Source organism: Balaenoptera acutorostrata, chromosome 11 (genome assembly GCF_949987535.1).
Source record: "Balaenoptera acutorostrata chromosome 11, mBalAcu1.1, whole genome shotgun sequence".
NCBI lineage: Eukaryota > Metazoa > Chordata > Mammalia > Artiodactyla > Balaenopteridae > Balaenoptera > Balaenoptera acutorostrata.
This window is the reverse complement of record NC_080074.1, coordinates 44,538,408-44,826,765: the sequence shown is the minus strand read 5'-3', so window position 1 is coordinate 44,826,765 and position 288,358 is coordinate 44,538,408. Positions and strand designations below refer to the sequence as shown.

The 288,358-nt window shown below is 34.6% G+C and overlaps 1 protein-coding gene across 1 annotated transcript; it reads left to right on the top strand.

The window, feature by feature from the left end:
- The first annotated feature begins 94,293 nt into the window (after positions 1 to 94,293).
- Positions 94,294 to 98,015, top strand: ATXN7L3B (ataxin 7 like 3B). Its single transcript, XM_007195004.3, has one exon. The coding sequence runs from the start codon at positions 94,625 to 94,627 to the stop codon at positions 94,916 to 94,918; it is 294 nt and encodes a 97-aa protein (XP_007195066.1). The 5' UTR covers positions 94,294 to 94,624; the 3' UTR covers positions 94,919 to 98,015.
- The last annotated feature ends 190,343 nt before the right edge of the window (positions 98,016 to 288,358 follow it).

Sequence of the window (288,358 nt, the reverse complement as noted above, 5' to 3'; positions counted from 1 at the left end):
GAGAAGTTCCTTTAACATTTGTTGTAAAGCTGGATTGGTGGTACTGAATTCTCTTAGCTTTTGATTGTCTATAAAGGTTTTCATTTCTCTGTCGAATCTGAGTGAGATCCTTGCTTGGTGGAGTAATCTTGGTTGTAGGTTTTTCCCTTTCATCACTTTAAATATGTCCTGCCACTCCCTTCTGGCTTACAGAGTTTCTGCTGAAAGATCAGCTGTTAACCTTATGGCGATTCCCTTGTATGTTATTTGTTGCTTATCCCTTGCTGCTTTTAATATTTTTTATTTGTATTATTTTTTGATAGTTTGATTAATATGTGTCTTGGCGTGTTTCACCGTGGATTTGTCCGGTATGGGACTCTCTGTGCTTCCTGGACTTGATTAACTATTTTCTTTCCCATGTTAGGGAATTTTTCAATTATAATCTCTTCAAATATTTTCTCAGACTCTTTCTTTTTCTCTTCGTCTTCTGGGACCCCTGTAATTCAAATGTTTTTGTGTTTAATGTTGTTCCAGAGGTCTCTGAGACTGTCCTCAATTCTTTTCATTCTTTTTTCTTTATTCTGCTCCCTGGCAGTTATTGCCACCATTTTATCTTCCAGCTCACTTATCCATTCTTCTGCCTCAGTTATTCTGCTGTTGATTCCTTCTAGAGAATTTTAAATTTAATTTATTGTGTTCTTCATCATTGTTTGTTTGCTCTTTAGTTATTCTAGGTCCTTGTTAAACGTTTCTTGTGTTTTCTCCATTGTATTTCCAAGATTTTGTGCAGACAGGGAAGGAATCCCCTCTCCTCACGCACCCTAAAACAATGGTCTCTTGCCTCTTAGTCAGTTCCAGGCTTTTTTTCTTCTGCCAGCGTTCAGTAGGTGTTCTGTAGGAGTTGTTCCAGATGTAGATGTATTTTTAATGTGTTTGTGGGGAGGAAGGTGATGTCCACATCTTACCCCTCTGCCATCTTGAAGGTCCCCCTTCTATTCTTCTACTCCTTAATCTCAGTAGCTTCAAAGGGAGTCCAGCAGAAGATTGCTAGTAACATCCTCCATAACAGCTGACCTCACCGAGCAGCACAGGTGCTTTCCCCACTTTTGCAAGGCTCCAGTTGAATTTGCGTTTTTCTTTCTGTCTACTGTCATCAGGGTTTGAGGTTCAGGTGAACACGGTCTCTTTCAGTTCCTCCTATCACAAAATTCTGATTGGTCTTTTCCATGTTACTCTTTCTTGCCTTGCCATCCTCGTCTTTATATCTACAACTGAGAAGCTAACTTACCTTCTTCATTGCCACATTTCTTTCTATCCAGTCATCATGATTCATTTTACTCTCTTCTTTTTCTCCAGATGAAAGATAACTCTGCTCTTTCAGAGCAGCTATTCAAGTATTATTTTTCGGGTGGTTTTTTTTTTTTTTTTTTTCCTATGAAGGCGTTATTTTCATTTCTTAGCCAATGTGCTCATCATTATCAACTCAGATGGTGAAGGGATCTTCTGGAGAGGATTCTCAGGCAAAATTTTCATCACAAAGATGAGAATTGTGGCTGCAAATTGTGATAAAAAAAGTAATCTGAAAAGAAATCAATACAAAATTATCTAATCTTAAAAATGTACACCTTACTTTGCAGACCCCTCATGAAATATTTGAAGCCAGTCTCTGAAGTAGATCCCAGACTATCAGTTATTCTAGTCACTGCCAATAACAGTGATGTCTACAATGTTTACCCAGTGTCCAACTTAGAATGTATATTACGTTTCCTTAATGTCTTCTAAAGCATCGAAGACAATCTCCTTAAGGAAAGTTTAGTTTGTGAATAAAAAGTGAATAATAACAAATACAAGTACACAGTCTGCTGGAGTATAAAGGTCTCTGTCTCCTTCCCATGTGTATGTTCTATAGGAGAGTGTGTTAGCTGCCAGAGAGTGGGTAGCTAAAAGGAAACTAAAGTGGGAAAGTGTGTACAGTAATCACAAGAAGATTGGTAGTTTAGATCAGAGGTTAGCAAACATTTTCTTAAAGAGCCAGAGAGTAACTCTTTTAGGTTCTGAGCACCAGATGGTCTCTTCTGCAGCTACTTAACTCTGCTCTTGTCACATGGAAACACCCATAGGTGATATGTAAACAAATGAGCATAGCTGTGTTCCAAGGAACTTTACCAAAAGAGGCAGCAAGCTGGATTGGCCCATGGGCCACAGTTCACCAACCCCTGTATTAGATTATTATTAATATTTGGTGTAGTTACATTATAGAAAGGGAACAAGAGTCATGAGTTTGAGATCCACCTCTGACACTATGTAGAGACATTTTTTTCTAGCTAGTAGAATTTTCACATCCGTAAAATGAGCGGGTTAATCTTACCTTTTCTAAAGTTACTCTCTGCTCTAAAATTATATGAGTTACTTTGTGCTTATTTATCCTTTTTTCTTATATTTAAGAAAACTTTGATTGTGTAATTTTACAGAGACTAAATAAAAATCATTCAGAAAATGATGCTAATCCTTTAAAATTTTCAAAATGGTTAATTTGTCTGGTATAGAGAAAGGAAGGAAGCTCCTATTCCAAATATATGGAATGTTTTCTTAGTTTCATTCTGTGTGAGTCATCAGAATTTGTCATGGCTCCCTTAAGAAATTCCAACAGAGAAGAGGGCACACGAAGCCCTGAGGAGTACAGGAAACATGCAGTTAAAACTTTTTTTCTTTTCTCACTAAATTCATTCTGATTTTCAGGAAAGGGACAACCATTATTTGCTGAAACCAAGCCATTCTTTTTATATCAACCCTCACTCCTGACTAAAATTATTTTTTCTGGATCCCATTCCATGTATTTATTGACCCCAAGATTGTCAAGATGACCCCTTTTGTGGGATTATGGAAATCATGGTATCTGTGTTTTGTCAACAAAAAAATAATGCAAGAGGCTGCAAATAGAAAAAATATTTATTTGGGGTCTTAAGAATTTCAGTTCAGAGATTATCATACTAAGTAGAGTAAGTCAGACAGAGAAAGACAAATATTATATGATATCACTTGTATGTGGGATCTTATTTACAAAAAAAATACAAATGAACTTATTTACAAAATAATACAAATGAACTTATTTACAAAGCAGAAACAGACTCATAGACATAGAATATAAACTTATGGTAACCAAAGGGGAAAGTGTGGGGAGGGATAAATTAGGAGTATGAGATGAACATGCTACTATATATAAAATAGATAAACAACTAGGACTTAATGTATAGCACAGGAAATTATATTCAATATCTTGTAATAACCTATAATGGAAAAGAATATGAAAAATTACATATATATATATATATATATATATATATATATATATATATATATATAAAACCGACTCACTTTGCTATACACCTGAAACTAACACAATAATGTAAATAAACTATACTTCGAAAAAAACAAAAACAAAAAAGAATCGCAGTTCTGGAGACACAGAATCCGGTAAAACCCAAAGAAAGTTTTGAGGAAGAGGAAGAGAAAGAGTCAGGGGCTTATAAAGACAAAAAGCCACAATGTTATTAAAAGTTGCCTGGTGAGAATTGTGATTGACTCTGAGCTGAGTGAGAAAATATTTGTTCTTAAGGAATCAAAAGTTGTTTTAGGGTAGGGGTCCAATTAGAAGATAAACTGCCACAAGGTATTTTACCATAAGTTTCTGATAAGTATCTTGAGTTTCTAGCAGATGTTCTGGATGTCTTCATTAGTATAATAAGTGGTCAAAAGTTCAGATTCCTTCCAGGCTGAGACATGCATAAGTTGGCTTAGGATTGAACCATCTCCTGGAGGTACTGAGAACGTTCATCAGTGCTTGTGTTAATAGCATCCAGTTAGTTACACTTGCCAGCATTCATTCTAGATAAACTTCATTGAGGACCTACATTCCAGCTGTTGCTGTAGGGTAAGTGATGTATCACTCAACAATCAGAGAAAAAGGAGAGTTCAGATAGATGGAATAGATTAAGCCAAGGTGAGAAGGAATTAATGAGAATTTGGGGAGAAACCGCAAGCCCAGCATGCAAAGTATTGAGAAATATGACCTGAGGTCAAGATGAAAATGCAGGCTGAAAATGAATTATAAAACCCTTGAATCCTGTATTATGGAATTTAGATATTTTTACCCCCAAGGTGAAAGAGAAAACACTGAAGATTTTTGAGAGGAGGACTAACATAATCAAATTTAGAAAGTCAGCTTGTATGACATGGTTGAAAATGTATAAGATGAGGAAAAATCTAGAAGCAAAAAGGCTGGATAGGAAGGTAAATTATGTGTCACAAATAAGAGGTAATTGAACTTAAGCTGGAGTGTTGAAAATGACAAGACAGGCAAACTGAGACACTTCAATTGAAGCAGTGAAAAGTTAGGAGTTGTATAATACCTGGTGTTTCTGCTGTTTCTACATTGTGCTACTAAATGTACCTTGTTCACAGAGATGGCTCATTTTAAGAATGTTTTTACCATGTATTTATTGTTTAAACTGATGGCTAATAAGAACTAAATTGTGTCTACCATACTGATGTTTGAGCTTAGCTGGTATTGTCCCTTCTAATTTAATCATTTACTAGCTTTTTAAACCTGATACATTTTATTCTTAAAATGTTTACTTCATATGGTGATATTCTCTATTCCATTATTATTCCCCTTTCCCACTTCATATATCCCATGTTCCTATGCCACAGAGTCTCATGGTAGTGATTTTTTTTTAATTTATTTATGTTATTTATTTTATTTTTGGCTGTGTTGGGTTGTCGTTGCTGCAGGCAGGCTTTCTCTAGCTGTGGCGAGCGGGGGCTACTCTTCATTGCAGTGTGTGGGCTTCTCATTGTGGTGGCTTCTCTTGTTGTGGAGCATGGGCTCTAGGCTCACGGGCTCAGTAGTTGTGGCTTGCGGGCTCTAGAGCGCAGGCTCATTTGCTGTGGCGCAGGGGCTTAGTTGCTCTGTGGCATGTGGGATCTTCCCGGACCAGGGCTCGAACTCGTGACCCCTGCATTGGCAGGCGGATTCTTAACCACTGTGCCATCAGGGAAGCCGGGTAGTGAATTTTTAACACTCTCTGGGAATTAATATTAGCAGCTATTTTTGATTCTTAAAAGAATAGATTCAATAGAATAATGGTGGCCCAATCCATAGTTTATCAGTAAAGAAATATGGGAAGTTAAGGCCAGTAAGGTAAAATATTTAATTGTGACAGTAAGAGCAATGATGTGGTAATTTGTTAGAAAGAATCAAAGGAAATAGTTTGTCCTTTCTATATAAGAGTGATATGATCTTTTTATTTTTTGATTTCTTTGTTTTATTGTTGTTGCTCTTTTTAGGAGTTTTAATCATGTTATTATTTTTCTGTGATACAAAGAAGCAAGTTGAAGTGAAAATAATATTTCAGACTAGCAAATTACTAAATATTGTATTTTAATGTTTATTATTATATAATTTTAATGATCATAATATGTGAACAAATTTTTTACTTTTACCATTTTATAAGTGATTCATGCTGTTTTTAAAGAAAATGTATGATTTATCTACAAATGAATTGTTATTTTTTTATTGAGATATAGTTGATTTATACTATTATATTAGTTTCAGACTTACAACATAGTGATTCAAAAATTTTATGTTGTTGCTTCTTTGTTTTATTTTTCAATGTTAAAAGAGAAGCCAATAGAGATGAGAGTAATATAAATATGTAAAGTGGTGTATCTTTAACATCTATTAGAATACATCATTTAAAACTATGTTTCAATAAATATTAATAGGCAATTATTAAGTATCTATAAATAATACATATTAAATTAAGAAGTATCAATGTTGAAACAAATGTTTAAATGTGGTTCATTTAAAACAATTATATTCAACAATAAGAAAATATTAATTTTAATATTTATTTAGCAGCTACTATGTGGCATTATATTCTGGGAATACAGATGAATAAGAAGAATCTTTACTCTAAATGGCTCATAGTGGTGGTCATAGGAGAAAGCCTCAGTAGTAATTATGCAATGTGATAATACAATATGATGAATGCTAAATTTGGTATAGGTACGCTTGTTAGAACATATAAATTTGATAAAACAGTAGCCAAGAAACACGTATTACTCAGTGTATGTTAGATTGTGTGTAAGTCCCATTCTCATTTACCAGATAGTCTAAGATCTCCTAGTCCAGTAGGGGCACAGACATGTAAACAAATGCATTTTAATATTTTGCATTTTGCAAATGCATTTTAATATTGCACTTGGCTTAAGTGCAAAAATAGAATAAACAGAAATAGTACATACAAGGGGTCCAATGACCACTGTGTCAGCTGGAATCCTCTAAGAAGCAGAAGCCAAGTTGGGATTTGGTGTGTAAGAAATTTATTTGGAAGACTGCTTATGAAAGATAAAGGGATCAGGAATAGGCAGGTCTCATCTGTAAAAGGAGAGAGTAAAGTAATGATTGGGTAGAAAGGGTCTTATTGTAGCACAGCTCTAAGAAAGTCTTGGCCAGACTGATGAGGAATCTCAAAGCAAACTTTTCCCATTAAAGAAATCTTGCACCTGGCAGGAAGGGGCTGGCAATAGTACACTGTCATGCTTCACCATGGGCTGGTTGCAACCCAGGGAAAGTGTGGCCTGAGTGTAAATACAATAACGGATCAAAGAATGGAAGCTGGGCTGTAGGTCAGTCATGGCCATAGCATCAGATTCTCTTGAAAGAGACCTGAGTGGAGCCGCTGTAGAGGCCATTTTTCCTTTCAAGTTTGGAAATCTGTTTTTCTGCTGTTCCCGTTGGCTTCTCTTCCTGAAAGAATTTGTAGAAAGGGAGGTTAAGGAGATGAGCTATGACCTCTGTCACTGCAGTTTGTCTTGGTAATAAAGCTAATACTCATCTTCCCTTTTGTCCACTAGCCATTCTAAACTCTCCTCAGCCTCTGTCATCACTTTAGCATGTTCTGATGGATTATTTGGTGATGTGACACAGTCCTCCATTCCTTGGGGGAGGGGGGGGGTCTGAACCTTTGATAGTCACACGCTTCCCAGTGCAGGTTGTTGAATGTGTCTATTGTCTATTAATTAGGTGAGGGAGTAGCTAGAGGTGCCCAGTGCAGATTGTTGAACGTGTCCGTTCTCAGTTGGGTGAAGCAGTACCTAGTGGGTCACCTGGCTTCCACATGTATTCTTATGCCCCCATTGTGTGAAAACAGTCCTACGTCCTCCTGCTGATCAGGGTCAATTATCCCCGCTGACTTGGTGACTCCATTTCCCTGGAAACAAAATGTCCATGGTGGCCTGGCAGATGTTCTAACTTAAAATACAATGATTCCTTTACTGTATTTCTTTTCCGTGCGCCCCCTTTGAGGATTCCCACTTTCAGAGCTGTGAGTTTTGGGTATAAGGTACATCAGATCCTCCAATGAGTCGTAGGGAGTGATAATTAGTAGGTCTACTCTTGCTTCTACCCCGCCTTAGTCTGTTGAGGCTGCTATAACAAAATACCACAGACTAAGTAGCTTATAAACAGCAGAAATGTATTGCTCACGGTTCTGGAGACTGGAAGTCTGAGATCTGGGTGCCAGCACGGTTTGGTAAGGGCCCTCTTCTGAGGTTGGGGGGTGGAACTGCTAGACTTCTGTTTATCCTCACACGGGGAAGGGGCTAAGGATCTCTCTGGAGCCTCTTTTATAAGGCACTCATCTCATGCATGAGGGCTCTACCCTCATGACCTAAGCACCTCCCAAAGGACCCACCCTCTAATAACATCACATTGGGCATTAGGATTTTAACATATGAATCTTAAAAGAACACAAATATTCAGACCACAGTGTATCCCTTGACTCTAAGACCCACATATTCTTCCTTTTGGCGGCACCAAACACATTTAGAGCTCTTTCATTTAGTACATGTCTTAGTCCTGAAGGATGGCACCTCATCGTAGCGGAGTATTGCTTCTAAGATAGCATTTTGCTTGTGTCTTGGTTAGCCATTTCAGCACCCTGTGAGAATGCCTGCTTCTGGATGGGGTGGTTTGTGATACAATCAGTGAACCCTGTTATCACAGGTCACACTCTCATACCTGTTTTTCTATAAAGTGAGTCGCCTGATTAGATACTAGGCAGTGAGATTCCATGTCTGTAGATAAGGCATTGCATAATCTCCCAGACTGTGTTACTGGCTAAGGCTCTGCAGGCAGGAGAGTCAAATTCATACTAGAATAGTTATCTATTCCAAAAGGACAAACCACTGACACTCTAGGGTAGAAGTGACACAATGTGGTAGAATTGTGACTAAGGAGTTGGTTTCTCACCTCATGGAAAAGTACCCAGTTGGGGGCTCAGCATTAGCCTCTGTTGTTAACATCTTGGACATGAGTCATTTATGCTTGATTGACTTCGGTGAGTGGGAGTCCCTGACATTGAGCCGATGCATGGCTTCTATACCAGCCATTATTGGACACTCCGTTTATGTGCTCGTGATGCAAGTTCCAGAGTGGCTTATTATGAAGGTTGGTGAAAGGCCAGCCCTTGTCTACTTGGTTTTTCAGTGCCTCTTCCACTTCACTCAGCCTGGATCATCATCTTAACAGTGAGTTTACCCCAATCCCTGGGGTCCTTGATGGCTTATTAAGTCCTGTGTTCCAAGAAAGTGCCCATAATTCAACAAATTCACACTTACCCAATCTTATATTCTGATCAAGCACTCTCAAAATGCAATCCCAGGAATATTCCTCTGGCTCCTGTTGGCACATGCTAAATAATTCTTGGACATACCTTGGTGTATAATTTCTGTGTTTCCTTATGAGTTGCAGCGTGTCCCCAGCTGAAACTTAACACTAGCCACAGGCCTAGCAGCCAGGTGAGGGACATCTCCTGAGGGGACTCCTCTTGCCTTAGGGTGGAGAGGACGGGTCCTCATCAGTACATCCTGAACAGTGAAGTGGTACCTTTCATTGAGGAAGGGTGAGCTACCTCTACTGACTCTGAGGACTCAAGGCAGCCAACAGAGCATAAATCCTCGAGGGAGTCCAGCCTATGTTTCAGGGTCCTAGTATTTTCCAACCAGGCCCCTGATTTTGCCGTGCCTGAGCATTTAAGTGTTGCTGGAGTTCTGCAACTTTGTCAAATCCTGCGACTGCTCCTCAGCTTTTTGTCTGCAGGTGATAAAGACTTCTTTTTAAGCTTCTGAAGATGTTCTCTGTCTCTCTGGCTTTAACTGTTTCAAACAATGCTTAGTTTTTCATCATCTGTTTAGACTGGTCACGTAACTCAGTAATAACCTGCCAGTTCCATTGTCCTTGGAGGCATAGTTCACCCACATATTCTCCAAATGCCTGAGTCATCATATCAACAAAGATTTTTCCTCTACCAGACTATTTACCACGTCCACCACTGGTGAAACCTTTAGCAGTTGGGCAACATCTTGTAAAGGGAACTATTAGTGCCCCATATTCCACTCAAGATAGGGCCCCTTTGCAATTCCCCAAACCCCATCTTACTGCCTAGTTTATTGGACCACTCCTGACTCCATTTGCATGTGTTTGAGTCCTCTAAAAACTCATGTGAAGATACAAGAAATTTATTGGGGGAAATATTTGTGAAGAATAAAGGGATGGGAGCTGAAGTAGGCAGGGAGAGCCTTTAGACCATGATTCAGGTCTGAAAGATGTAAAAATAGGGAGGAAAGTAAGAACTGGGTTAAGAATCCCACTCATAAACACTCATAAATATATTTTCAGGCAAATAGCAGTATTTTCAAGTTCTCCAAAACATGGACAATAAAAATATATGAAATTCAAAAAATAATCAACTTGCATGTATTTTCCCAAACCATCATTTAAAAATCTTTTTCTGACCATTATTACAAGTAGTCTATCAAAGATCCATCCAGAGTAAAGAGTATTTAAATCTATTTATTCTCGGGAGAACAAAGCTTCTGGGACCAGTGTCACAGATGGGATCTAGTTACTTGAAAGAATGGCACAAACAAAAGCAGCGTGAGGACTATTCATTTATTTAGAAACATGCAACGTACAGACAGTAAAACACTATTGACATCACCAGAAATCAGTTGAGGTCAGAAAGTTCCTCAAGAACCGAATACCAGAGAGAAGATTTTATAATGTAACTTTTATAATTCTCTTTTATGTAGGCAAAAGTAGTTAATCCCAGTGAAAAATGCAGATTTCTTTAAAGTAGCATTCTTTCCAATGCTGCAATTACCAACATTATAAATTTCAACATCTACCAATGAAAGTCTTTATTTTCAAATTGAGAGCACATTATATGCCATGATTTATGAAGTTAAAGATAAAAGAACTGTTCTTTTATGAAAAGGTTTCTAATTTCATAGGAAAATTACTACTATTATAATTTATTTCCTAGTAGTAAGATTGCTGTCACAAGTTATTTGAGCACATTTGCCTTAAAGATGTTGTTGTTATCCTCTGGCATTTATAGACTATAAGACGTTCCTGTAACTAATACTTTTAAGATGTTAGCAGCATCAGCTATTAATTACGTTGCCTATAATGCATGCATATAATTCAACTTCTGGAGAATTATGGGCCAGGAGAGAATTAATATTTATTGAAATCTAACTTTAAGTCAGGAGCTGTGCTAAACATTTTATGCACAACTTCTTATGAAATCTTTAGATGAAAGATTGGATGGATGAAATAGGCATTATCCTTGTTTTAAAGATGAGGGAACTAGTGGCCCAGAGAGCCTGAGTAAGTGGATCAGGTCCAGTGGCTACTAAATGGCCCAGCGGGGACTGTGCCACACCCCAGGAGGCAATTTTGCAACAAAACACAAACATATTGTTACTCCAAATACTAATTGTGATATACTATATCATCTTATTAATTAAATGTTAATTGACAACACTGTACTTAAATATATGTTAGACAATGTTAGGCCTATAAATAGGGTATACAGCAGGGTCCTTATTTGCAATGAACAAATTTCTTATATATCAATTCACAGTAGAGATAACTTGCAAAGTTGCTACCAAGAAGACCTCTGGACATATTCAAATGTACAAGACCCTATGCTATGCTCTATCATAGGGGGTTTTACTGATCCTATCATATGTGATTTTAGCTAAGTTTATGCCTATAGACATGTAGACATTCCTTGATAATTATATAGAAGGAAGCTCTGCCTTAGTTGTCATGTCAGCAAAGAAGGGAGAAACACTAACAGGGAAACTATAATGAACTATTATGCAAAAGAAAAGCCGGATAATATTTTATGTTAATGTATTCACATACCTGCCACGTATCTGTCAAAATAATGTCGACATGCTTTCTTGTGCATCATTATATTGAGAGATACAGTGCAAATCTTAATACCTTCATTGTAGAGTGAAGTATCAAATAATGCAAAATTAAGTGGTTCACTGATCCAAGCTTAATATCTTGTTAACCCTATTCTGTGTGACTTCATAGGTTCTATTTTTGTAAATAAATAATGCAAATGGCATTTTTAATCACCAAAGGATTTAGCAACTCATTTTGATCAAAAATATAATCTGAAGTGTGAAAAAGATCAAAACATATGACATGCGGGCTTCCCTGGTGGCGCAGTGGTTGGGAGTTTGCCTGCCGGTGCGGGGGGCACGGGTTCGAGCCCTGGTCTGGGAGGATCCCGCGTGCCGCGGAGCAACTGGGCCCGTGAGCCACGGCTGCTGAACCTGCGCGTCTGGAGCCTGTGCTCCGCAGCGAGAGGCCGCGATGGTGGGAGGCCCGCGCACCGCGATGAGGAGTGGCCCCCACTTGCCGCGGCTGGAGAGAGCCCTCGCACAGAAGCGAAGACCCAACACAGCCATAAATAAATAAATTTAAGAAAAACAAAAACAAAAACAAACAAAAAAAACATATGACATGCGACCTGATTGATTTTTGAAAAGGATTAACGGAGGAATATATGTCTAATGTATAATAACGCATGTATTTTATGTGATTAAAATAATAATTTCATATATAAAAATTGGTATGCAAATGAAGACCCTCATCATCCTTCATCAGAAAGTTCAGAAAAGTTTAGATTTAGTATTCCTTCCTCTCCCTTCTAGGACACTGTTTCCTTTCATTAGCACCTTTATTTTCCATAGTTTCTACTTCCATAGATCAATATCATAAAAGTTGGTTTATTACTATAATAAAGATTTATTTTTAAAAGAAAAGCATACTAGAATAATGAACACCTGATAGCAGAACTTCTCACCTTGGAGGACATAGATGTGAGCATTGGCACCTGTCTTGGCCTCTTAAATTTTATAGTTTACCTCTTAATATGTCTTTGCATAAGGAGTTAAATGTTACTATCTCTAGATGGTTATGTATGGTCTTTGTAAGGTACATCATGATAATTCTGTAAAATCATGTTACAATACATTGTTTTGTGTGTCAAATGTACATTAGATTTCCTTACAAGTAACCAAGAATTCCTTCTTCCCAGACAGCTCCTATTCAGTTTACTAAAGTTTTCCCATGAAAACTAAACAAAAAACAAACAACCTTTATATCCAATTTATTTCTACCATTTCCCCACCTTAATGATCTTGCTTAAGCTTTGTCTTTGTTCAGCAAAACTTGTTATTTGTCAAGGCAAGAATGTTTTGAGACCTTATTAACTGGACTTAACTACTGATCATTTTGTTCTCCCTAAACATCACATCTCCTCTTCTAAACTTTTTGCCTGCAAATATATTCTCCAATTGCATTCTTTCATATCTTCTGTTTCTTTCAGGGGTCTCTCTTCTCTGTTTGCATTTTAACCAATGCCATGCTATTTTATCTGTATGTTATAAATGTGCAACTTCATATCTCTTTTCAACGCTGCATTATGTGACAATATGTTGAAATCTTAAAATTGGCCATGATGGCAGTATTTACACCATGGAAATCAGCACTTACTACAAATTAAGTCCTGATTACTTGCTTTGTTGATTTTCTAAACTTACAAAGGTGTTGGAGAAATGTTAATAATACAGTTTAAACTTAAAAGTCTGTGTGTGTAACCATTACATTGTCAACAACACAAAAAATGAGAAAATATTCTTAACTGTATTCAAAAACTATTTTTTGATTCAGCAAAGAAGTCTCACATTATTGACATGAGTAAAGTTCCAAGATACATCTTCATTGTTTCACTTTCAACTTACTAATTAAGAAGAATATCAATGAGCTTTCATATAGGAACTACAATCGTTCATCAGTTGTTGCCATGGATTAGCTATGGATACAAAGAGTGCAGCAAAAATCAACAAAAGCATTCTGTGGGAATTGACTGACTATGAATAATTTTCAGTAATAAATACTGTACATTTTGCTATTATTTGAAAGTTTTGTCACATTATATTAGTAAAATTTATAGTAAATGTATATACTTATAGACATGATTTTTTTTTTCCTAGAAAGTCTGTTGTTAAACATTTACCAGTACACCAGTGACTTTAACTATTGGAATCTCTAGAGTTCCCATTTATGCCCATTTCTTTTCTCTTTGTTTTCACTTTCTATTTGTACTCTAATAATTTTTACCAATATTTTCATGTTGACTATTCCAAAGTTTGGAATATCCAATCCTGCTTTCTTTCTTAAACTTTGGTGCATATATGACTCTCCACACTTTTGTTCCATAAGAACCTCAGTCAGAAGTTCAAAACCTGACCTTACAACTGTCAATTTATCATTGCTAACAACAAAACTGTTCTCCACAATTGGGCCTCTTCCTATGTTCTCCATCTCAGTTAGCGACAACATCATTTAAAATCCATTTAAGCTTTGTAGTTTACATGGTGCATGAGACCTTGTCTGAAATGGTTCCAGCCTCATCACTCAGTGAGTTCAGCTTTGCTTCATTTTTGTAATTTAAGTTTTAGAACAGAAAGCTATTCTTTACTTTTTGTTTTCATTCCCCATCCACTAGATTTTCAATCAAAACTTTACAAAAACTGATAACTTTACAAAATCACTATCTCTTGAATCTGTACTCTGGTCTCCTTTGCTCTAGTTAGACCCTCAGTCTCTGCCTTCAGTTACAGAAATAATTCCTCCCCATGTATAACCAGTTTCTACAAAGCTTCAGTGATCTACCTAAAACAACTATCTGACCTTATCACTTCCCTTCTCATAAATTCTTCAGTGTTGCTTTATTCCCCATACCATATGAGAAGACATAGCTCCTTATAGTATACAAGATCGTGCCTGATATGGCGTAGGCTTTATCCCCCTGTGCAGCCTGATTCGTATTTTATGCTCCAGCGTGCTAAATTGTTTCTAGTTCCTCCCATAAATGATTCTTCATCTGGAATATATTTCATGAGACTACCACTTCTTTCTGGAATGTTCTTTCTTTCATCTTTTTCTAACTCAACCTTCAAAATTTTCATGACGGATCATCTTCTCCCCAGAATTGTTTGGGAGATCCCCAGTCAGAGAACTTTTGTTCCCATAGACATTTTTGTTTACCATTGTACTTAATACCTGTGTACTTGCACATTGCCTTATCATTATGTGTTTATGTCAAATGTGTCTCTCTCCAGAACTTAATTTTTTTGACGGTAAGGGTCTCTTTGTGTCCCCAAAACTTATCACAATTGCTGGTTCAAAGTAAGTGCTTAATACCCTTTATGTAACTGAAGTGCTTAAAGCAGACTGTTTTCTACTTTGCTTAAAAATATTTTTTTTATATCTATGTTAGATTTTAATTAACATGTCCACTTATTTTGGGACATAGCTGAGCACATGAACTAATGGAGGGGTTTTTTTGTGTGTTATACAATATAGATCTCTCACCTCCACTTTTCTTTCTCTTGCTAGCTTTTGTTTTAGAATCCATAATATCTGCCATTTTGTAATGATGAGCTGAAAAAAAATTATAGCTATTTAAATATGTTAATGATTGTTTCTTTTAAATCTCACATTTTTAAAATGTCAAGAGAGTTATATGTTTAGGAGATTAAAGCATATGATTATATCACATGAAATTGTCAACACAGTGAAAACATTTAGAGTCCTTGAAAAATAATTAATGTCTTATATATCAAAACAAAATACTCATGTGTCTTTAATCAGGTACATAATATATTCAAAGAAAACCTTAAAAATTATACTAAAACTCAGGTCTATTAAACTTAAATTATCCCAATCTTTTAAGTCATGAACAATCTCAGATTTAGATACTCTGTCCCAGAAGATCAGGTCTCAAAGCACACATACACACACACACACACACACACACACACACACAACTGTCATGATTTTATTAAATTGAAAAATCACTCAGAAAATTTTCTCTGATTCTTCTCTTCCACACCCCCAAAATACTGACTATTGAATACCCTCCATTGCTGGGAAAAATACCTAATTCAGGTGCAGTTTCCAATGGTAATATCTGAAATAAAATTAGTTTCAATCTTAGGTGCTAGTGACCTTGAATCTAAAATTTGGTAAACGTGTCAGCACTCAAATATAGTCATGTGGCCAAACAAGGAACTGTTTTCTGCAAAAGTTTATGGTTAATCACAATAATAAAAGCATCATGATGTCAGCATTGAGGATTTGAAAAAGAAAGAAAATGAGGCACAAAACATTTGAGAAGAGATAAAACATAAATTGCCTAACTAATCAGCAGCAAAAAAAGTGAAAAACCCATCACTAAAATTCAATTTAAATTCCCACTCTGATTTTTTTTGAAATTAGATGCATTTGATCTAAAGTGATTTTAGAGTTCTTCCAGGATTTAACTATAATGAATAATTCCAATTACATTACTGCTTCAAAAATTAATTATATACCTTATAAAAGGCCAGCGGTATTAGCCCCATTTCATTGTTCCAGCTATCTATTGCTGAGTAACAAACTGACACAAAACTAGTGGCATAAATAAATAACTTTATTATATTCCAGACTTCATGGGTCAGGAATTTAGACAGGGCACAGAAGGAATAGTTTACCTCTGATCTGCAGTGGTTGAGGTCTTCGCTGGAAAGACTCAAAAACCGGGGACAGGAGTCATTTGGAGTAGTCTTCACACACATGCCTGGTGGCTGATGTTGTTTGCTGGCTGGGATCTCTGCTGAGGCTGAGGACCGGAAAAAGTCCACATGCCCTCTCCATGTGGTCTAGGCTTCATTGCAGCATAGTGACTGTGTTCCGAGAGCAAACACCTCAAGATGACCAGGCAGAAGTTATATCATCTTTAACGACCTCTTCTTAGGTCACTGCCACTATAGGCACAGGTCCACTCATATTCCAAGGGAGACAACGTCAACTTCACCTCTCATGGAAAGAGTGTCAACATCATATTGGGAGAACTGTGTGTCGGAAGAGAGATCAAGCTGTAACTACCTTGGGAAGTACACTCTTCTCTATTTGCCTACAAGGAAAATCAAGGAAGCAAGCAGTGCACTTTCAGGTAGTTTTTCAAAGTGGATGAATGCCGGTAAAGTGAACATTAAATGGATTGTACTTTCTTAAGTTCTTTATTTTTAATCTGAGTTGAAGCCAAGGTTGGTTTTAGAGATCAGTCCAAAAAAAAACCAAATGAGCCTATAATAAACTTGAGAGGCAACGCCCGATAGTGGGGAAGGGCACGCACTCTGACTCAGATTGCTGTCTTCTGGTCCTGGTGCCAAGACCCAGTAGCTGTGTGACCTCAGGCTAGTTAGCCTCTCTGTGCCTCAGTTTCCTCCTCTGAGGGGTGGTGGTGTCTGATAACTTGTTATGGGGATTCAATAAATTAATAGTGTATAGAATAGTGCCTGAAACATCATAAACACTATAATCTGGAAAGTTAAAAACCGTATCTCCAAATCCAGGCAGCAAAAAACCTGACAAATACTGTTTGTGTTTTTAATCTCATGCACGAGCTTTGTATTTTCTGTCTGCAAATCACTTTCCAGTAGAGCAAACTGGGAATCCTGATTTAGCAAAGGTGTCATTTTAACAAATTCTACGGAGACCTCCCCAAAGCAGATATATTGTAGCTAATGAGTCGGCTATAACAATTCTAGGGACAGAAAGCATAGAAATAGTTAAACCGAGTGCAGTTATGTCTAGCCTGGTTCTCTGATAAAGTTCATAAGTATGCATGCAGAAGTAAGAGGGAGATCATCTATTTATTCTCCTCTAAGGTAGTGACAAGAATTCCTCTACTGGTGAATTTGCAATTAAAATATTCTTTATCCCAGGCACAAATATTCAGCTTTATCTGCTGTCTGCACTCTGTCCATTACATAAAGCTTGCAGAAATAGATGACATTCTCTTGTGCCGCCATTCCTACCACATAAATCGTCATTTTAAAAGGCAAGAGATTAAGAAACCTCTGAATAGTAAGTTTTCGGATATTTCCAGAGTAAATAAATTGCAGTAAGAAAAATTAACTTCCTCTATCAAAGGAATGGTATGAGTAATCCTGCCTAAATTGAGAGCAATACCATCCATGGCACTACACACAAACATTACAGAATATGTTTAGGATTCAAAATCCTAACTAATATTTGCTGCAAGCATTTATTGCCAACGGAGAAAAGAAGGGGTTTCATCTCAGTGATATATAAAAATTAAACTGAGGCAGAGACACGGGAGGGAGAAGAACATTTTTTGAAAAATGTTTTTCCTTATGGCCTCAAACATGCAACAGCAAGCAAAAGAAAAATAGTTTTTAACAAAATATATACACTCTCAAAAAACACTTATCCTTTAATAAATTAAAAATGAGGGAATTGTAACGACCCAAACACTAACAAGACATTGAGTATAATGGTCAACTAAAGCTTAAATGATCTCTGCCCTCATGGAACACACAGTTCAGTGAGAAAGGAATTTAAGTAATCAAATCATCACATAACTGGTCACAAAACTACAGATCTGGTAAAAATTACAAAATAATTTAAAGATTGAATAGGGGGATTTGCTCTAGTGAGGTATGTTGGGGAAAAATAAGTAAAAATATGACTTGAGAAATAAGGTAAGGAAGGCTGGATTGCTCCAACAGAGTGAAGGGCATCATGATCAAAAGCCCCAGGAGTGGAGGCAGGTGGGTGTGCTGAGGAACTGGGATTGCCAGGGTGCAATGATTTACTAGAAGGGAACGTGTCTGGCCAACTGAGGCTGACGGGTAGGGAGAGTCAGATTCTACTGATGGTAGCTATTTATAGTTGCTATTTATATAATTTCCATAATGTAACTAAGTATTTCTTAGATGATGGTCAACTCTTCAGTGCCTTTGAAACAGTATTTCTCCGGACTTCAATTTCTTAACATGATGATTTTTTTTCTTCTGCTGAAAATAGTTGAAAGTCTTTAAAGTGTTTTAAGCAGAGTTTACATATTCTGGCTTGGATTTTGAAAATTCTCACTGTCCTTTAGGTAGCAGGGAATAAGAGTGGATGTGAGGAAACCGTAATAAGATTATTATAATCCATGGAGGAATAAATTAAACTAGTTTTGGGGCAGTTGAGATGGAAAGACATACATCCAGAATTATATTATCTTTCCCTAAAACTTTCCCCTGATGGCACTGTTATTCACCTGAGTACCAAAGAAAGCCAAAGTCCTTACAAACTCTGTCCTATCCCTCATTTCCAGTATCCATTGGCCTCTTAAGGAGCTCTTAAATCACCTCTTTGTTTATGACTTCATCAGTTAATGATCTGACTTGCTGTGAATTTCTTCAAATTTTGTATCTTGAGACACGAAAGAAACTTGGGTAGGGAAATGGGGTTTGCAAGACAACTGAACAATTCCTCAATTGACTTTGTGTGGTGAGAACTTTGTATAGTGGGGACAGCAATTCTCACCAATAGCTGCAGATCTGGGCTGAAGTAATAAACCCAAAATATTGTTACTAATGCCAAGAAAGAAAAATTAATAATGAAGAGATGAGAAACCAAGCATGTTCTGAGTCACGAGTGGACAGACAGGAGGCAGTTTGGAGCTTTGATAGGAAAGTTTATGAGTCAGAACTCTTTTGAGTCCAAGAAACTGAAATACAACTCAATCTGGCTTATTTACAAAAAGAAGTTTTCCTATGTTAGAAAGCCTGTCCACAACTAGATGGACTTCAGACATGACTCCAGTGAGACTGTAAAATTATATCTTCAAGAAATAATTTCTCCCCATTTTTTACATTTCTTTTACTGTATCCACTTATTTACCTTTTTTTTTTTTTAATTGGGGTATAGCTGTTTTACAATGTGGTGTTAGTTTCTACTGTACAGCAAAGGGGAGTTCTCTGTGTTATACAGCAGGTTCTTATTAGTTATCTGTTTTATATATATTAGTGTATATATGTCAATCCCAGTCTCCTAATTCATCCCCCCCTCCACCCCCTGCTTTCCCCCCTTGGTGTCCATACGTTTGTTCTCTAGATCTGTGTCTCTCTTTCTGCCTTGCAAACCAGTTCATCTGTACCAGTTTTCTAGATTCCACATATATGCGTTAATATACGATATTTGTTTTTCTCTTTCTGACTTACTTCACTCTGTATGACAGTCTCTAGATCCATCCACATCTCTACAAATGACCCAATTTCATTCCTTTGTATGGCTGAGTAATATTCCATTGTATATATGTACCACATCTTTATCCATTCATCTGTCGATGGACATTTAGGTTGCTTCTGTGACCTGGCTATTGTAAATAGTGCTGCAATGAACATTGGGGTGCATGTGTCTTTTTGTATGGTTTTCTCAGGGTATATGCCCAGTAGTGGGATTGCTGGGTCATATGGTAATTCTATTTTTAGTTTTTTAAGGAACCTCCATACTGTTCTCCATAGTGGTTGTATCAATTTACGTTCCCACCAACAGTGCAAGAGGGTTCCCTTTCCTCCACACCCTCTCCAGCATTTGTTGTTTGTAGATTTTCTGATGATGCCCATTCTAACTGGCTCCCCATCTCTTTTCTCTGTTCCCTTCTATATTGGTTTTAAGCTGAGAAGTTTCCCTTCCACAAAGTATCAGAGATGGCTAACAACAAATAAAAACTTGCATTTTATGATTTATTAACCTCAGAGAAAATGAGCATGTATTTTTTTTCCTGATGGTGCTATGCAAAATTCATGAGGCTAATTGTTCTTGGCTTGGATTGGGTCACGCATTCATCCTTGAATCAATTACTGTGAATCTCAGTGACCAGACTTGTCAGCTCCACCTGCAATACGTGAAGGAGTAGTGGATACTCAGTGAAAAATATTGAAGTGCTTTTGTCAGTAAAAGGGAATCCAGAAAGGCAAAGCCAACTTGAGTTCATTGCAAATAAGCATAAATCAATCCACTGATAGTAGAGCAATAACAGCTTTGTTCTTTTTCCCCTGCTCTAGTTATAAGTAAAAAGGTAACCTGATCATTTTGAGGCAGTCAGGTCTTGGAAATGAAATGGACAACTAACTCATCTCCCTCTAAGTTTCTCTGCCTAAGAAATCTTTTCCTCATGCAGAAATATAGTATAAAACAAAGATTGAACATATCATTCCTATACTTAGCATACTCCAATGACATGTAAGTTCTCTTATAACCAAGTCTTAACAAGACCCTATCCTAAATGCTTGTCTAGCAAAAATGCATTTAGATTTCAAATAAATGCTTTTATTTTCCAGCAGTTCTGTACCCTGCTATTTCTCATACCTGAATTGTCCCTCTTTTTTCTACTTAGCTAGTCAGCCTGAAGATTTACTTCAGTAATCACAGTTAATTTCCCACCCCAATATAATTATATTCAACCTAAGACTGTAGGAATTTAATAGGAAAATTGTTATGAAACTCTTAAACATTACTAAATCAAGTGACTAAGGAGAGAATCTCTCTTCATGGTAACCTTCTTCAAACTGATGCTCCTTTTCCTTGGGCTAGAGCTTTGGGTCTAACAAAGTAAACCCAAGTCAAGGGGACACAAGAGGGCCCTCTAATCTATTTCATCAAGCCTTTCACAAACGCCCATTCTTTTTTCCCTCTGCCCAAATGGGAAAATAGGCCCAAAGAAATATTAATTTGACTAGGCTTTTCCCTACCAAGAATGAGCAGTAATAACTTCTGTTCTGCCGTTCATTGTACCACCTTTCACCTTTTTTAGCAACTAATAACCTCCTTTTATTATTACTACTAATGATTGCTTCTTTTAAGAAACTTTCTATAACCCCATTCATTGTGGTAGAATTAGGAGTGCCCTAACTTTGCACAGAGCTCCTAGTTTAGACTTTTACAAAAGAACATATTTTTTTCTGGGTTTTAATTGCCTTTTTTTCCTCCTCCACTATACTGCATGTTCTTTCAGATCAAGGGTCCCTTCTTTTATTCCCAGAAGCTGGCAAAATGTATACTCAATAGATCTTTGGATAGATGAATGAATAGTTAGATGGATGATGGATGATGGACAGATGGATGTTCTAGTAGATACTGTTATTGCCCACTTTTCCTCCCTCCCCCTTCTCTTGAGAATGCCTTTGTTTCTGTGCCTTTCAAATCTCAGACCTTGGCTAATGATTGACTAAAGTGGAATAATTGCCACAAGATAGGACTAATTCTGTGGCACAATTAGTGCTACAGAATATCCCTCATGGATCAGACTGCAGCAAGTCTCCAAGAGAGCCACAACCATGTTTAGATTTTTCCCTGCTTGACCTGATTCCTTTCCTTCCCTCTTCCTGAGAGCACTCCCACGAAAAATCATTTGAACAAGAACTCCTCATGTCAGGTTCCAGTTCTAGAGAAACTGTCCTAAGATAGATGAATAGATAAATGAATAAATGAATGGATAGATGGATGAATGGATGGATGAGTGAATGAAGCAATACTTTTGGGAATATATGTGAGTATAAAAAAGTCTATTAAGGTCAGGACCACGGGCAGGAATGCATCATGAATACTGACACTGGAGCTGGAGATGAAAGATCTGTGACAAAGTTTGGGGAGCAAAGAAATGAAATACAGATGTAGAATCATCCTGGAGCTATCCTTGAATCTTGGTAATCAAGTTTAAGTATGGTCTAGACCCAATGACAACTGTAATTCAAAAACACACAGCTAAGTAGGGCAAAGCTAGACAGCATTTCTACAATCAGCAAGAAGTATATAACAGGACACAGAAGTTGGTAGAATCTAAGTAGATGAACTCCAGGCCCAGATATCTTGAAAATATCTCATCCAGGTTAGAAAACAATCTAAACCTTTTTTTTTTTTTTTTTTTCTGAGAGCAAGAACCAACCTCAACATGCAGTGCTGCAACACTTTACTTTTGTGGTTATAGTTTTATGTACGTAAACCTTTTATACCTCTTTCAGTATCACAGTGTTGATCTGTAAATTTCCATATAACCAATGAAATTATTAGTCAACAAACCCCTCTAGCTTACAAAAATATTGAGTTATGAAGTGAAAGGTAAATGTGATAGCATGTAGCAAGTATAAGTGTCAGGAGAGGATCATCATAAAAAATTATTTCATATATCTGGATACTCTTTGCCCTGTAACAGATGATAATTCTCATTGTCTATTTGATAAATTTCAATAAGCTTCAGTAATACAGAAGGATATGAGGGCTAAGGAATACTATAACCACAGGAGAAAGCCCAAGACTTCCAGTGGCAGAAACACAAGGAATTCCAGTAGAAAATGTCACTCAGTGTGTTGTAGGTCAGATTCTTCCAAAACAAACTCTGGTAAGATGGGGATCTGAATGCAGGAATTTGGGGGGATGTGCTCTCAAGAACACCACCTATAAAGGAGAGAAGAAGCAGAATTGAGCAGATAGAAAAATTAAACTGCTGATGCAATTGAGACAGGTGACTCAAGCAATCCCATTGGCACTCTGAAACAGGAAGGGTTCTGAACAGCAGTGTAATGAATAGAGGGAAGGGGTTGGGAAATTTGTATCCCAGCATGGACCAGTCATTGTAGGTGGGCTACTCCCAAGACAAAAATTATAACTGGGTGAGGCTACTCTCAATTCCAGGAAGGGACTGAGCTATGAGCCATTGGATACCTATATCTTAGCAGCTGCAGGATCTGGGCAGCACCCAGCAATACCCACCACAACTGGTTGTGTGTGTGTGTGTGTGTGTGTGTGTGTGTGTGTAGCACCTGTGTATTCCACTGTGTTAGCCTTCCCTGTTAAAAAAAACAGATTTTTTTTTTTCTGTATGATGCTTTTGCAAAAACCTTCTCAAGGGAGTAAAATCCAAGCAGCCTTTGTACAATAATGGTGTTGTTACTCTCACAGCTTTATCCAAATGGGACATTTACATCCTCCCTTAGTAAGATTCTAGCTATAACTGGAGCAGCAGAGGAGCATGTTTCCTACAGACCGGTGTGGTCCTTCCTCATCAGAAGCTATTACGAATTGCCAAACTCAGTTTTGCATTTTAAACCTTGTTTTACCTTCAACTAGAAATATCAAACCATTTCAGAAGCAATCTCCATAAAGAATCAAAATAACGTCTTATGACAAGCTAACAGGTTCATGCAAAATCCCAATTTTATACAGCGTGAAGAATAAATAATCTAAATTTCCCTTCTTAAGATTTTTGTGCGGAATGAATATATGGAAATTATACAAAAAATCTTCCCACTGCCTAAGAACTAAAAATCCCCAAATGAATAATTTGATTTGCAAAATTTTAACAAAAATATCCTAAATGTTCATAACCTAATACTAGCTATCATTGAATTTAGTTATTTTTACCTGCAATAGGTATCTCTAAAATTCATTTTAAATAACCTATCAAAACAAAATAACACTTGTCTCATCCAGTATATACTTTCACTAGGAAACTGTTTGCATAGATTATTGCCAGGTTTGCATATTGCCTTCTCACAGAACTTCTGGTGCCTAAAACTCTGAATTTTCTCTGAAGGCCATATTCTTTGAAGACAAATTATATGTTTGTGGCATTGATTGTGGCGATGGTTTCACAGGTGTGTATTTATTTCCAAGCTTGTCAAGTTTTATATATTAAATATGTTTAACTTTTGGTAATGTCTCTCATCCCTCAATAAATTTTTTTTAAAAAAAGGATTTAAGCTACATGCAAGCAGAGATTGCCTGTTTTTTTGCCACTGCATTTCCAGCAGCCTCTCCCCACTAACTATTAATGGGCAGAATAGCTTTTAACTCAAGACGTAGGCTTATAAGCTAAAGAGTTTAAACACATTAAAAGAAAGAAAACTATCTAAATAACACATGGAGCATTAAGCAAGATTATTGGAACACTTTGATAAATGTATTTACTATAGTAAACATTTTCAAAATGACAGTAGAGGATATTTTTAACCAAAACAGGAATAAGAAGTCATAGAGATATCCAAGTAAAATATGAGTTATGCATATTATAATGATTGAAAAAAGAGCAAAGAGATGTGATAAAATGGAAGAAAAATGATCAAGATTATCAGTGTGAATAACTCTCTAAGAAGGCAAAAGAAAAGGATAAAAAGTAGATGATATAAAAGTAAAGCTTTGGGGATTGACATGTATACGCTGATGTGTAAAAAATTGATGACTAATAAGAACCTGCTGAATAAATAAATAAAATAAAATTCAAAAAACAAAGTAAAGCTTAAGAGATATGTAGACTAGAGTAGAAAGAAGCAGACACCAACATACAGATAATGTGAGTTCCAAAAGAGAAAGAAAATAAATGAATAAATACATATATATATATACACACACACACACACATATGCTTACATACATATAAATAGGAAGAGATATATCATAAAATGATGATAAATATCAAAGAACGATTAAAGACCTCAGATTTACATTATTCATAGAGTGCAAAGCATTTTATATAAAAAACTAACATACACTCATAAACTTAAAATAAAAGCTTCCAGAAAAAAAAGAAATATTACCTACAGAGCAGTGAGACTTAGACTGGCAACAGAATTCTCAACAGCAATCCCAGATGTAAAAAATAAATGAATAAATAAATTGAGTAAGAATTATAAAGTGGTTGATGGAAAATAACTTTGAACCTATATTTATATATCCAAATGAATTTAAGTGGTAGATCCATGACAGCCTCCAAAATTAGCCACTCAAAGACCCACTTTGAGAACACTCCTGGAGAAATAAGAAAATAAATAAATACAGGAAAATGCTGCAGAAAATGTCAAAAGTAAAAATGATTAAGTAATTTTACAAAGTATATTGCTGTCAAACTAGTCAAGTAAATATATATGTATAATTATATATATATTCACAAAATATGCTCAGAAAATGCAGAACTAAAGTTCTAGACAAAAGAAACAAGATGAGAGATAAAGATGGAAGAATTGTAAAATCATGCTAAACAACTAATGGTGTTCTGGGGAACAAAGGGGGGTAGCAGGTTATGATATAAGTAGATGACAGATATGCAGTGCCCTTTACGCTATGCTAAAACAATACTGGTTTTCATCTGAAACCTTGGAAAGATTTAAGCGGAAAAGGATTACGACGTGTAGAGATTTTAAATGATAATTCTCTCAGTAATCAAGATGCATTTGAGTTTTAGTGGGAGAAGCTATAGTGAAATTAGAGTTAAGAAGTCAATTTATTATACTATAGCATATCATATATCTTATATTACATTAAAAGATTATTATTATTATTATTGTATATTATACTAGTTTTGTTGGTAGGCAACTTGGCCAAAATTAGAGCAAGAGCAGTAAGAATGAGTAGATGGGAGACTGGGAAGCCAGTTGGTTTAATACATGGATGGCATTTATTAAAGACAGGACATGACAAAGACAGGTTGACATTAGAGGAGGTGTGGGATAGAGATACTGAGTTCTTATTTTGTACTTTGTGCTTACAATACCTGTGGGACATTCAAGTTGACTGTGCTCTAAGTCTGGAGGCCTATCAGAGTGGTGCAGGTGTGAATTGTACGTTTGAAAACATTAAGGCAGAGTGGATGATTACTGTACTATCACGGCAAAGGCTGAGATTGTTCAGCAAGGAATGTGAAGCAAGAGAAGGACAGGGCCGGAGGTGGAAGCCTAGAGGGTGCATGCCTTCAAGATGGAAGTGGAGGTGGACCAGCTAGAGGATGGATCCCGGGGTATCACAACATCTACCCCCACTGAAAAGTAAACCCAGGAACGGGGAATTTTATCATTTTTACTCCTTAGAACCTAGAATAATGCCTGGCACAAATAGCTTCTCAATAAGTCCATATGCTGTTGAAGGAAGGAATGAATGAAGCCAGATCCCCATAGGAAATTCTCAAAAATACAGATTTTATTGTAATAGATATGTGAAAGACGAATCCTTTGGGTTTTTTCATTTTAACCCTCAGGAATACCCACCTTTATAATGCAGTTATATAAGGAATGCATCTTTAATTTTCTCCCTTTCCTTTGATGTTAGACAAGTCATTCAGAAAACAAAGGGATTGCACTGGGGAAGTTAAGTTTTGGGAAGTGAATGACTTACGGGGGACATTCTCATTTTGGAAGCAAACGGCGAACAAAAGCCTTCTAGTCCGCACCAGAGCTCATCTCATTTATTTTTGGTTAAAAATTTTCTTTTACAGTAAACTAAGTTATTTGGTTAGTTTTATAATTCTCCCTCCCTGTGCAAATAAGAATATAGCATTTCCCTAAAGGAACACAAACCACAATTAAAACAAATTCTCTCTTAAAATGAGTTGGGGAAAATAATGTGAAAAGGATGTTCTAAGGAATACAGTCTAAAGCTTTAGTCTATAAAAACAGAAAATGTAAATATGGTTAGATATGCAAGAAAACTAATAAGTAGTCCTTACTGAAATATTTTCAGAGTATTGTTTAATCTGCTCATATCAGTAGGAATTTTGTACATATACGTTTCTTTAAAGTATGAATAAAACCAATTGATATCAGGGCATCAATTTAACAAAGGGTTAGAATCTTAGAATCTGTTTACTAGGGTTGCGAATACATGTAGAGATGACTGGCTCCCAGGTAAAGAAAACATGAATATTTAACATAGCATAGAAGTAGGCAATGTTTTTGTTCTCATAAGTATATTAAACTAGTATTTCAAGACTACAGTATTGTCTGTATAACTAATGCAATATTTAATAATATTATTTAATGATTCAGCAAGTACCCATCTTAACTACAGAGCTGTTCTAAAAGATTAATCTTTACCAATATTTTAAAAGGTGTTACATCGATTGTAACTGGGAGAAACGGGGCACAGTTTGCGTTGATATATGCATGGAGGTGCTCAGCATTGCTTCAAGACACAACCAGAAATGGTATAAATTTACAAAGGAATGGAAAGATAACTTGAAGTTAATTGCATATATTACTAAAACAGAAGCATTCATTCTAATTATTTATGGACAGAATTGATCTCCTCCCCTTTCATGTACCCTAACATACTGCATTCCTAGTATATTCATCAGTGTGAAAGACTGGGAGTAGAAATAGTTACCAAAAATATGATTGCAATACTTTACTGTCCTTCAGAGGACCTGTGAGAAATCACGGAGCAAAGGATAATAATTATGCATTTAAAATGATTAAATACTAATGCTGCAAACCTCACAAGTGATGAAATGATGAAATAAATTGCTGGTACTTCCATCCAGACACATTTAGATTAACGGGATGTTTGTAAGACAGTTTGATAAATGCCTTGTTCTTACACAGTATAGCACTGACCAGAATTCAAGAGCCTTTGCCTCTAGTACCCTCTTTATTAATTGGCTGGTATCTGTACCTGTGTTAGAACCATGCTGTGAAGTTAACAAAAGCTTCTCATTCAGACTCACCTAAATAGGTGGTTGGATAATTCAGAGTTTTAAAATACGTCAGAGTGGCACAGTAAAAGTAATGGCTGTGCTGTAGATATTAATGATAATTGTTAAATGGAAAATATTTTTTCTCTAACTAAAAGATGCATCTGCATCAGAGGAAGACATCATTTACATAGGATAATTGAAATGTTAATTCAGCTTTTCATTAAATTGTATTAATCTTTTCACGTCAAAATATTATGTCAAATTTAGATATATCATATTTTAGGTAACTTTTTACTATAGATATTTACCATTTAACATAAGATGAAAACAGATTGAAGTGAAATGTAATATTTTCTTAAAATTTTCTTTTCAAGTTGACATAAAAAATATGCATTACCATAAAATTCTTCTGAGACAAACACCCTCAGTTTTTGTGCATTGTGGGCAAATACTTAAAATATTTCAAATAACAGTAAATTATCAGAGATTACCTGTGATAAAGGAAGGAAAGAAATTCCCCTTGGTTCAGATAGTTAATATATATCCCTATTCCACAACCACTTCATACCAGCCAATACATAGAGATTAAAACCTTACTCTATTTCAGTTTCTATATCTATGAAACCCCAGTACATTCCATATAATGATTAACTTCATTACTTTATTTGTTGTATTTTTCTATTAGTTTCCACCAAAGTGGAACAAAACGTTGTTTTAAAACAAAGCTCTATATTTATTGTCTAGCTGAAAAGCATAATAATTTTCTCTTCAAAGAAAAAGAAAAAAAATCCTTTTGAAATGATCCAAGGAAATTGTGAGGAATAAGGTGCTACTTTAACTGTTCTTTTTCCCATAAATGGAACGAGACACATTCCCCATCCTCACCTCCGTACCCCCTGCAATGAGAAATACCAATGTTCTCTTCTATGTTTTCCAATAGCACCATTATCCTAAAGAACAAGATGCAACTTGTAAGTAAAATGCCCCTTGCCTGACTTCTGGAAAACAAGCTACCTGAGGTTTTTAGAAATCCTCTAAAAAATTACCTGAATAGCATAGCAGTAATCCAATAAGATTTAAGCATTGTCTGTCACCTGGATGGATTAGCAGGTGAGGGGGTCATACTGGTAGTCTCGGATCTCTTGTATTATTGATTGTCATTGAAGCACATTAAATCATTTATTTTGTAATTATAAATAATTGATAATTTATCAATAATTATAATTTTGAGAAATTAATTTCTCTAAAATACTATAAGACAACTGAGACAATTACTCCAATAAAGAAGAGAGGTAGTCAATTTTCCAAATGTTCTTGATACTAAAGGAATGGTTTTAATTTGCACTTTTTTTTTGCCGGTATTTTATCCTTCACCTCTCTCCTATACTTCAACTTCTGTGGGACAAATTGGGCTGAGCAGAAACAATTATCAGACGCATAACCTCTGCACATCATGTTATTTTCTGAATGTACTGTTCCTTGGGAAAGGAAATGACCATGAGCAGGGCCGAAAGTAAGGCTCTTGGGCATTTTTAGAACAGTGTATCTTCTGTGGGTCGGGTTACTACCCACAAGATTGTAGACGTTTACATTTTGCTTCAATACTGTGTCCTCTATGGCTTCTGTCCCCACCCTTATCTCTCTGACCTTGTCTATGATTTCTGCCCCACTCACTCCCTCAGGCTCCGCCGTGCACACTTACTATTCATTCTATAAAGACAGGCTAGGGTTGCTCGCCTCAGGCCTTTGAACTTTGAATGATGACTTCAGTCCAGAAAGCTCTTTGTCTCTTACCACCTTACAGTAGTTAATTATCTCACTTTCAAGTCTACTCAAATGTCACTTTCTCACGGGAGCTACTCTGACAATCCTATTTAAACCATAATCTCCTCACCTGCTTCCACTCCTGAGCTCCTTTATCCTACTCTATGTATTCTTCCATAGCCCTTTGCACATTCTACCTTACTAGAACTTTATTTTTATTGTATTTATTGTTTATTATCTATCAGATATGTCTAGAGTATCTATTTGATATGTCTACCTTATGTATTTCAAATTCCTAGAAGAGGGCCCAGCACATAAAGTTCAAAAATATTTTTTGAATGAATTAATTTAACTAAAGACAGTTACTTAGTTAGACTCAAAATGACAACATGAGCACATCTTTAAATAAATCACAAAATACTGGAAAGTTTAGAATGTTTCAAATGAATATGATTGCAGTTATCATTTATTCCACTTGCTCATTTTGCAGCTAAATCATCAGAACTTGTGAGATTAACTGATTACTAAGAATCAACAGGCGTCTGACTTTTAGTATAGGTATTCAGGAAACCTCCAGTTTCCTGAAGCACATCACTCAAATCACAATCACATGCATTCATTGTTTAAAATATCACAACCTAGCTTATTATAGTAGAATTTAACACATTTCTCTCTGGATTGTTCTTAAACACCTCCTTTCTTTAGCCTTTAAGAAGGCTAGGGTTCCTTTATGTTGTTTTGATTTTTTGAACCTCCTATTTTACGTCCAGTAGAATTCAAGGTTGCTTCTCCCTTAGATCTCATGATATCTGAGAGAGCGCCCCCAAATACACACTTTGGCTGCATAGCAAAATTATACTCTCTGAAGTTGCTTATATTAATTAAGGTTCCTAAACATAGAAACTGACTTTGTTTAGTAGACGTAAAAATAACAGGTTGGTAAACTGGACTCTGGTTGGAGTTTCAGCAGTACATCCAAAGAACATGAACAACACAAGAGGTGCCAAGAAGACCCATAGCTTGGGGTGTTGGATCACCTGCCAAGACATGTACAACAGTTTTTTCTGCCCTTAGCTTTCTCCTCTGTATTAGGCTGTAACAAAAAGGAGGCAGAAAAAAATCCTAGGGGGGATTCCTTTGCAGCAAGCTTCCAGAATGATGTGCAGCCTCCCTATCGGGAGTGGGGGGTGGAGGGCGGTGGTGTTCCCTTCTCCGGGGTGAAGGAGAGGGGAGTGAAGGCAACCGTTCAGAGACATCCATGACAGGAGTCTCCTGAAGGCTGAGGATCATGGGGGCCTGTAACTGACTCACACGTGAGAGTCTGAGGCCAGGACTACGGCTGAAGCTGACTTGGCTTGAGTGCAATTTAAAGGGAGTTACACTGAGAGGTGCCGCATTTCCACTGAAGGAGGGCAAAGGTGCAGGAACCCAATCAGCGTTTAGGGAAGGCTGCCCGCCTAGGACTAGCTCGAAAGGGATTGTGCCAAATAAAGCAACCAGGAGGGACAAAGGTTAGGGAGCAAATCAACATAGATACTGGAGCTAGAATGAACTTTACACTTTTTGGCCTGCCATGGAATTAAATGTTGCATAATACAGTTCATTCTTAATAATATCACATTCATTTATGAGTGAGATAATGAGAAAAATGAGAAAGTCTTTTGATAGCATATTATTAAACAAAAAAATAAAACCCTTAGACATATCCTGTTTATAGGCCAAGATTTATGGACATTTGTTATATAAACATCGTTCCTTTATTTGTGATAATTTTGTGTTTGATAAGCTGCAACTATGCTCCTAGGTCTTGATACCACATGGCCTTTTGTATTTCATCCCAAAAGATAATTTATATAAGATATAATACAATAAAAGAAAACAAATTATGCACACTTGCTACTTTCTAACATTTCTACTAAATAATAGAGAAAGCCCAACACTCAGTGTCCCAAATTAGGAAATTACATTTGTTTATCATCAAATAAAAATCATTTATGTCATAAATCATGGGGTCAAAACATCTCATCTCTTTGAAAGCAGTGATAAAGTTGCATCCACAGAGCTTGACTATGAAATAGAAGTATTTGTTTCCCCTGCCTGACCTTGAAGGAATTTGAAACAAAATTAAAGAAATCTCAGAGGTTTAAAACTAAGAAACATCAATATTATCTTCAGTAGGAAAAAAAAGGGATTTTAACAAAATAAGCACTTTTGACTGATTGTTGGCTGTTGGTTCTAAGTGTTAATCTAGCCACATAATAAAAAGTTCTAAGTTTATTAATTACAAGAAAAGAAATATATGGTTACCATTCATGATATTTGTTAAATATTCTAATAAAAATATAATATTTTATCATTATAGGATTTACTCAGTGACTTCTATTAGCAGTACTCTCATATACACAAATATATGGGTCTATTTATCATTTATCTTCTCTTATGTCTTAGTGACTTTTATTTTTCTCTTCTGTATTTATTCTTTTATTTTATGACCAATTTATTTATTTTTTAAGTTTTAATTTGAAAACGATTTACATTTAGAGAAGAGTTGCAATAATAATGCAATGAACTTCCGTATATCTTTCATCCATTGTTATTACTTTATCTTCTTTGCTTTTTATCTCTGATAAAAGTGATACAAATATAATAGTAAATATTATTATTGTGTGTGTGTTCTTTATTTATGGAACCATTTGAAAAAAAATGTTGCAAACTCCATGTCCTTTTATCCCTAAATACTGTAGCACGTGTCTCCTAGGAATAAAGATATCCTCCTTATACTTGTAGGCAACAATTGGGCTCCTACTTGCTGAATACCAAAACTGGACAAACGTCCATGCCTAGTAACAGGCTATAGAAGAAGGTCTCTAACACTACATTTACAGGAAAGTAAAATTAATTAAGAGCTCACTGACTCTGCAACAGGTTCAGAGGAAGAGGGTAAAGCAGAAGCCAGCTGCTCATGACCAATTTCTCCTTCTTAATTTTTTTTTTAACATCTTTATTGGAGTATAATTGCTTTACAATGGTGTGTTAGTGTCTGCTTTATAACAAAGTGAATCAGTTATACATATACATATATCGCCATATCTCTTCCCTCTTGCGTCTCCCTCCCTCCCATAAATCATAGCAAGATCCTTTTTGACCCACCTCCTAGAGAAATGGAAATAAAAGCAAAAATAAACAAATGGGACCTCATGAAACTTAAAAGCTTTTGCACAGCAAAGGAAACCATAAACAAGATGAAAAGACAACCCTCAGAATGGGAGAAAATATTTGCAAATGAAGCAACTGACAAAGGATTAATCTCCAAAATTTACAAGCGGCTCATGCAGCTCAATATCAAAAAAAACAAACAACCCAATCCAAAAATGGGCAGAAGACCTAAATAGACATTTCTCCAAAGAAGATATACAGATTGCCAACAATCACATGAAAGAATGCTCAACATCATTAATCATTAGAGAAATGCAAATCAAAACTACAATGAGATATCATCTCACACCGGTCAGAATAGCCATCATCAAAAAAAATCTTCTTCATTTGACAGTATGTTAAGTCATGGTTTAACCCCTTGGGAAAAGAGTGTGAAGGTGGAGAGCTGCCAGAAGGGTTACACAGTGCATTAGTGGAGCTTTGTGGATAAAAACACCAATAGCATGAAAGAAGCTTGTGTTATAAAATGTATCATATATTTGCAATGTTGTGAAGTTTTACTGTGTTGAGGAGACTAAATATATGAACATACTTTTCACCAAAAAGAAAAAAAAAAAAGAGCAAATGGTCCTTAACCATAGATAAGCTACTGGTTCTCACTTGCTTTCATGATAAAAAGAAATGTAAATCAAAACTACACTATGATACCGTTTCTCACCTATTAGTTTGGCAAATATTAAAAATTTGAAAATGTACTCTGGTGACACGCCAGTGGAAACATAGGCACTCATACATCACTAGTGGGAATACAAAATTTGGACAGAAAAGTCACAATATCTAGCAAAATTACATAGGCTTGTACCCTTTGGTCCAGTAACCTCACTTCTAGAAATATATCTCAAAGGTATGCCGGCAAAAGCACCACCAAGAATATACTCTAAAGACAAAAAGAACTGAAAAAGAAATTATCTGCTTATAGTATTCTTTTGTTAGTGTTAGTGTTGTTAATATCATTTTGAGAGTGTTGTGAATATTGTGGAATAATGCAAATGACTAATCATGTTGAGAACTAAGATTTTCTATGTGGAAGTGCAGAGGAACAGATGTAAGAGTAACAAGGTTAAGTAAATAGACTTTAGTACTAAATTTGAATTAGAAATATCAGGAATTAGTAATATAAAACTCATGAAATATCTGTAGCTCTTAATATATACTGTATATTATATATTACAGGAAACAATTAAGTCTTAGCTCTTAATATATACTGTATATTATATATTACAGGAAACAATTAAGTCTTGAATAGGAGATATACAACATGAGCTTGGGACATCTTTTCACACCAGAAAGCAAGTAATATAAATGATTTGAGCTAGGAGAAATTATATTGACCCTCTTTTGCCTAGTTCTTAGGATACTAATCCACCACATCCACTACCAGACAATTCTGAGGAAACCTCATTAATAAGCCTGCTGTGCTGGACTACAGACAATGGGGGTGGGAAAGATTACTACAGAGAGTTTGAAATCTGGCCATGTTCTCAGGCAGCTTTATGTGATGAAAGATGTTGACAATTAGATGATGTTCTTATGGCAACATCACTCCTCCATGAACTTCTGAGAGAGATTTGGCAATAATGAAAATAGATAGCATGTAACTAGCATTTACTATGTGCAAGACAGTTTTGAGGACTTTCCCTATATCTACTAATTTAAAACTCACATTGACCCTGGGATGTACGCATTATTATTATTATTAGAGTCATTTTACAGATGAATAAACTAAGACACAAACAGATTAAGTAGTTTACTTCAGGTCATAGAGCTAGTAAGTGGTACACCCAGGCTCTAAATCCAGGCAGTGTGAATGTAGAACACATGCTCTTAATCACCATTCTATACTATCATCCAGCACAGCTCAGTCACGCTTTATGAGGAGCCATTGACGCTATACATGTCATAGGAAATACCATCACTTGGGAAAGAATGTTTAGAAATGTAAAAATGTTTTAACATAGTGCCATGTGTAAAAGAACAGTTTTGCTGCCATTTTTTTTCTTTGTTCACAACACTCCCAGCACAACACACATACACAAAAGCCTCTTTTCCTTTCTAAGAACTTCAAATACATATTATTTATTGAGGAAAAACCTCTGAGTCAGTGGAAAGTTTAGACTTTAAGTCACTTGAACTGTTATGTAAAACTTTCTAGAGAATAGAGATTAAGTAACCCACCAACTATCACCAAGAAAGAAATTAATATAGCTGAGATATGAATCTGCGATTCTTAGATACTAAATCCCATACGTATGTTTAAATACTGCTACATTATCTCTTACTGTGAGTCAGTTACGTAATCTCTCTTATCTTCACTTTTCTTACTGTGCAAGGATATTATAAACAGAAAATGGATATATAACTCCTACCTAAAAGATTCAAATGCACAGTAGTATTACTTTATCATTTTCACTTTTCCTTTTATCATCATATTAATGTTCAACCATCCATTTATTCACATTTTGCTTTTTAGCTTACAGTGATGATGATGATGGTAAGGGTAATAAAATTATAAAAGGGTAAAGAGAAAGAAGAGAAGGCAAATAGAAAAGATACTAATCTTCCTTTTTTTTCCCTGTTACTCCTATAAGAGATAAGTGTTTCACTATAAGGAAACAAATAGAGGCCATAAGTGAAGAATACAAATGTCAGATGTAAAATAATCATGTTCCTGTGGCCCCTAGATAATTAGGCATGCAATTTACTTATTTTAATAGAAATAAAGACTTGGGTGTTTCTCCCAAGGCATCCTGCCTTCTGAGATGGCCCGCACTCTGTCTATGGAGTGCGTATCTCCCTGACTAAACCTGCTTTCACTTAAAAAAAAAAAAAAAAAAAGGCTTGCGTGTTGTTGCCTTTCTCTAGAGGGTCTGAGGATTTGGTTCAGTAAAAGTCCTGCACTGTTACAATGAGAGTGAATATACTTTGTCTGCTGTTATAACAGCATCTCATAAGATAGCACCAGAGATTTTTTCCAAAGTTTACTTCTGTAGCAGAAATATCTCTTAAGAATGGCCTTCCATTAGTTGTTAAATAATTTTTGTTTCAAACAGTTTTCTGCAGGTTGAGCTGTCCCCATTTTATAAATCTAATAAATAAGTGTTTATGGAATAATCTCTGCTTACTTTTGGAAATAAAGTTTGAATGGATGAGTAAATTGGGTGAAAGATTTTCCAACCCTTATATATCCTCTGAGAGTAATTGGTTCAACTATTTTCTAAAATGCATGTTTCATTTACATCCATTTTGATAATTACCTTTTTACTTTCCACGATATAGAAAACCAGTTTAAGTAGATATAATCTAGCACTTGTGTGATAGAATCCTAATTGTCCCTAAGAGTAGATTGAAGTTTCAGGTTTCCTGAGTAACATTAATGCCACTTATCTTTAGAGTGCAGTATTCTTTACAAGAACAAGCATCTTCTGGCAGCTTTATTAATGGATTATGTATAGTAATAGTTATGTTTTTAAAAAATGGTAAATGGGACTGAAAACTGTTGGCATATCTGGAAGCCTCTCTGTCTCTAATGCACCTCAGTGATGACAAGCTTATTATTCTCAATTACCTAATATAAGAATCCATTAGAGTGTAAATGTAAATGCTGTGATGCTGTGAACCTCTTCATATAATTAATGTTTCTGAAGTTTATCAGAGATATTACAAATCTTATAACCATGTCACTAACGTTCATATAGGCAACATATGGCATAACCAACAGGAATATGCTTGGTACCTTTAGCAGTCCATTTGGAATGTGGCTTAGCTGTCTAGTCCTTACTGAAAACCAAGTTCTAGAAATCAGTTACTGATCTGTGATTATCACATTCAGATGCCTATGCATCAATTGCATGAAGATTTTTGTCATTTAAGTACTTTATTATGAAAGGATTAATTGAGAATCATTGAACCATACCATGGAATAAAGGCATAATTTGAATAGAGAGTTCACGTAGAATAATTATATACAAACATGTTAGAATTAATCTCCAGTGTGGTTCTTAACTTCCAAACCTTCACATTGGGTTTGAAGAAACACTTAATAAGATATAACTGAGGAAAATATTCCAAGCACTATTCCATTCATGCCTTTTTTTCCCCAATGTGTCTTGATTTCATGTTTTCTTCTGTAAGAATTTACTGCAAATTGCATTATATTTTCAGATTCTGCCTGTGCTTGGTCAATGTTTAAAGCGTAGTGACAGTCGACATTATTGATATGGGTTTCACTTTCTCTCTTTTTATCACACAGGGGGGTCACTTGACCGTCTATGAATAACAAACTAGTTCTTGGTCATTTACCTGGGGATAAATCACAACTAGGCATGTTGAAGAAATCCACACTGTCTAACAAAGAATTGTGAAGTCACAGATCAGCTCTGTAAAATAAAGGAATTTACAGTGCATTTAATCTGCAGCTTGAGTTGTAAAGTATTGTCAACATTAAGTGGCTTTAACTTGCAACCTGATAGGACCAGTGAAATAAGGCAAGTGTGCATTTAGGCTTGAGCAACTATATTTGGGCAGCAGATTTGGGTGATGTGAGAAAGATGTATTAAAAAAAATTAAAATCAATTGAAATTAAGTATGCAAAGGGGGTCAATACATGCAAATAGTTTTATTTAGTGATTTTAATAAAATGAAAAGTGTATAATGGTGAAGATATAAAATAAATATGATAATGGATACAACCATAATTAAAATCATCTCTGGCATGAAAAATTATATAAACAAATAATTTTTTTTAATTTGAGTATTTCTCGTAGACCAAAGAAATCTTGAAAACTGAGATGCTAAAAATAAATAGTCTGTAATCAGTACTTTCAAAGAAATTAAATGATAACTATTAAATAATTATACTGGTGTTTAAACAAAATAAAATGAATCTCAGGGCAGCCAATAAAAATAAATCTTGTCATTTTTATTAGGCAATAGATTCAAATCAAATTGAAAGAAAACTTTTTGTTTTAAACGTATTAAAAGCTTATATTTTTGCTATTGGTAATCCTCTTGACAAAATTATTTATTGAATAAATATCTGAGTACCTACTATTTGCAATAATTTTATAAAGTGAATATTTATAATAGTATGACATTTCCTCACTAAAATCCATTGCAAATTAAATACTTATCCAGTAACAAAACTATGAAGTTTAATTTTTATATGGAATTTTAAATAATTATTACAATATTCTCAACTACCTGATAATATATGAGAAATAATACTTCTCATCTGTTATAGGGGAAATCCACTTCAATAGGTCAGAGTAAGGTCAATTTAATCTAAGTCTTGATAGAATTCTTAGGAAAGAATACCAGTATAACACCTGGGTTTTTAGTGAGCATACCACTTTAGAGTAATCTGCAGGCAGTGGACTTTGCCTGAATAATCTGAGATAAAACAAGAATAGCCACAAATATTATGACTCACAGTCTAACACTCCCCTAAGGTAAGTGGAATAAATACCACGTGCACTCTACGAATAAGACAGAGATAGAGAGTAATTAAAAGCACAGGCTCTTTAACAAGACCTCTTGGATTTGAACTCAGGTTCCACCACTCACTTGCTGTGTGACAAGTAAAAAAATTATTAGATATTTCTCTGCCTTGATTTCCTTATGTTTTAAGTGGGAATGATAGCATTGTCTACATCGTTGACTTGTCGCTAGAATAAAATATGTTAATGTATTTAAAGCATTTAGAGCAATGCCTGGCACAGAGTTAGTGTCCAATAAGGATTCATGTTAGAAAAGACTTGTATCAGTCATTGTTCATTTTAGGAAAATAGAAATTGTTTTTGGTATTTCAGGCACAAAATAGGTTATTAGAAGAAGTCAGACATTTACAAACTTGTTGGAAAGGCTAGAAGTGTGAAAATAAAGAGGATGCCACAAAGGGTTTAGGTCATGTCATAGAAATTGTGTTTGAGAGGTCAAGAATGTGCTCTGCTACCCAAAATTCAGAAATATTCAAGAATCTACCACCAAAGTCATAACTGACCAGAAGCCTTGCAGTTGGTGACTAAAAAATCAAAGTCTGATTAGCCATTACAAAAATTCTTGTCAACAAAAGACTTTAATAATCATTAAGCATTATCCATTGCAGTAAGAATTATCCATTGTTGTTACCAGAGAAAGAATGTCTTCTGTCTGATTTTTATCTTTCAGATCTTTTGTTATATCTATTTGTTTATTATTTAGATTTCACATATAAGTGATAACACAAAGTATTTGTCTTTCCCTGTCTGACTTATTTCACTAAGCACTACTTCCCCTCACTCCTGACTCTTGCTTCTTTCTTGATTCAGCTGAGCTTCCTTTGGAGCATACTTTGAATAAAAGTATTCTTAAATGTTACCAAATGTGGACATTTCGGTTGGAATTCCTAATACATAAATATCTGCAGTTAGAAATCTGACAACATCCTTAACATCCATGAGACAGTTGAGTTCAATCTTCAGATCTCAGCATTGGGCCTGCATAGAGCTCTTCCTTCAAAGGTGAGCAATAAAAAAAAAAAAATCCATTCTGAGGCTTATTAGAAAAAAAAATTACGTTATAAGTGGAAATTCTTACCATTAAAAATTTTTTTAAATAAAAAATTAATTAAAGACAAAACCCATTCACAATAGTAACAGAATATAGAAGGCCAAGAAATGTAACACATAAGCAGAAAACTGCAAAATTTTTCTGAAAGGGTAAAAACATAAAATATGTGAGGAAAGATCAAATATCTAGAAGAAAATATTAAGTATGTTAAAGAAAAACATTCTTCAAGAATTAATATTCAATGTAAGTAAACTAAAATAGTTACAATATTCTTCAAAAAGAAGACAAAAATATACTACACTCTGTAAAATTATTAAAATAGCAGTAATGAGGGTTAACATCATGAATATTAAACTATATTACAACCAGAAATAAGAGAGTATGAGACTAATAAATAGAAAAGTGTCACAAAAATAAAATGCAATGACTGAGAAAGGAACCCTCACATATCATTGTGATGAGAAAGGGAGGGTTGTACGTGATGTTAGAAGAACCTATTAAGGTGTGAAGAAAAATAAACTCAACCTACACTCTTCAAATAATTACCATACACATAAAAGTTAAATGTAAAAATATACATTACAACTACAAACTAATGTAATTATTGATTTTTAAATGTTGGAAAATAGATAATTTTCCAATATTAACACTCAAAGGAAAAATAATCCCAAAGTGAAGAAAAGGATAGATATAAGAATATGAGCACAAAAAATTCCTGTACTTAAAAGGTAGCAACATGGAGGTGGCTTGCAATCACTATGAGTTTAAGAGTTTGTTATTTCCACTGTAAAATGGTGATATAAATTAATAATAAAGAAACTGAGAACAATATTTACTATAAGTGGAAAATGATCAATCTCACTAATAAGGAAAGAAGTAAATATTTAATATTGGAATACGATTTTCATAAAATAAATTAGCATAATATGTTGTTAAATGAAAATGTACAGGGTTGATTAATGAAACATATATTTGGGGCTGAAAAAAATATTGGCACAACTATTGAGTAAATATTTGACAATGTATATAAATAATGATAATATATTCAAATACGCTAAATCCATTCTTGGGTGCTCTATCTTAAGGAAATAATATAAAATGTGACAAAAATTATAAGTAAATATTCATCATGGTATTATTAATATTTAAAATTTCCATAGAGATAAAAGTTAAATTTTATAAAAATTTATCGAGTTACACTATAAATGAAGCAATAATATAACACTTAAGTTATAAAGCATAATCATAAAATGAACTCACTATCTGTTTGCCCCACACTTATATTCTATGCCTTTTTCCCCTACAGATAATTCCTATCTGAAGTTTGTCTTTACCATGTATAAAACATAGGTATTTCTTTTTTTTTAAACATCTTTATTGGAGTATAATTGCTTCACAATGGTGTGTTAGTTTCTGCTTTATAACAAAGTGAATCAGTTATACATATACATATGTCCCCATATCTCTTCCCTCTTACATATCCCTCCCTTCCACCCTCCCTATCCCACCCCTCTAGGTGGTCACAAAGCACCGAGCTGATCTCCCTGTGCTATGTGGCTGCTTCCCACTAGCTATCTATTTTACGTTTGGTAGTGTATATATGTCCATGCCACTCTCTCACCTTGTCCCAGCTTACCCTTCCCCCTCCCCATATCCTCAAGTCCATTCTCTAGTAGGTCTGCATCTTTATTCCCATCTTGCCCCTAGATTCTTCTGACCTTTTTTTTTTTTTTTAGATTCCATATATATGTGTTAGCATACGGTATTTGTTTTTCTCTTTCTGACTTACTTCACTCTGTATGACAGTCTCTAGGTCCATCCACCTCACTACAAATAACTCAGTTTCGTTTCTTTTTATGGCTGAGTAATATTCCATTGTATATATGTGCCACATCTTCTTTATCCATTCATCTGTTGATGGAGACTTAGGTTGCTTCCATGTCCTGGCTATTGTAAATAGAGCTGCAATGAACATTTTGGTACATGACTCTTTTTGAATTATGGTTTTCTCAGGGTATATGCCCGGTAGTGGGGATTGCTGGGTCGTATGGTAGTTCTATTTTTAGTGTTTTAAGGAACCTCCATACTGTTCTCCATAGTGGCTGTATCAATTTACATTCCCACCAACAGTGAAAGAGGGTTCCCTTTTCTCCACATCCTCTCCAGCATTTGTTGTTCGTAGATTTTTGGATGATGGCCATTCTGACTGGTGTGAGATGATATCTCATTGTAGTTTTGATTTACATTTCTCTAATGATTAATGATGTTCAGCATTCTTTCATGTGTTTGTTAGCAACCTGTATATCTTCTTTGGAGAAATGTCTATTTAGATCTTCTGCCCATTTTTGGATTGGGTTGTTTGTTTTTTTGATATTGAGCTGCATGAGTTGCTTGTATATTTTGGAGATTAATCCTTTGTCAGTTGCTTCATTTGCAAATATTTTCTCCCATTCTGAGGGTTGTCTTTTCGTCTTGTTTATGGTTTCCTTTGCTGTGCAAAACTTTTAAGTTTCATGAGGTCCCATTTGTTTATTTTTGTTTTTATATCCATTTCTGTAGGAGGTGGGTCAAAAAGGATCTTGCTGTGATTTATGTCACAGAGTGTTGCACCTATGTTTTCCTCTAGAGTTTTATAATGTCTGGCCTTACATTTAGGTCTTTAATCCATTTTGAGTTTATTTTTGTGTATGGTGTTAGGGAGTGTTCTAATTTCATTCTTTTACATGTAGCTGTCCAGTTTTCCCAGCACCACTTATTGAAGAGGCTGTCTTTTCTCCATTGTATACTGTTGCCTACTTTATCAAAGATAAGGTGACCATATGTGCATGGGTTTATCTCTGGGCTTTCTATCCTGTTCCATTGATCTATATTTCTGTTTTTGTGCCAGTACCATACTGTTTTGATTACTGTAGCTTTGAAGTGTAGTCTGAAGTCGGGGAGCCTGATTCCTCCAGCTCCGTTTTTCTGTCTCCAGTTTGCTTTGTCTATTTGGGGTATTTTGTGTTTCCATACAAATTGTGAAATTTTTTGTTCTAGTTCTGTGAAAAATGCCAGTGGTAGTTTGATAGGGATTGCATTGACTCTGTAGATTGCTTTGGGTAGTATAGTCATTTTCACAATGTTGATTCTTCCAATCCAAGAACATGGTATATCTCTCCATCTATTTGTATCATCTTTAATTTCTTTCATCAGTGTCTTATAATTTTCTGCATACAGGTCTTTTGTCTCCTTAGGTAGGTTTAATCCTAAATATTTTATTCTTTTTGTTGCAATGGTAAATGGGAGTCTTTTCTTAATTTCACTTTCAGATTTTTCATCATCAGTGTATAGGAATACAAGAGATTTCTGTGCGTTAATTTTGTATCCTGCTACTTTACCAAATTCATTGGTTAGCTCTAGCAGTTTCCTGGTGGCATCTTTAGGATTCTCTATGTATAGTATCGTGTCATCCACAAACAGTGACGGCTTTACTTCTTCTTTTCCAATTTGGATTCTTTTTATTTCTTTTTCTTCTCTGATTCCTGTTGCTAAAACTTCCAAAACTATGTTGAATAATAGTGGTGAGAGTGGGCAACCTTGTCTTGTTCGTGATCTTAGTGGAAAAGGTTTCAGTTTTTCACCATTGAGGACGATGTTGGCTGTGGGTTTGTCATATATGGCCTTTACTATGTTGAGGTACGTTCCCTCTATGGCTACTTTCTGGAGGGTTTTTATCATAAATGGGTGTTGAATTTTGTCAGAAGCTTTCTCTTCATCTATTGAGACGATCATAATGTTTATCTCCTTCAATTTGTTAATATGGTGTATCACGTTGATTGATTTGCATACATTGAAGAATCCTTGCATTCCTGGGATAAACCCCACTTGATCATGGTGTATGATCCTTTTAATGTGCTGTTGGATTCTGTTCGCTAGTATTTTGTTGAGGATTTTTGCATCTATGTTCATCAGTGTTATTGGCCTGTAGTTTTCTTTCTTTGTGACGTTTTTGTCTGGTTTTGGTATCACAGTGATGGTGGCCTCGTAGAATGAGTTTGGGAGTGTTCCTCCCTCTGCAATATTTTGGAAGAGTTTGAGAGGGATAGGTGTTACCTCTTCTCTAAATGTTTGATAGACTTCGCCTGTGAAGCCATCTGGTCCTGGGCTTTTGTTTGTTGGAAGATTTTTAATCACAGTTTCAATTTCAGTGCTTGTGTTTGGTCTATTCATATTTTCTATTTCTTCCTGGTTCAGAAGGTTGTGCCTTTCTAAGAATTTGTCCATTTCTTCCAGGTTGTCCATTTTATTGGCATATAGTTGCTTGTAGTAATCTCTCATGTTCCTTTGTACTTCTGCAGTGTCAGTTGTTACTTTTCCTTTTTCATTTCTAATTTTCTTGATTTGAGTCTTCTCCCTTTTTTTCTTGATGAGTCTGGCTACTGGTTTATCAATTTTGTTTATCTTGTCAAAGAACCAGCTTTTAGTTTCATTCATCTTTGCTACTGTTTACTTCGTTTCTTTTTCATTTATTTCTGGTCTGATCTTTATGATTTCTTTCCTTCCGCTAACTTTGGGGAATATTTGTTCTTCTTTCTCTAATTGCTTTAGGTGTAAGGTTAGATTGTTTATTTGAGATGTTTCTTGTTTCTTAAGGTAGGATTGTATTGCTATAAACTTCCCTCTTAGAACTGCTTTTGCTGCATCCCATAGGTATTGGGCCGTTGTGTTTTCATTGTCATTTGTTGCTAGGTATTTTTTGATTTCCTCTTTGATTTCTTCAGTGATTTCTTGGTTATTAAGTAGTTTGTTGTTTAGCCTGCATGTGTTTGTATTTCTTACAGATTTTTTCCTGTAATTGATATCTAGTCTCATAACGTTGTGGTTGGAAAAGATACTTGATACTATTTCAATTTTCTTAAATTTACCAAGGCTTGATTTGTGAACCAAGATATGATCTATCCTGGAGAATGTTCCATGAGCACTTGAGAGGAATGTGTATTCTGTTGTTTTTGGATGGAATGTCTTATAAATATCAATTAAGCTCATCTTGTAAAACATAGGTATTTCTAAACAAAATATTGTTTTTGCATATGTGTGTGATCTCCATAAATATGCATCTTACTGTAAGTAATTATCCATGGCTTTCTTTTCTTTTCTTTTCTTTTCTTTCTTTTCCTTTCCTTTGTTTTCTTTTTTCTTCCTTCTTCTTTTTGAATTAATCATTATATCTAAGATTTACCTATGTTTTTTATATATGGTTGCATAAGAGTTTTCTAGAACAGCTCAACAGTTCATCTATCCATTTTCCTGTCAAAACATACTTTGGTGTTTCCTGGATGTTTTCTCCTGTAAATGATGCTGCTCTTTCCTAGTCTCTTAGTACAGAAGTACAAAAGCTCTCTAGTCCATAGAGTGAACTCTGAATAATACAATACATACACCTTCAGTTTTAAACAATAGAACCAATTTGTTTACTATAGTGACTGTACTAATACACTCCAACCTAAAGAGTCCACTCCTACTACCCAATTGATAGAAATCTTTTCAACACAGGGTAACTTCAATTTTACTTTTTGCCAATATAGTGAGAATAAAACTGTATCTTATTGTATTCTTAACTTGTATTTTCTTGATCGCTAAGGAATTTTAGCATTTTTAAATGTTTATTTAATATTTGATCTTTCTCCTCTGTAAAATGCCCATTCATTCATCTTGCCCATTTTTCTATCAAGTTAGTTTTCTTTTTCTATTGAACTTTATATTAACTTAATTGTTTATATATTATAAATATATATTATATTGTAATATATTTGTATATTATGTATTATTAATTATTACACATTAATATATATTAATTACTACATATTTATATATTTATATATAATATCTGAAAGTGTTTTGAATTTATTCTTTTTCAGCTACATATGTGGCAAATGACTGACAACGTGGCTTTTATTTTAACTTTCTTTATGGTGTACTTTGATAAAAATTCTTAATTTTGAGGTAGTAGAATTTATCAATATTTCCTTTATTATTAGTAAAATTTGTGTTATGTCAAAAAACAATACATTTGAATGTATTAGCCACTTTTTCACAATAGCAATAGCCCAAAATCTCAGTGGTTTATAACAATAAACACATTTCTTGCACACACTACATGTCAGCATCTGTGAGGAGGTGATGCTTTCCTCTTCTATATGTCTTCTAATTCTAGATCCATACTGAAAAGAGAAGCCCTCATATGATACATGTTGGTTTTGTGACAGAGAGAAAACAGCAAGATTGCTGGTGGAAACCTGTAATGGCACTTAAAGCTTGGATATAGTAGTGTGTATATGCCCCATGCCATTGGCCAACGCAATTTTCATGGACAAACACAATGTCAGTGGGTTGGAGAGATACACTTACAGCACACAGAGTTTAGCAAGTCACAGGTCAATAGGTGAAGATGTATAATCCTTTTAACAGAAGAAAGAATGCATATTTGGGGTGAATAATGCAAGCTACATATTTTATTTTTATCATATCTAAAATCAAAATTTATATATATAAACACACCCAAATATTTTTATAAGAAAATGACTAACATGAAATACACCAAAATATTAACGGTTGCTTTTCTTTTGATGGGAAATTGTTGGTAATTCTTCTACTTTTAATGTTATATATGTTACAGAATTTCTTATAGTGCACATACATTTTTATAAATGGAAAAATATAAATGTTATTTGTGTCATCATTTAATAGATTTCAAGATATTTCTGATTAGAAACAATGTACTAAATTTTATATTTCATTGACCATCAAGAATCATTTTCACTGAAGGTAAATATTGACTCTCCCTTTGAATCTATAAATCACAATCCATTGCTCAAGAGAAGTCAATATCTACTTTATTGTTTCTCTAGACTCCAAATGGAAATTTTGATGAATGTCTTTAAATTTTCTCTCAAGTTTCTGATGAAACATTCTTTAGCAACAACCATAACTACTGAAAAGTTGTACAATTAATCATGAGATAGATCCTCATATCTTGAAAGGAAATGAACCGGTAAGTAGCAAAGAGATGAACTGCTCTGTTTTCTTCTTCACATATTAATGTATAAAAAATAAGCTAATACAAAAGAAAGAAATTACTGCTTCTAAAGGTTTTTGTTACACTAGAGTCTTTAACATTCTAATGATTTCCTGAAATCTGATGGTAGAACGTACTCTAATATCTTTATTTTTCTCTTATTTGATTAATGTAACTACTAAGAATTCCTCTGTGATAATACGGCACTAGATAAAAATAAACATTTTGAATCTATCTACCTCTTTTGATTCCAAAAGTGTTCATCAAGGGAAAAGAACACACACACACAAACACACATACACAGACACACACACAATTCGAGATGAGTAGAATTACTTTTTCTAGGAATGATGTTCTAAAGTAATAATCCACAGATATTACTAACTAAAATTTTAAAAAATAGAAATTCAAGTCTTTGGTCATTAGCTTGATATTTATTCTTTCAGTGTTAGTATTATATTTGTTAAGCAATATAGTTGCTTGTGGGGGGAGTTACTAAAAGCCATCTTAATTTAAATTACCTTAAGGATATTAACTCATATTATTGGTCACTGTTAAAATTTATAATTTTTCTCATAGACAATTCCTTTAAAAATAATAGTGTTCCTATTTTGTAGCATTTTAAAATTAATTCTATTATTTATATGTTTTAAAGTTGTTTATTTGGACAAGTTTTAAAATTCTTTATTTAGGTCATTTTCACCTCCTTGTTTCTTTTGTATAGGATGAGAAAAATAGTTCTGTTGCAATAACCTAATAGCTAACCAATAGTTCTGTTGACTTTGTAATCTTTAGGTCAGGAAAGCCACTGAGTGTAGGAATTAGGAGACTGGTTTACATGAGAACACATATTACTGACAACCAACAGGAGAGCCAGTCATGTTGAGAGTGTCTAATATCTCAGTGTAGCCCTGTCACACAAAACATGTGCAAGGTCAGACCTTAATTTTATATTTTGCTATTTGCTGTTTTCCTCTGCCATGAACATGTCTAGTCTTCTCCCAGGTAACTCCTACTGATGCTTTTGGATTTAACGTAAACATAAACTCTAAGATCCCTTGGCTGACAAATTCCCTTCTTCAATATATGTCAGATGTCTTTTCTAGGTGTTTCTATGAGTTCACTCAGCCCCTCCCACTTTTATTTATCAAACATTTCCACACTCATTATAACAGACACTTCACTAATTTTTAACTTTTCTACCAGCCCATTAAGAATAAAAGTTTCCTGAAGACTATAATTGCAATATTTTTCTTTCCATCTAAAATATTTAATACTTTGTCATTAACACGTAAGCTATCAATAAATGATTGTTGAATGTTGGTTGAATGAGTTAAGTTGCGTTTCAAGGTTAAGAGGCACTATAGCTTAATAATTATAACCCCAGACAATCCAGGCTGCTAGGTTTGATTCCCAAATCTGCTACTTACTAGCCATATAATCTTGGGTTGTTTAATCTTTCTGTGCCTTAGTTTCCTCATCTATAAAATAAGATTTGTATTATTATGATGTTATAAAGATTATGAGTTAACATGTGTAAAGCACTTAAATCATTGCATGGAACATAATAAACTTTAAGCAATCATATATGGTTGCAACAACTGTTGTGATGTTAAAACTTTTACAATCCGAAAGGATAAGGTAAACTTGTAAATATTCCAACCCAATCCAACATGGAACACAAAATGAATCTAATTTCTAAAATAACATGTTGGGAGATAGATTCAACATTTTTACTATTTTTTCTGGATGGCTTCCTGCCTGGTTCACACTTACAAAGTTATAATAATTATGCAGTTGAAAATATGTAATTTATCAATAAATTTATTTGGAAAATACTCATAGAATGCCTGAATGCACCAATCACTATTATATACCTTGAGAATGGAAGAGTGAACAAAACAGTTAAGTTTCATGTTCTGATGCAGCTTATATTCTAGTAGGGAGAGACAGTCAGTAGAAATAAAATACATAAATACTTAAGAAATACCAGGTAGTTGTAAGTGCTACTCAGAGAATTAAAATAGAGTAATTCGATAGAGATCATCTGGGTGGCTACCACAATTTGAGAAGTCAGGGAAGGAATTTGATACTTACACTGATGTTTAACAGAGATCTGAATGGCAAGAAGGAGCCAGCCTGAGAATGTTAAGCAGAAGTATATTTTAAGCAGAGAAAATACTTTTTGCAAAGACCTGAAGATGGAAACAAGCTTGCTAAAAATCAAGAAACCAAAAGCATTCCAGTAATTTGGGCACAAAATATGTAAAGGAGAGAATGATTCAAGCTGAGGTCTGAACATTTAGCAGGATCCAGTATATATACGGATTTTAAGTCTAGAAAGATTTTGACAATCATTTTAAAAAAATAGTAAAAAATTTTAAGTAGGGATTGGCGTGATCTGAGTTAACTTTTAAGCCATTATTCAGATTATACTGTGGACAACAGAAGGAAAGGGCAAAAAGGAAAGCAGGAAAATTTGTAAACAGACTTTTACCATGATCTTAACAAGAAATCACGATGACTTGAATTAGGGTAACAATAGTGGGAATGGTAAAAAGTACATGGAAGTATACATGGGTCTACATGACTTGCTCATGGGTTAGATATAAGAAGTGAGTAAACGAGCATAATCAGGTTAGAATCATGATTTTTTTGTTTAAGCTACAGAGAAGACTGTGATATCCTTACTGAAATGGGGGGCTGAGGCAGAGGAGGTTTGAGGACTAAAGGTAAGAGTTCCCTTTTGGTTACACTAAATTTGAGATAGTACACATCCAAGTGGAAATGATATAGACAGCTCGATTATAAGTCTGGGGTTCTGATGAGAATTTAGGGCTTAAGATACAGACCTGGGATTCAGGATCCAAGCATAATATTTAGATTTAGGAGTTATCAGCATATTAATTTAGTGCCTATGCTGTAGTTCTTTTATTCAGTTAAAATAATGTAATTAACATCTATTACTTCAAGTCGTTATTCTAATTTCATATAAAATATTTATTTTCATATATCATATTTTTATATAAAATATTGACCCGTTGGTACCTATGAGAGTTAATGTAATACCAAATATTGTTCTACTTTTATAATTCAAGTACTTCCTATCAAAGTAGGTATACTTCAGTTTCAGATATTTTTTCACTATGACATTTTATCAATAGTCATCTGGCAACTAGACTTTTTCAGATATGAGAAGGAAATAGATAATTCTAAAGTTACCTGTGACAGATACCGTATTGAATTGATTAATGAGTTCATTCTGCTTTTCAGTTCACCATGAGCTTTAATTCATCATCATGGATTACCATTAAGATTACTAAAAATTCTACAGAAGAATGTTTATATGTAAACTCAATGATCAACTCTAGTCCTGCAGATGTATAATTTGAAATATGATGTCACTATACTGATAAAATACCTAATTTAGTTTTAATGTATTCTCAGAATTAGATAATAAGATTTATAACTCCCATTTTCTCATTAGAGTTGCAAATAAATACACACTTTCTCCAAATCCAAAAATAAGAAAATGGTCTCCTTCAATATTAATTTAAGTTGCTGATTTGCAATAAAAATAAGACTGGCATTTTAGCTAATCACATTTTACTCCATATATTATTCATTTAGCAATTACTGCCATCATCTGTCGATTCTTGAGGAAGAAACATGGGAAAATATGTTGGGAGAGAATTAGAAAGGAGGAGGTATTTTGAAATAGGAAATTTTAAAAAGAAAAAATGATTGGGAACTTGCAGTGGCACAGAAGTAGAGGTAACTTTAAATAATGATATATTTCTGAGGGAAGATTTGGAGGAATGGTTGGACACTGCATCAGGGTGTTTGGGAAAACAAGAGACTTGATTAAGAGTTAGGGTTAAGGAAAGAAAGAGAAAAAAAACGAGGGTGAAGAACTTTCCTCTAGTGCTCCATAAGTTTTGCATTATGAATTATATTTACATATAAAATATTTGGGCTTTAAAATGTGTACAGGAGATTTATACAAAGTGCCTTACGTTACCTCATCTGTTAAACTCACTTGCTACTACACACCCGAGTGGTGATCATGGGCTTCATCCCTGTCAGCAGGGGCAAAATGATCCCTATTTTTGAGACATGTACTTTGATTGCATCCCTATATTTGATTTTAAGAAACAAGGATACTATTTATAAATTAAATGCAGCGTAAAACTCAATATTTTCATTGTGTTAGACTTACCATTTTCACTTTTCAAAAACTTGGGAGCTTTGCATATATGTGCCCTGCCAAAGTCTTTATGAGAATTCTATCATTTCAAACAAGAGTAATACTCTCACACACTATGTTGTATATTGGACAGTTATATTTAGGTTTAAAATATTCTTCCTTTTTTGCTCTCCTGATTATGCTTCTGTTAATGCAATTTAAAAGCAGTAATCTTAGAGAGAAATATTTCCTTTTTAACATATCTTCCTTTAGAGGAATACCCCTTTTCATTATGGCATCACTTTATGCATTAGAAGCTAAATTTGTTTGCTTCATGAGAACAAACGTGGGGATGACAGAGATGTATAAAAATTAACTTCTGGCTTCTGAGCAGTAGCACTATTACCACAATGAAACTCAAACTGTTTAATTTTTTGGCAACTGAATAGACAGTTGCCAGCAAGTGATCCTCATTTTTCCTGACATCCCGTTTCTGTCTCTCTTCCTATCACCTACCACTGTGAATTTATAATTGCTAACAAAGCACTGCAGTACATTTGCCAGATTTAAAATGGATTTCGTGGCACACTGATGCAATTACATGCCCTTTCTTCAAAGGCTAAATGTGTGTCAGCTCCACAATGCACCACATGGCAACAGACAGAAATATTTGACTGACTGGCCTACTAAGTTAGTGAAGAGTGTCATTCTGCTCTCATATATATACTTCTGCCTAAACGGGGGGAATTAATTTACAATGGGAAAGAAATAAAGGACTTTCATTCTGCTGATTTAGTTATCTACAAAAGCTGGGAAAGGTCACGCAATTCTTTTGAGTCTAGTGCAGATTAACAAACATCACTGATTTCAGGCGAGTCACATAAACACTCTTATCTCACTTTCTTTGTTTATAACTTGAGATGCTAGGACTTCAAGATCCCCTTTATAAATACCAAGTTCTTGTTGTTCAGTATTAAAGGTTAAGCAGTCCTGCAGGTCTGCCTGAGAAGAATCAGTAAAGCAGAGAGCTTAAGCAATTATTTACTGTCCACAGGGTGTAATATACAAGTTGTTACATTGACGGAAACATTTTAAGAGCTAAATGTGTCCAGAAAGCTTATAACAGGCCTGGCTCAATTATATATCCATAAAAACCTCCGAAGCAGGGCCAGAGACTAGTGCTTGGGACAACTTGTCAAAACTGGTTTCCTGATTCGCTCTTCTCTTAGGCAGTAACATTTCCTTGTTCATTATGTCAGGCTTCATCAGAGCCACAAATTAAAGTGTTATTACTTGCATACATTACTCTCAAGATGACTTTGATGTTAAGCTGGGACTTCTCGTGCTGGCATGATTGCCTGAAAAAAGGTCAAATTTCTTCCTCCATCCATCCCCAGGGAAGTGACGCAAAACAGAAACACTGGCAGTTAGCTAGGTACGGGCATCCCTGCTGGAGCAATGGTCCTGATTGTAGATCACCAACTGCTTGGAAATATGTACTGAGAAATTCCACCATTTTGCTTTATCTTCAACTTTGGAAACATAGCTATAGAGTAAGTCTAGTAAATAGCTTCTTTGTATCAGTAAGAAAAATAACAGACATGTCTTACAGACAAATATAAGTTTTTAAAGATCTGTTAACATTTCCATGCAAATAGGGAATATCCAAAACTTAAATTCTTTGCTGTCATTATCTTTCCTCTACTCTGAATAAAAATAGCCTCTTCTTCCCAGTTCATAACCATTAGCTGAGGTTGCAGTGATGCATCACGGTAGTTTTAGTTATGGAATTTAACAGACATCTGAGATCATAAAAGTTCTCCATAAGAAAACAGTGCAAAAGAGAAAAAAAATCTGTTCTTTCTTGATCTGCCTTTTAGAGAATATCATGCCATGTGATAGACAGTATTCAGCCATTTATTGAATTGGACTCCTGCTACAGAAATTTAGAATTTATAACACTGTTACTGTTTCTTAACCTACTTGACACTTAAAATCAATAGGGTATAAGAATGGAAATGACTATGTTTCTGCAGCCACTGCTTTCAAAGATACTTTGCACAATCTGTAAGCTCTCTTTTCATCATTTCTTGATGAGTTGTTAGGCAGATCCCACAGTGTTTCTTCTTATTTTCCACCCCTCTTTCTATTTTCCATCTTGATCATGTCTGTGTAAAAAAAAGTCCATTTCAACACTTTCTCTATCAAAAGATCCAATCCAGAGTAAACAAAACTTTGTTTTTACATCCAATTCAATTCAAAGTTTCTTCTTTGACCCATCTTTCCACCCCAGCTCAGGTCAGCCCTATGCCTAGTGATTTCATATTTCAGAGCATCAAAGCAGTCAAGAAATCCATAGGTAAGTAATAAACTATTGATATAAAATCATTCATTTAAGTTGGTAAGCAAAGAAAATTTTTTAGTTTTACTAAAATCTAGTATGTATCACTTTTACTATCACTAGTAAATTTTGAAAAATGTATACAATAAATGTATATGGAGTATTTTTACCTTTAAACTTTTAATTTGTTTAAACAAAATACACGTACAATAAAAGGGATACAATAGGATGTCTATATCTCCCTTCCACCATCTATTTAATTCCAACCCACAGTTACTTTTCCAAAGGTAAAGACTATAAACAACTCTTTCACATCCTCTAAGAAAAAAGTGTGTATATATATTTCATATAAATTGGATTCATACAAATAAGATAATATAAACACTGTTCTACACCTTATTTTTTCTCTCTTATACTTTTTCCATATCGGTGCAATCAGACTTCCTTAATTCTTGTTAATAGCTGTATAGTATTCCATTATATGATGTAATTATTTATTCAACAGGCTTTTTGTTTACTCCCAATTTTTTTAGTTAGTTTTGAATAGTTTTAGGTTTACAGAAAAAAAAAATAAGCAGAAAGCACACGGAGTTCCCATGTACCTCATCCTCTCCCTCCAGTTTCGCCTATTATTAATATCTTGCATTAGTGTGGTATGTTTGTTACAATAAATGGGACAAGACTAATACATTATTATTGACTCTAGTCCATAGTTTACATTAGGGCTCACTCTTTGTATTGTAAATTGTATGGGCTTTAACAAATGTATAATGACATATGTTCACCATCACAGTATTTTAGAGAACAGTTTCACTGCCTCAAAAATCTCCTATGCTTCTACTATTCATTCCTCTCTCTCTCCCATTGAACCCCTGACAACTACTCTCTTCATAGTTTTGCCTTTTCCAGAATGTCATATAGCTGGAATTATACAGTATATAGCCTTTTTAGACTGGCTTCTCTCTCTTAGAAATATGTGTTAACGTTTCTCCATGTCCTCTCATGGCTTGATAGCACTTTTATTTTCATCACAGAATAATATTCCATTGTAGGGGAATACCTCAGTTTTTTTTTATCAATTCACCTACTGAAAGATATCTTGGTTGTTTCCAAGTTTTAGCAATTATGAATAAAGTTGCTATGAGCATTTGTGTTCAGGATTCATGTAGACATAAGTATTCAGCTCATTGGGGTAAATATCAAGGAATGTGATTGCTGGATCTTTTCTTTCCAGTATGTTTAGTTTTGAATGAAACTGCTAGTCTTCCAGAGGGGCTGTACCGTTTTGCATTCCCACCAGCAATAAATTAGAGTTCTGGTTGTTCCACATCCTTACCAACATTTAGTGCTGTTAGTGTCCTGGATTTTGGCCAGGAACCTCACCCATGTTGATGGACATGTAAATGTAGATTCTTTTGAAGTCTTTAAGGAGGGTGCTAAAATTTGCCAGTGTTTGCCAGTAAAATATCTTTATTCAGCCCTTAGTTTAATCTGTTTTACACTTCCAGGTTGACAGTTATTTTCTTTCACTTTTACTATCGCTAGTAAATTTTGAGAAGTGTATACAATAAATGTATACAATTTGAACATTTTATTTTGCATAGCAAATGTTTCATCATGGCTTTTGAACTTGAGGTTCCAACAAACATAACTGTTTTGTAAATTCTGCCTATAGAACCACATGTAGGTGCTTTTGAAGTTACACATTATCAAATTTTCTTTACTTGTGTGGCAATTGTTTTGTCTCCCAAATTCCCAACAGTTGAACTATTGTTTCTTTGTAATACATTGACCATATATGAAATTGCAGCTATTTGACCATTTTCAATCTACAGAAAAAGGCAATTTGAAATGGTTCAACCTAATATGTTATCTATCTTTTCTCTTTGCCTACTTCAGAGATCAACTCTTTTATATTAATCATATTCATTTTCACCTAGAGATGTATTTGAAAGGATTTCTTTTTATTTCTCCTTCTAGAAATATATTGTTACCTTTATCTGATGATTTGTCTATTTTCAATTATAAAGATGGCATGTTTAAATATTTCCTCTCCACATTCTATTATCTCCTTCTAGATCTCCAGTTAGATGAGAGCCAGAACTTCTTCCTCTGTTCTTTCTGTATTTAACCCTTCTTTTTTATTTTTAACCCTTTGTCTCATTGTTTTGCATTTTGTGTAATTTCTTATACCTATCTTTCGATTTATGAATCCCCCTTTTGCTTTGTATAATTTATTTCATCCTTTAAGGATATTTCTGCCCTAGTTTGTTTTTGTTTTTTCTAAGAGCCCTCTTCCATCCTTAGGCAAAACTACCTGGTAATTTCTTTTTATAGTTAGCCCCTTTTTAGATACATATTTTACTCTTTTTAGATACATATTTTATATTCTGCTTCTGATGATTTCAATATCTGAATGCTTTGCAGTAAGGTTTTTTTTTTTTTCAGCATGCAGGATCTTACTTCCCCAACCAGGGATCAGACCCACACCCCCTGCTTTGGAATTAAGGAGTCTTAACCACTGGACCACCAGGGAAGTCCCTTGTTTAATTTTTTCTGCTAGCTCTTTTTTATGGTCTTTTTCTGGTAATGATTTTTGACATAAAGTTCAATGTAACTTTATCTGAAGAAATTTATTGAGACCTATTTTTTAAATGGCTTTCTCCAGAGAAGATTTGCATTTTCTTCTTCCAGGAATCTCAGGAGACTGCCAACATAGGACCACTCTAAAACAAATTTCAGTTTGAGGTTTCTTGGGACATACCTACTTTGTGAATTCTGCCACTAGCCTTAACGTATGTGGGTCAAGAGAAGTTATTTTTTTAATGGGAAATATTGTAGCAATATTGGTCACTTCGAAGTTACACATTATTAGGAGATATTTTTCTCACCCTTGTGGCCAGAGCTAAGTGAGCAAGAGGGAGAATAGAAGACAATTTAGAATAGTCAAGAAGTAGGACAACAGAATAATGTAGTTCTTGCAGGCAGTTGTAAGTGTTTTTTTTTTTTCCAATTTTGGATGATATGGGAAAGCTTTGAAATGTTTGGGGGCATGGATAACATATCAGTCTTTAATTTTTAAATCCTTCTATATTGTAAAGAATAAACTTATATAAGAGCAAGGATGAAAGTGGAATTACCAGTTAGAATTTTGCAAAAATCTTTGTAAGGAATAACATTGAATTTAGACCAAATGTTAGAAGTAAAAGGATGGAAGCGGTCAGAATCTGTGTATATCCTGAATGTAGATTTTACAGATACTTACTTTTAGACTTCATATAGAATGTGATAAAGTTTGTGAAGTCAAGAATGAGTCCAAGGTTTTAGGCCTGATTATGATGAAGCATACATATGCCATTAACTGAGACATGAAGTTGTAAGAGAAACAGGTTTGCAGAAGCAGGACATCAGAAAAAGAGTTTTAGGCATGTTCATTTTGAGTTGCATATTAGATATACACAATAGGAAATATTGAGTAGAAAGTTGAATATATATCTTTGGAGTTCAGGAGGGAAGTCTAAGCTGGAGATAAAAATTTGCAAATCACCAGAATAGAAACAACATTTGTAACAATGAGCCTAGACTAAATACCTAAGACATGAAGGAATCTATGTTTAAAGGTCAGGAAAATGGAAGAGATCAGCAAAGCAGCTTTAGGAAAAGTGGAAAACGATTCAGGAGAAAAACAAAGAGAGAATTAAGTCTTAGAAGAAAACAATGAAAAAAATATTTTAATGTGTAGCAAGTGATCAACCATATCAGTAGATGAATAAAACAAAAATAGCTGATTCACTTTGTTATAAAGCAGAAACTAACACACCACTGTAGAGCAATTATACTCCAATAAAGATGTTAAAAAATAAAAAATTAAAAAAAAATCATGTGAGATAATGTAGGCATTATGTATCAAAATATAATCATAATTTTATTAATAGCTATTGTTAAAAACATAAAAGAGAAAAGAGTAACGATGTTGCAGAATAAACTTGAGACAAATAATTGTTTCATTTGCAGTGATTAACAAATGTATTCCACTATCAGTAAACACAGGCTGAAAGTTTGAAGGAGGATGAAGCAAACTGGAGGTGCCTTCATTTGATTCTCACATGTTTCCTGAAGACCAGTTGCATATTTTTTTTTTAAGTTATAGAATTTTTATTTATTTATTTATTTATGGCTGTGTTGGGTCTTCGTTTCTGTGCGAGGGCTTTCTCTAGTTGCGGCAAGTGGGGGCCACTCTTCATCGCGGTGCGCGGGCCTCTCATTATCGCGGCTTCTCTTGTTGCGGAGCACAGGCTCCAGGCGCGCAGGCTCAGTAATTGTGGCTCACGGGCCCACTTGCTCCGTGGCATGTGGGATCTTCCCAGACCAGGGCTCGAACCCGTGTCCCCTGCATTGGCAGGCAGACTCTCAACCACTGCGCCACCAGGGAAGCCCCCCAATTGCATATTTTATTGCTTAAAATGGATACACAACAAACTGCAAGATAAAAGTAGGTCTGTAGAATGTCAACTGGCCATGTATGTTTTCACATCAAAAAAGCAAGTGTCAAATATGAAAAACTCTCACTTCCTGACCTGTTATCAACTACACTAAATGGTTCTTACTGAACTGGATTGTTGCCTATTTATTAATTACATTTATTTATTTATTTATTATTTATTAATTAAATTAAATTAATTTATTAATTAAAGAAATCCACCCCAATACCAACTTATCCAGGTATTAACATCTCAGGATATCAATTGATCAATCATGATATGAGCCAAGTAGATAAGTTGAATCAAGTTTCCTGACACATAAAAGAGCCTTAAAAATAGTCCTTCTTCTTGAGGACACGGGGAGTGGGAAGGGTAAGCTGGGACAAAGAGAGTGGCATGGACTTATATACACTACCAAATTTACATTTGAAAAGAAGGAAGTCATTGGTAACCCTGATGTCTATTTAAGAATTATAGGAATAAAAACATAAAAGATGTAAGTTCAGGAGAAAACTGAATGAGAGTAAGCAGATATTAAATATTAACAACTCTTTTAGAAATATAGCTATAAAAGAGAGCAGAGAAATGGGACAGTAGCCCTAAGGAATGTGGACCAAGGGAGGTTATTTTTTAAGGGAAATATTGTAGCAGTTTTTTAATGCCAATGAGAATAACCCATAAGAAAACAGGAGAAGAAAAAATAAGGCAGAAATAAAAAGGGAACAAATGTAAAGTAGCATCAAGAACCAACTTGAGATGAGTAGCTATGAAATTAAAATGGGACCATTCAGCAGAATTGTGCATTTTTCTCCAGCAACTTTCAGCTGTTCAGGCACAGGTTCAGCAAAGGCAGTGAGTTAGTTTTCACCAAAGTTACTCAGCATACAAACTGAATAAAAAATAGGGAGAATGGGGAAAATGAGTTGAGGGAGTTAGTATAAGAATACACGATGGGACCTAAATTGGGTGAGGAGGGAGTGGTGATAGGAGGTTTGTGAGGGATAATGTAGAATCAATGATAAAGCATGTTGTAGAGACAAGGAGTTGTTTCTCTAAGCACTGACAAAGAATTGCTGGAGACATGGTACTGTAAATCATGAATGACCTGGAAAGATATCAAATGAAGTTTGGGAGTGGAGTGCTTCAAGTTATGATTATGAAAGAGGGGTAATTACTAGCATTCACTTGGGAGTAAGTGTAAGAGGTGGGTTTTAGTATAAGATCATCACTGAAGAGAAGGTGAAGAGAGACAAGAGGGACATTACATGGATATTGAAATGATCAGAATTTATGGTAGAATTTATGCTAAAATCCGAAAGGATTGAAAAAAGTGACCCATTGCTTTGTAGATGACTGCAATAAGGAGGAGAAATGGGTGGTGGTGTCTTACTGATTTACTGAAACTCTGAAAATCAGAGAAACTCATTTCATCAGTAGTAAGACATATAATGGGGTTTTTTTGCATATTTTAACATCTCTAAAATTGGGATTTGTCTTACAATTTATGGCATCTTGCAATCACTGTCAGTTAGACAGCAGTCCTAACCTAATTTTCATTAGATTTTTCAAAAAGGCTAAAAGTTGGTTGTTTTTCATGATTGCATGAAAAGACCACTGCAGTTCCTTCATGTTTTGGTCAACAAAATAATTGTGTACCATTTGAAGGAATATGATTCCTGGCTGTTGCCAGAAAGCCAATTAATGCTTTATAGTAAGAGCAAGAACACCTCAATATCAAAATTTCAGAATGGGTGTCAATACTTAAAATCTTTCATAAAATAGTGAATCACTGTTTCAAGAGATGCTGCAACACAGCTGCAGCTCCACAAATGGGGTAGAGCCCCAATGCTATTGAGGGCACACAGCAAGACATCTTGTGGAAAAAAATTCGACTTTACATGAGTAGGAAAGTGAACTGAAGATCAAACTCTGAGGATGAAAAGTTTTAAGAATATCTTAATTTTTTCATTTTTATTTTGCTTTCTATGTTTACATGATAATGATATATGACAAAAATATGAGATGAAATAGTAAGTATAGGGCCATTCTTTTAATAACAATAAAATAAAAACTATAACATATTTAAAAAACATGGTATCATAGCATAACTGGCAGAGAATATTTACCTTTATGATGGTATCTAAAATAATGGTGTATCTTCCAATCCATGGAATCTTAGGTATGATAAAATACAGTAGCATATTTTCATATATATTGCAATATTTTTAGTTTGTCATTTTTAGTATTTGGTTGTCTTATCATTCACTCTGACTCCTTCAATGACTTCAGAGAAATAAATAAATAAATAAATATATGTATGTGTGTGTGTATATATATATATATATATATATATATATATATATATTTGAAGAGGCAAATATAGAAAAAATGAAAAAATGTACCTGATAAGTTCCAATGCAGATCAGATTTTTGAAAAATGGCATCAGTGGTTCTCAAAGGTCCAGAGATCTCAAAAGCATCCTTGGACTAGCAATGATCACCATCACTTTTAGTAACTTATTAGAAATGCAAATTCCTAGCCTCTATCTCAGATCTATTGAATCTGATAAACTGGAGTGGCAGCCAGCCATCTGTATTTTAACAAACCCTCCAAGTGATTCTGATGAATGCTAAAATTTGAGAACATTGGCTGAGACTATCAGGTTTAATCAAGTCTTCTTACTTCCTGCATTTACCCTTTCTCTAATATGATAAAGTTGGCTCACCCTCCTGGCCACTTACTCTTCTGGCAATAGATAAAGGAAGAGGAAGTAGACAGGGAAAGTCTCAGATGCACATCATGTTTCAATGCAGTGATCCGTCTCACCAGAGAAACTAGGCCTAATTAATGCAATAGAGTCTGATCAATCAAGGAGGAACAATCCTCTCCTTAGAGGGAGGCGATAGTAAGGGTAAAGGATGGACGAAACAAAATGGTAGTACAAGGGCTAGGGCCAGAAAAATCACATCCCCTTATAATAACTGTTCATACTAAGGCTAACAGTTTTTAAAAATTTGTCTGATTTATGTGATTTATGTGTTGTCTGATTTATGTGTTTCCGATCCCCTGTAATCCTCACAATAAACCTGCAAAGGAGGTAATATTACCGTTTTCAATTTAATTAAAAGTGAGCCTTAGAAGAAAATACATCTTAATATTTATAGTTGAATATGAGTATGATTTGATATTTGGAACTGCCCTGCAAGGAAAAATTTAACTCGTATTGTGAATAACTGACTCAAGTGACACTGAAAAATTATTCACATTCTTTATTCTCCTTGCTTCCCTTTTTAATTCCTCTCTAGTTTTTTAGTCAAGCTGTTAATAAATGGCATAACTTTCTTGTGTGTTTCATTTAGACTAACTACATCTCCATGTATATAAATTGAGATACTTTTGTCATAAGCAATAGAAATCAACTGTATCTAACTTAGCAAAAAAGAAATTTATGGGAAGGATAGGGGCCTCGCTCATGCAATCAAAGAGGTGGCTTAAAAACTAGGTTCACAAAAGGGAACCAGCCTCAGTGTTCCAGGTAGTTGGAGCTGACTCTTTTATGTGCACATACTTTGTTTTTCTCCATTCTCGTGTCTACCTTCTTTTGTGTGAGAGCAGAGGATCTTCACTGAGAGCCTCTCCCAGGTTAAACACATAGGGAAGAAATCCACATGAGGGAAATCAGCGTATCATCCGGAAGGAGAGCAATGCATGCCAGGAGGTCATGCAGACAACAAATATCCACTGCACAGTATTTACCCTCATGTTTGTTCAGCTATAAGTCGGGTACTTATTTCTGGATTTATAAGAGTGGAAGAGCAAATTCTGTGTTCCTTCCTTCATTGAGGAAATGTTTACGGCATGCTTATGGTGAGACAGATGAGCAACTTCAGATACAAAAGGAAACAAAATCTCAGTGATCTCAGGACCTTGAAGTCTAACTTACAATGATGACAACAACATATCATTGCATAAATCAGTAGTTGAAGAGTCTAATCAGTGCTCCAAAGGAAGTTTTTGCAGTGTTATTACAGAGGATATGAGTGATAGGAAACCTGCTAATAGAGGTTCTTTTTAGGGAAATGTTCTCTGGGTAATAGGTGGCTAACAGAAATTAACTTTCTTCAATTTAATGTTATTTCCTAATGATTGACTGTATTTGAGGTAAGAAGCCAGTGGACAGTGTGACCTTCTAATTTCACAAAACTTCTTCCCTTCCAGCTTCACCTGAAATTGCAGTCCTGCCCAGGTGACGTAATCAATGGAGCAAGGTAAGTGATATTCAAAATGTAAACATATCTCTTTTCTATCACTTTCATAAATTTGAATTCAGGCATGTCTTTATAGTGAGTAGTAGGTTCAGTCTCCATATAGCATAGAATTGTGATCGATATTAAATATACACTGATCATAAAATTATAACAGAAAGTTGTTGTAGGTAATTTTTTAGACACTATGTCTACTTTTTTAAAAAAAACTTTCCTATCAGTTTAGATATTTCTTCATTATAATTCATCATGTTTCTCCCATTCATATTTTCTTCCCTCTTTCAAAACATCTTATAGCTGCTCTTATAATACACATTTAGTGGAAAGTAATAGGTTAAAAGTACAAAGAGCGTTTCTTCCAATTTCTGCAGAGCGCTCTTGGTGCATTGATAATTAACAGTCTTTGCTGTATTGTAATGTCCCTTTGGTCCCATTTCTGTAGTTGCAGTCAAAAATGTTTTAATGTAATGAAATACACTGGTACCCAGACAGTTAATTTCTTGGAGGGTTTGTCATTCTTGAAGCCTACCGGGAAGTCAGGCCTTTCCTAGTAAAGTGATGCAGTTTCTTATGGGAATAAGTAGGTTGTTCTACCAAAGTGAGAGCAGAAACCAGAGAAGAGGAGAGAAAGAATGAGAGAGAGAGAGAGAGAGAGAGAGAATCTCAAATATATATACAGTGCAGAAATATCAGCCAAAAGTGACACACTATTGATCAAATTAAAAGGGGCCATCAGGAATCCACATTAAATATTATCTCTCTCAAGCACAGTCACAGTTATGAGTAGCATAACTTGAAGTGATGACTGGGAAGAGTCAGGGAAACTCCTTATAGTTTGTAAAAAACTATACTCTCACAGATGGTAAGGGGCAGCAGTAATGATATAAGACTTGGGCCAAGCAGCATCATTTTTCTCCCATAGACAGGATTCCTTAAAGGAAGGTAAGGTTTAGAAGCAACCCTACTTTTCAGCTCTAGCCAATAAGAAGGTGGGAAATATAAAATGACCCATTAAATCCAATAAGCCTATTGGTAAATCATTAAATCAGCTTCTCAAAGGGGGATCCCTCTCCTCCTAATTTGGGATTAATTAGTAGCAAAGGAATATTTTTCTATGGAAGAGAACAAGCCCCAAAGCAAGTACAAATAATGGAAATTCAAGAAAATCAGAAAGAAATTGAGAAGGGAAACTCAGATTATAGCATGATAAAGACAAAATTTCATGCCATCAAAACTAACCTTTTTTTAAAAATCAAGGACTAAAAAAAATTAATAAATAGAAACTAGGAGGGAGGGGATTAAGGGGCTCTATCTATACTATGTAGAAGCAAAAACACTGCCAGATATATGTCCCCAGAAAAAAATTCATAAACAAAATCATAGCATAAATTGCTATCAAAAATTCTACAGAAAAAAATTAATAGGACAGTGAAAATAGATTTAAAATATTTTGTATGCTCCAAAACAGATGACAGATTTGTAAAATAATTGTTTTTCATGTGCAAAAAACTGGAGGAGACTGGATTACACAGTTGAAAGAGTAAGATGAAAAGAAAGCTGGAACTTTTAATGAAAGACATTTAGTCCAAAGTCAAAGGTATGCATTGAACTAGGAAAAATATTTGCAACTGAAGAGCAGGCAAAGGGCTAAAGTTTCTTATGTTTAAAGAGTTCTTAGAAATGAATAAGAGACAAAAATACAACATGAAAATAAGAGATGTCAACAGAATGTGCACAGAAGAATTACAAATAGTTTTTAAATACATGAAAAGATTCTCACTTATAGTATGGCAAATGAAAACAAAATTAAAAAATCTAAGTCTGATAATATAAAACATGGAAAAGCTTGGGGAATCAGTCATCCTTAGATTTTACTGGTGGGAGTGGAATTTCCTACAGAAAGCAATTTGGCACTATCTATAAAAATTTTAAATGCGTATAATTTTTACCTTATAATTCTACTTGTACAAAATAATACTTGAAATATACTGTAAAATATGTAGAATGAAATGTGCTTCCAGTAATTTGCTATGACATTGTTTTCTTTCCCTATCTTTTCTTCTTTTTTCCCTTCCTTTTTATATACAACTTTTTAAGATACAACTTACATGCCATAAATTTTACCCATTGTAAGTGAACATACAATTTAATGCTTTTTACCAAATTTACAGAGTTGTGCAACCCCAAGAAAATCCAATTTGTTAACATTTTCATTCCCCCCAAAAATTCCCTTGAGCTTGTTTGTGGTCAATTCCCACTCCTACCCCAACCCCATGCAAACATTGGTCTGTTTTCTGTCTCTATAAGCCTGCATTTTACAGACACTTTATTTTTTTATTTATTTTTTTGTTACATGACTAACTCAATTTATTATGATTGATAATGCATATAAAGTAGTTTCATTATTTGAAATATATAGTCAGAATCAATAAAAATGATGTTCTAGTGATTTTGCAAATCTTATACCAAATTTACAAGACTTTTATGGGGATTTCCTTTTGTTGGTACAGGGAACTTTTCATTTTGATTGCCTATAATGAAGAACACAAGACATGTAAATTAAGAAAGACTGATAATCTTCTAAATAATCAGATACACCTGACACTACATAATATTCAGGCTCACAAAGTATAAACAAATGCTGAAAATACATGTTCAAATACAAAAACTTAGAAATGATTTACTCATTCAACCATATATATTGCCTTTATATATATATATATATATATATATATATGTATATATATATATATATATCTTATCTCACTTGTTTATTCTTCTTGAGGAATATACATATATTTAAAATTTTTTCTTGAAGTATAGTTGATTTACAATGTTGTGTTAGTTTCAGCTGTACAGCAAAGTGATTCAATTATACATTTTAGATTCTTTTCCATTATAGGTTATTACAAAATATTGAGTTTAGTTCCCTGTGCTATACAGTAGGTCCTTGTTTCTCTATTTTATATATAGTAGTGTATATCTGTTAATCCCAAACTCCTAATCTATCCCTTCCCCTGCTTCCCCTTTGGTACTATAAGATTGCTTTCTATGTCTGTGAGTCTATTTCTGTTTTGTAAATAAGTTCATTTGTATCATTTTTTTTTAGATGCCACAAATAAGTGATCTCATATGATATTTGTCTTTCACTGTCTGACTTACTTCACTTAGTATAATAATCTCTAGGTCCATCCATGTTGCTTCAAATACTTCATTCTTTTTTTGGCTGAGTATTATTCCATTGTGTGTGTGTGTGTGTGTGTGTATGGAGATAGATAGATAGATAGATAGATAGATAGATAGATAGATAGATAGATCCATTCATCTGTCAATGAATGGATAAAGAAGATATGGTATACCATCTATTTTTAGTTCTTAAGGAACCTCCATACTGTCCTCCATAGTGGCTGCACCAATTTACATTCCCATCAACAGTGTAAAAGGTTCCCTTTCTTCCACACCCTCTCCAGCATTTACTATCTGTAGACTTTTTGATGATGAGACTTCTTCGTGATGGAGAAAAGACAGTCTCTTCAGCAAGTGGTGTTGGGAAAGCTGGACAGCCACAGGTAGTGAGATGTAGTGAGAACACTCCCTCACACCATACACAAAAATAAACTCAAAATGGATTAAAGATCTAAATGTAAGACATGACACCATAAAACTCCTAGAATAGAATATAGACAAAACATTCTCTGAAGCAAATCGTAGCAATGTTTTCTTAGGTCAGTCTCCCAAGGCAAAGGAAGCAAAACCAAAAATAAACAAATGGGACCTAATCAAACTTACAAGCTTTTGCACAGCAAAGGAAAGCATAAACAAAATGAAAAACTAACCTATGGAATAGGAGAAAATATTTGCAGCGATGCATCTGACAACGGCTTAATTTCCAAAACATACAAACAGCTCATACAACTCAGTATAAAAAAACAAACAGCCTAAACAAAAATGAGTAGAAAATCTAAACAGGCATTTCTCCAAAGAAGACATACAGACGTCCAACAGGCACATGAAAAAATGCTCAACGTCACTAATTAGAGAAATGCAAATCAAAACTACAATGAGGTATCATCTCACACAGGTCAGGATGGCCATCATAAAAAGTCTACAAATAATAAATGCTGAACATTTTATATAACTGGAATCATACAATATACAGTCCTTTGCATGTGACTACTTTCACTTGGCATACTGTTTTTGAGATTCTTCTGTGTTGTAACAAGAACAGCATTTTGTTGTTTTTATTTCTAAATAATATTGCACTGTATGAATATATATCTTTTTCTTATCCATTCCCCAGTTGAAAAACATTTGGATTGTTTGCAACTCTTATTATCAGAGAATCATGTTTCTATGGACATTAACGTTCAAGTTAGTGAAAATATATATTCATTTATTTTGAATAGAGCTCTAGAAATTAAATCACTTAGATATAAGTTAAGTTTACTTTTAGCATTTTTTAATTTATTTTTTTATACAGCAGGTTATTTGTTATCCATTTTATACATATTAGTGTATATATGTCAATCCCAATATCTCAATTCATCACACCATCACCTACCCCTGCCACTTTCCCCCCCTTGGTGTCCATTAGTTTGTTCTCTACATCTATGTCTCTATTTCTGCACTGCAAACCGGTTCATCTGTACCATATTTCTAGGTTCCACATATATACGTTAATAGACGATTTTTTTTTCTCTTTCTGACTTACTTCACTCTGTATGACAGTCTCTAGATCCATCCACGTCTCTACAAATGACCCAGTTTCATTCCTCTTTATGGCTGAGTAATATTACATTGTATATATGTGCCACATCTTCTTTATCCATTCGGCTGTCGATGGGCATTTAGGTTGCTTCCATGTCCTGACTATTGTAAATAGTGCTGCAATGAACATTGGGGTGCACATGTCTTTTTAAATTATGGTTTTCTCTGGGTATATGCCCAGTAGTGGGATTGCTGGGTCATATGGTAATTCTATTTTTAGTTTTTTAAGGAACCTCCATACTGTTCTCCATAGTGGCTGTATCAATTTACATTCCCGCCAACAGTGCAAGAGGGTTCCCTTTTCTCCACACCCTCTCCAGCATTTGTTGTTTGTAGATTTTCTGATGATGCCCATTCTAACTGGTGTGAGGTGATACCTCATTGTAGTTTTGATTTGCATTTCTCTAATAATTAGTGATGTTGAGCAGCTTTTCATGTGCTTCTTGGCCATCTGTATGTCTTCTTTGGAGAAATGTCTATTTAGGTCTTCTGCCCATTTTTTGATTGGGTTGTTTTTTTTTTAATATTGAGTTGCATGAGTGGTTTATATATTTTGGAGATTAATCCTTTTTCCGTGCCTTCGTTTGCAAATATTTTCTCCCATTCTGAGGGCTGTCTTTTTGCCTTGTTTGTAGTTTGCTTTGCTTTGCAAAAGCTTTTAAGTTTCATTAGGTCCCATTTATTTATTTTTGTTTTTATTTCCATTACTCTAGGATGTGGATCAAAAAAGATCTTGCTGTGATTTATGTCAAAGAGTGTTCTTCCTATGTTTTCCACTAAGAGTTGTATAGTGTCCAGTCTTATATTTAGGTCTCTAATGCATTTTGAGTTTATTTTTGTGTACGGTGTTAGGGAGTGTTCTAATTTCATTCTTTTACATGTAGCTCTACACTTTTCCCAGCACCACTTATTGAAGAGACTCTCTTTTCTCCATTGTATATCCTTACCTCCTTTGACGTAGATTAGTTGACCATAGGTGCATGGGTTTATCTCTGGCCTTTCTATACTGTTCCATTGATCTATATTTCTGTTTTTGTGGCTGTACCATACTATCTTGATTACTGTAGCTTTGTAGTATAGTCTGAAGTCAGGGAGTCTGATTCCTCCAGCTCCGTTTTTTTCCCTCAAGACTGCTTTGGCTATTCAGGGTATTTTTGTCTCCATACAAATTTTAAGAGTTTTTGTTCTAGTTCTGTAAAAAATGCCATTGGTAATTTGATAGGGATTGCATTGAATCTGTAGATTGCTTTGGGTAGCATAGTCATTTTCACAATATTAATTCTTCCAATCCAAGAACATGGTATATCTCTCCATCTGTTGGTATCATCTGTAATTTCTTTCATCAGTGTCTTATAGTTTTCTGCATACAGGTCTTTTGTCTCCTTAGGTAGGTTTATTCCTAGGTATTTTATTCTTTTTGTTGCTATAGTAAATGGGAGTGTTTCCTTAATTTCTCTTTCAGATTTTTCATCACTGGTGTATAGGAATGCAAGAGATTTCTGTGCATTAATTTTGGGTCCTGCAACTTTACCAAATTCATTGATTAGCTCAAGTAGTTTCCTGGTGGCATCTTTACGATTCTCTATGTATAGTATCATGTCATCGGCAAACAGTCACAGTTTTACTTCTTCTTTTCCAATTTGGATTCCTTTTATTTATTTATTTATTCCTATTTATTATTGCCATGGCTAGGGCTTCCAAAACTATGTTGAATAATAGTGACGAGAGTGGACATCCTTGTCTTGTTCCTGATCTTAGAGGAAATGCTTTCAGTTCTTCACCACTGAGAAGGAAGTTTGCTATGGGTTTGTCATATATGGTCTTTATTATTTTGAGGTAGGTTCCCTCTATGCCCACTTTCTGGAGAGTTTTTATCATAAATGGGTGTTGAATTTTGTCAAAAGCTTTTTCTGCATCTATTGAGATGATCATATGGTTTTTATTCTTCAGTTTGTTAATATGGTGTATCACATTGATTGATTTGCCTATGTCGAAGAATCCTTGCATCCCTGGGATAAATCCCACTTGATCGTGGTGTATGATCCTTTTAATGTGTTGTTGGATTCTGTTTGCTAGTATTTTGTTGAGGATTTTTGCATCTATATTCATCAGTGATAATGGTCTGTAAGTTTCTTTTTTTGTAGTATCTTTGTCTGGTTTTGGTATCAGGGTGGCCTCATGGAATGAGTTTGGGAGTGTTTCTTCCTCTGCAATTTTTTGGAAGAGTTTGAGAAGGATGGGTGTTAGCTCTTCTCTAAATGTTTGATAGAATTCACCTGTGAAGCCATCTGGTCCTGGGCTTTTGTTTGTTGGAAGATTTTTAATCACAGTTTCAATTTCATTACTTGTGATTGGTCTGTTCATATTTTCTATTTCTTCCTGGTTCAGTCTTGGAAGGTTATACCTAATTTGTCCATTTCTTCCAGGTTGTCCATTTTATTGGCATAGAGTTGCTTGTAGTAGTCTCTTAGGATGCTTTGTATTTCTGCTGTGTCTGTTGTAACTTCTCCTTTTTCATTTCTAATTTTACTGGTTTGAGTCCTCTCCCTCTTTTTCTTGATGAGTCTGGCTAATGGTTTAGCATTTTAATTAAACTGAAAAAAAAATTAACAAAATAGCAGCTCAATTATACCTTCCCACAAGCAATGTGTGAGAATTCCAGTTTTTCATATTATCAGAGACCTTTGGGACATATACCCAGTGTGCCGACATAAATGCAATGTCAGCCTTAGAAAGAGAGGAGAGAAAGTCTTTAAAATTTATGATAAAAATAGTGGCTGAAAACTCCCAAATTCAAAGAAACATGAATCTACAAATCCAAGTTCAGAATGCCCTAAGTAGGATAAAAGCAATGAAGTCATAATGAAACTGTTGAAACCCAAAGACAGAGAAAAACATGAAACTAGCAAGAAAAAATTACTCCTCATATACATAGGAAAAATGACAAATAGGTAACTTCTCATCAGAAACAGTGGAGATCAGAAAGCAATGAAATGAAATATGAAAAGTGTAAACCAAAAATTCTACATGTAACAAAATGATTCTTCAAAGATAAAGAATGTTTGATTTGTGGTATAAAAAGATTTGCACATATACATTTAATCTAACCATTGATTCTAAGATGCCCATTTATTTAATATTCTAATAACTCAGAAATCTATGTATATATTTTGTAATCAATGACATCTTAATATCAGTGGTAGTCAGTGAGCAGTTGTGGCATAGCAGTTTGGTCATTTGACAATGAGCAAAATCATTTGATACAGTGACATGATTGGATAACTACAATCTCTCCTTGGCTTATTATGGACAATTTGAAGAAGAAATAATCATTATTTTCAGAAATATGTTTACTTTAAAATATCAGAGAATCAACTGAAAAAATATTAAAAATAAAAACATTGGTTAAAATATCAATCACCCTTAAAAAATACAGAAATATAATAAAATTTCCATAAAAACAGTCATCTGTTAATAGAAACAGATATAAATGAGACAATGCCCATTAAAAAGAAAAGCTTAAAAAATTAAATTCTTAGTTACAAATTTAATGACTTGTATATGGCTTATATAGGGTGAAAACTGTAAAACTTTGCTGAAGGACATAAAAATTTATTTTAATAGAAAGATATGGCTTTTTCCTGGAGAGGAAGACTTAATCTTGTAAAGATGTAAGTTCCTCCAAAATTAACAATAAAATCAAATCAATGTATCTAAAGTACTGACAGGACTTTTTTTTTTTTCTTGGAAGAATGTATTTTCAAATTCTGTAGAAAGAATAAATAATCAATGATACAAAAGTCCTCAAAAACAGGAGTAACACTACTGTAATTAAATTGTGTGGGTCTAAATAGAAATACACAGTAAGAATATATGAACAGGACCTTGAAAAGTTCTTTGTGGAAGAATCCTGCACTAATAAAAAGCAAGTGTCAAATATGTGTATGTACAAGTAGAAGAAATTATGATTATTGGTTAACCCAAACACCACAAGTCTTAAACTTTGTTATATTTTGAAGTAACAAGAGAAACTTTTTAAATGTTGTGCAATAAGAAACATTCCCAGTTATGATATAACTGTCTTGGGGAATATGGATTTTGGCAAAACAGAGCCCTGCTATTTGAAATTGGCATGGGAAACGTTAAGTTCAAGTAATGGATTTGTTTCAAGGCTGCAGTTTCAAGGCTGCAGGTGAGATGCATAAAACACATGGTTTTACTCTCTGACCTTCCCCATAAAGTCCCATGTTGGAGACATAGTTCAACCAGGTCTCCACTGTTAAACTCCTAAACAAAAAATCCTAGTATGAAGTCCAGGACTAAAATCAGATGATGATGGTATGAGTGTCCTCTCTTTGAACTATTATAACCCTCTTGCAGTATAATAAACTTTAATTGTAAAATTAAGTATACACTGTATAATATATTTTAATTGTTCCTCACAGCCAGGGAACCACTTCTTCTGCTACTACTGAAAAATTACTTGGACCATCCATGATGCATATTAAATAAACAGAATAGAAAGCTCAGAAATCAACAAAAGATTTCAAGGACATTTTGTATATAATGGAGGTATATTTAAAATCGTTAAGGATCTGATTAATTATTCAAAACTGAATGTTAAGACAATGAGCTAGCTATTTTGAAAATGAAACCTGGATTCCCAGTTCACTGTTCAGTTCAAAATAAATTTCACATTCATAAAAATGACAATAATGATATGAGAGCACCACAAGAAAATGTTGAACATGTTTGTATCAGTGGATAGTAAAAACTCCAAAATAAAACCAGAAACGATATAGTTGAAAGCCAATATATTTGACAATCTAAATGGAAAGACTTTGTCACAATAAATAAAATAAATATAAGTAAAATACTAATAACAAAATAGTAAAACGATTGCAAAATACATATAAATATCAAAGAAAACATTAAAATTCTCATGCAGTTTTTATGAATAAATTATGAATTTAATTGAGAAACATGACAAAAATGGGCAAAGGAAGAGAGAGACAACTCCTAAATTAAATGAATTAGCTAACAAACATGAAAAGATATTTATTGTTGCTAACATTCAAATAAAAGCAAATAAAATTTGATAGTAGAAAGGCAAATTAGTATAGCCTTACTGGTAGGTGTTTTTTCAGCTTATCTAAAAATATAAACTACATATACTTTTTGATCCTGTGAACTCACCCTAGGAGTATACTCATAAGGAGAATAATTACATTAGTACAAAAAGATATGCATCATACAGTACAGTTTCTCATAAAAAGTTGGAAAAAAGCCTAATGCACATGAACAAATAATTGATTATATAAATTATAATATAAAGATACATTAGATACTATGTAACCATTTTAAATGGAATTCATAATCTCATTAGAAGACAAAATCAAGAAAACTTTTTTAAAGGAATTAATAAAAAACTGGCTTTCAGTTTGTTATCTGATACAATGCAATAAAGAAATGGCTACGAAAAAAGTTCCCTCTGGAAAAGTTTTCCTTTTAACTTCCAACAACAGAGGTGATAACGTGAAAAGAAAATCCAATATCAAAGGTATTTAAACCTCACACTCACACACACACACACACACTCTTATTCATCTACTACATAGTTACATATGCATGAATTTCTGCAAATCTTCTGACTTGCTAGTTATTTACTAGCTCAAGTTTTCTATGTGTAGCCTGTAGATCAGCTGGGTTTTCCCTGCCCTGACAGTTCTTAAAAAAATACTTGACTCACAGGAAACTCCCCATGCCTTAGAGACAGTCCAGATTTCTATGATACATATAAAGTCTTGCAGGCTGATATCTTCTTGTGCCCTTTCTATAGCGCTTGCATTTCACATGCTCCTACTTTTCTCTAGTGTCAGACAGAATGTAAAATACAGCCTCTCTACAGTTTTTAAAAAATTAAATTGCAACAAACATTTTGTGAATTTAGTAACTTTACTCAAGACTTGAAGATTTATACAAAGAGGTCACCTTTTTCAGGGTTTGTACTATGATATATCTCTGACTCTCACCTCTTGTCTAGAGAGTTAAAAACTTCCTCTCACAGAGTAGTTTTGGGTTTTTTTTCCCTTGTCATCTGGGAGCAAATTTATCATCCATTCCACAAACAGACGCACCTACTGCTAGAAAAAAAATTCCCCTCCCCAGAAATGGGTTTCAACATAAAAGCAATTTTCTACCAGATGCAGCATTTATCAAATATTTTCAACTTTTTATTTCTGGCAATAGGTGACCCCAAACCAATAAATCCTCATCCCGTGGTTTGCTTATACTAGTGATTGCAGATCGTGTGAACTTGCAGCTCGGACATTAGACACGCTGCTTTCTCTCTTGCCTTCCTTAAGTAGGTGGAAACGTAAATACTAACCTTCCCAGATCTCAGGCAGTTAGGGGTGACCATATGACCCAGTGTTCACTATGAGGTAAAAAAATCAGTACGTGAGTAGAGCTTCTTCCTGCAAAGCTTGTTAGGTAGTTGAAATGGCACATTAGCCATCAGCTCTTTCCTTCTTTACACGTCTTTCTGCTTGAAAAGCAAAAGCAATATCTGGAAGACAGCATCAACACTGATTCTACAAAGATGAAAGTCCACACACAAAAAATGGCAAGCCAATATGGCAGGAGGATACTGAGTCCTAGATGTCGTTGCTGAGCTGCCATACAATCCCAGAACTATCTCGCCCTGACTTTTTTTTTTTTTTTCTAACATCTTTATTGGAGTATAATTGCTTTACAACATTGTGTTAGTTTCTGCTGTATAACAAAGTGAATCAGCTATACATATACATATACCCCATATCCCCTCCCTCTTGCGACTCCCTCCCACCCTCCGTATCCCACCCCTCTAGGTGGTCACAAAGCACCGAGCTGATCTCCCTGTGCTATGCGGCTGCTTCCCACTAGCTATCTATTTTACGTTTGGTAGTGTATATATGTCCATGCCACTCTCTCACTTCGTCCCAGCTTACCCTTCCCCCTCCCCATGTCCTCATGTCCATTCTCTAGTAGGTCTGCGTCTTTATTCCCATCCTGCCCCTAGGTTCTTCATGACCATTTTTTCTTTTTTTCTTTTTTTTTTAGATTCCATATATATGTGTTAGCATACGGCATTTGTTTTTCTCTTTCTGACTTACTTCACTCTGTATGACAATCTCTATGTCCATCCACCTCACTACAAATAACTCAGTTTCGTTCCCTTTTATGGCTGAGTAATATTCCATTGTATAAATGTGCCACATCTTTATCCATTCATCTGTCCATGGACACTTAGGTTGCTTCCATGTCCTGGCTACTGTAAATAGAGCTGCAATGAACATTGTGGTACATGACTCTTTTTGAATTATGGTTTTCTCAGGGTATATGCCCAGTAGTGGGATTGCTGTCACCCTGACTTCTTAATGAAAGAGAAGCACAAGTACTTCCAGCACAAATCCATGTAAGTCTTAACAGATACAGTAGGTTTCCATAAAATATGTGATAATCATGATGTCAGGTGCAATATTTATAAAGAAGCCCCTAGCAGCTTTTACTTCATAGTTAAACTGAATATTCCATTTGCATATCTTATTTCATTTAATTGATTTTCTCCTCATAGTCCTAACACTAGCAATCTTATTACACTAATTTGCTTGGTTATCTGATTATTGCTGATTGTTAGCATATGAAAGTATTAATAAATGCACTAGTAATGTAAGGTCACATGTGATAATTACATAATGATTAATTTCATGTCATTTCAAATGCAACAAACTGCAGTGACCTACAGAACCTCATAAAACTGTCCGCATTGGTTAACATATTGTGTGTTAGTTATTCCTCGAAGTAGGCTTGTAATAAAAGCAACAATAAATCAAAGCCTAGTTTGTTATAAGATTCTGATAACATTTGTATGTCTACCTTCTCAAAATCATAGTAATTTGAATTATAACAAGAAGACGGTCATTATCATATTGGGAAGTCAGGCCTCCTTTTCACCTCTAGTTTAAAAAAAAGTCATCATCAAAACACGAAAATGTTACACCACATTCACACCACAACCTATGATGATTTAGGTTAGATGTACAATGTGTCAACATTAGGAATTTTATCTCCTTTTGGTGTGTTATATTATACTGGTTCATTTCTTAAAATTGACATTAGAAAGTCATATTAGAAAAGGAAGTCAACACAAAGTTCATTTTTTTGAAATGTATTTACCAGAGGAAAAAAAGCCATGTCAGAACCTAGTATGTCTTTGGAAATAATCACACAATACAAACTGAAATTGAGGAGGGGAAATACATCACCATGTCACTAAGGTGCTCTGTTTTACAGTGTAACCAGCACAATCTTTACTACAGGATAAAGCTTTAACCTTCTAATGATTTAATAGTTTAAGAACTTTTGCTTGTTTTTTTCTGAGGTACTTTTTCGTTGTTACTATGTGAACCAAATCCTTAGGATTCTTCCTTCTTATACTAAAATTCCCCTAAGTACGGATATATATGTAGTGAGATATAGATAGAAGTTTGCATGACAGGTGTTAAATTAGTTTTACTTTCCCAAGCTCATTTTTTCCTGTTAAAAGCAGATAGTACACAGAAAAGTGTATTCCTGCAGGTGTATTCCAGGACTCTAAAAAGAATTAATGTTACTCTCAGAAGGTATGTTGTATGCATAAAATGCCCATGGTATATTAAGCCTAGAGATAAGACTGGTTTAGTGGATAATATTTTGATTTATTCTCTCGTGTATTTTTTTCTCAGTAATACCTTTAGCTATGTGTCCCTTTTTTGAATTTAAACTAGATTTTGAGGTAATGCTTCCTCATCCAAAACTATAACAAAAATAGTGTTAATTTCTTGGTCATAAGGTCCAAAACATTCTTGAAAACATACTCACCTTCCTAGACTTTTGTTCAATAATAGGTGACCATTTTTATCTCCAGGATCAGTACTTGAAAAATATAACTGTTTGGTATTCCTAAAGTTTGGCTTAGAATATCAAAAGCAAATCTTCAACAAATTATAGCATAAAGTTTACACCATAAACCAAAGATTCCCAAAACTTCAGCAAGAGTACAGTTATATTCCAAGAATGGGTCATAAATATGCCAGGAAATATTACTGGCTGTAAAAGTTTTAGAGTGATAAGTTAATAGTTATACAACAAATTTAATTTTCAACCATTCAAAAATTTCCAGCATTGAAATAATAATAAAAGTCTACTTATGTGACAATTAAATTTCCAACCATCAAAAATGTAACTAGTATCTTATGTGATCTCCAACTATAAATAACTATAAAATCAGGCAAAATATATGAGGATTTTTTAATGTACTGAACTATAGGCAAAGCAGTACTGTGATTTTTAAGAGAAGGGACACAGCAGTACTCTAAGTACAGATACTTACTTCCTTTACTTGTATCAGGGAAATGGAGCCCAAGTGAAGTAGTGGCATTGCTGAGCTATGGAAGCAGAGATCAGAAATTTATAGTGTTGAAGTGGATGGAATTTTCAGGGCAGGTTCCTGGAAAGGAAGAAGTTGAACAAAGGAGCCAGAGAAGTTTCTGTGAGGGTTCACCCTGAGTTTTTGGCTGAAGGCTATTCTATGCATGCTGACAGAAAGACCCTACTTACCTTGGCAGAAAGTAGACAGTGCTGGACTACGACTGAATGGAGAAAACAGTGGTCACACAAGGATAGAAAATACTGCAATTATGGCCCATTCTGAGAGAAGACACATTGCTGAGGATTTCAGGTATTCAATTGAGAGCTCAGAAAGGACATTCTTTTGGAATAAAGGTAACACCCTCTAATTAAGGACAAAATCAAATAGACCTACCTTGACAAAGTCTAAAACCACACTAACAGAATCAGTAAGAATCCACAAGTAATTTAACTGCCTGCCAAATAGGTGAAGTACAGGGGATTTTTTTAGAGCCATGATTCTATTCTGTATAGTTCTCTAGTGGTAGATAGAAAGAGTGAACCGTAATGTGTACAAATTGAAAAAAAAAAAAGATCAAGTAGAGGGTGGGGGTCTAGAATGCAGTGCCCAATGGATTTGTGACAAACAACTCTGTGTTAAAAATGTATGATATAACCTAACTGTAGGAGGTGGGAGAAAAGCGGTGCTGACCTAATAACTTTGGAAATGACTAGATCATAAGACTGAAGACAAAAGAAAACGTACATAAACTTTACTCTAGCTCTACAGTTTTTTTCTCATGGTGGTACAGGTTAAGAATTTTTAAACCACCATATATGTGTGTGTGTGTGTGTGTGTGCGTGTATAGAAATAATTATAGATACAGGTTTATACATCGGTTAGTATACATACATATATGTCCTAGTTATGTCCACAAGGAGGGCCTAGAACCAATGACTCAATAGCAGTGAGCAGACCTAGAAGCCAGATGTTGATTTTTAATACCATTCTTCAATAAAAGGAACCAAGGCTCCCTGAAGAAGAGCTGAGTCTGGAACTGTGGCAGATAATGTACGAAATGAGCCTAGAGCATCTTGTAGTGCCAGAAAGTAAGGGCTTAAAATCCAAAATGTTGGGGTTAAGTCAAGGGACCCTGAAAGTTCCCCCAACAGCCAAAGATGGAACAGTGTGCACAACAAAATAAATATCATAGTATTGTATTATAACTTAAAACATAAAATAAATATCCATGAGTCAATATTGATATAAATTATTTAGTAAATAAGTAAATTCGGGAGTAAAGACAAATCTAAAGATAAAGACAAATAATTTATGTAGATTCTCCCCTCTCAAGGAGGTGGAATATAATTCCCACCCAATAAATGACTTACTTCCAAAGAGTAAATTATGAAAAGTGTTTGTATGTGTGTGTAGTTTACAGTACAGAGACCTGGCAAACATCACCTTAGATGGGTGATCAACATTAACGTAACCAATGGTAAATCATGTTGATAGCTTGTACCCTTTATATGATGTGCTATGGTCCACAAAACCCCTAAGCCTTGTCTAACCATAAGGAAATCATCAGACAAATCCCATTTGAGGGAAATTCTAGAAAATACCTGACCAGTGCTCCTCAAAAGTGTCAAGGTCATCACAAACAAGGAGAGTCTGCAAAACTACCACAGCCCAGAGAAGTCTAAGGAGACATAATGATTAAATGCAAAGTGGTATCCTAGATAAGATCCTGTATTAGAAAAAGGATATTAGGGGAAAACTAATGAAATCTGAAAAAAAGCATGAGAGTAGTTGATAATAATATATCAGTATTGGTTCATTAGTTCTGACAAATGTAGCATGCTAATGTAAGATGTTAATAATAAGGGAAACTGGGTGTGGGGTATGTAGAAACTCCTTGCACTATCATTGCAACTTTTCTATCAGTCTAAAACTATTCAAAATTAAGAGTTTTCTAAAATATTAAGCAAAAATAAATATGCAGCAAGAGCAGCGACTGGCCATAGTATAGACAAAATAAATCACATCATGGCTGAACTCGGTGGGAACAGAGAATAGCCCAAAAAGCAAATGCCCCCTCCTTAAGGTCACCTCCCTACCCCCATCCTGGATTTAGGTGGCCTTTGGAGATTAAAGAAAGAGGAATAGGAGAGAATCATATTCGTCCTAAAATTCTTCATTTTAAACTGGAAGAAGCTAATATACTTTGATTGGCAAGATTATTTCTAGTGCTAAAGGAAAATTACTGTTTAATTCACTTATGGGTGATAAAATAATGCTCATTTTGGATTTTGTGGGCAGTCATAAATTTGAAAGTATATACCTTCTACTCAGAAATCAAAGGAAAAATTGATGAAGAGTGCAAAAAGGGAAAGTTGAGTGTACTATATAGAGTCAGAACACTAGGGGTTAACCCACTCTGCTGATTCAGTGAAGATTGCTCCTATTTGTTGGATGGAAGGACTTAGGTTTAGCAATAAATGAACTATGGTGAGACAGCATAAGTGAAATAAGTATATTGTAATGACTCAGAAAAGCAGAATTTAATATACTTGGTAATATAATTTGGGGTGTTGTGCAGCATCAGGAGTCCAAGTCCATGGTAGGGGGAAGCAGATTGTAATTTTAAATGGAGCAGTCAATGAAGAACTCATGGAAACACATTGGAACAAAAACTTGAATGAGATTTAAAAGTTAATAATATGGATATCTGGGGAAGGTTTTCTTGGCAGAAGGAATAGCCAATGAAAAGATGATAAGTCAAAAGTGAGTCTGGTATGTTTAAAGAACTGCAACCAGAACAGTGTGACTTAGAGCTAGTGAGGGAAAGAAGTGATGATTTCAGAGAAGTGATGGGGGCTAGATACTGTAGGGTCTTGAAGGACAAAGAATTTTAACTTTATTCCTAGATAGAAAGCCACTGGAAAGCTTTCTCTAGAGGAGTGACATGATCTAACATTTTAACTTAATCATTTATCCTAGAAATGATTTGGCTTGGTTTAAGAAAATATATGTGGAAAACAAAGAAACAACTAGGAGGGATTATTTTAGAGTACACCTAATATAAGCATGGATATATTTAACCATATGCATCCTGAAATGTATAATATATAATTTCCATTCAAGGAGACACATTTCCAGGAAATAAGGGGAACAATTGCTTCTATGGATATTACATTGCTTTCCCTATCTTTGGCCTTCTCTAACTCTGCCAATAATTCCCTGTTCATTTAATAAGTATTTGCATATCATAATTGCAAGTAACACCAGTAAAAATTAAGTTCTTTAGAGTGTGTTTAGTTACACCACCACATATGAGGATTACATTGAAGAAAGTTGGTGAAAAATATAAAGCATATATCAGGGGTTGAGATTGTGCCCACATGAAATCAGTAAAAATAAATAAAAATCCTCTAACAAAATAGCAGATGCATATTTAGGCAAATAGGGAATATACAATCACCCATTTTGAACTAGAAGTCTAACTTTGGGTTCTAGCTCCTACCTACCTTGTCAAATCTATTCCCAATTGAATTGATGAAATCTTCAGACAAGACAACCCAAGGCAGAGCATCTCTATGGACTGTTTCATGTTGAAGTCCCACAGAGAGCTCTCATTTTCTTTCTTGATGGCCAGAGGCTGAGAACTTGCACTACCGCACATGTAAGACTGCCTGGTACAGCAATAAGCAGGCCAGTGAAGAATGAGTTATTCCCAATAAGCAGTCATGGGTTTCTCCCTTCTCACATATTTCTGTATGTCAAGAAAATTAGAGAAGAGAGGGAGAAAAAATATAACCCAAAATTACATGAGCAACAAGCCATTAGCTTTGATTTTGCTTTCTTCCTAACTAGGCCAAGGTAAAATTGCCTACTATGGAGAAAACTGAAGGATCCATTGAAATTCAAATTCGAGACATAGCTATGAGAGAAAAGATCTATTAAGGAACACAATGAAACGATGAAATGTATTCTAATAATAAAAACATTTACATAGTACATTAAAATGTACAAATTTTGTTCTACATTCTGCATTTAACATTTACCACAACACTATGCATAACTAAATCAAATTTAAATGAAGTTATTGCAACTCTGTGAAGAGATTTATCTCGAATTGTCCCTTATATGATAATGTTACAGCTATCATTTCTGCTCTGAAATTAAATGTATTTCCATCTGTCTGTGTTAACATTTCCAGCTATATTTAGAGAAAATAAATTTAAGTTAACAAGTTTAGCTCAATATTTCAAGTTGCCACCATAATAACAAGTCCCAACCTAACACTTTACTAGAGCATCTCCCTGAAATCCTTCCTTGATAATTTCTCCAAAGAGAATAGCACCTTTTTTTCTTGCTTTTTTTTAAATTGAATGAAAGATTCTTTAAATTCTACACTGGCACTTTTCAAGTTGTGTTGTTCCTTGCTTGAACCTTAAGGCTGAACATTGGTAACTTGATATGGGAAGCAATGATAAGGAGATACAGAGCTAGATGTACCTTCTCTTGAAAGTTTATACATGTAAGTCTAGGTTTCAAAAGGTGGATATGTATATTTCCTCGTGGATTGATTTTTAACCCACAGAGAAAATAGCTTCTTTAAATTGTGAGTCACGACAATTAAGGCAATGGTGCCTAAGATCAGGATCCCATTTTCACAAATTACTTCCATGGAAAACAATTCTCAAAGATAGCAATGTTCAAACCAGAAGTAAAACACTAAAATTGGGAGTAGGAGTTGGTTAATAAAATACTTCAAAAAAAATCATAATTGGAACAAATCTTTGTGCAAGGAGGAGAAACATGAGCCTCCAGAGTTGTTAACATTCTCAATAAACAGCCAAGGGATTACATGGTTTAACATATAATTTATTTGATGAGGTCTTTTATTCTTAAAAAATTTTTAGTATCTCATTTTCTCCATTTCTTATAAAGTTGAATGGTAATCTTTTTGGACTTTAGTCTGCTTTGAAAGAAATACATGCATTTTAATACACCCTTACTCATGATATTACAAATTGGCTTTCCCCATATATATTCAACTTTTTCAGATATACTACTTTCACTGTAACTTTGAAACGAAAGTCAATTTTTCATCTCTCAAGCAATTATATGTACACTATTCAAAATGAAGAAAATAAGGCAAATTGATGGAATTGCTGTACTTAAGGTCACAGAGCAATATAAAGGCAATAATCCCAAAGCACCTATACACGCTTCACACATCCTGCATGTCTGATTCCTATGTTAGAGTATAAAAGTAAGAAACGAACGCTGAAAAATTAATTCCAGATAAAGATTGAATTATCCATTAATTCATGCATTCATCACTTATACTTTGAGTATGAGGTAAAGATATAACAATTACCAAGATGAAGTCTCTGACCTACTGGTACTTAAATTCTAATGAGGGGGATAAAGGATAATACATAAACAAATGAATAGTTGCAGATAGAAACTGGGTATACAAATAAATTCAGCAAGATAAAGTGAGAGTAGAGAAAATAAAGAGGAGGCTATTTTAGGTAAGTTCATTGGAGAAAACCTCTCTAATGAGATAGGTGAGAAGAACCTGAATTTTCAGAGAGAGAGAACCCTGTAAAGATGTGGGAGAAATGTATTTCACACTAACTGAATAACTAGTTTAAATTGTCTGAGATGAGAACTAACTTGTGGAGGAACAGCAAAAAGGACATTGTGGATGGAGCAGAGTGGATAAAGGTCAAGATGGGGTTGGAAAGGGAGCCAATTGTCATATTATACGGGACACTGTGGCCTAAGTCAAGAGTTGAGATTTTGCACTAAATGTCAAGGAAATATATTAGAACTTTAAATGTGTGTGTGTTGTGTGTGTATATATATGTGTGTATCACTCTGTCTGTTCTAGGTCAAATGAATTATAGAGAAGAAAGTGTGGAAGTAGAGATACCAGGTAGGGGACTATTGCCACAACTGAGGTGGGACATGATGGTGGCATGGTCATGAGGTAGTGGTAATTCAAGGAGTCAAAAATGGTAAGATTTGGGATGCATTTTGATGTCAAGTGCACAGGATGCTAACAGATGGATACAGACATAATTAACAGAGAGAACTCAAGATTGAGTCCTAGACTTTTGGACTGGCTATCTGGTTGAACAGTGTAATGAACTGGAACAGGAAAAACAGAGAGAAGCATTTTTATGACAAAGATGGAGGGGAAAATCAAAATTTGTGTTTAAGACTTGTAAAGATGTTTGAGATACCCAACAGATAACCAAATGAGGATATCATCCAGGCAGGTAGACATGCTACTCTGGAACTCAGTAAAGTGATCGGAACTCAGGATCTAATTTAGGAATTGTTTGAACAAAAGAGAAATCAGATTCTTACTCTAAGTCTTTAAAACACACATATGAGAGTAGAATATATGCTTAAATATATAAATTGAGATTGTTAGAGAGGAAAAATACAAACCCTATTTGGAACTCTCTTGAGTTTAAAAAAAAAAAAGAAGGTTTGGTTAAATTCCAGAGTGCTGTGTCAGAGTAAATGTGTACGTGTTCATGTGTTTACTGAGTCCGGGGGAACTGTTTTACCAAAGTATCTCTGGACATATTCTATTCCTTCTGGTGATTGATGCAATTCCATTTATAATATATTTATATTATTTTATTTTATTATTGTTATTATTTTATTTTATTATTGTGATTCTTTATATTTATTCCAAGTAGCGTTACATTTTACCACACGTTTTAAAAGGTATTTTACATTATTCTTTTATAGGCATAAGTTCACTTTTCACTGAGGATCAATAAAAATAATCTAACTCCTTTGATGCACATCATATTTTTTGATGAAGTAACGTGAATATAAATCCAACAAACTTCTTTGTATAGGAAAAGCTAGAAGCTTTTCTTCCAAACACTCTCTTTTCTTTCAGTAGACTGAAAAGTTGTTAGAAAGATTGTTGAAGATTAAGGGAAGGAAATTTAATTAAGACCAGATTTTTTGACCGGTGGACTCAATTGGGAATTTCATTCAATCCCAACAAAAGATATTCCTCTCAGTAGGACAGAATCAAACTCCATGGGGGAAAAAAAAGGTTGTTCCAACGTCCATATTAAGAAAACATTGTACGCAGATGTTTTCAGCCATTTGAACAAAGCATTTGTCAAAATTTTTCTTAAAAAATTCCCAATTTAACTTTAATGTCTATTTGAGGATAGTTTTGTGTACATTCCAATAAATTAAGATATGTGCCATTCTATCATTTAAACCAACAATGATATATATCATTATATCATTTTAAAATATGTATTTTAAAAGTCTCATATGAAGACTGTTGTTTACTGTGTAACTGTTACCAGACAATCAATCTTTATTTAGAAAGCTGTTTTTATTCACATCACATCTTAAAGGCTGCAGAATAAAAGGCGTAAAAATACCATTGACAGATAAAACAGAGAAAATTGCTCTGAACAAACTTTTCTAGAGTAGTGTGGTGCATATAAATTATGAAAACACTAAAACTTGATCAAAAAGGAAAGTCTTTAACTTTCATTTAAATGCATGAACAGATGTGGTAGACCTAATGTCAATGGATAAATGGCCCCAAAATGTGGAATATAAGAACGAGATCTCTGAATGTTTTTAAATTCATGCCAGGCACGGCTGGATTCCTCTAACAATAAATGAGTCAAAGACCTAGAGTTCATGGAGGGCAGTTGTCTGTCAAGGTTTATAGGATTTTGGCCACCAAAGGTTTTAGCTAGTGCTGTGAAAATAAAATGATTATCACTTATAAATGAACTTGCTGCTTCCTAGTTACCTATGCAAATGAAGACAAGTCGAGCCTCACTTCAAAAATGGGTACCATGTGAATCCATTTTGAATTATGCCTCCAATTTTATTCTTATAAATTTTATTCTTATAGCTAAAGCACTATGAAAATTTGTCTGTAACTCTACTACTTCAATAATTCCTTTAGTTTAACCCAATTGTGTGTGTGTGTGTGTGTGTGTGTGTGTGTAAACATGTTGTATTTTCTGGTAAAATTTTAAGGCTTGGTAAATCTGATCAGATGTTGTAAGTATAAAAGAAGCTTGAATTACGTGGAAACAGTTATCGAGGTGGCATATGTTCCCACAAATATACTAGGATTATTAGGACAGTCTCTAGACAAATATTGAAAGATTGTATTTTAAAATACAATTTAAAGCCTTAAAAATTTTAAGAGTAGACAACAGTTATATTTTGTTGGACAAATATTAATTGTGTCTTTAAAGTCATTGATTATATAATCTTGAATGTGGTTAACAACTGAAAATCATACACAGCTTTATATTTTACAAAGCACTTTTATTTAAATATCTCATTTCATTTGTTCTGTCATTCTGTGAGGTTTTTCTTATTGCAACCCAAACAAATCCTATCAATTTGACGCCTTATGTATTTACCACAATTTTTCCTTTCCTCCATCTTCAGTGCTGTTGTATTAGTTCATGAATCTATGATTTCTCACCCGGACTACAACAGTCTTCATGTTACCCTTCCTGCCCATGGTTTTATAACATTTCATTTCACATTCCATTCCTCCACATTGATTGTAGATAAACTTTCCAATATAAAAATCTCTAAAAACCCTTCAATGACCACAAAAATTTTTTCCAGCCTCTCCTGCATCCCATCCTCAGATTGTAGACACGTTTTCCTCCACTCTAGCTATAATGAGTAACACAACAGATAACGAATACAATATTATTTCATACCTCTATTCTATCATGCTCCTCTCTCCACCTAAAATGTCCCTCACTCCACCTGTAACTACTGACAAGCAATATGTATTCCTCTTCTAAGTCCTAAACAAAGGGTCACATTCCCACAAAATTTTCCCTTCTCTGCACACAGAACTGACCGCTCCATTTTGAGTATGCCTACTGAATTCTATGCACATTTTTATGAGTTCTCATAAACTTTAATTATATGAGTTTATGTTTATCACTCGATCTCCACTAAGTAGCTCCTTGAAAGAAGAATTGGACTCCTTTATCACTGTACCTTAACTTCCAAACACAAAGAAAAAAACCCCTCAGTATTTACTGAATATAGGAATAAGTGATTAAAAACCAGTCATTTGAGCTCAAAGATCAGTATTTCTCCTACATCACTATAAAAATACGTTGTGTTTACTGAATACTTAATGTCCAACATTCATTTAAGTAATTTACATTTTATTTTGCTTTCACAATTCCTTATAAGGAAAGCACTATTTCAGTGTCCATTTTACAGATGAACTAACTAAGTCTGAGCTGTTACTAGAATTGCCTAGGGTCATACAAATAGTAAGTGGCCCAGGCTAAAACTTCAGAGTCCCTGGATTTAACTGCCATTTATGCTTTTATAACAAAAATGAATATGGAAAAACTTATAGCTGAAAGAGACTAGAGAGTAGATGTAATGAGTTTACTCTTTTGAGACCTTAATGCAAGCAGCTATTGGCATCAAATCAGAAACCAATAAGATCTCTCCCACCTTTCTCCCATTTCTTGTCTTCTTCCATGTTGTTGTTCCTTTAAAAAATCAACATTATACAGTGAGATCTGTATAGAATTATAATGTATTCTGTGTAGGGAAGAGTGGTAAAAAATGAGTAAATCTTTGTCAGCTTGCAAACTGCCTACTTTAAGCCTGAAACTATTAACTTGACATGTCTCTCCTGCATCAGCGAGTGTCAATACGTACAGTACCAAAGATTGGCTTGATTGTTTCAGGTGTAAGAAGAGAAGTTTAAGTTTCTTCTTCTCTTAGCTCATCTTGATTTAAGGGTATATATATACTTTTTCTTGTATTCTACGCCATACTTTGTTTATATATGTAGGATTTATGGGAGCAAGTATCTGGGGGCTAAGAAAAAAAGCTGCCTTGTTATTTTATTAAAATTCCTGAGGAAAACTTATCAAACCAGAGGTAAGCACATGAAAATATATCTAGAGAAACATCTGCTTGAATTAAAAATAAAGTGAAAAGGCAGGCCCACAAAGGAAAACTACAAAACAAAGTAACTGCAGGAACTTGACATCTGATCTAAAGAAGGTTGGTAAGAGCATCTATGTTTGACCAGAAGAGAATTTCACTGCACAGACTTATTTCAAGGGCACATGCCACCTGTATGTTTTAAAAGAAAGCTTTTTTATAAAAGCCAATAAATTTATTTATATTGGAATCCTTGAGATTGTGCGTGGGATGCAGACAGGCTCTCTCCCAGAGAAAAACAAACGCTTAACATAAATACAGAAATATTACATTAATTTTTAACAACTATGACTTAAAACTGCTAAATCTAACTTGCCTAAGTTCATTCCTTTTTATTTGTTTCTTCTTTCTTTCTTGTCATTAATATTTAGCCCTCAATATACCAAGAAAATTATCACCATCATTTTTTATCTGGACCCAATGAACTCCTAAAAATAATTTTGTCATTTAATAAATAATTCACAGAGGTAAGAATAAAAAGATAGTTGAAAACAACTCTATTCAAAAATTTTAAATAAACTTAAACATTACGAGCTTTTTTGTAATAAGTAAATTTTGGCACACGAACATCATAAAAGATGAATAAAGATGAAAACACCTCCTTTTAGCAAAATAGGATAGTCTAGGTCCTTACTGTAAAACATTGCCTGATGAAGTTTTTCCTATTTAACAACTGGATTAAATCACCTACTCCCTTTGTTCTTGGAAATACTTTGTTCACGTATATATTCTAGAAAAGTTCATCTAGATATTGTCATCTGAAGACTCATTGTCTAATTGTCTAAGACTCCACTTACACGATCCATTTCACATCCATAATCCATTTCACCATTATCATTAGAGTACTGTTATCTGTCTCTTTGAATTTATCTTCCAATTGATCTAATAATTGTGAAGCATCCTCCTCTGTCAATTTTCTTCCCTATGCTATTAAGGGTAGAAAATGAAAAATTCTGAATTCTCAATTGTGTTCAATAAAAGCTAAAAGCAGATTATAGAGATGGTATCTCCAGGTTCCTCTTATATCCTCCAGAAAGATAATGCAATAGTTGGGCAACAAAATAATAAAAGTGAAGGATGATAATAATTCTTTCTCTATTATTTTGTCCTTCTAACAGAACCATAGCATAAACCATAGGTAAACTTTTTCTTAAAGGACTATATGGTAAATATTTAAGGCTTACAAGCCATATGGTCTCAGTTGCAACTACTCAACTCTGCCTTGAAGCAAAAGTAGGCACATACAATACATAAATAATGGTGATGTCCATATAGAATGAGAACTAGTAAGATAACAGTAGACGGTGATGTTCATACAGAGTGAGAACTGGGTAAAGTTAGGGTAAGATAACATAAGAATGATGTTTTAGCAAATATAAAAAAGTGAGGCTAGAAGACAACTAATGATCTCTGACAATAGGGACAAATCAAGGTTCTGGAATTCCTCTGAGAATTGAAAAGCAAAGAGCAGCTTCAGGTAAACGAAGGAAAAAGAGGTAATATGAAATGAGTTTAAGTCCAACAAGAGAAACCAGAGTTACTTTAATAAAAAAAAATCTGTAATTAACCTGTGAGAGATTCTGAGATACCATCATGTTAGTACCTAAATTTGCTCTTAATTCTACATTTACCAGGATTTTTGTAAGAAAATTAATCTCTCACATGGTGGCCATTGCCAGATGCCTGTCTGTGGAATATAAGAAGTAAAAGCATCCCACCCACCAGTCTAACAGCTTGACTTAAGAAAATATGAGACAGTTCTTGATGGGAAAAGATAAAAACAAACCTAATGGACATTAGTCAAATTAGAAAAAAAGTATGTTCAATTAATTACATGAAAACTTCTCTATAACTTGAAAGCAAAGAACTATGGAAAAAGAAGGAAAAAACATAGAAAGAAACAATGTTGCACTGAACAACTTAAAACCAATTTGTTGAAAAACTTCTAAAAATAACACTACTTATAGGCAGTAAAAACTTTTCTGTGAACATCTGATTCTTAAAACTCTCTCAAAATACATTCTAAATTAAGTTTATGATCTTTTTGTGGAATGCATGGTTTCTTAATCTGAAAAGTTCTCCTTTTAAAGTTCTAGCATAAAAAAATTAAAGAGCACATTTTGTAGAGCCTCACTTTATGGGTTTTAGCACCTTGTGGATAAGCAAAGAATGATTAAAAAATATTTTATGCTTTTGGCCGCTGGTACATGCTACATTAGCAGTAAGATTTTGATGTATTACATATTAACGCTGACTCTAAAGTGTTTTTACCAAATGCATTATAGGAAATAGTCACTACTGACTTTTTTGAAATTAAAAAGTATGTACTGGAGACACCATTGTGTAACAGAAAGAAAATTCGGAGTTAGAAACCTTAACATCTAGTTCTAATTCTGCCACCAACTAGTTGGACAATTCATTTAACATCTCTGGCCTTAATTTTTTTAACCAGACCTGAATATATTATTATAGTTTCCTCCTTTTACTATTAGACTGGTTAAGTGAAGAAAGCCATGATTTTATTTTGAATGATTCCTAAGTTTAGATGTTACTTTCCATTGGTTTACTCTGATGTGTACTAGCAACCAAAAGGCATGTTTTACTAATCAGGACAGGCCCAAGCAACAGTTTAAATCATGATAGAAACTCTTCATCAGCCTTGAGGTTTATATTTCTGAGAAGTATTGTGCTTGGCAAAACTAGAGTTAGCGAGATCAAGATCTCCTAAAGTACATGCGTTAGCAGGGAAGGGAAGGAATCAATATTACTGTCATTAAATATATCTAAAAATGGATGTAATAGAAGTTCCAGAAGGCATCTATGTCAAAAAAACCCTGACATGTCAGTATGGCAAACTTACTCTGGTAGACGAACTTTCTTCATCATCATTTTTATTTTCAAGCAACATTGGTACAGCGTCCTGATCTGCTAAGATACATTTTTACCATAATCAAGGCTTTAATTAGGGAAATTGCATGTCCTTAAAAATATTTTTTATTCTACTCACATTTGATTGAAATGGAATGTCTTTGACCTTGTGTACAATATCCTTTTATTTTCAAAATTCTCAGCTATATAACTGTTCCGATTAGAGGAAACTGAATAGACACAGTAAGTAAATGCAATATGTAGTCTTGGATTAGATCCAGGGAAAAAATTACTATAAAGGACATTATTAGGACAATTGGAAATATTTGTATATGGAGTTTATTTTAGACTTAAGATATTAGGTAATTCCTAAACAAGTCAAAATCCTAAATTCGCTCATTATATTGTGGTGATGTAAAAGAATGCCTGTTCTTTTTTTTTTTTTTTTTTTTTTAATTTATTTATAGCTGTGTTGGGTCTTCGTTTCTGTGCGAGGGCTTTCTCTAGTTGCAGCAAGTGGGGGCCACTCTTCATCGCGGTGCGCGGGCCTCTCATTATCTCGGCCTCTCTTGCTGCGGAGCACGGGCTCCAGACGCGCAGGCTCAGTAGTTGTGGCTCACGGGCCCAGTTGCTCCGCGGCATGTGGGATCTTCCCAGACCAGGGCTCGAACCCGTGTCGCCTGCATTGGCAGGCAGATTCTCAACCACTGCGCCACCAGGGAAGCCCAGAATGCCTGTTCTTAAGGCACACACATTGAATATTTAGGGATAATAGGGAATGATATCTGCAATTTACTGACCATATAGATTAGGAAAAATAATAGTTCAGAGTAGTTTGTGATAAGGAAACCTCAGAGAGGAGGGGGCAGCGGTGGGGTGGGGGAGGGGAGATAGAGAGAAACAGAGAGAGGGAGGCAGAGAGATGGAGAAAGTAAAAGGAGCAAAATGTTAAGTAAACTTGGGTGAAGAGTAGGTATATAGAAGTTATTATTTGTAATAGTCTTGCAACTCTTCTGTAAGCTTGAAATTCTCTTAAATAAGGTTTTTTTTTTAAAGTCTCTGTTAATTGTTGCCACATCACATCAGCATTGCCTAATCAGAAATTATTTTCAAGGACTTCCCTGGTGGCGCAGTGGTTAAGAATCCGCCTGCCAATGCAGGGGACATGGGTTCGAGCCCTGGTCCGGAAGATCCCACGTGCCGCGGAGCAACTAAGCCCATTGAGCCCGCGAGCCACAACTACTGAAGCCCATGCGCCTAGAGCCCATGCTCTGCAACAAAGAGAAGCCACCGCAGTGAGAAGCCCGTGCACCGCAACGAAGAGTAGCGCCCACTAGCTGCAACTGGAGAAAGCCAGTGCACAGCAATGAAGACCCAACACAGCCTACATAAATAAATAAAATTTTTTAAAAAAGAAATGATTTTCAGTGTTTAAGTTTACATTTTTCTGGGCCCATCCTTATATTCATATATAAGGTAAACAGATATCCTTCTCTGCACTACCAGGCCGACTCTCTCACATAGGGAGAGGCCAGCAATAATGATTATATTTTTATTTAAGAAATAGCTTATAATCTTCAAAGGCAGTGTCATAAACACTTGAAAAATATTTTTAACATTTTCCTGTACATACAAATATATGGAAATAATTCCAGAGAGCCTTTCCATAGATCAAAATGATGCTGATCAACTGATTTATCAAAAGATCAATTTTTTAAAAAAAAGACTGTGTTATGCTAAGTCCTAAAATTGTTATTTTAGATTAGCATACTACACTACTTACTAAGTGTAGTTAGCTCAGGATTACAGTGTTTTTTTCTTTAGTAGAGCAGAAGCCAGAGTTGTCATAAATGCCAAAGCTCACTGTCACCTTGATTTCACAATTTAGTAGGGCAGATTAAAATCGTAAATTTATTTTTGACATCGCAATTTTAGCGTGGCACCCTTATCTAATATCAAATTTTGGCATCTCAGAATCTCATGGAAGTCATGATAATCAGTTTTTAAATGCAAATCCTGAAAAATGGATTTCAGCAGAGGATGGATTTGACACTTCAAGCTGGTCATGCCTAGAAGGACATGTGAGTGTTTACTGTTGAGCTATGACACACATATGTTTCTTTTAGCAAATTACAGACAAAAAGGCATAATACTATATAGCTTATTTCTGACATAAAGCATGGTCATGTGAATAAAAGAAGACAATATAGTCAAATGTTCTCTCTCTCTCTGATTTACTATTCACTTACCTTAAAAACCTAGGTAACTAAAGAAAAGCAAGTAAAGTTTTAACTAATATTTTATAGATGAAAATGGATTTCATAGGAGTCAAAATCACTAGATAAATTAAAATTTTCCACTAAAAATGACCACATACACATACAGGCAACATCTTCAGATGTTAGGCAAAATAATTACAACACGCACCTGGTATTCAGTAGATGAATAATGCTCTTAACCCAAACATGTGGAGGTGCTTCAAGATGCCCTAGGTAGGAGAGCAGATTAGTTTGGGGTAAGAAAACCCTCAGGATCCAACATTTGAACTTTGTTGGCCGGTACATAAGAAGTGACTTGACCCTTAATTTGGTGAAAGCTATTTCCTCAGATTTCTTGATTCACAGAAATTTGGTTTTAAAAGGGATATTCAGAAAACATGAGTCCATGTTTTTACAAATGTGAATTCGCCTTTTTGCCAAAGGTCACCTGATAAGTTAGTGGCAGAAAAAGGACAGCAACTCAGGTCTTTTGGCTCCCAGGTCTATTCCTGAATGCACGCTGCTGTCTCACTGTTTTATTTTATGTGAATACAAAAAAAAATATGGAATTTCAGTCTTTAATAAAAACCTTTAAGTAATTTAAAAGATGCTCCTCTTTGCAAAAGCTGATTCTCCCACTGCATATATTACAGTTATTGAATGGGAAGAGAATAATCAAAGACAATTAAATTTCACAATACAATTTTACTTCCCTTAATTTGTACACTAAATATTTTAAGCATATATGATGTACATATTCTTTGAAGATCACTCTTTTATGAAGAATCAACCCCTGTTACTTGCTTTGTATTGAGAAAAATGATTTAGATAATGGAGAGTTTCTATTTTTAAAAATATTTGCATGCCAAAGGCTTAAATACCTTCAACCCTATTAATTGCACTGGAACTAAGGTCTTTCTTACTTCATTTTGTGACATGTCATTGATTTAACATAAAGAGTTTCAGTACGTTTTAACAAGAAGTAAGGCCATCTTAAATGATACAAGTAGAAGAGAGGTGACAAGGTGACAATGAGCATAAGTACACATTTTCAGTGTCATGAGAGTGTTCTTTTTCTAAGAGTAAATATAATAAAATACTGACAGGAAATCTAAACCTAGTCATAGCCCTGATTATCTGAATTTCAATTAATATTACGGTCTCTTGTATATATTTTGAAGTAAGCTTTATTGACTACCACTCTTCATTAAATAAATTGCAGATTTGAGTTCTAACTCTCGCAATATACGGAGGATTTAAAGGGTAGAAAAACAATCACTTATTCTTCTTCTGTCAAAATCAAGCATGCAAAGTCTCTCATGATAATTTGGCGAGAACAAACTATATGGGAGTCAATCACTATGAAGAACAGTTGCCCACTATCAAGCCATTTTAATTCCTTGCTACTCAAAGTATGGTCCACGAACCAGCAGCATCAAATATGTTAGAAATGCGAAAACCCAGGTCCTACTCCAGAGCTAATGAATCATAATCTGCATTTTGAAAGGATCTCTGAGTGGTTTATATACACATTAATATTTGAGAATCACTGCTTTAAATTAAATTTGGAGAAGGCATGGGAGAGGAGTGAGTGGAAATGATTGTATTTACATCTGTATCTTCTTACCTAACTAGACATGTAATAGGTAGGTAAACAATATTATATACTATTTGTCAGACACTTTGTGAAGACTTTTAAGTTCATTGTCAAGTTTAAATCCACAGCAAGCTTTTATGATGGGAATTGTCATTGACATTTTACAATGAGAAAACTGTGATTTACAGAAGTAGATAAGGCAAGTTCACATAGATAGTAACTGGTAGGAGGGGGGCAGTCTGACTCAAGAACTTATGCACTTGATCATTATATTTTATGGCTTAGCACATGGCTATATGCAGATTTCAACTTATATCAAAACATGGTACCAATTTTTGAATGGAGAATGTATAAATTACACAAAGGCTGCAATGGAAAAAAAGTTATGTCCCAGATAAAAATATTCTTGTCATGCATGGGTCTTAAATAGCTTAGGCTTTCAAATTCCTCCATATCTGCCAATTTGTGTTTTTTAAGATGATAAAATACACAATCAGAAAATTTGGATGGGTACAAGTACCAGCTAAGTACTCATAAACCAATAAGTTAAACTGGTACTTAACCTTCTACTCATAAAAATATAGAGTAAGATATTAAGAATGAATTCTAAAACTATTTAATAGTGTTCTGATGATCATATACATTAGAAAGTTCTTATTTGTATCTGTCTGGAAAGATACATGTCTATATTTTCCTTTACTCTGGAAAGGAAATTATAGAATCAGACAGATACAAATATGTATTGTTTTTTAAATTTTGTTTCTTTGGCTACAGCTATATTTTAATAAAGTATAAAGGTACAAGAGGCTGCTCTATTTCACAGTGGTGGGGGCAGAAACTAACAAGATACAGGAAAATTTTCTTATATTCAAGTCCGTAACTAATATGATTAAAATAGCTGACAGTTACTGAATGCTTACTTACATGTAAGAAGCTGTCACAAGAAGAATTTTTTTTAAATATCATTTAATTTTAAATATTAAATGGGAACTAGCTTTATCCAGATGAGGAAACAGAACTGTTAAATGTTGGATCTAGGATTTATACTCAGGTAGACTGGCTCTAGATCCCACAATTCATGCAGCACAATTTTAGGAAAAGATTCCTTTACCTCCCAGTGTATTTAACATATTTCAGGTTTCCTCCCTCTACAATAGAAAATATACATATAATTTTCTCTTTGAATTATTTTAGAGGTGTACAGTATATGATGATCTATTTATAGTCACACTGACTTAATGGTCTTATAAGTGAAATAAACGCCTTGGGTTCATATTATCAATATATATGAATTAACGTCTTTAGTGCCTAGTTTTTCATTCAAAAAAAGACTGAAAGATAAACTCTAGTGTAATTTGTTTCCTTGCACCATCTAGTGGATTTAAATGACAACTGCGGCAGTAGTATAAATGATTGTAAGTCAATTATATGTCGAATTTTCAAACGTATCAGGAGAACTAGTCCTAAAACTGTATTTCAGATCATTACCACAAATGTGCACATAGTTGTCATTTGTCTTTTTCAAGAGGGAATCGATTAAGCATGGACGAAGAATTCATTAGCAAGTGTTTAAATCTGCAAACAAAATAACATAAAACAGCATCCTTATCATCTTTTCACAATTAGAGATAATGACAGTCTGATACGTTTTAGTTCTTCCCATCCGTTTTCCTAAAACTCCAGGGCTACCCAAGCAGCTGCGCATAGGGAGGAACCCGGCGAGTCTGCGCGGGGCCAATGCGCAGGCGTGCTGAGGAGCGGAAGTGGGGAGGCGGGGCTAAGCCCGGACCAGCGAGCGGAAGAGATCGGGGCCGCGGAGAGAGGCACTGAGACCGTTTGGCGGCGGTGAGTCTGGGGCCAGCCCGAGCTGAAAGTCCCAGGCCCGGGGAGACGCCAAAAGAAACGGAGATACCTGGGGTTCCGGAGCAGTCGCCACTGGTTGCTGCAGCTGCCCTGCTTCTGCCGCCGCGACGCCTCCGCCCTCGCTGCTGAAGACGCGGCCCTGACAGGCCTGTAGGCCTAGGCGCGGCCGGCCGAGCCCGACGTGTTGCCGCCCGTGCAGCTGTGAGTAATCCGAGCGCCCTCTCCACGGTCGTGTACAGATTAAAATGGAGGAAATTTCGTTGGCTAACCTGGATACTAACAAGCTAGAGGCCATCGCTCAGGAGATATACGTAGACCTAATAGAGGATTCTTGTTTGGGCTTCTGCTTTGAGGTGCACCGGGCAGTCAAGTGTGGGTACTTCTACCTGGAATTCGCAGAGACTGGTAGCGTGAAGGATTTTGGCATTCAGCCAGTGGAAGATAAAGGAGCGTGTCGCCTCCCGCTTTGCTCCCTTCCCGGAGAATCTGGGAATGGGCCTGATCAGCAGCTGCAACGCTCACCTCCGGAATTCCAGTAGCTGCAACATGAGAGTCTGAGGGTGACCAGGACAATAACATAGACCAGTCCTGTGGTTTTGAGAAGTTAGGTAGCTAAGTAGAAAAAAAAAAAAAAAAAAAAAAAAAATCAGACAAAAGTCCCAGTTCCCATTGAAGAACCTAGCCTTTAAAAACTTGGAGTGGAGAATTTAGGAATTCGGATCCTTGTATAAATGTATTACTTTTGGATCAGCTTTGAAATCCTGGACAGGAGGGGCGGTGCTGTGCATCCTGCACGCCAGGCAGTGGTTGATTTCTAAACCCACCAGAAAGTGCACAAGAACCCTGTACTGTCCCCAGTGCACAGGTGAGCATCTGTGTGCTCAGCATATAAAGTTCTTTGGTTCCTCAGCCTTTCTGTCTGCCTGATGTCAAGGGCTTTCTGGATAACTGACCGTTTGGACATAACTGATGGTCAGGCCTTAATTGTTGGGCCTCAGTGGGACTGCACCTCTGATCTCTGAGCCTCTGATTTGGGCTTCTCCAAGACAAATGAAAGTCACTTATGAGATCTGGATATTAATCGTTCCGATCTGGGAAAGCCAAGAAAAAGAATTCCCAGCTGAATCTGGTAGGAGAAGTTCTGTGGTCTTGACACCAACAAGAAGAAAAGCTCAAAGCCACCAGTTTCCCAAAGGTCCAGCGTTTAACAGTGACTTCAGCGGAGTTGGGGACATGGGCTAGCGTTTTGCTGAACAGAGCCCTATTTCTTGCACCCCACCTGGTGGCATAGGCTTAGCAGATGAATGACTTGGTTATCCAGGCAGGCTGAGGATTAAGTTATGGTCCCTTGGGGAGGTAGCAGGGCCTTCTGCGACTATGCACGATCTTTCAAACTGCAGGATTCATATCTGGATGTACTGTGCTGTGGACAACAGTTCGGTGGGGCATTTTCCTACTCTGAGTTACTCGTGACCTAGCAAGTCCATGGGTCTGACTTGGTTATTATGCCAGGTCACTACCTGCCTGCCACTTTCGGGGCAGGAGTGAACTATGGAAGAGCATCATGGCTGTGCAGGAGGCTGTGGTTTGAAAGCTGAGCCCGGAGGGGACCTGTTTCAGCTGCGCTCACTAATGTGAATGGGTTAGTGCTAGGAGCCAAGGAGCAGGACTGGGTCCACCCTCACCTGACTGTGCAGTATCCTATTGAACGCCCCTGTTCCTTGGGTTGGGCAGTCACAGAGCTCCGTGGCAGGGAACATCTAGACTGTCACCACCTTCTCTGCCCCTCCCGAAGGGCAGCCCTTTCCACTCAGTTCCCTTTGGACCTTCTTGACAACAAGATCTGTCCTTTTGTTGTTGGAAGTCAGGAAATGGCCCCCAGTAACCCTCTGGTTTTAGGGAATGGGATAGGGGAGGATGGGAAGTGTGAGCTGAGTATCAAAAACTACCCTCCACTTGACGCCCTGGTTGAAGTTGATGAAGTGTATAGGGGTGGGAGCCCCAAGGTGAGCGGGAACGGTGCTGCTTTTATTTGAAATGTTTTCTTACCTCATTCTGTGCCCCAGTAAGGGGCCCAGCCTCCTTTGTCTGGCTTGGCCCCGTGTCCCTCCAGCCCCCTGCTCCGTGCCGATCTGGTGCAGCTCATCAGCCCGGGTGCTGCCTGTCGCTCTATATTCGCGCTGACCAGTTTCAGTTTCTCTCTCTTGATGCTCCTACTTCTGAAGGCTGCCCAGTTTCCCTTTCCTGGGCTTCTCTTAAGTTTGTTTTGTTTTCTTGTTTTTGTGAGAGAGAGCAGAATCTTTCTTATGGCTCCCTCTATTGGGATTAGGATGGGAAGAGAAAGTAATTTTTTGTATATGAAAAGCAGTGTCATGCCTAAGCATTTCTCCTGTAGGACTCCTTGCTGGTATGCCTTCCTGCTGGGTCTTAGTTCCTGAGGAGTTATATCTTCCCACCTCCACTTGGATACTGCCCCCTAGGACCTAAGCAGAAAAGCAGTCAAGGCCGAGTGGCACAGGGACGGCGTAGGTTCTGATCCATTTTCTCTAACCCTTGCTGTGCATGTATCCGTCCTTATCCCAGAAGGAGCTGTTTGGACTGTATGGACTGATTTGGGTTACATACTCTAGAGGGTTAAGGGAAGCATAGTAATAGGGCCTCGAGACTGTTTATTATTGCATTCTCCCTCTAGAGTTGTCCTGCTCAGGCTGAGGGCCTAGCTACAGATTGGTCTTCAATCCAAGAGTTGTAATAACTGTTTAAAAAGTCAAACCCTGGCAAGAACTGAAATAATGTTGGGTTATCTGCCCTTGCCTTTTTTAGAGACATCTCCTTCTGAGGGGATGCAGAAGGAAAGGAGGGTCTAAGTGAGACTCTGGCCTACTTAAAGATAATAGCTGGGAAGCAGGCTGCAGGTAAGGCCATGGTCCACTCCTCCTTCAGAGAGGGAGCTTAGATTGTGACATTACTGTTTCCTTTCTGGCCTTTTCTCCTGGTTAGAGGAGGGAGAAGTGGAAATAGTTTTGAGTAATGGTTGGTTCATATTACCTCCCTCTTGGTTTGTGTTTTTGTTTTTTGCTCCCCATTATTAGGGCAGTAGCCCCCGGTCCTGGTTGGGTATGAGGTGGGCTAGGTCCAACAGGTGCCCTGAGGGGACAACTAACTCCTTTCTTTTTGGGGGAGAGAATGCTCCCTACCATATAGTTAACAGTGGTTAGGAACTCTCCCTTTCCCTATCTTTCCTCTTAACAGCAGAATTCCTGTCCTAATCTCCTCAATTAAGTGTATTGATCACCCTGTAATTCTATTATGTATCTGAGTGTGTGTGTGTGTATGGGGGGGAAGGGGTTCTTTACAAATTTCTGTGGTTTGTGGCTTTTTCTTCCATACATTAGTTCCCACCACCGCATGCCCAGGGGCCATTGCCTGGCATTATCGCATGCTGGGATCATCGGGGAAGTGTAGTGAAGCTCACCATTGTCCTTTGTTTTGGAGAGTCTTATTTTTGCATAGGTAGTCCATCCTATACAGGTTGCTAACTAACTGTGTATTCCCCTTGCCCCATGGCTGCTGGTGTAAATAAACTGCGTCTCCCCATTGGTAAACAATTACAATAAACAAAATTTTAAAAAATGACTTTATTTGGACTCTGTTCATCTTTTAAAATTGTACGTTTCTTGGGTATTCACATAGTGAAATAAATGTTGAACCACTGTTGAACCTTAGTCACTTTCTCCTGAATGAGTTTTATCAGATAGAGGAATTTTGCCCAACTTTGTTTCTCCATCTAATAGTGCAGATTTAGCTCTCTGCAACATCCAGTGAAAGAAACAAACTATACAATTTTCCCTTTACCATAACAAATAAGAAGGTGGTAAAATAAATACAATACGATCCTGTCACTAAGTCCAGTGTGAAGGATAGTTCAATTTAAATGGCACTCAAGCTATCTTAATATATACACTTTATCACCATTTTGATCTAATACGACTCTTGCTCTCAAGAGGCAAATGATTCATAGCAAAAATGAGTCAGCCTTTCTAAAGGTAATTTTTTCCAATACTTTTCGTTTTACTCCAACTATTTAGGTCTGTCATTTTGTTTTTAGATAATTCAGAGATTTTTCATTTATTCCAGTCCCTATTCCAAAGTTGGAGCACTTCCCTAGAAATTGTATATATTGCTCCTTAGTACTGATCAAATCAGTAGTTTGCTAAATGTTCTAGTTCGTTAAAGAAACAGTCCCAAATTGGAAATAATATTTAGATGAATAAAAATTATAGAAATGGGACCAGAGGAAACCAGTTGCAGTAGGATATCTCAGGGGACTTTATTGACATGTGACGTGGTGTTAAGTCACCAAACACTCAGATGCAGCTGCAGCAAATCCTTTTGGATCCTATTTCATATGTTTAGATTTGAATTAATATATTTCATGCTAACCTACTTTTCTGAAATGAGGTATTTGCAAGATCTCAGTGCTCTACTAAATCCACTTGACAGTAGGACTTTTGAGATTGTTTTCATGTTTTCTAACTAATGATCTTTATATTTAAAAAGAAAAAAAATCACATACCTTTTAACTCCCTAGATACTTGGTTTTAACTGGCGTGTAGCATGAAGTCAGGAACCTAATAAATGGTTGCTTGATGTTGACAAAGAAAATGAAGTATGCTCAAGTAGTTAAGGATTCAGGAAGAGCTTTCTTTAAACATCTTTTCATATTAGTCTTCAATTACCATGGTTAGTGAATTGCTGGTTCTCAGAGATAACGTCACATTTGAAAGTTTCACCCTGCTGTGGAGGGCACAAGCTTTTTGATTCTTCCACATGTTCCCAAAGATGCCTGTTATGCTTTGAAAGAAAATATTTGTTATAAGGGATGCACTTGTTCAGAAAGATATTGTAGATAAACCTGTAAAAAAAATTTACAGGTTTATCTACAATAAACAAAAATCCTTGGTTTTGTTTTTTCCATTTTGAAAACTTCAATCATTATTACTCGAGCCTTAGTGGAAATATGTGAGCTGGAAAGGAAATACTAAATTCATTTCAGAAATGAGAAAATACGTTCAGCAGCAAAGACTTGCCCACAGTTTAAAAACAAAAATACAGAAGCAATAGAAGCAAAAGTAGAATGCTAGTGCAAGGCCAGTGCACTTTGTTGAAGCAAGAAAATTTTTAATAAGTGAAAGGACTAATTTTTTTAAAAGAAATTGCAGTTAACAGCAGAGTGAAAAAATTGTGATACTGATGAAAACTTTAAGACAGTGACTGAAAACATTGAAAATGGAAAATATATTTAACAATATAACTTATCAAAAGTGACTCAAGGAATTTTTATTTTTAACCTTAAAATTTAATAAATGTTGTAATTTAACTACTAGAACTTAAAAAAAAATCCCATGTCTGCCCAAGTATACAAAAAAAATCTAGACACTTAGAGTTTTACAAACAATATAGCAAGAAATGAAAATCATTATAGGCTAAGTGTATTATGAAGATGTTAGGCAACCAACTCCTTTAAAATATCAAAAATAAACTTTATCAACAAGTCTGGTTAACCCCAGGAAAGATTTTGACTCAGAAAATCATTGCATCACAGGGCGGGGTGGTGGTGGTGGTGTGATGAATTGGGAGATTGGGATTGACATATATACACTAGTATGTATAAAATAGATAACTAATAACCTGCTGTATAAAAAATAAATAAAATTCAAATAAAAAAAACCCATTGCATCACCATTAGAGAGAAACCATGTGAATATTTCAATACAGAAAAATAGTGTGTAAAATTCAATACCAACTATTAACTTTAAAAGTACTTACTAACCATATAGAAACAAGGGCTAAAGAACTTCCATACACTGATAACGTATGTATCAAGATCTACAACTGCTTTGCTTAATGGTAAATACTTGGAAGCATTCCCTTTAAAAGCAGGAATGGAAGAAACAAAATTCTCATTCTCAGATGATACCTAAATGGATAATTGTATACAATCTATGAACATACCACTGCAAGTAATGATGGAATGCAGTAAAGTTGCTGGATATTAAAGTTGCTAGATATAAGATCAGGATTCAAAATCAGAACAATAAAAAATTTTAAATGGTGCATTTATAATGTAATGCAACAAGAGTACATATGGTCCTATGTAATACAAATATAACAAGAGTGGTGTAAAATTTTGTGGAGCAAATGAGAAAATTTTCGTCTGGAATGTTAAAGGAAACTCAAATAAATGAAGAGTCATAAAGAAAACCCAAATAAATGGAGATTAATGGGATGTTAATGGATAGGAGGCTCAGTATCATCACTCCAAATATATGTAAGTAACCTTGATTAAAATCCAAGTGGACATTTTCATGGAACTTGATAAGCTAATTTTAAGATTTATATGAAAAGCAAGGCACAAGTATCAACAAGATCTTTTTGATGAACAGCTAGTGTGGTTGTGGTGCAGAAACAAACTAGAATAGAAGATAGTTCAGAATTAGATGGAAAAACAAACACATTTTTGTCATCTTGATGTATGACTAAACTGGTAGTATAGTCAGTAGACTATAAACTTACATTGTTCTGGAATAGATTAACCATAGATATTAAAACTGTACTCCAGACACAAAAATTAATTTCCATGAGGATTTAAGACTTACTGTAGTAAAGTAGAACATCAAACCTTTAGAGGGAAATATAGGAGGATATGTTCATAATTGTAGGCAAGGGAAGTTTTCTTAAGTAAATAAAAGCAACAAACATAAAAGATTGATATGTTGAACTGTAATGAAAGTAAAACTTTCTATGCACTGTCATCCTAGAAACAAACACACAACAACAAAATGCCATAACACGCTAGTAGAAGTGTTAACAGTTCTTATAACCGATAAAAGATTATTGACAAAATAATTATACAATTGACAAATGGACGAAGTAAAAGAACAGCATTTATAGAATAAGAAATCCAAACGACAAAAAAGATGTGAAAAGTTCACTTAGTTTTGAAGAAATACAAGCTAAAAGCAAATTAAATACCAATCTATACCACTCAGAATAGTTAAGAAAGGGTGATGATATCAACTCTGACAGGTACACGGAGCAATTAAAAGTCTCGCACGTTGCTGCTGGACTGTAATATAGTAAAAATATTTGGGAAAGCAATTTGGAAATATCTATTGCAGTTGATATGCATAACCAATGCGCCAATATTTCCACCTCTTGTAGCATTGTCTGTAATAGGAAAAAATTGAAAGTGATATAACTACCCATTAAAAATATATAGATCAGCTCGGTGCTTTGTGACCACCTAGAGGGGTGGGATGGGGAGGGTGGGAGGGAGGGAGATGCAAGAGGGAAGAGAAATGGGAACATATTGTATATGTATAACTGATTCACTTTGTTATAAAGCAGAAGCTAACACACTATTGTAAGGCAATTATACTTCAATAAAGATGTTTAAAAAAAAATAAAATAAAAATAAAATAAGTCCCAATCCTGCAGCAAAGATCATATTAAATAAAGATATCCCCTTCAAACCCAAGCCTAATATTTCAAATAGTTTATTGTAAGTACCAATAAAATAAGGCAAAAATGATAGATTTAAGATATTTAATAAGGCAGGCTTAAGAACTCTGTCCAAAAAAAGAACATTGTGCTTAGTAACTAACCCATGCTACCAGAAATCTATTAATTTTTTTTTTTTTTAGATAAAGAAAAAAAAAAATATATATATATAGTCATATGCAGAAGTGAAAATAACCAGGGCTGCACAAATAAAATATTTAGCAAACCGTTTGTTCTTATAATTTTATACCTTTCATTTGAAGCTTAACAATATGCAAAACAATGCTATATATTGTTTAGGGATATGTACATATGTAACAAAATGTATACCAAAACGTGAACTAGACTTCCACTTCTATGTGTATCGTGGTCTAGATATTGGAAAAAGACTTCTTGGTGCAAAAAGAACCTGGATGATGATTAAACTGGAACAAAGATGCTATTAAGTGTTTTGCTATCCTCCCAAGAAAGTATGGGAAATAGCTCTCTCTTCTACACACATACATGCACATACTAAACACAAACCAGAGACACAAGTGAAAACAGAAAATGGGGCTGCACTGGAGGACATACAGAAACCAGGAACTTCCACGTGAGAATGGGAGATTAGGCCTCCATCATCACAAATCGAGACCACTCATTACACTCCCCATAAATACAAGATACCTGAGATGATCTTTACATCCTTAGTGAAAGGATGGGCAGAGTAAAAGGAGAGAAACAGAGGTCTTCCTGACTGCAGAAACAACAGATAAGAAAGCCTCTGCCCTGGCCTGAGGTGAAATAAATTAATTAAAATAATAACATTATCATCATCATCATTTCCTTTGGAAATGGTACTTATACTCTTGCTTTCAACTAGTTACCCTACCCTGTTAGAGAAACCTCTGCCTGAAAATTATATAATGTGCCCAAGATAATATACTTCTTGGCTACCTAATAGAGTTTGGGTCCCTCAGCATTCTCACAAAATATAAATTTGCAGTAAAAGAAACATCTATTTTTCAAAAGAGTTTACTTACCGCTATCATGTTCTGCATCTAATCATTCTATTTTCAAGAAAAGAGTTCTAATTTTGATAACACTGAAAGTGAGATTTGATGAGATTAGGAGATGGCTGATCACAGGAGTGGTTGACACTGCCAGCATTCTAGAGACCCAAGGTATGCAGCCAGAGGAACTTAATGAAGGTGGAATTACCAACATAAATGAGGAAACTGGTTGTGATAAAAAGGATAAAGATGTTTCAGAGAAAGTGAAGTTCCCAGTATACGTGACATTAAAGGATGTTGCAAAGATATTTCAAAATATCGAGAGTACAAAGAATGCTCTCAGTATTTTGTGCCATAGATAAAATGTTGTGTGGCAAGCGGAATTCTAAAGACTGTCTCCTGAGATTCTTGTCTTCTGGTTATTCAGTTAAACAGTAATCTAAATATTGCTGTAAAGGGATTTTGCTGTAAAGGGATTTTTAAGTCCTCACCCCAGTCAGGTGAGGACTTAAAAAACTCAGTGTTCTCCATCTGGTAGGAGAAGACATCACAGAGATTTGAAGTGTGAGAGGGGTTTGATGCACCATTGCTAGCTTTGAAGATGAAGGGGGCCAAGTGAGAAGGAATGTGGGTGCATCTTGGAGCTGAGAGTAGCCACTGGCTGCCGGCTAGCAAGGAAACAGTACCTCAGACCTACAGCCACAGAAATTGAATTCTGCAAACAACCTGAATGAGCTTGGAAGCTGATTCTTCCTCAGAGCCTCCAGATAAGAGCCCAGTTTAGCTGACACTTTGCCTTTGGCCTGTGAGACCCTCAGAAGATGGCTCAGCCAAGCATTCCCTGACTTCTGACCTAGAGAAATGTGAGATTCCTAAGTGAGGACTGTCTTAAGCAGCTAGATTTGTGATAAGTAGTTATGCAGCAATCGAAAGCTAATACAGTCATAAACTGATCCAGACTTAGACAGGATTATTCCGTTAGATGGTCATCTTTATTATTGGCATAAACCCCTTACTTGGATTTTATCAGGTAAATAGATAAGTCATAATTAGGGATATAATTCCACAGAGCTCTAAGAAAACAAACTCACATCAATATAATAACACCTTTCACCTGCAAGTTTAACCTTAGATCAGCAAGATGATGTGCTGATTTTTAAATACAAGGTGACCTCTCCGCTTTTAATGTGATTTTATCACCTAAAGTTACTCTGCTCCCACTGCATTCTTATCCCCAAGCTCTTTCTGTTTTCAGACATACACGCACATGCATGCACATACCCGTAAATACACACAGGAGTTATAACTTTGAATCAAGCCCAGTTCAGAGAAAGCCTAGCTAAGCTGCTTCCGCTCTTGCTGCTGTATGGATTATTACAGTTCAAGGCCTTATTTGCAGAGCAGAGCAGAGCAGCCATTTCTATAGTTTGAAGGTAGATGAAGGCTGGTCTCTTAAGTACTTCCCTTACAGCTAAATTTTCTTTTGGAATTAAATGTGCTTATGTCTGCTTAGTACTGGATTCAACAATGATTCAAAAGTTGATTTAGACGTTGTATAATAGATTGGAAAAAACATTGTGATCAGTTTGACAACAAACTCTGTGGCCCCAATTAGGTCACTTAATCTCTCTAGGCAAGTTTCTTCGCTGATAAATTAATAAGCTCGAATGAAACGATTTCTTGGTTGCATTCCACCTGTGACATTCTCTGATTCCATGATAAAATGTTGAAAATAACTACCCAAGTCATCTTATTCCCAAGATCAGTTTTACCATCTAAATGCAGAGAATTTGGCACAGTTAGGTTATGGGCTTCTTCACATGAGTGTGTGTAATTCTGCTTTGTGAACTGTTCTATGGCTTTTGCTCTAGATCTCAAACACCTGTTTTTGGTTAGAAATGTGCCATTCTAAGCCAAGCTCCCATCTCTGCTTCAGATCTGCCTGTCCAAGGAAATACTATATATTTCCAACTGTGAGTCCCACAAGCACCTCATATTTCATCTTATGCAAAGTGAGGTCTGAGAAGCTGCATTTTCAACGTATGCCTCAGTGCATTCTAAATGCCGAGAACTACTGCCCTAGAGAGAAATCAGAAAATAAGTTTGCATTCATCCTGTCTTTTAGTCTCCAATAGCATATCCCTAGAATGTTTGGGACCCTGGAATTTTTTTTATTTTTTTACTTTTTGGCTGAGCTCTTGTATATATAAATTATTTGATTTAAAATTATGAGAATTTAAAAACATGATATCATGCACATTGTAATGCCTTTATAAAGATTGATGTTTTAGAACTATTTATTTCTTAAATTATAACCCTGAGGATTTTTTTTGCCTCTGGAATGATAAGAGAAATATATCATCCTTCTGCCCCTAAGCATTTAAAGGCAATATATATTCCAATAGATGGCACTAGTCTTCTGTTTGCATATCTTTAGATCAGTTGTAAATGATCCATCCTTTTGTTAAAGAGTTTAATGTTCATTTAAGAGGGCTCTACAGTGTGGACAAAAACGGCAGTCTGAAAAGATAAGTGGAAAATATGAAGTAATTCAGTTTATCATTTTATCACTTCAGAATGACTGCCTATAATGAACTACTCAGTTGCATTTGCAGTGTAGCAGTTAAAGTATTTTTTAACTTGTCTCATATACTATTTCCCAGTTTCTCAGCATCAATATTTTTCCCACTTCCCATTCAGCTGAAATTTTAATTCAAGAGCTTTGTATTTACAGTCAGTGAATTACCCCCAATAGATTTAATGACTCTTCATAAAATTTTAAAAGACTTTGATTTTTCTCATCATCAATTTATCAGCAACATTATCTGTAATAACTCTTTTCTTCTGAGTAATGGCAGCGGGCCACAAAAACAGTAGTTTAATAAAACCATCGCTATTAGAATAATATTCTCCTCACAGAGAATATATAAAAAAGTAAAAACTCTAACTGGTTTGTCCAGTGTTAATTATAGGTTGTTTCTTATTAGCTAGGGAAAGAATAATCCATAGTATAGTCCAAAGTCCCCCCCCCATGAAAGTAATGCTAACTGATCTATAACAGTTATAATTTTTACTATTGGGAAAGCTATGAGATAGGCCTAAGGGGGGACTTCAGGCCCAGAAAGTGGTATATTAGGAACATTTATTAGGTTCAGGTGGAAAAAGATAATTAAGCTACTTTATCTTGTGGGTGTGTGCAAATATTTATCAGACTTCCTGCCTTAACAAGACCCAAAGAATGACCACATATCCTGGTCTTCCTGGGAGAGTCTTGGTTTACAACTGTTATTCAGTTGTTATTGATATTGTCCCCCTGTCCTTTCAATAGTGTTATGTTTTGGAAAATAAGTTATCTGGTTACCCTAGTTGTAACTCACAGAAGGATTGAGAGATGTTTTTAAGAGAGAATGAGAGCCAAACTGTGATGACGGTTGTGAGACCAAATCTACAAAGAAAGTGTTGTTTACTTGTAACATTCTGTTTTGAAAATAGTATGTAATCAGAATTTAGAAATAAAGGTATGAACTGCATGGACATATAGTCGAAAATGTACAGTGGATTAGCTAATGGAGTAATTTGAAATATATGGGAAAATCAAAGGGTTAAAGATATCTGAAGCTGGATCTTCCGTGCTTGATGTGAGTAGGAGTGAAGAATGGGCAGGGATGAATTGGAACAATCTAACCTTAAACCATTATTATATGTTCTGGGAGTCCCATATGAGCACTTGTGAGTGAAAGCAAATTGTTCAGACTTCAAGCTTTACCTGTGTCTAGGTGGCAAAACCACAGGCAGTTTGTAATATGAGACCAAATCACATACTTTGTGATGATACTCATAAACAATGCTATACGGCAGGTAACACTTAGCAACTCACAGGTATTGGCAGGCAGTGTCATTAAGCAGAGCGTGGGCAGGAGTAATTCAGAACAGCTTGTTATATTCAGTTTATGGTTAGTCGTGGTGATTGGATGAGGATAATGTTCCAGGCCTTAAACGTTACCTATTATTGATGGACATAAAATACTATAGATTTGGTTATTTAATAAAATGTTCTGCAAAGATGGTAAGGCTCTATGTCTAGAGCTGTGGATAACCGTGAGAATGCAGAGCAAGGTATGGCTACTTCAGAGGTAATGGTATATCATGCAAATAGAGATGTGGGATCAGCCTTTCTGGCACTCTACCCCTTGCCCCTCCCCAAAAAAGTGGCTCTCAGCTTCTAGAGCCCACCTTCCCATTCTCTCACAACACGAAAGCTTACAGCCAACAGAAGAGCATCTCTGTTGCTTCAGTCTTTTAAGGACTGACATGATTAGGTCAGGCCCACTCGGGGTAATCTCCCTTTTTATGAACACAAAGTCCACAAGTAGCTTAATTGCAGGAGCGATATCCCATCGTTTTCACAGCCCTGCCTCACCCCTTCAAGGGGTTGGTTATAAGAAGTGTGTAAACCAGGGGGAGGCTGCTATGTTTAGAAGCCACCCTTTTACAGACTGTGCTTTCACTTTGCCCCTTAGTACCCTGGTTGCTAAGCTGTTATGAGGATAAGGATGGAGTTTCCAAGGACGGCATCTCCTGTTTACTCTCTTGTCTGGTCTTCAGGGAGCAGGGTTGTACAAGTTCAGTGTGACTAGGTGTCATATAAATAATACACAAAAAGCCCCTATCTACCAAATCGTGGAGTTCTCCAGAGTCTTTATGTGTTTATGGAAAAACAGTGTTATCCAAGGACCTGCAGCTTTGTTTTGATCAAAGCAAGATATTTAAGACTCTTGGTTGGGGACTTTTATTTCCATTTATAGGGAAAATTTATCAGTAATATGTGAGATGGGAATAACAACAGATTGTGACAGCGCCACTCTTTGTGGCACTTACTTGGGTACTTTTGAATCATCACTCCCCTGCCCACAATCCCACATCACCCTACCACCCCAGTCTCAAAAGTTCTACCCACATCACTCTCACCTCCCCCATTACTAATGGAGATGAGCATATTAAGCACAACTCCTTACAAACTGTAGAATTTTCTATTGGAATTTAAATTTCATGAGAACAGATGATCGCTGTCTTATATACTGCTCAGCACAATATCTGGCACATAATAGATGTTCAATAAATATTGATAGAAGAAATGATAGAATAAAAAGTAAATATTGAATTGAATAATATTCTGTTATGTTAATTCCAAGAGTAAAACTATGGATTCATTTTGTTCTTGTCAAGGAGGAACAAAATTCTTTTACCATTATTTTAATTATAAAATCTTCCTAGATATTTGTATATTCCAGGCTTTTATTCTGCAGAATTTAAAAATTAGGTTTTTTGTTTTTAATCTATTTTTTTTTACAAATGTAAGATTTCACATATTTAAACAAATTCAATATCTCTTAAAAATCACAGCATTTTAAAATTATTTTTAAGAAGTATAACAATGTACTACTTGTCCTTTTTTGCCTAATACATTGTGAATTTAAACAGTGAAACGTGAAGGCTTTCTGTTTGGTTGCAAAACGCAAATGAGATAATTTACTATTCATCTCATAACTTTCATTTTCTAGAAGGTACCTTGGCAATTAAAGTTTGATTATTTTCTCTTTTTTGGGGACAGCATTAATGAGATCATCACAACTTTTGTAAAAAGCTAAAATGCTAGGTTGCAAGGGTAGACTATTATATGATGATTTAGTCACAAATTGTACATTTTAATTTTACATAGAAAAACAGACATGATTTGGTAGCTGAATACAACAAAAGAAAAGCTTATAACAAAACATACAACACCACAACAAAAGCAGCTAACAAATCTTAGAGAGCTACAATGAAACCATTGGAACAGAAAAAAAAAAAAAACCTGGCTTTAAAACATTTTTCCATTGATCTGCATTGCTCATATATCCTACTGTTTATTTTTACAGTTGTGCTTGCTAAAATTAAATTAATCCTAAGATTTTATCAATTCCAGTGTATCTGTTCTTGCCATTATGGAAACTAAGTGAAATTTTAAATCTTGATTAACTTCTTTCAGTGACCAAATAATAGTGGCCAAATCTCAGGTCTATTTAGAGCAGCAGATAATTTCATGTGCCTGATAAATGTCATTTTTGAATAGAATTTTTTAAACAATTACTTTTCAAAAGCGTTCACACATTGGAAACATTATTTCTGAGACTTGAGAACAAAGACAATTATTTATTGTGAAGATAATAACTAGATTATAAATCACTTAAGCTATGATTTTAAATGCTGTCCGTTTTCCCCCAACGATTTTGTTCTTTCTTTTTAATTCTGTGGTTTTGCCACAGGTCAACCAATTACTGAACAGTTCAGCTTGAGAATCAGTGAAATGGTTTCTGAGTGTCATTTAATGAAAAGAGCCTCTGATCTAAAAAAAAAAAAAAAAAAAGAATTCAAGTGCAATCACACAGAGGGATCAAATCAATTTATTAGATTATTTCAAAGTAAAGGTTTGGGATTGAGTGAAAACTCCAGAGTAGTAATTAGGAGCAGGTGGTGGTCACAGTGCTGCCACGAAGGAGTCTTGTGATCTTTGGCATTTCATCTCTCAAACTCAGGTTTTCTCACTTCTAAAAGAGGGATAAGGATTTCAACCATTGCACTCTCACAGTGATGTCAGAATTAATTAAGGACTCAAATATGACAGGACTTCAACCTGTTTTATTCTTGTTATTTGCCTCAGGCCAGCCAATGCACATGAATATTGCAACTGCATATCTGATGTTCACTCATACCTTCAGCAGGAGAAATCTGCTGGAACATTCATGAATTACCCTTTATTTAATGTGATGTTATCTTTCATTGAATTTTAATTGTGCTCAAAGGCTACATTACAATTATATTCTCTAGAGGAAAAAAAAAGTCAATTCTCTGCATGTATTATTTCTTTATTTGGTAACAGACATGTATCCATGTACTGCAGTGATTTCATAGTAAGATTGTCTAACAAAAGAATCATTCAGAGAGTACTTGACAATTTATTTTGCTCTTAAAATAGTTTTTAAAAGTGTGTAAGATGTGTAAGTATAATTATAAAACAAGCTTTAGTGTGTGACATGGGAAGGAGCACAGCTTGTGGCAAAGAGAGCTTACTCACTCTCCTTTCCCTTTACGTCTTCTCCATTAAGTACTCTGCTTATTCTAAAGGCCTATTCTACTGTTGTCACAAGATTGCCAATATTTGTGCTATTCTAAGTGTCTAGCTCAAAATAATACCAATTTCAGTAAAATGTAACAAGTTGACTTACCCCTTTCATCATAATTTTTGTCCGTGTATTTTTTTTAAATATGGAAAAAAATACAATTACATAATTTGCATAGTTTCCCTCTTCTGTTTCCTCTCTTTTTCTCTATGAACTTGGGCTGTGTAATGATTCCTTTTATCAATAATCCATTCCATTATCACTTAGCAATATGAAAAGTAGGTGGTCTCTTGTAACCAAAATATGTAAATGTACAAACCATAGTTTGGAAATCTAAAAAATAATGTTTTCCTACATGCACAGTTCAATTAATCCATTTAAATATTGCATAATATTTACTGTAATTTTTTCTAAGTGTAAATATTGCAATTATGACATACCTTCGAGGAAAGATATCTCTCAAAAACAAGTTTCATTTCCCTAGTCTTGTACTTTTTGGGGGGAGGTCATTGAACTCAGTTTAATCATTCATACTAAAGTTTAAATGGAGGAAAACCTTAGGATATAAATATCATGGGGTTAGAGTATTTCAGTTAAGATTTTACACTGAAATAAATATGATATTTTTCCGTTATGATTTTCGCTACATAATCATTCATTAATTTGCAAGTAATTTCCTGTTCCATCACTTGTCATTTATAACAGAAGTCATTCTTTCTGCTTTCAGTCTTAACAGACTTTCTTCCAATTACCAGGATTGCTTTTGTGTAGGTGCAAGATACTCAGTTATAACTACAATATAAAGTGAAAGAATTACATAGTATATCCTTTTATTTAAAACTTCTGGCCTACTCAGCACAATTAGAATTGGCAATTCTTATTAACTCTACCTCTCATGCTACAAATATCTCTGCCCAAATAAGAGGAGATTTTAACTTCTCAGTTTGAGTCACCAAACTAGTATTCCTAGGATTATGTCATGGTGACTATTGATCTGGGGGTTCTAGATAAAATAACGATTAGTTATTTATGGCATCTCAGTAAGTATTGCATGTGTCTTTGTACAGGCAGTCTCACAACCTCTATTTATATTTCGATTACACTACAGGATAACTATCTCATCCCTTGAGATAGTTCTCTCAGAGATCTCAAAGCAAATTTTTGTATGCTGAACCATTACAAATGTATTTTCCAATTTTGGGGAAAACTGTCCAGCTCTTTTTGCCAGATGTGATTTACAGACAAATAGACAAAAACTTCGTTTGTAACAGAGATCCTATTTAAGTTGAATGGTTCTAAATTAGTGTGGCTTTAAGATGCTGGAGAGCCCTGGTATTACCATCGGTAGTAAGCACACGCGGTCTTACTCACTGTTCCCTTGGTGAGATTTTAGGTCTTATAACCTCTTTTGACTCTCAGCCTACCTGAACTGAATTTCTCAGTTGAATCACCTCCATAAGTTTAACAAAAGCACTAGGTTATTGCCTGCAAATATGAAAGATGGAAAGAATGTTTCAGAGAGTCTCATTTAATAATTTTCTCATGAGTTTGGTCAAAACTGAGTTTAGCCTTTAGAGGTGGTCCTATGCAATGGCAAGTGTAAGGATTTTGAAATAATAGAAATCTGGTTTTTAAGTCCAGCTCTATGCCTATCATCTTGCCATTTTTCACATCAGATAATTTTCTAAGCCTTGATAGCTTTATGTGTACAGTGGGATTTATAAAACCAACTTTTTATGTTGGTTGTAAAGATAAAAAATTAGACACATACATGCATGCACACAAACACACTGTGTATAATGGCTTTATTAAAACTTAACATATGTCTGTCCTCTAGAGCAGTAAAACTGTCTACTCATTGATTTCTTCCCTTTAGCCTCTGAAAAACCATCAAAGTCATCTGCTTGTAGCAGAGGCCCTTATTTGAGTTTGAGGCACGCTGGGTACGTCTAGATATTTAGTACAGCAAGGCCATCAAGACTCTTCTAGGAGATATGTCATGAGGAAATAATATTGTTATAGGCTGAATTTTGTCCGCTCAGAATTCATATGTTGAAGCCCTAACTCCAGTACCTCAGAATGTGATTATATTTGGAAACAGGGCCTTTAAAGAGGTAACTAAGATAAAATGAGGTCAGATGGGTGGGATAGATGGGCCCTAATCCAATATGACTGGTGGCATAAGAAGAGGAGATTACGACACAGACTCACAGACAGATGGACGTCCACATGAGGATATAACACGAAGATGGCCATGTGCAAGCCAAGGAGAGAGGACTCAGAAGAAATCAAACCTGCTGATATTGGACTTCTAGGCCCCAGAAGTGGAGAAAATACAGTTCTGTTGTTTAAGCCATCCAGTCTGTGGTATTTTGTTATGGCATTCCCTGCACACTAAAGCCAAGAGATTTGGTTGAAGGTTGATAACTCAACATCTGAAGGGAGGGAGGGTTCTCAGCACAGCCTGGTGCTTATAACTCAGATTGGTACTGCCAAGTTCTCATAGCATTATGACCAATGCTCATTGATTGCACTGAAAAATGAGTGAATAAAAATTGATTTTTTTTTACCATATTTTTTGCAAACATTTGACAGCTTTAACACCAGTAGCAGACCCAGAAGCAGAACTCAGGACACCAGATGGATCACACACAATACACTGAAGAAATACAAGCACATGACTAGAGTAGGGAGAAAATTAGAAGCATCAAAAAGAAGACAAAGTGGACGTCAAGTATTTTGTTTGTAGATTTTCAATGAATCTGTTAGTTCTAATACCCTAGAGAGCACAGTTACGTATAATTACTGTTCATATTGAAGATGGATTACTATCTACCATAAAACTTGAGTTAGTCAAAGAGCATGTCTGTAGAGTTGGTAGTAAGGAACACTGAAGTTATTAAAATGTATCTGTAGCCAATTTGGCAATGATTTGATTTTGACTTAGCTATCAATCTGGAAGATATTTAGAAATAAATGATCCTAATAAATTTACACGGATGAGCAGCCTGATAAAATGAAGTTGTCAAATACTGGCATTATTCCCCATTCATGAAATGCTAGAAATGGCCTTTTTAATGAGCAGTATGTTTGTTTGGAAAAACACGAAGTCTCTGAAGCCAAGTAAACAGCATGAGGCTGTTGGGTACAATAAAATATAAACAAAGAAGTGGGGCTAATCAAGAACAGATTGGTGAATTAAAGAAGTTTTCTCATGTTAAATGCTCAAGCTATTTTTCCTCTCCTATTGCCATTTTGGTAACATTTGACTTCCATTCACCAATGCCTGGTGCCTAAATATTGTTCAGTTTTCGTTCATGTACTTTTTCATTCATGTATTCATTCAACAAGTGGTTATTGAACCCCTTCCTATGTGTCACTCACTCTCACAGTTCTAAGATTTAGGGGCTTTGAGATAGCATAGAATCTCTGTTATAATAGAGCTAAACTGGACTTCTTGCTAAGACTAGAACAGTCTTATTTCTATTTCAGGGCATTTATACTTTTTACTGTCTCTGCCTGGACCACTCTGTCTCCATATCTTCGCATCTCTTTCAGGCCTATCCCTATATTATTTTAGAATACTCCAACAAGTAAGAATGCTGGAGGCCTGAGGACCATACAGCCAGGTCTCACAGAAGAAAAGGATGAGTTTCATAGCCAGAATTATAATTTAAGGATTTAGAAAACTCTGTGAAATAGAACTGATCTCAGTGAAAGTAGCTGCTACCTACTCTCCATTTCTGGTACTATTATGACTCAGTCACTTTCCCGGCTTTTCTCTCACTACTACAGGTGTTACTGAAGGCAATATGGTGACAGTGCTCAAGAGTATGGGCTCTGGGGCCAAAGTGTTGGGTTCAAACAGATATATAATCTTGGATGTGTTTGTTTGCTTGTTTTTAATGTCCCTGAACTTCCGTTTTCCACATCTATAGGAACTGGACGGATTCTATAATACTTGTAGGAGTGCAGTGATAATTGAATGAGATGGTATATGAAATGATCTTCATACAGTGTCTGGCTACATATCTATGCCATTATTATAAATTAACAATTCACTTCTCACTCTTCTCTTTTGCGCCACTTGAGTTTTCTGTTTATTTTCAACCACTTCTGCTTCATAGATTTTACTTACTACTTTCTCTGTTCATTTTTAGCCTTCTGCCTACCCTCGTCCTGCCTTACTGCTTATATGCCTTTATTCATCCCTCAAAAAGACAATCTTGATTTAATCATTACCACCCATGCTTGGCCAAGCTTTTATGGGAAGTGGGGCCAGTCCCTAGTTTCCGGTCTACTCCTGGCCTCATGGCAGCTGTGACTTAGGAGCCAAAGACACATAGCCTCACATCCTAAAATCTACTTCAGGCACTGAGACCCTAATAGGCTCCTCCCCAAGATGTCACCATTCATGAACGACACACATTGCCAGAAGTCTAAATAAAGTTTACACGTGCTGACTCCTATTACTCAGGAAGATTGTGTGGGTGTTGGAGATACTCCTAAAAGAAAGAGGTGTCAGAAAACTAAGGGAAGAAAAAAATAAGTAAATAGAAAATGAGATGGAAATAAAACAAAATGGGAAGTCTTCTTCCCCCCACCCCCAGAAAAAGTAAGTTATGTTTCCACAGCTGGAGTCTAAAAACAGCTGTATTATCTATAGCCTATTGAATGGAGATCAGTCATTAATATTTTACTCATGTACACACTTCATTTTGATGCAATTTCCCTGTATAACCAGCCAGAATCATTTGCAGGATATTTAACAAAAATGATGGAAATACTCAGCTGCATCTGTTCATCATTTGGCTAACCATATTTTTGCATAAATTTAAGATGAGCTTACGCCACCGCCATTATTTTCCTCATCCTTTTCCTTCACTGTTCAAATCTGCATGCCAAAATTTATTATTATTCAGGTATCCAATCACGCTGCCATCCCGGCAATCAAGTCAAAAGCAGCAAAGCGAAATGGAGAAGCTGTTTTCTAAAACTGTGGGCATGTACAGTACTTCCCTGAGACAACAACCAGTGGTTATTGCAATGATAAGCAGCTTTAATAATGAAAATAGACTCTTGGTTTTACCTACACAGATGCCGTTTAATTTTCTTCTTCCTTGTTAGAATCCTCACTAGCTCTCCTCCCCCACCCAGCCCCCAGTTATGAAAATGAGTTGGCAAACACAACAGTTCTATTCATCCTCAGTTGAATATACAACTTCTCATATACACAAGGGGGTGAAACGGTTTCTAAAAACATTGGCTTGTAACGATGACAGTAGAATCTAATTCCCTCAGGTGCTCGCTTAATACTTAACTCTCCACTGGAGAGTGTAATAAGGTCATCAGGATTATTGAAGTTGACAGAGCACCAAGCTCAGATTAATTACATCATAGACTTCAGAAGGAATCAGAAAAAGCAACAATACTGCCCCTGGCAAGTGCATATATTTTTTATAGTTCTCTAAGGACTCTGAGTAGAATATAATACAAATGAGTGAAGGGTGCCTGGTATATTGATTGCAGATTTTGTGATACAGATTCTGAAAGATTAATTACTCTGAGAGTAAGGAATCACCATCACAGATTCAGAGAAGATACTCAGAATGGAATATCTTAAATAAGGGACGAGTAATTGAAGGGTGAGTAAAGGATACTAATATATATAAATCTCCTTCTGAATTTCAGAAGATTTATATTCATTGCAACATATAATTCTTACGAACAGGCAAAATAGGCATTGTTCTTTAAAAAATGGAAACTGAGGCTGAAATAAGTTTAAAATATCTTTCCCCAAATCTCATATCTAGTAAGTGATCAAGCAGCATTTGAATTTCTAACACAAATTCCAATATCTTTCCTCTTAAACATAGGGTATACCAAAGCATTGTCCTTGAAAAGGTACCATGTTAATGGAAGAAAAATTTACATAGGAAAAACTCATATGATTAATAAATAAATACATATTGAATGCCTTTTCCAAACAATGCTGAAAACTTAATATATATTTTATTTGATTACAATATAAGAAATTTTAAGAATTCAGTGAGTCACTTATAATTAGCTTGGGGTTTGAGACATAAATCTAAAATGTTAAAAAAAAAAATGATACAGGGCAGCCTACACCATTACACTTACCAAAAACTAGAAACATATCAGTACTGCAGGTTTGAAAATCTAAAATACACCAGGATATAAAATAAAACAAAATGAAAAAGGCTTCTGGGCAACTAAGACAGATACTACAAAGTAATTGCTCCTCAGTTCACACAACATACTTGTAACTGGGTATCAAATGGGACTATTCCTATTGTCTAGGGAGAGTGACTGAGGCTGCAAAGTTCAGGACAAAGAGTAAAAAGTACAGGTCTGCATTTTAAAGAGAGGTGATCACACATTCCAGAGTACTTATTAAGTGGTGGCCAAGCTGGTCCTTGTCAGTAGCCATCTAGTCTCCAGGTGGTTTTTAAAAAGGCTGGAGACTCATTAGGGATAGAAACTATTCCGGCATTTTCATTCCTCCCTCTCCCAGGGAGGCAGGAAGGAGAGTCCTTCCTCTACACATCAAAAAAGTAAAGGATCCCCCGCCCCCAAAACAAACAAACAAACAAAAAACTACTTACAGAGCTTAGAGTTGTCACCACAGAAGTGACGCAGCTGAGCTTCAGAAACTTGTATGTGTTCTTGGGAAAACAATGGTCACCTGTTCCTACAAGTTTAGAAGGGAAGAAAGAACAGGGACCTGACCTTCTCTGGAAGAACCTGCAAATCACAAGCTGGTTGAACAAATCTGTAGTGGAAGGTAAGGAGCGAAGGTGGAAGGACAGGAGTGTTAGCAAACCTGATCTTCCCCTGTTTTGTGGGACAAGGATTTGTGAGTTTTCCAATGGCCCAAACGGAAACCATGGAAGTTGCCCAAGAGGTTTGCCTCCCAGGACAAGGGAACCCTTATCTGTAAAGCCAGGGCAGGAGCTCATGAGGGTGATGTGTGATCTCGTAGAAAATAAATCCTCCACAAAAAGATAAGGTGCACTGTTGGAATTCTCCAAAGAAACCACTAATATCCTCCAGGAAGTAAATCAAATATAGACGCCTGCCAAAATCAAGTGAGAAATACAGATAGGAAATTGTTGGGGTGGAGATGAGAGAAGAGGCATTTGGAATAAAGAGAGTGAAATAACAGACCAGGTTCCATCTCCCCACCCTCACGCCTTCCTCTCTGCTGGGCCTACAGCACATTGGTTAGGCTTCAACTGGTGACAGTAAAAACTTTAAACTGAATGCAAGGTTCAAGTTTTGATTTAGATTGGATCACACATTTTAGTATCTGAAAGTGACTCCTAAATTATAGTATATCCTGAAAAGGCATCCCAGGGCAGAAAGGAGACTTCAAAATAGTGTGGTTAAGGCAATGGGGAGACAAAATAAAGCTGTTCTCATAGTATAGACAAAATAAAGCTCTTCCCGCCCATTACATAAGCTGGTTACATATGCACAAGAGAGCCCCTTGGGCCTACGCTTAGAGAATATGTATTCGGCTCTTGCAAAGAAATTTATCATTTTTGCAATATTTATCATTTTTTTAGAATACGACTACATTAGACAGCAGGGGAAGGGTTGTCACTAGCTGGTGCGCTGGCAGCAGTGAGCAATGACAGACACCTGCCGGCCTCAGAGAAGGGAGAAAACAGCAACACGGTAAAAGGCAGCTGTAAGGACTGTAAAATCAGATCATAGTCACCATTTTGCATCAGGGCAAACTTTCACCCATGCAGCCTGCCTTGCCTCGCCTCGCCACGTGCACAGTCAGGTGGTTTCTGGGAGGGTCTGATTCCAAAAGTCCACGGTAAAAGTCAGGAAGCTTAGTTACTCTCAAGGTGATTTTGCCCAGATTTGCCAATTTTGAAAGAAAAAAGAAACTGAAAAAAAAATTGTTAGATCCCTCCAATAATGGTGTTAGTGATCTTTTTATGTCCCCCATGTGCTTCCATTTAGTATCTTAGAACCAGGCATACACATTTTAAAGATGTCTATTCAAAATTAATTTTAAGGCTTTGCTGCTCGTAAATGCATGTCTTCAGCTTTTCAGAAAACTCAGTTGATCAGAATGATGCGTTTCCTACGTGTATCCAGTAGTCAAGATTTTCCTAGATGGATGTAGTAAGTGTCATACAAGAGCTCATGAAATTAAAACCAGAGATATTCAAGGTAAGACCAGGTATGCTAGGCTGGTGGAACTTTTTTAGGAGCTTGGACTTGATTTCTGGGTTTAAAGACTAAGTAAATTAAGAGATTATGTAAATATCAACCAGCACTGAACACAGTGCAAAACAGATCTAAAATGGGGAAGTAATTGCCCATTAGTCCTCAGGGTGAGTAAAATTATTGTGAAAAAGGATTTTGTACATTTTTATCTCAGCTTGCTCCTGCAAAGGGAGGACAAGCTGGGGAAATGGCTGGGTGTATTTATGAGATTGCTGAAAGGATACATTACACAGAAGATAAACTAGAGAAATGGTATGGTTGTGTTTGCCCATATACAATCAAAAGCTCTGCACAATTGATGTATCCAATAAAATCATGAGATGCTACATAGACTGAACAAAAAAGCAGAATAAGGGCATTTTGCTTGGAAGATGTCCAGGAGAGAGTATATGAAATAATTTATTGTGCTGCCTAAACCCTGAAATCAGAGATGTCTGAGAGGGAAAAGAAAAAAACAAAACACACGAGGAAGAAAAATATAAAGGAAACCACTGATAGAAAATCATGGAAGCCAAAGTTCTTGCCCGTAAGAGATGGCTGCAACTTTTGTTCATTGAGCATTCCTATTTCAGAGTGCCCAGTGCACAGTGAATATTGCAAAAGTCTACTGAGGCCAAATATTATGAAAATAATTCCCTTAACTTAGTAAGTTAAACTCCATTCACCAAAATGAGTGGCTAAAGTGCCACTTAATAAATACATGTGGGTTGATGAGTACTTGGTTCTTTTTAGGATTCCTTGCCATAGCATAGAAAATGCAGGTTGTTTAAATCTCATGAAGCACCACTGCTTTTGTAAACCAATATTATTCACATATAGATAACATTGAAGAGGAGATGAAATTTATTATTATGCCTAATACAAACTTTCACTGGAGCTTCTTACTGTTTCTAACCAATGCAGTCTTTTTTATTTTCTACTTCATCTGTCAAATGAATGATCTTAAATGACCTGCTCTTGATCCTATTTGTCCCTTTTGGGTAAATTTTCCAGAGGATTGAAATATCCTAAAAGTCTTCTTCACTCTGATTGTTCTATATTCCTTTTGATGTGGTCTCTTCTACCTTTTGCCTCCTTTTATATTTTAGTTTCTTTATACAAATATTTACTGAGTATTTCCTATGTCCAGGCACTGTTCTAGATCATGGGCACACAACAGAGAGAATGCCACTGTCTTGGAACTCACAACCTATCAGTTAAAACAGACACCCAGCTATACTTGCCTAAGGGTGAAGGTGAGAAGGGCTGAAAACAAAGCAAACAAATAAAAACAGGAAATTCCTTCACTCTGTCTCAGAGGACCTCCATTTCCTACACCTCTGACCAGAAAGAAAGGGCTTATTTAGAAACTACTTCTTTCTGTAACCAGCATGCACTTTCAGGCTGCAGACTGTCTTTGATTGCAGGCTTGGAGATAACAGGAAAAAGAAAACAAGACCGACACAGAAGGCTCACCACCAGGATGTCGGTCCTTTGAGCTCCCACTCCGCCTGCTAGCATTTGCTGCTAGCACAGCCCACAGCAAATGGCTTCACGCATATTGTCCAAGAGTTTCAGTTGTATTCAGTGGGGAAGCCAGGCTCACATGCCCTTATTTCATCTTAGTGGGAACTCAAGTCCCCTGTGAGTACAACTTTTGTAGTCCTCCAACAATACATCTCTGCACAAGTCCCTTGAGCAGTGTCCAGACATTCCTTTTCCTGCCAAGAGAGGTTTATGGCGACATCCCTATACTCCATTCTTGGCAACAGACCTTAGTTTTAGAAGTGGATGAGCTGATCAGTTCTCCTTGGAGTTTCTTTTCTAGAATAATTCAAACTCCAGAACATGCAGAACCTCAGAGCTGGCTCAGATTCAGCTTCGTTCTTAGGGCACCCAGTTCTCCCCGACATGCTCCGTGAGGGTGGTGATCCTCACCACGTGAAGCCCAACCAAGAGGGCACCCCAACTCATTTTAAGTTGAAAACTACCTTATATCCTATCTCATGGATATATCGTAATGTATTCATATATCCAGGCCCGAATAGATGAGCATGCAATTATCGCCAGTGCTTGCAGACACCTGGTGTTAAAATGGCTTTGCTGCATTGGACAATTCTGTACACTGCCCTGCATAAATGTTCTCATACATGTGTTGAATAAAATCCTAAAAGTGTAATATAATTTTGCACATTAAAAAAATTAAAGTGTGATGTGTTATTCACTTCCATTTTTTTCAATTACCCTAAAAATAACATTTTTGAGACTCTATTTTCCAGCACTTTTTTTCTCATTATATCCCTCACCTACAGCTCTGTTATCATTTATAAAACTGTATTGCAATAGCTTGACTTTCTCTACCCATTTTTCTAGACCAATGCTGTCCAGTAGTACTCTTTGAAGATGGAAATATATGCTGTAGAATATGAGAGCCACTAGCCACATAGCTACCAAACACTTGGGATTTGGCTAGTGTGATAGAGGAACTGAACTTTGAATTTTATTTAATATTAACTAATTTAAATTTTAAGTGTATTTGGTGCCGCCATACTGGACAGCACAGTTCTACCTCATGAGTCCTTGAGGGAAGCAATTTGATGTTTCCTTTCTTTAAAATCTCTAGCACCTAGGATAGTCAGGACAGGCTAGGGTCTGCCATGGTCACAAATCAACCTCAATGAATGAGTGTTTTAAAATTATAAAGTATTATTTTTTGTTTATCATACATGTCCAGTGTGAATTAGTAGGAGCTTTGCTTCCCACCATTATTCAAGATCAGGCATGTGGGATCTTCCTGGACCAGGGCTCAAACCCGTGTCCCCTGAATTGCAGGTGAATTTAAGATTGATAATTATACATTTGGAGCAGATAGATGAAAATGGTGGATGCTAGGTTAAGAAATTTAAAATATACTTGGAAAACAACCACCAGTGGATGATTTGTTCTGGGTCATCAAATCACCATACCTTTTAAAAATGTTTTTACATTAAGTTTAATATAACATTGGAAAGGAGGAGTCTTCTTCTTTTTCCAAGACAGCAAAATAGAATGAATACGGATGAAAATTTAGAATAAGAAATTTTGAGAGCACCAAAAATGTGGATGTAGAGATACAAAAATATCAATAACACAACAATTAACATATTGGCCCTCACAATATCCCAGGGATTTCTCTGATGAAATATTTAAAATCATTTAAAAATCAAAACGAAGTAACTACGGCTCAGGCATCCAAAATGGAGCCAGTTGGCCATTGTGGATTTAGTTTCAGACACATTCCTTGAATCTCTGAGAACCTGAATTTTCTCTAAACTGTATCAAACTCAAGGACACAGCCAAACAATGTTTGCTAGCAACTACTAGCTGCAAACTAGTAGTTTTAAAGTTCCTCTCCACTTTGCAACTATGTAATCATTTCAGACCACAATCAATCCTTGCATAACAAATACCCTTCTTGTCAGCTCCAATCCTAATTCTTGACAATCAATTTATATAACCTTGTAGGTTTTTTGCCTTTATAAGCCTTCCGCATTATGTAGTCCCACAGAACACAATTCAAGTGCTTCTTGTATCTATTTCCTGGGTGCAGTCCCAACAAACCCCAAATAAATGCCTCTTTATTCCAATCAGGCCTCTGTTTCTGAAATGTTGGTTAACAGCCCTAAACACTTTACATCTATTGTTTCATTAAACCCACAAGAAACTAAACCCACAAGATGAGGAAAGTAAAGGATTAATAAAGAAGTTAAGAAATTACCAGAAATCATATAGCACATAAGTCGTGATGCCTTTGGTCCGCAAAACAAGAGTTATAGAATCCACTGAGAGGATAAGACAAAACACACAGGTTTGGAATGAGGCTTTGAGGAACTGTAGAGAATGCCTGAATGGTCACCCTAAGGAATACAATAAGGCGGTAAACCCTCTTAGATTTACTCAGAGCTATGTCCTGTCACTTCAATTTTCCACCACAAAATCAGTAATTGAGTAAAGAATACTCAACAAAGACAAAAGGAAATACTAAACAAAGACTTAGCTGAGGTAACTATTGTTTTGCTCTACTGGGGCTGATTCTTCTTTGTAGAAATTGCAATGCCCATCTCTCTCTGATTACCTTTTACCCACCTCTTATGTAATCACCACTCCACAAGAAATTTCCTCAGAGATAACAATGTATCCAGTAAGTAAGTACTTACTTTTGTTGACTATTTGCTCCAACTGGTTGTTATTTTCAGTAGTGTTGAAAAAAAAGAAAATCGGTGGGGAAGGGAATTGATTTAGATGTAAAGCCATTTGTATCTTACTTGTCAATATTTGGGTTCATCAACTATCTGCTCACCGTTGTCATGGATAATTGGAAGTTGATGCTATGTTCCATATATAAAAGTATACAAATTCTGCTACTTTTAAGATAAAGTATATTTTCACTTTTAATTATTGTTAATATTTATTCATAGCATTATTTATAAAAGGATTTCCAGAGCAAAAAGAAAGCTAGTCAAGGAAAAGATATAGGCCCTTGGTTATTCCATTTTGTTGATCTACAAAATCGGTGAGAACTCAGAAAAAAATGTCTCTGGTAGTGGAAACTCACACAGTTGCACATCAATTATTTGCTGGGTGGCAGTATATTTTCTGAGAACAAATGACATCTGTAGAAAATCAAATAAGGCAAGGCAACAACTTTGAAAGCGCCATTCGAGTTTTCATCCATTTCCTAATGTCATGTTTTTCAAATTGCATCATGTTCTCATTCCTTCTGTATGTCGTTACTTTGGAAATAGAAAGCAAAAATTAAACTACATTTTGAAATGTTACCTCAATTGAGAAAAGAAGTTGGCATTACCCTTATGGTAAGCATCACTATTAATCAATACATTTGATTTCCTGATGAGCCAGGCACTAAAGAAAGATATTTTCAGGAACATTAAACGGTCTTTGCTGCTCCCATAGAGAAAGTGTCCTCACCCATCTTCTGTAGTGTTGACATTGTCCATAAACTTCATAAATGCGTATGCAAATGAAATTGTATATGTGCATTTTTTTCCTGGGACAGGGTCTATCATGGTAAGATATTCAGTTTGTAAAATCAGCTAATATTACCTGCTGTCTTTAAACAAAAATTACTTGCTCACTCTTCTATCCCCTTTTCTCCTTCCATAAGAAGCTTAAACCCAAGAGAAATGATTAGTGGCTGTGAGCAGACTCTTAGGAGAGGCAATAGAAACCCTAGATTAACTAGGCAAGAATTTAAGCTAGATTCCATCATATCTACTTGATATTGGAGAACCTGAGAAATTATCTAACAAGGAGACAGCTATCACAAGAAGACAATGATTTTCATTTCATTGGAAGTTTCATTTGGGACTTGCTTTTAAACAATTTAGGTGCAGAAAAAATAGAAAACACGTTCACAGTTCACATTTTTGTTGAGTGTTATACGAAAGCAAATCTGGTAAGTGGGAAGGAAAGAAAACTCTGTGTGTGTGTGTGTTTGTGTGTGTGTGAGTACGTGCGTGCACGTGTGTGTGCCTGTGTGAAAGAGATACAGTTACAGTGGCTTACTAAGAAACAATGTAGGAGAAATTTTTAAAGACTAATTAATATATATTTATACCTATTTATTGAGATATAATTTACATATAAAATAGTCATTTTTTAAAGGGTACAGTTTGTTGAGGCATGACAAATGTGTGTAGTAGTGTAATCAACAGCACAATCAAGATATGGACATTTATTTCCATCACCCCCAAAATTTCTGTTATATCTCTTATCTGCCCATACCTAGATCCTGGCAAATATGATTCACTCTCTCTCTGGTTTCATAATATTGACTTTTCAAAATGTCATATGAAGGGAACCATACCGTTTCCAGTCCTTTTGTCCATCTTCTGTCACTGTTAACAATTCATCCATGTTGGGCTTGACAACATGTGCCTTTACAATTCTTCCATGTTGTAGCACATATCGTCAAGCCCAAGTTTGTGCACCCGACACACAGTGAGGACAAACAAACAGAAACACTGGGGTTTGGAGCAGAGAAAGGTTTATTGCAGAGCCAAGCAAGGAGAATAGGTGGCTCATGCTCAAAAAGCCAGAACTCCCCAGTGGTTCAAGGAAGAGCTTTTATAGGCAAGATTTGGAGGGAGGGCTGCAGGGGTGTGTTACTTGCTCCTGATTGGTTGGTGGTTAGGGTGGTGTTCCAGGAATCTCCCTCATCAGTGTTCTGGTTCCAACCAGTCTAGGGTCCATGTGCTTGTGCTCAACCTGGAGTTACCATCCTCCACCTGGGTGGGAGCTCCAGCTCCTGCAGAAGAACTCAGAGATATGTATCCGATTGCTATGCACATCCCCTGAGGAGGATCCAGGACTCTGCCCCATTGCAATATTATTGCTTCTTGACTGCTCCTCCTTTGTTTCTGTATTCCCTCACTTCCCTAATTTGTAACTATTTGAATCTGCCTTCTAGAACTCAGGAAAGGTCTAGGAGGCTGAAGATTTTTTTCCTACAGAAAAGAAACTGGGGACACAGGAAGGCTTTTGTACCTAGGAGTGCCCCACGGGGTCCTGCTTGGTTTCATTAGCAGTCCATTCCTTTTTATAGCTATTATTCTATTGTATGAATATACCACAATGTGTTTATCCATTTCCCAGCTTGATAGACATTTGAGTTGTCTCCAGTTTGGGGCCATTTTGAATACAACTGCTTAAACCACTGAGTACAGGTCTCTTTGTGGATATTTGTTTTCATTTTCTTAGTAAATAAATATCTATGAATAGAATTTCTGGGTCTCCAGTATATGTTTAGCTTTATAAGAAACTCTCAAACCCTTTCCCAAAAATAGTTTTACCATTTTGCATTCCCAATTGCAATGTTTAGTATCCTAATTGCTCCACATCCTTCCTAACACCTGGTGTTGTAAGGTTTTTTTTTTATTTAAGCCATTTTAGTGGGTATGCAGTGGTAAGTGAGTAACTTATTACCATTTTAATTTTTGTTTCCATGTTAAGTAATGATGTTGAACATCTTTACATTATTTATTGACCTATATTATTTTGGGGGAAGAACCTGTTCAAACTTCCTACTCATTTGTTATTTTCTTTTTACTGTTGTGTTATAAGAGGTTTTTTTTTTAAAATATATATTCCATTTTTTTCCCTTTATCAAATATCTATTATACAAATATTTCTTCCTAGGCTTTTCAGAAACAAGTTGGAAAAAGAAGAAAGCCAATCAAGGACTCAATGTATTGAATTCCAGGCTTGCTATAGAGCTATAACAATCAAGAAGGCATGATGCTGGTGTAAGGGTAAACAAATAGAAAACTGGAACTAAACAGGAAGCATTATAAATTTTACAATTATAATACAACTTCACATATATCACCTAATTATCTAATTTAACCCTCCATTTTTCTTTTTAAAGCAGAAGTATAATACACATCTTTACATTTCTTCAGCCACCAAACCAACGCAATCTCCATAGATTGTGTTTCAGTGTCTCATAAGATAAATGTTTTTGAGCTTTATTATTTTCCCTTTATTGTTAAACATCCATTTTGCCATAATGTCATTCCCCTCCTGACTTGTTCTACAGACTAACCATAATGTGTTGTTAAGCTTCTGTGGATTTCTTATTCTAAAAGCATCTTTATCTTCAAGACCCTGTCCTGTTTTAACCTAACTTTGAAGCTGTAATTATTTTACAGCCCAAATAATATTATCTTAGAGTTCTAGGTGAAATACATTCAAGGCTATCCAACCTTATTCTATACTTGGGAGCAAAAAGTGGGCAGAGCTTTCACTGTACCCAGGTAAGCCTGAGAAAATAGCTGTAACAACCTTCCTCTCAAATTTTCCTTGTGGCTAAAGTAATCAAAGAGAGGAATTCAATCTAGAGGGGGGGAAAAAGCAGCCATTAATTTCTTCTTTGAGATTCTTTTTAATTATGCACAAAATCTCATGTTACAATCCTGGAAATACCTAAGATCTAACATGAAGCCAACTCTGCTTCTGGCCTTAAACTGCCTACAAACCAGGGCAGAAAGCACCCTGGTTTGTAGGTCCCCCTGCCTCTAGTAAAGACAAAAAGCAATCCTACTTAGTCAATCTTCACTGACTAGGGCTCTGCACTAGACTTTGAGACCAAATCCTTATTATACTCTATACTTAGCTTCACCAGGATAAATCATAACTTGGGTCACAAATCAAGCCTTGGTAAATTTAAGAAAATTGAAATTGTATCAGGTATCTTTTCCGACCACAAGGCTATGAGACTAGATATCAACCACAGGAAAAAGTCTGTAAAAAATACAAACACATGGAGGCTAAACAATACACTACTTAATAACCATAAGATCACTGAAGAAATCAAAGAGGAAATCAAAAATACCTAGAAACAAATGACAGTGAAAACATGATGACGCAAAACCTATGGGATGCAGCAAAAGCAGTTCTAAGAGGGAAGTTTATAGCAATACAATCCTACCTCAAGAAACAAGAAACATCTCAAATAAACAACCTAACCTTACACGTAAAGCAATTAGAGAAAGAAGAACAAAAAAACCCCAAAGATAGCAGAAAGAAAGAAATCATAAAGATCAGATCAGAAATAAATGAAAAAGAAATGAAGGAAATGATAGCAAAGATCAATAAAACTAAAAGCTGGTTCTTTGAGAAGATAAAGAAAATTTATAAACCATTAGCCAGACTCATCAAGAAAAAAAGGGAGAAGACTCAAATCAATAGAATTAGAAATGAAAAAGGAGAAGTAACAACTGACACTGCAGAAATACAGAGGATCATGAGAGATTACTACAAGCAACTATATGCCCCCAAAAATGGACAACCTGGAAGAAATGGACAAATTCTTAGAAAAGCACAACCTCCCGAAACTGAACAAAGAAGAAATAGAAAACATAAACAGACCAATCACAAGCACTGAAATTGAGACTGTGATTAAAAATCTTCCAACAAACAAAAGCCCAGGACCAGATGGCTTCACAGGCGAATTCTATCAAACATTTAGAGAAGGGATAATATCTATCATTCTCAAACTCTTCCAAAATATAGCAGAGGGAGGAACACTCTCAAACTCATTCTACGAGGCCACCATCACCCTCATACAAATTCAGACAAAGATGTCACAAAGAAAGAAAACTACAGGCCAATATCACTGATGAACATAGATGCAAAAATCCTCAACAAAATACTAGCAAACAGAATCCAACGCACATTAAAAGGATCATACACCATGATCAAGTGGGGTTTATCCCAGGAATGCAAGGATTCTTCAATATATGCAAATCAAACAACATGATAGACCATATTAACAAATTGAAGGAGAAAAACCATATGATCATCTCAGTAGATGCAGAAAAAGTTTTTGATAGAATTCAACACCCATTTATGACAAAAACCCTCCAGAAAGTAGGCCTAGAGGGAACTTACCTCAACATAATAAAGGCCATATGTGACAAACCCACAGCCAACATTGTTCTCAATTGTGAAAAACTGAAACCATTTCCACTAAGAACAGGAACAAGACAAGGTTGCCCACTCTCACCACTATTATTCAACATAGTTTTGGAAGTTTTAGCCACAGCAATCAGAGAAGAAAAAGAAATAAAAGGAATCCAAATTGGAAAAGAAGAAGTAAAGCTGTCACTGTTTGCAGATGACATGATACTATACATAGAGAATCCTAAAGATGTTACCAGAAAACTAATAGAGCTAATCAATGAATTTGGTAAAGTAGCAGGAAAGAAAATTAATGCACAGATATCTCTTGCATTCCTATACACTAATGATGAAAATTAAGAAAGTGAAATTAAGAAAAGACTCCCATTTACCATTGCAACAAAAAGAATAAAATATCTAGGAATAAACCTACCTAAGGATACAAAAGACCTGTATGCAGAAAATTATAAGACACTGATGAAAGAAATTAAAGATGATACAGATAGATAGTGAGATATACCATGTTCTTGGATTGGAAAAATCAACATTGTGAAAATGACTCTACTACCCAAAGCAATCTACAGATTCAATGCAATCCCTATCAAACTACCACTGGCATTTTTCACAGAATTAGAACAAAAAATTTCACAGTTTGTGTGGGAACATAAAAGATGCTGAAGAGCCAAAGCAATCTTGAGAATTAAAATGGAGCTAGAGGAATCAGGCTCCCTGACTTCGGACTATACTACAAAGCTACATAATCAAGTCAGTATGGTACTGGCACAAAAACAGAAATATAGATCAATGGAACAGGATAGAAAGCCCAGAGATAAACCCACGCACATATGGTCACCTTATCTTTGATAAAGGTGGCAAGAATATACAATGGAGAAAAGACAGCCTCTTCAATAAGTGGTGCTGGGAAAACTGGACAGCTACATGTAAAAGAATGAAATTAGAACACTCCCTAACACCATACACAAAAATAAACTCAAAATGGATTAAAGACCTAAATGTAAGGCCAGACACTATAAAACTCCTAGAGGAAAACATAGGAAGAACACTCTATGACATTAATCACAGCAAGATCCTTTTTAACCCACCTCCTAGAGAAATGGAAATAAAAACAAAAATAAACAAATGGGACCTAATGAAACTTAAAATCTTTTGCACAGCAAAGGAAACCATAAACAAGACAAAAAGACAATCCTCAGAATGGGAGAAAATATTTGCGAATGAAGCAACTGATAAAGGATTTATGTCCAAAATTTACAAGCAGCTCATGCAGCTCAATATGAAAAAAAGAAGCAACCCAATCCCCAAATGGGCAGAAGACCTAAATAGACATTTCACCAAAGTAATATACAGATTGCCAACAAACACATGGAAGAATGCTCAACATCATTAATCATTAGAGAAATGCAAATCAAAACTACAATGAGATATCATCTCACACCAGTCAGAATGGCCATCATCCAAAAATCTACGAAGAATAAATGCTGGCAAGGGTGTAGAGAAAAGGGAACCCTCTTGCACTGTTGGTGGGAATGTAAATTGATACAGCCACTATGCAGAACAGCATGGAGATTCCTTAAAAAACTAAAAATAGAACTACCATACAACCCAGCAATCCCACTACTGGGCATATACCCTGAGAAAACCATAATTCAAAAAGAGTCATGTACCAAAATGTTCATTGCAGCTCTATTTACAATAGCCAGGACATGGAAGCAACCTTAGTGTCCATCAACAGATGAATGGATAAAGAAGATGTGGGACATATATACAATGGAATATTACTCAGCCATAAAAAGAAACGAAATTGAGTTATTTGTGCTGAGGTGGATGGACCTTAAGTCTGTTATACAGAGTGAAGTAAGTCAGAAAGAGAAAAACAAATACAGTATGCTAACACATATATATAGAATCTAAAAAGAAAAAAAAAAAGGTCATGAAGAACCTAGGGGCAAGATGGGAATAAAGACACAGACCTACTAGAGAATGGACTTGAGGATACAGGGAGGGGGAAGGGTAAGATGTGACAAAGAGAGAGAGTGGCATGGACATATATACACTACCAAACGTGAAATAAGACAGCTAGTGGGAAGCAGCCACATAACACAGGGAAATCAGCTTGGTGCTTTGTGACCACCTAGAGGGGTGGTATAGGGAGGGTGGGAGGGAGGGAGACGGAAGAGGGAAGAGATATGGGGACATATGTATATGTATAACTGATTCACTTTGTTATAGAGCAGAAACTAACACACCATTGTAAAGCAATTATACTCCAATAAAGATGTTTAAAAAAAATTTAAAAAAAAACTTAATGGATGATTAAGTGGAAGATAAAATACTTCTAAATAAGTTATCCTGGGCATGTTTTACTTTTAGGGACATAAGGGGCCTTTATTTAAATTAATTTATCAGTTAGTCAATACTATTATCATATTTTCAACCCAATTTGACTAAGAATCAGAGTTTAAAAGTGTCCCTTACAAACCCTTTTCTGATATTTACTTGATCTATGAGTTTTGAGCTCATTTCAATAGATTGAGTAGAGTCTTTCCCTAAAGCAAGCTCTGTATCAATGGTTTGTATGTCCACCCCCCACTCTACTTCTACCTCCCACCCCATCCATCACCCCTACCAAAATATTATCTTATCATGCAGGAGTGAGCATTTGTGGAATTTGTGCCAATGCACTGCAATGATAATCCCTTGGATCCCTCAAAAACCTGTGGATATTAGCCTTTTCCCAATTGATCAGATAATGCTCTTAATGTGAGGCAATAATATAGAGGTTAACAAGAAAACAAATCATAAGCATATACACAAAAATAATTTTTATGAAACACTGACTATTAATTCCGATGCAAATTAATAACATAGAACCTTGGAGTAAGATACTAAATCCTTCTCAAATCATGTATAAACAATGCCTTTGCTTTCTTCATCGTACTCATTTCTTAAATGCTGTAGTGACTTAACTCACTTCCGAGTTTTTTTTTTAATGGTGCATTTGCCTGATTAGAGATTTTTTATAAGCCTCCTTTCATATTTCATGTACGTACACATTAATGAGGATTACAATATCCATGGCAAAAACTAAATTTCTTATGTTGAATTACAAATAAATATATTTAGGATAAGCTTTAAAATTGAATTAATCAGAAATTTGTGACCTATGTCCACAGAACAGAAACAATAATATAATGATAGGTTACTGTAGCTCACTACAAGTTGAATAATCAATATTTTTTATTTATCATAGTGGATTTCTGCTTAATATTAAATGAAAAATACCACTAGCCTTCATAATAAGATGGTATTTCAAGTAAGAATACATCATACACTATGGTCTGAAACAGCTATTGAAACGTCTTGAATCCAGTTGAGAATGATGCAGAGATGGCTAAAATGAGCAGGCAAATTTGTAAAGCATTAATGTAGGTCACGAAATGATGAATTTTTCTCACTCTTAATGTAGAAAAGTTTATAATTTTAGTTAGTATAGAATTCAAAATATCATCGCTATAGACCTTGACTTGTTCATATCCACATATCTTTTACTTCAAATATTTTTCATTTAGGTCAATGAGGAGTTTTCTTTTTTCCCTACAGAAGGTATTGCCTGTATTATAAGCCAGGTCAATGGAACAAAAAAAAAGGTAAAAGACAGGTAAATGTCATGTCAAATAAAAAAAAATTTAAATGAGAAATATTTTGGGGCTGGATTATTGTACATTTTTTATTCAGTGACCTTCCATATCTCATATTATATATGACATTGTCATAAGTAAAAGTACTGACCATCTACTCAGAGCTTGCTTTCTGGTTACTCGCAAGTTCAGTTAAATTCCAAAGGATGACAGAATATTCTTCATTAAATAATACTCTTCAAGATAGATATCACGTCTAAGCAAATGTGCATTTGAAAATGCTGTAGTGCTAATGATTTTTTTGAGAATGAGTAATTATGTGTCACCATTTTGGCCAGAAAGATAATTTTGCTTTCTACTTCTGGGCTGAACGCTAACATACTGATTCATATCAGCTTATTAAATTCCACAGAAGAAAATGTACCTTGCATTTTCAGAGAGAGGAAGTTTCCTATCTTCAAATGAGACTTCATGCTTCCCTTTCAAATTAGCTTTTAACTTACAGTTGTGCTAAAGTTTTCTTAATAAAATTCATTTAATTTTTCATTTTTTTTCCACTTTGTAAATTATTTTTCATGGAGATTTCCTGAAAGGCATCAAAAGATTGAACATAAGGCAGTATACATTAACAAAATCAGCTTGTTTCTCTGGCAGTGATGTGTATGTATGTGTGTGTGTGTTGTGTGTGTGTAGCTCTGCATCTTTTTTAACTGACTGGTATTTGCCAAAAGTTATAAAAATATTTATCTGTCAGTCACAAATCCAACTAAGATGTAAATTATCCTTATTCCAATTGGAAGATGGTTTTGAAGAATAAAGAAAAATAGCAAACTTTTCTTCAAATAAATTAATAAAATAAAACAACATCATGTGAGGCATTTTAGGTGAATAACAACACACAAATCAAAATACCAATAAATTATTTTATAAAATGATATCTTATTTAAAGTTAAGATACATTCTTGGAAAGAACCACTGATACTAAAAAAATGAAATAATTAAACAAGGTAACAAAGAAACCAAAAAATAGCAATCTAATGTTCCCTGAATGCCCAAGAGTGGGTGATGATCAGCTTACACACTATGGATATTTGCTATGGTCTAGTGGATTGCTATGAGGCTATTCTCTTTGTCATTTCCAAAAAAGAATAAATTCTACAGACAGTGTCATCAATATCACTACTTAAAACTTCCCCTATCAGCCATCTGATCTTGTTGCTATTCCTACTGCAATTTACCTTTTATGCCTCATTACATTATTTATAAAATGAACACACATTGTTTAACCTTTGGAGAAAGGGACTATGTCATTTTCAAGTTAGTGATAGCTCCAAGGGGGAATGTAATAAATATACTTCGAACTTGAGAAAGATAAGCTATAAAAGTTGAGACTACAGATGGGTGTAGACTAAGACCCTAAAGAGGAACATCAAACTATTGGAATGAAAGTAGTTAAAGAATGAACTGAAGGTATATGCCCAGTAGTGGGATTGCTGGGTCATATGGTAGTTCTATTTTGAGTTTTTTAAGGAACCTCCATACTGTTCTCCATAGTGGCTGTATCAATTTACATTCCCACCAACAGTGCAGGAGGGTTCCCTTTTCACCACACCCTTTCCAGCATTTATTGTTTCTAGATTTTTTGATAATGGCCATTCTGACCAGTGTGAGGTGATACCTCATTGTAGTTTTGATTTGTATTTCTCTAATAATTAGTGATGTTGAGCATCTTTTCATGTGTCTCTTGGCCATCTGTATGTCTTCTTTGGTGAAATGTCTCTTCAGGTCTTCCATCAATTATACTCCAATAAAGATCTATAAAAAAAAGAATATCTTTTTATAATATAGAATTAATATATAATTAAATTCTATTAATCATGTTATTAAAAAAAAAAAAAAGAATGAACTGAAAGCTCCTTTTGAAACCATGCAACTCAGATTGGGACTTGAACCCATGGTCTTTTAACTGAGATCCCACACCTGGTCTCAGGACTTAATGAAGCTCAGGTTCTTGATGTCTCATCACAGGAAGAATTCAGTGAGTGACAAAGTGATAGTTAAGAAGTGGATTTATTTAGAGAGAAACACACTCCACAGACAGAGTGTGGGCCATCTCAGAAGGTGAGAAAGGCACCAGGGTATGGAGTTCTCAGTTTTCATAAGGGTAGGTAATTTCATAGGCTAATGAGTGGGAAGGGTATTCCAGCTAATTTGGGGAACGGGTGGGGATTCCCGGTAATTGGGCCACCACCCACCTTTCGATCTTTGATAGTGGGCCTCAGAAATGTCATGGTGCTGGTGAGTGTGTCATTTAGCTTGCTGATGTGTTACAGTGAGCATCTACTGAGGCTCACGGTCTAGTGAAAGTCAACCGCCATCTTGGACCTATTTGGTTCTAATCAGTTTGTCATGTCCTTGGACTATGTCATTCTTCTAACAGTTGTGCCCTGTCCTCTTCCTTCCTGTTTCACTTTGAGCTCAGATTTTAAAGATATATTTTTTAAAATGAGATAAGGACAAATAAGCAAAGCTAGAAGGTAAATACTATTCTTAAAAAAAGGAAGGCTGAATTGAAGAATAATCTACAGTATTAAATATTGCTTAGGGCTTCCCTGGTGGCGCAGTGGTTGAGAATCTGCCTGCCAATGCAGGGGACACGTGTTCGAGCCCTGGTCTGGGAAGATCCCACATGCCGCGGAGCAACTAGGCCCGTGAGCCACAACTACTGAGCCTGTGCGTCTGGAGCCTGTGCTCTGCAACAAGAGAGGCCGCGATAATGAGAGGCTTGCGCACCGCGATGAAGAGTGGCCCCCGCTTGCCGCAACTAGAGAAAGCCCTCGCACAGAAACAAAGACCCAACACAGCCAAAAAAAAAAAAAAATAAATAATTAATTAAAGGTGCTAATAATTAAAAAATATATATATATTGCTTAAAACCAGGAGGCAGATTAGCCTAATGGTGAATTGCATGAATTCTGGAGTTGACTGCTTGGGTTGGCACCTTTACCTTTTGCTACTTAGTCTTAAACAAATAAGTAAACTCTCTGAGTCTAGTTTGCTGATCTTCAATTCAGGGGCAATACTAGGACTTTCCTTTTGTTTTATTGTGAGGAAGATAGAAGTAAATACAGTCTGGCAAACAATGCACAATATATGTTCCTACTATTGAAGAAAAATACTTTAAATTTTTTTGTTTTTGGTAGTTGTAGCTGGGTTAATTATATCAAAGAAAAATTGCACCAGACAACTTAAATAGGCAAGGAAGATATTATTCAAGACTGTTGCAATAGGAGAAAGAGATTCAATTTAACTCCCCTGAAACAAAAGGCAGAGAGTGTTTTATGCTGGGCTGAACAAGTGGAAGAATGCTGGCCTATATTAGCAGGGAGTTTGGTCAAAGTGATTAAGCCGATGTGTTTGCTAATTGGTGCTTACTGAAGTTATGTGCCTGCTTTGGAGATTGGAAGACAGGGGTACTATCTTTCTTGATGATTACATTTCAAAGGAATGGCTCCCAGGTCCTTAAAAAAGACATTCCTGGGTTGTAAAAGATTTTACAAGCCTCCAAGGAGGCTTGGAAAAGATTTACATCTCAAAGGGGCAGAGAAAGATTTACAGTTGCAAGTTTTCTAAAGTAAAAGCTCTAAGAAAAGGGAGGTCAGGGGTCTTTTGTCAGGAAGAAACCTCTCTTAAATTTAGTGAAGGCTAGAATAGTAAAGCCATCTTGGCCAATGGGAACTAATGATTTAATAATAACTAAAGTACCACTTTTAAACTCCTAATCTGCACCTTTTTCTTTCTCAGGAATAAAGACATACTGCCATTTTCAGTCTGAGGAAACATTCAGATAGAGTTGAATCCCAAGATGTGTGCAGGATTCTAGGTTTGCTCCTAGATGTTCTAAATGAAGTTTAAATTTTCTTGTTTGGAGAAATTAAATCCCAAAGCACTGGAAAAAATTTGCATGAGAAGTTACTACCACTAACCACAATATTTTCATAATCTTGTGGAATATGAAGATTAGAGATGAAAAAATAGAGCCACACTTTTCAGGAAGGTAGAGACGTTAGATGCAAGATTTGTAATATTTAGCCAGGTATATATGTAACTGATATTTAACCAGGGAAATATTCAAGAATTAATTTTCTAACAGTGTTTTGTGTGTGTGTGTGTGTGTGTGTGTGTGTGTGTGTGTGTGCTTAGAATGGGATAATTGGTAAACCCTAGGAACCAGCTCATAAACTGACTATTACGAATACTTACACGGGTAAAAGCTGGTAGATGAGGGGAATCATTCAAGGGTCTCAAACTCTAATACTTTAAGGGGTCAGATCAGAAACATAATTTTGTGAAGCAATAAGTGTAAATCAATAAGGAGTACAGAGGCCTATGGAAGGTGGAGAGTACAGTCTCTCCTAAAGTCACTGAATTTCTATTTTCTTTAAACACTTTAAAGTCCAAACATTATATATCTACTATGAATTCCACCTGTGTCTGTGGGTTTGTTGTCCCTGGTTATAATCTGGATTTTGTCATGAATTTTACCAATGTCTATTGAAGTATCATGTGGACATTAATGGAGAAATTTAAATTTGGAATAAAGTTAGAAGAATACAAACTGGTGGAATACTGTCTCCAAAAGATTATGAAATAATGTATTTACATTAAGTAGTAAAAGATATCTGATTGTATATCAAAAAGTGCTTGTTCTTAATCATTTAGAAGATACAGTTTATGAAGGAACAGCAAACAATTTGGATTGGACAAAAATGATCATATCAAGTTTGAATATGGAATAAACCTAAAAAGAAATGTAATATGGATAAATATGGAGTTCTGAAACTAGGTCTAAAAATAAACTGACAAGCAAAAAATTGAAAGTACAATTTGTATGGAAAACAAAGAACCAGGATTTGTCATTGCTTGTGAGCTTAATAAGAGTCAGTTGTATAGAACCATTGTCTCAAATTTGTCATTCCTATACTTCATTACAAAATAATATTTTAAGAAAATTTGAAGTGATGGACCTGCTCCACCTCTGTGCTGGGCAAAATTTAGATTCATGTTCAGGCAAGTAACAGAGAAACACAGAAAGAAGAGTTACGAAAGTGATGAAGGAACCTAAATTCCTGTAACATGAGAGCCCACTGAATAAACATAGGATGCTTAACCATGACAATAAAAGGATTATGAAATACTGATCTTGAAATATGTAAAGATTTCATGTGCAACAAATATAGGCTTATTCTGTGTTACTCTGTAAAACAAACATTCAAAGATGGGGGAGATTTACACGGCAATAACAAGGAATCAATTTTAACAACAGAAGCCTTTACGAATCCAATGGTCTTCAGGAAGTAGACAACTTCCTAAACCTGGATACATTTATCAGTTAGACAGGCAATTCTGTGGTGTTTTGAGGAAGGTATTATAGCATCAGACTAAGGTCAGATTACATTTGTCTATGCTGCTTGTGAGGGTCTAGAATGCTATGAATGACCTTTTATGCAATCTAATCAGAATGAAGAGAAATTCAATGAACAAATTAAAATTTCTATGAGAAAAATTACAGCAGACATTTCCATAGAAAACCAGTTTTTATTTTGATTTGGAGAATTGTGTGTTATTTTCAATTGTATAAGCATACTAAGTACCAAAACAACACAAAACAAAAATCAATTTACTAATTACTTGTAAAGGAAGAACACTGACTTTGGGAGAATACTTGTGTATGAATATCAGTTCTGCTACTTACATTAGTTTGCATAAACTCGTTAGCTTTTCTATGACTTAATCCAATGTAAAATGGGAATAAACATATCACATGATTTTTTGTGATTATTGAATTATATAAAAAACAGCATATATTACTCTGTCTTTGATATATCATTAATTTTCAGTAAATTAAAAAATTTTATAGAGAAGTCATATATTATAATCCTCATATTAGATAACTGAGGCTCAAAGAGGCACCCCAAAATTTAGATCTAATAATTAGAATAACGAGAACTAGAACTTAGATTTCTCATTCCTGGCTTCTTTTCCTTCCACATCACCATGCACTTTCACTTATAAAGAAAAATGGAATAAATAAAAGGGAATGAAGCTGGTTGAAGAGGCAAAAAGCAAATATGGTTTGTTACCTGCATGAATCATGAAGATAATTCTTCTGTATTGTGGAGAATTAGTCAATATTAGCAGAAACCATTGTTTAAAGGATGACTCATATGAAAAAAAAAAATCAGGAAGATCCTGATTTCTTCTCTGCCAGGTATCTCCTTTTCTTCATGTGTATTTCACCCTTTATAAGTACAAAATGTCAATGACTTGAAAATTGACCTAGTAAATTCCTTTTAATCCTTGATTCCTCTGTTGCTTCACTGATTTACAACAGTCTTGGGCATCAATTTGCCTTCCAATATAATTCTGTCATAACTAAAGGATTACATTTTTTTCTACTGAACACATTTCAGTGCCACTGTGCTAGGAACAAGAATAAATGTAATATGGTCTTTGCTTTCATTATAAATTCAATAATGGTTAAGAAGACAGGAAACTACACAAATACTTGGCAGATAAGTAGATGGATAGAGAGAGAGAGAAGGAGAGAGAGAGAGAGAGGGCAGAGGGAGAGGAAGAGGGAGCAGAAGAGGGTGAGAGATAATAGAAAAATAGATGATGAAACGGAAGGAAAGAAAGAAAGAAAGAAACGAAGAAAGGAAGAAAGAAAGAAAGACCATAAGAAAATAGGAGAGAAATAAAGTTAGTGGGCCAACTGTAGCACTAGCACCATAACATGTACAACACTGTTAGCTCATTCCTGTGGACCAGAGAATAGGTAATGTCTTAGAATATGTGATGCCAAGAAACAGCCTTGTGTCATAAAGTGTATAGTATTAATATCATGTAAGGTGAAATCAGGTATTCTACAAGATAGTACAATGGAATGAATATGAACTTTAGAGGAAAACAATCCCAGTTACATCACTCACAGGTTATGAGAACTGAAAATAGATATATTATCTAGCCTTATTGCCTTTATCTATAAAACAGATACAATATCTTTTATATAGGTTATTAGGAAGGTTAAATGAGATAATATTTGTAATGTACTGGGCCTGGCATAAGTATATATATGCTTTATTTTCCTAATCCATATTTTTTATTGTCTCAATGGCTGTCATTCTTGGGGGATGTGTTGAGTTCAAATTTTACAACAGTACAAGCTTTAAAAATATAATTAATATCAAAATTTATCTTTTTAATTAATAATATCTTATACTAAAGCCCAGAGAAGAATTTTTTTATGGATTCTATTTATATAATTTGTTAGTATACAGAATCTTTTGGCAGATTTTATCTTATAATAAATTATCTCTTTATCAATGCTTGTATCATTGTATCCATAAAGGTCTATATTAAATTTCAGCTACTTTACCCTTGAAAGAATCTCAAATTTAAACCAATTTGTGGGACTGTTGTGTTGCTAGATATAGTCATACTTTGATTCTAAGATTTGTATAGAAATGACACAGAATTATTTCATTAATTGCTATAACTTTTCAGTTTTCCATTTCTTTTAATGTCATAAAAAAGCTTTACAAAATCAAAAAATAATTTTTAAGTAAAAAATAAAAAGTAGATGGGCTCATACCCACCACATCCAAGTTAAGTATTACCTCTAGAAGTCATGTCTCAGTGGCGTTTGAAGGACGGAAGCTTTCAAGATTCATGATATCCCTTTGACAAAATGAATTAAAGACAAGATAAAATGAAGATATTTTATAAGCCTGGAGGTCTTCTGAATGACAGGGCCTGCAATCAACTAAATGACTAGTCAAAGGGAAGACAAAAGAGAAAGGAAAGCCTGGTTTACAGCTTGTACTGTGTGTTTCCTCTAAGTCTGGCAATAAAGTGAGAATATTGCTTCTGTGCTCATTAATTATTTATCACCAGCTTCCGAACCTCTGAACAATTTCTGTTGAAGGAGCTACAATACACATGGAGTTATTCATCAAACGCAGATGTTCACACATTCCCTTTAAGGTTATAAACACGAATACCAGCTGTCCAAAGAAAATCAGCAGAGTTCTGATTTATTAAAAGTAGTGAATTCCTCCATATATTGAAAAGAGTAAAAATATCAAGTTCTGATAAGTTAATATGGATAAAATACATATATCACCACTTGTAAAAAAAGGGTTAAAGATATTACAGGTAGGGTGGACAATGTGAAAAATGTGTCTTTCTATTGGAGAAATAAAGACAGATAAAATATATCCTGGTGTTTATATCAGTATAACTCAAACTACTACTCCTTTGATTTTTTACTTTAGACTCATTCTACCAATTGCACAAAATCAGAGTTAAAACAAACATCCTTTGTACCCAAGTGAAAAAAAATATGATTCTTTAATAATTTTAGTTTCTTAATTAATTAATGAAAGATTTTTGAATGCAGTTTACAATTACCAGCTTAATGGCAATTGCCAGTCTCTTTGCTCTTTCCTTCAAAATTTTTCCATGTTACTTTTTACTTTCTTCCTCAATATTTACGTCTTTTATTCACTCCTTCCGCTACGGCAGATTGATTTTTGACTCTACATCTGTACTGAAACTACCCTCTAAAGTAGTGATTTTCTAATTTAGTGTGCATAAAAAGCATGGAAAGCTTGTTAAAAATACAGATTCTTTGTCAGATTCCTGACAAAGTCTGATTAAGCAGGTGGGAATTGGGGTACAGAGGTGGTGAGGCAGAATTAGGATTCAGCATTTAAAATCTAGGTGACCAGTATTCCAGATAAAATTAACTGCAACTTTCCCCCAAATCTACTTTTGTTTTAGATTTTTAAAATGAAGCGATACACCTTTTATTCTTAAAAATTCAAGCAGTATAGAGGTTATAAAAAATAAACTGAAAACTTTCCTCTTACATTTTCTCACTCTTATAACCTAAAGGTAACTTGCGTTAACATTTGGATGTGTGTCCTTATATATATTTTATTTTAGCGTATGAATATGTATAATATGATTGTATTGACATAAAACAAGAGGAAACCATATAGGCAGTCACATTTCTAGCATTGCTGATTAATTTTAATAGATATTCAATTGATCATCTTGACTTTTCCAGATAGAAAATTATCTGCAATTCATGAGAATTTTTGTACCCTCCTTACCATATTTCATCTAGTTTTTCCATGAGTGGTAATAGCAGAAAGCCTTGATTTTTTCAACTACTGAATAACCTATGTATCGTAAGTTTTGTAAGGTAACTTCATCTATTTGGAGAAGACTCCCCAAATCATAATGCCATTCGTAACATATTCCCTAAGGATGAGAATGTTCAGCTTTCTGTTTGATATTTTCATATAGATGTTGTATCAATACAGTAATCTTCAATGTCTTTGAAGTTTTGGGGAAGGATGAAAATGGTGAGAATCATGTCTTTATTTGTTCTCATGAAGTATAATCCTGCCTCGCCTATTTCTTTATACATTCTATCCATTTCTTATATTCAACTAAACCTTAATCTTTCTATCCTCCATTATTCTACCTTGGAAATCTACAACTCTGAGAGGCCCTATGGTCAGTAGGTGAGTCCCTAGTGGCTACAAGCTGCTCCCATGACAAACTGAAACACTAGAAACTTTGTTGAGTCTGAAGCCTCTGTATTGGAGGTCTTGTCACTCTAGGCTCCCCTAACAGCTATACAGTTTAAAGTCTTATGAACAACTTCATCCTCCATCTTTGTCTTTCAAATCTGGCTTCCATAACTATCCAGTATATTACAGAAAGTATAGTGGTTATGGCCAAGGGACTGGAATTTGTGCTTGAGTCCAAACCCCGGCTCAGCCACTCAATAGCTTGTGCCTTTGTGCAGGTTGCTTAACCTCAATTTCCTCATCTTTAAAAGGAGTTGATATTGGTGCTGACCCGTCTTATAAGGGTGATAGGAACAAAAGGAATAATGTATGTGATGCATTTAGAATTGTGCTGAGCACAGAGTTGGACACCTGTGTGTGTTTAGTGTTTATTGTTTAGATACTGAGCATAATCATTTAAACCCTCTACAAAGAAAGGAAAAGCCTGTGACCTCAAATAACCCTTGATCTCCACCTTGCTGTAATGAAGGCAAGAAAGGTAAAGGTAGAACTTCCAGCTTGAGGTAGAGTAAGAGAATATTTATGAAAATTACAAATTCGTATATTTTTAAAACCTATCCTGATATACTAGATTATGAAATAAAGGTAAACATTAAGACTGCCATGTCCAAATTAGATCATTTGTTGACCTCATGGCAAAGAGAAAGTTAAAGACTCAGATTATAAATTACACAAGAAGAACATTCTAAACATTTACAAGCAAGACAATAAAAGTACCCAACTGTCAATATAATAGTATTTGATATATTTTGTTCTAAGCACAATATAGATGAAAATACTTGCAACTGTATCTATAATGATATTTTGTGAGCTCTTTTATTCCTTCTCAAAACAGTGAACTCATTTCAATTAGTTCTCATTCTTGGTATATATTAATTCAAGACATAAACTGAAAAGACAGACATCTAAAATAATCCTTTCTGCCATCATGAGTAATTACCTGGGCTTGCTGGAAAATGTAAATTCTCTAAGGAATGGTTACAATGTAAATCCTATGCCATTCATTAGATTTTTTTCATAGTTAATTTTACAAGGTCATCATGAATGTTCAACTGCATAAGAATTTGGGAATTAGTCAGAATTTAAACTTGGCTTTATAAAAAGCTGTAGCCAGTAAAATATAAAATCTTACCTCAGATTTAAAATTATGCATTAGTGCTTTAAAACCTTAATAAAAATCAAACACTTCCCTCTAATATTTAGGGATTTACCATTTTGCAGCCTCACTGGACCTAAATAATTAGCACTGATTTATGAAGAAAAAAACAACAGAGGTTTAAGATCACTTGTTTTCTACTAGCTCTATTTGATTAGCTAATGGTCCATCAAGAGCTCCAGAATTTAGGGAATTTAGTGGGAAAAATATTTTTGAAAACTTTAATGAAATAATGAATGATGCATAATGAACTGAATTTGTTAAACATGAAAGAAAACCACAAGCAACAGCAGAAAAAAAACCTAAGCTTTCAAAAAAAAAAGGGGGAGGTCAATACAAAATGGCTTGTCAGTTTATAAAATCAAGTTGGAGTATTATAGATCATATCTTTGTCACATGGTTTAACTCCCAAGCTATTAAACTGAAACTACAATGATGATGGCATTATATTGATGCACCTTACATCTGAAAGACAGTCCCTGGTTCTTCTCAGTGGTGCTACTACCAATAAGAGGAATAGGTGACATGGATTTAGAAAAGCTCTATTCTCTAAGAAGCAGAGCCTTCCTACTGCACTCCTTTCTCATGTTCTCTTCAAGAAGTCACCAGCTTCTTCAAGCCAGTAGATAGTAGTCTAAGTGATTATTTTGGCTCTAGAGGAAAACTGAGTACAAATTACCCAAAGGTAAAGAAACGGGGGAAAATTCCTTTTACTGGGCTTCCCTGGTGGCTCAGTGGTTAAGAATCCTCCTGCCAATGCAGGAGACACGGGTTTGAGCCCTGGTCCTGGAAGATCCCACATGCCACGGAGCAACTAAGCCTGCGCGCCAAAACCACTAAGCCTGCACTCTAGAGCCCGCGAGCCACAGCTACTGAGCCTGCATGCTGCAACTACTGAAGCCCACGTGCCTAGAGCCCGTGCTCCACAACAAGAGAAGCCACCGCAATGAGAAGCTCGCACACCACAACGATGATGAGTAGACCCCGCTCGCGGCAACTAGAGAAAGCCCGCGTGCAGCAACGAAGACCCAACGCAGTCAAAAATAAATAAATTAATTAATTTTAAAAAAGAAAAAATTCATTTTACTAATTCCTATGTATAGTAGCTTATGGAGTCTGATTTTTAAGGTCCTAGGACTCTATTTCCTGGGCAACGATCATAACTCATCGTTAGAAGGCTTAATCATCCCACTGCAGGTTCCATGTCATTCTTGAACGCCAGGGTGATATTTCCTCTGGATTCAACTCTTGTCTAACTTGGCAGTTCCTATCTTCCCCAGAATTTTGCTTAACCCTTCTTTTCAAATCTTTTTCCCTGTGTCATTCTGACATTTTTGCATGCAAATAAACAAACAAATCCTAAACTGCTTTTCACTGCTTTCAAACAATGAAGTGATTCTCCCCCCAGCTAATTGTATAATTTGACGTACATCAAAACATGCTCTGCCACTGAGAATTCCTTTCCAGACTTTTTATTTTTAACATCCCTGCCTTTAAGTGCTTCCAGACTTAGTATATTTATTTTTCTTTTTCCTATTTTTTTATATTTTTGTATTTACGTTTTACAGTACGATTTCACATCTCATATTTTCTTTGATTTGTTATCTTAATACAACGTCATTATACTTAAAGTCTATATCTGCATTTAAAATTTTTGCTTAGAATATTCGTGGAAAATAGATTCACAATTACTTAGGAAATGGATTTTCACCACGGGCCAAAAGTTTAGTTTGATGTGATATGACATGAAACACAAGGGCAATCTCATAAATTTCCTTCCTGTTCTGTTTCTAGAGCTATGCAGACCAGAAGATATGTGTTGGATCAACTGATCACATATGGCTTAGCCTGAGTTATATGTTAGATTTGTTAAAACAGTATCTTTCATTTGCAAGGTATTTCACAGCTTACATAACATTTAAAAACATGGTATAATTTATATTACTTAATTTTTATAAAAACATTGTTGTAAAGATTGTATACCAAGCTCACTGACAAAGCATCGGTATCCCTGGTTATTAGTCTCAAGTTTTTGATCAGTTCCAAGTGTTCAAATGCATACTCTGCTACTCCTTCCGCCAAAGTGCACAACTTAGCTGAGTGAGACTTTTTGTGTAAGTTGACTCATACCCAAATAAAACTGAGTTACGAAGGTTAGAATATTTTTGTAATTTCCATTTAAAAATCTATAGATAATTAAATTATATTTTTAGGAGGCTTAAAGAGAATTTTTTAAAACATGGAGTAAAAAAAATGTATTCTCCTACGTGAGTTTGAGCTTATGGAGGAGTGAATTTTCCTGATTTCCAAAAGCAGAGACCTGGGGATAGATATATTAATTATGTTTCTCTAATTCCTTTATTTCTGCTGCCACATGTTTCATAATAAAGGAAATGAATAATAATAAATGAAAACTCCTCACTTATCTATATATCTTTCCCAGTTCTCAAATTTCCATATAATATTACATAACAAAAGTAAATCTTTATTAACCAAAGGAAAAAGGTCCTCAGCATGCTTTCTGTATACAGATTCCATATGGGTGCCAACCCCAGAAGATTCTAATGGCACCCAGGAAATTACCTATGCTGTGTTTCCTGAAAGAAAGTAGATCACCAAATGCTAGATTTCTAGCATAATTGATAGGGGAAAAAAGAAAACAATTGAAAGACAATTTTACCATATTTTATAAGTAAATATATGTGGAGCCTAGAGGACCAAGTGGTTTAATCAACATTAAACAAGAAATGAGCCTGGACTCAAGCCCATCTCTCCTGATTTTCAGTCCAATTATATTTCCTTTTCAATAAATTGTTATATGTCAAGAACAAAAAAGAAAGATTTTTTTGAATATCTGACTTAAATCTGTGGTATTACAGCTGAAAATACAAAGCTGCCTGATTGATTTAACATAGGCTATTCCTTAAACCTTAAACCATGAAGAAGAAACAAATGAAGCAGCAGTTTTATTATTTTGGTGTAGAAAATTTTCGTGAAGATTAAAATACATTATGCAACACATTATACTAAGAGCTACTTTGAAAATAAAGTGGAAATCTAAGTGGAATTCTCATCTATTTCCAGAAGGGTTATAAAAAAATAATTGCTTTTCACAATTTAACATTATTAACAAAGCAACTGTAATATGTACTCTCCATTTGTTGACAATTCATTTGCTCATGTCATAGTCAGAGGGTAGAAAGAAATGAATGAGTCAAGTGCCCTTTCATTTCACTAGCCTTCAGATTTAATTGAAGAAGACTGCTTTGCTAATCTCCATCACAGGGACTCTGTGAAATTGCTTAATAGGTTATCTTTCCATTTTAATCAGTTTCCAGAGTGAAAAGGCTAAAGCATCTAGCAAAAGGATTGAAGAAATACAATATTGCTAATATACAGAGTTTCCCAATGATTATGTTTGTAAAACAGACATACCATTCATATTGAATTACAAGACTATGCTTCTGATTTAGTCATATGTAGCTCAAATGATAAAAGAATAAAGCCACAATAAAATTGGTTGACATCTTTGCTAAATAATCATTAAGGGGAAACTCACAGGCTAGTTCTTTGATACAGCAAAATACATTTTCAGGTACCACTGTGCTTGTCTGAATTCTGTGTAACTTGCTGTTAATGACGGTTTATGTCAGCTTTCCAGATCCTCAGTATATGTATCTCTTCCTTCAACTCAAGTCATTGGACGCAGAGTACTAGAAATCTACATTTTTTGTGTGTGTGAAAGATTTTCTATGACACATTAGTGCATGAATATATCATTCTTCTATCACATGACAACAAAAAAGGGCAACATATTTCCAACTGGGGAAAAAAATGTGTGTGTATACATATACATATGTATATATATATATTGAATATATATATGTTTCCATTTTTAGAATAATTGTTTTCCCTTCATAATTTGACACTGCAAATGTAATAATTTATAGTAGTGATCATCTCATTTTTATCAAAAGAACTAGATAGAAATTATATTTTCCTCTACTTTGAATAAAGTAAACTGTTGGCAGCCACCCATAAAATGGTAGTAATTAGGTCGAAACATTATAAGAATTCTGTGATTTGGAGTCCACTTCATAGTTTCTTTCCTTTGGTTTGTATTCAGATTAGAGCCAATGACTTGCTAGGGGAAAAATTCCATAGAATGATAATAAAATAGCTATCATTTTTGATCACTTCTTTCCACAAATTTGGCTGAAATTATAGGAGTTATGCAACATATTCTCTCTCATTTACTATACACAGCATTCTGTAGTAAGCAGCATTATCCCCTTTTTACAGACGATGGGACTGAAGAATAGAGACATTAAATGTGTAACTTTCTCCAGGATATATAGTTGGCAAATGACAGAGCTAAGTGTGGGGATCACATTTGTCAAATGCTAAAGCCTGTGCTGACCAACCTTGACCAACAGCTGCCTGTCCTGACAAGGTTAAATTCAGTGAGAAGTTGATTCCAGATAATCTGATCAAAATTTGAGAAATAGCCACACAACTTATCTCCCCTCTCAGAAATAACTTCACAACATTCTCTAGTGAGGCATCTTGGGTAGGAAGATGTACATTTCATGTGTTTGTATGGTTTACATTATGATTTGGAAAAGAGCAATATTGAAACCAAACCATTAAAAAATTGGTCTACTTGTGTGTTTGATATGAAGAAGCTAAGAGATAGTTTAAAGCTTAAATATCATGGTTAATTAATATTTTTTCTAATTAAAAAATAATATTAGTTTTCATAGGTAACTTGAAAAACAGACAAAAAAAATAAATAGCAGGGAAAAAATTATCAGCCAAAGTTTCATTATCCAGGAGCAATTTACATAAATTTTCTGCTAAATTTCATTCTATATATATATATAATATATATATGTTCCATATGTATATATGAAATACATATAAGCATATAAAATATCAGATTATACTATTATAATATATACTGTATATACTCTAGAATATAATATACCATAATGTTGTTTAGTTATAATTATATGTTTATATTTATTTAAAGGTAGATAGAGAACAAAAATGTAAATCTTACATACTTGCCTATAAATCTTTGTCATATATTTGATAATTTTGTTATAAAAAAATTCCACAAGCAAATTGGAAAAAATGTTGATATAAATTACCAAAATTTCCTTACAGGAAATTTATACCAGTTTATAATGCCAACAGCAGCATAAGAGAGAAATTAACATCTTACAATAGAGTGGTTGCTAGGGTGTGCAGCCCAGATCCCCTTTCAGAGGAAGGTTCTCACCCCACAAGCTGCAGGGAATACTGGTTACTGATAGTTTACACCCGGGTTCCTCCCCTAAAAGTTGCTCAAGATTAAGCTGCATCTCCAGAGCACCTATTTACAATGCCTGGTTAATGTGGAGGGACAAAGGTCCAGACCCCTTGCCTCAATTCAAGACATCTCTAAAGGACCACCCCAGCTCCAGACATCCCCATGGGATTGGCTTGGACTAATCCTCTACCTAATCCTGCTTCCCATTTCCTCACAATGGTGTCTTGGAGTTGTTACCAAAAGCAATAAAGTGCCTTCAAACAAATCTTGCTGAGAATGTTTCCAGCATAACCTGACTTAAGACATATCAGTGGTTATCTGCGCTCATAAACATGCTATCCCTCTCCTGTTATTTAAGACTATTTTTTCTAATAGCCCTTGACAAGGTTTTGTGCTTTTCTTCCTAATGGTCTTAGTTTATAAAGCTATTGCATATTTTGGCTATAATGAATAAAATAAATTCATATGTTTTCCTACCTAAAAATAACAACTTCTTGTCATTACAAACCATCGAACATGACTAAAGATAAACTAGGAAATATTTATAAACAATACAGTGTTAATATGTTAAAAATGTGTAGAGCTCTTAAAAATTTGTAATCAATTACTAACACTAAAATGTAGTGATTGCCAAGCATCTTCTATACATTTAGCTTTAGATGAAGCCCGAATTGTAAAGTAGGTGGGGGCAGACTTGCTCAGGTCAAATTCCAGAGTCTGAACACCCACTGGGCTTCTATTCTTTGCCCACTTGCCTGGCTTCCCAGGGCCCATAAACATTAGGTCCCTAGATCTCCATGAAGCACAGTTTAGAAACCTTTGCTCTAAAAGAGACATTAACTCCAAAGATGAACAATGCATAGAAAAGTTAAAATGTAAACTAATGAATTTTCTATAATTCTTATTAATAACATAAATTCTTGTTAGACAAGAAGGTATAATTTTCCTATAATTTTATAGATTAATTTAGATACAGAAAAATAATATCAAGAGTATAGTGGGACACATGATCATAAACTTTCAATACTGAGAGCCTTAAATAGATCACTTTCAATAAATCCTTTTTAATAATTTATCTGAAGGAATTTGAAATTCAGATAAATATTTACATTCATAATTTTGATCAAAGCATTATTTATCATATCAGACAATTTTGAACAATCAAAATGCTCATGGAAACAATAATTGATTATTTTCAAGAGCTTACTATAATTCAGATATTATGCTCAGTGCTATCACATGGTATATCCATGTGATAGGGATTAATCCATGAGCAGGGATGTAAAAAGCATGTGTTCAAAAGAAAACAAAAGTGGATAAAGGTCCACATAAATTTAAAAACAAATACAAGAGTTTATATAGAATGACTATGATCTTGATAAAACCAAAAAGAAATAATTGTGTTTATACTTGCACAATTAATTTGCATTGTTGTTCTTCTTGATTTACCTTTCATATAGCTTCCAAATTTTAAACATGCATGTATCTTCTTACAATCAGACAAAATCATTACTTAAAAATATAAAACATAATACTCAAGTGTACCCACTTATTTAATCTCTGAAGTAGAAATTTGCTTCTTGCTGTTGATTTAGTTAGTTGTCAAAGCATTATCCTAACTTGAATATGCTGACTTCGTTAGGGGATTACTATAAGCAGTAACGTCTCGCTTAGTTCATGTCTTACTTTGTCAGTAGAAAGTCATTTATGAAATTCCCTTAGAATTCCATTCCCAAATTCTCTGCATGGGCCCCACTTTGGTTTCTCACACTTGCGATTTGTCAGGACTTCTCATAGGATGTGTATTCTCTAGCATCATCTGTGCCATTTGGGTCACTAGCCTTTTTTTTTTTTTTTTTTTTTTTTGCATTACAGTGAAGAAGTACAAAATGCAATTTGTCTGTTAGTAGAAAATTATTGGTCCAGGTTGCCAAGTGCAAATGGAGAACTGACCAGCAGGTCAATTGTGATGTAATTAATTACAGTCTTGTAACTTAGAGTTCAGACTGACACTCATTCAGTTATGCTACCGAGGGCGGGGGATGGGGGGGAGTTGGAGAGAGAGAACAAGTTGATTCTGTCCCAAATAGCCAAAAAGGTCATTGTGTCTTACTCTATTCTGCTTACAAGTGTAACTCATAAGAAATTATCTTAATGGAAAAAACAAATTTACGTTTTTTTCAGTAAATTTTACTTGAAATTGTTTTCACAAATTATCAAAGGCTAATGCATCAGTGTTCTTCACTGTTAAGAGCTGTGAGATTTTCTCTTTCCGTTCATGAAATAATATAAAGAAAAATACCCAATTAAGACACATTTCCTAACATTTTTCTACTCTTTTGAAAAATATATAGCATTAGTAAAAATAGCTAAAAGAAAAACCAATCATTTAATATTTTCATAAACTCATATAAGTTTACTTCAGTGAATGCATTTGAAAGGAATGAGCACTTATATTGAATAATTTATTCTCATGGTGCACTAATATGTGTTCAGTTCTGAGTCACAGTTTCATTTGTAGGAAATAAAAATCTAGTTTCTACACTGATATAAATTAATGATGTATGTTGAATATACACAAGGAACAATGCCATTTAAGATTTAAAAAATTTTAATAGAACTACCATACGACCCAGCAATCCCACTACTGGGCATATACCCTGAGAAAACCATAATTCAAAAAGAGTCATGTACCAAAATGTCCATTGCAGCACTATTTACAATAGCCAGGACATGGAAGCAACCTAAGTGCCCATCATCGGATGAATGGATAAAGAAGATGTGGCACATATATACAATGGAATATTACTCAGCCATAAAAAGGAACGAAACTGAGTTATTTGTAGTGAGGTGGATGGACCTAGAGATTGTCATACAGAGTGAAGTAAGTCAGAAAGAGAAAAACAAATACAGTATGCTAACACATATATATGGAATCTAAAAAAAAAAAAAAGAAGGAAAATGGTCAGAAGAATCTAGGGGCAAGACAGGAATAAAGATGCAGACCTACTAGAGAATGGACTTGAGGATACAGGGATGGGGAAGGGTAAGCTGGGACAAAGTGAGAGAGTGGAATGGACATATATACACTACCAAATGTAAAATAGATAGCTAGTGGGAAGCAGCCACATAGCACAGGGAGATCAGCTCGGTGCTTTGTGACCACCTAGAGGGGTGGGATAGAGAGGGTGGGAGGGAGGGAGATGCAAGAGGGAAGAGATATGGGGACATATGTATATGTATAACTGATTCACTTTGTTATAAAGCAGAAACTGACACACCACTGTAAAGCAATTATACTCTAATAAAGATGTTTAAAAAAAAGATTTAAAAAATTTTAATAGTTAAAAATGCAAAAAAATGTTTAAAAGCACGATTTTTCCTATGCTTTCTTCCATTTTTCATTTCTATAGCTCTCATTTTGAGTCTCTTACTGTTTCAAGTTTCCCCTAAAACTTTGAACAGTCTTAGAACCAACCTGAAATTTATTCCTACCTAGGAAAACTTAAGAAGGTAAATGAGTGATTCCTTATAAGGTTTTATTTTATTATGCTTATCAATCAAAAATATTCCATAATATTTCCAAATATTTTTTTCTTTGATTTTGCCCTGAATGAGGTGAAACACCACTCTGAATCCATAGATCCTATTTTAAAAATGTTGAATCCATGTTACCTAGATTTTATTTTTTATTTGTTTTCATTTCTCCTTAGAATATTTTCTCCCCTGTCTCTCTTTTCCTATGTTTAATGCCATCTCTCACATTATTTATCTCTTTGTCCTCTTCCTTTGCAACCTTGGAGAACTTTTCAGGCTTGACCTTTAGGTCAGTGATTTGATTCTTCTCAATGTAAATTTTACCTTTTATTGATTTCAGTGAGGATTTAATTTTGCCACTGTGTTCGTTGATACTCTTGCAATCTTTCATAACCACATCAGGTTCCTTTTTCAGCTCATTCTGAAAGCATCCTTTTTATCCTGTTGACTTTTCAACTCATCTTAAAGAATTTCCATTTCAGTGTTTTCTGTCCTAATAATTGTTTGCTCCTATTTTATAGAGGCCAAGTCATTCTAAATTCTTTTGAGGATACAAATAAAAAGTTCCTGACATTTTCTTCTAGATTTTGCAGTAGATTATTGTTAGAGCTATGTTCTTCTTCTTTTTCTTTTTCTTGGTTGTTAGTTTCTTCCCCACTCATCCTCTCACTCCATAGAGTTTTCTCAAAAGCATTTATTTCTTTTTTCTTTCATTCTTTTATTTATTTTTTTGTCCATTCTCAGTGTTGCCAATAAAAATCACTTACTCTTGTTTTGGGGTTTTGTTCAATTGCAATTTTCTGGTAATCAGGAACTCTGACCCAATCTAGTATATAAGGACATGCTAAGAATTACACGTTCTAGAAATATTACAACCAGAGATTTTTCATCTCCCTGCCTATAGTATTTTACTTTTTTATAATTCTCTTTCCAGGATATTCTCAACCACATATCAACCAGGTTATGCCTATTTATTCTCTGAGAACTGTTGTCCATTGCTATATACAAAATAAAGGTTTGGAATGAAGGAAACTGATACTATTGTATTTTTTTTACTTATCTCAGAATAGAAGGATAACTGCACAAATTATACTTTTTTACTAATACTGATTCTGAGTCAAATAATTGATGGTAAAATATTTGTGAAATAATTTCCTATGTGTAGTTAGGTGGTATTGATTTTCTAATAAATATTCTGAATGTTCTATGGTGAAATGCTTAGCCAAATATTTATCATGGTTAAGATTTTCTTTCCAATAATGAATGAAAGTTTTTCTAGATAGTTGCTTTCAATTAGCTAATAGTATTTGGTATCATGAGCTCTATTCCTTTAAAGCTACCTAGATATTTAAAGTCTGCCTAAGTCTGGGAATTGGGGTTGTTGAGAGTAGCTGTAAAGGGAGCTATTAGCCAACTTTCATTTTAAATCAGTAGAGTGGTCCTGACTTCTGCAATAGAGTACATTAAACACACCATGACCTTTTCAACTGTCTTTATCTAGAGAACTTCTGAAACTGTCTTACAAATGTTACCCAATTTAAGCCTACAGGTGAATCTAACTCTCAATCATGCTGATATGCTTGGCCACAGAACACATGAAAAGTACTTGAGAAACTTTTTTCATTGATTTTAAGTTTTATAGGATCAGAACTGTTTCTCAGGGAAGAGAATGCCAGGAATACAACCTCTGTGTATGTGTGTATGTGTGTGTGTGTGTGTGTGTGTGTGTGTGTGTGTGTGACATATACATATATACATTTTTCCATATATATGCATATACAGTGTGATACAAATGTGGTGGTTCATATATATAATATATACTATATATACACTACGTGTTATAGATGTTATATTATTATATAGTATATTGTATATATATCACAATATATATGTATATATATATAGACATATTGCTTTAAACATGCTATGGTTTATATATGTAAACTTATAAAGATACAAGTCTATTTGTTTAAATAATGACATTGAATTTATGGTAGTACTTTTATGAAACAATATTTTCATAGAGATAATAAATATCTGTTCTCAATAAAATGTTAATAAGGGAAATAAAAATATTAATAATTAAAATACACTTTGAAGTACCTGTTTTAAAATAATTCAGTAAAATAAGTAATGCAAATGTTAAAAAGGTTTTCCCTTAGGGTACCAGATATCTAAAAGATTAAAAGCATACCTTTTGGAAAAAAGATAATCTATTATCTCTAAAGTACCCTCATACTTTGGAAATGACCATATCCATTACAAACATGCTCTGTAAATACACACCATTCTATATTTACAAGAACTGTGCTTCCCTGCCCGCCCCCCAAGTCTATTTGCAATGATTCCAGGGAATGAAAGTCGCCTCCAAGGCTTTTTTTTTTTGTGACAAACACAGAGCTGTTGACAATTATTGCCGTGAGCATTTTTAATGTTAGAGAAATGAGAAGTCTAATGAATATGTTTTTTTAAAGCTCTAGTGGTTAGGGAAATGTTACATTGATATAAGATTTAAAGTTGCCATACTGGAACATGATACAGTTGCCATATTGGAACATGACATAGAAAGAAAATACTACTGATGAAATTTGTTGAAATAATATACTCTTCTATTAAACTCAGTTCCTCTAAACAACAACTACATGAACAAAATGACAACTTCTTATAGATATTATGGCATTGTGTACAGCCATTCCCTGAAGATTTGCTTTCTTTATTAGTGATACTTACATATCAATAATTCTTTAAAGCAAGCAGTACAGAAGGAAATCTGGTACTTGTCTTTCTTTTTGTACAGTTAACCAGATGGCAACTTTTCTGACTCTAAAGATTTCATTTCTAATTTCCTCCTAAAATTTTATTAAAAACCTCATTGAATATGATAAGAGCAATGTAATAAGTGTTTTGATGAATAAAATAAATTATGAACCCTTTCTTCCAGGCTTTCATTCTAACTAGGAACATAATAAGTGCTCTTTTACAAACTTTGATTGAACAGAACATATTATGTGTTAGTCACAATGTCGTTCTTAGCTCAGTGCTTTGTACATAATAAATACTTAGTAAATAGTTATTCAATTATTGAATAAAAAGTTTTGTACATATGTTGCTGAAGTATTTCTATTATAGTTCTAGAACTAAATATTTTCTCATGTTCACTTAATCACCATAAAAACTGAAGTTCAGAGAAATTTAGCATCTTATCCAGGGTTGCACAATAAACAGTGGGAATAAGCTGTTCCAACTTAATTCGCCAAATACCACAAAAAGTGCTATTTTCACTGTGCTATAGCTGACAGAAAAATAATCATAATGCATGGTAGAATGCAAAAAGTGATACATGACACATATATGTAGAATACCGTGGGGAAGTGAAGAGGTTGATAACACGTAAAGCTAAGGAAATCATGGAAAACTTTACACAAGAGATGAATTTGAACTAAATCTTCCAATATGGATAAGTAATAGACATATTTAAATGAGTTGGAAGGATCTGATAAAGTAAATTTGAGCGAAGATATAGATTGATAGAAGCATTGCGATACAATAGGTATAATTTAAGTGTAAACCAGTGTAACTTGTCCTTTGAAATTCAGATGAAATTAAGCCAAATTCCACCCCCAGAATGACTGGTGATTCTGCAATTACCCATTCTTTCTGTGGCTTTATTTTCTGTTGGTTCTCTTCCAGTGATAGTTTAATGGCTATCGGTTCTTTAACTATTGGCTTGACTATCTTAAAAGAAAAAGCCTTTTCCAACAAATAAAAAATAAATATACTGGATAGGTTTTTCACAAGCCTGACTTGGGTTATATGCTCACTCTTGAATTCTGACTAACATATCCATCCCTACTATGGAGAGGGGGGATTGTGGCTCAGAAAGTCAAGTTGCAATCCCAATAATGTAACCAGGACTAGGGTTAGGTACATTAGAAACATATAGACTGCAGGGTGGCAACTCTCCAAATAAAAGTTGGGGTCTGGCTATAAAAAAATGTGCGAATTATTTTGGGATTGACCAAAATAGATGTCTTCTAAATCAATGTTAGACATACATGTTTTGACCAAGGGACAAATTAGCATATCTGATGATAATTACAGGTTAAAGTCTAAAATTCCAGCATCACGAAATTAGCATTTACTTGGTAGAAAATGGAAAATGATTGAACATACTTTACCTATAAAGTGATATCATAAATAATTGTCTAGATAGATTAATTTGGCAGGAGTTTAAACAATGGATACAAAGGAATAGAGATTGAAAACAGGAAAAAAAGACATCTTTGTGAAAAAAATACAGATAACTTTCAGAGAAATATATTTGGGGCTAGGCAAATGGAAGAGGTGTTATTTTCCAAAAAATCATCATTAACAATCAGTAACCAATTAGAAATGGTGGCCAGAGAGAGGAGGTAGTTTTTTATATAAAAATGTTCAAACATCAGTGCCTCTTGGTTTTGCTGAGCTACATAGATTTTTAGTTTGGTTTATACACCTAAATTGAGCTCAATATGGTGAGCTATTTGTTTTTGACTTCATTTTTTAATATATATGTGAACAGAAAAGGCTATACCTCTTTTTCAAGAATTATAAGGAGAGAGATGAGAATGGCTTCAGATTCCTTGTTAAAGCAAAGAACTTGAGGGTTTGAGTTGAAATTATTTATCGTCAACATTTCAGATTCATACTGAGTGCCAGCACTGCATTGAGAGTTGATGCTAAACCTTTAGTTAAGGACTGAAGGATAACGTCAGAATTGCATTCTTAATAGTTTCTTGTATAGAGACTTTTATAATAAGCTGCATGTATGTATTGAGTTCTCTTCTCCTATAATTATTTGTCATCTTCAAAAAGTCCTTAGTAATAATCCAACTATTTTAGATATTAGAGAGATGAAAAGATAGATAAATGTAATAAGAGATAGCGAGAGCAAAAAGAGACAGAGAAACAGGACCAGGTGGATCATAAATGGCTATTAGAGACATTAGGTTCCAAAACAGCTACTTCAACATCAACGATATAATTCTTTCATATGATGAAGTTTATTTCTATATGAGTTTAGTAACTGTTAGTAGAGCTAATTTTCTGTCCTTCATTTATCACCTTTCACCTAAACTATAGCAGTAGAGACTGTAACCACTGAAAAGTTTTAATTTCTAATTGTATAGGAAAGTTCCTTGGGAGTGGGGTGGGGGAGAAATAGATGGAGCTAGATCTGGTAGTTCTTTCCTATAACGTTCTTCTAAAGTAAGCACGTAGAAAGATTTTACATAGGCTTTATGAACCTACAAACAATCTATGGGAAAAACAATGAAATGGTGACAGAATTGGGTAAATTAAACACTCTTGATTGAAAGTAAATTTAAAATTGAACGGTGCTCCTTACTTGCACAGTTACTGTCTAAGACAACGGGAACGTTCCTAACAATGCATTCATATGACCAAGTATTATTGTAAAACTTGCAAAAGTAGGATATTTTAACTGCAATTGGTGAAGACCATTACATCTTTCCACCCTGACTTCCTCTCTCAGGAAGTTGGCATTGAAGTGACCAGAGACATTTTTAGGCTCATGTTAAGGGTTGGTAATACTCAATTTCAACTGCCATTTGTAAAGACTATTCTGAAAGTTTCAATACAATAATGAGAAATTGCAGACTCCTTGTTTGGACATTTGTAAAGGATTTTTCTTTTGTTATTTTAAATTTTATTATTAAGAACTGAAAAGGACCAATAAAAATAATGAAGTACAAAACAAAAATGATGAATTTGAACACTTCAATTAATAAAAAGTATTCTGATGTAAAGGCATGAATTGCTATAAAGAGTTTTAATATAACAGAGATGCAAGTGGGGATACATGAAATGACAGAAGAAGCAGAAAACCCTAAAATGAAAAGTATAAGTAAAATTTACATGCACTATAATAGAGAAAAATCTATTAAAAATATTAAATAGTGCTAAATATAAATGTAAGCTCTATCATTTAGAGAAAGGAATATGTGTAGAATAAAGCATAAGAATCTGTTTAAGCAAGTTAGATATCACTTACACAGCATCCTTTCATGTGTTTGTTGGAGATCAGAGTAGACTGGAGAAAGAATGTATTCCAGCACGGAGTTCTGGGCTCTGAAAAATCTGTATGTCACATGGATGAAGACGGAAAAGGAAATGCCTTCTCAGCTCAGAAACCACATGCAAACTATTTATTAATTATTCTGAAAATATTTATTAGGTAACTACTAAATGTTAGACACAATTCTAGTATGTGGGGTACATGAGGTGAACCAATCAAGCAAAGCTCCTTGACCCATAGAGTTTGCATGTTTACATCATTGCTTCTTTACCCAACATGCTTTTCTGATTCAGAAGTGTTTCAAACTTTCTCCACTTTCCACAAACCCCATCCACCTCCACCCTATCCCCTCAGAAGATATACTGGACACCAATTTCACAGAGGAACCAGAAGCCATCAGATGAGAAATTTTCATCATCATACCTTCAAAAACACTTCCATCACCTCTCCTTTCTAACTCTTTCTTTTTAAAAAAAAAAAAAAAAAAACCAACTATTTATTTATTTATTTTTTAACAACTATATTGGAGTATAATTGCTTTACAATGGTGTGTTAGTTTCTGCTTTATAACAAAGTGAATCAGCTATACATATACATATATCCCCATATCTCCTCCCTCTTGCATCTCCCTCTCACCCTCCCTATCCCACCCTTCTAGGTGGTCACAAAGCACCAAGCTGATCTCCCTGGGCTATGCAGCTGCTTCCCACTAGCTATCTGTTTTACATTTGGTAGTGTATATATGTCCATGCCACTCTCTCACTTTGTCCCAGCTTACTCTTCCCACTCCCTGTGTCCTCAAGTACATTCTCTACGTCTGCGTCTTTATTCCCATCCTGCCCCTAGATTCTTCAAAACCACTTTTTTTTTAAAAGATTCCGTATATATGTGTTAGCATATGGTATTTGTTTTTCTCTTTCTGACTTACCTCACTCTTTATGACAGACTCTAGTTTCATCCACCTCATGACAAATAACTCAATTTCGTTTCTTTTTATGGCTGAGTAATATTCCATTGTGTATATGTGCCACATCTTCTTTATCCATTCATCTGTTGATGGACACGTAGGCTGCTGCTTGTCCTGGCCATTGTAAATAGAGCTGCAATGAAGATTGTGGTACATGACTCTTTTTGAATTATGGTTTTCTCAGGGTATATGCCCAGTAGTGGGATTGCTGGGTCGTATGGTAGAAACTTGCCTGTCCCAAGGTTCAATCATTGACTGTCTTCTTGTCATGTGCTTTATCTAAATGCTCTCACTAAAGGTCTCATTCAATTGCATGACTTTCAATATGATTTCTGTGTTGTTGATTCCCAAATGCATATATTTATATATTTATCCCTAATAAATTATTATACCTTTAAATTCCTGAAAGAACTTGGGTCTCAGTATCTTGATGTTTGTAAGCTGAATTCACTTAAAAAAATGTATTGTGTATTGGCTCTGTTCAGTGTCCATGCTTTGAGCCCCACTGCCTACTCCTTTGCATCATGTTTTCCATAATAAATAGTTTTCGAGAAAAAGATCAAAAGATCAATTCCTAAGTAAGCATATCAAATACAATGCTCAATTTCTAATTGTATAGTATTTCAGTACATCAAACTAGATTTAGTATTTTCACATTTTGCACAATCATTAAGTATATGATTGATTCTCAAATAATTCGTATTTTCAGTTTAATCCTTGCAAACAAGCAAATATTTAAAGGTTTTTTAAAAAAATTCTTCTAGAGAAGAACATATTTAATGCTTAAATATTTATAGAGGTGAAGAAGTATCTGAAAGCTGAAAAAGAGTTACATATAGCTTAAAGACCAATTTGTTCTATGGTTTTCCAGTACACATTTTACTCTGTTATTCTTTAAAAAAAAAAAACCAAGCAAACAAAGCCAAATCCATTAAAATCAATGTAGCTCTTTTATTTCTGAAGTTGTTAAATTGTGCATGCATTGTGTTAGGCACCCTCCACTGAAGAGAAACTGCTTTGTGGAATTGTTTATTATGAATAGAGTTAGTAATAATACAGACATTACTGAAACACCCGTGTTTCCTAGAGTAAAATTTGATCCAGAGCCACAAAGGTCAGTTACCAGATGAAAATAAAAAACAGAGAGACAACTTTCTCTGTAACCGTGCTTTCTTCTATTCCTAAAGGGCAATGGCTCCTCCCAATGGAGAGAGAAGAAATTGAAAAGCAATCAGCTTCATTTTTATACCTGTTATAAAACAAACCAGCTATTGCTAATACCAGCATAATATAGGAGGTTGGGGGATATTCTACTAGGGTCCTTAGATTGTACTATATATTAATTACCTAAGGGAAGCAATGAATCCTCTTGGTGAACAATCTAAATAGGTGAATTAATGAAACAGGATATAAGAGAGCATTTTATTTTGTTTATTTATTTATTTATTTTTGCCAAATTTGAATGTGGCATAATTAAACTTAAAAAAGAAAATCACACAGGGAACTATAGTCAATATCCTGTGATAAACAATAACGGAGGGAATAAGAAAAGAATGTCTATATATATATATATGTATAACTGAGTCACTTTGCTGTACAGAAATTCACACAATATAGTAAATCAACTATACTTTAATAAATTTTTTTAAAAATTTAAAAAAAGGAAATCAGGTTCATTAAATTTGTCCATTGGATTGTGTCAAGGACAAAAACAAAATCCCACAAATCGTGGGAAAATTAAGGCAAAAAATCCTTCCTTTTTCAATTTGTCAGCTTCTTGAATGTTTAGTAGTCTATGAAGGATCATTTTAGTTTAGAGAGAGATGGGAGGATGATGCAAGTGTGATTCAGAATCTTTTTTTTGCACAAATAAGCCATTATTATGGACTTGGAAACTTTGTGGGTTTTCTATTTGAGAAACTTTTAAGTCATAGTCATTTTTACTACCATCTGCTAGTTCCATTTATGCGCCCCAAGGACATAGTTATAAGCAGAAATTCAAAGAATTCAGCAAAATGCTTAAAAAACATTTTGAATGTGATTCATTTTCCTTTAGGGAAACCTTGATTTTCTGAATTTTTAAAATGAGAATTAAATCTATTAAATATTATCCTGGTTTTTCACTAGTAATATATGTCAGCTTTGCTGTTATTGTCTTTGGTTGTCTTGGTTCATGTTAGTTTTCTATATTAACAGAATAATCTTTTCTTCTACTTCCATTTTAAATTCTATCATATGCTATACACAGACTGGAATAGAAATTATTTTTATTTGCAATTGACATCTGAAAACAATGTCTTATGAAAAACTTTAAAATCAAATTTTAAAAAATATCTCTTTCAAATGGCCCACTTTTGTATTGCACCTGCCTTAATCCAGCCTCCCCCATCATCTCAAATCTAGATCATTTCAATAGCCTCCTTATGGCTCTACTTGCCTGTGGTCTCTGTTCTGGGAGCTATTTTAGAAGTATATTACCGAGACTGAAATAATATTGCTCTGTCATTATATTTGCCTCTAAAATTATCATTTTATATAATTAGGTTTATTCTTTTATATTTACTTTTTAAAGTTCTTTTAAAAAATTGCTCAGAAAACTTTAAATCCATGTTTCCAGATAAGGCCAGAGATTACATAATCAAATTAATTTGTATAGCAGTGTCACAGGTATGATACTATTTGTGTCAAAATAACATTTATTTTCACATTCAGCAAGTATCATTAAATGTATCACAATGGGTCATCAGAATTGGGGGGAGGGTGTAATTCTGAAGACAAGACAAGATGGTGTAAGAAATATGCAGTTGATCCTCATTATTTATGAATTCCATGATTCCATTATTATGAATTCACCGATTTAAATATATTTGCAACCCTAAAATCAATACTCTAGGGTTTTCAGAGTCATTCCATTCATGGACATGCACATGCTCAGTGTAGCAAAAAAAATTGGGTTGCCCCATGCACACGGTCTCAGCTGAGGTCAAATAAGGTTTCTCTATGAAATCTTGTTTCAGCTTTCGTACTGTAAAATGTGTTCTTTTCATGCTCTATTTAGCGCCACATTTTTCACATTTTTGTGCTTTTTCTTGGCGATTTTGCTGTTTACAATGACCCCCAAGCCTAATGCTGAAGTGTTATCCAGTGTTCTTAAGTCCAAGAAGGCTGTGATGTGCCTTATGAAAAATAGGTGTTCGATGCTTTATTCACTCATGAGGTATAGTGTTGTTTTCCAGGAGTTCAATATTAATGAATCAACAATGTATATTAAATAAGATGTCTTGAAATAGAAACACACATAAAACAAGATTACCTATTGATCAGTTAAGAAAACTGTAGAGGCTTCCAGACCTCTCTTTAGTCACCTTTATTTCACCAAGAAGCAATGATTCATATTTGCAGTGACTTTACAGAACATAACTACCATGAAATGAGAACTGACTCTAAATACCTTTCTTATAGTGAAGCACAAACTGTAAGACTACTGTTGAATTTAGAATTAGAAGAATTCTATTTCTGGGATAGGTTCATGAAGGTATGGTCTTGGTGAAAGTAAGTTTTAGCCTGGTCTTCCTGGAACTTTTGTATAGGTGGAGTGAAGACTACTGGGAAATAAGAAAATAGGAAAGGAAAAAGCAAGGAAGTGGGATTATTGATCAAGATGTGTTGGATGTTGTTGGGTGGTCTAGATCAGGATTTCCAGGAATATGGCGAAATGAGTGGAGGTACCAGGGTCTAGTGATAAAAGACACTGAGTACTAAGCTGAGAACTTTGCATTTACTTTAAAGAGACACATGTTATTATGAAGCCTTGGGTAAGGGAAGGTTTGTTTAGGATTTAGATATATCTATTAAAATGCCCTCAGTGGAATAATATGTTTATGGTGTCCATAACAAATGAATCAGTTTGATATTTATTCCAGTTACAGTTATTAGATCCAGGTACAAATAAATTTAATACCTACAACCTATACTCTGCAGTGACTTTTTTTCCTAGTTGGCTAATATTTACTGATGAAGATTCTTAAAAAATAATATGTATTGCTTCCCCGCAGTACTAGTCTAATAACTCAATATAAATAATTGAATAAATATTAATCTTACCCATCTTTTTCTTTTCTGCTTTATTAATAATCATTCTAAATTAAACACCTTTCAAGCCTATATAGAATTGATATTTTGGAGGGTTTGGGGCTGGCTTTTATTGAGAGGATTAAATATTTTTATTACTTTGCAGGAGAGACTAACCAAATAGTTGCAATTAGAAGTTAACATTTATTATATTTTCTTTTGTTTTATTCTATTTGCATATTTTAAATTAAGTAATTTGTTAAAGATTTGTATTATTAATTTAAAAAATAAGATGTTGTAGAGAAGCCATATCTTAGGATAAACTATGTTCCTCTGTGATTCATTACTAAAAGGACCATCTGGAGACACAAAAAGGAAAATCTATTCCCTAAACTCCAATGAAAGCATGATTATCTCCTCCATGTGAAGAGAGAATTGGGAGCCTTTTTCTAAATGTACACTTCAAAGGTTGAAGAATCGTATACCCCACTGAAGAGTAGAAACAACACCGAGGGCATGGCAAAGTTAAATGAATTCCCATTACTAAAAGCAAACATATAAACATCTGTAATTCTAATGGCCATAATAAATCTTCGCAGTTGAAAAAAGAAAAAAGTTCTAGCTGGCTTGATAATTGGATCAATTTTTCACTTATGGGCTGTCAATTACTTGACATTTTAATGCATGCCAAATACAGCTAAAAGTATTTTAATTAGAATAACGTTGCAAAAACTAACCCTACAGCTTTAATTGTGGTTCTGAAGCACAAAATGTGCATCTGAATACCTATTTACTGAGCAGAAGTTAATCAAAAGCATGGTTTTATATTGAATGTGTAAGGGGCAAAAAGAGAGGGAAATAATTGGCAATTAGGAATGTGTAAGAGTCCACTCTATAAAGCTAAGCAAGATTGCCACGAACTTTAAACAAGTTGAGAATTTCATTATTATTCTGGGTAGTAACAGAAGTTGTAACAATATTTTTTACATAGAAGTAGAATACTTATGGCTGTTAATTTCAGAAGCTTCCATTTTACTATGATAACAAGTTACATTTATATGATGATTTATTAATTTCAAGCTACCAGAGCATAAATTATTTTATTTGGTTTTATGAAATGCTGAGGTTGGTTTGAGAGTCTCAGCAAATAACACCTCCCTTTTCCCATCTAAGTTTGGAACCAATTGAGCACTAAGTCAAAGGCAGAAGGTAAATCAAAATATCTCCTATATGTTTGATAAAAACTAGTATGGAGGATATAGTGTGAAGCCCAAATGGGACTACTCACTTCCTAGCTGGTTGTAGAACAATCAAATCACACACTCCACTCTTCTAGAGAGTCTATAAAACTGGAAGAACTAATTTTCTCAGAAATTAGAAGGCAAAATCTTAAGTTTATATATAGTGTGCTGGTGATCTCTTTAAGCAAAGTCTCAGTAAAGAAGATAGAAAAATACTGAATCCCAAGAGAACATGTTGCCCAAACAGCAAATGCTTCAGCCATTGTTCAGCTGTTTCATGTTGGTCCAGAGTAGAAAAGAAAGGATAGAACAACAAATACCTCCCATTTAGAACCATTTCTAGGTTATCCCCATTCAATCAAGAATCATAAATTAATGACTCTCACCTACCATCAAGGAAACTCATTCCATTGCCACAAGAAGTAAGGACAGGATAAGAGGCTAGGAGTGTTTAGGGGAAAAGACCCCCATTTTATGGAAGCTAGAGCAATGGGAAAAGGTCTCTTCTAAAGTGAATCATCTATGAAAGTTAGTCTTTGAGAGGTAAAGAAGTTATGCTCTATGAAATGGCAGATTTAAGACCAGAACTGTACTGCCCAGTTACAAGTCTAATACTCTTTCCAGTATACCTAGTGGCATCTTTGTCTTATGTCTGTATTCTTTACTTTGTTATTTGAATTATTCCAAGTTTGCCCATCAGGAGCTCTTTCAGTTGGCTCCTGTGACCCTTTGATATATCTTGTCACTATCATTGTGGGGTTTTTTTCCCCCCTTATATCATTTCCTTATTTTCTGCCATGATAATATGCTCCAGGCTCTATCTGCAAATTTGACCAAGATTTTTTTTAAAGAAAGAATAGAGTTAGCCTCATTACCTTCAGCAATGGATAGGTATCTAAATTGCTTTTAAACTAATTTGTGTATGACCAAGGATTTTTTTGTATTTAGGTTATATATCAATGTTTCTAACATCCTGATAATTAACTACTTAACACCAGTGTTATTCCCTTGATCTATGGTTGCCTAAACTAATCCCTAAAAAAGGTAATTTGCACAAAAGCACATTAACACAAACTTATACATTCAATTGATTATTTAAATCCTTAGGACAGGCAAAGGACTTGAATAGACATTTTTCCAAAGAAGATTTACAACTGGTCACGAAGTACATGAAAAGATACTTAACATCATTAATCATCAGGGAAGTGCAAATCAAAATCACATTGGGATACCACCTCATACCTGTCAGAATGGCTATTATCAAAAAAACAAGAGATAACATGTGTTGGCAAGGATGTGGAGAAAAAGGAACTCTTGTGCACTGTTAGAATTTAAATTCGTTCAGCCACTATGGAAAACAGTATGGCAGTTCCTAAAAAAAATTAAAAATAGAACTAGCATGTGATCCAGCAATTCCACTTGCAGGTATTTACCCAAAGAAAACAAAAACACTAACTAGAAAAGATATATGCACCCCCAAGTTCATTGCAGCATTATTCACAATAGCCAAGACATGGAAACAACCTGTCTGTTGACGAATGAATGGATAAAGAAAATACATACGAATATTATTTTTTTAAACTAATGCAACATTTTTATAGTGAAGAAACCTAGAGACTTTTTTCTACCAAAGATCACAGACAAAAAGTTCCATCTAAAATAGCATGTATAGTCTAGTTTTCTAGTAAAGTTGCTGCCACATAAACTCACTTACCAGATACTAATGTACACTTCAGCTCCCTTTGCTTCTCTTTTTCTTAAATAAGTATTTATTATTGAAAATCACAATCTGTTTCTTAAGAGCAAAATTTGTGAATTCTACAGCTACTTAGTTTTTGGGTTTTTTTTAATATTTCACTTGTTTATTTATTTGGTTGCACTGGGTCTTAGTTGTGTCAGGCAGTCTCCTTAGTTGCGGCTCGCGGGCTCCTTAGTGCTGGCTCTTTAGTTGTGGCACGCATGTGGGATCTATTTCCCTGACTAAGGATCGAACTAGGGCTTCCTGTATTGGGAACTTGGAGTCTTAACCACTGCATCACCAGGGAAGTCCCTCCCTTTGCTTCTTTGTGTGCACATCATGTATGTATACATAAATGGTGCCTTATTATTTAACAGAAGATGATCTTACTAGCTATAAATAAATATGTGTAAAAATATTGATATATTAAATATATCTAATGGAATATTATTCAGTCATAAAAAAGAAGGAAATCCTGCCATTTGTGACAGCATGGATGAATCTTCTTCAGGGCATTAGGTTAAGTGAAATAAGTCAGACACAGCAAGACCAATATTGTATGATCTCACTTATATGTGGAACCTAAAAAAGCCAAAATCACAGGAACAGAGAGTAGGTTAGTGGTTGTCAGGGGTGGCAGAAAGGGGGCAATGTTGGTCAAAAAGTTCAAACTTTTCAGGTGTAAGATGAATAAGTTCTGAGGCTTTAATGTACAGCATGGTAACTTTCATTAACAATACTGTATTGTATGCTTGACATTTGCTAAGAGAGTAAATCAAATATTCTCACCACACACACAAAAATTGTAACTATGTCAAGTGATGGATGTGTCAACTAACCTTATCATTTCACAATATATCAAGTAATCATATTATACATCTTAAACTTACACAATGTTTTTTTTTTTTTTTTACCGATTTTATTTCAATAAAGCTGGAAAAAATCCCCGGGACAAAAAATATAAGACATAATATTTGGGAAAATGAAGGAAAGCTGTGTTCTAAAAGAAGGGACCTAGAGAAGAATCCTGAGGACACATGGCGCCTTGATTGGAAGCTTTCAGGTCCCACTTTTCCAAAGTTCATTTTTTCAAGTCTGAGGCCAGTTTCCAGGAGCCATTTTTATCAGAACTAATTCTGACCTTAGGCAGGAAAAACTTAAATTAAAAGCAAATGTTCAGGGGCTTCCCTGGTGGCGCAGTGGTTGAGAATCTGCCTGCCAATGCAGGGGACACGGGTTCGAGCCCTGGTCTGGGAAGATCCCAGGACTAGGCCTAGATCCCAGCAACTAGGCCCGTGAGCCACAACCACTGAGCCTGTGCGTCTGGAGCCTGTGCTCCGCGACAGTGAGAGGCTCGCGCACCGCGATGAAGAGTGGCCCCCACTCGCCACAAGTAGAGAAAGCCCTCGCACAGAAACGAAGACCCAACACAGACAAAAATAAATAAATAAATAAATAATAAAAAAAAGCAAATGTTCTTGCTTGTTATGAAATCTGCTCTCACTACTCTAGCTGTGACTCCTGTATCGGTGTCCAGCCAAGTCTTAGTCATTGCCTCATAGAATTCTGGTACTAAGAACCCTGCCCTTACTATCTTAACAACATGCCACATGGTCCAATTCCTCTTACACTGGTATAACAACTTCCTCTTGTTAGTGTCTAAGTCTCCTAGCCTTGAACAAATACCTGGCAGCTTAACTGGGGCTCTGATAACCGTTAAGGGAAGTGTCACTTTTTATTGCATCTTTTGTCCAATACTCTCTATCTACTCTTGGTACAATTCTCACTATGATTCTTCATACCGGCTATCTGCCAATCCGCGGCCATTTACTCTGGAAAGCTTGTGTTGCCAAAATATAGGCCACTCTCCCCTCCTTCCCCCAGATCACACTAAAGGTATTGGTTAATTAAGTTAAAAGTAGACATTTCAACTTTAATAGGTGATTCTGGAATTCCAAAAAGTCTTCAAATAACAAGCCTAGTAGATGCAGAAAGGGCAGGATCACTTCAGAATTTCCTTTAACAATAACATATTTTCTCCTCACATTTGCCTTCACAAACCAGGCATTTCTATTGTAGATACACCTATTTGTCACTTTTGATCCGCATGATTTGTTAAAATAGAATCTCACATTAAGGTTGATGTTGCTTTAGCTAAGGGAATCAGTATATCTTATTTCCCTGGCTAGTTGTTATATTTCAGGGATGCAGCTATTGTAAAAATAGAGAAATAGGATATGATGAGGTCTTTGCTGGAGAATTTCAGAAAAATGAAATACCAGCATTTGATTAGATGGTAGGTAAATATAAGACTTGTTTCTGCAGCTAAAAATGGAGGTAACACACAAAAAAGCAAAGTTGCAAGAGTATGAGGGTAAAACTGGATAATGAAGTTATCTTTTGAGCCCCAATATCCAACTACACTAGAAGCTAGCCCTACTTCTTGAACTTTTAAATACGAGTTAATAAAATTCTTTTTTGATAGTCTCTAGCATGTGGTAAAGCAGGTAACATAGTGTGAAGGTTATAGGAAATTGGAATCAGACAAACCTCGATCCTATTTTGCTATTATTTAGTTATATGAGCTTAGTCAAGTTTCTTAACTGCTCTGCACATGTAAAATCAATACCCACCTTACTCAAGATTCTATCTCATACAATCATTAGTATTCTCACACTTATATTGTTTAAGACAGTTTGGCTATTAGAGTGACAGTCTTTTAAAAGACAATTTTAAAATGTATAATTGAGTAATTGATTTAGATTAGTGTCTTTAAGCTGAAGCCTTACTAAATTTTTAAATAGTGATATAAGTTTAATCTATTAGACTTATAAGAATGTTTTAAATACTTAGAAATATTTTTATCATAGACAACAAGTATTTGAAAAAGAAATCTAATATAATAATAGAAGACTGCTTAAAGTTCGAGGATGCATGATTAAATTTAGAAACAAGAGTACACATTATTTAAATCCTTAGAAATAATTATCAAAATCTAATAAACTTATGAATAGAATTAAAAATTTGTAAAATAAGCTTAAAGCAAAAGGGAATATATTTTAATTTTAATATTTAGTCTTAAAAATAATTTTTCTAAATTGCTTTTTCTGTATATAAAAATAACACTCGAGTGTATCCAAAAAAACTCATTTCAATGTCACTCAATTCATTTACTCATAAACAACCCTTTAGTGACAGTATAATGGCAGAAGTATGCCTGGTGCATCATTTTTCCTTTTGTCTACTTTATATTATTTGCATTGTAAAAGTGAAAAAAATATTTAAGAAATACAATGAAAAATACATCTTTCATTCAACTATTTCTCCCAAAACATAACTCCTTTTCCCAAAGATAGTGTTACCAGTTGTTTGTTCATCCTTCTGTTCTCCCTAGACATTCTATGCATATGCATCTTCTGTTTACATGAGTAGAAACACATTAAACCTTCTCCACATCTTACACTTTTTACCGAACAGTGTATCTTAGAGATCTTTCCATATTATGGATCACTTCATTTTAAAAATTGCCTGATAGTATTTCAGAGTATGAATTTATTATTCTTTACTTAACCAATTCCTTATTGCTGACTAGTTAGGTTTATTTTTCCTTCTTTTGCTATCACAAACAATATTTCAATGAATATCTATCTATGTACATAGGCATTTTCATACATATTTGTGTTTATGTGGAGAACAAATACCCACAAGTGGAAATGCTGGGTTAGCAGGTATGATCATTTTTAAATCTGAAAAAATATTGTCTACTTTTCCTCCATAGAAACTATTCCACTTTACAGCCCCACCAACTCCCACCAGCTACAGATAAGATAGTATGTCTAAAAGAGTTTTAACTAGACTCTCAATATTACCCAGTTATCAAAAGTTCCCCTAATATATTTGGGGTTTTTTTAATTACAAATTTTAAAATAGTAATACTAATTACTGAGGGGTTAATACATGTGAGGCAATTTATAATGTTTATATTTCTTTACTCTCACAATAATCCTTTACGATAAATAATAGTCTCACTTATTTTCTGTAGATCAAAATTGAGGCAATGGAGAAGTTTCCAAGACCACATAGCTAGAAATTGGTGAAGACTGTAGCCAATTTTTAACAAGCTATATTGACTTGCCAACAGGGTCATTTATTAGTCAGAAATGCCAAGTTATGATATAGTAAGAACAACCTCCAGATCTTAGTAACATAAAAGAACACGTTTACTTTTCATGCACACAGTACACCACAGGTCCAGGAGATATTCTGTAGCAGCTCTCCCGCTGCGATGGCTCAGCGGCCTTCACAAAAACATGTGCTTCCTTAATCACCAAGGCAGGGGAAGGAAGTCCTGAATCGTCCTTTTCAAATGCTATGGAGTCATCACACAAGACAAGAAAATATATACCCACTGATTATGATGATGATGATAATAATAGTAATAGCTTACCTTTTGTATAGCACATATGTATACAAGTCACTGTTCTATAGGCTTTGCATGTATCTGATACAACACTTTGAGTAGGCAATGTTGCTGACCCTATTTTACAGTTGAGAGGACTGAAATACCAAGGGATGAGGTCACCTGCCCAGGGTGATACTACTACTAAGAAATAACAGGTAAAGGATTTTATCATAACTTGTCAGCCTCCAGAGTTCACACTCTTAATGTAACATTGTATTCTTGTAAATAAAGCATATGGCATATTGAAATATCAAAGATTAGGATGATGTTTTTCTGTATTCTGACATTACCTTGTACCCCAAAGTGACTGAATAATACTCATAATAATAAAATTATGGCAGAATTTATGTATGTGTGTATATATATATATATATATATATATATATATATATATCACATTTTCTTTATCCATTCATCCATTGATGGACACTTAAGAACACCTGCAGTTGACCTTGACCCCCACTACTTCGTGTTTGTCTGTTACAGGCCTCTGCCACTACAAAGGCATCTGGAGCTGGCTCTGTAGCCAAGTATGTGCATAGCACTGGTTCTGGCCACTACCACTGCCTGCCCTGGTCTCTAGCTGCTAGATTATGAGGTGCCTCTGAGAGTCCAACAGCCGTAGTAGCCACTGTGGGGCGGCTCACAGTGCTCACAAAGGACCATGCATGTCAATGCTGTGGACCCCAGTGCTGTGAGCTGACATCTTGACACCTGGGCTGAGAGCTACCACACGCACCTGTACCACTATATCCAGGGTCAAAATATGCTCCCGGACACATAAACCAATGGAACAGAATTGAGAGTCCCAAAATAAATCCGCACATATATGTTCACCTAATATTTGACAAGGAGCCAAGAGTACTCAGTAGGGAGAGGATAGCCGCTTCAATAATGGTGTTAGAAAAATTGGATATTCACATGTAAAAGAATGAAATTGGACCCTTATCTCACAGCATTCATAAAAATTAACTCCAAATGGATTAAAGATTTAAATGTAAGACTTGAACCTGTAAAACTCCTGGAAGCAAACATTGAAAAAAGCTCCTCGACATTGGTCTTGGCAATGATGTTTTGGCTATATCAACAAAAGCAAAAGCAACAAAAGCAAAATTCAACAAGTGAGACTACATCAAAATAACAAGTTTTTGCACACACACACACACACACACACACACAAAATCAACAAAATGAAAAGACAACCAGTGGAATGGGAGAAAATTTTTGCAAACCATGTGTCTGATAAAGAGTTAATATCCAAAATATAAATGAAACTCTTACAACTCAACAGCAAAAATGCAAACAATTCGATTTAAAAATGTCAGTCAGAGGACCTGAATAGACATTTCTTCAAAGAAAATGTATAAATGGCCAAGAAGTACTTGAAAAGGTGTTCAACATCACTAATCTTCAGGGAAACGCAAATCAAAACCACAATGAAGTATCACCTCACACCTGTTAAATGGCAATTATCAAAAAGACAACAAATAACCAGTGTTGGTAAGGATGTGGAGAAAAGGGAACCCTCGTGCACTGTTGGTGGGAATGTGAACTGGTGCAGCCACTATGGAAAACAGTATGGAGTTTCCTCAAAAAACCAAGACTAGAACTACCATATGATCCAGTAATCCTACTTCTAAGTATATAGTCAAAGGAAATGAAATCACTATCTCAAAGAGATATCTGCATTTCCATGTTCACTGCAACATTATCCACAATAGCCAAGACGTGGAAACAACTTAAGTGTCTGTCAAAGGATGAAAGAAAATGTGACATCTATCTATCTATCTATCTATCTATCTATCTATCTATCTAAATTCATCCTTCTTCTTATTATTATTATCATTATTCAGCCATAACAAAGAAGTAAATCTGCTATTTGTGACAACACAGATGGATCTTGAGGGCATTATACTCAGTGAATTAAGTCAAATAGAGAAAGCCAAATCCTGTGTGATCTCACATATATGTGGAATCTAAAAACATTGACCTTATGGACACGAAGTTAGAATGGTGGTTGCCAGGGACTGAAGGTGGGGGAGAATGGGGAGATGTTGGTCAAAGTTTACAAACTTTCCATTATAAGATGAGTAAGTTCCGGGATCTAAGGTTCAGCATGGCGGCTTTAGTTAACAATCCTGTATACTTGAAAGTTGCTATGAGAATAAAACTTTAATGTTCTCACCATGAGGACAACAACACAAAATGGTAATTACGTGAGGTGAAGGATGTGTTAACTAACTCATTGTGGTAAACATTCACAATATATACATGTATCAAGTCATCACATTGTACACCTTGAACTTATATAATGTTATATGTCAATTATATCTTAATAAATCTGAAAAGAGCAGAAAAGCAGTGTTTGTTTCCTGAAGTCAGAAATACTTGGAGAAATCATTACCTGTGAAAGGAATAAATGAAAGGGTAAGGAATTGAAAGTATTTTCAGAATCAAGATAACTTTGTGATATGTTTCTGACCTTGAAAAATGAAAATAAAAAATAACAGATGAGTTTAAAAAAATTAAGGAATCACCAGCACATCCATATCAGACCTATACCTTAGCAGGGAAAATACAGAGAGGTGGATAAAAACCAGGGAAACTATTATTTTACAATAGATATGGCAGGAAATAGGTAGGGTTTTTATAGATTTTAGCCAGAGTAATAGAACTGTTTTTAATAAGATAATTTTGTAAGTTTTGTGCAGATCCTATTGGAGAGGAGAGAAATTGGAGGTTTTAAAAGAAGCAGAAAGGATGCTGCAAAACCCAGGCTTTAGGTGACTAAAGCTGCGATGATGACAATGGAGAGGGGAAAAATGTAAGTTGAACTTAGAAGTCGAAACTTCGAGAATATATTGTGACTAAATTTTTATTTCTCCATTAAAAATCCTAAAGTTAAGCAATCTGTCATTTTTACTGCAATATCAGTATCTATTTTAATAAGAATGATAGTAAAATGGGAAAAATGGTAATACTTTCAAAAGTAAAATCTACCTCATAAGCAATTTGAGGAAAATAGCTTCCCAACACATTTCAGTCTCCATTAGCCTGAATATTTGGTGGCTGAAAATGGATAAAGAAATAGAATGATAACATATTAACAAGAATAAATAAGCATCGTTCAGAGACAATTCTGAGGCTTTAATGGCTGCTATATAGAAAACCAAATGAAAAATTACAGGACTGAAGAAATTTTAAAATGGAAGCTATGAAAACAATCTTGGTTACATTCTTATTATGTTTTCAGGCGACTACTCTTTGCAATGCTTATACTTAACCTGAAAATGATTTTGCACAGTGATTCTCGGAGAGATGGAGTGGCCTAAATCTATTAGAAGTTCACTTGAAGCTTCATGAAATCAAATGCTTCTGTTTTGCACTTGCAGAAACTAACTTAAAAGTTAGTTGAGGTAGTTTTTAAGCAATAGTTTATGGTTCTTTTATGGAGTAGTAGAATAAAGCATATTTTAACAGAGGTATCACTGGGAAGAAAGTTGGATGTGTTTGCTGTTCAACACGTATATGCTAAAGCAAGCAAGTTTACATTTTGTTGACTTGCAATAATTTCAAGAGGATTTCAGATCCACTAAAATGAAATTGGCAACTGGTTTAATTTGATACTATTTTTATGCAAATATTCTGAGTAATGAAAACGAGTAGTGTAGAAAGTGCAATTTGGAAAACAAAACCTGTTTCTACATGCAACATTTGTCAAACCTTTTTAGGATTGAGCAATTCAAGAATGATTAATTGTGAATGAATGACTAAGAAAAAAAACAACTTCAAATTAAAAATTGGTTCTAGCAATGATTAAGTTGGTAGATACCAATTTTATTATTTATTTTGTCATTGCTAAGTGAGGAAGGTGATTACATGTTGATTTATATGAATAAACATTAAGTACAAATCTTCCAATTTGGTCCTAGTAAATTATAAATCTTTAAAATAATAAAACTTGAAATCAATATTTCTCTACTAAATTTTAATATTTTATGGAAGTCAAAACAAAAATTTCTGTAGAAATTAAATGCAGCGGTCTGTAGGTCTACATTTTTAATTCATATCTTTAAATAAGCAGCAAATACCACAGAATTATAGAATTGGAATATTGAACATAAACTTAAGCCAGACCTCAAGAATATTAAGACATAGCAAAAAGGTTTAGGATGTGGGACTTTGGTCCTTCATAGTTGGAGTAGCCAGTAACTGGTTACGTCTTAGTATGATTACATGGAAGTGAAATGCTGCTCCTACGGATTTCAGGTAGAAGAAATGAACAGAAAGATGTCAATCTCATCAGATCTGTGTAGGAGAAGCTTAGTTGTACTTGTTTTCCTCTTTAGTTTACTTTGTCATCCCTGTTATCCAATTGCTCATGCTGCCTTATGGTCTACTCAGGCCTACCTTTCTCATAAAGCTTCCATTCTGCTCTGTTTTGCATGAAGATATCCCTGTCCATTTAATAATCTTGCCTGTAGTAACAAGATAATGAGTGGTGATGGGTTTTTGAGTTGCTATCACTGAATAATACATAGGCAGTCTAGCATATGTTCTCTGGTTGGCAAATATCGTAATCCAAATATGTGACTCCAGAAGTAGAAAATTTACATTTGATGACAAGCTTTGGGGGAAGTCACTTTTGAACAGATGAGCCTTTTGGTATGTTTAATTTTATCCAGTTAAGAACTAACTATTTCATCTAAATATGTGAGGAGGCTTTGGTAGGAGCTTATCAGAGGAGTCCCAGGTGACAACAGCAACTAAGGCAATGATGGTGTGGCAAACACTGTAATATGTCTCCCTCAACACAATTTCTGATCTCCACTCCCTTGCCTGTCTCTATTATAAAAATAGGATAATGAAATACCAGCCTCTATGCTTTAGGGAGGGCATGTCACACAGTTCTAGCCACTGAAATGTCAACAGTAGTCCCTGGGTATGACATCGTTTCTCAAATGAAAGAATGTTAGAAGAAAGCTTTGATCCACCCTTCCCTGCTACCTGATGTGCAGACTAAATAGGGATGCATGTTACAACAATGCGGTAGAAAATTACATGCTGAAGATAGTTTCTGGTTGACATCCTTGAGCACCATGTGCAAAATAAGCCCCGTGTTTAAACCACTGTTTGTTGGGTGTTCTGTTACAAACACATTATTAATTGACAGAGATAAAAAGTACATTTCAACTTTGTATAGGTCATAGTTCTTAATGTCAGACAATTGAAATTAATCTAGCTGGTTTATTCACTAAGGCAGTGGTTAGTGGAAATCACATAACAGAATTGTTAGGATGGCCTTTCAGTCTGGGCACTTCATTTCTGGGAGAGATACATGAAGGACAACATATCCAGGAAAAATGCCCAATCATACCATGAGGCTATTCCAATGGAAAAACGTGCCATTGCCCCTACAGTAGGAACTGGAAACTCTACCACAGCTGCCCCAGGAGACCCACAAGCACCAGCTACTTCAAGCTGTTTATTTCCTCATCCACATTTCATGCAGGCCCATCTGCTTAGCAGAACCTAATTCCCATGCCTGAACCCTAGTTAAAAGGATGTTTGGAAAATGCAGCTTGTGGGTTGCCAGCCTCTGTTGTTCAAGAAAGCAAGCCCCGAATGCGTTGAAGTGAGTGGTGAGTGAATTAATATAAAGTGTCTGCACCAAACTGTGCCAGCCCTGGTTGGTATTGACGTCCTGGAGTGTTGTTCTGAGTATTTGCCAAACATATGCAGGCTCAGCAAGAAAGAGTGACACTATTCATTAGTGATAGATGCTGATATACCAAGAGAGGGAGTCTGGATATGCCTGTCACCCATTTTGTCCCCCAAACAGAGAGAAGAACAAAGAAGCAGCTGGGGAGTGGCAACTGGGGATTGGAGACATAAATAATTATAGGAAAGTAAGATCTGGAGGATACTAAGCTGCTATAATTGTTGAGCTTCTCAGTCTCAGGAAAATCTGGAGGAACCCAGATAATAAAGGGAGGTGACAATGGAAGTAGTTCTAGTCTAATTAACTCTCTTCCCCTACGCTGAGGTTATTTTGGCACATGTGTAGTCAATCCTCAGTTTACAGACAGAAAAACAACAAAGAAACATGAATTAAATTTGGGCTGTGCATCTATTTTAGGCATACCTGCTCCTGAAATTTTATTAAGGAGTATCATATTAAAGGGTCCTTAACTTCAAGAGCTACTGAACAGAACAAGCTAAGACATATAATATAGACATGGATTTTTAGAACCATAAACCTTATCTGACTGTTTTTATATGTGAAGAATCTGTGACCCAGGCATATACTGCGGCTTAGGCAAGGTAAGATTTTATCAGAGTAGTGTTCATTTTGAGTATTTCTCAAGTCTATGCTTTTTCTATTGTAATCTCAAGTTCATTCAAGCATCTGAAAGATGGCATTTTGCTAAATACTATGAATGATACAAAGAATATATAACATAAGAGCCCCATGATCAAGCAGTTTATGATTAAATAGAGAAATAAAGACACATATAGGTCATATTCTCTACAAATTCCAAAGGAAGGGAAGTCACAGTGAAATGGAAGTAGGCAATGGAACGGATCAGGGTTTTTATTCAATTAACAGAAACTGGCTCTGTCTAAAAAGGAGGAAAATAACTTTATTAAAAGAATTATTGGAAAGACCAAAGAACCAATTTTTGAATTAACCACCAGGAACAATGCATAAAACCACACTGCAGAACTGGTATGTTGAAGAACATTTCTTCAAGCATTGGACACTTCTGTTTCCATAAATGTCACCTTTCATAATTTACTATCCTCACTAGCTAAGAAAGGGAATTGCTTGTTTACAAGCTACTGAGTCAATGTCAGTGGTGGGGAGAGGTTAGATCAGGAGTAGCTAGCATTTTTAGTTTCTATAGAAGGAGGGTATTTTTTTCCCCCTACCAATATTTTTAAAGTAAGAAATTCTCCAGATAGAGTCAGAGGATCAAAGGCTAAGTGGTTATAAATTTAAAAAGATGCCCACCACAAAAAGCTACATAGTATAATAATTCTCACAATAAAAATGATCATACTAATAATTCACACCAAACTTCTTCCATGTTAAATCTCTCAGAATGATAATGATTGTTAGTTATTCCAAAAGCCCTTACTGTATCAAGTGAGTTATCCAGGTATTTTATATTAATTTATGTAAAAATAAATATATCTGAATGACAAAGCTTGTGTAAGTATATACATGAAGAAAAGAAAGGTGAATATAATTTGGTCCCTTCTCTTAAGAAGAATGTATCCTTCTAAAATCAATCTCCAAATCATATCTATCATCTTGCCCCAAACCAACCAAGTCCTGATCTGAGCTGATTGATGTTCATTTGTCTCCCAGGGTAAATATTTTTCCATCCAGTGCACCTTCTGAGAAGTGAAGGGGCAGGCATTTCCTCTCGTCTAAACCTAAAACCAAACTCTGTCAAAGGAATCTGTTTTGCATTTTAGGCAGATTTTCATGATGCTACAGATAACATAAGGGCATCTAGATATTCAAGCCATTTTCTCTTTTCAGCTAATAATGTCTGCTTATATTGACTATATTCAGCTGGCACATTAGTTCTAATCATTAGATTTATATTTTATGATAACCTGTGCAAGTGTTACCTAATGACCTCTCATCAGAAAAGCAATTCACCTTATTGAAGGAAAATAGGGAGGATAAATCATGCATGGAAACACATGATGAAAAATGTTACCAATACCCACAAAACTTGTTATTATCTCCAGATTGGTAGTTTAACCTTAGAGAAAGTAAATAATTGGTTCCTTTCTCCTGTGTGTCTATATCATTTTAGCAGCTTTAAAAAAAGCAGCTCTGTTTCCACTTTTCCATTAGCTTTTCAAGCACAGACATATGTCACCAAACAACTTCCCAGAATCTGTGACCAAATTGGATGAAAACATATTTGAGAAATTGTATTTATAAATAAAGACTTGCCTGAGATTCAATAATACTTTGCCTTTATCCTTCTTGTGGAAGTTTTATTCTGAAATCAATTGACTTTAAATACAACATATTTCTTCTGATTATATTAAGGTACTGAAGGCTGACTTCATTTATAGTGAAACTCATATAACTCAAAAGTGAAATATTGTTTCTTGCTTTTTCTTTTGCAAAAGTCAACATTTTCTTTTTTTTTCCTTTCAATGACTTATATATATATATATATATATTCTTTTTATTAGCCACTTTACTGAGGTATAAATTGATACACAAAAAGCTGTTTGTATTTAATGTATTCAACGTCATGATTTAGGGATAACTTATACATTCATGAAATCATCACCACTATCTTTGCAATAAACATATCCATCCCTTCCAAGTTTCTGCCTGCTCACTTTATTTTCACTATTATTACTATTATTGTATTTATTTATATGTTATTATATTTTGTGATAAGACTATTAACATAGATCTACTCTTTTAGCAAATATTTAGATTTATAATATAGTATTGTTAATTGTAGGCACTATGCTGTACGGTAGATCGCTAGGATTTATTTATTGTACACAACTGGAAAGTTTTACATCTGTTGAACTACAGCTCCCCATTTCCCCCTCCTGCCAGCCCTTGGCAGTCACTATTCTGAGTTTGACTATTTTAGATACCTCATATAAGTGAAATCATGCAGGAAGAATCATGGCTTCTTTTACTTAGTGTAATGTCCTTTGGGTTTCTTCCTGTTGTCATACAGCTTCTTTTTTTAAGACTGAGTGATACTCCATTGCATGTATATAACACAATTTCTTTATCCACTTATCTATTGATGGGCATTTAGTTTGCTTCCATGTGGCTGTTGGGAATAACCTGCAATGAACATGGGAGTGCAGATATCTCTTTGAGATCCTGATTTCAATTCCATTGTACATATCCAAAAGTGGGATTCCTGGATCATATGGTAGTTCTATTTTCAATTTTTTGAGGAACTTCCATACTGCTTTTCATAGTGGCTATACCATTTTACATTCCCACCAACAGTGCATAAGGGTTCTCTTTCCTCCACATCCTCACCAACATTTGTTATTGTGTGTGTATGTGTGCATGTGTGTGTGTGTGTGTGTGTTTATGATAGCCATCCTAACCTGTGTGAGGTGATAGTTCATTGTGGTTTTGATTTGTAGTTCTCTGATGTTTGGTGATGTTGAACATTATTTCATGTACCTGTTAACCATTTGCATGTCTTCTTTGGAGAAATGTCTATTCAGTTCCTTGCCCATTTTTAAATCAGATTATTTATTTTTTGTTACTAAGTTGTAAGAGTTTCTGATATATTTTGGATATTAGCCCTTTATCAGATGTACAGTTTACAACTATTTTCTTCCATTCTGTAGGTCACCCTTTTGCTTTGTTTTCTTTGCTGTGCAGAAGCATTTTTTGTTTGATGTAATCCCATTTGTCTATATTTGCTTTTGTTACCTCAGCTTTTGGTGTCATATCTAAGAAATCATTGCCAAGACCAATGTCAAGAAGCTTTTTCCCAAAGTTTTCTTCTTGAATTTCATTGTTTCATGATTTACATTTAAATATTTAATATATTTTGAGGCAATTTTGTGTATGTTGTAAGATAAGGGTCCAATTTTATTCTTTTGCATGTGTATATCCAGTTTTCCCAGCACCATTTATTGAAGGAACTATCTTTTCCCTGTTGTGTATTCTTAGCACCCTTGTCAAAGATTAGTTGGCCATATATACATGGGATTATCTCTGGTCTTTCTATCCTGTTCCATTGGCTTATATGTCTATTTTTATGCTAGTACCATACTGTTTTGATTAGTGTGGCTTTGTAACATATTTTGAAACGTGGAAGTTTTATTCAGCTTTATTCTTCTTGTTCAAAATTGATTTGGCTATTCAGGGTCTTCTGTAGTTTCTTATGCATTTTAAAATTGTTTTCTTCTATTTCTGTAAAAAAATGGCATTTTGATAGAGATTACATTGAATCTGTAAACCACTTTGTATCTTTTCTTAATACTAACTTTATCCACTCATTCCAGGAATCTTCAAATGAAGTCAGTTATTACCATTAGAAGATTTTAAATCTGAATATCAATACACAGGAAGAGGAGAAAGAGTAGAGGTGGAAAGCAAAGTGAGAAGTCTGGGGAAGAGTAGAGCAGTCTTGAATTGGGATGGTGGAAATTGGAATGGAAAGTCAAGGGGAACTGCAAGAATAAAGAAGATTGTTAGGTTAATTACATTACAGAAGCAATGTACATTTAGAGATAAATATGAAGTTTTGAAACTGGGTGAATAGTAGGAGGATACTGAACCAAAATAAATTTTCCCCTTAAGACTTAACAGTCATGTTTTCTGCCATTTAGAGAAAATTGGTCAAGAGGTAGAGAAAAAAAATAACAGGAAAGAGAGGGAGAATTAAATATTAAAAATGGGGAAAGAGTTTTAATGAATTTCCAAATCTTCTGATTCTTCCTGTGGTTTTGCTGTATGCCTGTCTTACATACAACTTTGTTGTTTTACAGGATCTGAATATCCTTGTAATTAATTTTTTAAATATTTCTGCTAGATGGAGTTCTTACTATCATTTGCAAGCAAAACATTACCAAGGAATGCAATGGGAAAATATATCTAGTATAGGAAGTATATTAAAGGGTCAGAATTCTTGAAATTAATGCTTGAAGGGCTAAACTCTCCATTCCATTAGTCTCAGATAGGTGTAAGTTCTATCGATGTCAAGGATGGAAAATGCTAATACATCAAGACTTTCCTGAATCTCCTACCATCTCTTTTCCAGAAGCAGGAATTAAAAACACTGAAAAATACAGGTGTCCGCAGGATAGAAGTTCTTCTCTAGAGTTTAAGGTCAAAATACACATTCCAAGATGTAACTGCATGCAGCCTGGGCTTGAGGAGACATTATTTAGAGTGAGTTTAAGGAAGATGCAAAGTAGAGGCCTTAAATGAGGGGAGGGAAAACAGGGAAAGCAATCAGCATTTCATTAAGGCAGAGAAATCCCCAGGTCAGAGGATAAGGAAACAATCCCTCTTTAAGGGCTGAAAATTCTGGCTTTTCCAGCCAGGAGATTATTTTCTAGACCAGCACTGTCCAATAGAAATATAATACATGTTAGTTTATATTTTATTGTAGCCACATAAATAAAAGTAAAAAGAGATAGGTAAAACAAATTTAATAATACTTTTTCACTGGGTATATGTAAAATATTCTTATTTCAAACTATAATCTTTACAGATGATATTGCAGAGATATTTTACTTTTGTACAAAATCCAGTGTGTGTTTTACACTCATATCACATCGGACAAGCCACATTCTAATGCTCAGCAGACATGTTTGGTTGTGGCTACTGCACTGGACCTCAGAGGTCTATTCAGTAGGGTGGTGGCCAATCCCTCTTCTCCAAATGTTTCTTTTTATTTATGTTTTTTTGCAATCCCTGTATGTAGAATTAGTTGGAAGTGGTTAATTTAAAAAATTTGCTGTACCATGTCATGATATAGAACATTCCCATAGTCCAGAAAATTCCCTCATGCCCCCTCCTAGTCAATCCCTGACCCCCTCCTCCAAAAGCAACCACTATTTTGATTTTTTCTACCACAGATCAGTTTTTTCTAGAGTTCCAGAATTCCATAAAAATGGAATCATCCAGTAGGAAATCATTTGTGTAAGGCTTCTTTCACTCTGCATGATGATTTTGCTCTTCATCCACATTCTTGCATGTATCAGCGAGTCATTCTTTTTGTTGCTGGGAAGTGTTCCACTGTGTGAATGTGTCACAATTTGTTTATCCACTGATGGTCACCTGGGCTCTTTCCAGGATTTGGAAATTGTGGATGGAGCTGCTATGAATATTCTTGTTCAAGTCCTTTTCTGAATTTGGATATCTTTTTGCTACTTCAATAGATATGTCATGTTACCTTTAAATTGTCATAATTTTCATTTCTTTAATTGCCAGTAATGGTGTGCATTTTTACCCTCTGATGATAATAATAATCCCATTTCTTGAATGCTCACAATAGTGACAGGCCCTCTAATTTATCCTTGTAAGAATCCTGCAAAGTAGGTATAATTACATGCATTTTACATGTGAAGGGACAGATGTGGGCTCATTAGGTAACTGGGATGTGTGGACTCTGACTCATTACGGGTCCGAGGCTCTCTCCAGGCCAGACCACGGCTCCTGGCGGCCCTGAGGACCAGCTGGCCACGTCTTTGCTCGCTTCTGGGAGGAGCATCTAGACCTGTTCATTACACAGTTCTACCAATTTTAATAATTTTGCTAATAAGCTCTTCACAGGGACTTCCCTGGTGGCACAGTGGTTAAGAATTCTCCTGCCAATGCAGTGGACATGGGTTCGAGCTCTGGTCTGGGAAGATCCCACATGCCATGGAGCAGCTAAGCCCATGCACCACCACTACTGAGCCTGTGCTCTAGAGTCTGTGAGCCACAACTACTGAGCCCGTGTGCCACAACTACTGAAGCCCGCACGACTAGAGCCCGTGCTCCGCAACAAGAGAAGCCACTGCAATGAGAAGCCCGTGCACCACAATGCAGTAGCCCCCGCTTGCCACAACTAGAGAATGCCCGCGTGCAGCAACGAAGACCCAACACAGCCAAAAATAAATAAATAAATAAATAAATAAATAAATAAATAAATAAAAATAAGCTCTTCACAGTAATATTGGTGACATAATTCTCCCATTCTATTGTTTTCCTTTTAATATATATTTCGTAGAATTTTGTTGTACAAAGATTTATTTATTCAAACACATCTATCTTGTCTGATGACAGACTCAATTTTTCAATTTACCTTTGCTCCACTGCTGGAATAAATGTGTAGTTCTGTTTTCAAAAAAAAAAAAAAAAATTGCTGTAAATTCATGTAATGTTCCAAAATGAGCCCAAATCAGGCCTTACCAAACCAAATGCTGCCCCCCAAGAGTTCCTGAATGATAAGATGAATTTTAACGTAAATTCGATTTGAGGTTATTTTTCCCGGAGCCACCATGGAGGTGGACCATCCTTTCTCATCTTCCAGGACATATTTTGTAGGTGAAGCTCCACACAGGGGTGGAGAGAGGAACTCAGACTTGACCAATCAGCACGCCAAAATCCATAAGCAGACATCCATAAAACCTATAACCATACATGTGTTGAAAGATGAGCACGTATTTCAAGGTTTCTAGTCAAACTGTCTTCAGTTTGCTTACACCTGAATTAGAGCCCATTTTTCATTCTCTTTTGTTTTAAGACCCTTTTCAGTATGAAGTTTCATGATTCTCTGATTCTTTGAATGTTCAAACATAGACACAGAGCATTAGTGCTCAGCATATAGCAGTAACAGAATGTTCCAGCTCTGTCCTCATGGAGCTTATAGCCAACATGGTGAGCGATATTAAACGTTTCAAGTCACAAAGTAAAAGGATGGTCTTGCCTGTTAACCGAATGTGGTGAGGGGTGTCTCTGAAGTTTCCAGAACTTCACTGTGATAGAATGCCATCATTTGAGTATTTATCACAACAGAGAGAACAAACAGCACAAGCCTAATGAAAAGACATCTATTTTAAACTTCTACTATCCTTTCTCCTGATGCTCTCATGAAGAAGTCAGTGGGAGGAGAGATGGTAGGAAAGGAAATCAAGTAAGGAGAGCAAAAGAAAAAATAAAATTGTTAAGTCTTGCCTTTGCCCCACTGTTGATTCCCGTGCCACTTAAAGGCTGAGCTGATCTTAGGGAAGAAACATTGAACTAAGTAAGACAGTAAGGTTTTAACCTTGATTAGTTTATATCTTGAGGTAAACTTTTAAAGCCGACAAGGCTATTGTAATACCCCATATTACCAGAGAATCATGATTTGCCAAAAATGTCCCTAATAAATTGAGAAGAGAGATGCAGCAGAGTGGGTGTGTGGACAATGGTAGGAGAAAAAAAAAAGTTGTCTTCTGTTTATGTGCTCCATGTTTAGCATATTCAATCATTTATAGGTGTGTTTCTCTGTCATTTAATTATAAATTTTTTAAGAGCTGGGAGAATTTAGTATGTAACACTACTAACACATGGTTTAGCATCTCATATGTTATCTAAGTGATTTCAACTCTCTGAACAAGTAAATGAACGTATTTTAGAACGTAGAATATTTTTTTCTCTTTTCTTAGTACTCTTCACCCTCAAGACTTTAAGCCTATAGACCTTTATCTTCATGTAAGGGTCACACATAAATGAGAATCAATATCTAATATTCCTAGAGTTTTTCCAGATATGATTGTTTGGAATTAAAACCCTGTACTTTTATTTTGTGTAATATACCAAACTATGTAAAATGCTTTGAGACCTCCGCTACTTGGTTAGCATTGAAGGTTTTCTTAAAGTTTCCCCAGCAATTATTGAGCTCCTTAAAACATTGAGCACAATTGACCTTAAGAACAAATCTTCTTTGTTCTTCACTTTCCATGCTGCTTCCTCCTCTGCCCGTGATATTCTTGAGATCACCTCTCTTTATCCAACTGTCTTCAGCTCTTATTCTCACTTCCAGCTTAGGTGGAAAGATATGTCTCCCTAAAATATAATCTCTCTAAACTGAGACTACATGTAAGTTATAAAGAATATGTACTTTAAGTAATAAGACAAAAAAAACCCCTAGAATCCATAAAATGAAATGTGTGGAAACTCTACTGAAGGACTTAAGTTTCTATGTAAACTAATGCAGTTTCTGCTTTTAAGAAGAAAAACTTCTAGAATAATAAAATTTTTCACTAATATTTTTATTTCATTATTATTTTATATTTTTACCCTCATCTCAACTTGTATGGAGTTAACCATATAAATCTATATCGGCCTATTTATTAGCTTTGTTAGCCTACCTTTTGCACATATATAAATCTTTAATTTCCTTGATTTTATTTATTTATTTATTTTGGTACTCAAGGACTGTCAGCAAACAAATGATCACTAGATGGCAGCATAACTCAGTTCTTATACATTTCAACTGGAGTTTTGGGGTTTTTTTCTAATATTTGTTTCAAAACCTTGCATGACAAGACAATATCTTGAAGTAATATATTAGTTCGTCTGAAATAGTTGTTGCACCTAATTGCACATTATTTTTAGATTAGGGCCAATGTATTTGTTATGCTTCAAGTAAGAAAGAAACAATCTCTTTCACTATTGAAAATAGGTTATGTAATGCAAAGATCTAACAAGGATATAGATTAAAGTGCACGTGTTTTGGAATCGGACGTGTCTGAATTGAAACGTGGCCTTCTCTTTACCAGTCACTAAACTTAAAAAATGCATTGTCATTGTTCTTCTCTGTATCTCAGTTCTTAAATAATCTCTTTGTAATTGGCAACTTTGAAGCAGTCTTTCTGCGTGTGTTACATGGTAAATTTTATGCAGAAGATGACTTTATTAATTTTTCCTGCAATGATGAAACTTCCATAGTATTAACCTTCTTATAACATAAATACTAGAATTTAAATAATATCGCTTTATTAATTTATAAATGCATTGTGCAGGTTATTCTTCCATTGTCTTTATACATATACTGTCTTTACTCTGTGTCTCTCTTAATTCTCAGTGTTATAACAACCACAATAGATGCTTGATATAAGTGCCTGTTAACGATTTGAAAGAGATCATTCAATATGAAGGCGATTGATTTACCTTAAGAACACTAGATCTTTACTGCTGAAAAGGAATATCAAGATAAACTGGATGAAGAATTGGAGACTCCAGCTTTTAATAGACTTTTATAAGGTCATACAATTTGTTGAGGCAGGTCCAAGATTAGAAACAAATTATCTTTCCAATATACCACATACCGACTCCTGTTTTGTTCATGATCATCTACCATGACCCAACATAGAAAGTTTAGACATAATTATTCCCCCCTTCTTCCTCATCCACCAGACATAATCACAGATTCATGCCAAATCTATCTCCAAAAGCCTCTTGAAACTATCTTATTATATTCAGCTACATTTCCAATCTTTAGTTAAAGCCTTTATTAACTCACTGCTATAATTATAATGGTATCCGAAATGATCTCCTGTTCCTAGCCAGGAACCACTACAATTCTACTTCTCTCTTTGAAATATTCCAGCTTTCTTTGATTTAAATGTAAGTGTAAATCAGACCTCTCAAGAGCATTTTCAGTTCTCTTAATTTGTAAGAAGTGACCCACATACTTACAACAGCAGGGAATAAATTGATGTGTGTTAATCCCCACGTTTGAATGTCCTAGAGACTAAGCATATGCAGCAATTCCTCTCTTTAGAGATGCTTTATGAAATTAAAAATTTAAAAAGGAAAAAAAAGAAGAAAAGAAAATTGAGATTTTTTTTTTTAATCTCTTTACTGTACAGCTGAAGCTTTAGGGGGAAGTTAGAGAATTCTTCTCCCACTAACTTAATACCTCTTTCTGCATCTACTCAGAGATTATATGATAAGGGAGACAAAAGTGGAGAGCTGTATTTCATCCTGAGGATAAACAGGCCAAAAGTAAAAGAAACAAACAAACATAGGAAAGTAAAACAAGAAATAAAAGCCTGGGAGCCCTGTCTACTGGGGTTGTTTTTTTCACATACTTCTTGTGTATAGCTCTGTTTTAGTTAGATACATAGCTCTGTATAGTTAGTGACCATCTCTTCTGAAGTCAGCATAACCTTTCTATATGAAAGCTTAGGATAACTGAGTCATAACACATGTCGAAGCAAAAATTATACCAAAGATATACAGGCAAGCGAAGCTTTATTCCACATTATTGCTATAAGGGAGAGAGTCCTGAGCTCAACTCCAATGCACCAAAGGGCTGGTGAATATTAAGAACTGAGGGGAGTGGGGGCAGTGGAATCACAGGCCACCTGTGTTTGCTAAACTGGCCTTGTTCTAAGGAAAAGTAAACTCTGTCATGTTTTCATGACAGGAGGTACTTTTCCAACTATGAGCAAGGTGCCTCTCAGGAAGTAGGGAGCTATCTTTCTTGATTATTACATTTCAAAGAGATGGCTCCCAGGTCCTTAAGAAAGACATTCTTGGGTTGTAAAATGGGCAAGAGGCCGTTAAAAAAATTGTATCTCCAAGGGGCAGAGAAGAGATTTAAAATTACAAGCTTTCTAAAGTAAATGCTGTAAGAAAAGGGAGGTCAGGAGCCAAGAGTCAGGAAGAAGCGTGGTTAAAGGTTAGCCAGGGCTTCCCTGGTGGCGCAGTGGTTGAGAATCTGCCTGCCAATGCAGGGGACACGGGTTCGAGCCCTGGTCTGGGAAGATCCCACATGCCGTGGAGCAACTGGGCCCGTGAGCCACAACTACTGAGCCTGCGCGTCTGGAGCCTGTGCTCCGCAACAAGAGAGGCCGCGATAGTGAGAGGCCCGCGCACCGCGATGAAGAGTGGCCCCCGCTTGCCGCAACTAGAGAAAGCCCTAGCGCAGAAACGAAGACCCAACATAGCAATCAATCAATCAATCAATCAATCAATCTTAAAAAAAAAAAGGTTAGCCAACCTGAGAAGAACATTAAGGCCTACTTGGTCACACGTGATTATCAACATGCTGTCCAGCTACAAGTCTTACACAGAAATGAAACAAGCCTACTGTGAAAAAAAAAGAAAAAACTACTTGAACAGAAATCCATCTGAACAACCTGAATAACAGAACATGCCGAGCTTAGCTGAATCTCTGCCTCACTGGGCATGTGAAGAACAAATATAGAGCCAAAAATAAACAACAGGCCTAGGAAGAATTACTACAAGGCAAAGGAAGGAAACAGCACCTTGGAGACATAGAGGAAATGAAAGCCCTGAAAATTATTTACTATTAAGAAACTAAAGAAAATTTACAAAAAAAAAAAAAAGTACATCATTATGATGTAAGAAGACACAGCCTGTACAAAAGAGGAATCAAAATTCATAAAAGAGTAATAGACAAATATGAATTTGAAATCTGAAAATTAATGAATGACAAGAAGGATAGTAAAGATATTAAAAGATACAAAATAATCTAAAATAAATCTAAATTTGGTAGTATATAAAGGTATTAAAATTTCCTAATATAATCATATAATAAATTTCATCAGTAGAATGAATAAGATTTAAAATAATGAATGATAAAACTTATTAAATTCTCTTTAAATGCCAAAGTCTTTTTTTTAAATCCCCAAATACAAGGTAGAAATATTGGAACATATATATATTGCAATGTGTATATATATTCCAATATTTCTACCTTTTATTTTATGAAAAAATATATATGAAAAAATAAGCTTAGATCAACATTCCCCCTGCCCAACCTCATAACTTTTGTATTCTTCAATTCCTTTGAGCTTCTTTCTTTTTAAAAAATCTCATTTATTAATATTAGAGAATTTCCCCATGGTCTGAAAGTACTTGGCTGTTCCCTCATATTTAAGAGTAAGCCACTAGAGCAAACTCTTGTAGGGTCATCTAGTGATCTTTTTATTTCCTGAAAGGGTTTGTTAGTAAGGTGTGTTCTTATGCTGTTCAGTTTTTCTTTGAATGAATCTTCAGTTCTGTCAGTCAGGAGTTGGGATGAAGGACAAGGGGAATGAGGGGACAATGAACTCCTAGTTATCTCTGTTCTCTGAGTCAGACTCTCTTGGTGCAGTATACACATTTTTGTTAAATTCTCCTGCTTTCAGCAAGATTTTCTCTCTGTGTCCATAATCTCTCCTGTTCAGCTTTTCCAGAGAATAAACATTCATTCTTCAACGAGGATGGGTGGGTGGAGGGGGAGACTCTGCTTACTACAAAGATTTTGTGAACTTGCTGAGAGCTCAGAACTGATGTGCTGGGGTATGGACTTTAGTTTAAAAACAAGTATATAAGAAATATCCCATTTTCATAATTTATGAATATTAGGTTATGATTTTAAAATCTAATTTATGACCTATGACTTTAACTTCATTTTGAGCATACACATATATATAATTATACACTTTATAAAACATATCATAATAGACTACTGTATCTACCATCCAGGTTAAGATATATCTCTTCTTGGATTCCTCCTCCTGCCCTGAAGGAACCAGCATCCTGAATATTTTTCCTTTTTTTTCCCCTTTTGCCCTTCCTCTATTTTCTTTATATACTTTATATTATTATTATTATTGTTCTTTTGGCGACTAATTTAAAATTTATACAAATGGTATATTGCATGAATTCTATAAATTTTTGCTCAATATTATACTTGTGAGAGTCACAAATATTGATAAATGCAGCTGTGGTTCATTTACTTTTATTACTATAAAATATTCCATTGTATGAATATTATGAATGCACTGCACATGTTTTGTCTCTCCCTCTGTTTTTATGCATCTAGTTTGTATCTAGATGTTTCCCACATGTAGTATTCTTATGCAAGCATCCTGATGCATGTGTGCAACAGTATTTTCTAGGTAACTATCCTGGTAAGGAAGTCTGTAAAGGACAGGAAAAGAAATGCTGAGTCACAGGGTAAGAACTCTTAGCTTTACTACATGTTGAAAACTGTCCAATTTATAGTACAAATTATAGTCCTCCAGCAGTGTAGAAATGTTTTCACTGGATCCTATCCTTACCAACACTTAATGCAGACATACTTCAAAGATATTTCCGGTTAGGTTCCAGACCACAGCAATAAAGTGAATATTGCACTAAAGCAAGACACATGAATTTTTTGCTTTCTACCTTAATTAAGAAATACCTTACTGCTAAAAACGCTAACCATCACCTGAGCCTTGAACAAGTCATAGTAGCAACATCAAAGATCACTGATCACAGATCACCATAACAAATATAATATTAATGAAAATGTTTAAAATATTGTAAGAATTAACAAAATGTGACACAGACACAAAGTGAGCAAATGCTGTTGGAAAAATGGTGCCAATAGACTTGCTTGATGCAGGGTTGTCATAAACCTTCAGTTTGGAAAAAAAAAAAAAAAGCAGTAACTGAATCACGATAAAGCCAAGCGCAATAAAACAAGGTATGCTTATATATTCAAAGCTTTTAATTCTTCTCAATCTAGTGGTTATTGTCAAAGATAAACGAAGTTGAACACTAGTTAAGAGTGGTAAGGACAGATTTTAATCAGCACGACACTACTGCAGTAGGGAACAGTCTGTCCAGTGTGAACTGACCTCAACTTCAACTTGTATAGAGAAGACTGGGCATTATAAAGGGAGGATGAAGAAATGGGGAGGGACATGAGTGGAGTCTCAGTAAAGCCAGACAAGTGAAAAATTACAAAATGCAGAAAGGGCATGTTGGTTCCTGTGAAACCCATGTGCTAACTGGCGTTTATCTAAATTAGACTCCTACTCTCTATAGAGACTGGGAGATGGGGTCTTATCTTAGGGTGTGGGCTGAAACAAACAGTAAATTCCTTTGACAGCCTTGAGTTTCCTTAGGCAAGCACTTTCACGAGGGCTAGGGTCATCCTAGGGATGTTGCCTTGAGCTGTTAGAAATTTTGTTAGAATAATGAATTAGAAACCATGCTTCTTTTGGAGTGAGAAATTGCAATTCCAGATTTGGCTTATCTGCTGTGTGACCTTGGGCAATTCTTATGAACTCTCTGAACTTCAGGTTTTTAGCTACAAAATGGGAATATCATATGCCCTTCACAACTCAGAGTTGCTACAAAAATCAAATGAGATAAAGTGAACAAAAGTAAATTATCCACATAAAAATATTTTCCAGCTTCAATAGATTATTTTCTGTATGACTACAAATAGACAATTATGAAAATAAAGAGTTGAAGAAGTGGAACAAGAAAATAAAGTGCTAATATTTTTTTTAAAAACCTTGTTTACTTGGTGATATAATTGTGGTGGAATTAATTTTGTAATTATCTTTCTACTCTCTCACTTTCAGTCCACAGTTTACATATTTCAATTATATATAATTCATATTTCTGTCAGATTCCCAGCTGGGTGAGATTCTAGGCCCAGTGTAAATATGAATGACATTCTTTGGCATTTACAACGGGAGGCTTCAACATAGTTTCATTATCATATGGCTTCATGTTTTCCTCCCAGCAGTATGTGGGCCTCAAATTTGCAGAATGTAAGATCTCATTTACATTTAAGTTTTCCCACAACAGTTGAGACACCAGCCAACTTTAACTCTCAATCCACCTGGTAGACCTTAAAGTCAACATTATGTATATACCCATCTCTCATTGGGAAAGCAAACTTCAGAAGCAGGCTACCACTATGCAGAGTTTTTGTATCACAAGAAGACTTTATTTTACCTGTTGGTTTTTTTTGTTTTGTTTTGTTTCATTTTTGTTTTAAATATTGGCCAATGAAGCTAGGAATCAGTATGCCTACCTCTGTCACTTACCAACTGGCAGCAAGAGAGAGAATATTATGCAATCTCTTGTTCCATCCATAATAATTAAATTTATCATTTACTAAGTGCAATCTTTGTGCCAAGCACTGGACCAAAAATTTACATATTTGGTTAACTTATTTTATTTCTAAAATTAGTCCTATGAATTAGATACTATTATGAGGTTTGATGAAGTTCACATAGGCAGTAAGTGGGAGAGACAAGTTTTACATGCAGATCTATATGAATCCCAAATGCATTTTTCTTCCATATTCCTCTTTAGCACCTCTATAATTTGGCAGTCATAGAAATTTTTTTTTTGGAAAAAGTAATTGCAATGACTGCTTGGCACTCTCTTCTTGAAGTCCTCCAAATTTCCCAGCTGGGACCACTTAATTCCCACCTGCAAACTCTGTCCCTTCTCAGCAGCTGGGAACCTCTATTTAAAAAGCTCTAGGCCAACAGTTGATTGCTCAGCATTTCATATTATCAATTCTGTTGGGTTTCTGTACCTCAGTAAACTTAATTACTGAATTGATTAGGTTCCTTTCATCTATCCCATCAGTTGGTGCCTAGGTCCTAATACTGTTCTCTCTTCTTGTCAATACTTCTGAAGCCTGGAGTCCCTTTCTTCTTCTCTTTTTTTAACTTTCACCACCATTGGATGCCTGTTAATTTCTTCCAAATTTATATGATACTTACAACTTATTCTGGGTCCCTTAGAAATTGCCTGTTCCCTGCCTCCCTATACTACGTTTTTGCCACCTGTCTGGAAACCTTTTCTGTATCCCATCCTAGACTTTCCGACACCACCGATCTGCAAATCTGGATCATTGTCTGTCATCATATTCTCTGAAACCCATGCTTAACTGAAAACTGGATAGTCACCATTGTCTACACCAACTTAGTCTGCAAATCTTTGCTTCCACCCCAGGGTCTGCCAATTTATCTTTGGCCCACCTTATGAGAGACCACATACCCATTCTGACAACTGACATCTCTATTCAATCCTTCTGTTTCTCTTTTTAGTGACAATTTCCACCTTAAGGGCAACATCCAGCTGCCCAATCATTTGATTGTCTGTTAAATGACTGAACTTTTTCTCTACCTTCTATTTACTTATTAAATGCAGTCCTTGGGTAATATTTAGAAAGCTCAGATAGTGAATTCACATTAAATTATAAATGAAGATTAAACACATACACACACATATGTATGTATATATATAATCCTTTGCAGAGGTTTTTAACTTTGTATTTTGACGTAATTTGAAACTTACAGAAAAATTACAAGAATCGTACAAAGAATGCCCATATGCCTTCTACTCAAATCTGTCAATTCTTAATATTTGACATATTTGCTTTGTTCTTCTCTCTAATTATGCATATACAAAAAAAAAAAGCATTTGAGAGTAGGTTGTGGTCATCTTGCCCTGTGGCCCCACTATACTTCAATGTGCATTTGCCGATAACAAAGATAATCTCTTGCACACAGTACAATTATCAATTCAGAAATTTTAACATTGATGTAATATTTCTATCTAATTTTCAATCCATTTTCCAGTTTCAATAATCATTCTAGTAATGTTCTTCATAGCAATTTTTTCCAATATAGGAACTGTGTTGGGGGTTTTCAAGGCCACTTTCAAACTTGATGATTCTAGAAGTATTTACAGGATGCAGAAAAGCTATTATATCATGGTTATAGTTTAATACAGTGAAAAGATACTTACTAAAATCTGCAAAAGGAAAAGGCACATAGGACAAAGTCTAGGAGAAGCCAGTTGTAAGCTTCTAGGTGTCTCTTCCCATTGGAATCAGACAGGAACACACTTAATATGTGTCCCAACAGTGATATGTAACAACACATGTGAAGTATTGCCAACCAGGAACGTTCACCCAAGCTTTGGTATCCAGAGTTCTACTGGGGGTCAGTCACATAAGTATGTAGCACCTGACTGACTGACCTCAGCTACTAAGACTCCAATCTCCCCCCACCATCCCCATACGCCGGTAAAAACAGGTATTCACCATAAACCACATTATCAGGATAAACTAGTCAAACTGATACAGTATGGACCAAAACCTCAGGCATACCAAGCAGAATATTCCAAGGGCCCAGAGGTTATTTCCCAGGAGCCAGCCAACAAAGGGCCAGTCCTGACAACAGGCCTTTCTTTGAAATGTGCAGGGTTTGAGCAACCCAGGCCTGCTGAGTCAACCGTTTCCTGCCTAGAAACCAATCCAGAATCATATAGTGCATTTAGTTGTTATGTATCTTTAGTCTTTTTAACCTAGAATGGTTCTTCAGACTTCCTTTTGTCTCTCATGATAATGTCTTTTTAAAGACTATAGGCTAATTATTTTACAGAACTTTCCTCAAATTGGCCTTTTCTGAGGTTTCCTCATATTAGATTCTGATTATGAATTTTTGGCTGGAATACCATAAAAGTGATCTCTCTCTGTCTCTCTGTCTGTCTCTCTCCCTCTCTCTCCGTCTCTCTTCCTGTCTTAAATAAGCAGCAGAAATAAATCTCTAAGGTGGAGTTCAGGCATCAGTGCAGGGACAGATCATTATGAGGGGGCCATATTCCTGGATCTCATTAGATGACAACACTTGGTCTCTTGCTAAATCAGTCATTATTTTAGATCAACCATGTCCATCATCTTAATGTCCAATTCCTGAACCACATTTTACTGAAAGAGCCTTTGGGTAGGTAGTATCCATTATCGAGGGTGACCATATAATTTATTATCCAAACTGGGAAAACTTTGAAATATGCAGAAGGGGACATATTAATTATGCCAGGAAAAACAGGTATAAATTGAGATGTATGATCCCTTTATCCCTATCAAGGTCATGGCTAAACATAAGTAGTAGTAGTAGTAGTACAGATTAAATCTTAGGTTAAAGATAAGCTTCTTAGCAGCAAAAACCAAGTTATGTTCATCTTTATTTCTTCATGTTGAAAAAAATATGCTTCACATTTATTTTAGGACTCAGTAGGTTACAATCAGTTTATTTTTCCACTGGGCACATAGCTAAGATTGTCAAGACAAAATGATATGATGCATTCTGATAAACAGGAAAAATATTGTGACAAATAGAAAGGGGTGTTTTAGAGGTCATAGACAGAAAGTTCATCACAATAATGCTGGTGTGTACTTTACAATTTACACAAGGAAATTCAATTTCCTGCAACAAATATAATTTAACAATCATAATTTTCTACACATACTTAAGGTGAGTATAACACAATTCCCTGCAACAAACATTTAAAACAAGCTTAGAAGCTATCCTAACCTCAAGGGTAAGACTTAATTCCACCCAAATAACTATTGACTTTTTGTAGTTAAAGAAGAACATACAGAACTTTTCACATTTTTCAGCAATTAAAAAATAGGAAAACAATTCTTTACATACTGCTTACACTGGGCAGGCTCTGTTCTAAATACTTTATCATCATCAATCCTCTGAGGCAGGTGTTTTTATTCTATTTTACTTCCATTTTATAGATGAGGGAACTAGGGCATAAATAAATCAGCTAACTTGCTTCAAAGTCATAAAACTGGCTGGTGGTAGAGCTGGGTTTTTGCCCAGTTCATCTGGCTCCAGTGGTCCTGTGCTCTTACCCACTGTGCAATCCCACCTTTCTATGTATAGCATGCCAAAGCTCAATTTTACCATCACAGGGGATACAATATGCATAGTTCTTTTTTAAACAGTGTCCTCAGCACTGTCAACACCCTGGCTAAACTACTTATTTGTTGTGTCTTTATGGTACCTGATTTGTAAATAGTTTTCAGGTTCTTTTTTGATACAGAAGAGGATTAATGACTGGCTCCCCTCTTACACATTCTCAAAAGCACCGTGTTAACATTATCCTCTGCTTCTTATTTCTCATTATAGTTTTGATTATAATGTTAATTAAAGAGGATTCAAAGTATTTGGCACTACAACTTTCTATTTCCATACCCACAATGTTATGTCCAATAATGTTACCTTTGGCTAAATTTCTGTATGGCCCTGATTTCCACTGCGGAATTCATAGTACTTATCTTTTGTTTTAGAAAGAAAAAGTAAATTAATAAATTGTGACTATCAAATTATGTCCAGACTTGTGTGTTCATTCCTAAGGTAAGTCATACAATGCAATAAAGGAAGAAAATATACTGTTTGTAAAACCCCTGTGAGTACTCTTTGTCCAGAAATTATGCTTATTTATTTGTAATGCTTCAAATAGAGAACAGAAACTGATCCGCCAAAACCAAAATAAGCTACAATTCATCCTGAGAAATTGTCTCTCAGTCTAGTCCTCAAAGCTGTCCTGTAAATTGTGGTCAGAGCCTTCTGTGTCCAAATGTGTGATAAGAGTTAAAAGATCTAAGAATTCTTAGACATTCACAACAATGCTGCAGGAGAGACTGAAAAGAGTGTAGGCAAATATGAATATTGACAGTAAATAAAGAGAGAATAAAAATCCTGTGGTTTTTTTTCTATATTTAGTTGTCCTGAGAATATTGTCCCATTTCATTTAAAAGAATCAAGAAGGCCTCGCTCAGAAAAATCCAATTCTGGCAAGTCTAATGCACTATCTTTGCAAAGGCTATATTTTATCAGGTACATACTTATACAGAGCATACCTGTTATTGTTACAGTTGGAGCCCATTCTATTTGGATGGTGCTTAGTGTTTTGAGGTTATAAATTATTGTTATTACTGTTTATTTGTCACTACTGAGAGGGTAACTAAAAACTATAGTTTTGTTTTGTCATTTGAGTTTGGATCAAGTGTGCTTCTGAAAATTTCATTTCAATTTAATTAAAACTTAGCCAGTGAAAAAGTTGAAAACAAGACAAAGGTCAAATAAAACAAACTTCATGTATCAAGGGTCATTTTTTAAAAAATAATTGAAAGAAAAAATATTTTTAGGGGCAAACAATATTTTCTGAGAGTATGCTATATTTAGATTATTTTTAAAAAAATAATTGTATTGATTTAGAGTACCTACAGTAATGTGAACTTATGGAGGTCCTAATTAGATGGTTCACATCCAGGATTTTCAATGAAGTAAAGGGCATTCTAAAATTATTTAGGAGGATCTATTTCTCACTATACATTTTGACTCTTCTCCACTAAGTGATAGTAGTACCTTCTCAAACTTGGCTGTATTTGAATCACCTGGGGAGTTTTAAAAACTACTATTTGGGTCCTGCTCCCAAGTAAATATCACCACTTTACTCGGTTATGTTGTTTTCCCCATTCAGGATTTAGCTTTGCTTCATCAAAAGTATCCCCTGACTACCATCAGTATGGTATATTTGTCCTTACAAACTATACTATACCATACTATGGTATACTATACCATACTATACTATGATATCCTCATACTTCAACAATTACACTTAAAACACTACATAGCAGTCCAACTCTCAATCCCTGGGCTTCATTTGAATCATTTAGAATTTTTGAGTGCCATGCTATCATTATATTTCTGTAGTCTCTTCTGCTTAGAAAATCCATACTTGGCCCTTAAATTGAAGTATTCAATAACAATATCATCCATTTAGATGAAAGGAAACTATAAACCATTATAATTATGCTTAAATCTCTTTCATTTTCAGTTATTCACTTCTTTGTATTTTTCATCTGTACTCTAAGATATTTATTCTTTACCCAGTCAAGTTTCTAGCAAGAGCCATTCCCTTTTTCAATTTTTAAATCATAAGATTTAAAAATCATTTCCAACTGCTGGAATGTTTTCTCCTTTAATTTTATTATGATAGTTCTCTAAGCTTCTCTTCATTTATCCAGACTGGTCATTACTTGTTTTGACTTGTCACATTGGGCTCCACCTTCAAGCTGATAAATCAATTTAAATAGATAATTTTTTTAAACTACTGTGTGGGTTCATTGACAAATGGGCAGGTCTGACTTCTGGGGTTGTCTTTTGCAGTTTTAATCCTTCAGCCAGTGGGAAAAAATAGCCATCTCTGTTTTAGTAACAAATAAGTAATGATTTAAAAAATGGGGATCCACTCCCTGAGATGTGAAATGTAGGACTTGATCATCTAAAACCTTTCCCACTACAAGTGAGAGGCCAGGTGCAAATGAGAGACAACCTTCCCAACTGCAGGATCAGATGTCATTCAAACTGGTAATGTGTTGCATAAGGGAGCAGGATTTGCCACCCTAAAATGGGTCTCTTTGGCATGAGGATTATTTTGAGCTGAAAACAAGGCCCAAAAGACTCAGGAGAAACTCTAACCTTACTTCCTCCTAACTGCCTAAAAGAAATTAGGTACAGGGCCTGTTCCCAGAATAGAGCTATCAGCAAAGAGATCTGCAAGAAATATGGGCTGGGTATGGTAGGGCGGATTCTGAGCAGAGTTCAGATTACAGGAAATTGTGATTTTCTTTGGAACTCCATCTTCTTAGAGCACCCCTAGGCACAGTGTAAGCCATAGGTGTACAATAAATGAACCATATTTGCACAATCGGGATAACCTGAGATATTTTAATAAGTATGTAAGTTTATATGGGGAAAAACTTTTTTCTTAATTTATCATTTTCAAAACATAATGATTATTCCTAGGTCTTTTTAATTAGGAATTATGCCAATATACTAACAAGTAATGCAATTGTCTCTCCTTCTGTAATATTGAGAAAATTCACTTTAATATCTCTTAATGATAGTGAGACAATTCTCTGCTGCACTTAATGTATACTTCAGTTAAAGACAAAATAAGCTGGATCCACAGTGTTATATAAGAAGATACAATTCTCTGGGGTTTTTTTGAAAAGTAAATTCTTTGCAAGTAACAGTAGTGAAAAAAAAAAGTTGTTTCAATGATACCACACAACAAAATTTTCAGCTTCTATGAAAGAGACAAGGGAACAATAATGTATCTCTGCACTTATTTTCTTTTGATACAAGATGGTAGTATAACAATTTAAAGAATAAAGTAAGCATTAAAATAATTTGGGGTTAAGAACTATATTTAACTTAGCAAATAACTTTAGCAACAATCCAGCATTTATTTGCTATGAAAAATTAGGCACCTCAGCATGGCTTTTAAGAACACAGCCTTGGAAGCACCCTGCTTCAGTATATGAATCTTGGCTCTACAACGCACTAGCTGCGTGATGGCAGAGAGGCTCTTAAACACTTTGTGCTTCTGCTTCAGTTTCCTCGACTCTAAAATACAGAAGATGAGTACCCATTTTTTAACTTGTTATGAGGAATAAATGGCTTACTATTTGGAAAACACTTAGGACAGCACCTAACACATAGCAAACACTGTGTAAAGGGTTAACTCTTTCTCCACTGTTTCATCCTCCATGGTGTAAAGTAAAATTCATATTCTATGGCAAGACAAGAAAAATTTAAAAATGAAAAAATTTTCTCTGCCCTTTGGCTTCCTCTCTTCCCTCCACTGTGCATTGAGTATCAACCAAACCTCCCCCATCGGCAGAAATACCTGCTCAACCATAAAAAGCAACATTCTCCCAGCATCAACAAGAAAACTTCTTAGAAGATAACTTTTCATCTTGATCTTGTCATGATGACTTACCACTTTATGGGTTGTTTTTTTTTTTTTGGCTGTGCCACGCAGCATGCAGGGATCTTAGTTCCCAGACCAGGGATCAAAGCCATGCCCCCTGCAGTGGAAGTGTGGAGTCTTAACCACTGGACTGCCAGGGCCCTGATGACTCACCACTTTGTACTTGCAGATCTAGATTGTGTAAACTGTCAATAATACATCATTTAATGTAGAGCCCTCTGTCTCAAAAATTTTATATAACTGTGCTTTGACTTCTAACGAGCAGAACAATTCTTGGAGCTTTCTGAGATGCTGTTCCTGAGTTATAATCCTCAATTTGGCTTATATAAATTTTCCATTTCTTTCTGAGATTGATTGATTAACTTTTCTTGACAATGGTGTCCAAGATCTGTGATTGATTATATGTTTCCCAAGTGTCTAGAACAGTGAACACAGTAGTAACTCAATAAATGGTGTTAACTAAATTAATGAATGTGCTATGTAAGTCTTCCTACTCTTAATACAATATAAAAAGACAATAACGATGTCATTTTTTTTCTGCATGAAATTTATTATTATGGAAACCAATTATTCATAACTATCCAGGGATTTAGCCCCATCATAAGAGAATCACTTTCTAATACATCAATATCTACTGCCAAAGTAATGTATTATGAGCAATTTTAAGTAAAATCCCCTGGTAATGAAATATCATTCCATCACTATTGTGACTAAATTATTAGGTTCATGTTTCAGTATGTATATCTACTTTCAAATCTTCTATTATAAATTGCAAAGATTTTTATTAAAATATTATTGAAAAGACCACATTGAGCAAAAATTACCTACATCTATTTACAAACCCATGTTGTATTAAAAATTATAACTATATTGTTTTTATTACATAAAAAATAATTTTCTTCATGTTTTATAACATTTCAACTGTTCGTTAAAATATTATTGTAGGTTTTGTACATTTTAAAATGTATTCATTTTAAATATGTATAATTTTCTAAGACTTTAGACATATTTATTTCATTGCAAATACATTATAAAATACAAAATGCATAAAGAAGAAAATATAGGCTCACTTCCATCAGTTTAGAATATTTATAATCATATTTTTATAGACCTGAGACCATCCTCTATCTCCAGCTTTAAAGATAACAAAAAATAAACTTTTAAAACAATTAAAAATTGTAAAAGTACAAAGAATCACCAAAAAGGAAAACAAACTTTTTTCAGAATCCAATGCAGGTATTCTTGTAGATTTTGTTTTTGCTTATTTTAAACACTAGTCAAAATGTTGACTATTATTTTGATCTGTATGTGTGTAATAAGTACAATAGGTTATTTAAAGCTAGATTAATGTTTGAAATTTATCACAGTCTTCTGTGCTTTATTAAGTCAGAAAATTTCTTCCTATAGTTTCTTATAATTAATATTAATGATTATTTTATCATTTGAAAAAAAGAATGAACCATAAATTAATAGACATAATAGTTTTGCAGATTGTGTAAACACCAAAACAAAACAAAAATATATAATGTATTCTTTTATGGAATGTGATAACAATTTATATAGCTCATGTGAAAGTATTATTGTAATCAATAAGAATAAAAATTACTTTTTAAAATAAAAAACAGAAGATTGTCAATCGCAGATTCCCAAAAGAACACACACACACCAAAAAAAAAAAAAAAAAAGGAAAGAAAGATAGAAAGAAAAAAAGAAAGGAAGGAAGGAAGAAAGAAAGAAAGAAAGTCCCATAACAACTGTTCATCAAGCAAAGCCTAGTTCATTACTGTAGCAAGGAAGAATACCTTCTTGACTGAATCTTAGGAATGTCTCAAAATATTTTTAGGGTCTGGGTTGGGATGGTCTAAGGCAGATCTTTCAAAGCAAGAATCTACTTCCTATTGAGTAAAATCCTTGATATAATACTCTAGTATTGGTGGACACACCAAGTAGGGGAATTTTGAGCCATTTTTGGTAAGTAAACCATTATTTGATAAGAAAGCAAGTTTGCCCAGTTGTCCTGGAAAGAAAACCATTTACTCAAATGAGCAAGGTGCTGTGCTGACAGGGGGCTAGTTGAGCAATCTATTGCTTGAAAAAATGGATTTGGGGGATGTTCCTAAAGATAGAGGTGAAATTATTTACTGGTTTACCATCTTATTTTAGTAAGCAAGGATATCATGCAACATATTGTGAATTGATTGGTGTAGAAACTTTTGTTCTTCTGCTGACAATTAACCCATGGAGAACAGAAGTTTTCGTTCTGATGATGAGAATTCCAGTTCTGGTACTCTCTTTAGCAGAAGAGGAAAAATGTCTTTTTCTGCTGATATGTGATTATTATAATGACTTCAGTGGTAGTTAAATATGAGTTCTAAGGTATAACATTTATTCTTATTTTGAATTCAGCTATTCAGTTATGTGTATTGTTTTGGGGTTATCAAATAAGCATTACTTATTGACTATTACCAATAATAAATTAAACAAGAAGTTTTTGTGAAAAGTCTGTGAAAATATTGAGGATCTGGGAAGGGGGTGGATAGAATGTGCAGTAGGTTTTAAACTAGAAGAGATTTTATTGTAGTTAGCTAGTGGAGATGTAGAAACACTATATCCTTTTCAATTTCACATATTATTGGCCACATACATTAAGAGTTTGAAAATACATTGTGTTTTAAGATATAAACTAGTAAAAAATTAAAATTGAAACTTTTAATACAATTAATTTTACTAGTAACCTAATATGATTCTCATGAATTTAAATATGATGAACAAATCAAGGAAATTTCATTGGAGACAACACTAAGTAAACTATAACTAATACAACTGTTACTGTCCCATATATCAATATATACTGATTTCCGCAATTTAGGAGAAAAACATTCAAAGAGCAGATTATCACTGAAAGTTCAGCCATATTGGTAGTCACATTTTCAAGGATATAAAAATTAGTTTTAAAGGCAAAACAAAAATCACCATGTTTTTTTCTTTGATTACCATACCGAAATGTATGATCAGAGTCATAACTAAATTGAGAATTTTGCTTCTATTCCTGCTACCACATGGATTTTTTTTCAGTTTGCAAGGAGTTTGATTATTTAATTGCCATAAAATTTTACTCAGTTTAGACAAATGTGGTACATTAAAATTAACATTTCTTTCCTAAAATAAACTGTCAGAAATCAGAAGCTAGAAAGGGGCCTTGGAGGTCATCTAGCCCAGTGTTTCTTAAAATTTCCTCATCATCAGAATTGCATGGGAGGTGGTTGCTTTTTCCCAGACTTCGGCACAGAATACTCTAACTCAATAGATCTGGAATATGGCACAAAAATCAAATTTGTCCTAAGGGTTTCAGGTGATTTGATGATAAGCCACATTTGGAAAACACAGATTTGCTTCAGTGGCACAGGGGGAAAGTACTATATTGGGAATAAAAAAAGCCCTGTATGTATTGTGGGTTTCCAAGTGATTAAGACTTGGTTCTCATATTAAATGTCATTTTTTTTTTTAAAGTTCATGAGATAATGAACACTTTGTAAATTTTAAGGACATAATTTTATTTTTGTAACAGAACATTTAAATCACTTGTCTAACATCTCCAAGTGTCTTGGTCCAACTGGGATCATGGAAAATAATTGCTTTAGATGCAAACTAGTATATATAAGATGGATAAACAACAAGGTCCTCCTGTATAGCACAAGGAGCTATATTTAATATCCTATGGTAAACCAAAATGGAAAAGAATATGAAAAAATAATATATATATGTATATCTGAATCACTTTGCTATACAGCAGAAATTAACACAACATTGTAAATCAACTATATTTCAAAAAATATAAAAAAAGAAAATAATTGCTTTAAAAATACTTATAATTTTATGAAGGATTAACAAAAAAAGTTATTTTAAATATTAATTTCTCCTTGTTCATTCAGAGAATTATTTTTGAAACAAATTTAGATACAGATTTTCTGTAAATTTATTTTATGAAAAAAAAGTATCAGATTCATCCATTTGACAAATATTAGCTTTTGTTTTCTGATCAAAAACTTTGTGCCAATCACTGTACATTAAGTATTTATTGTACATTTATTATTGATGGCATTAGGAAAATATTGTTCCCATATTTTAATGGCAAATCTGGGATTCAAATGCAAGGTTGTAAGATTAGAAAACTAAAGCTGTATTGAGTGACAAAGCAATGCGATTCAATAATAAATTTGGTTTTTACAGGTCGAGATTGGGGGTTTTGATCTCATTCTATAGAAGAAAAAGCTCTAGAAGAGAGAAGAAAGACAAAAGAGAGAAATGGCTAGAGTCTTAAGGAGTACAAAGGAGAATATTAGGCAAGATTGGTAGGATATGTGAAATTTTGAAGTCTCAATGAATTTTATGATGTTTTATCACAGACTGTATTATAAACACAAGCCATCAACCACTTCCCCATCCCTCTATTTCTACCTTTATATGAGACTTCAGTCATCACTTAACATTATTTTCCAATTTGTGGGTGAGTCAAATATGTGTTTCTCTGTAATGTGATACTTTGTAGAGTTGTGCCCTACAAGAGTGACCTTCAAAGCACAGATTTATCTTTTTTTATACATGTGCCAATTATTTTTAAATGCTATAAACCCACCAGCTTTGTCTATACCTACTGAATACCAAACAATTGGGTAAAAATTGATGGGAGTTTGATCAAATATTCAGATATTTCCTTTCCACCATTCCAAATATATGTAGAATTTTTGAAAGATTTTGCAACTTTTTTTCCCTCCTATGTCATCCAAATGTTCAGCATTATTCTAACATCCTCCCTTGCGCCAATAAAGTAGTCACTCCAATAGGTAGTTTAATGGTTAAATGGTTATCTGTTAAATAGGTTTTTTTCAGAAATGGCTCCAACATAAATACAACTGGAAGAGTGACCGTGGCCATTCCTAATAGTGCTTAGTTCATGCTTTCTGGTTTTACTCATAAAGACAGATCTTCAGGTCCTAAACCATATGTGTTCCTGTTCCACATGTATTCTAAAGGCTCTGTGAAGCAGAGCACAGGATGCAGGGGTTTATTATTAGGTGGCAATTAAATTGGAGAGGTTGTTTTATCAGTCTGCTCTATAAATTTTTGCTTGTCCCCATGTGAATCAATTTCCATAAATCTATTTAAACCAATAACTTTATAATCATAGAGAAAGAGAAAACTGCCATCAATTCCAAAACATGTTGTTAGATTGCTCATGCTTTTAGGTTTCATCATCTCTATTAAAATGTATATGCAGCAATTTAGTGAGTGATATAAAATTTTATTGCAGATAAGTTTTAAACATAGAGATTGACTATATACATTCGACTCCTGACTTTTCTAAATTTGCATAGAAATAATCAATGAAGGAAAACATATAGTTGAAAGTGCCTGTAAAAATAAACAAGGTATAATGAACAAGTCCAATAAGTTTAGAAAGTTCTACAAGTATAGGGAAGATGAGGCCAGCTCATTCTAAATTAAATTGGGAAATAAGTGGGCAGAATCACAAATTACAGAACTCCTCCTAAACCCCATGACTGGAGAAACAAGGACTGAGGATGAGGATGAGAGTTATATGAGTCAACTAGAGAAAAATCTAAATGTTATGAGACCAGGAGATACAATGGAAACCAACACCATGAGATGATCAACCCTACTCTTAACTAGATATAGAGTATACAAAATGTGACAGTAATCTTACTGTGGGAATGTTCAAAGTCTCATGGTCTGAAATTGCCAGTCCAGTTTTATCCTCCACTGCCCTATGGTGTTGTATCTATTCCCAGAATCTATTCTTTTATTATGCATATATGAAGAAAGAGCAGAGAGCTTGACTGAAGAGAAAGTAGGAGCACAAAATGTAATTATTTGAGTCAATATAGATAATAAAGAGCTGAGAAAAAAAGGGAGAACAAACCAGTGTGTAAAGTGACAGAATGTTTTATGGTTTTGACAAAAAAGGCTCAAGACTGGGGGATGTGAAAAAATAGGAGAAAATAGAAAAGGGTATTTAAGAAATGTTAAGATTATGACTTGCACTTCCCTCTAATGTATTTCTAAGTATGGGAACAAAATTACAATATTTTTTAAAAATTAAAATTTAGCTATTAAAGTATCAATCTTAAATTAGATATTGTTCATAAATCGAACCATGTATCAATAGGCAATAACCTATTTTTTGAGTGCTAATCCAGGATTGTGTATTTAATATGCTTTCCAGATAAAAATAATTGATTTAGATGTTACTCAAAGCCAAACTGAGCATCTGGATTGCTGACACTGTAAGGAAATATGTATGAATCCTTTAAATAAGAGGCATAGTGTTTGCTCAAATAGTATCAAAAATACAAAAAGATCCCTGAAGACTTGCTGACTTCCAAGATGAAAATAATAGTACAATTGCCTTGAATATGGACACTTTATCCTGAGAATCAAATCTACACAGCTCTAATGTAAATCTGTTTCATGAAGAGGTATTGAGTATTCTGGGGTGGGGGGGAACCACGCACATCAGTTTTCAAGCTCAAACAGCAACTACTGCATCCCAATCAACAGTCAGCAAAATAAGACTTTTAGGCTCGAGAAACATAAACTGAATTCCAAAGGATGAGGAGTTAATATACAATGCTGGGCATTGCTTCCATTCTCAGAAGCCATGTTATCTTAAATAAATTGAGCCTGAGGGAAAAGTGTAGATGGATCAAATGGCAAATATGGAGCAGGCTGACCTTGGCAATTCAGACCTAAGGCCCTAGGGCTGATTTAAAATGTTAAAAAAAAAAAATGGAGGTTATCACTTCACTCAACAATAGGCAAAGATCCAATGAGTAGGAAAAAAGCAAAAAGTACACAAAATATACAAAAAAAAATAAAATGGCAAAATAGAAAATCCACAAAAAAGCAAAAATAAAATGGTTTCAAATATAAATATCTCAGTGGTGAGAATAAATCTAAAAGGGAAATAAATCTATGGGAAAAAAGGGCTAAAAGATATCCCTAAAACATAATAAATATGAGAATTTTAATCATCTACAAACACTTAACTTACATTAACATGACTTTACATTTTGCTTTACATTCTGCATTAACATGATCTTATTAAAAACCAGGACATTTTTGCCCAGTTAAGATAAAGTTGCAAATAACTTTAGTTTCGTTTCAGGAATTTCGTGAACATTCATTTATCCAAACAGTAAAGCATTCAACCTGCCCTCATCAGGATAGCATCTTCTCCATTTTTAACAGTCAGTCCCTGAACTGGACTTAGTAGATGGTTGTTTGCTTGTAAATGCTCACGTCAAAACTCTCACTTTGCTGTGTACACCAGCCCCAACTATTATATTACAAATTTCGTCCAATCTCAAAGGTGTTTCCATATTGAAAAGCACCTTAAACCAGGTCCCCAAAATGGTACATCATATCCCTGACTTTCACTTTCTGTGGCACTACTACGACTCTGTCAAGGTAGTGGTCTCCCTTACTGCAGTGAAAGTAAAGATATAAAAAACAATATATAACGAAACTTCTAGATCCAGTAATTCCACTCCTGGGCATATGTCTGAAAAAACAAAAACACTAATTCGAGAAGATACATGCAACACAAAGTTCATAGCAGCAACATTTACCCCTACACATACACGTTGTAAGAAAATTACTTGAAAGATAAACTATTAATGTGGTTCATCTTTTGAATAATACCTATAAACACTTATTTGGAGAAGTTTAAACTTGCTTGCCGACGGGCAGAAGATAACTGCTAGTAACACTGCTTCAGCTGGCATTTGCCAATAATAAAACAAAATGCCTGCAATTAATTGGATTTAGCCACCTTAGAAGGCAGTGTAGCAACCATCTGTAACTGATTGCCTCTTCCCTTGCCCCAAGAGCCTTCCTGTCCAGAATATAAAACGTCCTCCTTGAGAGAAGTCCTAATAAATGATTTTTCACCCTTCTCTTTACATATTCATGAATGTTTTACTTCCCTTAGAATTAGTGTTCCCAGGAAACTGCCCACCTGTTTTATCCTTCAATCCAGCAAGATATATAGCTTCTAAACGTTACAAAATGAATCACCTTGTTGTGTGAAACAGTACGTTATCTAAATATTTAGGCAGTAGATAAAGCCTTCCTCCACTTCAGAAGATTTTTGATTTTTGTTTTTGAGAAAGCAATTTGGCATTTATATTAGAAGAAAACTATATGTGGGCATTAGGCTTGCTACAGTGTAAACTCCAGATGAGCAAGGCACATATTTGCAGGAGGGATTGTTGTAGATGAAGTTGAAGAACATTTCCCAGTAGTTGCTATGGTGTCAAACATTATGTACAAGAGAAGTAAATTGCAATTGGTGAACCAGAAGCTGCTTGCATTTCCTATATTTTATTTTATGAAGTTATATAATTGAACTTATTTTATCAGCTGGCTATGTTTAAGATTGTGTCCTGATAAACAAGATTGGATGATACACTTTTTATTACATTATTATGACCCAATCAATATTCATATCAAATATTTCAGTTCTCAACTCTAATGCTCTTTTGGTTGACTTAGATAGTGAAGTTGTTTAAATTCTCTTTTAGCATCAAGAAATTTGCCGATAGAATCATTTAATCAAAAGCACATTTAAATCTAAATTACCTAAATTATAAGAGTAATTAAGCACACTGGAGAAGGTAGCCTATATTAAGCTGAAATGAAAACCCACTTTTGTGCATATTCATAAATTTATGTTTTCAGTATTAAAAAAAAAGTAGTGGCTTTTAATCAAGACATTATGTCAACTCAGAATGAGACTATTTTTTGCTTGGATAAATAATTTAAATTAAGTTTAAAATCAGAAAATGGGCATATTAAATACAATAAAATTAAATGTTATTATACTTTAAGGACAAGCAAATAGTTGAGAATTCCAACTATTGGGAAAAAAGAATGAGGACAAATAATAGATAAAGAGAAAACAATTAACCAAGATATCCAACTAGGAATTTCCCTAAAGGAAAATAAAATAGAGTGGCACATAAACCGTATATCAAGAACAACACCTCTCCATTTATTTTTTGTTATTGTTGTTGATAAAATATAAAATATTAAGAATCCGCTATATGTAAGCTATATTAACTACAACTGCTTCACTGCCTCAAGGAAATTAATCAAAAGCATTGGAATGAAAATGAAAGATTGGAATAAGTTTAAATGTTAAAGCCAATAAAAGAAATGAGAAAAAAAAGAAATCTGGTTTTGAAAGCTTCTGGCTAAGGGCTGGGCTATAATGGTACTACTGAGTATTTTAAAAAATCTACAAAATGTCAACAATAATTGGAAAATATTCCATGAATATGGTGGAAGGAGAGAAAACATGACTACTTTGAATCATGTCTGAACATAAAACAAAGACAAGGATACTACACCAGAAAAAGAATCAAGCACCCCCTCTCCAGGCTAACATGAGTGAGGACTACTTATTTATCAATGAAAACTTTAATCCCCCATTTTCCTCCCACCTCCTGCAAAAAAACAAATAAGATACCTTGTCATTAAATTTTTGAGGCATTCTGATAGCACCTAAACTAGAACCAAACAGAGTCCATGCAGCTGAAAAGGCTTCTGAATCTTAAAAAACAAAAACAAAATGGTTCTGAAGAACCTAGGGGCAGGACAGGTATAAAGACGCAGACGTAGATAATGTACTTGAGGACACGGGGAGTGGGAAGGGTAAGCTGGGATGTAGTGAGAGAGTGGCATGGACATATATACACTACCAAACATAAAATAGATAGCTAGTGGGAAGCAGCTGCATAGCCCAGGGAGATCAGCTCGGTGCTTTGTGACCACCTAGAAGGGAGGGATAGGGAGGGTGAGAGGGAGATGCAAGAGGGAGGAGATAAGGGGATATATGTGTATGTATAGCTGATTCACTTTGTTATAAAGCAGAAACTAACACACCATTATAAAGCAATTATACTCCAATATAGATGTTAAAAAATAAATAAATAAATAAATAAATAGGTTTTTTTTTTTAAAAAAAGAAGAAGGTAGAAAGGAGAGGGGATGGAAATGTTTTTGGAGGTACGATGATGAAAATTTCTCATCTGATGGCTTCTGGTTCCTCTGTGAAAGTGGTGTCCAGTATATCTTCTGAGGGGATAGGGTGGAGGTGGATGGGGTTTGTGGAAAGTGGAGAAAGTTTGAAACACTGCTGAATCGGAAAAGAATGTTGGGTAAAGAAGCAATGATGTAAACGTGCAAACTCTATGGACCAAGGAGCTTTGCTTGATTGGTTCACTTCATGTACCCCACATACTAGAACTGTGTCTAACATTTAGTAGTTACCTAATAAATATTTACAGAATAATTAATAAATAGTTTGCATGTGGTTTCTGAGCTGAGAAGGCATTTCCTTTTTCTTTTTCACCCATGTGACATACAGATTTTTCACAGCCCTAGAACTCCATGCTGGAATATATTCTTTCTTTGGTCTACACTGACGCCCTTTTGAATATCATTCAGTCTTATGTCTTTAATACCAATCAGAACTGCTACTTTTAAATGCATATCGCTACATAGTCTTCTTCTCTAAATACCAGCCTAGGAGAGCTGTTGATTCATTCTATAAGATAGGACAGTATGTTCAGTCCTCATGTTTACTAACAAAGGGTACAAAGTGCATTCTGAGCCCCACTTATCATCTCTTTGGGTCTAAGTCAAATACCTGTTTTTATCTACAACTGGATATTACATTACTGTGTATTACTCTAAGCCAAATTCCTACTGTCTAATAGGCATTCATTTGTAGGTAATTTGGCTGGTTCTCTGACTCTGTCCCAATTAGTTACCAAAAATACAATACAATCCTCAACAAGAACATTTACCAAAATATTCTTGTATTTGTTCCTTCTCAGAGCAGTTTTATTTGTGGGTTCCGTGACTTCCAGGATGCAATACTTCTGTTCCAGAACCATGCTATGATTGCCTTGTGAGTTTCTGAAAGACACATTCTCTAACATATAAAAATCAGGCACTGATGGATAATCAGTGTTTGGATTGTACTCAGTTCATCATTAATGGATCTTTCCTCTCTGTAGTAAGCAACAGACAATGAAAGAGTATCACATATTTCACTTCTTTTAAGTTTCAGGTAACTTTATGTTTTAAGAAGAAAAACTAATGTAAGCCATTGGTCATCATTTTTATCAGCAAAGTACTTTTAAAAAGTTCTCTCACTTATTCACAAGAGTTTAACTTCTAATTTTCAGTGTTGTTTTGTGTTTTCATCTTTCTTATCTTTTATCACATATATTTTATCACATGCATATTTTACACTTAGTATAAATTGTAAAAGACTGCCTCATGGAATGCCAGATGTATTATTCAAACCAGAGAACTCCTATTTTTTTCAAATATTTGGAGATATATAATATGAAGAGAGAAATATACTGATTTATTTTTAGGTGTAAAAGACCAATGGATAGTTGTCACAGGAAGGCAACTTTCAAAAAGTAAGACAATAAATTGATTTGCAAAATAAAGCATCTCCATCACTGATAATAATTGAAGTTAAAATTAAAAGCAAATATACAGCTAACCTAGCCCAAACTCTATTTTAAAAGTGAAAAAAAAAAAGGGAAACATCAAGAAATTCATGTTTCCTAGCATCTGACTGAGAAAAGCAGATAATGAGCACCCAGTAATAAGAATGTCAACTTTATGCACTTTTTATTTGATAAACATTCTAGAGGCAAATGATTATGCTGAGAGAGACTTAAATATTAGAAAATTAAATTAGAGGACAGTTCAATACATGACAACACCTTATCCAAAAATACCTCATGAAGGCATGGTCCCTGTTGGATCCCTGAAACCTAGCAAGTGCCAGGCATGTAGTAAATTATCAATAAACGTGTTCAATGAATGAAAAAACAAAATACATGTTTATGATAGCTTATTGTTAGAGTTATGTGATAAATGACACCAATACATTATCTTCTGGTACTATTATTTCCCCTTTTTTATTACTGATATTCTAGCATCACACATTAATTAATTTTCTTAACCGAAGTAATCAGATTCATATATTGCATCTGAAACCTAAAACTAAAGAGTTCATTTTCACTTTGTTTTTAAATCCTGACAGAAGATTGTCACCTGTCCAAATGGTGAACAAATGAATAAATTAGAAAGAGTGACCTCCATTTAAAATGGACAAGAGTGTATATGAAGGGGAGGTAGGGAGAGAGACACATGAGAATTCACATCTAGCCCATTCAGATTACACCAAGAAGTCCAATCCCACACTGTAGTTTCTAAAATGTTAAAAAAGACTTTATAGACTACCCAATTAAAATGACTGATATGAGAATATTATATTTTCAGCACTTCTTTGGAAATACTCATAAGCAAAGTAACTTGTTTAAAAAAAGTTATCAGGGAGATTATTGACTCTGAGAGTTATTCTGAATGAAAGTGTTATCAAATCTGAAAAACTACTACAAGACTGTAAAACTATGTACAACATGTTAACCAATGAAGAATTATCCCTTCTGGTATTGTCTTTCATTCGGAATAAATGACAGTAACCTATGGAAAATTTTCCATATTATAGAAGATATATGCAAGAAGAAATAGATTTCTTTAGTATTTTATCCAGAAACCACCCTGATAGAAATAGGCACTGCATTATGCTAGGATTATTCTAAGTACAATGTCTTATTAAATTATGTTCATTATATTTTAAAAACGATAACATCAAAGCTAGAATTGAGTAGAAGTGTCAGAACAGTGGTGAATCTGTAAATCATGTCAGATAAAAAATGGTTGAAGGAACAATTAGAATGTTTTTGGAAAAGAAAATACTCTTGAGAACATGCCATAAATCTGAATTTGTTTTAGTTGCAAGAAGAAATAGATTTCTTTTTGTGTGTAACTCTCAAAAACACAATTAACCCTATCAAGAAGTGTATTTCTGTTTCAACAATAAAAAATTCTATATAAAAGTAAACATTCTGGTTTAGAATGGCTTTACAGATAACTAATATTTTACCGTCTAGAAGTTTCAACCAAGGGTGATCCCTTGACTGAAAAAGGATTCTTGCATTGAAGGAGGGAATTTGGATTGAGGTTCTCTAAGATCACTGCCAAATCTAAGGGCCTACAAATCTGTGAGAAAGTTTATAAAACACAAGTGAGGAAGTAGCTATAATTGGTCATGTTTACTCATAAAGAATAGATATTTTCATTTGAAAATATTTAGTGATTTTGGAATTTTTAATTGTTTTGAAAGGATGTATCTACATCTTCAGCCCAGTTTCTTCAGTTAGGAAATAATTGTGGGAAGATTCTACTGAAAATCCAGAGACTATGGGATAATGCCGACTCTGTCCATACCCTTTATTATAGTTAGGCATCCTTAAATAAATAAATAGATAAAAGTATCTATCTTGTTATTCATTCAAAAAATGTCAATCCAAACAATTTCAATCTTACTCAATAAAAAATTTTTATTTGTGGATATTTTCTTTAATGTGACTCTTGTTCATTTCAGAATGAAAAGAACTTATTCTTGGAGTGACTATAGCACAACCACAGAAACCTTGGAAGACTCCCAAATTTAACTCCATAAAAAGAGAACCAGGGCTTCCCTGGTGGCGCAGTGGTTGAGAATCTGCCTGCTAATGCAGGGGACACGGGTTCGAGCCCTGGTCTGGGAAGATCCCACATGCCACGGAGCAGCTGGGCCCGTGAGCCACAATTGCTGAGCCTGCGCGTCTGGAGCCTGTGCCCCGCGACGGGAGGGGCCGCGATAGAGAAAGGCCCGCGCACCGCGATGAAGAGCGGTCCCCGCACCGCGATGAAGAGTGGCCCCCGCTTGCCGCAACTGGAGAAAGCCCTCGCACGAACCGAAGACCCAACACAGCCAAAAATAAATAAATAAATAAATAAATAAATAAGAAAATCCTTTAAAAAAAAAAAAAAAAAAAAGAGAACCAATTAAAAGAAAAGCAATGCATTTCTTATATAATTGGATAAGTGCCAACAACTTCTTATCAAGAAATAGATTCTTTTCTTTGGGATAATAAAGGATGCAAGTATTCTTTAGTGGATCATAAAAATACAGGTGATTGACTTCGGTGTCGTGAGTTGATCATTTACATGGGTTTCAGTTTTACTTATTTTGAATAAAAATATTACAAAAGAAATAATTACTGGTGGAGAAACAAAGGTGATCTACACATTTAGATTTATCTCTTGCATTCAGGCACAGACTAAAGACCTCTAGAGGATAGAAGCACAAGGGTTAGCAGCAAAGAAAGAAAATTAAAGTTGTGTGCTGAACTGATGCACTAAATTAATTTATGAAAACCAAAAATACCAATTTTGAAATTGAGAACCTGTTGGAGGAAACAATATATATCTATGTCAACTGTGGAAAAATTTTCTTAAAGTATTTATTAGGTTGACTGTCAAAATTATTTAAACAGTTTACCTCAGAAATTGTTCTGTTGCTTGGACGGAAAAAAAGCTACATTTTAAAATCAGATAGTGTCTCAGTAGTGATTATTATACAAAACATGAAGCATGCTTTATATATTAGAATGAATATTCAGATATAAATAAAAAGACAATATTGCTCTTAAAATATTTTGAACAGGATAATGATATAAGAATTTCACCAAAGCTTTGAGAACTTCTATGCTAATCTAACTTGGGACCCAGTCTAGGGCTCATCAATGTGTTTTAGGATACATTTGACAGATACTACTTGAATTAGCACGAGCAAGGAAAGGAATGTTTTTTAAGAGGATAAGGTTATTTTATTTTATTTTATTTTTTTGGACTGTAAGGCAGGAAGTGCAGCTTGGTTGTCTGGAGGCACCTGGAACTGAACAGCCATCAAGAACTAGAATAAAAACTCTCTTAATTGATGTCCAGTTTACAGACTTACTGCATTAACCAGTAATTCCCACTGCCTGTCTAAAACATACTGATTAATTCTCATGGCATTTGAAATGCCTCTATTTAATAATCTCTTGCTTACCTTGCCCCCAAAATTCTGCCCATTTGCGTTCATCAGTATGCTTAGTGGTTTGTTCCCTTCTGTAACCTTTTCATGCTTGTTGTCCTTAACTTTTGCAAGTACATAATGTAATTATTATGTAAATTAACGAAGTAAAATAGCATCTAGTAACAAAGCCTTTTTCTATGAAATTTACTTTCAATGCTTTGGAAATGCTTGACAAAGATACGTTACAATCTTACAGTTAAATAAGAGTGTGAAACTACAAAGATGGGAGAAAATTATTATTATTATTATTTAATTTTATTTATTTTTTTATTTATGGCTGTGTTGGGTCTTCGTTTCTGTGCGAGGGCTTTCTCTGGTTGTGGCAAGCGGGGGCCACTCTTCATCGCGGTGCGCGGGCCTCTCACTATCGCGGCCTCTCTTGTTGCGGAGCACACGCTCCAGACGCGCAGGCTCAGTAATTGTGGCTCACGGGCCCAGTTGCTCCGCGGCACGCGGGATCCTCCCAGACCAGGGCTCGAACCCACGTCCCCTGCATTGGCAGGCAGAGTCTCAACCACTGCGCCACCAGGGAAGCCCCCGAGAAAATTATTTTTGAAAAGGTAAAAAAAAACTTCACTCAGTATGCCTCACAAGGGTATTCAAGTTCTCACTCTATTAAAAAAAAATTAAAACTAGAAATTGCAAATGATGCATTACGTATTTTGTTTATGCAAAAATTATTACCACAAACTCCAATCGGTAGACCTACACTTACAGAAAAGACTTTGGCGCTCCATGAAAAGATATGGGAAATAAATATGCATTCACATTAAGAAAGATTAGAATCTTTAGAGGAAGTATATATTCCTTCTAAAGTATTCCTTACCTTAACCAAAGTTTCAATTACTGATCTTAATCTTGTGGAATAAAAGGACTTCCTTCTACCATCCTAGCTTCTATATCTCTCTAGGATCAAATGGTCCCTTGCTCTTGCTTCTTCCACGTGCATTATCTCACTATAACCTGTACTTCGAATTAGCTCACCTTATTTGGGTGCAAGGAAAAATCAAACAACAACAAAACAACAGAACACATTTATTCTTTTTTTTTTTTTGAAGTGGTGTTTTTTGTTTTTTATATTTGGCTGTGTTGGGTCTTCATTGCTGCGTGTGGGCTTTCTCTAGTTGCTGCGAGCGGGGGCTACTCTTCGCTGCGGTGCACCGGCTTCTCATTGCCGTGGCTTATCTTGCAGCAGAGCACGGGCTCCAGGCACGTGGGCTTCAGTAGTTGTGGCGCACGGGCTTAGTTGCTCCGTGGCATGTGGGATCTTCATGGACCAGGGATTGAACCAGTGTCCCCTGCACTGGCAGGCAGATTCTTAACCACTGTGCCACCAGGGAAGCCCAACACCTTCATCCTTTGACCTACAGTATGGACTGTTTATTATCCTCTTCTTTTGATGAAATCTCAGGCAGGCCACAAAAACGTTATTTATTTATTTATTTATTTTTCATTCTTAGATCATATAATGTCCTTTAGGTGCTTTTAGTACCAAGAAATGTCTCACTTCAATAATAGATGCCAGTCCAGTGTTGTAATTACAGAAATCTATACTCTCTTAATTCAAAACTTCCTTCCCATCCAGCTCAGGACTACAGTCTCCCACTAATTTTCTATCGCTATTGCTAGCTATTTAAGGAAAGAGCTGCAGATTATTCATACTGAACACACAACAAGTGTCCATTAATATGTGTTTAACTCAAATGATTTCCCAGGAAAGGGCATTTCTCTCTGAGATACAGAGATTTTTATCCGTAAGTGAGAATGGAAAGTGTCATGTTCATTCCACATCACAACTCCCATTTGTTTTCTCTCCTTTCTTCGCTCTACTAACACCACTAGTCACACCACTAACCACCACTAACTACCACTACCAACAACAACCATCACCACTAACCAGAGCAAAAAGCCCTATTTACCAAAACAAAAATAGTTCAAATAATTTCTATCAAACTTGATTATTTTACAGGTAATTAATGGGCTAGAAAAGTTTTCCTTTATAAGATGCCAGAAGTCAAAGATAGAGGCTAACTTATTTGACTGATCTTGGTAAAGTCATAGTTGCTCAGGGCCTGTTTGTTGGATCTTTAGATTCAGAAAGTTAAATTCACAGGTTCACTTACAGTAATTCCATTAGTTAGCCAGGGGAAAGGGAAAGGGAGACAAGTAAGTAAGCGAGATCATTTTAGGGTGATGCATGCCATGAAGGATTAGCTCTAATGAAGACTGACTGGGGAAGTTCACAGTTAATTGGGTATCAGGGGACACCTCACCAAGTAGCTGAGAGCTGAAGGATCTGGTTACTCAATCTACTCTGTGGACAAGGAATCAAGAGTGGATAAGGGCTTGGCCTAAATTTTTTTGAGTAAACAAAAACGGAGCCAGGATTTGGGCTCACAGTTTCTTACTCTTCCGCTGACTGATTCTTATGATAGCCATGAGATTTGCAATGAGAAGAGAACCCGTTTTAGGTCTTCAGCTCAAAAAATGTCTTGCACTTTGGAGTATGGAATGTTCCCAAAAGATAAATTCTTCAAGCTATTACATTCAGACGGTTTGTCTTTCCCTATCTAGAGATATTTCTTTTGAAAGAATGAGAGCACTCCCTTTCTTGGCCATAGCTGATTAAAGATTTACAGATTCTTACTCTCAACTTGATATTTTTTTATGTCACGACAAGTGCCAGGCAAGTCACCACACAATTATGTCAGAGTTGTCCTTTGTACTAATTATAGTTAAGTCCTCTGTTACTAATATTATACATTAGTTTTCTTGACTGAAAATGGAATAGAGAGTTTTCTGTTCACTAACACTCTGAATATTTTATTACTGCAGATGACTAGACTCATTCATTCATTCACAAGCATCTGTCAAGGGCTCACTATGTGCCAGACATAAGATAGGAGCTGAGTGTAGGAGCTCCTGTAAACAATCAAGCAGTTTTCCTGATTTCATGAAGATTGCACTTTTGTTATCTATGTTGATTTTGTTTGTGTCTCAGAAAAATAGCCTTTCTTTCTTTTTTTTGTTCACTTTGTCCCCAGCTCTATAAACAAGTTTCCATGGTTCATAACTGAGAAGTGACACTTCATTCTAGATATAAATATAGTTCTAAAGGTGTAACTCTGCAAATCACTTAAATGTTTCATTAGAAGTTTCTGCAACAAGATCCTGCTGTGAATGCTCTTTTAACAGAGACTAAGCATTTTTTTTCAGAATGATGAAAATAGACAGCAGTTATGATCAAAATAAATTTTATCACATTAGTCACAAAATGTGGGTGATTGTTTTTTCATTTCAAGAAAACAAAACACTGACTTTATATACATTATTGGGAAAAACATAATGGAAATCCCCACAGTGTATTTAAATTCACCACAATTAAACAGTGTGAATCAACCATGTTTCCTCCCCCAAAGGATCACTATGGATGAGAAAGGTACACAGGCTGCTGTGTCTCTCCTGCTTATAATAAGAGCTCAATGTTTACAGCAGCTTACAGTAAAGTTAATGAGAAAGAGAGAATTTAAGGAAACTCAAAGAGTGCTTATATTTAGTCTGAAATTTTTACAAACATTTTGTGAGACTCCAGTGATAAAATAATCCTGTAATGCTTCCTACCCTTAAAGAGATCCTGGTGAAGTGTAACAAATGATTTGACCGATCGCTTTCTTTAGATGTAAACTTCATATGAAACTACCCCTGGAATAAACTGCATCCACAAGTAGAGCTTCTAGACATCTGATTTGTGGCTGAGAGAAAAGGCAAATGAGACAAGACAGAAAGGCTCTGGGTCTCTGAAAAAATAAGAACGGACAGAGCCTGGGCTCTAAAGATAAGCTTCATTCCCTCACAAGTTTTTCTGTCCCGTCCTCTGTCTACTAGAGAAAAAGATCAGGTATAAACACATGGCCAGTGAAGACAGTCACCCCCAATTTACCCTGCACTAGTGAGAGGAAAGAACAACGGCTGCTGTCTAGGAGAATTTGACCTAACAGCTCGCCAACAGAAGGAGAGTTTTCAACACTTTTCTTAAATATTATGACCTCTTGCATTTTTTTTTCCTTAGCTTATTTTGATGAAGGAGTGTACTCCTTACCATTGGTAGATTGTCATATGGATTCTGTAAGCTTATAAGGAGGCTTGTTAACCAGCTTGTTTATTGTTTGGTATCTCCCTATTAGAAAGATTGTACTTGACAGACATTTTAGCTAAAGGCAAGGAAAAAAGAAATGTTACAAAAGAAGCTGTTGAAATAAAATTGTATTTAATTTGTCATGAATGGAAGATTAATAGAAATGTTTTCTATTCCAAAATTTCAGCTATAAATAGAACTCCTCAATGCATTTCTTTATCTTTTCTACCCTGCCTCAAAAGAACAAATTATATAACGGGCTTCTTTTTTTCTTCTGTCCACTTGATTTACCAATATGGTAATTAATTGGAAATCTTTCTGCTTTTACATTTTCTCTTGCTGAGTCTTACGTAGAGAATGGCATGAATCCTAATGTCAAGAAATGAAATTCTAAAATAAGAACCTAAATATTTATTCAGCCATAATTTCCTCTATACTCATAAAAGGTAGTTAAATATTATGATAGTTAAATGTCCTAATTATTTGTCATTTCTTAATTAAATGCAAATTTATTCAGATTTTCCAGCACAATGAAGTACATAATTCTATATTGTTATGTGTTAGTCACTCATTCACCTATTCAGTATTGTTAGATGTTAATCAGCTCCAGTACTGAGCCTTTTCTTTTTCTATCTTTAATCAAAGGATAAACAACTATCTACTACCTAAACACTAAATGCTCAGCATTCTAGTTAGTTATTATGTGAAAGAGTTATGTAGATAGTGGTTTCTTACTCCAGAAGTTTAACACAGAACTCAAAATCCACGATTACTAGACCACTTCCCCTGATGTGGGAAGACCTTTTGAACTGGCACAGAAGACTCAACAGAATTAAGGGGCTCAAAGTCCCCCACTTCATCAGGGTTTTCCCACGTATCCCCCATCCCAACTTACAAGACCCCATTCTTTCCCAATCAATACCCTCACTTTAAATCACAGTAGACACCCTGTGATGCCAAAAGTTCAACTTAATTCAGCCAATAGCAGTATGAGGTCCTATGTTTGATTTTCAGTCCTCTGGCTACAAGAGAAAAGGCTCTCCTCTAGGGCACACACAAATGCTCTTAGGTCATTTATGTAGTCCTTGACCTGAGAATCTGAATCCCTGAGCTCACTGTTTTCTTTCACCACTTTGTTCAGTGATATTAGGAGCAACCAACCAACAACATTATGTTCCTTAGTTTTCCAAAAATATTCAAAAGTATCACATACAGAGTCACTTAGTTCCTTGTTTCTTATAAGGTATTGATTAAGGGTCTTCAATGCAGTTATTTCTGCATATCTCTCTACACATTTCAGCTAGGACTATCAGTGCATAGAATCATGACATCTTCAAATCTAATCAGGTTGGAGAGGCAATTCCAGAAACCCCAGAACCAATTCAGAAAACTCATCCATAAAATTCTGTTTATCTAGAGCTGCCCTCAATACCAAAATTGGTATTAGTCAGGGTTCTACAGAGAAACTGAACCAGTAGGATATATGTAGATATATGTATATAAGAGCAGATTTATTACAGGAATTTGCTCATGGCATTACGGAGGCTGAGAAATTCCATGATCAGCTGTCTCCAAGCTGGACAACCAAGAAAGCTTGTGGTGTAATTCAGTACGGGTTCAAAGGCCTGACTGAGAATAATAAGAGCTGATTGTGTAAGTTCCATTCTGAATCCAAAGCCTGAGAACCAGGAGTGCTGATGTCCAAAGCAGGAGAAAATGGATGTCCAAGTTTAAGCTAAAGAAAGCAAATTTGCCCTTCACCGTTTTGTTCTATCCAGGCCCTCAGTGGATTGAATAATGCCCACTGTACTGGTAAGGGTGACCTTCTTCCCTCAGTCTACCAATTCAGATGCTAATCTCTTCCAGAGACACTCTCACAGACATCTATAGAAATAACATTTTACCAGCTTTTGGGGCACCTCTTAGTCCAGTCAAGTTGACATATAAAATCAACCATCACAGTGGGCAAATGTCTCTTCTTCTTTTGTAATGTGTTTCTACTCTCTTTTACAGTGCCTGGTACATCATAAGTACTTCATAAATAGTTGCTGAATGGATAAATAAAGTTTTTTAAAATGTTGGCACACTCTTCCTTTTCCTTACTTTTTCTTGAGTCAAAATGACATTGTTTTTCATAATGTATTCCATATCTTCTTTAAGTGTCTAGAGTATAACAGTACTTTCTTACATTTTCAAGTACAAAATTCCAAAAGGATACAATGAAAGTATTTTAAATCATTCAATAAAAGTACAAAATAAAATATGTGATATTTAATTGACAACTTTTCTCAATTTTATTAGCATTTCTGGCATACGTATTCATCTTCAGGGTCATAGGGTAAGAATTTATGAATTACTGAAGATATCCACTTCTATATGGAGAGATACAGGAAAGAAGAAAATAGTATTACTAAAAATGTTAGTATCATTAATTTCAGGTTGTTTTCTGAATGTCAAAAGTAGAGCAATTTAAATACAATAAATAAACTTTTCTGACATAATACAGTTCAAGGTGATCCTAATACTGTTACAGAATATATTTAGATGGTATTTCTATCTTGCTCATTTGTATATATTTTTCTAATTCCTGATTGCAAAGGCAGATGGAGATGTTAAAATTTTATTTTATGGGAAATTAGACATTACAAACATAGTTCTAAAATGTGTGTTACTTATTTAGAAATGTACTCACTTGAAATGTGACCAGAAGGCAAAATTCTTTTGCTGGTATTTCAATCTACTTATTACTCTACACATGTAAAGTGATGTAAGCGCCACTGCCAGATGTGACCAATTATCACAAAAGCACTTCCTTAGTCTAGGATCTGGAAAAGACTAGCTAGACAGTTCTTATATTTGATATCTCAACCTCGACTTACATTGGAAGTCGTTACCAAGCAAAAAAATAATGTAACTCTGAAAAATTGGGCTCTAAAACCTAAAGGTAAAAAGACTTGGATTATGGCAATAAAGTATCATAAGCCCCATGTTTCTAAAATTCAACATCAGTTGAAATTCAAATTGGACCTGGGATAAAAAATTTTGGTAGCAGCAGATTAGAATTTTTGAAAATACAAGATATCCGTTGACAGGAGTGCTTTGAACAGAGGTTGGGTTAAAGATTACAGTCTATTGAAAAGAATAAGGAAGAGGGTACACATGTTACCACAAAATTTAAGTTAAATCAATACTTATTCTAAATTCAGTCATTATTGAGTCTTCATCTAAGACTATTAATTTAAAAAGTGAAAAATAAGTCTAATACTAACAACAGTTCTTATGTGCCAGGACTTGTTCTTTGGGCTTCATCTGTTGTTTCAGATATTGTTTGTTAGTTCCTGGCTCTATTCTCATTCTTTTTTGTTGTCTTCTGTACTACAAGCCTAGAGAACATTTCCCAGACTCTGCCAGCTCAGTTACTAATGAGAGGCTCTTGTCTGAGATTAGAAAGGGAAAGATGGGAGAATGATGATACTTCTGGCTCCGGCATTGGTAGGCAAGCCCACACTCCAGCAATATCCGTTGGGGTTTCAGCCACTGCAGCAATAGGAGTAAAGATCTTGGGTTCCCAGGGCACCAGGGTTACTTCTCAGTGGCAACAGTGGCAGTTCTAGCAGTAACAGTTGCAGCAAAGGCACACGGGTGGCATCATGGACAAATGCGGTCCTCCTCCTCAACCCAAGGGCAGTAGCAACTTCCTGAGGCTACTATCTCTGGGTGATGTTCCTGTTGTTCCTCCACCTCTTCCAATATATTTCCAATCCATTCCTTGTACCGCTTCTCTCTTTATTTTTATTACCTAGAACAGTTTCTATTTTCTTCACTGAACCAGGATGATACACACATATCGACTCATCTAATCTCCCCACACAAACTTCTAGGACAGTTATTATTACTAATCTCATTTTACAGAGGAGGGAATAGAAGCACAGAAAGAAAGAGTAGCTTTCCAGAGGTCACACGGATAAGCTGTAAAGTCAGGACTTGAACTCAGGCCATCTGTCTCTAGCATCTAGGCTCTTAATGCTATGCTATGCTGCTTAAACCAGAGCCTTTCTCTAATATTAGGAGATTTTTTTAAAATCAGGACTGTTTGCTTATAACTCTGAGACTGTGCCTGTATACTATAAGCATCTACATTTGTTAAGTGTTAGCTTAGAGAAAATTAAGTTTGCATCCGACAGATGTAAAATATGTTTGTACTAGGTGGTTGAATTTTCTATAGTACCTTAAATAATTAATCCTTCTTGGCCTCACAATTCTATTATAATAAAAAGATAGTATATATAATGCATCTAAAATCACAATGAGACATCACTTTTAGCTCAGATGGGTGGCAAAAATAAAAAAGACAGGCAATAACAAGTGTTCGTAGTGGAGAAATTGGACCCCCTCATACATTGCTGGTGGGAATGTAATATAGTGCAACTACTGTGGAAAATAGTTTGGTAGCTTCTTAAAAAGTTATTAAACATAAATTTACCATATAACCCAGTAATTCCACCCCTAGGTATACACCCAAGAGGAATGCAAATGTATATTCACACACAGACTTGTACATGAATACTTGTACATGAATGCTCATAGCAGCATAATTCATAACAGACAAAATATTGGAAACAACTCAAATGTCCATTAACTGGTGAATTAGATAAGAAAAAATATGGAATATCTAAACAATGGTATATTATCTGCCAATAAAAAAGAATGGAGTATTGATATATGCTGCAAAGTGGGTGAACCTCTGATTATGCTAAGTGACAGAAGCCAGATGTAAAAGAACACACATTATATTGTATGAATAATTTAGATTAAGTGTCCAGAAAAAGCAAATATATATAGATTCAGAAAGTAACTTAGTGACTGCTTGGGCTAACTGTGGGAACAGTGAGTGACTCTGAAAACGGACACAAGGGATCACTTGGGAGTGATGGGAATTTTTTTTTTAATCGGAAAAAAATTTTTATTGGAAATAAAAAATCTTTATTGGAGTAAAATTGCTTTACAATGGTGTGTTAGTTTCTGCTTTATAACAAAGTGAATCAGTAATACATATACATATATCCCCATATCTCTTCCTTCTTGCGTCTCCCTCCCTCCCACCTTCCCTATCCCACCCCTCTAGGTGGTCACAAAGCACTGAGCTGATCTCCCTGTGCTATGCGGCTGCTTCCCACTAGCTACCTATTTTACATTTGGTAGTATATATATGTCCATGCCACTCTCTCACTTTGTCCCAGCTTACCCTTCCCCCTCCCCGTATCCTCAAGTCCATTCTCTAGTAGGTCTGCGTCTTTATAATGGAAATGTTTAAAAGTAAGTTTGTGGTGATGGTTGTACAACTTTTGAAATCTACCAATATCATTGAATTGTACACTTAAAATGAATCAATTTTATGCTGTGTAAATTATGCCACAATAAGATTATTAAAAATATTATTTGGAAAAAAAAATTATTTGAAACCATTTATTTGTGTAAATAAAAATTAACTAATTCAAATATATTAATTTTAAAGTACAATGCAAAATCTTTTTATTCTGCACAATAAAGTAACTGCTATAAAATAAATTTAAAATCTTTTAAACTCAGTATTATTTTTGACCTCCTGATAGAAAAGAACGATATTATATCCATTCAAAAATAATAAAGGCATTGTATGTTCAAATGACCTTCAATAACACAGTAGGACGACATTTAGTTTTACTTCCATAGGAACATATTTAAAGAATGTGTAATTGCCAATGATTGATTAAAGAAAACATCCACCCAATGAAAAATAAACAAAAAGAGAAACCTAAAGCATTGACCAACAATTTGGTAAATATCACTGTTGTTAATCTATAACATATATTTCCTATCACAGCAACCAAAACACACCACCCTTCAAAACTTGCAAAAGCTCAATAATGAATGGGCTTTAGAGAATGTAAAAAGCTATAAAATGGAAAAGCATTATCATTAATGTTGTAATTATCATAACTGTTTAAAAGTAAAAAGATACTTAAGTGTTGAAGAAGATGCAAGAACTAGCTGTACTTAAATATATCAAAAATCACTTAGCTATTTTGTTGGGTAAAAATGGTAACTAATTCTTGGAAAACAAGAAAGATCATGAAATAGAAAACTGAATATAGTGCACATTAAGTCCAACATTTAATGTGGGCATTAACTATGTGAGTAAACCAACTATGTGAGAATATTGTAAAGAAATTTGAAAAACTTAATGGCAAGAATAAATAAATGAAATATGATTTTATCTGAGCAAGTACTACTTTAATGCAAACAAGGAATTATGCTTTGTTATTATTTATTCAACTAACACACCCCACTGTAACAGATAAAAAGCAGAAATCTGTGAGAAACTATTTAAAATGTACTTATATGGCACACAAATATTAACTTGTGGAAAGGTTATGATAAATACTGAAAAGCATATCTCTAGTTAGGAAGCATCTGAGAATTTTTTCAACCTCAGTAGCCATTATTTCATTCATCCATCCACATACTTATTAAAAATCTACTATATTCCTACTAGTTTTTTTAAATCTTCTAAATATTAGTGACCTCAGACTCATACCCTTCAAGGTTTGGTTTTCTCTGGCATATACTGAGAATGTGTGGGAGGAGAAATTGTATGTTTCATCTGAGTTCTCTACTCAGCAAGGTCTCCACAGAATATCATGCCTTTCTGCTGCCAAGTTCCACTGGGAACCATTGCTTCCTTGGTTGCCCTCCATAGTCTGGAACTCCTGGCCATAAACTCTTTGACAGAATGTTGCTCTCTCTCCAAGAGCACAAGAGAACTTAAAAGAGGACCTACTGTGTTATTCTGTCCTCTTTTGTCCCTCTCTTATTTGTAACACGTACCGTAATTGAAAGATATTGGAATGAAACAGAGTCATGACCTCTTTGTCTTCTCAAATTTATCTGATATGGTTTTGCCATATTATTTTGATCCAAATCAAAGTAATCTGCTCAATTAACGTCAAAATTATCAGTATAAGTGATATAAATTTATTTTATGGTTTACTTTTTCTTGTATTTCCCCTATTTCTTATCTTTTAAACTTTGTTTAAGGAGTATCTTATTAAACAGATTTTTTAAAAGTTTATTTATTAAAAACCATCAATCGATTTTTAATGTGTAAAATATTTAATATATTTTTGTTTTGATTAATAATTCCTTTGTCATAAGATTTTTTTCAAAAGATTATATTTTATCTTAATATTTCATAGTTGTTTTTGTTTTGGGCTTTTCATATATTTTTAGGATGAATATCCAGTTACAGTTATTGAAAAGAACTCTGTTTCTCCACTGATTTGAAAATCTACCCTGTCACTGAAATCTCATAAATATGTAGATGTATCTATTCCCCAAATTATCCACTATGTTAATTGTCAATCTGTTAAATAAAGATAAAGGTGCCTTGTGGTAACCAAGATTTGACCTTTGTGGTTTAATGCCCCTATATGACTTTCTTAAGCTCTGCTGTTTCCATATATAAAATGTACTTTTCTTGTAGTTGAGGCAGGAGCAGATTCCCTACAGTTATTTTCAGTGAGGGTTATTAAACTGTGTCAGACCTTCTGAGGAGCCTTAAAAATCCCTGAAGACACCCGTAGGGCAGGCATTTGATTATTCACCCTTTCATTCCTGGAGCTTAGCAAAGACCATAAATAACTGAAATTATTTTTCTCTTATTTGACCTAAAATTATTTAGAAAAACTATGTAACCATTTTTACATTTAAAAATTTACATCTAAAAGCTTTAAGTTTAAATAGCTGAAAATGATATAAAACATAAGTATTTATATTTTTATATTTTTAAGGAAAATTGTTACACCATATATCTAAATAATTCCAAGAGGATCTAATCAAATAGCAGTTTGATACACAAAATCACTTATTTCAAATCATATAAATAGGTCCGTCTCTAACAGCCATAGAACTTACATTTATCTTTTTTCTATACCAAATTCCCCTCTGAATTGTGTCATACTTTTCTGCAACAAAATATAATAATTTAAAAAATTTTAAAGAATGTTTTATAACCATGAGGTTCTAAATGTTAAAAAAAACTAGGTTGAGTTATCATTCCAGTTGTTACTAATATACAAGAGACCCAAATAACAAAAAATATGTTGCATGTTTTGAAAAATAAATAATTATTAAACATAAAAAGTCAATTTATTTGATAATGTATACTGCAACTTTGCTGAATCCATTCATTAGCCCTAGTATCTTTTTTCTGGATTCTTTGGGATTTTCCATATATAGGATCACATCCTCTTTGAATAGAGTTTTACTTCTTCCTTTCTAGTTTGGATACTTTCTATTTCTTATCTATCTACTCTGGCTAGAATGTCTGGTACAATTTGAATAGCAGTAGTGATTTGTCTTGTTCTTTTTTTTAAACTAATTAATTAATTAATTTATGGCTGCATTGGGTCTTTGTTGCTGCGCACGGGCTTTCTCTAGTTGCGGCGAGAGGGGGCTACTCTTTTTTTTTTTTTTTTTAAGGGGACTTAATCAGTGAAGGCAGTTTACAAGTAGAGGGATTTTGTTTTGTTTTTTTTTTTTAATTAATTTATTTATTTTTGGCTGTGTTGGGTCTTCGTTTCTGTGCGAGGGCTCTCTCTAGTTGTGGCAAGTGGGGACCACTCTTCATCGCGGTGCGCGGGCCTCTCACTGTCGCGGCCTCTCTTGTTGCGGAGCACAGGCTGCAGACGCGCAGGCTCAGTAATCATGGCTCACGGGCCCAGTCGCTCCGCGGCATGTGGGATCTTCCCAGACCAGGGCTCAAACCCGTGTCCCCTGCATTGGCAGGCAGATTCTCAACCACTGCGCCACCAGGGAAGCCCCGAGGAGGCTACTCTTCGCTGCGGTGCGCAGGCTTCTCATTGCGGTGGCTTCTCTTGTTGTGGAGCACAGGCTCTAGGTGTGTGGGCTTCAGTAGTTGGGGCACACGGGCTCAGTAGTTGTGTCCCGCAGGCTCTAGAGCTCAGGCTCAGTAGCTGTGGCACAGGGGCTTGGTTGCTCCACGGCATGTGGGATCTTCCCAGACCAGGGCTCGAACCCGTGGCTCCTGCATTGCCAGGCGGATTCTTAACCACTGCGCCACCAGGGAAGCCCCAGTTTGTCTTGCTCTTGATCCTTGTGGATTTTGTAATTTTTGTTTCTAATTTTTTGTGTGATTTTGTGATTTTTTTTTTTTATTCCTGATCTTTATGACTTTTGTGATTTTTTTGTGGTTTTTTTTGTTCTGATCTTTGGGGAAATCTTTCAGTCTTCATCACTGAGTATGATTTTACCTGTGGGTTTTTCATAAATGCTGGTTATCATGTTGAGTAGGTTTCTTTCTATTCCTATTTTTCTGAGTATATTTTTTTATCATGAAAAGGTTTTAAATTTTTTCAAAGGCCTTTGCCCCCCACATTATTGAGATATAACTGACATATAGCATTGTGTAAATTTAAAGTGTACAACATGTTGATTTGTTATACTTGTATATTACAAAATAGTGTTAGTTAACACTTCCATAACATCATTTTTTGTGGTGAGAACATTTAATATCTACTCTCTTAGCAACTTTCAACTATTAATATATTATACAATATTATTATGTCAAAGGCTTTTTCTGCATCGATTGAAATGATTATTGATTTTTTTCTTCATTCTATTAATGTGGTGTGTTACATTGATTTATTTTCTTTTTTGAACCATTCTTGGATTTCTGGGATAAATCCCTCTTGGTCATGGTGTATAATCCTTTCAATATGCTGTTAGATTCAGTTTGCTAGTATTTTGTTAAGGATTTTTGCATCTGTATTCCTAAGGGATATTTGTAATATCCTTTTTTTGTAATGTTTTTATCTGACTTTGGTATCAGGGTAATGCTGGTTGCATAGAATGAATTAGGAAGTATTTTTTCCTCTTCTGTATTTTAAACTAGTTTGAGAAGGATAGGTATTAATTCTTATTTAAATGTTTGATAGAATTCACCAGTGAATCTGTCTGTTCTAAACTTTCTTTGTTGTGAGGTTTTTGATTGCTGATTTAATCTCTTTTCTTTGTTATAGATCTGTTGAGATTTTCTGTTTCTTCTTGAGTCAGTTTAGGCAATTTGTGTATTTCTAGGAATTTGTCCAATTCATCTAGATTATCTAATTTGTTACTGTGCCATTGCTTATAACATTCTCACACCTTATGACCATTTTTATTTCTATAAAGTTAATAATGTCTTTACCTTTATTTCTGATTTTAGTTATTTATGTCCTCTTTCTTTTCTTCATTGTCAATCTAGCTAAAAGTTTGTCAGTTCTACTTTGCAATATATGTTATTTCTGAATATCTCAAGTAGACCAAAATTGCCTATTTCTTGGGCCATGGTTTGCACTTAACAGATATATGTGTAAGACAGGAAGAAACACAAAGTTCTTCCACCTCTCCACATATTCTATAATCCCACCTGAAGTTTTTCTAATGCATTATGGTTTTTCACACCTCTGGAATTTGCTATGTACTTCACACTGCCAAGAATGCCTTTACTTAACCGTCTCGTCACACTATATATAGCTAGATATAACCAATCATATTTCAAGGCTTTTGAACTCAAATGTCACTTTTTTTTTAAGTCCAAGAGAGATAAAACTACTTCACATGACAATAGAGTTAGAATTTTTTTCATGTGAGCCCTTTTTAAAATTTATCTTTTAAATTTTTTATTGAATGAAAGATTCGTTAAGCTCTATAGTGCTTTACAGTAGAATTTTAATTAAGTAACTCAGGGAACTTTAATGGTTTGAAATGTTATTTCCTTTACCTGTTAAATAAGAATAAATCATTAACATCCAGTAGTACATTATTTTCCATTAATTATATAGAAAATGTCAGTTTTTACATTATGTGCTTGCTTTTTTAAACTGGATTTTTATGAGGAATTCATATCTCTATATAAAATTGTCTACTAATAAATGTTTTCATATTCTGGCAAACTAACTTCAAAGTATCACAAGTTCACAAAATAGACTTCGGTGTTGTTGAAATATTAGGAATTTCACTGTTAAGAGTGACTTCCATTTACTTTAATGTGTCAAATTTTAAGAAACTCTAATAAAGCGATGCCCTAAATATTTCTTTGAAAAGAGTACGTTTTGTTTAAAAATGAGAATAATTACAGTGTACACAGCAGGAACACACCTGAGAAAAATCAAGCAGAAAGGGAAATTAGCATAAACACAATGTTCCATTTCATTTGAGAGCTTTTATTGATGAAAGGAAAATGGAAAGAAAGAAAAACAAAGAAATGACATGGTTGCCTTAGTTACAACTATCATTTTATGTGATTACCTGTCCCTCCTGTATGCTGCTACATTTAATAACTTGAGCGCAATGAGGAAAGAAGCAACAAAGAGCGTATAATATTATCCAATGAAAATGGCTTACTTTTAAATTTTTTTACTATTATTATGTCTAATTGATTAACTTCATAAAAATATTAATTCACAGACTTATATGTGAATGGTATATTACTCTCTAACATATTTTTTCCTTTAAGTTAATTTTCTAATTTTAAATAAGGACTTGAGAATGTCATTAATCCACCTGCATTCACGAATTCAAAATGTTTTATTGCTTGTTTCCATTATACCATATATTCAGCTTGGTTCTAAAGATAAAATAGAAAACATGAAGCTCTTTACTCTTGAAGAAACTGAACTCTTATAATAGAGACGTTCAAATATTAACAGTTACCATACATTGTGATGTTTTGTGAAAGATATTAATTAAAGAATATTAATAGCTACAGTACATAGAGTGTATCTTTTGTGTTCCAAACTATACTAGGTGCTTTACATATATTATTTCACTGATTTTTTTGACAACTGTATGTATTACCTATGTTATTTCCAATGTCCAGAGGAAAAACTAAGGCTGAGAAAGGTTAAATATTTTGCCCAAAGTTTCACAAGCATGAGGTAGCAGAGCCAGGATAAAATGTCAGTCATATTTGATTTCAGAGCCTGTATGTTTTGTACGTATAGAGGAGAGACACCTTACCTAACTAATGAGGTCATCAGCTAACTATTGAAAAAAGTCAAATAAATACTCATATAAGACAAAGTGAGGTATATGATGCAAATGGAGAACTACAACTATTTTATTAAGGTTCTAAAATGAGTAATGTCATAAAATGGTACCTAGAGAGACAGGTGGGGGCCTTTTAAGCCATTACCTTTGCATTCATATCTACGTTTTTGTTTAAATTGTAATTCCTGAGCTTTACCATATTTAACCATGTGATATATACTTTCTCAAAATACTTTGTGCTTTGCCACCTACAAAGGAAATTTTAATACATATTTTTCTTGATGATTCTAATCAATTTTAAATCCATGGTCACTTTGCCAACTGGAAACTACTGACTAGCCATTCTAGATTTTAGTTGCTGGTTATGAATCTCACAAAATTATATCCATTAAATAATTAAATTTTAAACAAAACATATTCTGTTCTATTGAGAAGGCAATATGAACATAATTCTTCTTAAAGAAAATAGAGGCATTCTCTTTTGATCTGATCATTTCTCCATGGTTTTAATTGGTGAATATGTAAGTGGTTTTACTTAAAAAATGAAAACTATGTAGTATTTTTAAATTTTAAAAGAGGAATCAATTAGTTCAAGTGCAGTGTTTTGCTAACATTCTAAATATATTATCTACTTTAAACAGAGGAAAGTGTTGAACCATTTAATATTGTTTAAACTCCATATTCATATTCCATTTGTATTGTTTTCTTTTTCTTTAAATATCTGGCAGTTATTTAGTTTAGGTATCATGAGTATTTGCTAATTTTCTTAATATCTGAGTCTCCAGTAACAGCAGAGGGAGCTCACAGTGTATTCTTTTGAGATTTGCTAAGTTATATACTTTTACTTCCGTTGCTCAATGGAGGGGTTTTAAAACTAAAAGGTTGGATTTCCCTGGTGGCGCAGTGGTTGAGAATCTGCCTGCCAATGCAGGGGACACGGGTTCGAGCCCTGGTCTGGGAAGATCCCACATGCCGCGGAGCAACTAGGCCCGTGAGCCACAATTACTGAGCCTGTGCATCTAGCCTGTGCTCCGCAACAAGAGAGGCCGCGATAGTGAGAGGCCCGCGCACCGCGATGAAGAGTGGCCCCCGCTTGCCATAACTGGAGAAAGCCCTTGCACAGAAACGAGAAACACTTGGAGTAGTGTAAAAAAAAAAAAAACTAAAAAGTTTATTTTTTCAAGGGAATTTGTGTAAATATGTAATAGGAGATATAGTTTATGGACTATGTCTTATAGGAATGAAACATAAAGAAAAATAAATTTGATAACTTCACTGCATATAAATTCATTAAATTCAGTTCTGGATTTTAAACATGAACTACCTCCAAGTGTTATCGTTATCCTAGATTTCTGTGCCTAGCCCAACTCTTTTTCCTGAACTCCAGGCTTTGATATCTATTCAGTATTTCTCCTCAGATGCCCAATAGACATCCTACCCAATCCAAAAATAATCTCCCCTTTCTGCAAACCTGTCTCTCCATAGTCTTCCCACATCCCTGTTGAGGGCAACACCATCCTCATAGTTTTACATGCTAGAAGTCTTGGAGTCATCTTGACTTACCTCTTTCTCTCAAATCTCAGGTGTAACCCATCACATAGTTCTTTTGGTTATTCTCTCAAAATATTTTCAGAATCAACCACTTCTCAACATCCTTATGCTATCCCCCATCTCATTGCTCATTTGGATAACTGCAAGAGCTGCCTAAATAATATCCTGGCCTTTTCCTTTGTTAACCACTTCCCTATTCTATCCTCAACACAGCAGAAATAATAATCTTTTTAAAACAAAAAGCATATTATATCATCCTTCTTCAAAATCTTGTAATCATTCCTCATGTTACTGAGAATTAAGCTAACATCTTTCTAATAGCCTGTTAGACCTTGTATGATTTCTCACCTCCTTCCCAGTTATCTCTCTGACCATATTGTCGGCTACTCTCCCTCCCTAGCTGCAAGGCCTTTTCTCTGGTATTTAGGGCCTTCGCTCTGATATTTCCTTTGTCTGGAAAGCCTTTCTCCCAATATCTAACTCCATTAATTCCTTTGTTCTTTACTAAAATATCATCTCTCAGTGAGGTAGCCCTTGAGCAACCCATATAAAATCGCAATCCACTTCCCTCTGTTTTTTTGACCTCTCCCACCATACTCTACTGTTTTTCATATAGTTCATATTACCTTTTAATATACTATATAGTTTTCTTTTTCATTATATTTTGTCTTCCTTCTAAAATCTAAGTACCAAAGGGAAAAAACTTTTTAAAAATCCCTGATGCAGCTCAGGCACGTAGAACAATTCTTTGCATATAATAGGTGCTGAAAAAATTTTTGGTCAAATAAATATATAAATGATAAACATTAACTTTGATTATTTTTATGGTATGTATATGTGCTGCAGTCTGTTTTCAGTACTGTGCTATAATAGCCTTTTAAAAAAATCTAACACACCAAAGTTAGAAGTTCAAAATTAATCTTGGTGAGAATTATCAATTTTATATTTATTTGTGTGTAGGTATATCTAATAAAGCATAGTAGGTATTCAATAAATGGAAACTGATTCATAGTATAATGTACTTGGAGCAGAAGAGCGCCAAAGTTTTGGAATAACTTTTAGTAGAGAAATAGTGTTACTTTCTCACTTGAAAGATTTTATGACAAAAATAATTAGTTTAGATCTCAATATAACCTTTCTCTCAATTTCCTTAAAATATTAATGCTAATGGATTATGTAAATCAGATGAGTCTGCTGATATTTAAGCTGGTATTTACACTAGCAGGTATCTGATTGCCTACTATAACTGAAAAATCATAAATCTGAACTGTTCAGTTGGCTTAAAGAACATATTTACACCAAGGTTAAAGTGTGTTTTTATCAGCTTTATAGGCTCTAATAAAAGATGATCAAATCTGCTCATTATCCAAAATAATTGACTAGTTCTCCTCCACTGTCCAAAGAACAAGATCAAAAGACTTTTGCATGGCTTCTATCAAACTACAACTTGTTTCTTTCTAAAAATACATCAAGGATGCTCAAACTCAGGAACCTTTGAGTATGCTATCTTTCCCTTTTTTTGGAAATATTTCTTAAGGGCAAAATCCATCAGCTGTCCATCAAAATCTCTTCTCCCTTTCTCCAGTTCTTTCAGTGTCCACTGCAGTTAGGTGTGGCTCTCCAACCTCTGTGAGCTGAAGAGATGTGTATGGCTTCTAGGCCTGGCCCACAACACCTATAAGCACCTTTCCATGTTCTTCTCCTTTAGCTGAGGGAAGGATTTTGCCCAGGGGGTCTTGGAAGGCATGAGTTAAAAATGCCTAGTAACCATCAGCCTGGCCAGAATAATTGTGTGCAGCTATTGTTCTGCTATCTGAAAACCTGCCCTTGATGCTTACATATAAAAAAAATAATAAACTTCTTGCTGTGTTATCACTGAAATGGAAGGGAGTGCTATTCGTTAAGGATTTTCAGCCTACCCTAACACATGGCTAACAAACACCAAATACCTACATCTATTAAGTAGATGTCTTCTGTAATCTCTACCCACTTGCAAGGCAGAACTGGAATCCTTTGTCCCCACTGAAATATCTACATTTGTTTCCCAGAGGAATTATGACATTCAATGGTAAATATTGGTTTAGATATTTGTCTTCCTCTTATAATCCAACTTTTAAAGGACAAGGATGGAACTGTTTCCATCCTTGGAGTCTCTGTTATAGAGTATCTAGAACACTCTGAGTCCTGAATAAATATTTTTTGCTTTATTAAGTTAATACATGAGTGAATGAATCAATGGCCTCAGAAATAGTGCATATTTCATTCATCTCAGCAACACTTCCTTTATTAAAATATTAGGTACTCATGTCTTTAAAAATTACAGAATGATTCTCTTATACGTCCTTTTTCTTTCCTCATCTTCCCTTCTCTAGTCACATGGACTCATGAACTTGTTTAAGCCACATGAAATCAGGTAAGAGGCAATGTCAACCTTTTAGAGGGAAGGTGTCACCATTACTATTAAAAAAAAAAAAAAACCTGAGCAAAATCAAAGACAGCAAAACTAAAACAGATCAATCAACCAACCAACAAACAGCCACCATAAACAACAAAACAGAAATCCTACACTGATATATCCAGGTGAAAACAATGTCTTTTAGAATCCAGATAGTCACATTACAGATTACGAAGGATTTTTAAAAGTTCATCTTGTCAAGCAAAGGTTACATTTTCAAATAACTCGTCATTTGATATTGGACACAAGAGAATGTAGTAGAGTACAAACTCTAATAAAAATTGTTTTATTCAAACTGACAATTTTCTCTTTTAATTACACGAGAGATGCTTCAAATTTCTGTTGGAAGCACATATCAGTACGGTAAAGACACAGCCTTCAAAAGGTCCATTGATACTGTGTACATGGAAACAATAAAATTGCATTGCTCATTCACTGGTAGGAGTTAATTAGTTAAATCTTCAGGGCTACTTAGTAATTTTCACACATGTCACACAGTTCAAGTTCACACAGTACAAAGCAATTACACAGCGGTAGAAATTTGACAAAGAAAAGACAGATCAAATTCAATAATGCCTACTGTTTTATTCTAAAAAAAAAAAATAACTTTGGCTCAAAGTGTAACTTGTGTCTATTAAATCAGGGGTCCCCAACCCCCCCGGGCGGCAGACCATTATCGGTCCGCGGCCTGTTAGGAACCGGGCCACACAGCAGGAGGTGATCAGCGGGCGAGCGAGCAAAGCTTCATCTGCCTCTCCCCATGGCTCCCCATTGCTCGTGTTATCGCCTGAGCCATCTCCCACCCCCCTACTCCCCAGGCCCCCCACCCCCGACTGTGGAAAAACTGTCTTCCACAAAACCGGTCCCTGGTGCTAAAAAGGTCGGGGACCTCTGTATTAAATTACTCTATATTGGAGAACAAAGTGTCAGAAAAGCAAAGAGAAAAGATGTTATATCAAGAGAAGAACTAGAAGTTAAACACATCGCACAACAGCCACTATAGAATTACACAGTTTCAGAATATCGTATGTAAATCACAGAAAAATGCTGCATCAAAACAGAACTATAAGGCAAGGGAAACGTGGAATAAGTAGTTAAGTTAGGAAACAATTTGATTATTTTTTCTGTCTTATGCTTTGACACTTAAAAGGTTTAAAAAAATCTGCAATAGTTCTTCTTTGGAATAATTGTGCAATATTCTAATTATTTGTTTTCAAAAGTCATCTCTTATACCTAGAATTCCAAAAATCTAGGTCATTTCATATCAAAGGAAAACACAATTCAAGAATTATACATATTTTTATTACCCCCTTTTCCAAATGCCTACTTTTTCTGGCTGCTTGCTAACATTCCATCAGAATGCATTATTTCAACAGAAAAGCACTCTTTTCAGTTTGTTTATTATGAATGGGAATATTTATAGGTGTACCTTTCTTAAATGGTAAGTTTTCTATGAAATTGACATTTGAAAAATTGTTTTACAGGTTTGAAGAACTACTGTTTATGTATAATTTTCAATTTGCATGAAAATAAAGTAATTGATTTAAGGAAAACTAGAGAAGGGAATACCTTCAACAGGAGACTGACCAATGTGAACTCTGTCTTATGTAACTGGAGACCTCAATAACGTTTATTTTACCCATTAGCACCACATTATATTTTCCCTCTAACCTCTGAACTTTTTTAAATGACAATTCAAAAGGAAAAAGGAGGACTGATAATGTGTATATACGTCTATTTGTTTGGTACTAGAGGGTTCATGGAAACATAAGACAAAATCCCATCATTCTATGGGTTGCGATAAATTCAAACAAATATTATAATATGAATATATGATGAGATACATGTAAGAAAAGTTTATTGGTTGAACAGAGTGAGAGCAGATTAGCCTCTCTCAAGCAAAATTGAGGCAGGGCATTGAAATATAAGTAATATGTCAAGGACATCTGAGGAGAAGCAGAGGGAATGGTAATAACAAAGCTTTAAGTCAGGTTCATTAATGTTAATTTCTCTATTGCAGCAAATGCAGAGATTGAGGGTTTATATTGAAATATTATATTGGAAGGGATAGCTGGAATTTTCTGGCCCCATCAAGTCCTCCCCTACACTATGCAGCTGACAGCTCATAAATCATATCCCTAAGTTCATCCCCTCACACAGAAGTTTAAAGCTAGAACCATCTAAACTGGTTCATGTAATGCTATTCTCCTCAACTTGCTCCAGTTTCTCTCGGTCATCTAATTTATGTCATCTAAGATCAATTTATGATCTCATTTTGTCCCATGGAACGCATACTCCATGGACCTCCCACCACATGGAACTCACACATTTGCCAAACAATATTTTACTAGCTTCACTCTCTTTGGCGAAATACTCATGAAAGAACTGTCCACTCTTCTTAATCTCACTGCTTCTTATTCCCTTTTTCTCTCTGTGCTTAAGTACTGGCTGTTTGTTTGCTTTTGGTCCTTCATGACAAAAGGGCTTTGTCCAAACCAGGGCTTACTAATTGTTCATTACTGTATCCTCAGAGCACAGAATAATAAGCACATAATAGACATGCAATACATATTTGCTGACTGAATTATTATGGTACCAAATAAACTGACATTCCTCCCGCAGAAGGTTTAATTCCAATGATTTGGAAATCAAGTCTAATCAGGAACCGTTTTGGGAAGGGCCTTCTTTATATTCTGTAAGCAGTGGAGGATAAAATTTTATTCAGGCAGGCAGGTTTTTTAAGCCTCCAAAGGGTACCCTACCCAATTCCTACTCATTTCACTTTATTAAATGCTAAAATGAAAGTTTGTCCCTGAATACAGAATATTACTAAAATGCGATCTTGATAAAGAATATAACCTAGAACTCTCTCAACTAATCCTTAGGAAAATCCTTGTTATAAGAAATACTACTTACAGTTCTTAACTTACAACATATGCAGTCTTATAAATAATCTAAATTTTGTAGTTGGATGAAGCCATGACATCAGAGGGTTATGAAGCTGAATCAAAATGGTTGGGCTCAGGTGAAATACTTTAACTCACTTGTATTTTGTTGCTATGCCATTCACTTTATAGTATTCTGAGTAACATTATAAGAAGCATTGTATAAAACCCATTATTGTATTTAATTTTGAGAATGTTGTCAAATCCATTTTCTCTTATATTATGCAGAAAGTCTTGTTCATGAGGCTCTATCAATGAGAATTCCAAGTGTAGAAACTGTGCCACCATTTGCCTTGCATTACCTTATCAATTTTAACTTCTGGTTTATTACTTTAATATCTTTATATTGCCTTTCATCCGAGACCATAAATTCTATCTATCTATCATCTTGTACAGTGATTCTTTATGGAATAAAGCTGTAGTATAAATAGATGGATAACTAAAGAGTATAGAATTCTCTAGGCAATATCAGGCCATTGGAGATTTTTCATCAAGAAAGTGACTCTATAATAATAAAAATAATTTTTATTATTACCTACAAATGGAGTCAAAGTCAAATCATTAATTGTTTTTGATCTTCCATAAATTCCAATCTTCCAACCTCTGTTCCAAATTTTATTTTTATATGAACAAAGATCAAGAACATTTTGGAATCATGAATTTTAAGGAAAAGTGTGCACAGGTACATCCATTTTAAAGGTCCCACATTTGTTATGCTTGAGAGCAAATGGCATAATTATTGCTTGGTTGTATACACACCAGATACCCTGAGGTTGGCCTTAGTGTAGTGGGCTTTTACCAAGAAGTGTCATCCAATTTACCCTAAAATATTTTCCCAGCAAATGCAAGCACTTATTGTATTACAGAATTTATTATTTATTAAAGCACTTGGGTCTTTACTACTTTCTCCTTGGAAAATTTTAAATAAATGCATTTTCAAAGAGTATCCTGTGAGACTAAGAGTCCAGAGAAGATGGTACGTATAGTCTTGTTTCTCCTTGTTCTTCCCAGCTAGATACAATTAGAAACCCCGGCAATAACACGAGAGGCAATTAATTAAAAGAGAACTCAGGAAGGTGGAAAGAGGAAGGCAGTAGTTAGACTTCAGCAAGCATCATAAATATGCTTCAAGAAGCAATTACAAAAACAAATACTATACTTGTTTATGACCAATCATCTTGCTCCTTGTTTATATTTGTATGCAACTTTGTTGTATATTTTGCTCTCTATTTTTCTACAAAATATATTTTATATCCTAAAATTGTTTTGGGGGAGCAAATCCAATGGTAAAAAATAAAATTTTATTTAGGTTTACTTTTTGGTGAGCATAAGATTCCCACTAGTTTGTGTGCCTGCTTGTTTGTTTCCTCAAGAAACAGCCCTTGAGTTTTATAACCTATGAACTGTGGCTTATCTGAGATAAACCTCTCCATTTCTCTGAGGAAAAAAAAAGAAAAACTATTCAAAATGTAGAACAATTAAGCACCAAACTTTCACTTCAAATCACCAAATGAGTTTAAAACTTCAAATGCTTAGAAAGGATAAGATTAAGCAAATCCATGAAACAAGTTTTAGGCACTTTTTTTTTTTTTATCATGGGTAAAAAGGAATATTTGCCTTTTAAAAACAAGACTCCACATAGAAGTATTTTCTCTTTTATTTTTCTTAAAGTATGTAGTCTTTCTGTTTATCTTTCATTTTTGCACTGTTGATAGAACCATAAGTGCATAGAAATATCTCTTTATTTAAAAGCAACAGTGCAAACCCTATGGCAAACGCCAACTGATAATTTCCCTCAGTGTTGGGAGAAAAGTTGGAAGAAGCAGGAATGTGATGCAGGCACTGCTCAGCCCCAGCTCACTGTTACCTTGAGGAAATATGGGACCAGCAGTGCCAAATCTTACTATTATTGAGGAGAAAACAGAACTACAACATTTTAAAATGAAATTCACATTTGAAGAGTGTTGTATAAGTCAAACAAAGCCTGTCTATGTCCTGGGTAGAGCCACGGGCCCACTAATGACTTCTGTATGAAGTATTGGTCTATTGTCCTCTGAATTTATTGTTGTGAAGGGAAGTCTAAGGACACCCTAATTTTCCTTTAAATCATGTGCGGTTACCATTTTTTCCCTGCCAAGATATCTATAAAGTTTTAAAAATACTGCTGACATTCTAAATTTTTGGATCTCTAGGTTTGAATCCCTTTATTCTTTTTCTATGGTATATTGTGAGCATTATTTTACTTATAAATTTGTCTTCAACTCTAGAACATTTTTCAATTGTACTATTGATTTTTAAATTTTATTTGTTCTTTCATCTGTTTCTAGTATGTAGGCACTTTCTCGGTATGCTATCCTCTATCTTCTATAGCTGTCATCTCTCTCCACATTTTTAAATGTCTTTGTCTGATTCCCCTGCACATTTGGAGAGTTTTCCAAGGTTCTCATTTCCAGCACATCCTTTTCATCTTTTCACTCTTGCTTGATAGAAATGAAATTATATATTTCTTAGTCTAGGAAACAGGATTTCTTAATTCTTGTACCAGGTAGGACCAAGCTGTCTTATTTAAATGGTTTCCAACATTATCTATTTATCTATCTATCTATCTATCTGCTACACATCTACATGATATACATAAGGATATATATGGGAAAATACACATAAGGATAGAGAAATATAGCATTTCTTCATTCTATGTGAGTTAAACAAATACAATAAGGCAAAAATAGGTTCTGAGAGCTACACCATTTCATTGTCCCTACACTTCAATACCCAAAACAACATTTAAGATCTTTTTAGAATTTAGGGGGAAATGATTAACTTACCCATCATGATCATAAAGACTATAGACAGTTGGTCTTTTTCTTTCAAACCTAGAATAGAGCTAACCTACTTTAGTGTAGCAGTGAATGTCAGGTGGGAGAAGAAATGAAGAAGAGAGGAAAAGATGGCCAGGCTGAGATTTTGCAGGAACGATTCCTTTCTATTACAAGTCTGATGACATCAAATGAAAAAAATGAAAGAGAAGATCAAAATCTTCAGTGACTCACCACTAGAGAGATGGTCCCATGAATGTTCTCAACTTTGCCGTAGCAATTCCTTTTTCACTGAAGAGGATAAAGAGAAAAGTAAGAACATAAAAAAGGTCAGAGACCTTAGATTCCTATTCAGAGTAGATACACTGGTTCTAATGCTTTTTTTATTGTTTCATTGTAGTCTTAATTCTCATAAGCTCTTCTCTTATCTCATTCATCTCTTTATATTTTGAATGTCTATCAAGGAATTCCTAATCCATCTAAATCTGGTTTCTTATCATCTCATCTTGTATGTCATTTTATAAAGTCTGCATTTTATTAAATTTTGATGTCAATAATTTTTCAGAAATATTCTCTTATTTCCTAGGAAAATATATTTTTTGGCAATGTCTTACCCTCTGCTTCTTTGGCTATGTGTTCCTTTCTTTATTGTGTATGAGCACAATTCCCCCAAATTGGAGAGACCAACAAGGCAATACAGACAATCACAATTTACCAAAGTAGAAACTCATGAATAGCAACTTCTGCATTGATTAGTGCTGGGGCAGGAAAACCTGAACTGTCATTGACAAATTGCTAGAGGCTTAATGTGAACAACTCTGAGAATTAAAAACTCCAAGACTAGTTATCAGTAAGCTACACACTTTTGTGAATTTTACCTTCCAAAGTTCTACCAGGTTCTCACTTTGAGTATTGGTGAAATATCCCCTCATGCTTCTGGTAGGGAGAGGGGGAAAAGAACCATTCTGAAATAACACCAAAACATTCTGCTCTTCTTAACAAAGTGTGTCCTCAGGAGAAACTATTTAATCAGAGTCTTACCTGCTAGGATTTTATCACAGCCTAACTGAGAGAATGGAAATACCTGACTCCAGCCGATTCTAGCCATCCTGTTCCACCTAAGTATGTATAGGGGAATGAAGGGGGAACAGGAGGCATATGAGAGGTTCACAATCCAGAGTCAGGCTCACTGAAAGACTGAGACCTAATCATAGGACTATAGAACACTTCCTCTCTCCCCACACCTCACCACAATATTACTAAAGGCCTATTTATAGCAGTTCCTTTTGGCCAGTACATCACTCCTAGTTATCAAAGAAAAAATTACAAAGTATACCAAATGGCAAAAAAAAGTTTAAAGAGACATAGCAAGCATCAGAACCAGGCTCAGATATGATAGGGATGTTGGAATTATCCGACCAGGAATTTAAAACAACTATGATTGCAATGCTAAGGGCTCTCATGGGTAAAGTAGACAACATTCAAGAACAGATGGACAATAAGCAGAGAGAAGGAAATTCTTTAAAGAGCCAGAATGAGATTCTAGGAGTCAAAACACTGTTAACAGAAATGAAGAATGACTTTGATGGGCTCATTAGTAGACTGGACACAGCTGAGGAAAAATATTCCTGAGTTCGAGGATATCTCAATAGAAAACTCCCAAACTGCAAAGCAAAAAGAAAAAAGACTGACAAGAAAACAAACTCCAGAACAGAATATCCAAGAACAGCAAGTCAACTACAAAAGGCTTAATATGCACATAATGGGAATACTGGAAGGAGAAGATAGAGAAATATACAGAATAAATATTTAAAATAATAATGACTGAGAAGTTCCCCAAATTAATATGATACCAAACCACACATCCGGGAAACTCAGAGAATACCAAAGATAAATGCCTCCCCTTGTTCTCCCCCAAATATACCTAGGCATATGATTTTCAAACTAAGAAAATCTAAGAAAAAAAATCCTGAGAAAAGTCAGGGGGAGGTGGGGAAAATATTTTACCTACAGAAGAGCAAAGATAAGAATTACATCCAACTTCTCCCAAGAAACCATGCAAATAAGGAGAGAGTGGAGTGAGAAATTTAAAGGGTTCAAAGGAAAAAAACACCAACCTGAACTTCTGTACCTTGTGAAATTATCCTTCAAAAGTGAAGAAAAAATAAAGACTTTCTCAGAGAAACAAATTGAGGAACTTTGTTGCCAGTAGACCTGTCTTTCTAGAAATGTTAAAAGAAGATCTTTAGAAAGAAGAAAAATAGTACTGCTAAGAAACTTGGATTTACATTTAATAAAAGGAAAGAGCATTGAAGAAGGAATAAGTAAAGATAAAATAAAAACGTATTTTTCTCACTTTATTTGTCTAATAGGTAACAGTTTATTCAAAATAATAGCAACAATGTACTTGATTTTATAATTTTATACAATATGTGCTTTTTTATGCTTATATATGAGTGAAATGAATTTCAGCAATGATACAAGGGATGGGAAGGAAGAATTAGAATTATTTTGTTATTATACGGTATGTGCAACAGAAACAAAGCAGCAGTGTTATTTGAAAGTGGACTTGGATTAGTTGTAAATGAATATTACAAAGTGTAGGGCAACCACTAAAAGAGTAAAAAAAGTATAACTGATATGCTAAGAAAGGAGGAAAAAATGGAATGATATAAAATGCTCAATTAAAATCACAAAAGACAGAGAAAGAATGGAAGACAAAATAGAAAAAAGAATAAAGGCAGTAAACAGAAAACAGTAACAAATATGCTAGATATTAATCCAATTATATCCATATTCACTTTGAATGGTCTAACTGCCCCAGTTAAAGGACAGATATTGTCAGGGTGGATCAAAAAACAAGACCCAAGTCTATGTTGTTTACAAAAAAAAATTTTTAATACAAAACCACATACATATTAAAATTAAATGGATGGAGAAAGTTTCATTCTTTGGCATGTGAATATCCAGTTTTCATAACACAATTTACTAAAGAGACTATCTTTTCCTTTATTGAGTATTCTTGACTGTCTTCTCAAATATTAGTTGACTGTACATGTATGGGTTTATTTATGAGGTCTTAAATCTGTTCAGTTGGTCTATGTATCTGTTTTTATGGCACTACCATACTGTTTTGGTTACTATAGCTTTGTAGTATAGTTTGAGATAAAAAAGTGTGATGCTTCCAGCTTTGTTCTTCTTTTTCAAGGTTGCTTTGGTTATTCGGATTCTTCTGTGGATCCATATGAATCTTAGAAGTTTTTTTTCTATTTCTGTAAAAAGTGCCTGTGGAATATTGATGGAGATTGCATTGAATCTGTAGGTGGCTATGGGTAGTATGGACATTTTAACAATATTAATTCTCCCATCCATCAACACAGACTATCTTTTCACTTATTTATGTCTTCCTCAATATCCTGCATCAATGCCTAATAGTTTCCAGTGAACAGATTTTTATTCTAAATATTTTTATTTTTTTAGGATGTTATTGTAAATGTTTTCTTTATTTCCTTTTCAGATAGTTTATTATTAGTGTATACAAGTGCAAACATATCTTATCTATGGATAGTTGCTAGCTGGTCATCTTGAGAGGGGAACTGAAGTTGGGAATGACCAGTGTTAGAATTTTCTAATTCGCTTTTTTAATGTACTCATTATTATATCACCAGCAAGAATTATAATAAATGAAATATCATAATGCAGAATTGCTTTGCCTCTAGTGATGCCCCTGATGGTTCAAAGATGCTTACCCCAAATTAGAAACATTATTCCTCCTCTTGACTCCTGAATTACTTAATGCATTTTATTGAAAGTGCATCTATCTTTCTATAATATTTGATAGCTATAGTACTCATTGTCTTGTCAGTTCTTCAATATGTCTCTAGAGTACAGTTTTCTTTTGGTTGGTAAATCCTGTGTGTTAGATGATTCAACAATGAAGTTAAGTGCTATGTTAACGTCAAAATGCAGCAGGGATATCAAAGAATATGGGAAACACACTTGATTCTATACATCCCAAGATAATTTGAATGTCAACATTGATAATCAATTCATAAATCTCAGAATTTAAAGAACAAAATAATAATGTAGAAATAATTTTGAACAAACATCTCTCCAAGTAAATATAAATTAGGCACTTTGCCAGAATCGTAGAGTTATGGCCAAAGCTTAGACTTAGTTTTGTGCCTTTGGCTCCTGGGCCCAGCAATATTTGTTTCTTCCTGTAAAATACTTATGCAATAATAACTTTGGAAAAAAAGTTCCCTGAAAAATATTTTGGCCAGTCCACGTATTCAGGTCTGCTGATTTTACATAAGGCTCATTTGCTGAATTAGAAAAAGGCTCCCCTTCTGGGAAGATGAATTAGAAAAAGGCACAGTTTTCCTCAGGGCTAACACAGCCTTGCATCAAGTAGCATGTTGAGAGGGTTTTTAGCCTCAGCTGGCTCTCTTGACTGAGGTCCCCTGTGCAGGACACAACTTATATGACCTGTATAAGGTTGGCCTGAATATACTTTTCTTAAATTCACTTTCTTCACAAAGCAATGAGAATAAAAGCTTAGTAAAATACAGAAGTTCTATTTTAGGTAAAAGTCCCAATCATTATATTTGCTACTTGCTAACCTCCTGTTTTCTTTAAAATTTGATTCAGGTATAATCCTTTTAACCTTATGCATTTGAACTAAGAGTAAGTTCCATGAGAAGAAAACAAACTGTGAAAGCCAGTATTTACAATTATTTTTACAAGTGTGCTGCCACTGTGTTTTTTTAATAAACTCTCACTGAAAAATGTGCATAATCTCAAAGATTATGTGTCAGCAACATGAAATGGCTAGAATTTTCCTTATTTCAAAGGGAATTTGTTTCTCTATTTTCAACACCACGATACAAATATATTTCCTTTTAAGAGAGCAAAATGACAGAATCCATTCCATTGTTTCTATGAATGATAATCTACTAATCAGAATTACCTCCAAGCAATTTGTAATTTTCACTATTGTAATGCTATCAAAAATATGTCTTTATGATTTGCATTTCTCTAATAATTAGCGATATTGAGCATATTTTCATGTGCTTTTTGGCCATCTGTATGTCTTCTTTGGAGAAATGTCTATTTAGAGAGGTATCACCTCACACTGGTCAGATGGCCATCATCAAAAAGTCTACAAAAAATAAATGCTGGAGAAGGTGTGGAGAAAAAGGAGCCCTCCTACACTGTTGGTGTGTATGTAAATTGGTACAGACACTATGGAGAACAGTATGGAGGTTCCCTAAAAAACTAAAAACAGAGCTAGCATATGATCCTGCAATCCCACTCCTGGACATTTATCTGGAGAAAACCATACTTTGAAAATGTACATGCACCCCAATGTTCATTGCACCACTGTTTACAATAGCCAACACATGGAAACAACCTAAATGTCTATCTACAGATGAATGGATAAAGAAGATGTCCATCTACAGATGAATGGATAAAGATTGTGTGTATATATATATATACACACAATGAAATATTACTCAGCCATAAAAAAACATGAAATAATGCCATTTGCAGCAACATGGATGGACTTAGAGATTATCATGCTAAGTGAGGTAAGTCAGACAGAGAAAGACAAATATCATATGATATTACTTATATGTGGAATATAAAAAATGATACAAATGGACTTATTTACAAAACAGAAACACACTCACACTTAGAAAACAAACCTATGGTCACCAAAGGGGAAAGGTGAAGGGGAGGGATAAATTAGGAGGTTGGGATTAACATATACATACTACTATATATAAAAGAGATAATCAAGAAGGACCTACTGTATAGCACAGGGAATTCTACTCAGTACTCTGTAATATATATATAGATATATATATATATATCTATATATATATAGATATATATATATGTATAACTACATCACTTTGCTATACACCTGAAACTAACACAACACTGTAAATCAACTATACTCCAATATAAAATAAAAATTTAAAAAAAGAAACTGTAATTCCAATGCATAAAGTGTAGTGTCATAAGTTATATAATCAGACAGCCTAGATTCAAATCCTTGCTTGAGAGATTGTCAGCCGCATGACATCGGACAACACCATAGTTTGCCTTCAGTAGAGGGGATCTGTGAATAACAGAAGTCCAAAAATGCATTCCAGCATTCAAAATCTCTTCTAAAAGTATTTTGTTTACCTTCTGATTTTTCTGTATAGGAGACTTTTCTATCTTTCCAGGACCTCTCATTTTGCCTAAATGGAGCAGTAGACATATAACTGAAGTTCTTAAGCTTTTAAGAAAATGAAGAATATGTCAAGATTCATTTAAACTTCTATTATCAGGTTATTAAAGCATTTTATACCACAATTTTCACCCGTAAAATGGGGCAGATACCACACCCATCTTTAGAAGAGTTACAAATGCTATGCTTTTGAACTGTACGTGGCACTAAATAGTAAACACTCAATAAATCATGGTTATCACTATTAACATTCCTGTATTTCACAGAAATGCAAAAAATCATAATACTTGAGAAGATTTTTGTTGATTTCATAAAAATCAAGTCTACGACACATTCTTAAATCTATGTGCAGTCATCTGGGTCTTACATGTTTTACAATTTTTTTCTTAGGAATTTGAATAAATGGCAAAAGCAGAAGAAGAAATTCCACACATGTAGATTTAGTTCAGAATAAGTGATATAGACCAACTGAATTTTAAAGGGAAAGGTCAGTAAAAGAAGGAAAAATAAAAGTAAATGATGATATGTGGGCATCTGGAAGAAGAAAAATATTATGTTGTTATTATTAGACTCTTTTTAAAATTATCAGGTTTGTGTGCTGCCTTCTCAAAATCCACACACTTTGAGCGTTAAGAGGAGGAGTTTTTAGTACTGGAGTAATTATAACAAGGGCATAAGCTTCTGTAGGTGGGAGACAACTTATTATGTGGAGATATTTATTTTAGGCTTAGAATAATATTTTATTGAATTTAGATATTTTGGTAAGGTTCATGTTCTCCCTTCAGTGTGAAGCAAAGGACTGACAGAAGAAAAATGCACGTGATACTTTCACAATGGAAAGTTCTTTCTGTTTACAGGGAACGTTAATCAAGCATATCAAGAGACTGAACTTATCTTGTGGGACATATACAAATCCAACCCTGTGTGAACTGCCAAAGACAATTTCGTCATTTTCCTTTGATTCTTTACTTTCCTAATATCTTTATTATCATAAAATATTAGTAAGAATACCGTAGAGGCTTTAATTTAAAGTTTTGAATGCTGTCAGAGAACTATACTCAATATTTTGTAATAACATACAAAGGAAAAGAATCTGAAAGAAAAAAATATATGTATATATGTATGTATGTATAACTGAATCACTGTGCTGTACACATGAAACTAACACAACATTGTAAATCAACTATACTTCAATTAAAAATTTTTTTTGAATGCTGTATAAATAACTTTTCTAAGAAAATATAAAATAATATCTTCATCACTCTGTAAATAAGTACTACATTTTCTTTATTTTTTAAACAGTTCTACAATCTGATTGCTACGTACTACTGCTCAACGTTGTTTCTGCACTTCTTTAACTTGTATGGGGTACTCTGTTAGCTTCGTTACCCAGAAAAAGAACCGTAGTACCATAATTTGAAATATTCTCACTAGTTTATCATCAGACTCAAAGGGCTCTAGACTAGCAGCTAATAGTAGATTTTATGTGAGGGAATTTTTTTTTTTTCTAATTAAAGACTTTATTTTTTAGAGCAGTTTTAACTTTATAACAAAACTGAAAGGAAGGTACAAAGATTTCCCACATACACCTTGCCTACATGTGTGTAGCCTTCCCCATTATCAACATCATTCACCAGAATGGTGCGTTTCTTGCAATCAGTGAACCTGCATTGACACATCATAATCACCCAAAGTCCATAGTTTACCTTAGGATTCACTCTTGGTGTTGTATGGGTTTGGAAAAATTCATATAGTCTATGGGTTTGGGGAAATTAGAATGACATATATCCATCATTATAATATTATATAGAGTCTTTTCATGGCCCTAAAATTCCTCTGTATCTGCCTATTCATTACTCCCCCGTCCCCGGCCCTGCACTCTTGACACGCTTTTCTCCTAAGGCTCTATGCAGGATCTACTTTGAGATGACTGCCGCTGTTCACTGTAAGAGTGTTAGACATGTTCCCTGATCTGCCACCATGGCCTTCTGCTGCCCCTTAGGCTGCCATGGCCATCCCCTGGCCCTGACGTAAGACACCACCACTCCCTTCCCTGATCCTGGAAAACTGCTGGATTCCCCAGGGTGGCGCTTGGATATCTGGAGTCCTTAGTGCTATCTTTATGCCGTGTTCTGAGTTGTAAGTGAGGAAAATGCTTATTTTCTCTTTTGTTACATTCTTCTAGAATGGGTACTAAACCTTTATGTTCTAATGTTTTACAAAGACAAAACTGTAGCCTTTTCTGTCTCTGTATTTCAAACATGAGCCCATGTGAGTGATGAACTGGGAAAAACTGTCCAAAAAAACAACAGGATTTACTCAGAAAAACCATTCCTTCCCTTAGGATAACTTTTCTCCTAGAAACCTCTTTGATTCCTCATTTAAATGACATTGACAGTAAGAAAAAGAATCCACTAATATTTATTCAAGGATTATTACGTGTCAGACATTGTTACAAGTGCTTTATGTGTGTTCATTCATTTAATCCTCATGGCACTTTGAGATTTTTAGTAGAAAGTATTATTTCCATTGCAATGAAAAATGGCTAAGATGTTTCATCCTACCGTATACACTTGTTTTAATACATGCTTTACTAATATTTCTAAATTATAATCTCATAATTCCCAAGCTAAAATTTAAAATTAGGCCAAGCTGAGTCAAAATCCATCAATGGTTTGCAATGAAAACTGTAGTAGATTCAAAGCAAAACACTATCTTGACACATAATGTGCATAATAAGGAGTGTTACATTTATAATATAAGGAAGAAGACAAATGCAGAAAACCATACAAATATAATATGAGTAAAGTAAAAATATAGGCAAACACATCAATAATGGATTTCTAGTAACAATCTAGAAGTTCTCATTCCTTTTATAAATGAATTTTCGTTTACCTAATTGATTTGGCATATATTAATTGAATTCAAATTTTAATTGTTCAACTATTTGTTGAGATTATTGTGAGAATGAATATGCAGTGCTTATCTCTTAAAAAGTCAAGAGTATTCAAATATAAGCTTGTCAAAATTACCAGTATAGGACATCTTATGTTTTATGATAACTATATGTGTCAAATATTTTTGAATTAGAGTAGATGAAATTATTAGTTTCTTTTTTTTTTTCCTTGCCAGAATCAGGGAAAGCTTCATAGAAAAGGGATCACCAGCACTTTGATTTGAGACATAAGATTCATCAGGTAAAGAAATGTAAAAAGGAATTAGAAGAAAACAATACTAAAAACTAGCTAACAAAAATCAAATTAGGAAAAAACATAAAATCATGGACTTTTGAGAGTAAATACCAGAGATTAAAGCACATTAAATCCTATGCTGAGTATGCATTATCCAGCAGGTAATGGAGAGTCCAAAGAATATCAAGTTATTATGTTGTACACTTGAAGTATATGTTATATGTCAATTATATCTCAGTTAAAAAAAGAAAAAATAAATGGAGAGTCCACAGAGGTTTTAAATATAGGCTTTGTCTATGTCTTTCAAAGTTTTTAATCATAGCAGTCATTACTGAATAGCTGTGTGTCTTAAAAAATCATGTGAGTATTAGAAAAAAATTAAACGTTTTTCCATATCAGTGACTCCTATTAAACTACCTGAAATTTACTTCACTTCTTTGAATTAAAACCTTAAGGACTTGCAGGAAAAACAACTATTAACTTACCCACAGTTAATGACATTAATTAGTAAACCAGGATAACTGAAATAAAACAGACTTGCATGAATAAAACATAGAAGATATTGTTTTCAGTGAAAAGAAATAAATACACAACATTTAATGTTACCTAGAAAAGCAATGGGGGAGGACTCCATAGTCCCATTCAGGTAAGGTACACCAGCTCCAAGCAGCAGGAAATGTACACACATCTAAGGCTGGGGAAAATGTATCAGTCACTGCCTTGATAGGGAAAAAAAAAAAAAAATGACACACTCAAACGAGTGTAAATGAAAATAATTTAATGAAGGGGATATGAATTAAGAGGTTAAGGGAATAAAAATCAACTAAACAAAGCAGTTACCAGCTCTAGACCTGAAGGGGCAAATAGAGGGCATGGTGTTCCCAGAGCCCAGAGAGTGCAGAGTCTTGGGAGAAGGGCTACAGACAGAAGCTGGAGCTCTGGAATGCAGCCACAGTCGTGCCACAGGGAGGCAGCTGGGTAGTGGAGCATAAATTCAGTCTCTTTTACTTTCCACACGCTGATCTCCTGTCCATGCCTCCCACTGGCAAAATCTATCCAGAAATCAAGAACAAGAGAGCCTGGCTGACCAGTCTGCAGAGCTCAACCTTCCGAAGCATGAATCAGGGCAGAGAAGGGCAGGGAGAAGTTCTGGAGAAGCAACTGGAGAATAAGCAGCAAAGAGGAGAGGAAAGAGACACAGTGAGAATGAAGACATAAATGAGGGGTGAGGGCCACTATAAACAAGTCTTTGTAACTATGGGCACTATTAGTAGAGACTGGGAAGAAACCACCTGTAGGTGGGAAAGGGGAAAACATTTGTCCTCTTTGAGATTTCTGGAATGTAAAGCAGATAGAGCAATGCATTTGTTTGCATTGTCATTTGCTTATTTAGATACATTAGTTTGTTTGTATATTACTACTATTAATGACGATCAAATAAAAGCAACCTTAGAGCGTCTTCATTTTCCAAGCAAAATGTGATTCCTTCCTCAAAATGGCTTTGTGTTTCATTTTAAGAAGTTTAGTATATCCCAACTTAAACATCATCATGAATTTACTTATAATGTTTAGGTTCTTCAAAATCATGTGATTTTTTAAACTCACATAGCCAAGGCACTTCCAATAATTCTTTTGATTATTTTCACTATGATTTACTAATGTTCTTACATCAGTTCACTTGTTACTATTTTAACCAAGGACATAGTAAAAACATTTAAGGTAAATAAATGTTCTTGCTTTAAACTCACTTTTTTGGTAGTAGGCAACAGTCAAGTTTAATTTTAAAAAGACTGGAAGTAGTTACTCATGCTTATAAAATATTCTAGTGCGTAATCTATTATATTGTTAGCCAATCTATTCACTGTTTAATCCATTCAACCAATATTAACTGAATAACTACTATGGGCCAGTCTTAGTTGCTAACGGAGATACATCTCTCATTCCATCTGTCTCTCTCTGTTTATCTATCTGTGTAAATACCCTACCTAATGTAGCTTGAAATATAGTTGGAGTTTATAACATATATGTATAAAACAATATAAAACTTAAAACAAATTAAAGGTAAGAAAAAATAATATAATAAAAGCTATGTCTTGGATGAAAATGAAACAAAATGCAATAAACATGAGGTTCTGAAGTTCCCTTTCATCTAATTCTTGTATAGCTCAGCTAAAACTGTTTCATTCTCCCCACTGATGAGGCCAAAAACCTAGGAGTCATCTTATGAAGGTTCTTTCTCATAACCCCATATCCAGCCAACTACAAACTATTTCAGCTTTGCATTTAAAACATATCTAGAATTCCACTTGTAGAATGGCTCAAAAGCTGAGAAACATGTAGTGGAGAGAGAAAGTTATAAATGCAAACAGTAGCCAAGTAAAAAGTTGCAGAACCAAGAACTACTGCAGTTTATCACATACATAATCGTTCTATTTATATATACCTAACTCTTCCCCTCTCTCAATTTCTCTTTCTCTGAAATATAAGCTGTGTTATTATTGATATTTAGGTTAACTTAGTCCACAGATTTCATGCTTTTAAGTCAGGATTGTGAATGAACTAGGGGAAGGATAAAGAACAACTAAAGATGAAAGCAATGACTTGATAAGACATGGTCTTTTCTTCTGAAGAGAGAGTTAGCATGTCTTATATTTTGCATATATAAAGATGCAGTTTGTGAGGCCGGGGCACAATGCTTTTGTTAGTTTATTGTCTAAAGTTAGGCTCAGAAAATTGTGTATATTGAAAAGTGTAGACTCTGGAATAGGCTGAGAATTGGCTCAAAATTGCTTCAACCCCAGAAAAGATAAATACATTTCTAAGATTCCTTTGTAGCCGGAATTTCACATGTGCCCTAGCTTGCTTCAAGTGGATGTTTGTGCAAGACTTCACACAAAGCTTGCAAGTGAAATTGACATAGTTATCTTCAAAATCCAAGTGGCAGGGGTATTGGTCCTTTCATGGCAGTTGGGAAGTAAGTACTGTTGATTTCTAGTTTCATTGATTAGCAGAAGAACAGAATCTGCAGGAACAACTCCTCAGTGTGGGTCATCATTTCTGCTTGCTGTGTGTTCTCCAAAATTCTTTTTCTGCATTTCCTCCCAATTCTGTGAGATAACTTAAACGCACTCAAGTATTTTGAGCAGAGCAGTGTCTGGATCTGACATCTGTTTTCAATGATCGCTTTGCCATGGTCCAGAGTATATTTTGTTGAGTTGCAGGGAGAAACAGGGAGCTCATTGGGAGGCAGTTACAGTTTTCCAGACAAAAGATGACAGTGGCTTGGAAGTGGGTGATGGCTGTACAGATTTTTGAGAGGTAGGCATATTCCTACATATTTTGAAGATGTTTGTAATAGAAAATAACAAACTAATAGGAAAAAATAATTTAGTCAAAAATATGAGATTGAGATCTTGAGATATTCTCTACCTTGAGAGAGGATGAAACTTAAACCAAACCAAGTTATAGATGGATTAAAGATTAAACTATACAACGTAAATTATAAAAAACACCAAAGAAAATAGGGATGTATTAATAACTAATTTGAGGCTGCAGAGAGAGTTTCTAAGCAGAAAGACAATAGTCAAAGAACTAATCGGCACAGAAAAGTTTAAAACTTTTGTAAATCAAAAATATTAAAGGGCTTCCCTGGTGGCGCAGTGGTTGAGAGTCTGCCTGCCAATGCAGGGGACACGGGTTCGAGCCCTGGTCTGGGAGGATCCCACATGCCGCGGAGCAACTGGGCCCGTGAGCCACAACTACTGAGCCTGCGCGTCTGGAGCCTGTGCTCCACAACAGGAGAGGCCGCGATAGTGAGAGGCCCGCGCACCACGATGAAGAGTGGCCCCCGCTTGCCGCAACTAGAGAAAGCCCTCGCACAGAAACGAAGACTCAACACAGCCAAAAATAAATTAATTAATTAATTAATTAATTAAAAAAAATTTAAAAAGTAAGAGGCAAATGTCAAACTTGTAAAAATATCTGAAATATTTATAATGAAATGTAAATGTTACACCCCTAATTATAGAAATACCGTCCAACTTGTTCAATCCCCCCGTAACAGGTTTTCCCCTTTAACAGTGCCTTTCTGCTATTGATCTGGCCATTGCTTATACACCTTATCCAGCTAAGAGACATTATTACAGTTATTACCTCACAAATATCCCCAGTTCTCTAGCTCTTTTCTTCTTCTCACTTTAATTCCTTGGCACAGCCATAACCTTAGAAAATCTAACCAGTTACATGTCTTCAGCTGAGCAGCTGAACATTGCTAGAGAGAGTAACACACATTAGGGTCGCTGGAGCTCATATTCATTATCACTCACAATAAATAATCATTCAACAGTATATACTGTTACTTAGCCCGTTTTGCAACTAGCAATGTATTATGAACATTTACGTAAGTTAATAAATTCCAGTATATGGATCTATGGGGCACTATAAAGCAACTAACAAATCTATTATCTAATTCATATATTTTGATTCCAATGTTATAAAATGGGTATAATGAATAATCACGTATCTCTTCATATTGCTTTAGCAAAAAATCCTTGAAAGTGGAAAGATGTGACAAAGAATATAAAAAATTTAAGGCTTCTTATATATATTTCAAAGTTTCATTCTATTTCCTAGAGATGAATGAGAGTTCCTATATTATTTTTTGATAGCTTTCTAACTTATGGATTTATTAAAATGCTGTTATCACAAGTTACTTTATGTCTTAGTCCACTTGGGCTGCTATAACAAACTACCACAGGCTGGGTGGTTTATAAACAATAGAAATATAATTTCTCATAGTTCTGGAGGCTGGAAATCTGAGATCAGGGTACCAGAATGGTTAGGTGAGAGCTCTCCTCCAGGCTGCAGACTTCTCATTGTATCCTCACATGGTGAAAGGGGCTAGGTAGCTCTATAGGATGTCTCTCTTTTTTTTTTTTTTTTGGCCTCGAAGCATGGCTTGCAGGATCTTAGTTCCCCGACCGGGTATTGAACCCGGGCCCCAGCAGTGAAAACACCGAGTCCTAACCACTGGACAGTCAGGGAATTCCCAAGGATCTCTTTTTTAAGAGAACTAATCCTACTCATGAAGTCTCTATCCTCATAACCAAGTCATCTCCCCAAATTCCACCTTCTAACATCATTGGGCATTGGGCATTAGGATTCCAACATGTAACTTTTGGGGGGACACAATCACTCAAAGTTTAGCACTTTACATGATCTCAATTACTAGTTATGTTTGATATTTACCATGTATATTAATTATAATATTTTAATTTTAGTCTTTAATTAACTAATAACATAACTATTGTACTTAAATAACTAATATTGTCTTATTTATATTGCATTGTTTACTTCAATAATAAAGAAATTGTTAAAAACACTGAGATATAATACTATTATAAATGAGGATTATTTTCTTATAAATTTCTCTGTTTTCTTCATTTTTCTGACAAATGCATCTTTTAAAATTAGGAAGAAAATTACTATTTAAGAAAAAACTTCAGTTTTGTGTTCCTATATGAAGAAAACATCCTGTAGACATTTAGTTTTTGGTGTTAATATCATTAAAGAATTTGGAAGACAAATTGAGAAATTAACCATTTAAAAAGGAAATCAATTATAAAAAACATAGCAGTTTTAATATAATATATAAAAATACAATCCATTCTAAAAAATTCAAGTTATGCAGGCCTTCTGAATATGTCTTGCATAAATTAAAGCATGTCATATTTAAAGAGATTAGTGGTAAAGAAATTGTATATCTATCTATATGAACATACAGATACATATATTCATATATATATATATGAAGGGCTTGATTAAGCTTCAAGGGCGTGAGAAGCATAAAGAATGAAAATGAACCCATAGCAGGGAGTTCACAAAGCAAGTAAGAAGGAGTTCAGAACCTCAAATGGGAATTGCAAAGAGTAGAAAAGGAATATGTACCTTCAACTTCTGGTCAGTTTTGATCTTTCAGAAATATAATATTGTTCTTGAAAACACCCTGATAGGATTGGCTATTAATTCATGGAGAAACTTACTAATTATAATGTAACAAAAATTCTTCTATGTATTATTTCATTATTTGGAGTAGCAAGATTTTACAGACTGTCAGCTAGCACTAAGATTTAATAAGGACATTCCATAGTAAGTTCTGACTTCACTATTCTAGCCTAGACTTTCTGACTAGGCTGTGAGTTGGATTTTACCAAATTTAGAGAAAATTTGGACTATAACACAAAACTTGTTAGATAAGTAAAACCCCTTAAATACTTCTCTTTCCTCTAAAACTTGAGATATTGTTACCAAAAGATGTGGCTTATTAACCCCATATATAGTTGATTTACGAGTACTGCATTCATAAAAGTTTTATTCCCCTCACATTTTTATTCTGAATCTCATATGCTGGCAACCAGCAGATCTGATTTGTTTTTAGAGTAAGAAAGGCTCAGTAGCTAGGAGAGTTGGGCATTTCTGGGATCTGTTAAGTCTCATAATTGACAAATGTTGCTTCATAAATCACAAATAGGCCACAGTCCCAAAATCCATTCTCCATTCTCCACCATGCCATTCTGAAGAGATAAATTACTGCTATTTTTGTAACATGGTCCTACAATGGCTCAATGAGCTGATTTAAAAATCTTTAAAATATCACAACCAAAACCACATCCTAAATTTATAAAAATGAATTAAAGTTTGACTTATAGCTGTCAAATGTGTATTCCAGGTAGGAATACTTCAAGGAAGTGCAGCAAAGGAAACTTGCCATTGCCCAAGAACATGAAGAAAATTTTTGACCTAGATAATCTAAATCATTGGTTTTGGAATTCATTACAGATTTCATTCTCCTCCTAGCAGATATATTGTCTAATCACATTTTAGGCTAGTACTAATATAAAGTTTTATCCCTTGACATACCTGATTACTGGGAGGGATAGACAGGTAGGAGGGATAGACAGAAGTCTTCAGCCCGAGTCCCGAGTCTTCAGCCATTCTGCTCTTTTTTCTTTACATCTCTAACCTCCATTTATCCTCTATCCTTTCTTAACCCTTTTACACTCTCCTTATTTCTTCATTCTTCATTTTTATATGCTCATTGCTTTTTCATTCATTTTTGTAAATATTTGCTGCTTTATCTGAGGGAAAACCTCCTGCCTTCTGATGCAGTCTCTGCCCTTGAACCTTTTTGAACTGTTTTCCATGCTCAGTTAAGTTTAGTGTCATGCTGATCAAATTTGAGGGTGACTTGTAATATGTTTAATGAAAATATTAGTACTTTGAATAATGAGTGGAAACTGTCTATTAGAGTGTAAGCTACATGAGGATAGATATTTATTTTACTAATGGTAAACTTCTAGTCCTTCAAATTTTTTTTTGGTGTGTGGTAGGAAAAAATCAAAAGAGTAGAAGCCAAAGAGTTTCAGATCAGAGAATATGAAGATGGAATAATATCATTTTGGAAATGGAATCTGGATATCTGCAATTGGATTTTTGTCTGGTTATTTAATGTGGTCCAGGGTTGGGCTTTTTGATGGTGCCAGATTTCCATTAAGGAGCAAGGAACTACAAACAATATAGACAAATATGATGCAAACTGTAGTGGAACTATGGAAAGGACATGAAGAAAAATTCTGACACAGGAGTTAAATCTGTCTAGAAGAATGAGAAAAAAAATTTCACAGGGAAAATAATATGTGAGAGTTCAAACTTAAGAAATGAGTAGGAATTCACTGGCTACAGAAGGAAAAGGTGCATGCCCAGAAAGGGAATAGCAAGTAATTGATGATATATTGGATAAGACTTTTTCCTGATGCTCCAGAATTAGTGAATAGTACGTCCTTTCTCCATTGCCAAGGCTCACTGAGAGCCAGAAAAAGAAGCCTGCCAGAATCTGCTTCCTCTTGCCCGCTTCCAATTATATTTGGAGAAGATCGTGTTGGGGGTGACTATGGTGGTGAAAGTCACTGGGTTTTTATATAGGTGGCAGTGAAGCAGCTTATATTCTCCTCTTATAGAGGCAAGGATGTGAATGATTCTCAGGGATAGAGTGGATGCTGTAGAAAGAATCCACCAACATGCTCCAGATAGGAAAAGGAGTTTGATGTCTATGGGAGAGTTGCAAACTCCAACCTAATTAAGTAAAGAGAAATGCCCCCACCCCTATGCCACATCTTTCCTTTCTGTCCTCAAACATGAAGGATGCAGATTTTGGAGGAGGAAGATGAGGAGGCAGTAAAAGCTGAATAGCCCTCTTCCACAAGCACAGGTCTAGTTTGCACTGGGTTTCAGGACCAGTTTAGAACAGAATAAGAGATTGGAGTTTAGAGTGGAATGAACTAAGTTCAAAGGCAGAAAGTGATTGTGCATTTATGTAAGCTGCCTAGCTGGGACGAAGAAGTGCAATTTGACCTATTTTAGTTCAGGGCAATGATTGGAAGAAATATAAAATTTTCATATTCATATTCCCAGATAACTGATATTGCTCCAAAAACAGATGGTTTACGTGTGCGAAAACACAGGTATAAAAGAGCATAATGTATTCCAAGTAAATAGTTTGGAATGACTAGAAATCAGAGGATATGCTGGGAAATGCTGAGAGATACAGCTAGAAAGTTAAGCAGGGCTTTCTCTTCCTCCTTTAAAATTTGAATTTTTTTTTTTTTTTTTTTTTTTTTTTTTGGTGGAGAATCTCCTGAAAGCTGTTAAGCATGGAAGTAATATGAACAGTTTTTCACTTTGAAAATACTGAATGTCTGATACATTTATTTTAATCAGTCAACAGCTGGAAGCCAAATTAAATTTTAGGAAATATATTTTGGGAGATACATTAATAATATGTATATCATACACCTTATGCAAATAGAAAAATGAAGAACTAGAAATCATGTAATAAGTGATTTTCTAGAGTAGGAGGTATTCGATTTAGGCTTTGGATACTGGTAGAATTTTCATAGGTAGAAATAAATTCAAAGGGATAACTGATTAAACTTATCAGAAAATAGAAGGCATATAGATAAGATAATTACATAATGTATTGTCCAAAATGGGGCACTTTTGAGAATGAAAAGGGAAATTAATTATGCTGAGGAAAACAGGTGTAAACCAGACCTATGGTCAGAAAGTTGGATGTATATTTACCTATATGTAGAAGCCAGAAAAGATATTAAAGGAAGAGTGTGAGAAATACTCAATTCACCTGTTAGGTTTGTACTTTGAGCAATAGGGAAACACTGAAGAGGTTCTGTTAAAACAGCGCTTCACTAAAATTTATGGAATACAAGGATTTAAGGGTGTAAGGGAATCAGTTAAGCATCCCCCATTGAAATCTCCGAGGGCATAAGAACCTGAATAATGGTGATGACAATGAGAAGTCAAGATGGGTTCCAAAAACAGTTACTAGAGCAAACAAAAAAGTCTGGTTATCAATTCTACGTGGCTACTAAAATTATGGGTGGAATCAAATATGACTTTAATACTGCGAGAGTTTGAACTAAATTTTTGTTGTGGACATGAAAAATAGATGGAATTGAGTGATTTATTATTGATAGTTCAGTGTTATATAATAATACAGCTTTTGGAGCTTCTGAGTTAAACTCAAGAGTTTTCCTTTTTCTCTTCCTTTGTTTCCTTTTCTTTACATCACAGGACTTCTCAAAGCCTTAATTCACTAATGAACATTGCGAATCTCTAATGTGGAGAATTATTATGCACTACAAAGCACGGAAAAATGGAATGGCAATTCCAAAGTCACAGACTAATTTGTGCCAAAGCAAGATTAGTTTTCAGGTCTCCTCATGCTCAATTCGATAGCTTTTTTTTTTTTTTTCCTTCTCAGTTGAAGCAATAGCAGTGAATGAGGATATACAAATATTAAGTGGAGAGTGGTAAGAGGGTGGAAAAGCCTAAAAAGCTTGAATCTCCAGCAAAGTATACATATGAAAAGAAAGAAAGTAATGCCCTAACACAAGGACCAACATATTCCAGTGAAATAAAATCTAAATAAGAAAAGTTTCAAGCAGAGGTGTCTTAGGCTATTTAAGCTGCTATAACAAAATACCACAAACTGGGGGACTTATAAACAATAGAAATGTATTTTTCACAGTTTTGGAGGCTGAAGTCCTAGATCAGGGGCCAGCATAATGGGATTCTGGTGAAGGCCCTCTTCTGGGCTGCAGACTGCTGACTTCTTGCTGTACCTTCACATGGTAGGAGGGGCAAGGGATCTCTCTGAAGCCTCTTTAATAAAGACACTAATCCTGTTTATGAGGGCTCTTCCCTCATGACCTACTCATCTCCCCAAAACCCCATCTCCTCACACCATCAACTATGGGGGTTAGGATTTCAAAATATGGATTTTAAGAGGATACAAACATTCAAACCACAGCAAGAGTAAAATTAACTGTGTAAAGTATTTCAGAAAACTAGAGCAGGAGGAAAACTAAAAAGAAAGACGTAATACTTTGGAATACAGGCTTAGATAAAATTTATAGTCAATACAGGAGAATGTATAACATGTTAAAGCCAGGGTTCAGAAGTAGATGGATGAAAATTCACACACAAGAGGTGATCATATACACTAATATACAATGCCATTTCTAGAACCCAGTGCTAACTCATAACTAGTGACTCTTGGATGAAGGGCCAAGCAGGGCAAGCAAACACACTAGGAACTAATCTTGATATAATCAAATGTTGAATATATGCCTAGAATGTGACATTCCTAGGAGCTGATCTCCAATTATACGTCTATGGCATAATGTATGAATAAGATGAGGTATGTGGACATTTCACATTTGCTGTGGTGGTAATGGGCATGTATATAATATATCTATAGCTATTTCTATATCTGTATCTATATATCTAATATTAAACAAGGATACATTTTGTTCTAGCTTCATTTTTAATGATTTTTGTAAATATATCTGTAAACAGGTAGAAGGGTAAGTGTAAAGGGGAAATAAACATGCAAGCATGAGGAGTTAAATATCATTGCAAAGATATAGTAAAAGCAACAGGTTATTGAATCAAGAACATAGCAAACATTGAGAGGGAACGATTATGAAGTCTGACAGGCAGAAATAAGAAATAGCTGAGATGAGAACAGGCGGAAAGGAAAAGTTGATTAAAGTTTAACAGTGCACTACATGAAGTTGTTCACCACTGAATAATTTAAAATTTTATAAATGAAGTATATTACAGAAAATTTTTAAAGTTCCATGTAAAAATTGGCATCTGTATAATGAATAATTTAAAATAAATGTAAAAATGATAGATAATTCAATTATAGCTATGCCAGTAAAATATTACTACCTTTATTAAGAAAACCAAGAAATATCTGCCTGTTAAAGTTAGCATCTGCATTTCCTTTAAGTTGTTTTAAATCCAATTGCCTATATAATATTTCAAATATATTTGCAAAGTACTTTTACTATTTTGCATAACAGTCTGATATTCCTGTGTTTATACTTGTTCAGGTGCCTCCAAAACTCTTAATGAATTGTCTGACTTATCTGGGACCTATAATTCTGTTCATATTATCTAAATTTGCTTAGGAATAGATAAATAAGTGGTCAGAACATAGTTCTTTCATTTACAAATCAGGACTATATTCAGCATTACAATTTATTCTCTAATACATAACTGATACAAAATAGATTGGTTGAATTCATATCAGCCATGCATAATAATATCATAAGTTTTTATTGAAGTAAAATAAAAAACAAATTCTGCAGTGTCAGACTAATAAAAAGAACGATTTAAATCACATTGGTCTTTCACAGGCATACTTTCAATCGATAAGAACAGAGGAAATTGCATCCATTATAAAGAGAATTAACCTTTCCTAGACATGATTGGTGTTTATTACATGAATTAGAGCTCTAATGTACTAGTCACTATTTACCTGAAAAGAATTTATTTGAAATTAGTACATCACACTCTTGTCTTCTTCTTGGATCAATTTTGCATTAGTGTAATTTATTTTATTTTTGTTTATAGACTACCATTAATAGATCAAACTGTTGCTCTGAACTGATGATGAACACAGTAATTCATATAAATAGGCCAATATTTTCATTTTAATGACAATCTTTTTTTTCATGAGATAATAGGAGAGTACAAAGTCTATTCTGCTAACACATTTCAATGTATATTTGGATATATTCTGAGCAAGAGAAGACCAGCTTGATAATAATAATCTTATAAAAGTAAAAAAATTTCTTTTAAAATTGTAACAGAGCAAGAGGCAAGGGTGGGAGAGAGAGACTTTTATCATATATAAGTTTAGCTTTAGTTAGGACACTGGCTATTTAAACCTGGGGATTAAAAAAGGAGATACATGTTTTTTGTCTCTAAAGGTATTTAAAATCAACCTTATGGTATAATTAAGAAGAAAGTACTTGCAAAGATCTGGATGGTTATGAAAAGCTTTCATAAAAGAGATTTAACTTGAACTGATAATTTATACTTTCTGTCTTTTCACTAAATATCTCCTGAGATTCCTGTACTTCGACTTCATTAGGAGCTCTAAAGAAATAGAGTTAAGCAGTGTAATAGTTAACATACTTGTTTTTCATTATTTATGGGAGTGTCTTTGGCATTTTGGTAGGTGGTATAATCACCTGCCAATTATAATCAGCCCAATTGTTGGTTTCAAATCCCAACTTGGCCGCATCCTGTCATACAGTGGTAAAATTGCCTAGCCTATCTGAACCTCAGTTTCCTCATCTGTAAGTTAGGGATTATAGTAGTAACTACCTCAGAGGGGTGCAGTGAAGATTAAGCAGGCTAATGTATGTAAAGTCCATAGCAGAGGACCCTGAAAATAATGATTAAAATGTGTATTGAATGCTTACTGCTACTACTACTACTACTACTATTGCTATACTACTTAGGGAATTACTTACTAATAATTGGTTTCAGCAATGTATATCTATTTTGGATGGTAGTAAAATTTGATCTGGAAATCACCAATTTTTTTTTTTTAAGTTGAAGTAATGGATGCATTCTTAATGCACAATTCGATCATCATTAAATTATCATTTTAATTAGCACCTTAACTAAGGTAGTAATACCTTAGTTATATGTAAGAGAAAACTCAAACAATGGTTGTTTAAACAAGAAAAAATATTTGTTTTCACTTATATAAAAGATGTTCAGAGATCATCAGGAACCTGGGCTTCCTTGGTCTTTATGCCATTCCATCCTCAGTACAAGGCTTTCGCCCAAAAGTTTTGCTCATGATTCAAGCGGGCTGCTGGAGGTTAAGCTGAAAAGTTTTTTCTCTAGAGAAGAGCAAAGGGAAGTGGAGCAAGTTTCAAGGAACATCTATCTCTCATCTGAGTTATATTTTAAAGAGGCTGTGAAAAGTGTCCTCATATGCATACTTACTCTCCCCTTGTTGTTATGAAATTCAAAGTACTGTTCATGATACAGAAACTCCGTGTGCATGGATACAGTTGACTTGGAGGTCAATAATCCATCACAGAATATGTTTAAATTGTACCTTGAGAAAGAGTTTAAACCAGGATAAACATGCCTAGAGATGTAAAATTTTCTAGAGATGTAAAGTTTGCAGAATAACTTTTTAAAAATGGTCGGTAACCAAGTGTTCTTTCTAAGGAATAGTGAGAATCTACTGTGAGCTGAAGCTGGGAAAGCAGTTTGATGCCAGCTCAAGGCAGTATTTGGATTCTAAGGTGGAATAGAATAAAAATAATAGTATATAACATTAATTGGGTGATTACTGCATGCCATGCACTCATGATGACCCAAAGAGATGATGTACTATTTATATATCCAGAAAGAATCAAAAAGAATACTGGATCTGGAAGATTTTAGTGACTCACCTAAAAATAAACATCTAAGAGTCAGGATTAGGATCAAATGTAGGCAGTCTAACCCAAGGGCCAGCCTCCTTATCTGTATTCTCTAACGTGTATATGCCTCACAATTTTATTTTCACTTTATTTTATAGATTTTTTGGGAAGCATTTAAAATTTTGAGGAAAGAGTTAAAAGCAAAATTATGACAGTAGTTTGAGAAATAGGAGAGTTTAAATGTTTAAAAGCAGAGGGTTTCGTTATTTATTCATTCATCCATGCTAGACAAGGGAAATATAGTGGGGCATGTCTAGTATTTTCCTGAAACTTACAGTTTGATTAATTTAAAGACATAGAATCTCACAGACACACCTTAGTTTATATTAGCAAACATTGCCAAGGAATTGGTCTTTTTCCACAAGAATGTTTTAAATGAGGAGTTTTTTTCTATCTCTGATATAAACTAAAAATGTGTTTTCTGGTTTATCTCCTAGGAAGAAGAATTGGGATTTGATTTTTTTCAACTGAGATTAGAGGAGATAAGGCATTTAGGAAACTGAAATTCAGTTCAAAATGTAATTGATACAACACATACGACACATATAACAAACAAGATATATTTTTACTATTATTTGCTTTGTTTAATGATCATTTTTTATTTTGGTTTTTTTTAAGTTGGGAAGATGCTTAAAACATTCAACCCCAAACATACAGGAATGGATTCAAATGTGCTCCGGTTAGATTCTTGCTTTTGATTTTATAATGAACCACTCATAAAAATGATTGAAATCACTACGTATTTTCAAGCTTTTAGCATTTTAGAATAATTACCACCATATATTGGGCAATCTATATAATAAGTAATATTGATACCCAGCACCATGACAACTTAATAGCCATTTGTGTCTCAGTATGTTGGCCACAAGTTGAAATAAGCAGTATAAAAGGATTAGAATTCCAAAATCAATTATGAAAATCACTGATCTTTCAAAACCAGAAAGGAAAATAAACAAAACAACAGGCATTTTAATAGAGAGTCTTAATTCTAATGAAAAGGAAGACCTCTCTTACAGCATTTTATATACTTTATTTTGCAAAGTACACATATTCTCCCTATATTCTCTGATAGGAAAAAATTGTTGACAACAGTTGACTTTTATTAGTTTTGGAGGTACTTTGGCTAACTCGATGAAATCTAGGTAAATGCCATGAACACTTAAGTGGCTCAGTTCAGTTGTTTGTATTTACCATCCTTGACATGTGTTTTTCATCATTGTGGTTTCAAATCTGTTTTACTTTAGTCACCATGTCCTCAATCCAGTATGAAAATGAAAGTACAAAGAGCAAAGATAAGGATGTGGCTTTACTTTTTTGGCACAAATATAATCCTATAATACCGTTGTCTTTAACTTGCTTTTCCCGAAAACACAACAAGCAAAACAATAGGATAGCATTTCATAGTAGTACACAGAGACATACGACACAAAAACAATTATTGGGCATCTGTTTGAAAAATTTTCACTTATATTGCAGTGTTACAAGGAATACACTTGTGTATGTCTTTGCATTCTTTAGTGAGTATATCTCTTAGGTAAATTTTAAAAAATAGAATGTCTAGGTAAAAGGATATAACAGTCTAGATTTTGAAAAATATTGCCAAAATGTCCTCCAAATGTTGTATTGATTCTTAATTCTAACAGCAATGTTGTTCTTTCACACACATTCCAAAAACAATTATTTACAAACTTGCTACTATTGCCAATTTGAAAGATAGAAATGGAATTCACTATTTTAGTTGGCATTTGTTTTTGAGTGAGTTGAGCATTATTTCTGAATGTTTTGGGGCCATATATATATATATATATATATATATATTTATTTGTATAAATTAACATGACATAAAATCAACCCATACTTAGGCAGATTAACCTCCCTAATTTGAGTGGACCATATCCATCCACTGAAGGTCTAAATAGATCAGAAGACTGAATAAGAGGGAACTCTCTCTCTCTGCCTGACTCTCTTGGGGCTAGGACATTGGTATTCTCTTGCTCTTGGCCTCAGACTTGGCTGGAACATACACACATTTGATCTCCTGTTTCTTAGGCCACTGGACTTGGATATCATTGGCTCTCCTGGGTCTCCAGCCTGCCAACTGCAGATCTTGAGACTTCTTGGCCTCCATAACCATGTGCCTATTTTTTAAAATAAACTCCTTTATAAATATATATAAATATTTATATATAATATAGGTGTATTATCCAATTTCTTATAATAATAGAATATATATACTCAATTTCCTATAATAAGACTCTTTATATATACATATATAAATAGATATACAAACATACCTCAGAGATATTGCAGGTTCAGTTCCAGACCACTACAATAAAGCAAATATTGCATTAAAACAAGTCACACAAATTTTTTGGTTTCCCGGTGATATAAAATTTATGTTTACACTATACTGTAGTCTATTAAGTGTGCAATAGCATTGTGTCTAAAAAACAATGTACATACCTTAATTTAAAAATATTTTATTGCTAAAAAATGCTAATTGTCATATGAGCCTTCAGTGGGTTATAGTAGTAGTAACATCAAAGATTAGTGATTGCAGACACCATAACAAATATAATAATAATGAAAAACTTTGAAATATTGCAAGAATTACCAAAATGTGATACAGAGACACAAAGTGAGCCAATGCTGTTGAAAAGTGGCACCAATAGACTTGCTTGATGCAGGGTTGCCACAAATCTTCAGTTTAAAAAAAATTCAGTATCTTTGAAGCACAATAAAGCAAAGCACAATAAAATGAGGTATGCTTGTATAAATATCCTATTGGTTAACTTTCTCTGGAGGACCCAGACTAGTATAGATTTTGCTACCAAGAGTTGTTCTAGAGGAACAGAATTTTAAAGATGAGTTTTCTGAATTTGTTTTGGGGTTTCTGGTATTGGCTCTTTAATCAGATTAGGTTTAAAGATGCTAGGGACTATATTTTCAGAAGTGAAAGAGCACTGATCATCCATGGCATGATCTGGCAATAGAGATACTCAAAATACCTCCACTGGATACTCCCAATCAACCACTTATAAGAAAGAAGGATCTGAATGACTGTCACCATGATACTTTTGAACATTTTTGGAAAAATAACAAATGTAATGAGATTGAGTGGTTGCTCCTGATGTCCCTGGACAAAGCACTGAAAGAAAAGGATGAGCTAGGGATTCAAATTCCCAGCTCTACATGTGCTCTGAAGGAGATCCTTATCTCCTACCTCAGAACCGAGATTGCTAAAAATCAGACACAGGATCTCAACCAGCCACCGGCTGAATTACAATACAAATTGAACTTCCAGCCTTGCAGAGTGTCTACTGTTAGTGTGAGGGCATTGATTGGGCAAGAATGGGATCCTGAGTTAGAATAGGGACATCTGGGATGACCCTGGTGAAGCTGGAAACATTGAACCTCCAAATCCTGATCATTCTACGTTACCAGTGGAAGAGACCTGCCTCGCCCAGTGGGAGTGGCCTCCCTGCCCTCAGTGCCTCTCTACACTGTCTGATAGGATTAACCTGGCATTGCCTAAGGACACTGTAATGGTGTCCTGACACAGAGGTCAGGTGATCAATGGAGTTTTAGCTCAGATCTATCTTACAGTGGGCCAGGTGGGTCCCTGAACCCATCCTGTGGTTATTTTCCCAGTTCCAGCATGCATACTTGGAATAGATATACCCAGCAGTAGGCAGAATTCCCGTATCAGTTCTCCAACCTGTGGAGTGAGGGCTATTATGATGGGAAAGCCAAGTGGAAGCCACTAGAACCACCTGTACCTAGGAAAATAGTAAACAAAAAGCAATACTTCATTCCTAGTGGAATTTCAGAGATTTATGACACAACCAAGTACTTGAAGGATGCGGGGATGGTGATTCACACCACATCACCATTCAACTTGCCTATCTGGCCTGTGCAGAAGACAGGTGGATCTTGGAGAATGACAGTGGATTACTGTAAGCTCCAATCACAGCTGCTTGTACCAGATGTAGTTTCATTGTTTGAGCAAATTAACACATCCCCTGGTACCCCACATACAGTTATTGCTCTGGCAAATGCTTTTTTTCTCCATCTCTGTTAATAAGACCCACCAGAATCAGTCTGCTTTCAGCTGGCAAGGTCAGCAATACATCTTCACTGTACCCTCAAGGGTATATCAACTCTCCAGCCCTATGTCATAATTTAGTTCTGAGGTATCTTTATCACCTTTCCCTTGGAGAAAATGTCACCCTGGCCCATCACATTGATGTTATTACACTAATATCACTACACTGGGCTGAGTGAGCAAGAAGTAGCAACTACTCTAGACTTATTGGTAAGACATTTGCATGTCAGACAAATGCAAATCTGACAAAAAAATCAAGGGTCTTCTACCCCAGCAAAATTTTCAGGGGTCCAGTGGTGTGGGTCATGCCAAGAAATCTCTTCTAAATCTCTTCTAAAGTGAAGAATAAGTTATTGCATCTGGCCCCCTTTTCAACCTAACAAGAGGCAAAATGCCTAGTGCCCTTTGGATTTTTGAGGCATCATATTCCTCATTTGAGAGTGTTATGCCAGCCCATTTACCAAGTGACCTATATTCTAGTTTCAAGTGTGACTCAGAACAAAAGAAGACCCTGCAACAGGTCCAAGCTTCTTTGCAAGCTGCTCCACCACTGAGGCCACATGATCCAGCACATCCAGTGGTGCTTGAAGTGTCAGTGGCAGATGGGGATGCCCTTTGGAACATTTGACAGGCCTCTATAGGGGGCAGTTTTGCAGTGCATGCCCTTAGGATTTTGGAGCAAGGCCTTACCCTACTCTGCAGATAACTATTCTCTTTCTGAGAAATAATTCTTGGCCTGATGCTGGGCCTTGGTGGAGACTGAATGCTTAACTATGGGCTGCCAAGTTACCATGTGACTGGAGATTCACATAATGAACTGAGTGTTATCTGACCCACCAAACCATAAAGCTGGGCATGCACAGCAGCCCTCCATCATCACATGGACATGGTATACAGTAGTGCCCCCCTTATCTGAGGTTTCCCTTTTCAAGGTTTCTGTTACCTATGGTCAACCATGGTTTGAAAATATTCAGTGGGTAATCCCAGAAATAAACAATTCCTAAGTTTTAAATTGCACAGTGTTCTGAGTGGCGTGATGAAATCTCAAGCAGTTCCACTGCATCCCTCACTGGTCATAAATCATTCCTTTGTCCAGCATATCCACCCTGTATATGCTACCTGCCCATTAGTCACTTAGCAGCCATCCTTGTTATCAGAAGGACTGTTGCAGTATCACAGTGTTTGTGTTCATCTAACCTTCAGTTTACTTAATAATGGCCCGAAAGCGAAAGAGCAGTGAGGTTGGCAATTCCGATATCTCTTCCAGTGACTAATGTATAAATTTTTTACCATAGGTATGTATGTATAGGAAAAAACATAGTATATATAGGGTACAGTATTATTAGTGGGCATCCACTGGGGGGTCTTGCAATAACGGGGCACTACTGTACACCATTGCCCCTTTTGTGTCTCCAGCTTGCTGACTGCAGATCTTGTGACTTCTCAGCCTCCATAATTGTGTGAGTTAATATCCTATATTTTATATGTATATACCTTTTTGGTTCTGTTTCTCTGGGGAACCTTGATTAATATACTCATCACACCAAGCTCTGGGAGCCCCACTAAGAATACACAACTATGACAGAACCAGCTGCATCACTCACTCAAAACCAGCTTCTTCACATAACTTTTAATTCTATATTTAACTGTAAGAAATTTTTATAAATATATATCTTTTCACATATATATGCACATATGTGTGTGTATGTAGATATATTGTACATATATAACAAAATATAACTATATATCTATATAGGTAGTATGCATGTATGTCTGAACATATATAAACACTCATATGAGATTTTTTGTGCAATTTCTCATAAAAACATGGGGGAGAGACAGAGAGAGAAGAAAGAAACAAAGACAGAAAGCTGGAAGCAATGTAAGAGACATAGCAATAGATCATTCATTCTCTTTGCAGTTTTATACAGAATTGTTATATTTTTATTATTTTCATAACTGTTTATCCTAATACCATCTTGGTTTCAGATTTGTTTTTATGTTTTTACTTGTGTATTTTGTTACTGGAACAAGTAAGGAGTATTTAGTAGGGGAAAGATTATTTATTATTTCCTTTTTGATGTAAAAGTTTTTTTTCTTAAATAATAAGGACATGGGCCTTTCTGTCTTATATGTTTGTAATGTATTTTTTTTAAGTTGATTATTTATATTTTTACTTGGAATAACATTTTTTGAAGTTCAAATATAAAGGAGTAATCTTAACTTAGGGTCTCATGATTAACACTGTTCAGACCCAAGCAAATTGCTTACACACATCTTTCCTTCACCTATGTTGTAAAAACAAAAGGCACTGCATTCAAATGCCATGAAGTTTCATAGGTCAGAGACAAACACTGTTAACAGCTGCAGTCAGAATTTCAGCAGTAGAAGTCCTTATGTAAGTAAAAGACGAATAAATAGACTTGTCAATCTTTCCTTTCAAATGGCATGAATGGAATATATTCTTGCATACCAAAGTACCATTTCTCAGTATTGTCTAATATCAAATTTTTGCCTTATCTTTGTATTGCAGTTTGTGGTTCTGGTATTACTCATGTATGAGTAAGGTATTCCTAACAGTTGTTTGACAGCTGAAGAATATTTTTCACTTCAAAAATCCCCCTACATTTGTGTACATGTATGTATAGACATAACATGTGCAAAGCATAATACTGATTATTTACATGGGCAACTAGATGGGTATTGAATACTAAAATTGTGAATCAATTTATTTTCTTAACCAAAACCAGATAAAGATATCACAGGAAAAGAAAATTACAGGCCAATATCACTGATGAACATAGAAGCAAAAATCCTCAACAAAATGCTAACAAAATGAATCCAACAACACATTAAAAGGATCATATACCATGATCAAGTGGGATTTATCCCAGGGGTGCAAGGATTCTTCAAAATATGCAACTCAATCAATGTGATACACCATATTAACAAACTGAAGAATAAAAACCCCATGATCATCTCAATAGATGCAGAAAAAGCTTTTGACAAAATTCAACACCCATTTATGATCAAAACTCTGCAGAAAGTGAGCACAGAGGGAACCTACCTCTACATAATGAAGGCCATATATGACAAACCCACAGCAAACATCATTCTCAATGGTGAAAAACTGAAAGCATTTCCTCTAAGATCAGGAACAAAACAAGGTCTACTCTCGCCACTACTTCTCAACATAGTCTTGGAAGTCCTAGACACGGCAATCAGAGAGGAAAAAGGAATAAAAGGAATCCAAATCAGAAAAGAAGAAGTAAAACTGTCACTGTGTGCAGATGACATGATACTATACATAGAAAATCCTAAAGATGCCACCAGAAAACTATTAGAACTAATCAGTGAATTTAGTAAAGTCGCAGGATACAAAATTAATACACAGAAATCTCTTGCATTCCTATACACTAACAATGAAATATCAGACAGAGAAATTAAGGAAACAATCCTATTTACCATTGCAACAGTAAGAATAAAATACCTAGGAATAAACCTACCTAAGGAGGCAAAAGACCTGCATGCAGAAAACTATAAGACACTGATACAAGAAATCAAAGATGACACAAACAAATGGAGAGATATATCATGTTCTTGGATGGGAAGAATCAATATTGTGAAAATGACTATACTACCCAAGGCAATCTACAGATTCATTGCAATCCTTATCAAGTTACCAATGGCATTTTTCACAGAACTAGAACAGAAAATGTTACAATTTGTATGGAAACACAAAAGACCCTGAATAGCCAATGCAATCTTGAGAAAGAAAAATGGAGCTGGAGGAATCAGGTTCTCTGATTTCAGATTATACTACAAAGCTACAGTAGTCAAGACAGTATGGTACTGGCACAAAAACAGAAATATAGACCAATGGAACAGGATAGAAAGCCCAGAGAAAAACCCACATACCTATGGTCACCTAATCTATGACAAAGGAGGCAAGAATATACAATGGAGAAAAGACAGCTTCTTCAATAAGTGGTGCTCAGAAAACTAGACAGCTACATGTAAAAGAATCAAATTCCCTAACACCATCCACAAAAATAAACTCAAAATGGATTAAAGGCCCGAATGTAAGGCCAGACGCTATAAAACTCTTAGAGGAAAACATAGGCAGAACATTCTTTGACATATTGCAGCAAGATTTTTTTGACCCACCTCCTAGAGTAATGAATAAAATAAAATAAAATAAAAACAAAAATAAACAAATGGGACCTAATTAAACTTAAAAGCTTTTGTATAGCAAAGGAAACCATAAAAAAGATGAAAAGACAACCCTCAGAATGGGAGAAAATGTTTGCAAATGAAGCAACTGACAAAGGATTAATCTCCAAAATATACAAGCAGCTCATGCAGTTCAATATAAAAAAACAAACAACCCAATCAAAAAATGGGTGGAAGACCTAAATAGACATTTCCCCAAAGAAGACATACGGTTATCCAACAAACACATGAAGAAAAGATGTTCAACATCGCTAATTATTAGAGATATGCAAGTCAAAACTACAATAAGGTATCACCTCACAGCAGTCAGAATGGCCATCATCAAAAAAATCTGCAAACAATAAATGATGGAGAGGGTGTGGGGAAAAGAGAACCCTCTTATACTGTTTTGGGAATGTAAATTGATACAGCCACTATGGAGAACAGTATGGAAGTTCCTTAAAAAACTAAAAATAGAATTACCATATTACCCAGCAATCCCACAACTGAGCATATACCCAGAGAAAAGCATATTTCAAAGAGGCACATGCACCCCAATGTTCATTGCAGCACTATTTACAATAGCCAAGACATGGAAGCAACCTAAACGTCTATCAACAGAGGAATGGATAAAGAGGATGTGGTATTTATATATAATGGAATATTACTCGGACATAAAAAGGAACGAAACTGGGTCATTTGTAGGGACGTGGTTATAACTAGAGAGTGTCATACAGAGTGAAGTATTTCAGGAAGAGAAAAATAAATATTATATATTAACACATATATGTGGAATCTAGAAAAATGGTATAGATGATCTTATTTGCAAAGCAGAAATAGAGACACAGATGTAGAGAACAAACTTATGGACACCAAGGGGGGAAAGGGGCGTGGGATGAATTGGGAGATGGGGTTGACATATATACACTATATATACTATGTATAAAAAAGATAACTAATGAGAACCTACTGTATAGCTCAGGGAACTCTACTCACTTCTCTGTGGTGACCTAAATGGGAAGGAGATCCAAAAAAGAGCAGATATATGTATACATATAGCTGATTCACTTTGCTATACAGTAGAAACTAACACAACATTGTAAAAAAGTTATACTCCAATAAAATTTAATTAAAAAATATTTTCTTGAGCGTATATAAGATTTAATTAAATTTTCAAAAATAAATATAGATTTTCAGAATTTCTCCTAAGTCAAATAATTTTGATATATAAGGTAATATATTTAGATACAAGGTATATGAGCTCTATTTGTACTCCTGCTATAGGCCTAGCAAATTCTAAAGGCAGATCTGCTTAATCTATGTCATTTATCTTCCTAGATTGTAGTAACAGTTAGGAATAAACATTTCATTGATCAGAACTATCACTACTTGTGTTTCTGTAAGTGGGCTTCAATTCCAAAAGGAAAACACAAGATCAGAGGGTGTATTTTGCTTCTTGATAAGGAGAGAGAAAAAAAAGTGGTAGAATCATTTCTTTCACAAAGAAGTTTAGAAATCTGTAGCCGTTTATTATTGCTTATATCTGAGTATTTAAGTCACACTTCACCCTTGAGCGGAATATTTTAACCTTAAAGTTCTGGAATCAGCTGAGACTACTCCAGTTTGCCTAAGAGAAAGGCTTTTGCTTTTGTGTTGTTGTTGTTTTGGTTTTCTTTTCACAACTGGCCTAGATCTTTGAATGCCTGTAAACTCAGGGAAGAATCTGATTTTCCAGCTGACCTACATTCTTAATATGAGTTAGTTGAGACCCCAGGGCTAAGATTTGTTAAGATTTGTTGAGAGTAGCCTCCATCGACTTTGGCTTTGATTTTCATATTCAAATTTCAGGTTCCCTATGAGACAGCAACAAGTAACTGGAGTGAGGGACGTTATACAGTCCTTATTTGCTCTGGTATACTCTCCCTCTTCTGCACTACAATTTTCACTTGAAATAAATGTCATATACTTTAGTTCTTTAAAAAAATATATTTTGGTTAAAACTTTTGAGCCATTATTATGTGACAAACACTGTTAAACCACTTTCTATGTGTTAGCTCAGGAATCTTGGTAAAAATTAATGAGCTGGTTAAAAGCATAGGCCCTAGAGCCAAAATTCCTGGGCTAAAATCTCACTTGGCAGCTGTGTTACCAGAACAAGCTACTTAAGCTCCCTGAATCTATACTCCTCATCTGAAGAATAGAGACAATAATAGCACCTTTCTCACAGGATGGTTATGAGGATTATTTGAGGTATTTGTTAGATGCTTCGAACTGTGTCCAGTACATAACAAGCGCTCAGTACATTTTATCTACTCTTATGATGACTCTGCTGTGATGTTGGTTATGTTTGCATATTGGTTGGTTTCTTGCTTTGCTGGAGACAGTCTGAAGCCAGCAAATCATTTCAATTATGTTTCTTTGTGCAAACTGGAAGCATGCAGTTAAATCTATATAAGTCAGTCTAATTTAGCTATTTATAAAAATAAACAGTTAGATTTATGGAAAATTAGGACTTAAAAAATCACTTCTAGGCAGCCACTTACAAAGTATTACTCATCAAGAAGGAGCTCCATATATGGTCACAGGTAATAGACTTTTCTATAACCGCTCCATCATTTAAACATTAATCCTTTGAAAAATAGTGAAATTCAATTGACTTTAACGATTTTTTTTTGCAAGAAATAAAATAATTTCAAAGTTATAACTGCTAATATCCTAGAGATTTAGATATCCTCAGGGTCCATGCCACATAATTATTAATGATATGTAGGGTAACATTCATCTACTATATTGCTGCATGTAAACAGTGCTCCCTTTTGAATGGTAAATCTGATCTAATGTAGAGTAGTGAATTACAAAAAAATAAGGAATGTTTTCCTATTGATTTTATTAAATATTTAAAATCTTTTACTCCTATAAAAACAAAACAGTCTCTTTTAATGGAGAATAATATTTATTTATAATGTTTTCTGAGGCTCTTATTTAAAAAACTAATGGTAAATCTTGTCAGCTCAGTTTTTTGGCAGCCCACAAGTACAATGCATAGATTTAATGGATATCAGCATAATCACAAACAGAATATTACTGATATGATTGCCACGTTAATGTATTTGTTTTTAATAAAGTAGAAAAGATTAATGTTGAACATGCAGAAAGTCATTGACTTTTCCTTCTGGTTTTTATTTCTTTTTTTTCTTTAAAGTCTGGGTATCTTTTTTTTTTTCTTCTTTCTAATGATCGACTTTGAATTGGAACTATCTATAGGGTGCCTTGAATTGCTATTACATAGCTCAGCAGGGACCTTTAACACCTTCTGTAGGGTTGTACAAAATATCAATTTAATCCACTGACAGAATGACTCTGTTGCTTTGTTCTGTTACCTTACTTTGTCTCCTTGCATTATTGTTTTTATTCAGATAGTAAATCACAGTACATTGTGATGGAAAGTCACTATCTCTCAGTGAAGGATTGTACATACCCACATCGTAAATAATGGAAACTTCCTAATATCTTCATGAAGTAAATAAGTTATTGTGGGTTCCTTCTTCCCATACCAAACTTTATTCTCAGGTAGTATTTTAATAAGTTTTATTGGGACATGAAAGTCAGATATAAATTCTTATTTCAAATTTAGGAAGAAAGGCCAATAGTTTTCAACAAATGACTATACCTTATACTGGGGTTAGGTAATTTTCAATAAAATACAATAGAGTTAAAATAGTGCAATGATTCCTTATATATTTATCACCAAGTTTATCTCTTTATATACATTACCACAATTTCACATCACATTCTCAACCCCAAATCAAAAGTAATTCATTTGTTAATACCATCTAATATTCAATTATTGTTCACCATTCTTAAATCATCACAATTCAATGAAGAAAACAAAATATGGAATACTCTACTCACACCAAAAAGTTCACATGTCTGACTCTTTAAAATCAATCCCTTTCTTTATTCTTCAACCTCTGGCAACCACTGATCAGTTTTAAGTTCCTAAATTTACCTTTCCCAGAATGTCACATAAATGAAATCATGTAATGTGCAGCTTTTTGAGTCTTCCAACTTAGTAAAAAACGAATTATTTGATCATATATATTGGGTCTATTCCTGCAGCATCCTCTATTCTGTTTTATTGGTTTTTCTATTGTTATACCAATACTACATTGTCTCGTTATGTCTTGAAATCAAGTAGGGTAAGTTTTTGAAGTTTGTTCTTGCTTTTAAAAGTTTTTTTTTTGGGGCAGGAAAGGGTATTTTTAATTCTTTTTATCTCTGTCTTAATTTTAGAGTTAGCTTTTACCAAAAAAAAAAAAAAAAAAAAAGATCCCGCTGGGATATTGATGGGTATTGCATAGAATCTACATGTCAATTAGGGGAGAATACATCTTGACAATATTCAGTCTTTCAATTTGTGAACATAGTTTTTCTTTTCACTTATTTAGACTTCTTTTATTTTTGTCATTAATGTTTGTAGTTTTCAGCATATAAATCTTACAGATATTTTTAGCTATATACTTAGATATTCCATGTTACTTGTTGTTATTATAAACAATACCTTTTAAAATTTTAATTTTCAGTTTTTCTTTGCTAGTGTTTAAACATACAAATGATTTTTTAAAATTAACTTTGTATATTGTGATGTTGCTTTATACTTATTTGTTTAGTAGCTCTTTTTTAGATTCTTTAGCATCTTCTATGTAGATAATCATGTTGTGAACAAATAGAGAAAATTGTATTTCCTTCTTCCCAATACCCATGCATTTTATTTATTTTTCCTGTTTTACCGGATGGACTGGGCCCTGTTGAATTGGAATGACAATAACAGATACCCTTTATTTGTTCCTAATCTTAGGAAAAAATCATCATCTTTTCTGTTATGTATGATGCTAACTGTAGGATTTTCAAAGACGCATTTTATTAGATTAAGAAAGTTGCCTTATATTCCTTTTTTTTTTTTTTTTTGCTGAAAGTTCTTATCATGAAGAGATATGGGAATTTATCTAATGTTTTTTCTGCATCTACAAGGTGATAATATTTTTTTTCTTCTTTAGCGTGTTGATATGGTGAATTACATTGTTTAATTAAAGAAAAATGTTTAACCAAGCTTGTATTTCTTGGATATTACTTGATCTTCTTGATCTTATCTTTCTTGATAACTTTCTTATCTTTCTTGATAACTTACTTGATCATGATATATTATCTTTTAATAGATTGCTGAGTTGATGTGTTAATGTTTCACTATAGATTATCACTTGTGTGTTCATGAAGGATAGATACCCCTTTTTTTTTTTTACTTGTTATGTCTTTGTTTAGTACAATGATAAAAATATAAATAATCCCTCTGGGAGAACAGAGAATGCATAGTCAACTCAAATGGGGAGGTGGGAAAAGACTTCAGGGTGATGTAGTTGGAATGCTGAGTCATGAAGAAGAAAGTTTTGGAAAGACAGGTAATATCACAGGAGAGGGTAGAAAACATTAACTGTACTTCTAAAATGCATACTTTAATAGCTCTAGTACCCTGGAATAGACAAATACATCAAAATTAGAAATGAATAAAAAAGTTTAGAATCCAACAGGGAAAAGGTCATAAAAATAAGTCTAATAAGGAGGATATAAGAATACTAAAAGGTGGTGTAACATTTTTTTAAAACAAGTTAAAAAAAGAAAAAAAACATAGCCCCTACTCTAATTTAGGAAAACCAAATTAAGCATACCACAGAGAAAATGAAAACAAATATTCCAAACAAGAATTATAATCCTTCACTATTCATTTTAAATGGTCAGCACACAATATGTAAGAATAGAGTCAAGATCAATGGCAGGTAAGACTGGAAACTACCTAAGTCTTTTTTTGCAGGAGCATACAAACCTTAGTGGCATCAAATGTTAGAATTTTTAAACTGTTTTCATTGCTATGATGAATAAACAGTCTATCAGGTACTGCTGAATGTACATACTTCCCCCCAAATTTGTGAATATATATAGGCAAATGAATTTAAATAATAAATGAAGAACAGATTTTACCAATTTGAAATCTGAAATGAGTGCTTATTATGAGGGTGACTATTATCATTAATGTAAGATATCTGCAAAATAGGAAGAAAGATGAAAAGCCAACGGTCAGTTAGTTTGAAAGGAAGCAAGACACTAATTAATCCTTTGAGTATCACTAGAAAATCAAATAAGGCCAAGTTTGGATTATTTATGTAGTTGCAAACTGAAAAAGCCCAAACAGAAAGAAAAATCTTGACAGTTCTCCTAGTACTTGGCTTAGAACAAACAAACATTTTTTTAATAATATTCCATAACTAGTTACATAAAGGGATATACAGAGCTGTGACTATATTCTTGAAGATGATACCATGTAAATGTCTGTAATCAATTTTATAACCCAAGGGGGGACTGAATTATTTGCACTTGTATCATTTTGTCTTGCTGATAGACAACCTAGCCACACAGATTGAGGCAATTTTCCAAGTTGTTATTTGTTTCTGTCATTTTCAATTAATTTACTATTATTTTGGTAACTGTTTAACTTGGCTGTGGAAAGAACAATGAGTGCTTCTATATTTCCCGGCCAACATTCTCTCTATATGAAGCCATGTGACTATGGCCAATGGATTGCTGATGGAAATGCTCTACACTTCCAGGTATGGTCCACCAAATCTCCTGTGACAGCCACCAATCCCCAATCATTTCACAGCCAGATGCAGAGGATTGAGTGGGAAGACTTGAGAATCTACTAGATGGAAGGGGCATGGATTCCTGAATCACCACATGGAATCTGGCTGCCAGCTGGACTGAGTAAGAAATAAATAAAACTGAGTGAGAAACAAATCTTTTAATTTTAAGGCAAAGAGACTTTGGCGTTGTCTGTTTCAGCACTGGTATTCTCTGATACAATGAAAAAAGATATAATATTTTGAATGATAAAAGTTCTGATTTCAAATATAATGAATCATTGGCTGGGCAAATGCAGAAAAAGAAGTTTTGGGTTTTTTTTTGCTTATAATTCTTTTTTTTTAATTTTTAAATTTAATTTTATTTATTTATTTTTTATATAGCATGTTCTTATTAGTTATCTATTTTATACATATTAGTTTATATATGTCAATCCCAATCTCCCAATTTATCCCACAGAAAAAGAAGTTTTCAAGTTTTTACATTGGCTAAATAGTGGTTGCATACTGTATCTAATGTTTGCTTCAATGTTGAGAATAAAATAAAAATTGGATACAGTGTAAAAAAAGAGGCAACACAGCTAAAGGAATAAGACAGGTTTTAAGAAAAATATCCAAAATAATGGGATGATTTCACTTATGGAAAGAATACAATATTGTACCTTCAAGAATATTTTAGACTAAGCAGCAGGACCATCAATCCAGCTGAAAACAATTAAGATTATTAGTGATCATTAAAAAATAATAACTTAATTAACATGGAGCCATTAGTAAGATACCAAGGAAATAATCCATGACCTAGCCAAAATCTAACTGATGTGGAAATCCAGAATTAAGAATGGCAACATTACCCTAGGCCTTGCAAGCAGTTGACAAATGCAGTGAATTTAAGCTTTGGTTTAGGGATTAGAAGAAAATGTCTAGAATTTGCCTAAGATTGAAAATCAAAAGGCAGAAAGGCTAAAAATGAATGAATTCAGAAGTTAGAAATAGGAAAATGAATAAACCCAAAGAGTAAATAACTGGAAATATTAAGGATAAGAAGTAAAAATAATGAAATACTACAAAAACAGACAAAATGGAATCAACAAAGTTCAAAGTTGGTTCATGAAAGAGGAATCAAATAAAATAGACTAATCTTCAATGAGATATAATAAATTAATATATAATGAACAACTTTATACTAATACATTTGAAACTTCATATGAAATAGACAAATTTTAGAACACAAGTTGTATATTGACAAAGGAAGAACTATAAATTCTAAATAACTCCATAACTGAATTAAATCAATAGTTAAAAACTTTCTTTGAAGAAAATTCTTAGTCTACATGGCATCACTAATAAATTTTAACTTCTAGGGTCATATGATTCTAATCTTACACCAACTGTTCTAGAAAATAGAAAAGAACATATGTATACCAACAGTATTTATAAGAGTAGCATAACCTTGTATCAAAAACAAATAAAGACAGTACATGAAAATAAATTTACATGCAAATTTTACCCATGAACATAAATGCAAAAATGCAAGCCTAACTACTAACAAACCAAACTCAACAATGAATAAAAAAGGTAATATAATCTATGTTGTTAGGTTTATTTCATGGATTCAAGTTTATTTAAAATTAGTAAATCAATTTATAATATACCATGTTAAATTTGAAGGAAATAAAAATTATGTCAATAAATGTAAACAAAAAATTAACTATTTTGCTTGTACATGACTTTTGGCACATGTGTGTTTGATACTGCTGTGTATATACCTAGCAGTAAAATTTCTGGCTCATTCATGGGGTAAATGTACATTCAACTGTAGGAGATATTACCAAATAGCAAATATCTTTTCCTAGTTAGGATGCTATCTTAAGGATGTCCTTTGAGAAACAGAGTTTGTAATTTTAATATAGTCCAATTTGTCAATTTTTTTTCTTTGTGGAAAATTTTATTTTCAACAAAATTTCCTCTTTCTCTCTTCCTCCCTCCCTCCCTCCCTCCCTCTCTTCCTTCCTTGCTTCTTTCCCTTTTTCTTTGGTCTTTCTTTCAGTGTGGCAATACATATTAATGTCTTCTAAGGTGAATTAAGATTGAGTTACAACATTTGCCTCAATAAATAAGTATCTACAAGACTGCAATTCCATTCTATTGAACATAAATATTCTAATTTATGAGAAAATGTATAAGGGGGATAAAATCACAGACAGGAGGTAGAAAAACAATTGTTTAACAAAAATTATATAAAGAAACTATTTTCTTGACAAAGAAAGAAAAAGAAAGTAATATTTGAAATGACCCATTTATGAATTCTGAATCATTGTGCATCTGAAATTTGAAAATAACAGCTCTCCTGATATGCACAGGCATTAGGTAATTGGAAATGAGAAAATTTAATGTTGTGTTTAAGACTGTGGGTTCAGAGTTAGACTGAGCTCAAAACTAGGGTCATGGATGTATTATCTGACTGACCCCAGAGAACTTCTAAAATTCTCTGTGCCTTAGTTTCCTCATCTGTAAAATGAAGATAAAAGATATCCTTTTACCCTATGTCAATAAAATGTTCTCTCACGTATTAATATAATTACCTTACAGTTTTTCTTTTCACGTTTAAGTCTTTAGTCTATCTAAAGTTCAAGCTTTATGTGTAATTAGGTAGAAATTTAATTGTATTTCTCTTCATATTACTATCCAATTTTTGTAATACCATCTACTATGCAACACACACTATAATGTTTAAGCCCTTACATGCACTTGGGTTGATATCTTAGCTTGCATTCATTTCAATTAGTCTAATCTTGTGACATTACCACACCGTTTTTATTACTATAATTTCAAATTTTCCTGTATCATTTCTCATATAGAATAGAGTATGCTGTGTTATTTCCCCAATAGAATGAAAGCTCCTGAGGTTTGAAACCAAATCTCATCATATTGACTCCCCAACAACTAGGTCACAGCCAAGTACATGGTAGAAAATCAATAAATATGAATAAATGAAGAATGAATGAATGAAAGAAACAGAATGTAGAAATTATGTGTAAAATGTTCAGTAAGCCAAAATAAATAACCAATTGTGGTTTTGTGCAATTATACCAAAGGGATGTATTTTATAAGAAGGATATAAGATATAAAGAAAATAAATTCTCATAGAACAGCGTGAGATTTGTAAAGAGAAGAGATGGTATATATACTCATTCCTTCTAAAAGGACAAATCATGTCACATTGATACTATAAATCAGACTTTAAACATAATGTTTTTAATATTCAAATTAATGCAATCTTGTATTAGAGTTATTATACCATTATCTTATTAGTGTTATGTTTTATTACAACTAGGACATTTTTGATTTCGAGTTTGAAAATTAGTACTAAAGGTTATAAAAAAACATCAGCTTCTAATATGGGGATTTAAAGTTATATTGCACTACTAAAATTTTTAAGCTTAGCCAACAGTAATTGCTCATTAGACATTGTTTGCAGGTGAAAAATATGAAAACATTTTATAAAATTATGAACACTTTATATTTTAAATACCTATATTTTATATAAAAAAGAAATATTTGAAATGATTTGCATTTTAACTTTTTAAAATCATTCAAAGAGTGAACAAAATTATAATTTTTCTCCTTTGAAAAAGAATAGTTACATTTCTAAAATTTCTAGGGACTCCTCAAACTGATCCTTATCTGGCTCTACTTCTATCTACGTCAAGGACCCAGTGTTCCATTGGCACCTGTTCTTGCCATTAGCACCTGTTCTTGTATTGAAAATTATTTACTGTACAGTTTGTATACCCACTCCTCCCAACTGAAGTCACTTTTTTGCAGTTATACAAGCATAAAACAAGACAATGTGCAAAAATGTTCAGAATGTAAGGAGGTAACTACATGTATTGACCTACAGATTCAGTTTAAAGGGAAACCAGAGACATGTTCAAAGTTATGGTTTCTTGGGGTCTGTAGAGACTATACAGAGCTGTGAATTTCTAGAGGTTTGAAGAGGGATGGAGTAGAGAAGGAAAAAAGAGAAAGGAATTAAAGTAGGGAACGGGCAATTTATTGAATGGACGTGTTGAATGTCTACCATGAGCCTAAATCCTTGCCTGGTGTTTTCATATGTATTTTCCCATTTAGCAGTCACCTAAATGCTACACAATATTATTTTCACCATTCAAATGCTATTCCTTTCTTAGTGGGATAACTGAAGCTTAGAATCAACGCCTGTCTGAGTTTCCAGAGGCTGTCCAGGAAAACCTGGGTTAGAACACAGACCTCCTGGTATTCCATCCAGCAAGCTCTCCACTACAGCAAGAGTTCAAGGCCAGATCTAAAGTACAGATATTTTCTTAGAAGTGGCAGCATATTATTTGTAAATGTTATAAAATATTATATTTTATCAGTTCCATGAAATCTATATCCAAACGTTCATCATTTAGTCACTAAATTTTAGTTCAATTACCAGTGTATGAACAGATTTCTCAATTCTTAACACACACTTTTGCTTTTTGTACATTTCACGTCATAATTTTTAAAAATAAAAATACATGATTGCTTCGAAAAACAAAAACATTGGCTTTGCAAAGACAGTCTTTGTGTGTGCATTTTTGTAAATAAAAACAATTTAGAAATGATTTTAAGTTAATGTTGTTACAAGGGAGGGGATTACAGTTAGAGAAAGCATACTGTACTTTTCTAACATCTGAAGCAAATTATGGTATGTTTTCCACTTGTTCTCTATGTGCTTCCTCAAACTCTGAAAATTCAGTTTAATATTTTAAAGTATTAAGAACCTAATTAGTAATAAGATGGTAGGTCAGCTACAGGGTAGATAAAGTTTATTATTAGATTTTGAAATTTGAATATTTTAAATTCTATTTTACTTTTATGTTCCTTTCTCTAAAGCAGTTCCCTTTAAATATACAATAGTAAATTTCACATCTAATAGTCAAATAAAATTTTATGTTTTTCCCCAGAAAGGATCCATGTGCTCTTTGATATTTCTATATTTTCTACTATGGTTTTACTTTCAAAGATAAAAAGAGTTTAGTTTGTTATTCAGATAAGCTTTAAATTTTTCTAAGTGTGATAAAATAAACTGTTATTTAATCCACTGAGTTTTTGAGGATTATCATTTATAGTAACTAGCCTTGCCCAACTATGCTTGGGTATCTCCATTTTATGAATTAATACCATTAATAAATATTATGTATTTTAATAGCATTCATTTTGGTAGTACTTACTGTATGCTAGGCAATGTGCAAAGAATCTTATATACAGTATTTTACCTTTAATCTGCACATTAGCCCAATATGGAAACTAAATATAGATGAGGGGAAAACTGAGGATCAAAGTAGTCATGTGAATTAGATAAATCACATAGTTTGTAGGGAGCAGACTCATTACACCAGGCTCCAGAGGGTGAGTAATTATAGTTCTATAACAGGTACACAAAAATAGGTATAGGTATAATGGTGTTGAATAGCCATTCCTATGAAATATATGGAAGATGGTTTTACTAGCAACTAGTTGCCCAGTAGCATTAGTTGATGACCTCAGCTTGAGAATGGAAAAAGGAAACAGACTGGAGGAAGGAAAGAGGATCTTGAAAGCTGAAATGTGAACCCTTGAATTTTTTGCTTCAAACAAATAAAGGAAAACTAGTGTGTCTATTGCCACAAACTTGACTATTTAGACTAACACTTAAATCAAAATGCTTGAGTCTGCTGAAAAAAAAATACTTGTCAGTCAAAACAGGCTAGTTTTTTAGCTTATTTTTTTTAGGTTTGGCAGTGAAAACAGACAAATTAGTAAATAGAGAGCCAATCTGAATTGTAGATTTTTTCCTTCTCTTATTCTTATGATTATGAAAGGTAAATGTCCAAAATGTTGCCATATAAACCTAAAAATCATAGATGCAATGGGCAATCTGACAAGAAGGTAACACTTTTCTGAATAACGAAATGAAACTATGTAAGTTTCTAGCCCTACATTAACATAAAACTCCATAGTAGGGGCAGATTTTATCTGAAAAAGTCACCCTTCACAGGTCTCATCTTTTAACCTCTAATACAGTATATGGAATGATATTCAAATTTACATCAGAATTTCTGTACTTGGCTGAAATCACAAGGATATGAATGAAAAATACTTTTTATAGAGTTCTGTGTACCCACTGGGCACCCAAATGAAAAAATCAATGGCAATTTAATATGTGTAGTGAGTTTGGCAGGGGTTGAGCAAAGGAGATAATTAAAGGTTGAAACACAAGGCCTATATGAAAAAAAGTAAAAATAAAAAGGATAATTTAGCCTGGGGAAAAAGCAATTAAAGAATAATTTAAGAATGGCCTTCAGAGATATGAAGTCTATTTTAGAAATGGTGATAGCTAGTTGTTTCCTTTTTCCAAAAAGAAAACAACAGAAAGAAATGGAGTCAATTTGCTGTAAGCCATAAAAAGGGGGAATATTTTAAACTGTAATAGTTATAAAATATTATTTTCCAGACTTTTTAGTAATAATAACTGAATCTATTTCTTTTTTTTAAATTTTGTCCATGTGGCACAGCTTGTGGGAGTCCCCCTACCAGGGATCGAACCCGTGCCCTCAGCAGTGAAAGCTCAGAGTCCAAACCACTGGACCACCAGAGAATTCCCTGAATCTGTTTCTAAGATATAAACATGTTTGCATACATATACATACATATATGTGTTTGTGTGTGTGTATGGTAACTTATATTAATATAAAGAATTTTAAAATTAGATAGATCCTGAATGATTATTTGTCAGCCCCTGGCTGTACTCTGTAATAGTTGCTGGTTGAGTAGCTATTGTGGACTTCAGAAAATAAAGATTCTTCTTTCCCATACTCAGTCTCTTTAGTGCAGAACTTCATGACCCCACTGAAGGTGAAAATACCATCATCAACTTCAACCTTGAGTCAGAATAATACCATATGTCCCTATACATTATTTGAATAGAAAGTTACTATCAGATTTTACACAGTCAAGGTTATTAACTAGACTAGTAGGAATAACACTTACTGAGGAATGGAATATTCAGGGATCAAACACTGAATTGAAAGACCAGTCTTTTTTTTTTTTTTTCTTTTTTAAGCAGATGGCTTCTTTTTTTTTTTTTTTCTTTTTTAAGCAGATGGCTTCTTTTTTTTTTTTTTTTTTTTAGAATGGCTTCTTATACATAAAATAATTACATTAAAATAAAGGATTTCCCTAGATATGGTTTTACAATGTACTTTTAGACTTGGTATGCAAAATGATTTTATTTATGTGACATATTCCTCTAACTCAATAGCTCTCTGGTGTTCCTTTTTCTTTTTCAAACTTAATTTCCTCCCTTGAAGATGGGAGTAATATATCCTTTTCTGTCCACTTCACAGAGTTCCTATGAGGATTAAATAAGGTAATAAATGTGAAAAATCTTTAAAAATTATAAACTTCTAAAAACATTAAGCATTCTTTATCATGATTTTGTTTGCCCTGTGTTGTAGGTAAAACCATTCTGAAATCCATGCACTGGAGATATGGGATCAGCTACCATGCTTGTTTGCTTGTTTCATATTTGAAAAGAATTTGACAATTGTGAGTCATGTTACTCAAATTGAACTAATAAGATGATTGGAAGGTGCTTGAGTAATGCTGAAACCAAATCGTTGTAACAAGTCTTTTCATGGTGTTTTAGTTGCAATTCACAGAGCCTTACCTTGGCTAATGTGAGGGAAAGTAGAATTCATTGAAGGAAGAACTGAAGACCTGAATTAGCACAGAGCAAGAGCTAATATAGCCCCAAAGGCTGAGCGAGCAAGAACAAATTGAGTCTCCTATTGCTGCTTTGATCAATCAGCTCTGCTCCCCCTCTCCCATGTGGGTCACTTAGCTTATGATTCAAAGTCCTGATAGAGTCTAATAGGCTTTGCTGGGTTTACCTGTCTACATCTTGTCTAGGGACAGACAATGAATATTAATGATACTCTCTCCAAGAATGCAAGAAGAAATTGTCTTTTGGAAGGTTGTTACTAGAAGTGAGACTAGACACTGAATAGCTAAAACAACAACTACAACAATGAATGTCTACCAGTACAATAGGGTCTTAGGGCTAGTTGCAGAGTGTATCTGAATAGATTTGCTTTCTTGCCAAAGTTTCCAAATACTGGAGGGTATTTTTAATTGATTTTAAACAAATGTATTATTTCTAATAGTGTCTAAGAAATTCTAATATTTAGAAATATTTTGAAGCAATAGATATAAACATAAAGAATTGAGGATGAAAAATACATTAACTGACACACGTTTTCTTCTTTTCAGCTATATTTCCTTTATAATTCACTGAAGTCTGACACTTTTTATAAATTAGTGGAATAGTGTTTCTCTCCTTGTCTCTGAAATGATTTGTCTGGATCTCAAATGGCTAATAACCTCGGATATTTGGTTTTACTCTTAAAATAATTAAGTGATATTCATCCTAATAGGCTAAATGTACACTTTTGATCCTAATCAGTATCTATCAAAATACCTAATGCACTTACTTTCTAGCAATGCTGTTCTATATTTAATGAAGTCTGTTACAATATCTCTCTATATATTATTTGTCTCTATAAGAGAATGAAATAGAATTCTAAATCAACTGTCTGTCTTAAGGACCACACATTTATTCACCTCTATGTAAATTTATCAAGCAACCCAGGCACTGGGATGATACCAGTAAACAGTACTAGCACTTATAAAGTTCAATGTCTATATGGGAGAAAATAGGAGCATTTTCAACAAAATGATGTTATAAAAAGTATATAGAAGGAACATTTAAATCTGCCCAGGAAAATTTGGTGATGGTTGTCAAATATGGTAGGCTGTAGTACTATATTGTTTTATTTTTTCCAGTTTTATTGAGATATAATGGACATGAAACATTGTATAAATTTAAGGTGTTAAAAGGATTCTGAGACCCAATTTCAATGTGTGGGGGAGAGGTTTTCCAACAACAAGCAATTCTCAGACACCAGCTGGCTATGCTACAATTCAATTCAATTCTGACACTATCTCCAGTCCCTTAAGACTGCCCTCTGCTTTAGATACCAGTCACATGTCCAAGTTGTTACCTGTACTTCTGACCTACTGGCTATAAATCAGAGGTTCCTACAACCCAATCCTTGGGTTAGATTAATTTGCTAGAATGGCTCACAGAACTCAGGAAACCTATTTACTCACTATATTAATTAAAAATTACTCAAAATCTAGATTCCATAAAAGGAAATTTTTATGATAAATTTGATAACACAAACATAAAAAATTCACTTTAGCAAAAAAAATCATAAAGTCAAATAAATACTAAACTGGAGAGGAAAATTTTGTATAAATTATTCAGTTTTTTATTGTTTATATATAATGGTATCTACAAATTAATAAGAAAAATACAAATGACCCAATATAATTTTTTCATATTAGTTAAAATACAGATGTTTTGTAAAAAATTACCAAAATAATAATAGCTAAAACAAGATAGCTTTAAAATTAGGGGTTTTATTCTGTCTCATATAATAATGTGTGTATAAGTAGCCCAGGTGTTATATTGTTGCCCAGCTTCCCTAAAAATGTAACTTCTATCCATGACCTAAAATGGCTGGTCTATCTCCTCATCTTGTACAAATATTCATCATTACTAAAGAGAAAAGGCAATGAGATGATATAACCCAGAAATTATACACATATTTGTGTTCACACATTACACACATCCCTCCAGTAAGAATTTAGACATTTACCTATGAGGAAGGTTGGTCCCTTAATAAATGACAAAGGGAAGTATGGATATTGACAACACTAGCATTTTCTTCCTTCAAGGAAAGAGATAAAAACATTTCATAGAAACTGAGTCTTAAACACAGTAAAATACCAAAATTAATTTTTAATAAGAAAATTCTAAATTTTAACTACAAATTGTTTTTCCCCTAGCATATGCACGAAGAACTAAAGATTTCGTTTCTACACATTGTGGGCAAGGGTGAAAGAAAGATGCATTCTCCTGTATTCCTACACATACTTGGAGGAAACGTAAACTGAAATACCATCTATTGCAATTTCTGTAGACAATAACTACAAAATTTTAAAATTCATGTGCACTTTTATCCAGATATTCAACTCCTCATTATTTAGCTTTCTCACATCTGAGCAAAAAGCAGATGTGCAAGGAAATTCAGAGCAGCATTGGAAATACAAGTTTGTTAACTGAGGCTGGTTCAAGTCAGTTGTGCTCCTATATTCAGTGGAATACTAGAATACTTTTTCAAGCACCATTAAAAAAGAACATGACAGTTCTATTTAAACTGATATAAAAATGAATGCTATGCTATATATGGAAACATTTTTTAA

Bases quoted from the DNA above. Each gene is read 5' to 3' on its own strand.
- ATXN7L3B (XM_007195004.3), top strand. From the start codon at position 94,625: ATGGAGGAAATTTCGTTGGCTAACCTGGATACTAACAAGCTAGAGGCC.